Genomic DNA, 288358 nt, shown 5'->3' with positions numbered 1-288358 from the left:
TGAATGCTATTTTTTTTACATCTTTATTGGAGTATAATTGCTTTACAATGGTGTGTTAGTTTCTGCTTTATAACAAAGTCAATCATTTATACATATACGTATGTTCCCATATCTCTTCCCTCTTGCGTCTCCCTCCCTCCCACCCTCCCTATCCCACCCCTCTAGGTGGTCATAAAGCACCGAGCTGATCTCCCTGTGCTATGCGGCTGCTTCCCACTAGCTATCTATTTTACGTTTGGTAGTGTATATATGTCCATGCCACTCATTCGCTTTGTCACAGCTTACCCTTCCCCTTTCCTATATCCTCAAGTCCATTCTCTAGTAGGTCTGCGAATGCTATTTGAAATTAGGATTATTGTATTCGACAATATACTTGAACCCTTTCATACCCAAAATATTTTTCATCATTTAAAAGATAATTTTAACAAGACAGTCCCTATGTTTTTAAAATGTTATATCATTTTTCTGATGACAAATATAATGCATGTTTTTAAAGAAAATGTGAATACTACAGAATTGTATAATATAGAAGTTGATATGATCCTGTATCTCTACCACCCCCACCTCCTGCCTGCCTACCCAGATATACTCTGTTAATTATTGCCATATATTTCCAGATGTTTTTACTTTAAAAATGAGGCCATGGGATACATGCAATTCTGCATTTTACTTTTCTTTTAAATGTAATATGACATGTTTCCATATTACTACATATACCAACTCATTCTTTTCAGCAATTACATATTGTAGTATCTAGTGTATAGACCCTCTTAGTGTTTCATAACCTGTTTTTCATTATACAACTTTACTGAGGTATAACTGACATATAATAAACTGCACATATATAAACTTTTACAATTAATGTTTTGATGTATGTATGCCCTGATGAAATTATCACTACAATCAATATAATTAATATATCTATCAACCCTCCAAATTTCCCTGCACTGCTTTGTTCTGCCCCTTTCCCACTCAGTCCCCAGTCAGCCACTGAGCTTCTTTCTGTCACTATAAACTTGTTTGTTTGCTTTTTTCTAGGATTTTATGTACATGCACTTATACAGTAACAATCTTTTTAATGTTTCTTTTACTCAGAATAATTATTTTGAGATTTATCCTCGTTGTATGTATCAACAGTTTATTCCTTTTTATTACTGTTACTTTTATTACTGATTAGTATTCCATTGAATGGATGTACAACAATTTATTTTTTCATCTATTAATAGGTATTTGGATTGTTTCCAGTTTTTGGCTATTAAAAATAAAGCTGCTATTCCTGCACAAGTCTGTATAGACACATGCTAGTTTTTTACTTTTGGGTAGATACTTAGGAGTGAAATGGCTAGATTATATGGTAGGTGTATGTGTAACATTTTAAGAAACTGTCAAACTGTTTTCCAAAGTGGCTGTACCATTTTACTATCTCATCTGAAGTGTATGAGAGTTCAGTCTTTCACATCTTCACCAACATTTGGTATACACGATTTTTTTCTTGTTTTTTTTTTTTTTTTTTTTTTTTTTTTGTGGTACGCGGGCCTCTCACTGTTGTGGACTCTCCCGTTGCGGAGCACAGGCTCCGGACGTGCAGGCTCAGCGGCCATGGCTCACGGGCCCAACCGCTCCGTGGCATGTAGGATCTTCCCAGACCGGGGCATGAATCCGTATCCCCTGCATCAGCAGGTGGACTCTCAACCACTGTGCCACCAGGGAAGCCCGGTATACACGTTTTTTAAGCCACTCTATTACACGTTCAGTGGTTTTGATTTATTCTTCTTTAACTACTAATGATGTTCAGCATCCTTCATATGCTTATTTGCCATTTGTAAGTCTTCCTTGGTGAAGTGCTGATTCAAATCTCTTGCCTTTTTTTAAAAAAAAATTGGATTGTTTGTTTTTCGGAGCTCTTTATATATTCTGGATGGAAGTCCTTTGTGGGATATCTTCTTTTCAAATATTTTTTCACAGTCTGACTTGTCTGTTTGTTCTCTTAGAGTAATGTCTTTCAAAGACCATAATTTAAAATTTTTGATGAAGTCTGATTTATCATTTTTTTCTCATATGGATTATACTTTGATGTCATATCTAAGTAATTTTGTCTAACTGAAGGTCACAAAGGTTTTCTTCTATGTTTTCTTTTAAATTTTTTATAGTTTTAGGTTTCAAGTTTAGTTCTATGATCTATTTTAAGTTAATTTTTGTACCTAGTGTGAGTTTTAGATCCAGTTCATTTTTTAAAAAAATGTGGTATGCAATTGATCCAGCCTCATTTGTAGAAAAGACTAACCTTTCTCCACAGAATTGCCTTGGTACCTTTGTAAAGTATCAATTGTCCAGGTATGTGTAATCTGCTCCTGGACTCTCTCTTCTATCCCACTGTTCTATATGTTTATCTTTACAGTGAAACACCACTATCTTGATTGACACATCTTTATAATAAGTTTAGAAATATGTCTTCCAAATTTGTGCTTTATCAAAATTGTTTTGGCTATTCAAATTTCTCTGTATTTCCCTGTGAATTTTAGAATCTACTTGTTTATTTGTACCAAAAAGACTGTTAAGATGCTTACTGGGATTGTAGTGAATCAATCAATCAGTTTGGGGAGAATTGAGACCTTAACAATATTGAGTGTCCTGATCGATGGACACCAGTACACCAGTTATCTATTTAAAACCTGTACTGTCTGATATCAATACAGCCATTCCAACTTTCTCTTGATTAGCATTAGCATGGCATATTATTTCTATCCTTTTACTTTTTGGTGTACTTTTATTTTTACAGTGGGTTTCTTGTAGGCAGCATATAGTTGAGTCTTGCTTTTTTATCCAGTCTCCCAGTCTTTAGCTAAGGAGTGTTTAGACCATTTATATTTGATGTGGTTATTGATGTGATTGGGTTTAAATCTACCATCTTGCTGTTTAACCCACCTGCTCTTTGTTCCTCTTTGCTTCTTGTTCTGCCTTCTTTTGAATTAATCAGGTATGTCTTATCATTCCATTTTATATTCTTTGTCAGTTTATTATCTATTACCCTTCATTAGAGTATTTACTGATTTTTTGAATTTTATTTTTTATACAGCAGGTTTTTATTAGTTATCTAGTTTATTCACATTAGTGTATATATGTCAATCCCAATCTCCTAGTTCATCCCACCACCACCGCCCCCCACCATTTTCCCCCCTTGGTTAGAGTATTTATGGATTGCTTTAGGGTTTTAAGTATACATCTTTAACTTGCCCATAGTGTATCTCCAAGTTATATTATTCAACTTCATATATGGATTAAGAGCGTTACTATGGTATGATTTTATTTCTCCAATTTCAATCTTTGTGCTGTTGTTATCACACATTTTACTTCTATATATGCTGTAAAACTCAAAATATCTTATTTTTGAAAACAATTTGAAGACATTTAAACAATAGGAAAAGTATTTACTGATGTAGTTACCATTGCTGGCAAACTTTATTACTTTGTTTAGATCCAGATTTTCATTCAGAATCATCTGAAAGACTTCTTGTAATGTATCTTCTAGCAGAATTCTGCTGGTAATGACCACTTTCAGCTTTGTATATCTGAAAGCCTATTTATTTCACATTTGCTTTTAAAAGATATCTTCACTGAGTTATAAATCTAGCTTAATTTTCTTTTGTTCATTAATTTAAAGATGTAGCTCTATTGTCATCTAATTTGCATTGTCTCCAATGAGAAATCTGATATCATTACTTTCTTATTAGTCTGCACATAATATGCCCTTTTTTCCTTTTATGCTTTTAAAATGGTCTCTATCACTCATTTTAAACAATTTGGTTATGATATGACTTGCTGTAGTTTTTGTCATGGTTCATATGCTTAGAACTTATTGTATACATGGATTTATTATTTTCATCAAATTTGGAAAAATTTGAGGCAATTATTATTTCAGTTATAACTTCAAATATTTTCCTCCCTGCCCCATCTTTAAAGGGTTACAATTAAACCTGTATTAGACCACTGGAAATTATTTCATGTCTCATGCACCCTCTCTTCCCCCAGATTTCTCTCTTTGTTCTATTGCTCTGTCTTCAATGTCACTAATCTTTCTTCTGTAGTATCTAATCTGATGTTAATCCCATCCAGTGTATTTTCCATCTCAGAAGCTGTAGTTTTAATCTATAGAAGTTGGATTTAGCTCTTTTAAAATATCATTCACAGCTCTACTTAATACATTCAATTATTTCTCCAGTTTTTGGCATATGTAGAGTGCAGTTATAAATTATTTCAATGTACTTGTCTATCAGTCCTATCATCACTAATATTTCAGGGTCAATTTTGTTTCCCTCCTAATTCTGGTCATATTTCCCTCCTTCTTTACATGACTGGAATTTTTCACTGGATGCTAAACACTGATAAGTTTACCTTGTTAAGTGCTCAATATTCTTATATTCCTACAACTTTTCTTGTGCCTTATTCTAGAATATGGTTCTTGAAAATAGTTTGATCCTTTCAGGTCCTGTTTTTAAGCTTTTCTAGTTGGAATCAAAGTAGCCTCTCATAAATACACTACCAAGTGTAAAATAGCTAGTGGGAATATGCTGTATAGCACAGGGAACTCAGCTCGGTGCTCTGTGATGACCTAGATGGGTGGGATGGGGGGGGAGGGAGGTCGGAGAGGGAGGGGATATATGAATACATATAACTGATTCACTTCATTGTACATCAGGAACTAACACGACATTGTAAAGCTATTATACTCCAATAGAAACAAACAAACAAAACCAAAGCAGCCTGTAATCTAAAGCTAATTTTGCCCCACTATAGAGGCAAAAGATTGTGAGTATTTTTACTATTCGCATGTTTATTTGCCATCTCTAATCCTATTCAATGAAATGTCTGCCCATTTTCTAATCAGATTGCTTCTTTGTTACTATTGACTTTTGAGAGTCTTTTATATATTCTAGATATTAGTCCTTTATCAGATATGTGGTGTTCAAATATTTTCTCCCAGTGTATAACTTATCCTTTCATCTTCTTAATTGTGTCTATCAGAACAAAAGTTTTAAATATTGATAAGTGACAATTTTTCATTTTTTGTTTTTATGGATTGTGGAGTTGGTTTCAAGTTTAACAACTTCGCTTAGCCCTAAATTCTGAAGATATTTTCCTCAATTTTTCCTAAAAGTTTTGTAGTTTTACATTTTATATTTAAGTAGATTATCTATTTTGAGTTAATTTTTGTATGAAGTGTAAGGTTTAGGGTGATTTTCACTTCTTTGCCTATGGCTGTCCAAATGCTCCAGCACTGTTTGTTGAAAAAGATTATTCTTCACCCATCAAATTGTCTTTGCTTGTCAGCACTCAGTTGAGTATATTTGTGTGGGTGTATTTCTGGGTTCCTCATTCTATTCAATTGATTTATGTGTCTATCTCATTGCCAGTACCACACTGTCTTGATTATTGTAACTATATATTAGGTATTACTGTCAGTAGAGTGACTTAGGTATTTTAATTCCTTTGCCTTTCCATTTTAATTTTAGAGTAAGCTTGTCTATGTCTGTAAAAACATGCTGGGATTTTGATAGGAAATGAATTAAACTTATAGATCAATCTGGGGAGAATTGACATCCTTAATGTGTTGAAACTTCTAGTCCATGAACACACAATGACTGCTCAAGTATTTAGGTCTTCTTTAATCTCTTTCATCAGCATTTTGTAATTTTCAACATACAGAACCTGTTTTGTTAAATGTATACCTGCGTATTTAATTTACATTGGAGGGAATGTAAATTCTATATATATATAAGTTCTTGGTCTCCACATGTTTATTGTTAGTATGTAGAAATATAATTGATTTTTGCATATGATCTTTTATCCTGAAACATTGCTGAACTCACTGATTAGTTCTAGAAGTGTTTTGGTAAATTCACTGGGAATTTCTACATAGGTAATTACATCACCTGTAAACAAGGCCATTTTTCTTTCTTCGTTTCCAATCTGTAAGCCTTTTATATATTTTCCTTACTTCATGTGGAATAAGGGTGGTGAGAGCAAACAACCTTGCCTTGTTCCCAGTCTTAGGACATGTCTTAGTAAAGTCAAGCTGCTATAACAGAATATCATAGATTGGGTGGTTAATAAACAACAGAAATTTATTTCTTATGGTTCTGGTGGCTGGAAAGTCCGAGATCAAGGTGCCAGCAGATTCAGAGTCTGGTGAGGGCCTGCTTCCTGGTTTATAGTTGGCTGTCTTCTCACTATGCCCTTACATGACAAAAAAGGGCAAAGGAGTCTCTGGGGTGTCTTCTTTTTTGTAGTTAAGATTTATTTATTTTTTGGCTGCATTGGTCTCAGTTGTGGCACTTGGGATCTTCATTGAGGCATGCGGGATCTTTCAATGTGGCATGCAGGCTCTTTGTTGCGATGTCTGGGCTGAGTTGTCCCATGGCAGGTGGGATCTTAGTTCCCTGACCAGGGATCAAACCCATGTCCCCTGCATTGTAAGGCGGATTCTTTACCACTGGACCACCAAGGAAGTCCCCTGTGGTGTCTTTTATAACGTGACCAATCCCATTCATAATGGCTCCATCTTCATGACCTAATCACTTCTCAAGGGCTCCACTTCCAAATGCCATCACATTGAGGGTTGGATTTCAACATATGAATTTTGTGGGGACACAAACATTCAGTCTATAGCAGAGGGAGGGTATTGCATTTCTCCATTAAATATGATGTTAGTTGTAAGTTTTTTGTAGATTCTCTTTATCAAATTGAAATAATTCCTTCGGATTCCTAGTTTTCTGAAAGTGTTTTTCATGACTGAGTATTGGGTTTTATCAAATATGTTTTCTGCATCACTTGATATGATTATATGATTTTTCTTCTTTAGCTTGTTGATATGGTATAGTACATTAATTAATCAATTTTCAAACGTTGAACCAGCTTTGCATAATTTAAATAAATTCTACTTGGTCTTGTTGCATAAACATTTTTACACATGGTTGGATTTAGTTTGCTAGTATAGTGTTGAGGACTTTTTGTGTCTAATTTCATGAGAGATGTTGCTCTGTGTTTTTTGTTTTCACTGTCTATAACTTATTTCAATAACAGGGTAACACTAGTCTTATAAATGAATTAGGAAGTATTCCCTCCTTTTCTATTTTCTGGAAAAGATTGTGTAATATTGGTTTTAATTCTTCTGTAAATGTTTGATAGAATTCTTCAACAAAACCACCTGGAGATTTCTTTTTCTTGTGGCTTTAAGTTTTGAATGAAGTTTATTTAACATTTATGGAAGTATTCCGAGTGTATATTCCATCTTGATTGAGTTTTGTTAATTTGTGGGTTTTGAGGAATTGGTCTATTTCTTTTAAGAAGTTGAATTTATGAGCATAAAATTTTTCATAGTATTCCCTTACTATCCTTTAAATGACTGAAGGATCTTTAGTGATATCCCATAGTTTGTTTCTGATATTGGTGATTTTTTTTTCTTTTTATCTTTGTCATTTTTGCTAGGTTTATCAATTTTATTGATTTTTGAAAAATAATTTGCTTTTGTTGCATTGATTTTCTCCATCATTTTTCTATTTTCAAGGATTCCTGCTCTATCTTGATTATTTCCTTTCTTCTACTTGTTTTAGGTTTACTTTGCTCTTTTTCTAGTTTGTTTAGGTGGGAAATTTGGTTATTAATTTGAGACACTTTCTCTTTTCTAATGAAAACATTTTAGTGCTATAAATTTACATTTCAACTCTGCTTTAACTGTGGCTCATGTATTTTATACTTTATATGTTGTATTTTAATTTTTTATTTAGTTCTATGTTTTTATTTCCTTTGGGACTTCTTACTTGATCCATAGACCATTTACATGTATTTTTGTTTAATTTTCAAAAGTTCATAAGTTTTCCTGTTGTCTTTCTGTTATTGATTTCTGGTTTGATTCCATTATGGTCAGAGAATATGATCTATCATGGTGAATGTTCCATGGGCACTTGAAAAAAAATTGTCTTCTGTTGTTGTTAGGTGGAGTGTTCTATAAATGTCAATTATTGCCTATCGATGCTGTGTTGTTTTGTTTTTGTATATCCTTGCTTATTTTCTGTGTAATATTTCTACCAATTTTTGAAAGCAGGGTATTGAAATCTCCACGTGTAATTGTGTATTCATCTGTTTTCACTTTTAGCTCTATCAGTTTTTGCTTCATATATTGTAACAATCTGTTGTTTGGTATATACCTATTAAGGATTGTTATATCTTCCCAGTGGATTCATCCTTTTATCATTATGTAATATCTCTCTTTGTCTCTACTAATTTTCTTTGCTCCAAAGTCTACTATATCTAATATTAATATAACCATTCTGGCTTTTTTTCAGTTAATGATTGTATGGTGTATTATTTCCATCCCATTACTTTCAACCTAGCTATATAATTGTAGTTGAAGTGAGTTTCTTGTTGTCGGCTCATGAGGTTTTGCTTGTTTGTTTGTTTTTTAAATATTAAAATCCCCTTTATTTAGATACATCCATTTACAAAGCAAGCAGATAATGCATATATTAGAAGTCTTTCTGTTTCAAGTTATAGAAAATCCAACTCAGTCAATGTTTTTCCAGTTTTATTGAGATATAATTGACCTACAACACTGTATAAGTTTAAGGTATGATTTTCTTACATACATCATGAAATGATTATCAGAGTAAGTTTAGTTAACATCCATCACATCATATAGATACAAAAAATGTGCTTTTCCTTGTGATAAGAACTCTACTACGTTTATTTCTTATATAACACACACCAGTGTTAACTATAGTCATCATGTTGTGCATTACATTCTCAGGACTTATTTATTTTATAAGTGCAAGTTTGTGCCTTTTGACAATCTTCATCCAAATCCCCTACACCTACACACTCCCACCTCTGGTAACCACAAATCCAGGCTCTTTTATCTATGAGTTTGATTTTGATTTTGTTTTTGATTCCACGTATAAGTGAAATAATACAGTGATGGTCTTTCTGTGTCTGACTTAGCATAATGTCCTCAAGGTCCATTCATGTTGTTGCAAATGGTAGAATTTCCTTCTTTTTTTTTAATATGGCTGAGTAATATCTCATTGTGTGTGTGTGTGTGTATATATATATATATATATGTATATACCACACTTCTTTATTCATTCATCCATTGATGGATTTTTAGGTTGTTCCCATGTCTTGGCTGTTGTAAATATTGCTGCTATGAGTATGGGAGTGCAGATATGTTTTTGTTTCATTCAGATATGTCCCAAAAGTAGAATTGCTGGATCATATGGTAGTTCTATTTTTAATTTTTTAGGAACCTCCATACTGTACTGTTTTCCATAGTGTTTGTACCAATTACAATCCCACTAAGAGTGCACGAGGGTTTCCTTTTCTCCATATCAGCTGCCTGCTAGCGTCTCCATCACCTGCTTGAAGAATCACAGTGCTGCTTGCTTCTTCTGAGTGGGGCATGAATTAGCTTCCTGGCCAGCCCCACTGACACTACCAGTAGGGAAATTAGAGTGCAGCTAATTCCATGGGGTGGGCATATACGATAGATAACCCACTTTCTGTTCACCCCACTGAAACTGGGAGAGGAGTGTGGTTTTATCATTTGTGTTTCACTGGAGTAGGGTGGGTATTATCAAAAAGTTTTTCTGTTGTTAAGCCACTGTTATCCAGGATCTGGCCAGGGGGAATAGACTTTCACTGGAACTTTTATTTATTTACTGTGTCTGTGCCTGTTGGTGTTTCTGAGTTGGAGGATTCCACAATGCACTGTCTGGGACATATGTTAGGCAATAAGGAAACCAAAGTAGCTAACTTGCTGTGTTCTTTAAATCCCAACTCCCTAGCCAATCTGTCTCCTCCTTTCTAAATTTCAGAGTTTTCTTTGCTTGTTTGCTATGTTATTTCTTAGGTTTTTTAGTTGTAGGGATAGAGGAGGATGATCATCCTCATTAAATCTCTAAATATGCATGTGCAAAAATGATATAAAAATCAATGTATGCTTATCACTTTTGCTAACATTAAAAATAAACTAATACCCTGACTTAAAGAATGTAGAAAAAAGATACACTGCTGGTGGTATTATACCTTGCTACAATGATTTTGGAGTTAATATTTTTAAAATTTTTAAAGTACTTTTCACAGCTATCACTATTATAATACTTTTTATTTCACTAAAATAGATGTATTTATATACTATCTTTGGTTCTAATCTTTAAACTTGTTTAAAGTGAAAAAAATTGAGATATGTGTATCGGATGGTCAACCCACTTACATACATGAAATGTATTAATTTTAAAATCAGAAGTTTTAGTTTTCCAACTTTTTTCCCATTGTTTTTCACTTTTTCAGTTGAGACATACTTTTCACAAATTAAAATAAACAAAAATTAATTGTACAACTCCATGTCATTTTATGTATATAAACACCCCTATAATCACTACACAGTTCAAGATACAGAGCACTTTTCCCATTGTAGAAAGTTTGCTTGGGCTTCACTGACAGTGCAGCAGTTAGCCTGCCAGGCACTAGTCCTCTCCACCAAGAAGCCTACACAACCCACTGAACCAACCATAGCCACTGGGGACAGACACCAAAAACAATAGGAACTACGAACATGCAGCCTGCAAAAAGGAGACCCCAAACACAGTAAGATAAGCAAAATGAGAAGACAGAAAAACACACAACAGATGAAGGAGCAAGATAAAAACCCAACAGACCTAACAAATGAAGAGGAAATAGGCAGTCTACCTGAAAAGAATTCAGAATAATTATAGTAAAGATGATCCAAAATCTTGGAAATAGAATAGAGAAAGTGCAAGAAACATTTAACAAGGACCTAGAAGAACTAAAGATGAAACAAACAACGATGAACAACACAATAAATGAAATGAAAAATACTCTAGATGGGATCAATAGCAGAATAACTGAGGCAGAAGAATGGATAAGTGCCCTGGAAGATAAAATAGTGGAAATAACCACTGCAGAGCAGAATAAAGAGAAAAGCATGAAAAGAACTGAGGACAGTCTCAGAGACCTCTGGGACAACATTAAATGCACCAACATTCGAATTATAGGGGTTCCAGAAGAAGAAGAGAAAAAGAAAGGGACTGAGAAAATATTTGAGAAGATTATAGTTGAAAACTTCCCTAATATGGGAAAGGAAACATTTAATCAAGTCCAGGAAGCACAGAGAGTCCCATACAGGATAAATCCAAGGAGAAATACGCCAAGACACATATTAATCAAACTGTCAAAAGTTAAATACAAAGAAAACATATTAAAAGCAGCAAGGGAAAAACACCAAATAACACACAAGGGGATCCTCATAAGGTTAACAGCTGATCTTTCAGCAGAAACTCTGCAAGCCAGAAGGGACTGGCAGGACATATTGAAAGTGATGAAGGAATAAAACCTGCAACCAAGATTACTCTACACAGCAAGGATCTCATTCAGATTTGATGGAGAAATTAAAACCTTTACAGACAAGCAAAAACTGAGAGAGTTCAGCACCACCAAACCAGCTTTACAACAAATGCTAAAGGAACTTCTTAGGCAGGAAACACAAGAGAAGGAAAAGACCTACAATAACGAACCCAAAACAATTTAGAAAATGGGAATAGGAACATACATATCGATAATTACCTTAAATGTAAATGGACTAAATGCTCCCACCAAAAGACACAGATTGGCTGAATGGATACAAAAACCACACCCATATATATGCTGTCTACAAGAGACCCACTGCAGACATAGAGACACATACAGACTGAAAGTAAGGGGATGGGAAAAGATATTCCATGCAAATGGAAACCAAATGAAAGCTGGAGTAGCAATTCTCATATCAGACAAAATAGACGTTAAAATAAAGACTATTAGAAGAGACAAAAAGGACACTACATAGTGATCAAGGGATCGATCCAAGAAAAAGATATAACAATTGTAAATATTTATGAACTCCACATAGGAGCACCTCAATACATAAGGTAAATACTAACAGCCATAAAAGGGGAAATTGACAGTAACACATTCATAGTAGGGGACTTTAACACCTGACTTTCACCAATGCACGGATCATCCAAAATGAAAATAAATAAGGAAACACAAGCTTTAAATTTTACATTAAACAAGATGGACTTAATTGATATTTATAGGACACTCCAGCCAAGAACAACAGAATACACATTTTTCTCAAGTGCTCATGGAACTTTCTCCAGGATAGATCATATCTTGCATCACAAATCAAGCCTCGGTAAATTTAAGAAAATTGAAATTGTATCAAGTATCTTTTCCGACCACAACGCTATGAGACTACATAACAATTACAGGAAAAGATCTGTAAAAAATACAAACACATGGAGGCTAAACAATACACTACTTACTAATGAAGTGATCACTGAAGAAATCAAAGAGGAAATAAAAAAATACCTAGAAACAAATGAAAATGGGGACACGACGACCCACATTCTTGGGATGCAGCAAAAGCAGTTCTAAGAGGAAAGTTTATAGCAGTACAAGCCCACCTTAAGAAACAGGAAACATATCGAATAAACAACCTAACCATGCACCTAAAGCAATTAGAGAAAGAAGAACAAAACCCCCCAAAGTTAGCAGAAGGAAAGAAATCATAAAAATCAGATCAGAAATAAATGAAAAAGAAATGAAGGAAACGATCGCAAAGATCAACAAAACTAAAAGCTGGTTATTTGAGAAGATAAACTAAATAGATAAATCATTAGCCAGACTCATCAAGAAAAAAAGGGAGAAGACTCAAATCGATAGAATTAGAAATGAAAAAGGAGAAGTAACAACTGACACTGCAGAAATACAAAAGATCATGAGAGATTACTATAAGCAAATCTTTGCCAATAAAATGGACAACCTGGAAGAAGTGGACAAATTCTTAGAAATGCACAGTGTTCCAAGACTGAATCAGGAAGAAATAGAAAATATGAACAGACCGATCACAAGCACTGAAATTGAAACTGTGATTAAAAATCTTCCAACAAACAAAAGCCCAGGACCAGATGGCTTCACAGGCCAGTTCTATCAAACATTTAGAGAAGACCTAACACCTAGCCTTCTCAAACTCTTCCAAAGTATAGCAGAGGGGGGAACACTCCCAAATTCATTCTATGAGGCCACCATCACCTTGATACCAAAACCAGACAAGGATGTCACAAAGAAAGAAAACTACAGGCCAATATCACTGATGAACATAGATGCAAAAATCCTCAACAAAATACTAGCAAACAGAATCCAACATCACATTAAAAGGATCATACACCATGATCAAGTGGGGTTTATTCCAGGAATGCAAGGATTCTTCAATATACACAAATCAATCAATGTGATACACCATATTAACAAATTGAAGGAGAAAAATCATATGATCATCTCAATAGATGCAGAGAAAGCTTTCGACAAAATTCAACACCCATTTATGAAAAAACCCTGCAGAAAGTAGGCATAGAGGGAACTCTCCTCAACGTATTAAAGGCCATATATGACAAACCCACAGGCAACATCATCCTGGTGAAAAACTGGTGAAAAACCCACAGGCAACATCATCCTGGTGAAAAACTGAAAGCATTTCCACTAAGATCAGGAATAAGACAAGGTTGCCCACTCTCACCACTCTTATTCAACATAGTTTTGCAAGTTTTAGCCACAGCAATCAGAGAAGAAGAGGAAATAAAAGGAATCCAAATCGGAAAAGAAGAAGTAAAGCTGTCGCTGTTTGCAGATGACATGATACTATACATAGAGAATCCTAAAGATGCTACCAGAAAACTACTAGAGCTGATCCATGAATTTGGTAAAGTTGCAGGATACAAAATTAATGCAGAGAAATCTCTGGCATTCCTATACACTAATGATGAAAAATTTGAAAGGGAAATCAAGAAAACACTCCCATTTACCAATGCAACAAAAAGAATAAAATATCTAGGAAAAAACCTACCTAAGGAGACAAAAGACCTGTATGCAGAAAATTATAAGACACTGATGAAAGAAATTAAGGATGATACAAATAGATGGAGAGATATACCATGTTCTTGGATTGGAAGAATCAACATTGTGAAAATGACTCTACTACCCAGAGCAATCTACAGATTCAATTCAATCCTTATCAAACTACCACTGGCATTTTTCACAGAACTAGAACAAAAAATTTCATACTTTGTATGGAAACACAAAAGACGCCGAGTAGCCAAAGCAATCTTGAGAATGAAAAATGGAGCTGGAGGACTCAGTTTCCCTGACTTCAGACTATACTACAAAGCTACAGTAATCAAGACAGTATGGTACTGGCACAAAAACAGAAAGATAGATCAATGGAACAGGATAGAAAGCCCAGAGATAAACCCACGCACATATGGTCACCTTATCTTTGATAAAGGAGGCAGGAATGTACAGTGGAGAAAGGACAGCCTCTTCAATAAGTGGTGCTGGAAAAACTGGACAGGTACATGTAAAAGTATGAAATTAGATAACTCCCTAACACCATACACAAAAATAAGCTCAAAATGGATTAAAGACCTAAATGAAAGGCCAGAAACTATCAAACTCTTAGAGGAAAACATAGGCAGAACACTGTATGACATAAATCACAGCAAGATCCTTTTTGACCCACCTCCTAGAGAAATGGAAATAAAAACAAAAATAATCAAATGGGACCTGATGAAACTTCAGAGATTTGGCACAGCAAAGGAAATGATAAACAAGACCAAAAGACAACCCTCAGAATGGGAGAAAATATTTGCAAATGAAGCAACTGACAAAGGAATAATCTCCAAAATTTACAAGCAGCTCTTGCAGCTCAATAACAAAAAAAACAAACAACCCAATCCAAAAATGGGCAGAGGACCTAAATAGACATTTCTCCAAAGAAGATATACAGACTGCCAACAAGCACATGAAAGAATGCTCAACATCATTAATCATTAGAGAAATGCAAATCAAAAACACAATGAGATATCATCTCACACCAGGCAGAATGGCCATCATCAAAAAATCTAGAAACAATAAATGCTGGAGAGGGTGTGGAGAAAAGCGAACACTCTTGCACTGCTGGTGGGAATGTGAATTGGTACAGCCACTATGGAGAACAATATTGAGGTTCCTTAAAAAACTACAAATAGAACTACCATATGACCTAGCAATCCCACTACTGGGCATATACCCTGAGAAAACCATAATTCAAAAAGAGTCATGTACCAAAATGTTCATTGCAGCTCTGTTTACAATAGCCTGGAGATGGAAACAACCTAAGTGTCCATCATTGGATGAATGGATAAAGAAGATGTGGCACATATATACAATGGAATATTACTCAGCCATAAATAGAAACGAAATTGAGCTATTTGTAATGAGGTGGATAGACCTAGAGTCTGTCCTACAGAGTGAAGTAAGTCAGAAAGAGAAAGACAAATACCGCGTGCTAGCACATATATATGGAATTTAAGGAAAAAAATGTCATGAAGAACCTAGGGGTAAGACAGGAATAAAGACACAGACCTACTAGAGAACAGATTTGGGGATATGGGGAGGGGGAAGGGTGAGCTGTGACAAAGCGAGAGAGAGAGGCATGGACATATATACACTACCAAACGTAAGATAGATAGCTAGTGGGAAGCAGCCGCATAGCACAGGGAGATCAGCTTGGTGCTTTGTGACCGCCTGGAGGTGTGGGATAGGGAGGGTGGGAGGGAGGGAGACGCAAGAGGGAAGAGATATAGGAACATATGTATATGTATAACTGATTCACTTTGTTATAAAGCAGAAACTAACACACCATTGTAAAGCAATTATACTCCAATAAAGATGTTAAAAAAATAAATGAATAAAAGTAATATACCTTTTTCAAGAAGAAAAAAAAAAGAATTTGCCTGCCAATGCAGGGGACGTGGTTTCGAGCCTAGGTCTGGGAAGATCCCACATGCTGCAGAGCAACTAAGCCCATGCGCCATAGCTACTGAAGCCCACACGCCACAACTACTGAAGCCTGCACGCCCTAGAGCCCGTGCTCCACAACAAGAGAAGTGACCACAATGAGAAGTGACCCACGCACTGCAACGAAGAGTAGCCCCTGCTTGCCGCAACTAGAGAAAGCCCGCATGCAGCAATGAAGACCCAACACAGCCAAAAACTAAATAAATAAATAAAATAAAATAATAATAATAATTAATTATTTTTTTAAAAAAGAAGGTTTTCTTGTATCCTTTTCTAATCAGTATCCAGACTTCCTAATCCAACAGTTTTTCTGACCTGTATCAACATGGATTAGTTTTTTCTGCTCTTGAACATCATATAAATGGAATCATATAGCATGTATCCTTTTGTGTATGATCTCTTTCAATAAACATATATGTTAGATTCACCCATATTGAATTTATTGATAATTCCTTCTTTTTTTATTGCTGCATAGTACTCCATTGTATAAATCTCACATATACTTCAGGAGAATTGAGGGAGTGACATAGGTCATTCCCGACCCAGTGCCTCTCACAAGAAGATCAATTAGCAGCTATCCATAGACAAGACACCATTGTGAAAATCCCAGAACCTTGGAGGTGAGACTGAAGCATACTCCTAGACCACAGAGACCAAGAGAAACCACATTAGAAGTGTCCAAAGAGCAGCTTTACTTTGACCACACTGCCCCTCTCTGAGGCCAGCCCAGTGCCACACTGACAGGGTCCTCCTTGGATTTATAGTTTCTCCAGTGGGAAAAAGAGAACCAAAGGTGAACATTCAGCTTCCCCAGCATTGTGGGATGCTTCTTGGAGGCCCATTTAAGTCTCATTTCATGGGGATCACTGGGGGAATCTGTGGAGTTCGACCACTGGGGATCAGATAGAGGTGGAGAAGGTGGGTGGGATTTACAGCAATGAATGCTCAATCTTGGTGGGCCATGTGCCTGCTTGCAGTGGTGCCTGAGCAGGAATCCCAGCCAGTGATTTTCTCTACTATAGAGTCAAGCCTGTAGCCCTCTGTAGCCAGGGAGCTCTGTTGGCAGTTCTGAATGGTTTGGATCCTCAGCTAACAGATTATACTAGCTGTGGAGCCCATTCTAAGGCTCTGCTAAGGCAGGGGAGCAGATTTGCAGTCTCACTCAACTGTTAAGCACAACTTCCAGTCCTGCCACTCTGGGAAGCATGGCCACAGATGGCCAGCAGCTGTGGAACACATCTTATGGCCTGCCTGGCCGGAGAGCAAATTTGCAGTCTCATCAAGTTGTTGAGCATAACCTCCAAGTCCTGCCCCTCTGGGAAAAGTGGCCACAGACATCTGGAAAGTGCAGAGCACATCTGATGGCACACTTGGACAGGGAGCCAAGCCAGCAGCCCTGACCAGCTTGCCCGAACTGTTACCATGAGCAGCCTCAGAGCACAGCCTATGGTACCACCAAGCCATGGAGCTCAGCCTAAAACTCCACTCAGAATTGGAGCAAAGCCTATAGCCTGGCCTGATTACTGAACACAGCCTGTGGCTTCACTCAGGCAGGAAGCTGAGCCAGTGACTCCACCCAATGGGGAATCATGGCCTGTGAGCCAACCTGACCAGGGAGATGGGACATCAACCCAGCATCAAACACCGTCTCCAGCTCCACCCAACTGTGGGGTACAGCTGCAGTTTCCACCCAATCAGAGCGCCTGGCTAGTGTCCTTGAACAACAGCAGAGAATAGCCAACAGCTTACCCAATTGCAAAATCCAGCCTGTGGTCCTATTCAACTTCAGGGCACAGCCTGCAGACCCCTGCTTGATCTCAGAGCACATCTGAAGCCCCATCCAACTGTGCTGCCTGGTTTGTGGTGCCACATGAATGTAGAGTCCAGCCAGTGGCACCATCTGTTTGGTTGGGGAGCACAGCTCCAGGTCCCATCCAACTGGAGGTAATTGCAGAGACTAGCTAGTGGCTTCACCTGACTGCAGAACGCAGCCAGCAGCCCTGCCCAACCAGCGAGCTCTACTTGGACAAGGAGCTCAGCCAACAGACAAACCCAACCATGGAGCCCAGGCAGTAATACCCTGCCCTCCCAGAGTACAAGCAGTGGCCTTGGCCAGCTAGAGACCCTGATAGCAGGCCCTGCCTGCCTTTGAATGCTACCAGCTGACCTATACAGTACTCCAAGTCGAGCTGACTGGTGAAGCTCTTTCCCTGCTGGAGCAAACCTGTAAAGTCTAGAAGAGGAGACTGCTCATTCAAATGTGCAGATACCAATGCAAGGATTCAAGGATCATGGAGAATAGTATAAAAATGACACCACTAATAAAGCTCTAGAATCTGACCTTAAAGAAATGGAGACCTGTGAATTGTCTGGCAAAGAATTCAGAATAGTCCTCTTAAGGAAGTTCAGCAAAATACAAGAACATACAGACCAGAAATGAGGAAGGAAGGAACAAAGGATCTATAAGACAGTCAGAAAACAATGATCAAAATAGGAATAACAAGTTCTTGCCTATCAATAATTACTCTAAAATAAAAATAGATTAAATTCTCCAATCAAAAGACATAGAATGGTTGAATAGATTAAAAAAATAAAACAAATGGGGCTTCCCTGGTGGCACAGTGGTTGAGAGTCTGCCTGCCAATGCAGGGGACATGGGTTCGTGCCCCGGTCCAGGAAGATCCCACATGCCGTGGAGCGGCTGGGCCCGTGAGCCATGGCCACTGAGCCTGTGCGTCCGGAGCCTGTGCTCCACAACGGGAGAGGCCACAACAGTGAGAGGCCCACATACCGCCAAAAAAAAAAAAAAAAAAAACCAAAACCAAAATCCAATAATATGCTGCCTTAAACAGACACTTTAGTTTTAAAGACAGTCTGAGAGTGAAGGGATGGAGAAAAAGATTCTAAGCCTATAAATAGTAACAAAAAGAAAATGGAGGCAGCTATACTTATATCAGACAAAATAGACTTTAAGCTAAAAATGGTCACAAGATACAAAGAAGGTCATTAGATAATGATAAAGGGATTAATTCATCCAGAAGATATAACAATGAAAATATTTATGCACTCAACATCAAAGCAGCTAAAATATATAAAGCAAACACTAACAGAAGTAAAATAAGAAATAAACAGAATACAATAATAGTTGGAGTCTTTAGTATCCCACTCTCAAAAATGGATAGATCATCCAGAGAATCAATAAGGAAACAGTGGATTTGAACACTGTAGACCAAATGAACCTAACAGCCATATACAGAACATTCCATTCAACATTAGCAGAATACACATTCTTCTCAAGCACACATGGAACATTTTCTAGGATAGGCATATATTAGCGTAAAAAACAAGTCTGAACATATTTAGGAAGGTAGAAATTATGTCAAGTATCTTTCCTGACTAAAATTGTATGAAACTAGAAATTAATAACAAGAGGAAAGTTGAAAATTCACAAATTGACAAAATACAACATCTATTCATGGTAAAAATTTTCATTAAAGTTGATATAGAGGGAACATACTTTAAAATAATAAAGGCCATTTATGACAAAACCACAGCTAACATCATACTCAATGGTGAAAAGCTGAAAGCTTTTCCTCTAAAATCAGGAACAAAACAAGGATGCCCAGTCTCGCCACTACTATTTAACATAGTATTGGAAACCCTAGACACAGCAATCAGACAAGAAAATGAAATAAAAAGCATCCAAATTGGAAAGGAAGGGAATCCCCAAAGAAAGAAAGCAAAGAGCTGGGACCAAAATTTGGCAGGGTGTTTTCCCATAAGACATTTGTTGATTTTGAAAGTAGTAGCTGAGGTTTTGGAGCTGAGCAGAGCTTCCAGAAGCATCTTGGGGCTTGAAGAACAATAACTGGATTTTTCTCTGATACTGAGAAAAAGCCCTTTGCATGCCCAAGGACTTCAGTAAGGAATTATGAAGGGCTAAGAATAAAAATCAGCCCTCCCAAACATTGAATCTCAGCTTTGAATCACCTGTCTGAATTAAGGTCCTCTGCCTTAACAGACATAACTACCTTGATGCAAAGGACTAAAGGATGTGTAATTGCAGCCTCAGAATGAGAGGGGATACAGAATCAATGAACAAAATATTGTAAGTAACATAGCTGGGAATTTTTTAAATATTAAAGGCATCAAAACATACATTCAAGAAATGCCACAAACACCAAAGGGAATGCAAAGGACATCACACTTAACCACATTATGGAGAAATTACTGAAAATAAAATGCAAAGGAAAAAAATAACACACATCAGTTATTTAAATAGGTTGAATGATGAATTTTTTTAAAAAATTGGAATATTGAAAGGGACAGAAAAAGAGAAGGAAACATTGAGACAGCATACAAGAAGTAACAGCAGGAAGCAGCTACCATAATTAGAGACAGGATGAAAAGTGGGGAAGAGATTGGGGTTATTCAAATATGTTTAGGAACCTCTCTTTCTATAACTCAAAAGTCACAAGACCATCAAATCGCAGGCCTCTGTCATCTTAAATCACAGAATAAGAGGCATATGGGCACAGCTGGAATATCAGTCTTTTCTCAGCAGAAGCAACAGGCTTCTCCCACACAAGAGGGTAGATCAGATGTCACTTATCCTGAGTTACATCCTCCCCCTCAAAAAATACAAAAGCTCATAATAATGGTAGACAAGCAATAAGCCTGTTGTTGATGGAAGCATTCTTCCATCTAGTGTAAATATGCTGCTAATATTTCTGCTTCCGGAATATGTGGATATAACACAGGTATCATAGAAAGCAGAATGCCATTATAAAGTTCTAATTGTTGTTAGGTTTCTATGGAAACTGGAAAATACAAATTCATTCCCAGTGGTACCCCTTTAATCTAGACATCAGCCATTTATTGTCCACCTAATCCAATTAATAAATTAGTAAATAAAATATTAAAGGCAATATCAGCAACCCTCAAAAAAATTGAAGAAATAATCTTTTCAAATAGTGAGTTATGGAGGACACAAAGGAACAGGTTTGTCTTTTCCAGTAGACACACAGACATAGATAAACAGGGTGGAAAAGATCTCAAAGTCTACAAAGCCCCAAATTTAATCACAACACTTGGTTGCCATGATTGATCCCAAGACCCAAAGATGGAGAGAATGCAGGCATGTCTGAGATATATCTGATGATCTTTCCTAAAGATCTCAGGTTTGAGTCACTTGCCAAGGGGCCTTAGGCCCTTAGTTTCAATCCCCAAGCAAACACACACATTAAAATCTGCAAAGATTGGGTCTTTAGGGATTCCGGATATCATATCTTTGTATACAACATATAATTTCAATGCATAACTGTATTCAATAACTGGACCTCCGCCATCCCAGGCAACAGAAAAATGAAAATGCAATGGGTCACAAGACTAATGTATACATGGGTATAAATACATGGGTTGCAAGATTAACATATACTTTCTATGGCACATTCACAAGCACTGTCTTTAATACTTCTCAATGATCACACATTCCTCCCAAACCTAGAAATGAATGAATGGATGAAGCAAAAGTGAAAAAGTTAGAACCTGGAGATAAGACTCAGGTGAGAAAGGAGAACTTAAATAACATATCTAAGTTTCTTATAAGAGATCCATATAAAGAGTGAAAATTGCCCAATTATAATAGTCACCAGGACTCTAATAAGGAGGAGAGAATTTAATGAAGATAACCTCCACAGGTTCAGAGAAAATAACCCACACTGAGGCAATGCCAGGGCCAAACATGTAGATAATCATTGGAAAAACATGTACAATGATATTGGAGAAAAATCAAGCTCCCAGAGAAGAGAAACAAACTCTAAAAACTATCTTATGTTCTTGTGACCACAGGGAGAGAAATTGAGCCTGTCATATTTGGGAAATTGCATTCCCCAGGAAATGCTAAATTGATACCCTGCAAATGTATAAAGATGCCTGGAGTTAAGGAATTTTTTATCATCCTATGATGAAACAAGCAGACAAAAAAGTAAGTAGCTTTGCAGAGACCTCACATCCTCATCATCAGAGTACATACGGAAGGACACTGTTACACAAATTCAGGATATTCCAGTTAGAGAGACAGAAACATAGTATGGCCTTGATTGATTTTGGGAGGTTAATAATAAAATTATTTTTAATTTCAATTGTTTATTAATAAGAAGATTAATAAGAAAAAGCCCTATCTGTTCAGGCCTAAGTATTCTAAACAAGATGAAGACATCTCATACCTCTGGGGCTCACAAAGGAAGAACCATCTAGGACAAGATTATACATATAGCCAAACAGGATTGTTTTCACTTCTCTCAGAGAGAAAATGTAAATAAAGAGAGACATCTTCAGAAATAAAATACTGAGAGAATAAATAGAAACGTGATTCCACATTTTAAACCTGTTTGGAATGACCTACTAGACCATTAGCATGGGTGCGAGGAAATGGTCACTCTCAGGCATGTGCCCAAAGTCACACAGATGAGAAGCAGAGGAGCCCATATTGGACCCAGGTCTGTGTCCTCCATAGCAGTCAGTTGTACTCTCTCCACCACCCTTCCCCACACCCTATGTGAGGAATCAGGCTTTGTTTTAGCAACCAGGGTGATGTTCATCCATAGAATGATAAAACTGATGATTATAATCCCAGCGTATGTTTTGTTTAATTCTATGACCCTGATGGACAGTTTTGGAAAATTCTGGCTGTTTTCAGTAAACCTATCCATATTTTTTCACTCTCCCTCACATTCTCATACTTTCATACTATCATTGTCACATTTCACACTCACTCACAGTCATTCACATACTTCTTGTTTGTTTGTTTATTATGTCTTAATACCCCTCACCTATTTCTGTCATCTTCTCATTCCCTTCCCATCTGGTGACCACCTGTTTGCCCTCCGTATTTATGACTCTGTTTCTGTTTTGTTATGTTTATTCATTTGTTTTGTTTTTTAGATTCTGCATATAGGTGAAATCATACATTATTTGTCCTTCCCTGACTTATTTCACTTAGCATAATAACCTCTATGTCCATTCATGTTGTTGCAAATGGCAAGATTTCATTTTCTATAGCTGTATAATACTTCATTGTGTATGCATGCCACATCTTCCTTATCCATTCATCTATTGATGGGCACTGAGGTTGCGTCCATATCTTGACTACTGTAGAAAATGCTGAGATGAATATAGGGGTGAAATCACTCAAGATGAATATATCTTTTCTAATTAGTGTTTTTGTTTTCTTTGGATAAATACCCAGTAGTGGTATGTAATGTCGTTCTTTGTCTCTTGTTACAGTCTTTGTTTTAAATTCTATTTTGTTTAATATAAGTGTTGTTACCCTGGCTTTCTTTTTTATTTCATTTGCATGGAATAACTTTTTCTATCCCTTCACTTTCAGTTTGTGTGTATGTTTAAATCTGAAGTGAGTCTCTTACAGGCAGCATATAGATAGGTCTCATTTTTGTATACATTCACCACTCTATGTATTTTGATCAGAGCATTTACATTTAAAGTAATTATTGATAGGTATGTACTTATTACCATTTTGTTAATTGTTTTGTAGTTCCTTTTTGTTCTTTTCTTCTTCTTTTGCTCTCTTCTCTGTGATTTGATGATTATCTTTAGTATTGTGTTTGGATTCCTTTCTTTTGTGTGTGTGTGTATCTAGTATAGATTTCTTGTTTGTGGTTATCACGAGGTATATATATATATATATTTTTAAGTTGATGATCTCAAGTTATAACAACCCTGAAGTTTTAATCCTCCCCACAACATTTAACGTTTTTGACATCATACTTTACATCTTTCTGTTTTGTATATCCCTTAACTACTTATTGTGGACATAGATGATTTTACTACTTTTGTCTTTTAACTTTCCTACTAGCTTTATAAGTGGTTGATCTACTACATTTACTATATATTTGTCTTTATCAATGAGATTTTTCCTTTTGTAATTTTCATATTTCTGGCTGTGGTCTCTTCTTTTCTGCTTAGAGAAATCGTTTTAACATTTCTTATAAAGCTGGTTTAGTGGTGCTAAACTCTTTTAGACTTTGGTGGTCTGTAGAACTCTTTATCTCTCCTTCAAATATGAATGATAACCTTGCTGGGTAGGGTATTCTTGGTTGTAGGTTTTTCCTTTCATCACTTTAAATATATCAATATCATGCTACTTCCTTCTTGTCTGCAGAGTTTCTGCTGAAAAGTCATATGGGAGTTCCCTTGTGTGGAACTAATTACTTTTCCCTTCCTGGTTTTTAATAGTTTCTCTTTATTTTTAATTTTTGCCATTTTAATTACAATGTGTTTTGGTGTGGTCCTCCTTATGCTTCTTAGAACTGGATGTCTGTTTCTTTTCTGGGTTAGGGAAATTTTCAGCTATTATTTCTTCAAATAATTTCTCTGCCCCTTTCTCTCTCTCTCTTCTCCTGTAAAGTGAATATTAGTATGCTTGATGTTGTGTCAGAGGTCTCTTAAACTGTCCTCATTTAAAAAAAATATTTTTTCTTTTCAACTTGAGTGATTTCCACTATTCTGTCTTCCAGTTCACTGATTCATTCCTCTGTATCACCTAATCTATTGTTGATTCTATCTAGTATATTTTTAAGTTCAGTTATTGGATTCTTCAGCTCTGTTTGCTTCCCCTTTATATTTTCTAACTTTTTGTTAAACTTCTTACTGTGTTCATCCAATCTTCTCCCAAGTTCATTGAGCATCTTTATGATCATTACCTTAAACTCTTTATTGGGTAGATTACTTATCTCCACTTTGCATTGCTCTTCTTCTGGGGTTTTATCTTGTTCTTTTTTTTCCCCCAAATTTTCCTTTGTCACCATATTTTGCCTGATTCTTTGTTTTTTATTTCTATGCATGAGGTAGGTCAGGCATGTTTCCTGATATTGGAGAAATGGACTTATGTAGGAGATGTTTTATGGGTCCCAGCAACACACTCCCCTCTGTTCACCAGAGTTATATGCTCTAGGGGTGACCCCTATGTGGGCTGCATGGTCCCTTCTTTTGTAGTGAGACCAACTACTGTGGGTGTTCTGCTAAGTGTGGCTAGCCCCCAAACTCATTAGTTGCCAAGTCCTGCCTAATGTGGGAGCTGCTGGCCACTAGTGGGCAGGGCTACATCTTAAGGTGGCTGGCTACAGACCCCTGGGGAATCCCAGGCCCAGTGCCAGCCCACTGTTGGGCAGATCAAGTTTCTGGGGTTGGGTCTTGGGGAGGCTGGAGTGCTCAGGATGACCTACGACTGCTGTTGGCCTTCTGATGGGTGGAACTATGTCCCTGCATGGCTAACTGCTTGGTCTCGTAGGTCCCAGAACTGAGGCTGACTGGCTGGTTGGCATGGCTGGGTCCAGGTGCCAATAAGATAGAGGAAGCACTCCAAAATGTCCTCATAGTAGAATAAGCTCCTCCAAATGGCTGCTTCCAGTGTCTGTGTCCCTAGGGTAAGTCTCAATTGCCTCCCTCTTCTCTAAGAGGCTCTCCAAAGTCAGCAAGTGGGTTGCTTAACCAGAGGTGTGAGTATTGACTATACTGTGTCTCTGACCATCCTACCCATCTCATTGTGGTTCCTTATTTATATCGTTAGTTGTAGAAGATCTTTTTTGCTAGTTTTCAGGTCATTCTCTTCAATAGTTTCTCTGTAAATAGTTGTAATGTTGGTGCACCTGTGGGAGAAGGTGAGCTCAACATCTTCCTACTCTACTATATTGGCCACTCCCTCTGGGAGGATGACATTCACATATTTCTAAACTGATTCTCAACCTTAAACAGAACATACACTCACATCTGTTTATGACCTTTCATTTAACCTTATGTAAGAGCCTTTGTCCTGATCTTAGAATGATCTAAATCAGTGGCTCTCAGACACTTTCAGATAGACAAAACATCTTCTAAGAATCGTAAAATTATAACTCAAATTAAATTATAGGACTTCTTAAAATTTCAAAGGTGTATCCTATAAGAGCTTCACAGAATTCCAAGGTAGAGAAGAAATTTCTAGGTGTGTTTTTTGTTTAATGGAGTAGATTATAAATTGATATGCAGGAAGCCCCCAAAGGTTTTAAAGGAACTGCCTCAGTTTGAACTGAAATGGATAGGGGTTATACAAAATAAAAAGAGGCATTTGGGCACCCAAACTTCTCTGAGAGTGTAGAAGACTGAGATTACTCCATTTTACACACAGGCCACTTCTTAGGGAAAAAAGAAAGATGACTCAAAGAGTAGAAGCAAGACACACAGTGCAAAGCCAAGAGCCTCAGAGAACAGATCCCAGGGAGTAGTACTACTACTTTATCAAGGAACTGCAGGAAATGACTAGTTGGATTTTAGAATTGCCATATTCAGTGGCTAAGTGCCTCTTATTTTACCTTTTGAATGGGAGTCTCTATAGTAATTTTCCTGTGCCTGTCTTAAATTTTATGTTGGGAGGGAAGGAGAAATTACTTGTCTCATTAATTCACAGGTTTTCAGATTGAGAAGAATGGTACTCAAAGAGGCAAAATTGAAGAACAATAACCAAAGAGTGTTATGTGCACAGGGACCTGATTGAGATGATGAGATCCGGGTCTTGAGCAGAATCTTTAACAGTATGAGACTTCTGGGGGGTCTTGAAGGAGATGAATATAATTTGCATGCTGGAAGAATATAAGTAATTGTTGCTAGAGAGCAGACTGTGGAAGATTGTATTTTCCAAAGATATCTATGACTTCGTCTTCCATCCCACATGCTGCTCAAGAGCATTGCTATATCTCATTGAGAATTGGGGCCTATGTCTCTAACCCTTTCAACTGGGCAGGTTTGGGGGGAATGTTTCATTTAATAGGGTTTGGTGAAGGTGACACTATTTGACTTCCAAGGATAGACCCTGAAAGTCAATGCAACTTTCATATGGCCTTCTGTAACACTTGTCTTTGAATTCTTGAGCTGCCATGTAATATGTCTATCCTGAGGCCAATATGCTCTAAGGAAGCCAAGCCATCTAGAGAGTTCACATGCATGCATGTGTTCTGATTGGCAATCCTAGCTTTTGCATCCTTTCATCTGGGCATCGTATGTGTGAGTGAATGTACCTTCATATTATTCCATTCCTCAGCTAATGAAAGACTCTTAGATTTCAGGTCTATCCAGCTGAAGCCCAAGATATAATGGAACAGAGATAAATCTTTTCTGCTATGCCATTTCAGAATTCCTGACCTAAAAAATCTGATAGCATAATAAAATTTTTGTATTATATCACAATCTGGGGGATGATTTGTTGTGCATAAATATAGCCAGAACAGGTATCAGGAGTGGTTCCAGAGGAACTGCTTTAAGGATGGCTTCTCTGAATTAGTTCTCTGATCTGATTATATTTAAAGACATTAATAGCTTTTTCCATTGGTAAAGTGCATAGTATAGTTTACGGTGTACAGCAGCAATACAATTTCTTATATTATCACCTGTAGACACCTTGAAGCAAATGCGTATACATGGCAAGACTTTGAGTGTCTGAAAAACACTTGCAGCCATAAAATACTTTATTGAAATAAGGTTTATAATGAGGTTGGTTGTTTGCTTCTACATGTTTCAGAGAACTTGGGAGAGAGAATGATGAGTTCAGGGTTTTAAATTCCCAGATCAAGTTCCTGGTAGGGAAGCAAACCATATCTATGACTGCTCTAAACAACAATTGTTATCTCATGTAGTCATAAGGCTGATATTTCTGAAAAGCAAAACTAAAGTATAATCTTGTGGGTGACTGAAGTACAATGAAAATTTATTTTCCAAACTCATGGATTCTCTTATATTAAAGTTAGAACATGGATAGAAAAGTAATTGAACAATGAAAATTTAGAGAGGAACATGCAGGAAGATCATCATGAAGCTGAAGTCCTTGAAACCATAAATTCTGCCAATCTTCCATTGCTATTAGTAGCAGTCTTTACACTTGTGTCTGAGGAGATCAGTCTTCCTTAGTATGAAAAACCTGTGATGGCCTTGCCTGAGGTAACTGACTTGCAAGGGACTACTGATCCTCCTCAGCACCTACCCACACCATGTATCTTTGCTTTATTTTTACTTTCCTACCTTTATTAAGATATAATTGTCATATAATATTATGTAAGTTAACTTACATAATATTATGTAAGTTAAGGTATACAATGCATTATGACAAAATGATTATCACCATAGTGCTAGCTAACACCTCCATCATATCACATAATTACCATTGCTTTTAGGTCTATAACCAGACTCAAGTCCTAGCAGCTTCCAGAGCATGAGGTAAAAAGTGTAGCCTATGGGAAGGTATGATACATATCAAAAGAGTTATATGATTTTGTCCACTTATATTAATGAAATCTGGGGAACAAGTGTGGAAATAGATCCTAAAGTTGTTGGACCATGATGTAAAAAGATATGTTGGATTGGGCCATATTTATTGATATGGTCTCACTAAGTGGAGAGTATTTAATATGTCAATTTCAGTGGCAAGAGTGAACTTAACAATTTGCTTAATTGGTTGACTGAAACACGGACCCAAAGGTATCCTATAGGAAATGAAGTCAAAATGTCAGTACTTCCTTAGAACACTGGAGATGAAGGTATCTAAAGGTTTAAGGAGTTTGAAATGGTAGAGTGGATTTATCACTTAAGACCTACTCTCAACACCCCACTGTGACATCCAGAAAAGTCCAGAAGACTCTTTCTTTACCAAAGCTGTTAGAAACACATCCATGAGGGGAGCCTCAGCATCATTGAATGCTCTGTGATGTATAGTCTTTGTAGGGCATAGATGAGAGTGGGAATTGCTGCCATCAAATTGAGCTTCCTGCATCAAAAGGGGACATTGTGTTCTTGGTTTGGAAGGAGACAAGTGGGGACATGTATTTGCCAGAGACAAGATGGGTATGGTTGCTATAATAGGTGTCAGAGCTTAAGCAGTAATGAGCATTTTCTGACTCACAGTGAGCTTTGGTGTTGACAAGTAGATTGTGGTGTCCCTAGAACTAAAATAGATGAGCAGTCTACTAAATTCTACTTCATCTGTATAAACTAAACAGCTCTATATCTAATAAATAGAAATCTGACTTGAATCGCTACAATAAAAAGTCACAGGCCTTCTTGAGCTCAACTCCCATACTTGAGCCACTTCACAAATTCCATGCCCTGTGAATAAAGGGGAGGCCAGATCCCCTTGAAAAAGGACTCTGCTACCCAACCAAAAGAAATATTGTAAATCTTTATTTGGTCTTCCCTAAAGGAACTTGTATCCATTTATCAGGGTAACTGCAATGAGGAAGGAGGGAAATAATAAAAATTTTCAGAGATTACTAGACACTGACTCTGAAGTAATTCTAATTCCCAGAGACTCAAAATGCCACTGTGGAGTTTTGACTCAAGTGAGTGACACATATCCTGCTACACTGTTGTTATCCTCATTACAGAATGCATAAATGAAATAGACACACTCAGAAATAGACACTCAACATGGGGAAAGAATCCCCATGTTGGTTTCCTGCTCCATAGAATATAGACTATTACTGCAGGGAAGGCCAAGTGAAAAACACTAAAACTGCCTCTGTCTACTAATACAGTAAACCCAAAGCAATATTGTATAGTAAGTCCCCTGCATACAAACAAGTTCCGTTCCGAGAGTGTGTTCGTAAGTCCAATTTGTTCATAAGTCCAACAAAGTTAGCCTAGATATTGAACTAACAGAATCCGCTATATAGTACTGCACTGTAATAGGTGTATAATACTCTTCATACAAATAATACATAAGAAAACAAACACAAAAAATAAAACATTTTTAATTTTACAGTACAGTACCCTGAAAAGTACAGTAGTACCAGGTACATCACTGCTGCTTTTATGCTTGCTTCCGGACATCCTGGGCTTGAAATAAAGGTACTGTACTACTCTACTCTATACAGTAAAGTACACAAAAGCACAACTACCTGTAGAGGATGCACTCACATTACAATGTACACCGGACATGTGAACTAACTTATGTGACTGGACATGCAAATGCACGTTCGCATCTTTGAAAGTTCATGACTTGAAGATTCGTATGTAGGGGACTTACTGTATTCCTGGATGAAACTTGAGACTACTGTATTCCTGGATGAAACACCACTATCAAGGACTTCAAATATTCAGGTAGTGGACATTCTCATCATATCCCCATTCAACGTTCCTATTTGGCCTGTGTAGGAGAAAGATGGATTTTCAAGAATAGTAGTGGATTATTATAAAAGCAGTCAAATGGTGAACCCAATTGTAGATGCTATTCAAGATGTGGTTTCTTTGCTGGAGAAAAGCAACATATCCCTTGGCACCTGGTGTGAAGCTTTTTTCCCTCTGTATTTGGAAATAAAGACCCTATGAAGCAGTTTGATTTTAGCTGTCAGGGCCAGCAGGTTATCTTCACCATTCTGCCTCAGGGCTCTATCAATTCTCCAGACTTATGTCAAAAACTAATCCTTCGGGATCTTGATCACTTCTCCATACCATAGGAAATTACACTGTCCCATTACATTGATGATATCATGCTAATTGAACCTGATGAGTAGGATGCAGCAACAACCCTAGACACCTTGGTAAGATGAATGTATGCCAGAGAATGGGAAATGAACCCCACAAAAAATTCAGGGACTGGCATCCTTGGTGAATTTTCTAGGGGTTCAGTGGTCTAGAGAACATTGAAATATTCCTTCAAGGGGAAGGAAAAGTTGCTGCACCTGGCCCATACTAGTGGGCTTCTTTTGATTTTGAAGGCATCATATATCTTACTTGGGAGTGCTAATCCTACCCATTTACTGAGTATGCTAAAAGGCTGCCAGTTTTGAGTGGGGTCCAGAATGAGAAAAAGATCTGCAATATACACAGGCTGCCATGAAACCTGCTCTTTCACTTGGTCAGAATGACCCAGCAGATCTAGTGGAATTTACAGTGACTGGCAAATCAGGATGTTGTGTGGAGCACTTTTCATACTTTTATAAGTGATAGTTTGCTTATATTTCCTTCAACTGCCCATAGCAAATAGTTTATTTGGGTTTATACCCTTCCCCAAGATAATTGTGGCATGCTACACCTCCCACCCCTTTGTTTTTTTCTCAGAGGGGACCAATATAAAGTTATTATCACTCTGACAATTCCTGCATTAATATTTTATTTTCCAAAACTAACAATATAACTTTTTTAAATGAAGAGGCTAAGAATTTCTAAATTCACAGAGGCACATTTTGACAAGTTTCCAGCTTTTTTGTGGCTTACTTAGTATTTCGCTCTATGAAAAACTACCCTTACAAAAATAGAAACTGTTCTGTAGCTCATCACAATCTATGATTAACAGAGAGAAATCAAATAGGATATTGACAGGTCAGATAGGAAGGCTGTCAGGGAAGCAAAATGTTCTTAAGAAGGATTGTTTTTAAGAATGATTGTTCTGTATGATCTTAAATGGGTTCCATACAAGTGTGTATGAACAAGTTGATGGCTGTAGCCTCAAGGCGACTGTTTGCATGGGGGAGAAGTGGTTTTGAGTAAGAGGATTTATGCACCCAATATGTGTGGAGAAAGTGAGATATGAATGGGAGAAAGGGTGTATGTGATTGGGCATGGGAAGGGGAGCAAGAAGATGGTTGGTAATTATACTTTAGCCTTGCCCAGGGACTAGGTCCATAGGTCCAACCTTGTAGAATGATGAACTATGGGATCCAGCTGCAGAGACCATTTCCAAAGCAAGAAGCAACACTATTTCTGTGCCTAGGTAACAAAGTGTGACAGGGAGTGAGGATGGGGAAGGGGTAATAGGTCAAATATCTAAACTGGACCACCTGTAACATTTGAAATATTTAAAGGTTTAGGGCAAGAGTTTAATTGGGGGCTTACAGGCCATATATAAAATATGTGAAAGGTTTAAATCAACTAATAGACTGTTAAACAAAATATCTTGACATTAACCTGAATGGTCAGGTTTGCATTTGAGTAGTTGGTGTATTGTGTTGTTTTTCTTATATAGTTGACGAGGAAATTAAAAAACAAAGCTGTCAGTACAGGTGTATGTCAGGAATGGTTCGGTGGTACTCAAGATCACATCCAGATACTTATCTCCAGGGCTGTCCTGTGCTAAATCGAGTGTATTAATCATCTATTGTTATATAACAAATTACCACACAAAGGATCTCTCTCACCTTTCCATATTCTATTGGTTAGAAGGAAGTCATTAGTCCTGCCAAACTCCAGGGCAAGGAATTATACAAGATTGTGAATACCAGAAGGTGGGGATTATTGCGGATCAGCTTTTGGTCTGTCCACTATACTTGGACTCCTTTCAGTTCTGTTCCAGTGATGTGGGGAGAATAGAGCCACCACCCTAGGTCCATGGTCCTCCTCTCAGACCACAGCCTCTCCTTTACCTCTTCTTTACACTCACTGAGCTCCATTCCTCACCTCAAGAGGCTTCATATGCATATATGCAGATAATGTAGCTAACTTGTCCTCTGTTCCCTGCCTACAGCCATTACCTCTTGGTCACTTCTCAGTCCTGGGAGTATATATCTTGGCTGTGAACTCAACTCTCAGAAGCACAGGCTCACTGAAGAGGACCATGCAGGCCTCTTGGGCCTTAGGACTACAAGGGGAGAAAATTTCGGGCCTCAAATAGGTAGGGGGGCAAAAGTTCTGAGCATGCACATCCCCTTAACCCCACACACTGGACTCTTGGCCATTTGCAGAGTTGAAGCCCACCTTGTAACCCTTCCCAATTAAATTTTCTTCATTTTCTCTCCACTCGATATAGACACTATCCTAAATAAGTTGTTTATAATTCACATACATGACTTTTTGTGTGCTACATATGCATGCATAATTCTTATACATGCCTTTTATTACATGTATATTTACCCATAATCAATTTATGGCGATTGTTTTGATTGTTTTTAAACTTCATATACAAGACATCATAATGTTTGTATACTTCTGGGACTAGATTTTTACCTTATCTATTTTTTTTTCACTGCTACCACCCAATCTTTGTACCTGGTCTTTCTCTGTCTCTCCATACCTGAGAATTCTGGTGTCTTTCCCAGTTCAGCCTTTATTGTCCTGTTCAATTTACTTGAAACAGTCACAAGCCAGTGAAGTAAGACTGGTCATCACATAGATCAAGCCTAAGCCAGTGGTTTTCAAACTTTAGTGTACTTCAGATTCACCTAAAGGACTTGTAAAACTCTGATTGCTGGACCACCTTCAAATTTCCAATTCAGTATGTCTGGAATGGGGTCTGAGAATTTGTATTTCTAACAAGTTCCCAAATGACACTGATGCTACTGCTCCATGTCAGCCCAGTACCAGCCCAGCATCATCTGGTCTCGAGGTAAGCTAAGTCATCCATCAGGTTCTTTCAATAAAATGCAGTAAGGCCTAGACCTCTATCCGTCTTTACATAAATTGTTTATAACTTGATATTTCAATTAATTGAAGGATGCAATAAAAGAACTTGATCCCTTTCAATGACAGTAAGGTGGGCCAAAACAGAAAGAAAGATAAATTTGAATCAGAGTTATTTATCTAAAAAAATCTTTCAGATTATTCATTTTAAACAAAGTTTTATTTTCAACTTGAACAAATGCTGTCAGATATATCTGAAAAAAGAGAAAAAATCAGATATCAGTGGATGTTACTTTTTGGGTGATGAACTTTGGAACAAACCCATGTTGATAAAATTTCCCACGGACTACTGAAAATCAGAAAATCTCAAATCCGTGAAGAACAAATTCACTGTTTCTCCTTCATCCATGTCTTTCTATGACTTCAAACTGTAGGAAGAAATAAATGAACAATTGAACACAATTAAAATACACCAGTGACTTTCTAAATCTAAGAATAGTCAATCATACATATATCTGTTGTCTCAACAAGAGAAAACACAATTTTCCTCTTGTAACCCAGACCCTTGGGTATAAGGGTGGTTGTCCATCATTTGATGCCTTCAATCATCTGATCACACCAATATCATCTCCCACTTGCCAAACACCAAAAATGCTTGTTATTTTTTTTGGGGGGGGGAGTAGGATACCACTCAGGGATATAAATATGTCTTTCCACCTTAAAAGACTGTGCTCTTTCCATAAACCATAATTTCTTAATTTCCCAGACCCTCAGTGCCCATATCTGTAAAAGGAGAAAGAAAAAAAGAGGGAAATAAAATGATAGAAGAGATATAATTTAAATTAACAATTTAATGATAACCAAAACCTTAATATAACAAATTTTCTTTTAAGTGTCACATGAAATACAAAAGTTTAAAACTAAGAAAATACTTAGGTATAAGTCATTAAATATGGTCCTACTTGAAATTCTTAACTTTTCACAATTTTTAGGTAGTCACATTATCAAAGGCATTGCCTCCTAGTTAGTACAAGAGACCACATATAATTGGCCACCGAATGATGAAGTCCCATCTAATGTATGTTCTAGTCACTTTAGCTACTAGTTCTGGCAACTGTGTTCTAAACAAATGATCTCAGTTACCAGGTGTGATAAATTTCCCACCTATAGAAGTCTTATAATTACAGCTCAAAGAATGTGTGCCTGTGAAAGAAGTACAATTCAGAATAAGCTGCATTCTATATGATGTAGTACATATGTATATTATTAACCCTAAAACTGGGTCATAAAATTTTTAAACAATTTATTATTGTTTATTGAGAAAATTTAAGAATATGACATGTGTATGGCAGGAATAGTTGGATGATATTCAACCTGGATTCTTCCAGGCTGCACTCTACTGGATTTGGATCTTTCTCAGGCCCTTCTTCTGGTTCTTCATTTTCAGCTTCTTTCTCCTCCTTGCCTTCAGATTCTTGGACCTCTTCAACAGAGTTTTCATACTGATATTTAATTGCTTCCTACATGAAGAGTAATATGGACTTTGAGATGAGAACTTCATGGAAAAAATAGCCCAACTTATAATCAGTGGTGACATCCAGAACTCTACCCTCTGGAGAATCAGGAGGGTAGAAGTAGGTGAAGAAAGAAGAGCTGGGCACCTTCCTAGGGGTCGTTACGACACTTCCAGGGCCCTCACATTTCTGCAGCTTCAGAGTTTTCACGGTGAGGTTTTTCCCGTCTTTCCAGTAGATCTCACACACTGTGCTGCTGATTATTTCTGGCCCTTTGGAGAAGAAGGATCAGAACCATCTGGGTCTGATCACATTCGGTATGTTTTTGTCAGAACGTTGTTGAAAAAGTATTCATTTGACTTAAAGAGAAATTCTACACTGAAGCTCATGGGTTCCCAACCCCTGAAAATTTTATTTTTACATCTCTCAGGTGCTCCAGTACAAGTTCATCATTTCCCCAGATCACGCTACTGAGAATCTTTACATTTTTACAGGCCATCAACCAAAAGTGAAGTATGCCATTTGCCCCTTTCCTTCAGGCTCTCTTTCCATTTCCTGCCAAGCTCCTTCCTGAACACCTACTTGCCACTGACTTCGACTTCTGTGGGCTCATGTATTGCATTGATGATGTCAGCTCTCTTATCAAACAGAGGTTGGTAGAAGGCAGCATACTTTTTCTCAAGATCCTAAAGGTCTTTAGAGAACTGGGCTTCTACTTGTGCATATCGTGCCTGAAGGTTTTTGAGAGCTTTAACCCGCTGCTTAACCGCCAGAGGGCAGCGCTGAGCGCAGCCTGCCTTTGAGGCCGATGCCCCAGCAGGGGCTGCAAGGGCCTGAGGACTGGGCCGCCACTCGCCAGCCTCGGCCCCGTCGGGTCCACACGCCGCAGTCTCCCAGGACTCGGAGGCATCAGCCAGGACCTTGCCCATCCAGAACTGGGCCTCTGCCGCCGGTTCCTCTTCCTTCTGGGATGCCGCCTCCTCTACAAGTTCCTTGGGCACTTGCGGGGAGGTTCCCTCTACCAGGTCCTTGCCCTCCCGAGATATGGGTCCCTCTTCTGGATCCTCGGGCTCTGGGGAACAACTCCTGACCACTATGCGGCCTGCATGAGGGTGATTCAAGACGTGGTCATTTTAATGGATACAGCGTGTAAGGGACTGGATCAGATCCTGGAAAAGGGATTGAAACCCTGCCATGGGTAACTAAAGGACCCCTACAACGACTACTTCACCCTCCTCCTGTACCTCTCGTTATGGTCTTCCCCTTCATACTCATCTTCCTCCTCGCCATCGTAGTCCTGTTCCTCTTCCTCCTCCTCCTTCCCCTCCTCCAGGTCCTCCTCTTGCTCTGCTGACCGGACATCCCTGTCCTCCTCGACTGTGGGCTGGGAGGCCTCCTGCTCACCCTCGTCCTCCAGAAGAGCTCTGGCAACTGCCTGGGAAGCCAGAAAGGCTGAAGCCCCCACAAATTCATCTGACCCTTCTTCAAGGGGAACCACGGGGTCCTTGATGAGTCCAGGGTCACGGTCTGCCCCACCATTTGCTCTGTCCTGGTCACCTTGAGTTGGGTCTTGCTCCTCTGTGGCAGACATGGCAGGAGGGATGCACGAATCCCTGCCTGGACCTAAGCTGTGATCCAGTGCAGTGATGACTGCGGTGAAGATGGCAGCCACCAAACTGACGGCCACTGAGGGGACGCTGCTGGCACTGGGGCCACCGGGAGGTGGTGGAGGCACAAAGAAGATGACTGCACAGGGGACAAGAGTCTGCGAAGGTGCCTGTGGGGGACCCGTGACAGGAAGGGCGGAGTGCAGCCTACCAAAACTGCACCTGCAGTGGCAGTGGACAAGGTGGGAAAGAATCTGAGGGGCGGGTGGTGGGAGCGGAAGCTTGAAGGGTCAACAAAGGACCACTTCTGTCATCGCCCAGCTCTAAGCTCATTTGCTGAGAAGTGAGGATTGACATGCCTGTGGTCCAATGAGTGATCAAGACCCCTTGGTTCTGGATTGCTTAGAATCTCCCTTTGAACCTTAGAGTCCTTGTTCGTGCTTTAGGCCCACACGAGTTCATGAGTCCTGTTAATTTCACCATTGTCAGCAAAACTATAGTATTCCAATATGACTGCACCCTGCAGCACAGGAACTGTAATACCCTCCCACCATTTTCATCTAAGGACAGCTCATGTCAGTAGGGACAAAGTCATAAAAAATTGTATAGCTCAGATCTCAGCAGTGGCAAAAGTCTTCAAGAAGAGAGAGAGAAAGGATTTTGGATTTACTAATGTTATTAAAACTCCTTAAAAAGTACATATAAAGTTAAAATGAAATCAGTCAGAACAAAGGGTTGAAGAAATGTTAGAAACAGGAGCTGGAAGGAGTTTAATAAATGCTGCCAAAAACACATCAATCCTCTAAAGAATAAGTATAGAAAGGAGAATTCTTATTTAAGGCAACCGTAAAAGACTTTAAAAGGGCAGCCTTCTTAGTATGATTTGAGTTAAACTAAGGCTTTCTGCATTCTGACCCACTAAACCAAGAAATCAAGTGTAAAAAAATTCTTAAAAAAATGGATAGATCACGTTTATGGTATTTATTCTGAAAATTAAAATATTTTGTAACTGAAAAATATTTTAGAAAAAAGAAACATAGGAAATGAATTATGAAATATCATATATCAGAAAAATAACACTGATAAATCCCTTTCATCACTCCAACAAAATTTCAATAAATTTTAAATTTAAAAAATTTAATGATTTTTATTGAAATAATATTAGTTTATAATATTATGTAAGCTTCATGTGTGCAACATTGTATTTTTACTTCTGAATACACAACAGCATGCTTAGCACCAAAAATTTACTTTCCATCCATCACCATATTGAAACAGAGCAGGACCCTATGGGGCCTTCCCAGGACAGACCGTCTGCCCCCTGCCCCAACCATGTCCTCTGCCTGCCTTTTGTTGGTGAAATAATCTTTAGCCAAAAAATAAGTTTAATCTGAAAAGTGAGAAAATGCAGAAACAAAAGAAAATGGTCCAACAAGACTAAATAATAATAGTTTAGTCATTAAGCATAGTCAAGGACATTTAGTTCCTTCTCAAGGGCTATAGATAATATTCTGAGCCATATCCTTTGAACTGTTTTATAGATACTGAATCTCCCACCAGGTGGAAGAAGTTAACTACATGATGACTAGACTGTAGCCATGACATAAGCTACCATAATTCTGAGAACTGGCCTCAAGGAAATGGGACAAACCCACCCTGGAACCGAAGATTAACTGTATTTAAAACAATCAAGATAACACAGATTAGACCACTGCATGACCAATTTCAAGACGACTGTCAGAGCTGACTGTGTCGTTTCTGCATGCCCCCCTCCCTCTGCCTATAAACCCTGAAACTCCCCCTTAAAAGCTATTCCCCACTGATTGTCAGGAGAGAGTTGGCCTTTGGACATGAGTCTACCTTCTCCCCCACCTGCCAGCCTCTGGAATAAAGCAAACTTTCCTTTCTGCCAATCTTGCCTCTTGAGTATTGGCTTTTGAGCAGTGAGCAGCTGGACCTGAGTTTTGTTACCCATTTTGCCCTCCTCCTCAGTGGTTACCCTCTGGTGACCACTACTCTGTTTTCTGTATCTAGGTGTTTGTTTGGGTTGCTTTGGTTTGTTCATTTATTATGTTTGTTTGTTTTTTACATTCCAGTAATGAGCAAAATCATATGATATATGTCTTTCTCTGTCTGACTTATTTCACTTAGCGTAATACCCACAAGTGGAATCCATGTTGTTGCAAATGGCAAAATTTCATTTTTAAAATGACTGAGTAATATATATATATATATTATATATAAAGAAGATATATATCACATCTTCTTTATCTATTCATCTATTGATTGTCACTAAGGTTGTTACCATATCTTGGCTATTGTAAATAATGCTGCCATGAACAAGGGGGTACATATTTCTTTTCAAATTAGTGTTTTCATATTCTTTGGATAAGTACCCAGAAGAGGGATGGCTGGATCATATGGTAGTTAATTTTGTCTCTGGTCTCACCTCAAGAATGGAACATGGCATTGCCAAAAAACACTGATTTAAATTTGAAGGGAATGTAGCAAAGTAACTAACCAGACACAGAGAAAATCAATGTCCCAGGGCACCTAATTGGCTTGCTGAAAGTCACGCAAATTAATGGCAGAGTCAAGTCTCCATCCAAAATTTCTTGATGTCTAATCTGCATCTAAACAAGATTGCTTTTTCTATCCAGCTTAGGGGGCAACATGACATCTGAAGGTTAATTAGCCAGCCACAGAGAAAGTCAGTGGCCCCAATTAAGGGAATCTGAAAGGACCAGACTAAGCTATCTCTACCACCCTCCCTCCACCTTTGACCAAAAGCATTGCCAGGGACTGAGAAAGAGGTGCCACAGTCCCCCAAAATGAGAGGCTCAAAGCCTGGCTTGGAGAAAAGACTGAATGTGAATTGGATCTATAAAGTATCATTACACATAATACATTTACTACTAACTGTGTAGCTGAAAGAATCAGGAGGGGTCACAGTGGGTGGGCTTTTCTCAAGAAAGGAGGAGGAAGGACTTAAGGTGGGCACCAAAAGCAAGGCATCAGACACCTGACTTGGTAGGACAGTTTTTGCTTTGCCCCTTCACAGTTCCCTTGTCCTCTCAGAGTGTCCTTGACTTTTTCTCTCTGGAGGAAGGAAAATATAATGGAGATTTGACTTTACGTTACTGTAGGAACTGGTAAAACAATTTTGGTTCAGCTGTTACCTTCACATCTGGTGCTGATCCTCAACTCACAAGACACATGGCTGGGAAGGAAGAATAAATATGAACTGGGGAAATGCAGGGAAAAATTGAAACATGCAAGCAAGATGGAACCTGTATCATTCCTTTCTTTCATTGGCCCCCATGTCAGAATTTGTCTAACATCAAGCCTAAAAATTTGCTGCCATGTATGACCTGCAAGAGAAATGCAACTCTTGCCACAAAGTCCATCTTGAACTTGGCCCAGAAATGATAGAAGCTAGAGGAATATGACCCTGGAGGCTGGAGTTGTGAGCCTGGTCACTGCCATTATCAACAAGTGGAACCAGCAGATGTACAAGAAATTTTGTGATCTACATCATGGTACCTGACCTGCATCATCCTTCCAACAATAAAACATGGCTACTGTTTCATTTTAGCTTTCCAGATTTTAGGCACAATTTTATGGTGACAAACACTAACTTGTAGCATGCAAAGTAAACAATTCTGGGAAATGTAGTTTGGCTTAGACAAGTTGACACAGAACAGTGCTTTCACAGTCCAGCCCTTGTCAACTTGGCACCCATACACAATTCAACCAAAGGAAAGAGCAAAGCCATGCTTCAGCCTATCATGATGCAACTCTCCTATGTAAAAATCAGAACATGTTAACTCTCTTCATAAAAGAAGATACAATCCCCTTTATCCATCTTGGGATCTTGGGTGATGTTCACTTTTCCTCTCAGACCACTTTGACATCTGGTAACTTGTACACCAAAACAAAAATTAACCATAAGTAGCACATGTTATATAAATAGGAAGGAATAAGGGAAAAGGAAGGTAGAAGAAAAATGGTTAATATAAAGACAGATATATTGATATCAAAATAAGGAAGAAATACTCATGACTATTACAGTCCTGGGGTTCGCAACTGGTCTGGTGATCATAACTGAGGTTTTCACCTACCTTCTTCTACTACCCATTCCATAGTCTCATTGCTGTCAGCAAGTCCCTTAGCTCGGTGAGTTTCCTTGTCTTGTGTGGAGTGACCCAATTTTTCCTTTCTGGAAGGTCTGGACCATTAGCAGTTCTCTTTGTATGGGCTGCTATAGTTTTCCATTGATTTTGTTCACAAGACATGGGAGTGTTAATGAACCAAACTTGAGTCTGCTTGCCCACATGCAATAAAGCCAATCTACTGACCCGAGGTTGTGGTGAAGGACAGTGTGATGTTTATTGCCAGGCACCAAGCAAGGAGTCCAGGTAGCTAGTGCTCAAAAAGTATGAACTCCCCTATGGCTTTCAGGGAAAGGTTTCTAAAGGCAGGGTGAGTGATTGGGGTGGTGGGGTTGTGGGTTGTGTGATCAGTTTGTGGACATTCTTCTGATTGGTTGGTGGTGAGGTAATTGGGAGTCCACATTATCACCCTTCTGGTTCCAATCAGTCTGAGGTATATGTACTTGTGGGCAGCATGCAGTTAACTTCTTCGACTTGGTGGGGGGCTTTCAGTATCTTCAAAACAGCTCAAAGGACTTGGATCAGAATAATATCTATAGACCTTGAGGAGGAACTAAGTGTTCTTGACTTCGTTTAATGGCTAAAGTATTGTTATTTTGTCTTGCTTGACTAGATCTCAGGGAAGGCCTAGGAGGCTAAAGTTTTCTACAGACAAGAGGCAGGCAAAGGACATGGGGGGAAATATGTCCTGGGAAGGCGCCATAGGGTCCTGCTCAAGTACAGGAGTAGTAAGAGGAATCCCTGGGAAACTCCTGCATTACAATCCTCCATTTTGTGTGACAATGCCATTTCTTCTAGATAGTCAGGATCTACCACCCCAACCAGTACTCTAACTCCTCTCTTTTCCTGTTCATTCAGTGGCATGAGTAACCCAAGTTGGCCAGGTGACAATCTCAACTACAGGTTCAGTGGAACCATTGTTGTACCGCTCAGTGGAAGCACTCATCCATTTGAATCCAGAGAGCCTAGTTCACAGGGACAGGAAGCAAGAATTGTGCTAGTGGATTAGTAGGGGAGTAATGAGAGGATCCACACTCATTTTCACTCCTTGAGTCCCCAACCTGTGAATCCAGGCTATGGGAGAAACAGCACCACATTTTGGATGCTGATTTAGAGCATATGCCACATCACAAAGGACATTGTCCTACCCTACAAGGTGTTGTCATCTAGCTGGCACTGTAACTGAGTTCAAAAGGCCTTTTCACTCTCTATTAGGCCAGCTGTTTCAAGGTGATGGGAAACATGGTCAGACCAGTGAGTTTCATGAATATCAGCCCATTGCCACATTTGGTTTGGTGTGGAACGAGATTTTTTTTGTCAGAAGTGATGCTATGTAGGGTATCATGATGGTAGATAGGGAAGTCTGTACATCCATGGATAGTAGTTTTGGCAAAAGCATTGTGGGAAAAGAAGGCAAAGCCACATTTAGAGTCAATGTCTATTCCTGTGAGAACAAAGCAATGCCCTTTCTATAATGTATGTGGTCCAATGTAATCAAGGTAAAAGCAAATAGCTTGCTAGTTCTCCTGAGGTATAGTGCCTTACTTGAAACTCAGTGTTGGTATCTGCTGTTGTTGTGGTCTCATTGAACTTGTTGAGTGGAGGTCCTCATTTCTGAGCCCATGCATAAACTTTATCTCATTTGGCATAGCCACTTTCTTCATGATCTCATCTGGCATGGACAGGAATATCTGGGAAAAGTTGCTGATTGACATCCACAGATTGCATCATCTTATCCACCTGATTATTAAAATTTCTACTCTGTTAATATTGCTGTTTGGTGAATATTTGCATGGGACAGAAATATCTTCATGCTCCATGGTCATTTGCAGAGAGTTACACACATACAGCTTCCCCAGACCTCCTATCACTTGTTTTCCATTCATGTCCTTTCCATGTTCCCAATCATTCAGGCCAACCATTAACCATTGTCCATGAATTAGGGTAGATGCATAATTCTGTTCATGTTTGCTTTCAGGGAAAATGAGCAATCTGGTGCACTGCTTGAAGTCTTGGCCACTGAGATTTTCCTTCATCACTGTCCTTTTAAGAGCAGCTTATTTTTTGATCTTGAACTCTAGAACAAACTAATGTTTGACGGTGGGCCACCAAACACTCATGTAACCTGAAATGCCTATTGATGAACTGAATGTTGCTTAACCCATTAAACCATAGAGTTGGGGGTGAACAATAGCATTTCATTAACACATGATAGTGGTATTGCTGGGAAGTGGAAGATTTGTCTTGAGCAAGTTCTGAGGGGACAAGCAATTTGCACAAGTGTGGTATAATGGAAAATATATATTTGGTCTTTGTCCCTAGTTCCTAACACAGAGTTCCTAAAACACTTGGAATTTTCTGAGTCATAGGGGGTGATAGAAACTTCTTTTGTTATTCATAACAAGCCCCTTTAACCTTTAAACCATACCTGAGTTTATGCTAATGAGGTGACTCTTGGCTGGACCCTAGATAGCTTCAGGATTGGGGCTGGTTGCCAGAAAGACCAAGCCATTATTAGAGGTTTAGAACTTTCAGCCCCATGTACTAATCTCTAGGGAGGGGAGAACTGTTGGAGATTGATTTCAATCACCAATGGCAAATGATTTGATCAATCATGCCCACGTAATTAAATCTCCATTAAAAATCCCTAAACAACAGGATGTAGGAAGCCTCTAGGTTGGTAAACATCAAAGTGCTGGGAAGGTGGCATGCCTGGAGAGGGTATGGAAACTCCATGCTACTATCCCATACCTTGGCTTATGCATTTCTTCCAATTCACTATTCCTGAGTTGTATCCTTTACAATAAACCAGTAAATGTTTAATTGTTATTTTGATTTCCCATATATTTGGGTCTTTAGAAAAAGATAAAAGGATATGGAAGGCCCTTGCAGGGTCTACTACAGAGACCAAAGTGTCAATACTATAAAAGAAGGGTACACAGTTGAAGGAAGGAGGTAGACAGTGTGGTCAAACATATGGCATAAGGGCTTTTTTGGGGGAATTATTGTGTTGATACCCCAGACTACTCACTCGAGATATGTAGTCCAAGCTGGGATTATTTTGTCCCATCTTGTCAGCTGCTTAAGCTTGTCCTTTGATTATCCTTTAAATTTTCCAATTACCTCTGTGGCTTGGGCATGATATGAAGCTTGGAGATTGTATCATATATCCCATGATTGGGTCCACTGATGTGTACTTTGAATCACAAATGTGAAGCCATTATTAGATGCAATGTGTTCAGGAAACCTGAACAGAAAACAATTGTTGTTTTGTAGGTCCAGGATAATATGACCAAGTCAGTGAAATACATATAAATGACTAGGCCAAACCCCAGAGAAAATGTCTGTACCAGTTAGGATCCAGTGAATCCCTCCAGATGTGACCAGAGACTCAATGTGATTAAACTGTTAAGAATGTCCTGGCCCATGGCTTGGGGAATGTTGGGCAGTGTTTTAAGCTTTGGGAAGGGTTTGGCAGGTGTAGTAGGTTTTCTGTGTTGTTTCAGTATTTTCTAATGGCACTGGCAGTGCATGTGTGTAGACCAAGTCTAGGATTGCATCTGAATTTCTATGAGCTATCTCTGGTGGATCCCAGGGGCAAACTATCACAAATCTACCTGCTTTAGGGTAGAAGACACTTCAGTCTCAGCATTTAGCGGACAATCACAGTCTACACATTGATTATGTTTTCCTTCACCATTATTAGAGGCCTTTCTAGTGAGCATCTGTATGGGTAACAAAAAGTTTATTAGGAGCAAAACTGATTTTTATTTAAATGTTTCTGCCCTCCAAGGGGCCCATTTTAATAGGCCAGTCTGAGACTTGCAAGTGGCCAGATCAAATTTACAAGCCATTAGCTATAACCTATGAGTCACATAGATTTATGGTTTTCCATACGACCCACTAAAATGGCCCTAATTGTAGCAATTCCCATCAGGTCCTGAGGGCAAAAGCTAGCAGAGATGTATGTAGACAATATGTCAATACGAATAACACATTAAGTTGTGGGAGTCATAAAAATAGAGATTTGTAGGAGCTCTAAGGGACCCTGTCAGAGTCAAGCTTAGGTAAGGGTATTAGTGGTTGTGGATTTAGACTCCAAATCAGAGGGTATTATCTACTTTTCCCTCATCTTGGTGCCAGTGGTTGTGTGGAGCACAGTAACCTATGAAATGATACTTAGAAAGCCAAGGAGTTTAATTTTTTCACCTCTCTATTGAATTTTAACCTTTGCATAGGAACTCTGGTCCCCTGGTAACATAGGGACATTGGCTTGATCCCAGTCTTATTTGTATTTGAAAGCTGAGAGGTCAGATTCTGGTTCAAGATGGCTATATAGGAAGATCCTGAACTCACTCCCTCACATGGATACATTGAGTCTATAGCTATATGGAACAATTTCCTCTGAAGGAAACCTAAAGGCTGGCTGAGCAATGACTACACATCAAGCAAACAAGAAAAAAACAAAACCTCACAGAAGTGGGTAGAAGAGACTGGGACACAATCTTCCTATAAAACCCACCCCTAGCATGGTGACCCACAATTGGGATGGAACTCAAAACCTAGAACTTCTCCCTGAGTAGCAAAGGATTTGAACACCACATTGGGCACCCAAACTTTTAAGACCTGCACCTGAGGGCTGAACCCCCAAAACATCTAGCTTTGAAAACCAACTGAGTTCACAGCCATGAGATCTACAAGACTGTAGCAATATGAGAAATGGCTCTAAAAGGGCTTGTGTGCTTGGGCTTACCCACGCTAGGGCCTAGCTCAGAGGTAGCCAATTGCACTCAGAGGCTAAGTGAAAGAAGTTTGTGTGTATTAAAGTATTGGCCTTAGGGGCAGGCATCTAATTTAACACACATATCTAAGAGCCTGCTGGAATACTCTCTGGGAGCAGACTATTGGGCGCCATCTTTGTACTCTCCCTCTGCCTTACTCTAGCCAGGAGGTACCATCTTTTTATTTATTTATTTTTATTTCTGGTGGGAACCATCTTTATGCTCCCCCTCTGCCTCATTACTGCTGGTAGGCACCATTTTCACACTCTCCCTCTGCCATGCTCCGAAACACCAGTATCTCAGGGAGGGGAGCTTTTATACAAATCTGGTGCCCTGATTTTTGCAGCTAACACCCAGGGTATGCCCCTTGATTTCCTGGTTCTGGAGGCCAAGAGAAATTGTGTTCCTGGGTACCATGGAACTGCATCAATCAAAGAGACAGTTCTTGGCAGTCTACCACCCCCAAGGCATTGCACATACAGTAGACTGAAACACACTCTGGTATTTATATGAAAGAGGCCTATTTGCTTGTCCAGGAACTTTGGCCTGAGGGACAGGCTTCTGGTTTAACACACATCTGGTGCCCTAAGAAGTGATTTCAGGGAACAGAGACCAATGGATGCAATCTTTGCACTCTCCCTCTGCCTCACTACAGCTCATTGTTATCTCCCAGGAAGGAGCTTATACCCTTGCCTGGTGCCCAGATTCTTGCAACTGCCACCAGGGGACACCTCTACATGGCCTGGCTCTGGTGACCAGTGGGGCTTATGCTTGTGGGTCCCACAGGATTTTAACCAACAGAAAAATAGTTCTTAAATAGTTACCATCCCAAGGGCACAGCAAGAGACAGCAGATCCAGGAGCTCAGTCACTGAAAGAAGCCTATTAGCTAATCATCATAGATGCAGACTGAGGGGCAAGCTTATAATTAAGCACACATCTAAGGCATGACTGTAATCTTTTCCACAGACCTCAGAGGGTGGGTGCTATCTTTATACTCTCCCTCTGTTGTGCTCAGGAGCAACAGTATCTCCCAGAGGGGCACTCTTATACATGTCTTGGGCCCTGATTTTTGTGGTTGCTGCCGAGGGGATGCTCCTTGACTGCCTGGGTTTGGTGGCCAGAGAAGTTCGTGTTCCTGGGTCCCATGGGACTGTAACAATCAGAGAGATATTTCTTCACAAGCTAACACCTCGATAACACTGCAGAAACAATGGACTGAAATGCACCCCCAGTCTTTCTGTGAAAGAGGCTTATTTGCTTGTCCCAGAGCACTGGCCTGAGGGGAAGGCTTCAGGTTTGGCTCATACCAAGGAGCCTATGGAACTGCTCTCAGGGAATGTAGGACAGTGGATTCCATCTTTGTGCTCTCCCTCTGTCTTACAAAAGCTTGCCAGTATCTCCCATAAAAGAGCTTATATACTTATCTGGAGACCCAACTTCTAAAACTGCTTCCAAGGGGACACCTGCAAACGGCCTGGATTTGGTGGCTAGAACGGCACACGCTTGTGATCCCACCAGACTGTGTATACTTGCATACTTTAAAAGCTGCTGCCTGAAGGTCTGGATTTCAATCAGCCTGAATCTAGGAGCTGAATGAGATCCTCCCCTTTGGGATGCTGACAGGTCTTAGCACACCCTCAACTACTTGGAGCTATTAAAATTATAATAAGCTGCTTGGACAATCACAAAGGTTTGAGAGATAACCAAGAGCTATGGAAGGGTTGAATGACAAGGTTCATCTCCTACCTAAGGCCACTACTTCAAGACTGGGAGAGGTGCCTGGTTCATCTAATGCACTGAAACCAACACAGAGGGTCAAGCAGAATGAAGAAACAGGGGAATATGTTCTGAATGAAAAAAGATGAAATCTCAGAAAAAAAATCTTAGTGAAATGAAGATAAGTAATTTAAACCTGATAAAGAGTTAAAGGTAATGGTAAAGTAAAAGTAAAGATGTACACCAAACTCAGGAGAAGAATGGATGAACAGACTGTGAACTTCCACAAAGAGATGGAAAATATAAGAAGTACTAAGTAAAAGAAGAAATCAAAGAAAAATTTTAAAAATACATCAACACAAACAAAAATGGAAATACAATGAATTGAAATTTAGGGGATGCAGCAAAAGCAGTTCTAAGAGGGAAGTTCATAACAATAAATGCCTACCTCAAGAAACAAGAAAAATGTCAAATAAACAACCTAACTTTAAACCTAAAGGAACTATAAAAAGAACAAATAAGCCCAAAGTTAGTAGAGGGAGGAGAATAACAAAAATCAAGCAGAAATAAATGAAATAGAGACTAAAAAGACAATAGAGAAGATCAATGAAACTAAGAGCTGGTTCTTTGGAGAAATAAACAAAATTGACAAACTTTTATTTAGACTCACTGAGAAAAAAAGAGAAAAGACTCAGATAAATAAAATCAGAAAAGAAAGAGGGGATGTTAAAACTGGTACTACAGAAATACAAAGGATCGTAAGAGCTTACTATACATCAAAAAATCTGACAACCTAGAAGAAATGAATAAATTCTTAGAAACATACAACCTACCAAAGACTGAATCATGAAGAAATAGAAAATCTGGACATATTACTAGTAAGGGGATTGAATCAATAATCAAAAACTTCCCAAGAAACAAAATTCCATCTGCACTGATAAATTCTATCAAACATTTAAAAAAAGAATTAAGAGCAATTCTTCTCAAACTCCTAAAATATAGAAGAGGAGGGAACTCTTCCAAACTCATTTTACAAAGTCAGCATTGCTCGGACATAACTAGGCAAGGACATCACAAGTAAAGAAAATTATAGGCCCAAATCTCTAATGAGCATAGAGGCAAAAATCCTCAACAAAATAGTAGCAATCCAAACTCAACAATAAAGATATTAAAAGGATAATACACCATAATCAAGTGGGATTTATTCCAGGGATACAAGGATGGTTCAACATCTGTAAATCAATCAATGCAGTACATCACATTAACAAAATGAAGGATAAACGTCATCTCAATAGATGATCCTCTCAATAGAAGGTCATCTCAATAAATGCAGAAAAAGCATTTGACAAAATTAAACACCCATTTATGATAAAAATCTCAACAAATTGGGTATAGAGGGAATGTACCTCAACATAGTAAAGGGTCACATATGACAATCCCACAGCTAACATCATACTCAATGGTAAAGAGCTGAAAGCTTTTCCTCCAAGAGCAGAAACAAGACAAGGATGCCCCCTCTCACCACTTTTATTCAACATAGTATTGGAAGTCCTAGCAAGAGCAATTAAGCAAGAAAAAGAAATAGACATCCAAATTGGAAAGAAAGAAGTAAAACTGTCACTATTTGCACATGATAAGATGTTATATATAGAAAAACCAAAAGACTCCATTAAAAAACTGCTAGAACTAATACAAGAATTTAGTAAATTTGCAGGATACAAAATCAATATACAAAAATATGTTGTGTTTCTATTCACTAGTAACAAACTATCAGAAAGAGAAATTAAGAAAACAATCCCATTTACAATTGCACCAAAAAGAATAAAATACCTAGGAATAAATTTAACCAAAGAGGTGAAAGACCTATATAATGAAAGCTACAAGAACTTAATCAAAGAAATTGTGGAAGACACAAATAAATGAAAATCTATGCCATGCACATGGATTAGAAAAATTAATATTGTTAACATGTTCATACTACCCAAAGCAATCTACAGATTTAATGCAATCCCTATCAAAATTCCAATGGCATTTTTTTATAGAAATAGAACAAACCATCCTAAAATTTGTATGGAACTGTAAAAGACCTCAAATAGCCAAATCAATCTTGAGAAAGAAGAAAAGAGGTGGAGACATCATGCTCCTAGATTTCAAAGTATATTATAAGGCTATAGAAATCAAAACTGTATGGTACTGGCAGAAAAACAGACACATAGATATCAATGGAACAGAATAGAGCACTCAGAAATAAACGCACGTATAAATAGTCAATTAATCTACAACAAAGGAGCCAAGACTATACAAGGGGGAGAAGACAATCTCTTCAATAAATAGTATTGTGAAAACTGTATAGTCACATGCAAAAGAATGAAACTGGACCATTATCTCACACCATACACAAAAATTAACTCAAGCTATATTAAAGACTTAAATTTAAGACTGACAACCATAAACTAGAAGAAACATAGATGGTAAGCTACTTCACATAGGTCTTGGTGATAATTTTGAATCTGACATCAAAAGCAAAAGCAACAAAAGCAAACAAACAAACAAAACCAAGTGGGACTACATAAAACTGAAAAGCTTCTGCACAGCAAAGGAAACCATTAACAAAATGAAAAGGCAACCTACTGAATGAGAGAAAATATTTGTGAATCATATATCTGACAAGGGGTTAATATCTAAAATATATAAAGAACCCCTGAAACTCAAGAGCAAAAAAAAAAAAAAAATGCAATTAAGAATGGGCAGAAGATCTGAATGCATATTTTTTCCAAAGAAGACATACAGATAGCCAACAGGTACATGAAAAATGCTCAACATCACTTATCATCAGAGAAATGAAAATCAAGATCATAATGAGATGTCACCTCACACTTGTTAGAATGTCTATTATCAAAAAGAAAACAAATAACAAGTGTTGGTGAGTATGTGGAGAAAAGGGAATACTTGCGACTTGTTGCCGGGAATTTAAATTCCTGTAGCCACTATGTAAAAGAATATGGAGTTTCCTCAAAAAATTAAAAATAAAACTACCATGTGATCTAGCAATTCTACTTCTGGGTATTTATCTGAAGAAAACAAAAACATTAACTCAAAAAGATACATGAACCCATGTTCATAACAGCATTATTTACAACATACATTAGCCAAAGTATGGAAACAGCTTACATGTCCATCGATGGATGAATGGATAAAAAAATGTGACATACGTACATATGTGTGTATATATATATATATATATATATATATACACACACACACGAATATATATATACATATGTATATATGTATACATATATATATTATAATTCAGCAATAGAAAAGAATGAAATCTTACCATTTATGACAACATGGATGATCCTTGAGGGCATTAAGCTAAGTGAAAAATGTCAGATAGAAAAAGACAAACAGAATGACCATCAAAAAGTCTACAAACAATAAATGCTGCAGAAGATGTGGAGAAAAGGGAACCCTCCTACACTGTTAGTGGGAATGTAAATTGGTACAATCACTATGGAGAACAGTATGGAGGTTCCTTAAAAAACTAAAAATAGAACTACCATATGATCCAGCAATCCCACTCCTGGGCATATATCCATTGAAAGCCATAATTTGGAAAGATGTATACACCCCAATGTTCATTGCAGCACTATTTATTTACAATAGCCAAAACATGGAAGCAACCTAAATGTCCATCGACAGAGGAATAGATAAAGAAGATGTGGTACATATATAAAATGGAATATTACTCAGTCATAAAAAGGATGAAATAATACTATTTACAGCAACATGTTGGACTTAGAGATTATCATAATAAGTGAAGTAACTCAGAGAGAGACAAATATCATATGATATCATTTATATGTGGAGTTAAAAAAATGATACAAATGAACTTATTTACAAAACAGAAACAGACTTAGAAAACAAATTTATGGTTACCAAAGAGGAAAGGTGGGGGAGAGGGATAAATTAGGAGTTTGGGATTAACATATACACACTACTATATGTAAAATAGAAAATCAACAAGGACTTACTGTTTAACACAGGGAACTCTACTCAATATTCTGTAATAACCTATGTGAGAAAATAATCTGAAAAAGAATGGATACATGTATATGTATAACTGAATCACTGTGCTGTACACCTGAAGCTAACACAACATTGTAAATCAACTATACCTCAATATAAAATAAAAATTAAATTAAAAAAGAGAAAGACAAATACTGTATGATATCACTTATATGTGGAACATAAAAACAAAAACGAAACTTAAAATAAAACAAAACCAGGGCTTCCGTGGTGGTGCAGTGGTTGAAAGTCTGCCTGCCAATGCAGGGGACACGGGTTCGTGCCCTGGTCTGGGAAGATCCCACATGCCGCGGAGCGGCTGGGCCCGTGAGCCATGGCTGCTGAGCCTGCGCGTCCGGAGCCTGTGCTCCACAACGGGAGAGGCCACAACAGTGAGAGGCCCACATACCGCAAAAAAAATAATAGTAATTAAAAAATAAAGCAAAATCAAAAACCCAAATTCATAGATACAGAGAACGGATTGGTGGTTGCCAACAGTTGTGGGTGAAGAGTGGGAAAAATGGGTAAAGGGGATCAAAAAGTATAAACTTCAGTTATAAAATAAATAAATCATGGGGATGCAATGAACAGCATGGTGACTATAGTTAATACTCTATTTCATATTTTAAAGATGCTAAGAAAGTACGTCTCATCACAAGGAAAAATTTTTTTTGTAACTATGTAAGGTGACAGATGTTAACTAGACATTGTGGTGATCATTTCACAATGTATATGCTGAATCATTATGTTGTACACGTGAAACTAATATAATGTTATATGTCAGACCTCAATTTAAAAAAAAATATTTCTTTTAAAGAAGAAGAAAAAAAATGCTGAGAGGTCTAGACAAAGCTTCTGGGCCTTTTGATACATTCCCAGGTCCACAGGGAGGCGTGGACCTGCATCAGTCACAGGGGCTGACAACATAGAGACCCCAGCAAGGCAACCTCCCTGGATTTGGCCACAGTTTCTCTGGAGCAGGAGAGGGAGAAGGAGCAGAGAGTGGGTGAAGCAACTGACTAGGGTGGACAGCTGTTTCCTGGCTAGGACTCCTGGGGGTGTGCAGGGTGGGCCTGTTCAAGCAGCGATCAGGCTTCCCTGGAAGGAGGTGGCAACCAGAAGGCTGCAGCTGCTGTTGCTGCTGCTGTTTGCATTCTGTCATCCTGGCAACGGCTGCCATAAGGGCAATCTGAAGGACAGAGTTTGTAGTAATGCACCCCACACTGTGCCACTCTCCCTTTATTAACTTTAGCTAGATTACCTCTGGTGGGATCTAATTAAGTTTCTAAGGTCTCTTTGGGGCTGCTGGACAAAGCAATCTTGAGGGGTACTACACTTCTTTTCTCTCTTGAAGTTTCAACAACTTGCTGACAGCAGGGTGTTTATTGGCACCAGGGACATAGAGTACAAGTTACTCAGCTTGCGCGACAGCACCCCTCCCATCTCATTGTTGGAGAGCCCTAAACAGTGGCTACGATATTGCTTCCCTAGCTTTCTTTGAACCCGTCTGTTGGATCACTTGTCTGACTAGCCAGGTGAGATCTGCCAGGGAGTCAGGCATTAAGGAGGCCTAGAAATTGCCCTCAGAGCTGAAAACTTTATATAAAAATATGCTAACACACTCTAAGAATGCCCCATGGCTTCCTCTAGCATTTCCCAAGACCCATACGCATGGCTGGCAAAGTGCCCCATGGGACTTTTAGACTCTTGCAAATAATCCACTAGCAACCTTTTAATATGCCCTGCAGACTCTGCTAATACCTCTCAAAGGTACTGCGCGGGATCTTCAGGCTGTTTGATTTTCCAGGATAGCATTGTGGTTAATTGACCGCTTGGCTCTCTACACCAATTTGTCAGGAGCTCAGTTGAGCTGGAGAGAAAGCTGATCTGCCAGATGTCAGAGTAGCTGTTTAAGACAACAAACCAAAGTGAAAGTAACACTCAAGCCTTACTTAAATCACTTACTGCAATAAGATAAGCAAAAAGCTAAACTGGAGAAAGTGCTGATTCCACTCTTTTCCATTTTGCCCATGGACCAGTACCAGCACAGGGTCAGATGGATGAACACAGACATGGAGATTGTCTCACTGTCTCACTGGAAGGAGCCCTGAACAAAATGCTCCCGTTGTTTTACGGTCCGAGGAGCTGGAGAATAGGAGAAGGGGAAGAGCTAAGAGTGTAATGAGTACTGATTCAGAGAGGAGAAAATGTGTCTTCAAGGTTCCTTCCCTCTCCATCCCCCACCCAAGGAGATTTCAGCAGAGGCACCTGAGGAAGGCCTCTGCCAAAGGCACCTGTTAAAAAGGCCCCCAAGTGGAGGCACCCAGGCTAGGAACGCAGCTATGTGTAAGAGCATGGCCAGCCAGGAGAGGCTGATTCCTTGACAGCAACGCCCTCCAGAGACTTCAATGCATTGGTTGTACAAGACATCTGTTGTAGGGAGAGCAATGTTCTCTTGTGAAGTCTGCCAGTTAAAGCCTTTGTAATTGCCTATGGTCAGGCCTGAAAATCACACATAAGTTTTTAACCACGAGCCAGACTCTTCATTTTCATTATATTTTTTAGTGGGTTTTTTTTAAGTGGATGCTCTAGGGCTCACCTTAACTTTTTAATACATCTTAACTTTTTAATATCAGCTTCAGATTTATATTAACTTAATTCCAGTTAGATATAGAAACACTACTTTTATATAGCTGTATTCACTTTACCCTATTTTGTGGTATTATTGTTATACATGTTAACTAATAAATGTTACAAACCCAAGAATACATTGTTATAACTATTACTTTATATAATTTTATGTTTCTTGAAGAATCTGAAAGAAGGAGAACAAGTACATGTTTATAGCTTTTGTTATATTAACCTTATTTATCATAGCTGGTTCTCTTCATTTGTTCCTGTGAATTCAAGTTACCATCTGGAGTAATTTCCTTAGTCCAATACAGCTTTGCTCCTACCTTCCACCATTGTACTGTTTTTGCTAAATATATTACATTTCTATATGTTATAAGCTCTACAATATATTATGTACATATTTTTAATACAATTGCCTTTTAAATCTGTTAAGGAAAGGAGAGTAAATATGCTTGTATACAGTCTTTTTATAATTACATAGTTACTGTTGCTCTTTGTGTGTGCATGTGTGTGTGTGTGTGTGTGTGTGTGTGTATTCAAATTACAATCTGGGGTCACCCATTGTCAGCCTGAAGAACTTCCTTTAGTATTTATTGTACATTGAAGCTGTAGATTGCTTTGGGTAGTAGAGTCATTTACACAATGTTGATTCTTCCAATCCAAGAACAAGGTATATCTCTCCACCTATTTGTATCATCTTTGAGTTCTTTCATCAGTGTCTTATAATTTTCTGCATACAGTTCTTTTGTCTCCTTAGGTAGGTTTATTCCTAGATATTTTATTCTTTTTGTTGCAATGGTAAATGGGAGTGTTTTCTTAATTTCACTTTCAGATTTTTCATCATTAGTGTATAGGAATGCCAGAGATTTCTGTGCATTAATTTTGTATCCTGCTACTTAACCAAATTCATTGATTAGCTCTAGTAGTTTTCTGGTAGCATCTTTAGGATTCTCTATGTATAGTATCATGTCATCTGCAAACAGTGACAGCTTTACTTCCTATTTTCCAATTTGGATTCCTTTTATTTCTTTTTCTTCTCTGATTGCTGTGGCTAAAACTTCCAAGACTATGTTGAATAATAGTGGTGAGAGTGGGCAACCTTGTCTTGTTCCTGATCTTAGTGGAAATGGTTTCAGTTTTTCACCATTGAGGACGATGTTGGCTGTGGGTTTGTCATATATGGCCTTTATTATGTTGAGGAAAGTTCCCTCTACCGCAGGTATGCTAGCAACAAGTTCTTTAAGCTTTTGTTTGTCAGGAATGTGTTTATTTCACCTTCATTCTTGAAAGATCACTTTGCTTGATATAGGATTACTGGTTGACAGTTTTTTTCTTTGAACACTGTATTTTGGCCTCCATTGTCTCTGTCTCTCTCTTTATTTTTTAAATTGAGGTATAGTTGACATACAAAATTATATGTTTCAGATGTATGACATAGTAATTCAACATTTATACACATTACAAATTAAAAACCACAAGTGTAGCAAACATCTGTCATTGCAACATTATTGACAATTATTGTTACAATAACTTATAATAATAAGTTATTGCAATATTATTGACAATATTCCCTATGCTGTATATTATATATCTGAGACATTTATTTTATAACTGGAAGTTTGTACCTCTGAATCTCCTTCACTTATTTTGCCCAATCCCCCACCACTCTCCCCTCTGGTGACCACTGGTTTGTTCTCTGTATCTCTGAGTCTGTTTGTTTATTTATTTATAAAATATTCCACGTATAGGTGAGATCATACAGTATTTGTCTTTTCTGACTTATTTCACTTAACATAATATCTTCAGCGACCATCCATGTTGTTGCAAATGGCAAGATTTCTTTCTTTTTTTAAGGCTGAATAATATGCCATTGTGTGTATATATATATATATCTCACATATTTATCCATTCATCTATCGATGGATACTTAGGTTGCTTCCATATCTTGGCTATTGTAATTAATGCTTCAAGAAACACTGGCGTGCATGTATCTTTCAAATTAGTGGGCTTTTTCTTTTTCTTTTTTTTTTTTATAAATACCCAGAGGTGGAATTGCTGGATTGTATGGTAGTTCTATTTTTAGATTTTTGAGGAATCTCCATACTGTTTTCCACAGTGGCTGCACCAATTTACATTCCCACCAACAGTGCACGAAGGTTCCTTTTCTCCATATCTTCACCAACACTTTTTTGTTGTCTTTTTAAAAATTTTTATTGGAATATAGTTGATTTACAATGTTGTGTTAGTTTCAGGTGTACAGCAAATTGAATCAGTTATGCACATACATATATCCACTCTTTTTAAGATTCTTTTGCTTTTTGTTGTCTTTTTGATAATAGATATTCTGATAGGTGTGTGGTAATATCTCATTATAGTTTTGAGTTGCATTTCCCTGATGATTAAGGGTATTGAGCAGCTTTCATGCATCTGTTGGCCATCTGTATGTCTTCCTTGGGAAAATGTCTATTCAAATTCTCTGCCCAATTTTATTCAGATTTTTAAATATATATTGAGTTGTGTGAGTTTATTATATATTTTAGATGTTAACCCCTCACTGGATATACTATTTGAAAATATCTTCTCCAATTCAGTAGGTTGCCTTTTGCTTTTGTTGATGGTTTCCTTTACTGTGCAAAAACTTTTTAGTTTGATGTAGTAACATTTAGTTATTTTTGTTTTTATTTCCTTTTCCTGAGGAGACTGAACCAAAAAATGTCACTCTGACTGATGTCAGAGAGTGTACTGCCTATATTTTCTTCTAGGAGTTTTATGGTTTCAGGTCTCACATTCATGGTTTTAAACCAGTTTGAGGTTATTTGTGTAGATACTATAAGAAAGTGGTCCAGTTTCATTCTTTGCATGTGGCTGTTCAGTTTTCCCAACACTATTTATTGAAGACACTGTCTTTTTCCCACTGTATATATATTCTTGGCTCCTCTTTATAAATTAATCAACCATATAAGGATAGGTTTATTTCTGGACTCTCTATTCTCTTCCATTGATATCTATGTGTCTGTTTTTGTGGCAGTGTCATATAGTTTTGATTACTATAACTTTGTAGTGTAGTTTGAAATCATGGAGTATGATACCTCCAGCTCTGTTCTTCTTTCTCAAGATTGCTTTAGCTATTCAGGGTCTTTTGTGCTTTGTACAAATGTTAAGATTATTTGTTCCAGTTCTGTGAAAAAAATTTTGATGAAATTATGAAACTTTGAAATTGATTATCTGGTCTAGTAGAGGTAAAGGGAGTTGAAAACCCTATAAGGGGAATATCAAATGAAATGACAAAGTAATTAAGTGGTACTCTGAATTATAAGGGAGATACATATTTTTAGATCTGGTTGAGTTTATTGATATGGCTGCACTTCCTAGAGATTCTTTATTCAATGTGCTAGCTCCAGCAGCTTTACACGAGACCAAAATAATTATTTTAAATATAAGAACTACCATACGACCCAGCAATCCCACTACTGGACATATACCTTGAGAAAACCATAATTCAAAAAGAGTCATGTACCAAAATGTTCATTGCAGTTCTATTTACAATAGCCAGGACATGGAAGCAACCTAAGTGTCCATCAACAGATGAATGGATAAAGAAGATGTGGCACATATATACAATGGAATATTACTCAGCCATAAAAGGGAACAAAACTGAGTTATTTGTAGTGAGGTGGATGGACCTAGAGACTGTCATACAGAATGAAGTAAGTCAGAAAGAGAAGAACAAATACCATATGCTAACACATATATATGGAATCTAAAAAAAAAAATACAAAATGGTCCAAAGAACCTAGGGGCAAGACGGGAATAAAGACGCAGACCTACTAGAGAATGGACTTGAGGATATGGGGAGGGGGAAGGGTAAGCTGGGACAAAGTGAGAGAGTGACATGGACATATATACACTACAAAACGTAAAATAGATAGCTAGTGGGAAGCAGCCTCACAGCACAGAGAGATCAGCTCGGTGCTTTGTGACCACCTAGAAGGGTGGGATAGGGAGGGTGGGAGGGAGGGAGACGGAAGAGGGAAGAGATATGGGGATATATGTATATGTATACCTGATTCACTTTGTTACAAAGCAGAAACTGACACACCATTGTAAAGCAATTATACTCTAATAAAGATTTTAAAAAAAATAAAAATATATAAGTTTTAGAGAAGATCTCACACATTAACAGTCAATCCATCAATTTCATCTTAGGGAGAATGTGTTACCAGAAAGGAGAACTGAACAGTAGTCTGGAATGGGAGGGAGGTGGAGTACAGGGACTATGGAGACTTGGGGTGGGGGAAGAGAATCAAGATAGTAGATGAAGGGGAAGAGAATGAACAGTTTCTGGATCCCTGCTATGTGCCAGGTACTATATAGTAGCTATATATATACCACCTCTAAATTTTACTTGATACTCCTGATAACCACATGATGTGGGGATTGTTATCATTCTGCTCTAGAAGAGAGGAAACTTAAGTTCAAGAGTGTTAAGTAACTTGCCCCAAATTACACAGTTCTTACATAGCAAAGGTATGACAGGAGCACAGGACTCCAGAGCACAGAACAGGGGAGTCTTTGTGTGTGTGGGGGGGGGGCGGAGGGCTGCCCTTCTCATTTGTCAGCAACAGATCTTGCAGTTGCTACCTGCTAGCAAAGCTCAGCTGAATCAGATACAGCAGAAAATAAGCTGTGCCATTGTCTGACTATGCCGCCAGAGGGCACAACTTTGGAAGTTTTCTTTCTGGATAGTCTGCCTGTTTCGTCTGAAGCAAATACTTATAACTGAGAGAGCAGACTGTATGTTGTATATCAAGAGTGAGTATGGACTGACTTCAGTGTTGGGAGATCTGAGCTTTCCATTGCCTTGCTGCAGGACAAATACACCCATGACCATCCTATATGTGAGGTGTGCCCTCTCCTGTTCAGTTTGGGCAGTGGGTGTCAGGTAGTTGGAAAGATCCCTTGGGTTCAGGACTGATAGCAGCAGTGGGATTTTGAAATCCCATTATTAAGTGTGGTCATTTCCACACAGTAGGAGCTCTGTCTATGTTTGCTTGAGAAGAAACAATGTCACAGTATAATCACCCTCTATCTAGTTACTGCTTTGTCAAAATCCTCCAGTGGCTTTCTAGTGCCCTCAAGGTAAAGTTTGCACTATTTAACCTGGTTTCCAAGTCCTACCATAGACTGTGATCTAAGTTTATCTCAAACTAGCTCCCATTTCCTCAACATTCATCCCAATCTTAACATACACATATCCTTAACATAGTCCTGAAGAAGTGAGTGTCTGGAATTAGATGCTTCACATCACATCCTGCACATGGTAAATACTCAATAAGCAGGAGTTTCTACTACTACTACTACTAGACCTAGAAATTGGCAGAGGCAAGGTCGAACTCAGGTCTCCTGACTGAGTCCAGTGCTCTTTGCTCCCACTGCTTCTTTGCAGCACACAGTTCAGTACATAGTGAATACCGAACAATGAAATCTTTGATTCCACACTCCTTGGCTCCTTCTGTGTTCTCTTTTGGGGGCCTGTGACACAGGCAATGGCACAGATGATTTTAGTGACCAGAGGACAGGACTGCTTTCCCCCTGAGCAGACATAGATGTGTATAGCATCAGAAGTCTAGCATTGGAAGCTACCTTTGACATCATCTCCTACAAGCCAATGCATAAGTAATTTCTACAGCACCCATTAAAAGAGATACACCCAGCCTCTGCCTATGTATATTTTTCTCTCAAAAGGCTGCTTATCCCAGCACTGTTTGGCTGTGATGGAGAAAATAATCTTTGCCCTGCTGCCTTTTGGCATGTTTACCCTTGGTTCTCATCCTGCCTGGTGAAAAGACACATTTCCTAGCATGAACGTGGGCCCTGCCTGCTCTGACAATCTTCTTCCTCTCTTGTTATAGATGAAGGATGTGGCAGCAAAGCAATCATTCAAAGTTCTATCCTTATCATTTTTCACTTTGTTCTTTTTGGCCTTGGTTTTGTACACCAGCTTTGAAACTATCACCCCAGGGCTAATGCCTGGGGTTAATGAGTAACTAAGAACACTCTACTTTTGCAATACAGGGCATGTTATAAAAATGGAAAGATTTTGCTTTCTGAGAGATGCAAGTGGCTTCTTGGGCATGTGCTGTAAGTACATTTTTTCTCTTTTGGAACCTTGAGCATCTCTATCAACAAGTCAGAATCCCAAATAACCATGAGCTCCAAATTATTACTTCTAGAGGCCAAGGTCTAAGTGTGATCATCTGATAATTGACCTCCTACCAGCCTCTGTGACTTTTTCAGAAAAAGGACTTTGGTGACAATGTGGAGATTGGATAGAAGGGTAGAAGCAGGGGGATTGGAGTGGGAGAGACTGAAGGTCGTGTGACCTGCTAGGAGCTGGTGAAGTAGTTCAGTCCATGAACTGAGGCAGTGACAATAGAAAGGGAGAGAAAGGAACAGTTTTGAGAGGTATTTAGAAGGTAGTACTCATAAGGCATCATGACTCATTAGATGTGGGAAATGAGAATGAAGAAGCCCCTAGGATGACTCCCAGGTTTCTGGCATGGGAGCCTCAATAGACAGTGAGGTGGAATGAAGATGAAGGAGCAGCCTTGAGGGTGAAAAATATGATGCGTTTATTTTAGGAAACTGAGATTTCCAAATTGAAACTGAGGTATGTGTGGAACATTCTGTTGGCTATATGCAGTAGGCAGCTGGACAAATGGCTGGGAACACAGTACACTCTGCAATACAGTATGTAGTTTTGTGCAATGGCAGTTTAGTTCCTGGAAGTGGATGAGATCACTCAGGAAGAGAATGGAGGGCTATCTCTTCCTTCCTATCACTCATATCCATGGTCACTGGATTCCACAGCTGACTCCCTTTCTCTGCTGCCTCATACTCATCCAGGCTCGGAGAATCTTACATCATATTTTCTGGCTTCTGCTCTAATAATTAAAAGAAACCTGAATGAGTTTAAGAATAATAGTGATAAGATGTCTTGCAACTTAAATATGACTCTTTAGATGATACTGATGGTGGAAGATCTGAAATGCAAAAACTATACTTTAATCTTCCTGTTGTTTAGAAATATTCCTGTGACTTCCATATGTTGCATGAGTGCATTAATTTCAGGTCATGACCTTATACATGGCTCCATAAACTACCACCCTTCCATTCCAATTAAACATATCTTGTGAAAATTATTCTCCTTTGTCTTTTATCCAAAGAAAAGTACAGGTATTCTCTTATCTCTCATAGATTTTACCTTAAGAAAAACACCAAATTAAAAAAAATTTAAATTCTTATCTATAAAAAATAATGTAAGCAGAGAGATTGCTAATTTTATCTAAAGAGTCTTCCTTCTCCAAAAGGTTGCCTCTGGTTCAAATAAAAAGTAATTCAATTTCCATAAATTTGATTTATTCCCAGAGTTTTCATATGTCACTATTACATCTGAATGACAGTCCTTGCCATTATTTCTGTGGCCTCAGGAGGCCACCTATTTCCTGCTCCTATTAGATGTGGCATCAGTTTCTCAGGTGAGAAAGGCCTCCCCACAGGCCCTAGTGAGCACACCAGTAAATATTTTCTACAGTTTTACTAATCACAATGGGTGAATATTACGTGTTTCTGGTTCAGAGTTTTCATCCAGCTAAGATCCCCAATGGTTTTCTCACCTCATCTCTTATAGATTACCCTCCTTCCAAAATGCCACTGTTCTTCTATCTGGTTTTCTTGGTACTTGGGCTTCATTGTGCACCACCTAACAGCTGTGAAGGCAAAATAACCTCCTGCCTTTCCCCCCAACAAAATGCCACTCTCTATAAGATGTCATCTATCAATGCTGACTTTGCATTCAACCTGTACCGGAGGTTCACCGTGGAGACTCCAGATCAGAACATCTTCTTTTCCCCTGTGAGCATCTCTGCAGCTTTGGCCATGCTCTCCACTGGGGCCTGCTCCAGCACCCAAACTCAAATCCTGGAAAGCTTGGGGTTCAACCTTACAGACACCACAATGGCAGAGATCCAGCAGGGCTTCCAGTACCTGATCTGTTCACTGAATTTTCCAAAGAAGGAGCTGGAATTACAGATGGGAAATGCCCTTTTCATTGGGAAGCAGCTGAAACCACTGGCAAAGTTCTTGCATGATGTCAACAACCTCTATGAGACTGAAGTCTTTTCTACAAACTTCTCCAATGTTTCTGCAGCCCAGCAGGAGATCAATAGTCATGTGGAGAGGAAAACCAAAGGGAAAATTGTGGGCCTCATCCAAGACCTCAAACCAAACACCATTATGGTTCTGGTGAACTATATTTTCTTTAAAGGTAAGGTTCTAAGATGTCCATTTCTAGTTCAGTGTTCCAATAATTTCATGGGGCACTTGGGGAAGCTCGTGGTGTCTTCTCACTGGCATCAGTAGGTGTCCCTTATACTACAGTGACCTGCTTCACTGGACATAGCTGTGTGTAGTTTTGGATCTTCCAGGAGGGATACACAGCTCGTGGTTGAGCCCAGGAAATTTCTAGGGAGAGGGAACTTTCAGAGAGGTTAGTTACAATGGTATGAACACCTTCCTCACATCTAGCTACAGAATCATGGTTTCCAAAAGATTTGGTGAGGTGAGACAAGCTTGCACTTGGCAGGTAAACAGAATTAGTTTTAAACCTTAAAGTGACCCTCACTTGCTGTTCATTCTTGGGCATGTTACATAAAGACTATCATGTCGCTATCATGTACTATGTACCCACTATATACTAAGCACCATGCTACATGTGTGGTTTACACACATTTTGTCTCATCTAATCTTCACAAGTGCCCAGGTTCACACAGTTAATAAGTTTCAGAGCTGGTATTCCCACCCAGGTTTGTCTGATTCTAAAGCTGGTGCTTGTAACAACAAGAATCATGTGACTCTTTCCTGAAGGTGCTGTGCCCAAATGATTTCTGCTGGTTCTACAGCACATGTCAGCCATGTTTGGTGGAGGAGTGAACGATTCTTGGCCACAAATCACACACTTGTAGACGGATAAAACGGCAGAACAGATCTGTTGTCTCATTTCACCCTGTGTGTTGGATGTGCTTATGCCTTTTTACGGAAGAGGAAACTGTGGCTCTGATGGGTTTAGTGTAAGTATAGTGGTTCTGAACACAGATGGAACATCTGTTGAACATGGAGTCTAACAACCCTGGGTGTGACTCCTCGCTCTGCCACCAGCTACCTGGGAGAACATGTAAAGTCACATTCTCTCCCTGATCCTCAGTTACTCATTTGTAAAACTGGTTGACAGAAGGTACCTACCTCTGTGGTGGTATTAATTACTAGATTAGATGACTGATAGAGAAGTTCATATTGGCACAAATACTGGTTTTAAACAAACAACTCTCTTCTCTTTGTATTTTAAGCCCAGTGGGCAAATCCTTTTGATCCATCCAAGACAGAAGAGGGTTCCAGTTTCTTAGTGGACAAGACCACAACAGTGCAAGTGCCCATGATGCACCAGATTGAACAATACTATCACCTGGTGGATACAGAGCTGAACTGCACAGTGCTGCAAATGGACTACAGCAAGAATGCTCTGGCACTCTTTGTCCTTCCCAAGGAGGGCCAGATTGAGTGGGTGGAAGGGGCCATGTCATCTAAAACACTGAAGAAGTGGAACCGCTTACTGCGGAAGGGGTAAACATCTTAGATGATGTGAGAAGTGGAGGGTGGGCATAATGGCACAGAGACCGAATTCAGCAGAAACCCAGAGGCAGGAGACTCACTCTGAACCACTTAGGAGGTGTGTGTTGATCACTACAATATAGTGAGGACATACTCTTTGCCAATCCCTTTGCTGGGCACTTTACATACTTTATTTCACCTAAACACATCAACAAACCTGCAAAGGAGATAGTATTATAGGCATTTTTCAAATGAAGAAATCAGGACTAGAAAAATAAAATGAACTATCCAAAGTCAGCCAGCTAGTAAATTGGTGCCTTCCCCAGAGTCCAAGTGGAGCTTGGGGGATGGGTAGGATATTGATAGATATTTCATACTGAGCTGGAAGTGCTAGATGGAAAACGATGAAATTCCCCCTGGTACTACCCATTGACATTCATGCCACTGGCTTCCCAACCTTCATGAACACCCCCAGAGATTATAAGTGGGTCACATCTTCCAACTTCCATTGTTGCAGTCCCAAATGGGCTGAACCAGAGAGCATTCCTTCCAGGATAACTTCTGAGGTTTTGGTGCCACGTGTTGGCCTGCATAGTAGTGGTTGTCAATACCTAGGGGAGGAGCAACGCCCAATACAATAACATGGAGACAGAGAGGGAGGGAATCATGAGCTTGGTGTACTGATAGCCATATGTTCCCTTCCCCTTTCTCCACAGGTGGATTAACTTGTTTGTTCCAAAGTTTTCCATTTCTGCCACATATGACCTTGGAGCCATCCTTTTGAAGATGGGCATCCAGGATGCCTTTGCTGACACTGCTGATTTTTCTGGACTCACAAAGGACAATGGTCTTAAACTTTCCAATGTAAGTTGGTAGATTAGAGTCCTTTAATATCCTTTAGATGTAAGAGCCATTGAGAGTCAGTTAATTCAACTCTCTCATTTTATCAGTGATAATTCTGAAGCCTGTAGAGGCAGAATGACTTTTCCTAAGCCAGGTTTACTCCAGGGCCATTCTCATTACCCCCAAACAAGTCATTGTAACAGTTACTTCCATCCTTGACCTTCATGTCCTAAATGATTCTGATAGAAGAACTTAATCATAAGAATTGACTCTGATGCGATACAGTTCTTGAGGAGGTGGCGGGGGCAGGGGAAATCTTAATAAGTGACTTCTAGAGGCAGAAAGCCATGGAAAGAGTGGTGGTTCCTTGACATCTAGCTCTAAAATCACCAGAGAGTCATTAACTACACTCAGACAAGTGTCCTTCATATTCAAGCACCATCAACACAATACAGGAAAGGGGTGGCCCCATCCTTCCTTCTTCTTTCCTGCTTCTAAACTGTTCCAAAGATGTTTCCTGTTTCTTCAGGGGATCAGCAATATTTATTCTCCCCCTCCTCCACAGGCTGCCCACAAGGCTGTGCTGCATATTGGTGAAAAGGGAACTGAAGCTGTCCCTGAAGTCAGATTTCTGAATCAGCCTGAAATAACTCTTCTTCATCCTATCATCCAGTTTGATAGATCCTTCTTGTTGTTGATATTGGAGAAAAACACCAGGAGTATTCTCTTTCTAGGGAAAATTGTGGACCCAACAGAAGTGTAGTTGGGAAAGAGGTTGTTGGCTAATTGCATGTGCTTATTGCAATGAGAAATAAATAAATAGTATAGCCTGATGTGATCGATGTGGGCTTGGATGTGCTTTCCTTTGTACAGGGGTGGAGACTGGACCCTAGCCGAACTGCATTGGGTGTGAAAGAGGCCACTCTTATGTTCAGATAGTCAATGAGTGACTCATTACCCAAAGCAAAAGAAGGCCCCATGTCAATGCAATCCTCTTTGTCAGAACCCCAGTTAGTTAGCTCCCAGTTAGTTAGCTCCAAGGAATTTTACTGGGCTGACAAATGCTCTGTCTTCTGCCCTCTCGGAGAATAGTTGAAATGCAGGTCAGGTCCTCCTAACCCATTATTTTCATAATAAGTACAATGAATATTAAGCAACATAAATGCAGTAGATTATGTATGAACTTCTCAACCTCTTTCCTACCACCCCATCAAAATTGTTCTCTGTGTTCTTGCCAGAACTGCCATTGGTGGGTTGTAAAAAGGTGTTTTCACTACAGGACTGAGTCACCGACTGAGAGCTACTGCTAGGGATGTCGCTTTTGTGACCTAACAAGCATGGGACAAAAAAGCAATAGAGACAGAGATGAACTTCACTGTACAAGCCCACCTTGCCCCTAAAAAGTTTCCTTATTGATAAGCTATAAGTTGGCAGTGGAGAAGGAAAGTGATTCATTCATATTATATCTCATGGCCCTTCCTTTTCTGTATTCTAATCAGACTCCTTTCCAAATGTTGTACCTCAGTCCCACTTGCTCAAGTATAAATCTCCTGGTTAGTTTCACTGAAGTTTGATACCTCCCTATCCTCAGATCCTTCAGCAATTTTCCCTTGTCTGTTCATGCCCTTCTACTCCCATCCACCATACTAGACTTCCTCTCAGACAATACGTATTCAAATCTCCAATATTAGAATTCAGTACACATAAATAGTACAATGACTGTTAATGATGTACTGTCTGAAGTTCTAGCCCTAAGACGAAACTCTTCAGTGACAAGGAAATAATAATAAATGCATCAGTGCTTTTGCAGATATTGTGCTTCCAGATTGAACTAAATAGATATGTTTAGAAAAGTATGTAGCCCACAAACATTCTAGTGTTTTATTAGACAATTTGCATGGAGGTTTGCTGACTCCTGGTATAGTTTGCATTTTGGTTTTATGGATAATAAACTGGAAGCCCAGGAAGGGAAGGTGATTTATAGCACAGAAAAGTCATCACTAACATGCAGTTTGGTTTCACTGAAGTTACAATACAATCCTGGCTCTGCTACTTATACTGTTTTGTGATCTTGGACAACGTATTAAACCTTGCACCTTGTTTTCCTCATCTGTAAAATGGGAACACTAATAATATTCGTGTCAGCAGGATTTTGTGAACATTCCTTGCTACAGAATATGTAATGTTCTCATCACAGAGTCAGACATCTGATAAAAAGCCTTGTAAATATTAATTGTTTTTCTTGTTGGTCAACATCAGCCAGGAGCCTAGTGTCAAAGCCAAGGTTGTAGTGTGGGTCTCCCAGTTTGCAGATTTATGTTCTCTGGCACAGACCCTACATCCAGAGGCCAGAGTTAATGTTATATAGGCACCTTCCTAAACCTCCCCAAATGAATTGGATCAGAGGTTGTTCTTGGAGGAATATCAGTTTCTCCAGGGGTAAGTCAGGAATTACCAAGACACTGTCTTTCAAGCAGAGACTAAATCTCATTCAATCATTCATTCCTGTAGCCAGATCATGAAGAACTACCACTATTCACCATATAAATCTCAGCTTATTCTAGCAAACTAGGACTAGAAGATAACTTCCGTAATTTCAAAAATGTTAACCATAAAATACCTATACCAATATTTCAGTAGTAAAAGTTCACAGCAGAATTTTTACTAAATTGGGAAAAAGACAAGTATTTTCTCTATCATTGTTTCTATTAAACTTATACTGGAGGTCCTAGTGAATACAGCAAGATAAGAAAAAGAAATACACATTATAAAAAATGTAATGTAAAGGAGGAAACAAATCTCTCTACTCAGAAAAACCAAGAAAAATCTATGGGTAAACTCTTAGAACAAAAGGGAGAAAACTTGTTGGGGGACAGGGTACAAAAGAGTAGTGGCATACATCGTATGAACTTCATCAGCTCTGTTTTCCTTTCTCCATTATAACAGAATCATAGCCACAAGGCTTCCCTGATATATTGCATTTCCTAGCCTCCCTTACAACTAAGTGTGACCATGAGACTAAGTTCTAATTAATGGAATATGAGTGTAGGTGTGGTGTGACATTTACTGGTCAGGGCATTACAATAGTTGGGTACCTCCTTCACTCTTTTTCCATCTCCTTTGAACTGGATTGTGGACTTACTTATGATCTAGTTTGACCACCAAGCAGATGAAGAGCTTTTTGGCAGTCTGGTGTAATGTATGTGCCTCTTTTCAGAATAGTTTAAATGCCAAAAATTTTAGGATTACAAAGGCCATCAGTAACATTGAAATATAATTATAAAAAATAATACAATTGAAATGACTGATATAGTAATATGTATGCTTCCATCATAACATATTAATTAATAAGATCTTATAACTGGTATAATAAATACATTCTTTCCAAAGTAATAGGAAGTATAATTGTTTTGAAATTATGTGAACTTTGTTTGTGACAAAATCACAGGTACATTTGCCACTACTGTGGTTTGTGGCCCACAGTTATAAATGAACAAAATGCTAAATTTTGGTTGGAGGCTGGCAAAATTAAATATGAATTTTTTTCATAAACAAATTTATAGATTCTCAGAATTTTGCCCTTAGACATCCTTGAAGTTTCTTTGGACTCCAGGTTAAAAATTCTGCCTTTGCAGAAAAACAGGATGGAAAAGACCTGATATCTAAATACCCACATGGAAAAGAGGTGGCCACTGACCTAAAATTCTTATCCCAGATGATTAGGTGACCAGAAATAATTTTCTGTCTTCTTTAAGAATTAGACTTATTGCTGAGTCTATTTACTAATCAGGCTGCCATAACAATACTACAAGCTGATTAGCTTAAAAAAGAAATTAATTTTGTCACTGTTCTGGAGGCTAGAAGTCTGTGATCAAGGTGATGGCAAATTCCATTTCTGTTGAAATCTTTCTTCCTAGCTGAAGCCTTTGTGCTATGTCCTCTCATGGCTTTTCCTCCCATGCATACATGTGTGTGGAAAGAGCAAGTGAGCTCTCAGGTATCTCTTCTTATAAGAATACTAATCTTATCAGATCACGGCCCCACTTTGGTCACGTCATTTAACCTTAATTACTTCCTTAGTCCATATATAGCCACACTGGGGGAGGGGTAGGGCTTCAATGTATGAATGGGGGGAGCAAATACATTCAGTCCATAACACTAGCCTTATTCCAAGTCATACAGAAATTGGTAGCACTAGTGGGGATGTTGCTGGTTATATTCTCCAGGAAGCAGACAGAGTTCATCATACAGGATGTTTACAGGGAGTTTCTTTGCGACCGATGCAATGAAATGGATGAGGCTTCACACAACTCCCTCAATCAGTCATTGGATATGGGCCAGACATCTCTCTACAGCTGAGGCTATCCTATAAAGGTCTAAAGCTGAAGACTTTCTACTGACAGGACACCTAGAATCTGGAAAAACAAGTCCTTTCCCTGAAGAGGAATATGTATGGTACATCTCCATGTCCAACACAATCTATTTCTTATGCTGCTTAAATCTACTTCTTCATATAAGTCCAAGAAGCAGATCCTCCAGAGTCCTCCACTATCTGTTCTATATTCCTATTCTTCTCAGCTGGCCTCTGTACCTCACTTCGTGACATGACTGAGACCCTCATCCCTGACAAGTCTTGAACACTTCTCTGGCCAAGGTTGCTACATATGTCTATTTCCCATCAAAACTGGTCAAAAGAGTATCAAAAGGCACCATTTGGATTGCTCTGGTGCCAAGCATATTCAGCTTGCTCCCACTGTGTAACATTTCTTCCTCCTCCTGATAGAGAGGGTCAATTGCCTTTGCCTTAGATGGTGTAATAGTCTGAATCCATTTTTTAATGCTTGACTGCTAACATCTTCTAAGCCTCACCCCTCCCTATTCCCCTTGTGTACCACATCTGGGCAAGCTTATAAGTAACTAAGGTGTTCCCTCCTTTGGTGCTGATGGGAGGTTCAAATCACACAGCATGTACAAAAGAATCTCCATACCCTATGCACCATAAAACCCCAAGCCAGTTTCATTTCCCTGATCTCTGAAGTCATTTTTGGACGAGCATAAGAAGCCAGCTCTTTTGAAAAATCCTTACTATGTAAGTAATAAGACTTTAACATGTGTATGTGTGTGTGTGTGTGTGTGTGTGTTTACCAGTCTTGACATCTGAAACAAATTTTGAGCGGGGTCCATTCTGTGTCTATAAGGATGGCCACAACAGATGGTGACTCCTCTTGTTGTTTGCTATTCCCTGAACAAAAGAATCCTGAAGTGTCAACACAACATCCATAGCTTATAGTACAATGGGACTCTTGCTGGTTTTCATGGGGGAAGTGTTTGTCTTTTGGAGATCATGATCTGCCACCCTAAAGAGCCCAGAATTGTAGGAACAGAAAGAAAAATTTCATCTCTGGACTGTCTTTAGATACAAGACTACAATATCAACTCTTCCCTGGATCTCTGCTCTGCTAGCATGCCCTGCAGATTTTGGACTTGCCAGCTTCCACAATCATGTGACCCAATTCCATAAAATCAAACAATGAATCTCATATACATTATATGTGTTGCTCATTTCCAGCTGAGGCCTCACTAAAGTCACCTTAATGTCCATATTTCTAGATTTCACTGTAAAACTCTTCCAGCATCTACCCGTTACCCAGTTCCAAAGCCACTTCCACATTTTTAGGTATTTGCTATAGCAGCACCCTATTTCTCACTAACAAAACATGTCATAGTCTGCTTGGGCTGCCATAACAAAATGTCATCAGTTGGGTGGCTTATATGACAGAAATGTATCTTATCATAGTTTTAGAGGCTAGGAGTCCCAGATCAAGGTGCAGTAGGAATTATTTCTAACAAGTATTAGCCTCCTGCCTTATAGATAACCACCTTCTCACTCTATCCTGACATAGACTTTCTCAGTGTGTGTGTGTGTGTGTGTGTGTGTGTGTGTGGAGAGAGATCGCTCTCTCTCCTTCTTCTTGTAAGGTCCTCAGTGTTATCAGATTAGGACCCCACCCTTATGGCTTCGTTTTTAGCTTAATTACAGTCTAAAAGCTCTATCTCCACATACTGTCACATTGTGGATTAGGGTTTCAGCACATAAAATTTGGAGGGACATATTCAGTCCATAGGAGTGGTCCTGCAGCATTTAAAATGCCAACAGTATACTTCTGGACTCTAAATAGAAAGACTTCGGCCTGAAAAAGTCTTCAAGAAAAAAGGCTTGTTACTATTTACAATAGCCAGGACATGGAAGCAACCTAAATGTCCATCAACAGAGGAATGGATAAAAAATATGTGGTACATATATACAATGGAATATTACTCAGCCATAAAAAAGAATGAAATAATGCCATTTGCAGCAACATCCTTGGGTCTAGAGATCATCATACTGAGTGAAGTAAGTCAGACAAAGACAAATATCATATGACGTCATTTATAAGTGGAATCTAAAAAAATGGTACAAATGAACTTATTTACAAAACAGAAATAGTCGCAGATGTAGAAAACAAACTTATGATTACTAGGGGGAGGAGGGAAGGATAAATTGGGAGATTGGGATTGACATATACACATTACTATATATAAAATAGATAACTAGTAAGGACCTACTGTATAGCACAGGGAACTCTTCTCAACACTCTGTAATGACCTATATGGGAAAAGAATCTAAAAAAGAGTGGATATGGGGCTTCCTTGGTGACGCAGTGGTTGAGCGTCTGCCTGCCGATGCAGGGGACATGGGTTCATGCCCTGGTCTGGGAGGATCCCACATGCCGCGGAGCGGCTGGGCCCGTGAGCCATGGCCGCTGAGCCTGCGCGTCTGGAGCCTGCGCTCCGCAATGGGAGAGGCCACAACAGTGAGAGGCCCGTGTAGCGCAAAAAAAAAAAAAAAAAAAAAGAGTGGATATATGTTTATGTGTAACTTATTTACTTTGCTGTACACCTGAAACTAACACAACATTTTAAATCAGCTATACTCCAATAAAATTTTTTAAAAAGTCTCATTAAGTCTCTTCAGTTAGAGAGAAAATGGTAGAATAGAAAACCTTAAAAGCCCATTCTTCCACAAAAATAGTAAACTGGCAAAACCTGTCAGAATCAATTTTACCAAACTCTGGAAAGTTATTAATATATACACACCTAACATAGGAGCACCAAATATATGGCAGTTATTAGCAGACCTAAAGGGAGATATTGACAGCAACACAATAATAGTAACAGACTTTAACATGCCACTTACATCAATGGATAGATCATCCAGACAGAAAGTCAACAAAATAACTTCAGCCTTAAATGAAATACTATAGCAGATGGACTAATAGATATATACAGAAAATTCCAAAATGCTCAGGCCCAGGTGGCTTCACTGTCAAATTCTACCAAATTTTTATAAAAGAATTAAAATGAATTATTCTCAAACTCTTGCAAAAATATAGAAGAAGAAAGAACACTTCCTAACTTATTCTATTAGGCCAGTATTACCTTGATACCAAGGCCAGACAAAGACTTCACACACACACACACAAAACAACAAATACCAATATCATTTATAGATATAGATGCAAATATCCTCAACAAAATACTAGTAGGCTGAACCTGGCAACATATAAAAAGTATTATACACCATGCCCATGGGAGATTTATCCCAGGAAAGCAATGGTGGTTCAACATACAAAACTCAATCAATATAATACAGTATATTAACAGAATGAATAAAAAAGCACAATAACATTTCAATAATTGAAGAGAAAGTGTTTGAAAAATTAAACACACCTTCATGATATAAGCAATCAACCAGGTAGGAATAAAAGGGAACTTCCTCAACATAATAAAGGACATTTGTTAAGAACCCAAAGCCAATACCATACTCAATAGTGAGAAACTGGCAGCATTTCTCCCCAAATCAGGAAAAAGACAAGGATGCCCAATATCACCACTTATATTCAATATTTTACTGGCATTTATATCCAAAGCAATTAAGCAAGAAAAATAAATAAATATCCGACAGATTGGAAAGGAGGAAAAATTATTTCTATTTGTAGATGAAAACCCTTAAGAATCCATAGGATACTACTGAAACTAATAAAGAAGTTCAGCCATATTGTAGGATATAAAGCAACATACAAAAATCAGGTCTATATCTATATACTAGCAATAAATAATCTTAAAGGAAATTAAGAAAACAATTCATTTACAATAGCATCATAAAGATTTAAATATTTAGGAATAAATTTAACTAAAGAAATGCAAGACTTGCACATTGAAACTATACAATATTGTTGAAAGAAATTAAAGAATACATAAATTAATGGAAAGTCATCCGGGGTTCATGGATTAGAAGACTTAATATTGTTAAACTGGCATTACTCACCCAATATGGATCCACAGATTAAATGTAATCCTAGTCAAAATTCCAACCACCTTTTCTTGCAGAAATGGAAAAGCAGGTCCTAAAATTCATAAGGAAGTACAAGGGACACTGAGTAGCCAAAAAATCTTGAAAAAGAACAAAGATGTAGAAATTACACTTCCTGGTTTATAAACCTATGCCAACCTATAGTAATCAAAGCAGTGTGGTACTGGTATTGATAAACATGTGGATCAATGGAATAGAATTTAATTCTACAAATAAACCCATACATCTATGGTGAGTTGATTTTGGGCAAGGGTCCCAAGACCATTCAATGAGAAATTATAGTCTGTTTGACACATGATGTTGTGACAGCTGGATATCAACATGAAAAAGAATGAAGTTGGACCGTTATATCACACCATATACAAAAATTAACTTCAAATAGAAAAGGTTCTAATTAACTCAAGTAGATAAAGGTCTTTGAAAGGTTTATTAAGACTTCATTTAAACTGATACACTCAGTCTTTCAGCAAAGATCAGATTATAGCTGTTTCCTTCTCACCCAACCCAACAGATTTAGATGGCCTCAATTAAGAAAAGAGGTTGACAGAGAGTGAGGAAGCAAAGAAATAAGGTAGACTTAATCGTGTCTAGCAAAAAAGTTGGATATTATTGCTGTCATGTGGGACTGAACGAATGCAAATAGACTGAAAGCTTATTGAGTTTTGAGGCAATTGCACTGACAGAGAAACCACAAACTTGTTGTAGAAGAGTTTATGACTGTATAGCCTGGTCCCCAAACCTGTACCATCAGGAAGAGGGGTGTGGAAAATTGTGTATCCACCAAGGAAGGAAATATCCCCCAAACCCACTTGAGATATTACTATGGATAGCAATGGACAAGGGAGTTTCTCACAGAGAGAAGATTCACTATCTAATCAGTGAACCTCCCTCACTACCAGGGCAGAGTGTCTTCAGACCTGATCAGTAAGATTCCATCATTGCTATGAACAAGTGATCACAGTATATCTTTCATTCTTCCGTTTTTATAATGGAAGTTTTTATTCAGCTTACTCTGTCCATATTCCACCATTGTCTATTGGAGACGTGGGAGAGACTTATAATTTAACTTTTAGTTCAAAAGGATCTACATGTGGACCTCATGGAGAGGACTGCACATCACCCAGAGATCCTGGATTTTGAACTGAATGTAGTAACTGGTTAGAACATTGGCTTATCTTCTTTGGAGAGGGAGTCAGTATATTCTAGATGTGAGAAGGAAGATGCATACAGATATATATAGCTAAGGAAACACTGTAGATGAGGGAATAAAGGCTCAGGGGCTTAAGGAATTTTCCCAAACTTAAATGGCTTTTTTAGTGTTGAGACAGGATTCTTACTGCCATCTCACTCTGGAGCCTTTGCTCTTGGCTAGGACATTACTTGTCTCCTGGAAAAATAGTAGAAATAAGGGCATTGCCAGCAGTACTGGTATTTGTACAGTTACTTCCTGCTACAGCAGGAGGCCACCCACAGGTAAATAGAAAGCAATTAGCAAAAGCAGTCAGAAAGCTTCATCATTTTTCAACATTTCCAAGAAGTTAGTTGGAAACTTGGAACTTGGAATTAAAGGCCCAGAAGCAGAGGCGGACCCACAAACCTTCTTGATGCATTCATTCATTCATTCAACAGACATAAATGGAGGGCCTATCATATGCCAGGATCTGTTCCAACAAAACAAAACAAAAATATTCATGGAGATTACAATCCAAGTGTGGAAAGACTGACAGTAAACTAAATAAGTAAAATATATTAGGTCTTGCATAGTTATGAGTATCATGGAGAACAATAAAGCAAGGAAGAAGGAAAGTACAACAGTTCAGATATAATGGTCCCTTTCTGTGGGTTGGAGAAACAAGGGTTACTCTTTCTGTTTGATATACCACACTTCCCAGAACCTGAGATGAAACACCCTCACAAGGTCTAAGTTGATTTTTGCTCCCCCCTATCACCTATTTGTTTTATTTCCTTGCAAATTATTAACTTTGCAAGGTACGATTTTGCAAGGGTTTGTCTCAGTCTGCACCTCCCTTCCCCTATCCTGTTGTGGCAATTGTCTTATCTACTTTCCATCTCTCTACTGCCCATCCAACAGGCCTGTTCTTTGCTGATTGTGGGCCTATGACTCCTGATGTTGTTCCACTTATTTCCTGCCTCTTATCTCAGTCTTTTCTTATTCATTCAAGGAGCCAGACTAGCACCACAAGTGTGAGTTTTGGAATCAGAGGAACCTGAATTTAAACCTTGGTTCTATCACTTACTGGGTATGGGAACTTTGGCAAATCACTTAATGCCTGAATAGCATGAGATGAATATAATGCTAGGAAAACAATCTAAACTTGTTATTTAGATTGACAAGTTGGCACCAGAATGTAAATTAATGCGACTCTTCTCTGGCAGTACATCCGAAGGCTCAGATCAGGCAAGAATTAAAGTTTGAGTATACCACTGAACAATGAAGTCCAACTGCTAAGGTGCTGGTAAAAAGAAAAGGGTATATTAAATGGAGAGTGGAGTAAGGAAGTCATAAATGCTAAATATGATCTCAATACCAGCTAAAGAAATATGGGTTTTGCAAAAAGGTCTTAACAAGTAGGTTCTTTCTTCCTGGTCATGGATTTATACCTATATATTTTAATTAATATAGTCCCTTTCTTCCAAAACTGTACATAAACTGTGTTTATGATGGCGAAATTTAGTCCACAAGTTGAGGAATATTGAAGTATAATCACAATAAGTCTAGAGGAAGTATGAGCATTACCCATAGATCCTGGAATTGGAGGTCAGTGAAGTGACTGAAGAAATGTTGGAAAGTGACAGAATTTATTTTGGATTATATATAAGATAATTGTATCTTTTTAGGTAAGAACATTTTTGGAAGAAAGTATTTGAGAAGAAGGAGATGTAGATATTGGGTAGCCCTAAGCATGGATTCTAATAGACATGTATTGCTTTTTAGCAACCCAGCATCAACTTTCCCAGTTCTTATTGTACTCCAGTTTCCTTTTAAAGAAGTACCCTTGCCTTTTATATTAAATCTACTTAAATCAATGGCACTTCTCTCCTCTAATGAAGGGGCAGGCATATCTTGACCTAAGTTAGAATAATCTAATGCTCTGTGGCTAGATTTTGGATCTTAATAATAGGGACACAAGAATGAAAATGTCTGAGGTCTAAGCAATCCATGTGTCAGTATCTTCATCAGACCAATCATGCTACATCACCACTTTTGATTATTCCTAGCCCAGTTGTCCAGTTTCCTGTTGGTTCTCTGAGCTCTTAATATCATTATAGCAAATTCACTTTTTAAGTTTGCCTGAGTTATTTTCTATTTTTTTAACTTTAAAAAATTAAAGAATTTCAATATGATAAACCAATGATGTACATGGGTACTAGCATTAGAGCATGGGTTTAAATTCTGGTCCCACAACTTATTTAAACTCTCTGGGCCTCAGTTTCTTTAGTATTTGTAGAAAGGAGATGATTAAAATGGCACCTACATCATAGAGTTATTGTGTGATGTGTCCAATAAATGTTAGCTTTTACTATCATGTAACTGACTAAATTTTCTTAAATTAAATATTCCTACCCTTTTGTCCTTCATTGCCATGTTATAAGGAGGAATCCCCTGTTGCCTGGGCAGCTCCCAGACATGGGATTTTATTGTGCTGATTGGTATAATGGATAGAGCTGCAGGACTGAAGGACCCTTAAAAGATTTGCTCAGTTTACCTTTGAAAGGTAAAGGTAAACTGAGCTAATTCTTAGGAAGAGGTGACTATTTCAAATTGATTTTCAATGATTTTTGGATATCGGACTGGAGTCTTTTGAATATAACGTTGTGATGTAACTGATCAGAGACAACAAGCTTTACATTGTATTAATTAAAATAAATTAGGTGTTTGTGCGATGTTATGGGGGAGGTTCTTCCCCTGATATGTTCCTGGGAGTTTCAGCTGAAGCATTCTGTCTTGTCCCCTCTGCCACATAATTTCTTTTTAGGCAATGTCGATCAATACTTCCTCTATCTGTGCTCATTTCCCGATTGTCTTCTGTAATTAAGTCTTCATCACCAACATGCACATAGTTAAATTTTTGACCTGAATAGTCTCTATGGTTCATAATATTCCCATTGGCCTGCCTCAGAGTTCTAAAGCACTTTGTCAATATTATTTAACTAATGTTTACTTTGAAAACACTGAGGACCTTTAAACTCTCCCCATTAAGTACTTTACTGTTTCCATCTGGCAGCAACAAGTTTTGCTAAAGACAGGGTTCAAATGTCTCTTTCCCTGGTGCTAGAGCAGGACTACTTGAGAAAAATCTCTGCTTTTAATAAAAGTGACTTTAACTATGAGAGGAACATCTTTTCTTATTGCTTATCCTAAATTATGCTCCCAGAATTTGCTAATTCTGTGGGAGCTTGGATTTATTTATTTGTTTATTTATTCATTCAGCTGTGAATCTTCCTCTTTATGGGAATGTAGCCCTTTTACTCCCCAACAATGCTGCATTTGTAGCAAAAGGCTTTGAAAATCAACTACATTTTTGATGTTCAGGCATACATACAAAACATTTAATAGTAGTTGACCCTTAGTAGTGGGGGATGGAGATGTGGATGTTGGGTATTTAAATTTTTATTTTATACATTTCTTTCTTTTTTAAAAAAAAGGATCATGTGATGCTTTTATAATTACACATTTTCCTAAACTGTAGATTCTTCCTTATGAAGCCATTTTCTAAGGAAATCTATTATAATAATACTCTCTATATCTAGGTATTTTATCCAGCTCAAATTCATGCTCAATCATGATAATTATTTTCTTGCTTATGCCCTTGACTCCCTTGCTCTTCTTTCATTTTGGCACACTTACTTGGGAAACTAGAACCTTGATTAAATCCACCTTTCTTTCATACCTGCACCTGAAAAGCTGACCATGACTGGAGAAAAAAATTGCACAATAAATTAATGACCACATACCTAAAGTATGTTTTTAATGCTGCCAGATACCTTGTTATTTGTTTTAAATCCATTAAATCTCCCATGCACAAAGGTGACTATTTCACAGCTTCTTCTCTCTCTTCAAACCTCTAATACCATCTCCCCCATCTTCTCTCTCAACTGATTTCTTTGCTTCCTACTTTGGAGATAAATTGAAACAAAGGGGAATTTCCACATACTCTCATCACTACTTCTAACCACTTAGCGGCATCTGCACCCATATACGCTAACTTCCTGCTTGTACAAAGATGATCTTTCCTTACTTTTCTCTAAAATCAATCTTTTTTGCACTAGATTGCATATTCTTTTACCCACTTTTGCTTAAGCCCCAGAGATTCTTCCTTCACTCTCCTATAAATTCTTATTTTTTTCTCTCTAGTGGATCATTCCAATAAATACACAAATTTCCTATTACTTCTTCCATCATAAAAGAAAAGTTCCCTGATATCACTTCCCTGTTATCTGGCACCAAATTCTTTTACTCACTTGCACAGTAAAACAAAAATTTTTACTAATACTTGACGTATACAATTTCTCTCATCCCATTCTCTGTTCTCTCTCTCTCTCTGCCCCCTCTCTCTTACACATGTGCATACACACTCATCTTTAATATAATTCACATGTATTGAAATAATTATATTGAAAGTGTACGTTCAATGAGTTTTCACAAATGTATACACCCTCAAAATCCATCCTCAAATGGAGATATAAAATATTTGCATCAATCCAGAAAGTTTCCACATGTCCCTTTGCAATGTCTCCACATCATTTACTGTTTCCATTTCTATTACTATAGGCTAGTTTAATCTGTTCTTAAATGTAAATGTACTTAATAGTCCATAGATAGATGCTTTTATGCCTAGCTTTTTTACCTCTGTATTGTAAGGATTGAAATTCCATGTGCTGCCTTGACATCTTTGAGACTCACGTAGCCCCAAATGGTTAGCTGTGAGTTCTCCTGATCTCACCATGTATGCTCCACATCCAGCAGGGAAAGCTTCCCACCTAGTTAGTCTCTTTATCAGTGGGTTCAGCGGCACCCAATCGGGTCTTGAACCTAAGGTGTTTTACTTCCATGACAACCCGTGAAACTATTCAAACAAATTACAGGTTTGTTTAAAGGTACTGTTTTTCACACGTCTGTATTTTTATATACTTCATTATAATATTTATATAATTTTATAGTAATGATTTTGGATTTGGGCAGAATTATAAATTTCTGTAATGGATGAGAATATCTTGTTTACTTCATACCACCAGGCCTCAAGACTGGATATAAACAAGGGAATGAGTATAGACAGAGAAGGGAAATAAGGACTGAACCCTGGGGAATGCCAGTGTTAAGGGGTTAGCTAGAATAGGAGAAACTAGAAAGGGCCGTGAGAAGAAGCTGTCAATGAGGTTGTAGAAAAAAACATAAGAATGCCATTTCTTGGAAATCAAGGGAAAAAGGTTTATCAAAGAGAAGGTGTAATCAACTGTGTTAAATGCTGTTGCTAGGTCAATTAATATGAAGTCTGAACCACATATGATGCACCTCAGCCCTGGGGTCTGACACTGGGAACACAAGCCCCCTTAGCTGTTTGAAAAACAGTGAGACTTTTAGTAAATGGCTGTAAGAAGCAAAGACTCTTCTTGAAGAGCATGTGCATAGACTTGCACACTCACAGTCACAGCTCAGAGGCAGCAGATTGAAAACTGCCTAGAGTTCTGGCCAGTTTTCCAGGACTGCTGCAGCACACCCCCAGCCCACACCAGGCTCCTACTCCAGCCCCTCTTGCTCCGGTGTTGCTCCCCACTGAGACGGAGCCTACCATTGCCAATGAGAATGCACACACTTGAAGGGAATAGAGGCAGCTCAGACCTGACCCTGCCTCTGACCAGAGCTGGGCAGCGATTACCAGCTTGCATGTCCCTGTACACACTCCAGAGAAAGTGAAGCTAGCTCCAGGGCAGAGACAGCCACTGCAGGAGCATGCATTCCTCTACACACTTGGGAGAGGGTGGGGGCTGCTCAGTGGTGTAGTACCCACCCCTCTGGCCAGGACCCAGCCTCTAACTAAGGTATGCATACCAGGGGAAAAGTGAAACCAGCACAGAAGTGCAGCACTAAGCCCTCAAGCCCCAGCCATGTCCCAGACCAAGATGGAGACTGCCTTTATACCAAGGAGAAACTCAGTTCCCTGAGGGCTCCTGCTCCAGCTCCTCAGCCCCCAACCCCACCCATGATAAGGGGATGACAGCCACTAAGCTTAGGAAAAGTCCTGACTTGCACCTGGCTTTGGTTCTAGTCCCTCTGACTCCAGCCCTACCTCCCACTAAGGTGGTGGCTGCCAGCACACCCCAGGGAAAGATGCAGCCCATGCTCATTTCAGGTCCAGCTCTTCCACCAAAGCCACTGTGCACAAGCAGATTGCATAGAGATACTCCCACACAAGGGCACACCTTGAAGACTGGGATGGGTAAATGTTTCACCTAATTTCACAGAGACAGAGAAAGTTAAACAAAATGAAAAGACACAGGGACATGTTTCAAATTAAAGAACAAGGGGGAAAAATCACTGAAAAAAACCCCTAATGAAACAGAGATAATTACCTGATAAAGAGTTCAAAACAATAGTAATAAGAATGCTAACTGAAGTGAGGAAAAGACTAGATGAACATAGTGAGAATTTTAACAAATAACCAGAAAATATAAAAAAGAAACAGTCAGAGCTGAAGAATACAATAACTGAAATGAAAAATACTTTAGAGGGAATTAACAGTGGATTAGGTGATACAGAAGAGTGCATAAGTGATCTGCAAAATAGAATAATGGAAGTCACCCAATTAGAACAGTAAAAAGGAAAACAAATTTTAAAAATGAGAATAGTTTAAGGGACTTCTGGAGAAACATCAAACATATATTTTTAAAATTAATTAATTTATTTTTGGCTGCGTTGGGTTTTTGTTGCTGTGAGTAGGCTTTCTCTAGTTGTGGCAAGTGGGGGCTACTCTTCATTGCAGTGCACAGGCTTCTCATTGTGGTGGCTTTTCTTGTTGTGGAGCATGGGCTCTAGGCATGAAGTCTTCAGTAGTTGTAGCTCGTGAGCTCTAGAGCACAGGCTCAGTAGTTATAGTGCATGGGCTTAGTTGCTCCACGGCATGTGGGGTCTTCCCAGACCAGGGCTCAAACCCGTGTCCCCTGCATTGGCAGGTGGATTCTTAACCACTGCACCACAAGGGAAGCCCCATAAAATGTATTAACATTCATATTATAGGGGTCCTGGAGGGAGAAGAGAGAGAGAAAGGGGTAGAAAAATTATTTGATGGAATTATGGCTGAAAATTTCCTGAACCTGAAGAAGGAAACATATATGTCCAGGTACAGGAAATACAGAGTTCTAAACAAGATGAACCCAATAGACCCACAACAAGACATATAATTAAGATGGCAAAAGTTAAAGATAAAATGACAATTCTGAAGGCAGCAAGAGAAAAACAAACAAGAGTCACATACAAGGGAACCCCCACAAGTCTATCAGCTGATTTTTTAGCAGAAACTTTGCAGGCCAGAGGGGAGTGCCATAATATATTTAAAGTGCTGAAAGGGAAAAGCTTACAACCTAGGATACTCTGCCTAGCAAGGTTATCATTCAGAATTGAAGGTGAGATAAAGAGCTTCTTAGACAAGCAAAAACCTAAGAGTCCATCAATACTAAACTGAACTTATAAGAAGTGTTAAAGGGTCTGCTTTAAGTGAAAAAGATAAGGCTACAACAAGAAAAATGAGTTATAGGAAGGGAAAAATCATACTGGTAAAGGCAAATGTATAGTAAAGGCTGTGGATCAGCCACTTAAATAAGCTAGTACAAAGATTAAAAGACAAAATTGTAAAATCAAATATAACTACAATAAATAGTTAATAGATAGACAGTAAGATGTAAAATATGACATCAAAAACACAAAACATGGAGGGGAGAGTAAAAAATGTAGAGCTTTTAGAATGTGTTTGAACTTAAATGATTATCAGTTTAAAACAGGTTAGATATGGTTATAGGTCAGCACATATGAACTCCATGGTAACCACAAATCAAAACCCAACAGTAGATAAACAGAAACTAGAGAGAAAGAAACAAAAACATAACACTAAACAAAATCATCAAACCACAAGGGAAGAGACTAAAAGAAGAAAAGAACAGAAAAAAACTACAAAAACAACCAGAAAACAAATAACACAATGGCAGTAAGTATTTACTTGTCAATAATCACTTTAAGTGTCAATGGATGAAATGCTCCCATCAAAAGACACAGGGTGGCTGAATGGATAAAAAAACAAACCATCTATATTCTGTTTACAAAAGACTCACTTCAGAGCTAAGGCCACAGACAGACTGAAAGTGAAGGGATGGAAGCAGATATTCCATGCAAATGGAATTGAAAAGAAATCTGGGGTAGCAATACTCATATGAGACAAAGTAGAATTTAAAACAAAGAAATCTATAATAAAAGACAAAAAAGAGCATTATATAGTGATAAAGGGATCAGTACAAGAGGATATAACTTTAGTAAATGTATATGCACCTAATATAGTAGAACTTACATATATAAGGCAAATATTAATAGACATAAAAAGAGAAACTGACAAGAATACAATAATAGTAGAGGACTTTAACACTCCACTTACATCAATGAACAGATCATCCAGACAGAAAATCAGTAGGGAAACAGTGGACTTAAATGACACACACATTATAGCAGTTGGACTTAAAAGATATCTACAGGGCATTCCATCCAAAAACAGCAGAATACACATTCTTTTCACATGCACATGGAATGTCCTCCAAGATAAATCACATGCTAGGCCACAAAACAAGTCTCAACAAATTTAAGAGGACAGAAATTATACCAAGCATCTTTTCTGACTACAAGGATATGAAAATAGAAATCAGTTACAGGAAGAAAAATGGGAAAAACATGAAAATGTAAATACTAAACAACATACTACTAAACAACCAATAGGTCAATGAAGAAATCAAAGGAAATCAGAAAATACTTCGAGACAAAAATAAAAACACAACTTTCCAAATTCTATCTGACTCAGCAAAAGCAGTTCTAAGAGGGAAGTTTATAGTGATAAAGTCATACCACAAGAAACAAAAAAAACCCTCAAATAAACAACCTAACCTACCATCTAACAAAATTAGAAAAAGAAGAACAAACAAAATCCAAAGTTAGAAGAAGGAAGGAAACAATGAAGATCAGAGTGGAAATAAAATAGAGATCTCTGACCAAATAGAAAGATCATTGAAACCAAGAGCTGGTTTTTTAAAAAGATAAAAAAATTGATTAGCCTTTAGCCAGGTTCATTAGAAAAAAAGAGAAAGGACCCAAATAAACAAAATAAGAAATGAAAGGGGAGAAGTTACAATTGATATCACAGAAATACTAATATCATAAGAAAATACTATGAACAATTATAAGCAAACAAATTGGACAATCAGGAAGAAATAGATAAATTCATAGAAACATACAATTTTCCAAAACTGAATCAGGAAGAAATAGATAATCTGAACAGACTGATGACTAGCACTGAAATTGAATCAGTAATCAAAAAATTCCCAACAAACAAAAGTCCAGGATGAGATAGCTTCACAGGGGGATTCTACCAAACATATAAAGAAGAGGTAATACCTATCCTTCTCAAACTATTCCAAAAAATTAACAGAAGGGAACACTCCCAAATTCATTCTATGGGGACACGATTACCCTGATATGGAAACCAGAGAAAGACACTACAAAACCCCAAAATTACAGGCTAATATACCTGATGAATATATATGCAAAATATCTTCAACAAAATATTAGCAAACTGAATTCAACAATATATAAAAAGTATCATACACCGTGATCAAGTGGGATTTATTCTAGGGATGCAGGAATGCAAGATCAATATCTGCAAATCAATGTGTGACACATATTAACAAAATGAAGTGTAAAAATCACACGATCATCTCAATAGATGCAGAAAAAGCTTTTGACAACATGTAACATCAATTTATGATAGAAACTCTCAACAAAGTGAGTGTAGAGGAAATGTACCTCCACATAATAAAAGCCATAAATGACAAACCAACAGTTAACATCATACTCAATGTTAAAAAGCTGAAAGCTTTCCTCTAAGATGAAGAATAAGACAATGATGACCACTTTCATCATATCTATTCTGCATAGTATTGGAAGTACTAGCCACAGCAATTAGACAAGAATAATACATAAAAAGTATCCAAATTGGAAGGGAAGAAGTAATACTATCACTATTTGCATATGATATACTATATATAGAAACCCATAAAATCTCCACCAAAAAATATTAGAACTAATAAATTAATTCAGTGAAGTTGTAAGATGCAAGATTACTATACAGAAATCTGTTGAATTTCTATACACTAATACCAAACTATCAGAAAGAGAACAATCCCATTTACAGTAACATAAAAAAGAATGAAATACCTAGTAATAAATTTAATCAAGGAGGTAAAAGAGCTATACTCTGAAAACTATAAGATATTGATGAAGGAAGCTGAAGGTGATAAAATAAATAGAAATATATCCCATGTTCATGAATTGGAAGAATTAATATAGTTAAAATGTCCATACTATCAAAAGCAATCTACAGATTTAATGCAACCCTTATCAAAATACCATGAAAATTTTCATAGAACTAAAACAAATAATCCTAAAATTTGTATGGAGCCACAAAAGATCCCAAATAGGCAAAGCAATCTTGAGAAAAAAGAAGAAAGCTGGAGGGATCATGCTCCCTGACTTCAGACTATACTACAAAACTATAGTAATCAAAACAGTATGGTACTGGCACAAAAACAGATACATAGATCAATGGAACAGAATAGAGAGCCCAGAAATGAACCCACATAATATGTTCAATTAATCTATGACAAAGGAAGCAAAAATATGCAATGGAGAAGATAGTCTCTTCAATATGTGGTGCTGGGAAAACTGGATAGCTACATGTAAAAGAATGAAATTAGAACATTTTTCACACCACGTACAAAAATAAACTCAAAATAGATTTAAGCTGTGACAAAGTGAGAGAGTGGCATGGACATATATACACTACCAAATGTAAAATAGATAGCTAGTGGGAAGCAGCTGCATAGCACAGAGAGATCAGCTTGGTGCTTTGTGACCACCTAGAGGGCTGGGATAGGGAGGGTGGGAGGGAGGGAGACTCAAGAGGGAAGAGATATGGGAACATATGTATATGTATAACTGATTCACTTTGTTATAAAGCAGAAACGAACACACCATTGCAAAGCAATTATACTCCAATAAAGATGTAAAGAAAAAAAGACCTAAATGTAAGACTAGAAATCATAAAATACCTAAAATAAAACATAAAATGCACGAAGTACACTCTTTGACATAAATCTTAGCAATATTTTTTTGGACCTATCTCCTCCACCAAGGGAAACAAGAGCAAAAATTAACAAATGAGATCTAATTAAACTTAAAAGCTTTTGTGTAGCTAAGGAAGCCATCAATAAAACAAAAAGACAAACTACTGAATGAGAGAAGATATTTGTAAATGATATGCCTGATAAGGGGTTAACAGCCAAAAAATATAAAAGAGTTCATCCAACTCAATATAAAAAAAACCCAACCTGATTAAAAATTGGCCGAAGATCTGAATAGACATTTTTGCAAAGAAGATATACAGATGGCCAATAGGCACATGAAAAGATGCTCAGCATCACTAATCATAAGAGAAATGCAAATCAAAACCACAATGAGATATCACCTCACACCTGTCAGAATGGCTATCATCAGAAAGACAGCAAATAATAAACGTTGGCAAGGATGTGGAGAAAAGGGAACCCTAGTACACTGTTGGTGGGAATGTAAACTGGTATAGCCACTTTGGAAAACAGTATGGAGATTCCTCAAAAAAAGTAAAAATAGAACTGCCATATAATCCAGCAATCCCACTCCTGGTCATATACCTGGAGAAATCTCTAATTCAAAAAGATACATGCACCCCAATGCTCATACAAGCACTATGTACAATAGCTGAGATATGGAGGCAACCTAAGTGTCCATCAATAGACGAATGTATAAAGGAGATACACACACACACACACACACACACACACACACACATACACACAATGGAATATTACTCAGCCATAAAAAGAATGAAATTTTGCCATTGTGACAACATGGGTGGACCTGGATGGTATTATGCTTAGTGAAGTCAGACAGAGAAAGACAAATACTGTATGTTTTCACTTATATGTGGAATCTAAAATATAAAACAGTTCTTGCTCTCCTACAGTCTATTTTCAAAAAGTCAGAGTAATCCTTTTAATACTTAAGTCAGTTCATGTTTCTTCTGCATAAAACCATCTAATGACATCCTCTCAGAATAAAATCCAAAGTCCTTTAAGTGGTTTAGACTTTAACTTTATGAATTCTTCTTCTACTATTTGTTATCTCCATCAACTACAGCAACTTTAACCTCCTTGCTCCTTGAACTTACTAGGCATGTTCCAACCTCAGAGCCTTTGTGCTTGCTATTTCCCCTTTCTGTAATGTTTTTTGTTGAAATAGACATATGACTTGCTCCCTCACCTATTTAAAATCTTTGCTCAAATATTAACTCAGTGAGACTTACCCTGACCACCCTCTTTAAAATTGCAGCCAACAATTCCAGCACTCCTCCCCTTCAGCATGTTTTATTTTTCTGTAATATTTCATCTTCTAAAATACTCTATACTGTACTTATTAATTTTCCTTATTTAGTGTCTCACTCTCCTAGAAAATAAGTTCCACGAAGACAAGGATTTTGTCTCTTTTGTTCACTGCTATGTCACCAGCACCTAGAAGAGTTACTAAAAAAATACTAGATACTCCAGAAAAGCTGGTAAATTTTGAATCAAGCTCCACCTGGACTGCTTTTAAGGCTATTCTTAACGTGACATGTGTCACATCCTGAATTCATCCATTCTCACCATTGTTACCTTGCTGCCACTGCACAGGTGCAGGTGATTCCTATTGCTGACACTCTCCACCTATAAGTGCTAGTTACTGCTGCCACCATTTGGGGCAAACTTGACCAATGTCCAGCTTCATGGATCTCCTGTCCAAATGCCACTGGTCACTTATGCAACCTCAGTACTCCAAACTACAACTTAGATTTTGCCTGAGTCATTATTTTCACCATCACAATGTGCTTTTGATATATTCATTTGTTATAATCATCTCTTGGTCTTAAACTTGGAACTATAAGGAAATGCCTTTTTATCACATCTCTGTGCTGGTTTAGAAAGGTCTAACAGTAAATATGCAATAACTCTTGTGCTATAACACATTTTGTTTTATGCTCACAGCTATTTCTTCTCCTAGGACACAAAGGTGCTTCTTGGGAGTGGGGTTAAGGTGAGTTCAATCGTCTTGGACTGAGTATGTCTTAATGTTGTCAGAAGGCCACATACTGTACTGATACTTACTGTTCTCTAACTTCTGTCTCTGTTACATGGGTGACTCATGTTGCTAGACTGGGTTCATTTGCAGGGCCCTAAAGTCTCTTCTGTCATACTCTCTGCATATAGTTTGTCAGATATACTTCTATGCAGGGCACATAAACCTTTAGTGTTCAAGGTTAAGTTCTTTCCTAGGAGATGAATTGCATCTAATAAGGGCCTTGATCAAAGATGGCGCTGCTATGATGTAGTCAACACAGACTCAATCTCCTCCACATATCTGTCAGATGTGTTTAGAAGGGTGTTTATATGACAAAATGAAATCAGATTTAGTTTCATGGAGTCAAGATTCTTTTACTGAGACTGTGTATCTTTTCAGCTGTATCTGGGGCAATATTGTTGGGGAGAAGACACCATAGATTTGAAGACTGTGTGATCCTGTCTGGGAAAGCAGTGTTCTGATATAGTCAATAGGGCCTAAGGCCTGACTGCATTCCTGGCCTTTAGTTCTCCTTTTGAAAAATATTTTATCCTTATGATGTTTAGGATTAGAATCTGCGGCCAGTGACTAAAAAATTCAAAATTTCCATTGCTTAAATATTTTAGAAATGTATTTCTCTCATGTAAAATCTGGAGTTTCATATGTCAGGGGTGACATGGCAGCTCTGATCAATGAAATCTTAGAGAACTTAAGCTCCTCCAGTTCATTTTCTACCTTGCTGGGTGGGGCCCTTACCTTTAGGTCTAAAGCATCAACCACGTTCCAGGCAGCAGGACAGATGAAAAGATAAAGAAAAACGTGCAACATGCAACCTTCAGCACTTTTATAAAGAAGGTTGTTGGAAGATGTCATGTGACACTTCTGCTTTCATCTCATTGGCCAGAACTTAATCACATGTCATACATAGGGAGGCTCAGAAATTTATTCTTTATTCTAGGGAGCTACATTTCCAACTAAAAATACTATTATTTGGCTGATTGAATCGAAGGGCTTGTAGTAGGCTTGAGAAAAATGCATATTAGGAGCAATCTCTGCTACCACACTTCTCAATTACATATATATGTAGTGCAGTTAGCATCTATAGGTATATGTGTGTGTATGTAGGTGCTCATGTGTGTAATGGGAGTAGTCTTTATGCGAGAGGTGGTATGAAATGAGATAGCGGTTTAAAACATGGACTTGATTCCATTCAATTTTGCTGTAAACTTAAAACTGATCTAAAAATAAAGTATATTAAAAATAGGAAAAATAACCCATGATCTTGGGTCAGCAGACCTTAGATTTAAACCCTGATTCTTCTACTTATAGGCCCTATGAACTTGGACAAGTTATTTCACCTCCCTGAACCTCAATTTGTCATCTGTAAAGCAGAAAATATATCAACTTTTGGGGCTATTGCAATTTTAATATCAATAATATATATAACTTGCTCAAGCACAGAATTTGACACATAGTAAGTTCAACAAATAGCAGCTCATATTATTTATATATATGTATGATTATTTACATAAAAACTCACCTATATATCCATATGGAAGCCATTCAAACAACAATTTCAAAATTGTTGTAGCATTGCGTATTGATTTTCAAAGAGATAGTGTGGCTTTCTGAAAGGGCCTTAAAGTCAGAAGAGCTTTTAACTCAGATGGCCTTAAGCAATTCACTTATAATTTTTTTCATTTCCTTCCTTCTTTCCTTCCTTCCTTCCTTCCTTCCTTCCTTCCTTCCTTCCTTCCTTCCTTCCTTCCTTCCTTCCTTCCTTCCTCCTTCCCTCTCTCCCTTCCTCCCTTCTGTCTCTCTCACTTTTTTTTTTAAAACATCTTTATTGGAGTACAATTGCTTTACAATGTTGTGATAGTTGCTGTTGTATAACAAAGTGAATCAGCTATACGTATACATATATCCCTATATCTCCTCCCTCTTTCGTCTCCCTCCCACCCACCCTCCCTATTCCACCCTCTAGGTGGTCACAAAGCACGGAGCTGATCACCCTGTGCTATGCAGCTGCTTCCCACTAGCTATCTATTTTACATTTGATAGTGTATATATGTCTGTGCCGCTGTCTCACTTCGTCCCAGCTTACCCTTCCCCCTCCCCTTGTCCTCAAGTCCATTCTCCACGTCTGCGTCTTTATTCCTGTCCTGCCCCTAGGTTCTTCAGAACCATTCTTTTTTTAGATTCCATATACATATATGTGTTAGCATATGGTATTTGTTTTTCTCTTTCTGACTTACTTCACTCTGTATGACAGACTCTAGGTCCATCCACCTCACTACAAATAACTCAATTTCGTTTCTTTTTATGGCTGAGTAATATTCCATTGTATCTATGTGCCACATCTTCTTTATCCATTTACCTCTAGATGGACACTTAGGTTGCTTCCATGTCCTGGTTATTGTAAATAGTGCTGCAATGAACATTGTGTTACATGACTCTTTTTGAATTATGATTTTCTCAGGGTATATGCCCAGTAGTGGGATTGCAGAGTTGTATGGTAGTTCTATTTTTAGCTTCTTGAGGAACCTCCATACTGATCTCCATAGTGGCTGTATCAATTTACATTCCCACCAACAGTGCAAGAAGGTTCCATTTTCTCCACACCCTCTCCAGTGTTTATTGTTTGTAGAATTTTTGATGATGGCTATTCTGACTGTTATGAAGTGATACCTCATCATAGTTTTGATTTGCATTTCTCTAATTATTAGTGATGTTGAGCATCCTTTCATGTGTTTGTTGGCAATCTGTATATCTTATTTGGAGAAATGTCTATTTAGGTCTTCTGCCCATTTTCGGATTGGGTTGTTTGTTTTTTTGATATTGAGCTGCTTGTATAATTTGGAGATTAATCCCTTGTCAGTTGCTTCGTTTGCAAATATTTTCTCCCATTTTGAGGGTTGTCTTCTAACTTTTTTTTCTTCTTTGCATTGTAGTATCAAGGATCACAAAAGGTAATGGAAATGAATTAGGGAAAATATAAAGTACATCCTCTTTAGCATCCCTGGTCTCTACACACTACATGCTAGTAGCACCCACCTCACTCATTTGTGACAATGCAAATTGTCTTCAGACATTGCCAAATGACCTCTGGGGAACAAAATTGCCCCCAGTTAAGAGCCACTACTGTAGGCAATAAAATATTGAGAAAGTAATGCTAAGTGTTATCAGTTTAGAATAGAATCATTTAATAAAAACTCTATTAAATACGAAATAAACTTAAAGCATTTTCTTTTGTAGTCTCCTGGTGTGCAAAGTTATTCTTTCCATAATCACAGGTTCATAGTGGAATGGCATGCAGGAAGCTGGAATTTTAAAAGAAAAAGACAAAATTATATGATACTAAAATTGTTGTACGTTCTATAATACTGCAATTGTTTTTAATAATCTGGTATGAAGTAGAATAATGAAACAAGTGTCACCTGTATAACCCACCCCTAGGCCTTCTAGTGAACTCATCCAGTCTTTCAACATCTCAGTTTCTGAATACTAATTTTGAGCAAAGGAGTAAAATTTTGGGAGGAAAATCGGCCTGAATATTTGTCAGTTTTCTTGGAATATTCCAAAAACATCACTATATCTATTTTCATAAAATAATTGAACTTGTCCCTTATTTCTCATACTTGAGCCTATAGCGCCACTTAGTGGCTAGTATGGTTCACAGGAAAAGCAAGTTTAAGAGTAGTTTTCTTCCTAAGGTCTAACAGGAAAACAGGTGCTATTCCTATTTTCTGATTTTGTTACAACGCTTATTTAAAATAACCAAGTGCAGCAGAACTATAATACAAATATCAAACAGCTGTAATTTCATCTAATCTCAGGGAAAAATTATATTCCCCCTTGATATTGCATTAGAGGCCTAAGCTCAAGTCCAGGTGAAGGAACTCCTTTTCTCTCTTGTGCTGCCTGAGTTTGCTCCAAAAGCAGCAATTAGAGCAAGGTAGAGGAATCAAGGGAAAAGGAATAGCTGGTAATAGCATAAAGGAGTTTTCCAGTGAAGAGGGTGATGGTGCCACCCAAACATGCCACGCAGAGCTTATGAAAATATTTTTTGAGGGGAGAGGACTTTGTTACTTTATTATTAAAGTAATACAAACAATTCAGAAAAGTATGAAGAATAAATAAGATAATATATAGTCCTACCTCTATGTAGATAATTACTTTTAACATTTTGGTGTGTGTGTGTGCATTTGTGTGTGTATGTGTATTTTCTATGCACAAGAGCTATAGAACAAATTGTTTTTCTCTCTGAAACTGCTACACTAAATTAAACTGAAGATTAATTTCAATTACAATTGAGGAACACAACATCCATTATTTGGTGAATTATTTTGTAATTGAAAAAGTAATATACGGGCATGACTAAAAATTCTAAGAGTACAACAGGATAGATAAAAAGATGTTTTACCCAATCAGAAATTGTTTTTCCTTTCTCAGAGACATTGTATGTTAATGTTAAAAGTTATTATGTAATATAGTAGGTAATATAAATAATATGATTCTTAATTATACTATGTACATTTTTGCACCTTGTGTAATCCCTTTAATGAATCTGATTTTCCATATTGGCCCACATAGATAAACTCCATTTTTGTTAATGGCATATTTTCTGCTGCATAGGCTTACTATACTTTTTAAACCAATCACCTGCAGATGGAAATTCAGTATTTTTTCCTCAGTCCAGTACTTTATTACAACCAATCCTGCAACAAACATTCTTGTGCATATAACTGTGTCTGAGTATATCTGTAGTATATATTTCTACAAGTAAAATTGCTGGTTCAAAGGGAATGTGTGTGCTGAATGCTATTGTCAGATTGTCTTGCAAAGAGATTGTAACAATAGAACACAAAAGTGGCATAATATCAAAATCTTTAACCTTTGCTAATCTGACAGATAAAAAATGGGTTTTTTTTGTTCTCATTCCTGTGTTTTTTTCATTATGAGTGGGCCAAACATATTTAATAAGTTTATAAGTTATTCATATTTCTTTTGATGACCTTATTGTTCATGTTTTTAGCCTATTTTAGTCTATTGGGCTTGTCTTAGTTTGGCACTGAAAGGAGAACATTATACAAGGATATGGATTCAGATAGTTTATTTGAGAGATGATCTCAGAAAGCAGGAGTTGGAGAGTTGGTAGAGTGAGAAAAAGAGGAAGGAAAGACAATAAAATGATGTATGGATGCATTATATAGGCCACTGCAAGTTTTAGGGACAAGATGGAACAGACTCATTTCTCCCTGCCCCTTCCCACCAGGTACAGCTATAAACTCTGAATTTACAGTGCATTTGGCAACCAAAGAATTCTAAAAGGTGGTAATAGGAAGGCAAGGTTGTTGGGACTCCCAAGACTGGAGAAACAACACAGTGGCAAGTTATCATAAGTATTCCCAATCCTCAGCTGAGTAAAAAGAGATAGCCCAGATAGGATCATTTCTCCCCCAGATTTAAAGAGAGTCCCTCTGACAACATCAAGAAAGCCCAACACTACTAGAAAAGGAAATTTATCAGTAACCTCATGAGAAATAAGTGAACAAAGGAGGCACTCTTTCACCCCGCTGGGCCAGAGACTCCAATCCCACACTGGAAAATACTGGGGGTAGCCTGGTAACACCAGCAAGAGGGGTTCCACCACAATAATCAGCCCAGCCTGGAAAGCTCCTTTGTCTCCACTAGCATAAGACTCCCCTTCCCAGCCCAGAGACATTAGTTCACCAGTAGATGAGCTCCTACAACAACGGACCAGCCAGAGATATACACTCCATCATCCACAGACAGAGGAAACTATGCTACAACAACCTCATTGCCAGGGAAGCCTCTTTGGACCATGGTTTGAGACTCCCCTCTCCTATCCAGAGAACCAGGTACCTAGGACTAGGGAAACATCTTCCACCCCAGCAGCAGGTGGGAGCTACAGCAGCACCAGATAAACCAAACAGACCAAAATAATACTGCAAAGACTCTGAAAATAAATAAACTGTCATTGAAACCACAGATCACAAAAGTAGACCAGGACTTTGGTGTTAAATCTAGGCATGATGGCTTCCTGCTTAGATAAAAGATTTAAATGCGAGTCTCCTAACATAATCAATAAAATGTATAGGAAATATAAATCTATCATACCAAGAATCAGGGAAATCATAACTTGAATAAGAAAAGATAAGTAACAGATGCCAAAAGTAAGATGAATCAAATGTTGGAGTCATCTGGGCATCACTATCATGGTACCATAAGTCGTCCTTTGTATTTGTCCTCCCACTTCAACAACAAAACTTTGACAACCATCTATGAACAAAATCGCCTCTCTGAGATCCAGCACAATATGCCAAAGCACCTGAGAGGAGTCTCATCCACCTGTGCATTGGATAGCAGTCAGACAGACCTTGGTACTGGTTTGGAATTTGCAGGAGACAATGAACTGGTTCTAGTCCCTATCGCCTATGGTCTGCAAACAACTGGAGGACGCTGACTTGAGCCTGTGATCTCTCCCAGAGGAGAATGGGAGAGTAGATGGGTAAACACCTGGCTTTCCCAGCTGTGTGGGACACTGCCAAAGAGACTCATTTCTCCCTCATAGCATCTAGAGTATTAACTTGTGAGCTCCACTACTGGGAGGAAGAAACAGATCAGGGGAGTGGCATAAAAGATTCCTGGAGGGTATTAAAAGGACATGATTCCTACTGACTGCATTCTGGACTCAATTAGGAAATCTACCCAGAAGCTGTAGGGAAAATCTCAACCACAGATCCCCTGGACTGGCCCATAGACACCCACAGTGTATTGCATACCAAATCCACACCTCCTCCAACTCTGTAGCTGGCTCCCTGTGGTGACCATGAGAGTGTGATTTGGAAGAAGACTAGGGAACATTCACAGAAAGCAGGCCAGGGTTTGTGGGCAAGGGAGAAAGCACAAACTTGAGCTGTAGTATCTCCTTCAAGAAAGCAAAAGAGAGACTATCAGCAACTGGCCTGATGCACTGTAGGATCAAGAGAAGCCATACAAGCTTAAGAATTCTGCCACAAGAAGGAACAGGAAGCAGGGAACAGCTGTATCCATACAAGGTCTGAGAGACTCTCAGAATTTACAGCAGGACTGATTAAAGGTATTTCTACCCTGAATGCAGTTAGTAAAGATTGGAGGTGGTAACTGTTATTTCAAATGTGAAAGCAGCAACACAAACCTCCAAGGAACATGAAAAATCAAGGAAACATGACAGCACTAAAAGATCACAATAATCTTCCAGTAACCAAACACAAAGATATGGAGATCTATGATTTATACAATAAAGAATTCAAAATAGCTGTTTTAAGGAAACTCAGTGAACTACAAAAAAACCCACAGACAATTCAATGAAATCAAGAAAACAGTACACAATCAAAATGAGAAATTTAACAAAGAGAAATCATAAAAAAGAACCAAACATACAGTCAGAGCTGAAGAATTCAATGAATAAAATGAAAAAAACTGCAGTAAAGAACATAAACAGCAGAATAGGTCAAACAGAAGAAAGAATCAGTGGAATCAGCAAGATAGAGGATAGGGACTTTGAAATAACCCGGTCAGAGAACAACAAAAAGAGTGAAAAAATGCTATGTGATCTATCAGAGACCATAAAAGAAACCAATATACAAATCATTGGAATTCCAGAAGGCAAAGAGAGAGTGAAGGGGTCAGAAAGCTTATTAAATAAATAGTGGCTGAGAACTGGGGAGAGATTTAGACACCCAAATTCATGAAACTAATAGGTCACACCATTATTTCAATCCAAAACAATCTTCTCCAAGACACATTGTAATAAAACTGCCAAAATGACGACAAAGAAAGAATTTTAAAGGCAGCAAGTTGAAGAGAAGTTTGTAATCTACAAAAGAACTCTCATTAGACTATCAGTGGATTTCTCAGCAGAACACTTACAGGCCAAGAGAGAGTAGGATGATATATTCAAAGTGATGAAAGGAAAAAAAAAATTGCTAACCAAGAACTCTCTATCTGGCAAAGTTATCCTTCAATGAAAGAGAATAAAGACTTTCCCAGACAAACAAAAGCTTGGGGAATTTATCCCCACTAGACATGCCTTACAAGAAATACTGCAAGGAGTTCTTCAAAAAGAAATGAAAGACGCTTCCCTGGTGGCGCAGTGGTTGAGAGTCCTCCTGCCGATGCAGGGGACACGGGTTCGTGCCCCGGCCGGGAAGATCCCACATGCTGTGGAGCGGCTGGGCCCGTGAGCCATGGCTGCTGAGCCTGCACATCCGGAGCCTGTGCTCCGCAACGGGGGAGGCCACAACAGTGAGAAGCCCGCGTACTGTAAAAAAAAAAAAAAAAAAAAAAAAAAAAAGGAAATGAAAGGACACTATTTAGTGACAAAAACATGTGAAAATACAAAATTCAGTGGTAAAGGTAAATACACAGTTAGATTAAGACCACTCTAATTCTGTAATATGATGATGTGTTAACTACTTAACTATAGTATAAAGATTACAGGACAAGAGTATTAAAAATAACTGTAGCCACTATAATTTGTTAATGTATACATAGTATAAAAAGTGGTAAATTGTGACATTAAAAACATAAAGGGGGAAGTAAAAGGGTACAGTTTTTGTATGTGATTGAAGTTAAGTTTTTACCAGCATAACATAGAGTGTTTAACTATAAGATATTTTATGTACGTTTCATGGTAACCACAAGCTAAACTCCATAGTAGACTCACAAAAATAAAGAGAAGGGAATCAGAGCATACCACAGTGGAAAATCACCAATTCAAAAATGAAGGCAGTAAGAAAGATAGCAAGGAACAAGGGAACTACAAAACAGCTAGAAATCAATTAATAAGATGATATTAGTAAGTCCTTATATATCAATAATTATTCTAAATATAAATAGATTGAATTCTCTAATAAAAAGGCACAGAATGACTGGATGGATTGAAAAAAAACATCCAAGTATATGCTGCTTACAAGAGAATTGCTTCAGCTTTAAGGACACACTTAAGCTCAAAGTAAAGGAAAAGATATTCCATGCAAGTGAAAACCAAAAAGGAAAAGGGATAGTTGTCCTTATATCAGGTAAAATAGATTTTAAGTCAAGAACAATAATGAGACAAAGAAGGTCGCTATATAATGATAAAGAGGTCAACTAAACAAGAAGAGATAACAATTGTAAATATATACATACTTAACATCAGAGCACCTAAATATATTAAGCAAATACTAACAGATCTGAAGGGAGAAATAGACAATATAAAATAATAGTATCGAACTTTAATACCCCACTTCTAGAAATGGATAGATCATCCAGACAGAAAATAAGCAAGGTATCACTGGACTTGAACCACACTTTAGAACAAATGAATCTAACAGACACATACAGGACATTCTACCATCTACCAACAGCAGAATACACATTACTATCAAGCATGAATGGAACATTTTCCAGGATACATCATATAATAGGCCACAAAACAAGTCTTAGCAAATTTAAGAAGACTAAAATCATACCAAATATCACTTCTGACCACAATGGTATGCAACTAGAAATCAAAATGAAGAAACTGGAAAATTTACAAATATATGGAATTAAACAACATTTTCCTGAACAACCAATGAATCAAAGAAGAAACCAAAAGGGAAATTTAAAATATATTAAAGAAATGAAAATGTAAAAACAACATACCAAAACACATGGGATGCTGTAAAAACAGTTCTAAGAGTTTAATCAGATTCTTGAATTGTTAGGCTTATGTCTTTCACCATATTTGGACATTTTCTGTCATTATTTCTTTATATTGTTTTCCATACTACCCTCTCTTTCTCTTCTCTCCATCTGGGACCTTGACGGTACTCAAAAGTAATTAATCCAAAGACATCCACTCCAAGGCACAGAATAATCTTCTGAAAACAAAAGGCAAAGGAAAAAGTCTTGAAAGGAGACAGAAAGAAAAAAATGTATTACCTATAGAGGGGCATCAACTAGAATGAGAGCAGTTTTTTCATCTAACACCACGGAGGTCAAAAGGAACTGGCACATATTTCTCAAGTGCTGAAATAAGAGAACTGTCAATTTTGGATTCTATATCATGTGAAAATAGTCTTCAGGAATAAAGGTAGAAATACGTAAATTCATTCTAGGATTAAAGAAAACTAAAAGGATTGGTCTCTAGAAGAGCTACACTGAAAGATTGGTGAAGGGGTGTTTTTCAAACAGAAAGGAAATGATACGAGAAGCAATCTGGAGACTCAGGAAGAAGGAAGAAAAACGGAAAGAGCCAGAAATATGATAATACAATAAACTATCCCTTCCCTCATGAGTTGTATAAATTATAATGATATTTACATGCCATTATCTAAAAATGATAGTTGAAGACTAAAGCACAATCTGATACTCAAGTTAAAGATATTTTAAAATGGAGAAGGTAAAGGGACCTAAATGGAAGTAAGGTTTTCACATTTTACTTCAAGTGGTCAAATGTTGATATCATTAGGCTATGATGAATCCCATAAGTATATATATAATTTAAATTTTTTTGAAGTATAGTTGATATACAATGTTGTGTTAATTTCTGCTGTACAGCAAAGTGACTCAGTTATACACATATATTTTTCATATTCTTTTCCATTATGGTTTATCACAGGATATTGAATATAGTTCTTTGTGCTATATAGTAGGACCTCATTGTTTATCCATCTTATTTATAATAGTTTGCATCTGCTAATCCCAAACTCCCTGTAATTCCTTCCCCCACCCCCTTCCCCTTGGCAACCACAAGTTTATAAGTCTGTTCTCTATGTCTGTGAGCCTGTTTCTGTTTCATGGATAGGTTCATTTGTGCCATATTTCAGATTCCATATATAAGTGATATCATATGGCATTTGTCTTTCTCTTTATGACTTACTTTGCTTAGTATGATAATCTCTAGGTCCATCCACGTTGCTGCAAATGGCATTCTTTCTTTCTTTTTTTTTGAGGCTGAGTAATATTCCGTTGTATATATGTACCACATTTTTATCCATTTCTTTGGAGATGGACATTTAGGTTTTTTCCATGCCTTGGCTATTGTAAATAGTGCTGCTATGGACATAGGCGTGCATGTATCTTTTTGAAGTTTGTTTTTTCTGGGTATATGCCCAGTAGTGGAATTGTTGGATCATATGGTAACTCTATCTTTGTTTTTTTGGGAGGGTCCATACTGTTCTCCACATGGCTGCACAAATTTACAAGACCACCAACAGTGTAAGAGGGTTCCCTTTTCTCCACACCCTCTCCAGCATTTATTATTTGTAGACTTTTTAATGATGGCCATTCTGACCAGTGTGAGGTGGTACCTCATTGTAGTTTTGATTTGCATTTCTCTAATAATTAGTGATTATGAACATGTTTTCATGTGCCTATTGGCTATATGTATGTCTTCTTTGGGGAGATGTCTATTTAGGTCTTCTGCCCATTTTTAGATTGGGTTGTTTGTTTATTTTTGTTATTGAACTGTATGACCTGTTTGTATATTTTGGAAATTAAGCCCTTGTCAGTCGCGTTGTTTGTAAATATTTTCTCCCAGTCTGTAGAATGTCTTTTCATTTTGTTTATGGTTTCCTTTGCTGTGCAAAAGCTTGTAAGTTTGATTAGGTCCCATTTGTTTATTTTTGCTTTTATTTCTATTGCCTTGGGAGACTGACCTAAGAAAACATTGGTACAATTTATGTCAGAGAATGTTTTGTCTATGTTCTCTTCTAGGAGTTTTATGGTGCCTTGTCTTATGTAAGTGTTTAAGCCATTTTGAGTTTACTTTTGTGTATGGTGTGAGGGTGTGTTCTAACTTTATTGATTTACATGTGGCTATCTGACTTTCCCAGCACCATCTGCTGAAGAGACTGTCTTTTCCCCATTGTATATTCTTGCCTCTTTTTTCAAAGATTAATTGTCCATAAGTGTGTGGGTTGATTTCTGGGCTCTCTATTCTGTTCCATTGATCTGTATGTCTATTTTTGTGCCATTGCCATGCTGTTTTGATTACTGTAGCTTTGTAGTATTGTCTTAAGTCTGGAAAGGTTATGTGTTCTGCTTTGTTTTTTGTTTTCCTCAGGATTGCATTGGCAATTCTGGGTCTTTTATAGTTCCATATAAATTTTAGGATTATTTGTTCTAGCTCAGTAAAAAATGTCACAGGTAATTTGATAGGGATCACACTAAATCTGTAGATTGCTTTGGGTAGTATGGCCACTTTAACAATATTAATTCTTCCAATCCAAGAGCATAGGATATCTTTCCAACTTCAATTTCCTTTATTAATGTTTTGTAGTTCTCAGCATATAAGTCTTTCACCTCCTTGGTAAGATTTATTCCTAAATATTTTATGTTTTTGATATAATTTTAAAAGTAATTGTTTGTTTACAGTCCCTTTCTGATATTTCATTATTAGTGTAAAGAACCAATAAGTATATTTTAATACCCAGTGTAACCACCAAAAAATTATACAAAGCAATACACTAAAAATCATTATAAATAAACTGAAACGGCCAAGTAGCCCACAAGAAGTCAAGAAAAGAGAACTAGAAGAAAGAACTAGAAGAAAAAAAAATAATACAATGACAGAATTAGGTTTTAAATTACTTATAGCACTAGATACTTGCACTGTAAACAACGAAATGTCTCAAACCAATAATGTAAGTTCCTACCTCAAGGAAATAGAAAAAGAAGAGCAAAATGCATCTATAAAAAGCAGAAGGAAGAGAATAATAAAAATAAGAGCAAGAATCAATAAAAGTGAAAATTGGAAAACTATCTAGAAAATCAACAAAACAAAGACAAGGTTTTCAAAAAGGCAATAAAATTGATAAGCCTCTGGCAGGACATACAAAAATAAAGAGATAGAAGACATAAATCACCACTACCAAGACTGAGGCAGGGAATATCACTAAGGATCCAGCAACTTAAAATAATTGGACCACTCCTCAAAAACAATACACTACTAAAACTCAACCAAGATGAATTAAACAATCTTAACAGCCCTATAACCATTAAAAAATTTAATTCATAGTTTCACAGCTACTCCCCAAAAAGAAATCTTCAGGCACAAGTGGTTTTGTTGGAGAATTCTGCCAAAAATGAATATATCATATAAGCTGTAGATTACATGAGTTTGGAGCTCTGAAGAGTGGTTCAGACTGGAAGTAATTATTTGGATGTTGTCTGTGTATAGATGACATTAAAATGCACTAGAATAAATGTTATCACCTAAGGAGAAATTGTAGATAGAAGAGATATAATATACTAGAACTGAACCCTGAGATACTACAACATTTAGAGATCACGGAGATGAAAAGAAATCAGAAGAGGAGACAGGAAGAAATGAGACCAGTTAGCAAAATTGTTCATGACTGTAGAGCCACAATCAACTGCACTAGTGATGTAGGAGACAAATCAGGAGAGAGTGGTATCCCAGTGGCCAGAGAAGAAATTATTTCAAGGAGGAGGGACTGATCAATTTTGCCAAACATTGCTGATATGTTAAATGAAAGAGGACTGGGAAAAACTGGCACTGTATTTAACAATGTAGAGGTCACTGATGACCTTGCAAAGAACTCATCAGCTCTTTCTGTGGAATGATGGGAATGAAAATCTGACTGGAATTACTATAAAAATGATTTTTAGAAGAGGAATTGCAGAGAATCAACTTAATACATGGGTGGATAAGATGGTGGGAGCTACTGATTGCTTTTATTTTCTCAGTGAAGAATGCAGGTCATTAGGTGAGAAGGAGAATCAGTGGAGGCAGATTTTAGAAGATTAAGGACAGAAGAGAAAATATGAAATTTTCATCTTCCCATATGTAAGTGGGAAGAGTGAGTGGAATAGGGAAATGTTGTATAAATTACTGAGTTGCATTGCCAGCCCACTGGTGGCTTTCAGGAATGAATTCAAAATGAGACAAGTTAGCACAGTTGTGTGTTTTCTATAGCCACAATCCGCTGCACTGATGTGGGTGTGGAGGAGACAAAGAATATGATTCAAGGAAATTTATAATTTTGCTAAACTAAAGAAAGGCAATGAAGTTAAGGGCCCATGCATAGGACTGATTATGTTGATATACCACGAAATGTTAGCTGAGCCAATAAGGGATTGAGAACTTCTCTGAGTGAGGGTGAAGGGCAGTAAAAAGATGTTAGGATCATTGAATTGTGGGTCCATATGAAGTCAAAGAATTTTTGGAGTCCAGTGATGGAGTCAGTTGGAAAATGACGGTGGTGGTCTGAGGCTGCAACAATTGAACCTAAGCTTGTAAAAGTATAATTAATGGTAATGATACAGTCTAGAGTGTATTACTCTGGAGGTGGGTGGCTGAGATAATGTGGTCAAGTTTAATTGGATAGTAAGCCATGGATTACAGGCCAAAGGATATTGACAGAATCATCTAAGTAGATATTAACTTTATCAAGAATTAGAAATAGTGTTGGAGGAAATGACAGCAAGCCAGCATTAAAATTTTTAAGGAATGAAGAGGAATGATGTGGAGGTCTATACATGACTGAAACAAGGATGAGTAATGGATAGTATAGTCTGATAGCAAGAGATTCAACAGTGGAGACTACCAAGGAAAGAGAGACAATGACTTAGAAGGGACAATTGTTTGGAAGCTGCAACAGGGCACAAAGGAAAGGGTCAGCGTACTAGGGAGGGGACTGTAGAGAGAGTAATGAGAAGTGATTAGACATTTCTGTACTTCCTTATCATTGCAATAATAATGTTTCACTTTGAAATGTTCATTTCTTTGATTACATTAAGTTGAATTATTTTTTCATATGTAGGTGACAGGATAAGTAATTGTGGTCTTAATTTGTTCTAACTGAATTTACTCTCCCCAAGTTTATGGATGGGTCCTTTTCCTTGGGCAGGTACAAAGGTTATACAGTGGAACTCAAGGTAAAAATTGTGTCAAAATCTCATGCTGGATTTTTGTTTACTTTTTGCTTAAGCTCTTTGACAAAATTTTCACAAAGGGAAAGGAAAGAGGTAATTACATTTTATATGGGATGAGGTGAGGACAGAAGTACAAGAGCTTAACAGGAGAGAGAGAGAGAGAGAGAGAGAGAGAGAGAGAGAGAGAGAGAGAGAGAGAGAGAGAGATTCACCAGGAATAGGAAAGGATATGAGGAACTGTGGTTACTTAAAGCAGCAGGGACCTATGCCCACCCAGCACCCAGGGAGGTACTGTGACCACCGTGGATATGACCCTAGGTATCTGGGCTCCCTGCTTTGACAAAGATTTCCATAGCTACACAAGACACAGAAGTTGCAGAGTCACCGCAAGAGACTAAGTGAGCAATGAGTGTAACAATCTTGACCAGTGTAGACTATAGATCGGTGGGGTACCCCTATTTTTTCTGATCCCTCAGACCTTCGTACAACCCTAGTAGCTAAATAAGGAAAGAACAAATAATGATTAAGTTTAAATTTCCTCTCAGACTGGTGGGATAAGAGTTGGAGTTCAAATAACCAGTTTTTGTTTGTTTTGGATTGGTTTTTGCACATACAGGTTTGTGGAATAAAATTCATAAATACTTTCTACACTGTGAAATGAAGTGCCTATTTTCCCAGCCTGTCGTATAATATTAATTTTACTTTTAGAGAGAAGATTTTCATTTTTGTGTAGTCCAATTTACTTTGAACTTCATTATATTCATTTCTCACTATCTGGACTTGTGAGACTCAACTTCATGGTGTTAAAAGTTTGCTTTTAGAATTTTGGAAATATTGTTCCATTTGGCATGCATTTTAATGGCTACCTGCAAGTCAGACACACTCTTTCATCAGCTAAAAAAGTACCTTCAGGGGATGCCTGGAATTTGATATATCGGTTTATGGGAACATAATTTTAAATTTTGGGATCAATAGTATATTGACAAACTTTGATGACCCTTAAATATGTCTCAGGATGCTGCAACGTTGAGTCATTCTTGTGAAAAAGAATCAGATTCAAATCAAATGTTTGTACAAAACAGACAGTTATATAGCTTGTTTTTGTGCTGTTTTTATGTTATTAAATAACCTTTGTCATTTCTCATGATCCTTGGGTAATTACTAAAGGGGCATAGTGGTCCCTTATGTGTTGCTTTTAAAGGTAAACAAAACTTTAAAAGACACCCTTTTAGTTTTGTTTTGACCTACTCTTTGTTACATTTCAGGTTTGTAGGGTAAAGTAATTTGAAGTTACCCAAAATAGGTCATTACACTTTGGTCACTGGAACCCAGATGGTACTCTGATTAAACAATTGGATTTGTGAGTTTCCATTTCAGGCTGTTGTAAATTAAATAGCACTAAGGACAATCAAATCAAAAAGACTCAGTTTTCCCTTTAAACTCATGTTTTTATTGGGTCTTTGCTGTATAAGCACCAAATGAGGCACTTTGATGTATGGGATGGCAACATTATAAGAAAAAGTTAATCCCAAACCTGATTTTGTATTTCTCTACAAAGTAGGCTGTGCACTAGCTGCTGAAAATATAAATCCATATAGAATCAATTTTATTCCCTTAGGAACTATTCTTCTTTAATCAGTTGCCATGGTTGTAAACAATATAAAATGTAATACTGACAATGTTTTTTGAAACATGTTGGCCTTTATTACATTAGCTGTCTATTAAAGAGCAGGCACACTCAACCTGACTATCCTTAGGTGAGGGTTAAAGGACCTATAAAGAAAAAAGTGTTATTATACTGGAAAAAGATTGTTAATAGACTTGCAGTGTTGGAGTCTGTAAACCCACTGTTCCCTTTGAGAATGATAAAGTTACCAATAGCGATTTCTATTCATGACCTACACTATCCCATCCTTTGGTAAAGGATCCCCAGGATAATGCCATCTTTCAGCCTTAGGGCATCACCCTGCCTATTCTAATTCCAATCTGTGACGATATTTTTGTTCCTTGGCTCATAACACTGTCCCTTAAAGTAGTTGAAGTCGGTGGGTCCTATGTATCAAGCCGAATGAGTCAATTTGATCATAATGAAGTATTTTGAATTTAGCCTCTAAAAGCCTGAGCAAGCATGTCATGTCCACGTAACCCAACTCCTGAATGTCTGGCCATACTTGACAAATTAGGATCACACCAATTGGCTCTAACAGGAAAGTCTGATGAACACCTCTCCAGAATGTTCTGAGACAATATGATCTTCATGGGACCGGTCCTCTAACGCTTTTGTGACCTGCTGAGAGAAGTGCTATTCCTCTCCTGATCCTAACTGAAGAACTTGGCTTCCTTGACAATCTTCCATGTTTATCTTCCATTTTCTACCATCACTCTGCACTAAACCCTTTATTGAATGTTAATAAACTATAAATCTTTACTCCACTTTTTGGATAAAGTTTCTCCTCTTTTTTCTCCACTGGACTTCAGGACAGACACTGGGATGGGATGGGAAGGAAGTCAACATTAAAACTTGCTCAGGTTTTACCCATACCCTGTGAGTCTGTGTGTCTGTTTAAAGTTCCACATATTTAGAGGAAAACTAATCCCACCACTGTACCCAGAAAGGTTTTACTTTCTAATTCCACCACTGTACACAGAAAGATTTTAGTCAGGTTAATATACCCCTCCTTGGCTAGAATTCCTAATGGAACAATAGGCAGAACATGTAACACCTCCCAATCAGTGCATTATTATATACTTTATAGAAATGAATATTCCTTGAATGAGTCTTAATTCTGAGGTATTGGACGAGTGTATTTCAAATAATGACATCAATCAATACATTTAAAAACATTTTATTTTTAGAGGTTGAACAATGATTCATTGCAGACTTTCTGATGAAACAATTAGCAGTCTCAAAGATTATTTCAATAAATTTTAAAGTTAGAGCACAGATTGAATATAAATTGATTTAAATAGGCACAGTTTTGAAAAGAACTGAAGAGTACTTAAAAGATCCCATTGAATTCATGTGGCACTATTCCTAGTTTTATCGATAGTGTCTCAATTAAATGTCCTGGCAGAAAACACTTAGTGATTAATTTATCTAGAAACTGGTAGCACTGAAAATATTAAAATGTATGCATTCTAATGGTTTGCGTGTGTATGCTTCTATGTATACATGTGTGATTTCTGCTTTGCCTATTTTACTATCTTAATGATTATCCTTTCTTACTGTTTCCTCTGAGGCTCTTACCTTACTTCAAGAGACCTAATCACACTGAACTTTTCTTGTCAGCCCTTTGCATACATCATTTTCTAGCTTTTGAACATTTTCAATAATTCCTTCTATTTTGGACAAGGGCTTTGGTGAAAGAACTAAAGTACACTAAAATAACACTGTACTCTGTCCCAATGCTACTCACAACTTGCCAGAACTTTCATGCTTCAACTCACAGGACTCGGGAATCTGGCTTTTCAGAAATCCCCCTCAATGCTTCTCTGGTGGGCCAGGGCTTCTAGGTACTGCTGCTACAAGGTGAGGTGTAGTTATAATTTTTTCTGTCACTGTGCACTGACTGTGAAATTTAATTGTCCCTTCACTTTCTTGTTTCAGCTGGCAAAGGATGTAAAAATTCCAGATGGATTAACATCTAAATTGGAAATATTCATTACCTACAAACCACTTTAAATATTTTCAGTCCTTCCTAAGTTGGCTATCCAACATCTCAATCTCCTTTCTTAATATGTGCCCAGCTTCCTTTCCTCATTAGCACCTTATCATTTAACGCTCAATTACACATTTGCAATGTCTCTTGCTTGTTTACTTTGGGACACCTCTGTAGATGCAGTTCACTATTGTGTATATTTATTAGAATAACAGCCACAGAGCACAATGGGAGTTGACTTCCTAAAATAGTTTACTGTCTTACTGTGTTAAAAATATGATTTTAAGATAAAATTTATTTTTGAACCTTAACTGAGTTAATATTATGAAGAAAAAATGAATTCTTAAAAGACTTGATTCTACACGCTACTTAAATGAGAAAATTTTCTGAAATTCAAACATAGCAAGCTCCATTTGCTCAGCGATGAGGTACTTGCACAAAGTTCCCCATGGCCTTTTTGGTGTACAAATTTATAATAATGAAGACTACTTCTAAGGAAATAATTTGACATAAAACTTTGTTTTCTCTTTAAACTACTGCATTTAAAAAGTCATTTGAGTTGTAAACACTCAAGGATAAGCCAGTTTTAAGATCACATTATTGTGTCACAGTAACAGAAATGTGAATCACATTTACTTTTAATTCATGGATTCAGGTTCTCCTAAATTCTCATTATTGAGCTACTACATTCTTGATATAAGTTGTTAGGAAAATCCAAATCATCATTCCTGGCGCCAAGGTGCCAAGAAATAACGTGCTATCATGAAATCACACATAGTCTGCTTTTGTATTTTGGTTTAACCAGGTAGCTTGAAAATTATTATCCCACTAGCACCGTCTTCAGATTTTAGAAGCAGAACTAGAGGAATTATAGTGAGGTATACTTTGTGGTAGTTCTGTTGCTTCTCTACTGCTCCAGAACTAACCATGGTATTGAGGATGGATATGCAGAAATGATGCTTTTCACCAGGTAGCAATTACCATAGGTGACCAAACGCCACCTATCTATGGCGTCTATAACTTATTGGAGTGATGGACTAGAATGATTTTTTCACGACTATAAATTTGTAGACCTAGGTATTTGATGAAAGTTGTATTTTCTTTCAAAATCTTTTTTAACCTATTACATTAAGTCCCTACATGTGGACTTATCACTTTTAGATTAATTTCTGATATTACAGAAATAGAAACATGAAAAACACAAGTATTAGCAGCCAAAACTTTTTGCTGTTACATTTTGTAATTTTTGTTTAATGACTGGAGTGAAATTTTTATATAGTTTAATCTGGAATCAGGAAAATATTTAATGCTTCTGATGGTCACACTGTTGGCCAGATAAGAATTTTGATAAATCAACCAATTTGTCTTTGGGGATAGAATTTGACGCCTACTTTAAAGTATTAAAATATACAACTTATTCTACAGTACATGTGTATAGGAGTTCAGTCCTGTATTCAGGCTTGCAAGTGTATTATTCGGTGGTTTTTAAAAACGGCTATTGCACATCTTTGGAGTTTCTGAGGAAAATCAAGCATCCGAGGCTTTCTTCCTTTCTTCTTATCAGGAGAAAACCAGCTTAACATGGGGTGAAAGAACACAACTGTTCTCTGTCTGTGGGCTTAACTGTCATGGAGCAATGAGGAAATGGGTGGTCTTTTCCCCTTTATCACTGTAGTTTTCTCCAGGCATGCAGGTTGTTCAGCCTTAGTCTGGTTTATGTTTAGTCCTTATTATTTTCATTTCATAATCTAACCTTTGGTTCTTTATAGGACTTGGCAAATTTACATATGGTTTGTTGCTATTTTTATTTTTTTCCAAAAAAAACCCCCTCATTTAGGGCCAATTCTTTTGAAAGTTGTTTGGAATCTAACTTATTACAGGTTTCTTAACTCCATGTTGTAAAATCTGAATATAGATACTGTCCAAACTGTCCAAAGAGTAATGTTTGAATTCACAGTAACAAAAGTTACAAGGTTTGTGCAAAAGATATTGTACACCATTGGAGTACATAGAGCTTGCTATAGTTAATTTTATATATAAAGCTACATTTCTCATTAAAACTATTCTGTGCTACATTAAAAGTATCTGATTTAATTTTTCCCTACCAGTAAAACTGTATGCTCATTTAATATCAGAAATTTAAAATGCAAATTTTATATTTATGATGTTTGTAATTGTTATAATAAATCATTGGAATCTTTTAAACACCATAAGTGCTTTGGAGCTCTTCAAGTTTTCCAAGGGTCATGAAGTAAACCCGGCTATGGCGATTGCGCAGGATAGAGGTAAAGAACAGCTTTAAAAAGAGAGAAAGAGATACCATCAGTAAATATTTAATACATTGCAAACTGATATTTGATAGGTACAACTATAACTTCAATTTATCTTCACCAACGAATAAAATATTAAGCCATACTGTTTTTCAGAAAGGGATTTCCTCAGATTAAAGAATACAAATTTAAATTGGTATGGAGTCTAAATTACAATTAAAAAATAACCTTTTACCATATCCTATAATTGTACTTCATATAGTTTAAATAAAATTAGATTTTTGTAGGTGGAATTCATCTGCTAAACTTCTTGATTGGTTTGGTTAACAATTCTCCTTTGCTATTTGTTTAAAATCTATTTTTATTCAAGCTGGCTTTCCTTTTTCTTTTAATATATGGAAAATATTACCTTATTTAGATGTTCACATTGTTGCTGGTGTTTAAGTGGCCACTGAAATTTTCTACTTGGTGCAAGTCTCTATTTCAGTGGAACAGACTGACATCAATAGACTGAGATTATGAGCTAAACCAATCGGCTTAGAGAGGAACATGTTGTGTAAATATGGTCTGTGCCATAAAGAAAATTAGGACAGTACAATAATATAAATAGCAAACAGAGGTAACCTTGTTAGGACTAAGGTTTTCAACGTCCACAATGGATATACTTAGGAGGGTGTGTGATGTAATGATGATGATGATGATAATAACACTAGCTACCCGTGATTTAACACTTTTATGTGCCAGTCAATCTGTGAGATGCTTACTATATACATATTATTGATAATTTTCAGAATTGTTCCCAAAGTAGTTATTAATATTCCCATTCCTGAGATGAAAAAGCTAAGGTTCAGAAGGACTAGTCAAACTTCTAGGTTTTTACACGTAATTAGGTGGCAAAGCTGGGACTGCATCCTAGATCTATCCGATCTCAATCACTGGTTCTTGCCATTATATCCCTTTATATTACAAAAAAGTACCTTTTCTTGATGCCCAGTGCTTTACCCTGTTTGTTCTGATATTAATTCAAATCCTTTGCAATTTCTTCCAAATGTGAATGTTTTCTGGTCTTATTAGAATTATTTCTTCACGCTATTATTTCTCATAACATGTCGGGACTGTAATGATGTCATGCAATTCATTTTTCCATCTAAACTATATGAATTGGTTAAAATTGATCACATTACACAAATAATTGCCAAATCTTGATTTTATTTTTCTTTCCTGTGAAATGGACATAATAATGTCCACTTGTGAAGATTAACTATGATAGCTTCTAAAGTATTTAGCACAAACTCTACCATATAATTAGGTGTTCAGCAAACATAAGTAACTTTTTCCTTCTTCTGTTATTGGAATATGTTGAAAACTATAAAAGGCAGATTTACTCAAGCATTCTTTTTCAAAATATCATATTAATATGAACATGAAAAGAACTATGCACCAAAGACAATAATGGAATTTGTAAGAAATAAAATAAAGGCTAAACTTTGCTTTGGACACAATTAGAAGTTTTACATTTTTGAAAATGATTTCTTTTGAAATCAAATTTCATGATTTACCAAATCAATGCTTCTAATGCAAATTGCAAAATTATTTTTATTAATTTATTATATTATTAAGAGTATGCCAATTTGGGAAATATATTTATAGCCAGAAAGAAAAGGATATAAATTTCCGTAGTTAATTTCATCACTTGCTTTATTTTTGCTTTAACTGGGGGATGTAAACTATACCTTGTCACCTCGGGTACACAGAAATCTCAGCTTCTTAATTGACCTGCGCTTCAGTTCACTTTCCAGAACCCTTGACTGCAAAGAGCGGACTTCAATGGCTTTTTGGCCCCATCCTGTGGCTCGCTGTGAACACTCATAAGCTACAATAAAAATTTAAAAATCAGAAAAACATAATATCTTTCTGTCAGTGATAGAAAATTATAAACGCAGTCAACATTTGATTATTAAGAGGGACATTATTACAGTTCAGGTAAATACATTCCTCTTTTCCTGCTTATAAGACTGTTGTTTGGCCATTATGCTGCTCAACAGTGTTGTTCAAACCTGCTATGTACTATCACCATTGTGACCAACTATTTAACATTGTGAATAACTAGATCTCAGTTAATGTTTGTATTCATATTCTCCAATACCACAGAAAAAGCTAAGGGTTAATCTAACCCTGTTTGTAGAAAGTCAAATCTAGCTACAGTGATTCTTTATTTTATAATCTAGTTGAGGTACCACATCCTGTAAGGGTTTCTACTTGTGCTTAAGTGACATATATGGAAACCTGACTAACTTTTCAAAATTAAAACTGCTAAAAAATGACTCGCTCAAATAATGACTTTAGCAACTCTAATGTAATTCAATTAATTACCATGTTATACATAGAACTAAAGCTAATTTGATACTGCTAAGCGTTTCTCTTGCTCAGGAAATTTTTATTAAGATATAAACTATTGGACCCTGTTTTATATTACTCAGTGACAATAAAGACTATGACAATTGCTTTAAAGCAGAAAACCTAATTATGTAAATAGCTATATAGTCAGCTGACACTGTAAGGTATTTTCTGACATGGGGAGCAGTATTTTTTCCAACAACTGCATACAGCAAAATTTTCTAAACATAATGCACAGTGTACTTGCTGAGCCCAAATACACAGTTCACATGGCATTACATAATTTCTACCTTAATTCTAAAACACATTAATCAGCCACTTAACCTAGCTACTGAGCTAGCTTGTGTATGGGATGGAATCCAGTGATTTAGTTCAGAATGCTTAATGATACTTGCTGTGATTGCTAAGTCTCTATATATTTGTTTGAAAAGCCAAAGCAAAGATCTTATTCGTAAAAACATTCATTATATCTAAAGGAATGTAGATTGGGAAAATCTGGATCTAGGTTAGTTTTAAATAACAAAGCAGTTGTTTTTAGACAGAAAAAGAGAGTAATTGATTTTCTTAATATTAGTGTTATAATGCAATCTTTATATACGCTCAAAATACCCTTCTTACACAGACCAAAATATCATGTTTTTATAGTGCTATAATTTAGTTTACACATAGAGGGATGCTTTTCAATTTTAGTGACTTAAAATAGCTCTTTGTTTTAGGTCAGAAGTTGTCCTGCCTAAGGACAAGAACTGTACCAGATGACTTTTTAAGACCTCTTTCAGTCCTATCATTGTCTACATGTGGCATAAATATGGCATAAATATAGGGGTTCTGTTTCCCATTTGAACTGAATTTCCTTATTCCAATTTCTGATTAATATATTGATCACAACCACTGTAAAGGTTAGAACAAGATTCATTATTTCAGGGTTTTTTTGTCCCAGATCTGTCAATTATATTGTAAGCGTTTACGTCTTGTCACAAAATGGTTTTAAACCCTCTGTGAGTTCTTACCTTTTGAAGAAATTGGAGATTTTCAGGATAATCCTTAACACTATGTATGAAAAGGAAAGGATTCTGCAGATACAGTGCAAAGTGCCATCATCCCATAATGGAAAAAATGTCCATTAAAAAGAAGTTCTTTCAAACTGGTCTTTAAAGCCACATGTGGATCACATTTAGCCATTTTATAGAGATTTCAGAAGCTTCTGGCTTCTTTATTGATAAACTATTTTCTCTCTGTCTCTCTTGTCCTCCTTCCCTCCCTCCCTCCCTTCCTTCTCTCTCTCTCTCTCTCCCTCTCTCCCCCCCTCCCTCCCTCCCTCACCCTCTCCTTGTCCTTCTCCCTCTCCCTCTCCTTCTCCCTTCTCCTTTATTTGCTTCATTAACCTTATCTTACCTCCAGGAACATTTATCTTCAAGCAAATCATTCTACTCTCTCTCTAATATTTTTACTGTTCATATGCATTATTCTGTTCCCTATCTAGAATCACCTCTGTAGTCATCAAGACTCAGAGAAATACGAGTTTCAAGTTATTCAGATTGCACAGATCAGCAGTCCTGCGATGGTCAGGAAGAAAAAAAGATGTCCTGGTCTAATGAAGATGAAAATTTTGTAAATGAAGTTTGACGAAGTCTTAGTGACAACCTATATGTCACATATTCAGTTTGTATTTGATTCTTCACAGAAATATTACATGCTGAACAGAACACTATTGACTGTATAAAATGGAAGTATTTTGCTCTTCTCTTATGACTATTTGGCAGTCTCCTAAGATAAAGGTAAACCCCAAAAATCAATGTGATGGAATGAAACACTTTCAACACCTGTGTAAAAGCTGCAAGCAAAGGTATTTAAAATAAAATTACAGATTATTGTGGAAAAGAATTACTTTCCTATTTTAATTACATGATTATTAAAAATGAACAACTAAGACAGCCATAATCAGTCTCTTTGTGATAGCCTTGTGAAGTAATTAAGCATAAGACAAACATACACATTACCTTACAAGGGAGTAAGTATGCCATATCCCAAATTAACACTATATGCCTTGAGAAAAAGTGATACTTCAGGAAATAGAAGCTTTTCTGGGATCATCTGAAAGGAGAAAAATTTTATACATACCTACTGAAGATGGTATGTCTTTCCACACTTCAAGGATCTTCTTGAAGAGTTGTTCATTTGCTTCCATGGAAAGGGCTTCGGCATTGAAAGTGAGCATCATGCCAATTCCCAAGGAATCAGGTAAAATGATGATATTCTGTGGTATAATGATTTCCAGGGGCTGGAATTATGTTTCATAAGGATTTACATGTCCAACATTTTATCACTACTACTTTCATTGAAGCAGCTTGGTTGAGCAATAAAGACCAAAAAGGGGTTCAAAATGCAGGGAGGAGAGAAATTTCTATTTCAGTACTAAACAACATGCTATCCAACACTTGAAAAGAGCCTTCCCTATGTCATAAATCTGTCACTGTTTAATATTCTCCTTTATATTTAGGAGAAAACTTTGTAAAAAGCAGAGATATACTTCCAACACAGAGAAATTCATTGAAATTTCACAAACTATTATGTATAATGATAGAAGAAACATTACTTGTTTGATTTCAGATTCATTTCAGCACACTAATTAATACTTTAGTAAGGAATGTGTGAACCAAGTAACAAATACAAAATCACTGCTTATCAACCAATTTATTCAAATCAGAAATAGAAAATTAACTTTAAAATAGCTTGAGTTTAAATATTTACAAGGGGCAGCTTTATAATATCCTTCACTGCTTGAAATATATCCTCCCTTCACAAAAATATGGAATTTCTTATCTAATTTATATAATCTTAAAATATCTTCAATTCAGAGATGTATTAGGTGACAGAAGATGAAATACTAAGAAATATCTAAGAATTTCTAAATTTCATGATGCATAAAACAATGTGACAAAACTTGCCTAAACTACAGATATTGTCACATTAATCATATTTCCCTAAAAATCGAACAATTAATTCCTCTATCATTTTTCGAATTTAGCAAGTTAAAGGAAAAAATGTCAGAAACTATACTTGCCAAACCCAGCGTACTCAGGCCAAGTGCTTGAGGCCATGTCTCAGTCTCAGCAACAACAATTCTTAAAACTAAAATGGGGATCCAGAGGCGAAAAGCAATTTTAATGCGTTCCCTGGGCACTCTCATGAGCAGTTGAATCAGAAAAGAGATGAAGGAAGAGAGAAAAAGAAATTCAAGAAAAAAGATTGTCTCAAAAAATTTGTTTAGAATAGATCTGGGCTGTTGTAAATCCAGAAAGCCTCAGAGGTAATCTTCTTGCTTCTCAGATGATTCCTGAAGTAACCAGATATTCTGTAGCTTTACAGCTTTTGTAATCTAGCACTTTTGGAAAAGTATTATTTTTAGTACATTCTGTTTCAGAAGACACTCTCTCCTCCTTTATATTAGAGTCCTTTCTCTTTTAATGGGTCAAGACACTAGGGCATTTAGCTAAAAATTCTATTTTTTAATACACTTAAGGTATCCTAATTAGGCCAGAAAATGACTTTTTAAAAACCTCACCTTCTCTTATTCTTGTTTCCATAATAATTAACTGATCGTTTCAAAAGAAAATAATTCTTCTTGCTTAGTAGTCAAGTGGAACACAGAATTCAATCTTCCTAAATGACTTTCCAAATAAGTATAAACTTGGACCAACACTGTGGTGTTCGATAATGCACTACCTTCAAAATAAAGGCTATCTGACATGACATAAAAAATAAGATGCAGGAAGTGATGGAAGACACTCCAAGTGAAAAGTACTATAATATTTATAGTAAAATTAACCTACACTCATTTAAATGGCTTTGGCTGGGCTTGGTTCAGTATTTTCTGCCTTATGAACAGTGATTTCTATATAGTCATAGGTGACAACAGAATGATCAGCTAATTCGATTGTTAAATATGACCAAAACTTTAAAAAAATTCTCCACTAATGATCTGACAATTGCTCCATGTAATCTGTCAGAGATATATAGATAATTCTGAAAGCTGTGCAAAATATCACATTACTACAGTGGCTTAGCAGTACATAAAAGTTTTCTCCTGGAATTTTGTATAATGCTAAACTGCTAAAACTTTAGTGATTGACAAAATGGGGAATTCAAAAAGGGTGAAGCAGAGATTTGTTGGTTCAGTCCTTCCTTTTTAATATAATTTTCAATAGGACAAATATCATTTCTACCATCAAATTTGAGATATAGGAGAATTATATTATGTATGGTACGTGTGTGTGAGGGGTATTGTGTTATGTTCAATCTCTTTAGACAAATGATGTGTATAGTATTTTTACAACTATCCATATTTTAGATGCTGTGCCATATTTTCATATTTATAATTATTTGAGTTAAGAGTTGATGTGCATTAGCTTTTAAAATGCTGAATCTTTGATCAGAAATTCTAAGTATAACTTATACTGTAAGAGAATACTTTATGATAATTTGCTATATATCACAGTTAAAGTACTACAATCTGGATAAAGAAAGGACATACACATAATAATGTTGCAATACTGGTGTAATTTAAAAAAATCTATTAATGCATTATGAGGTGCAGAAGACTAAAGCAAGGGTTGCAAACTCATATGGCTACAAGGGCCAGTTATTATAAATACATAATGGTGGATGGATAGAGAATGTATAGCATATGTTCCATCTAAAAGTGGACAGGCACAAATTGGTTCCAGTTGATTATGGCCAGATAGTAATGTTGGCCTGATATTGTCAGATCATTGGTTTTTCAATAGAAATCCAGATTTTAAATGTAAATGATATTCACTTAAAAACAAACAAAAATCACTGTTGCAGACAAAATCTATCTGCGGAACAGACTTAGCTGTCTGGACTAAGAAACCATCAGTGATTTTTGTTTATCCATTACTACTTTCTGGCACTTTATACTTACCTTTTACATCTCAGTTCTAATATAGATATTGATACTCATATTTTTAAAACTTTAAGAGTTTTGACAGTTGGAAAATTGTGTTATACAGTAATTTCTAGGGATCTTACATTATTTGGCAGGGTCACATCAGACATAACCTCAGATTCTGCATCAATGATGTGATATCCATCTGCTGAACTGAAGAAAATCTTTAGTCTTTTTTCAGAACCAATAGCCAGGTCAACTGTCACTGGCTTATGACCAAGTGTTGGAAACACCTGTAGATATAAAACCAAATATGGCCAAAAGGCCAAAAATGACACTCTGTCTAAGGAGAAAATTCCCCTGCCCTTTTGTTTAACAGGTTTATAAAACCCAGAATTATTTTTAAAGTTATGTAATATATTTAGAGACCTATGTATTATAACTTTTCTTAGGTCTGTTATTACAATAAGAACGATTATATTCAGGTTCTAAATATTGAGTTTTCCTTCGAAGGCCAAATCTCCAAAAATCATAAGAGCCTTGTATGGCCCTGTACTCTGTTTGCTGTCTTTAAATTCCTTGCCTTGAGCTTCAGCAAATGAAGGAGCTCATCTGGTCTCTTAAACCGGTTTGCTGGATCAGCTGCCTGTATTTTTGCCAGTATTCGTATATAGGCTTCATAGGACATGTAGTCTCCTTCGGAGTCTGCTGATTGATCAATGCACACTTGGTAGGGAATGAGAAAGGCCAGACATGTTAACCTACCATAGACTGGATGTACTCTAGGCTCTTATGGCTCCTAGTCCAAGGAAACAAAAAGCCAAACAGGATTCATTGCCAAGTTCAGGTCACAGTAGAGGACTGGGCATCACAGGTTTCACCACACTGTAGTCATGAGGTGGGATTCAAGAACTGGAGTGAGGACTTGGACCAGGAATTGTGTATCAGGCTACACAGACTGTTGGTACTTACCTTCTTTGCTTTCCAGCTCCATACCAGGCAGCTCTGACCAATCAGCAGACACCCAAGAACAAACCCATATCCAAATACTGACAGCTGACCCAAGGCCCAATTTAGGGAGATCAGATCAGGGATGTGATTTGTGTCAGGACAGACCCAGACTATCTATATAGTAGTCTGTGCTATTTATAAAAGAACATATTTATTGTACAAATAGACATTGAGGAGTAGTCATAGATATTAACCCATCTTTATTGTATACATGTGATGTTTTGGCCTACAAAATATACCACGTAATCAGATCCTGACCTAAGATACAATAGTATTTCACGAATATGTTGTTGGGGTCTATCATGATGTATCCCTATCAGTGCTTTGTAAAAACTTGTCCAGGGACCAACCAGTTCAAAATCTCCTGGGTTGTTTGCTAAAAATATAGATTCCCAGGCTCCACTTCAGACCTACTAATTTGGCCTGGAGTTGGGTCTGAGATCTAAACTTTTAACAAATGCTCCAGATGATTCTTATGTATATCCCAGGTTAGGAGCTACTGGACTCTATGTAATATTGCCAGCTCATTAATCAGTCCTTATTACTATAGAATAAATACAAAATAATCTTATTTATGTTGAATTCTGGAGCATTATAAAAAGATAATGAAGATAAAAATAGTCCCTAGTTTATGAGATGTGATTAAAAATTTAGTGTTTGGGACACTAAATGGTTACCTTAAGAGGCTGATCCATAGAAGTTCAATTAAACCATAATAAGGGTGGAAACAGTACTCATAATCCAAATAAGCCTAACCACCATTCCTTGTAATAGTTCTAGAGAAGAATGTGTTTAGAGATCCAGCTTGGAAGGAATATAGAGCCATCCTTTCCTCCCCACCCCCATCTACTGTAGCCCTGGTAATTAGAGCAAAGCCTTTCTCTTCCTTCATTCCTCTTCCAGGTTCATTCCTCTACCATTCCTCTACAATGGTAGAGGTTTCCCCCTTTACCATTGTCACACCTTTCCTTACCTTCCCTCTGCTCTCCACCCCCCACTAAGAGAGAACAGGGACTTTCTCAGCTTCAAGTCATTGGGGTGGCACCCAAAGCTTGTGTTTGTGGCTTTAGAAGAGAAGGTCTTCATGTTGACTACAGGAATTGGGAGTGAGGAGCTGGTGGGGAGGTCCTTTAAGGGGAGGGGTCAGGGATTTCCCTCACACTCTCCCTTGGTGTGGTGCCTGTGAATTATCTAAAAAAGGGTTAAATGATAATTATTGACATGGTATATTTAAATTACATTAATTGTAGAAGAATGGTATATATTTCCGCTACTCTATTCCAAATACTGTTCTGTTTACAATTTCTCAAAAGAAAAACCAAAGGAAAAGGAGACCACTCACTTTAATGGCAGTGCTTTCATCAAAGGACTTTGGTGCCCATGCATACAGGTGAATTGATGATTTCAAAGCAATTGCAATATATGTTGTTTCTTCATGTTGCACTACAGTGATAAAATACAAAGAAGTAACGATGCCACAGAGTTAACAAGAACACTCAAGTATTTGTGTTTGTTGTTGAAAATGTCATAATAACAATGTAAGACCATAGATCATTTATTTTAGAATAGTTATTTGGTTACAATTTGATTCCCAAAAGAAGGTGACAAAAATACTGTATAGTTTTATGGAGTGTATGCATTAGCCTTTAAGAACACTCTAAATTGTACACTGAAAACTACAGAAAATTGCTGAAAGAAATTAAAGAAGACCTAAATAAATGGAAATACTTCCTCTGTTCATGGACAGGTAGACTTAACATTGTTAAATGAGAGATGTGATTAAAAATCATCAGCAGTCAGCAGTACTGACCTTAAGAGGTCAGTACTATCCAAAGTGATCTACAGATTCATTGCAATCTCTATTAAAGTCCCAATGCCCCCCTATGCATAGATGGAAATGCTGATTAAAATTCACTTGGAATTGGAAGAGGTTCCAAATAGCCAAAACAATCTTGAAAATGAAAAACAAAGTTGGAGGACTCACGGTTCCCAATTTCTAAACTTACTACAAGCTACAGTAATCAAAACAGTGTAGTACTGACCTAAGGACATGCATATAGATCAATGGAGTAGAATTGAAAGTCTACAAGTAAAGCCATTCATTTATGGTCAGTGGTGCCAGGACTATTCAATAGGGAAAGAATAATCTCATCAAATGGTACTGTGACAACTGAATATCCAAGCACAAAAAAATGAATTGGACCTCCTACTTCAATCCATATATAAAAAATAACTTGAAATGGATCAAAGACCTAAATGTAAGAGTTAAAACTATGAAACTCTTAGAATTAAATATAGGAATAAACCTTCATGGCAATAGAGTCTATTTGACACCGAAAGCATAAGCGACAAAAGAAAGAAACAGATAAATTGGGTTTCATTAAAATTAATACTTCTATGTATCAAAGGACACTATCAAGAAAGTGAAAAGGCAAAGTATGGAATGGAAATAAATATCTGCAAATCATATATCTGATAAAGGTTTAATGTCCAGAATATATAAAGAATACTTACAACTCAACAACAAAAAAATAAATAAGCCAAGGAAGATATACAAATGATCAACAAACACTTGAAAAGATGCTCAACAACATTATTCATCAGGGAAGTGCAAATCAAAACTATAATGTGATGCCACGTTACACCCACTTGGATGGCTAGGATCAAAAGACTGACATTTACAGGTGTTGGTAAGAATGAAGAGAAAAATGGAGCTTTCATACTTATGGCAATGTAAAACAGTTCTGTCAGTCACTTTTAAAAATATTCTGGCAGTACTATCTAAGAGAAAAGAAAATATGCACTCCAATGTACAAAGACATGTATGAAAATGTTCATAGCAGAATTATTCCTAATAGCCAAAAAGTGGAAAAAGTGCAAACGTATAAAACAATGGATGTATAAAAAATTGGATAAACAAAAGGTGATATATATATATATATATATATATATATACAATGCAATACTATTCAGCAATAAAAAGGAATACTGATACATGTTGAATAGGTTAAAGCATGGATGAACCTTGAAAACATTATGCTAAGTGACAGAAGCTTGTCACAAAAGACCACATAATGTATAATTCCATTTAAATAAATCGTGGAAAAAAGACAAATCCACAGCAAAGAAAGTAGATCAGTAGCTACTTAGGACTATGAGGGGAATAAGGTAAGAGGAATAAAATATGGAGTGACTGCTAATGGCCATGAGGTTTCTTTTTGGAATGATGAAAATTAGATCATGGTGATGGTTACACAACTCTATAAACATACCCTGAAGCCTTTAATTGTACACTTTAATGGGGTGTATTTTATGATATGTAAATTATTTCAATAGAGCATTTTTTTATTAAAAAAGAGAAAAAATATAAAAAGTATATGCTTGCTCTTGGCTAGACCTTCTGGCTCTCATGAAATATTTTGTCCTACTTCTAGATTTATATTTGTGCTAAAACCCCGCTTCTTTGACTGAGACACTGCTTCTATATTCGCTAGCCAGACTTCATCTGAGACTAATATATACGAATTCTCTCTCTCCTCTCCCCTCCCCTCCTCTCTCCTTCTCTTTCTCATTCTGTGTCGCTGTCTCTCTGAGTCTAGCTTTGCTTTCTTTTTTTTTAAACCGTTCAGAAGTAGGTCAAAGAAGCATGATTAATAAACCCCCAAGAAGCAAAGGAATTCTTTGTTAAGCAAATAGTTCCAATAATTTTAATAAACGACAGTAACTGATGTCGGTTCATTATTTTGTTGACCTTGGAAGGCCATGAAAATACCACGCAAGTATGGCTATGTTGTTGTCCTCCTATGTAAAGGTGCTACTGTTCCACCTGTCAGTAGGACAAATGTTATTGGTTGTTATGAGAGCTGGGATGGGTTGGAATGCAGTCAGCCAGGAAAACTGGACTAAACTAGTCCATCTGTTTACCAAAAGCATAGATTTGCAAGATGATTATCTTTGTAAACTCTCTCTTATTCAACTAAAAACTCGATAAGTTAGTAAGAGGCAGTTCTGCTATGTAAACTTTTGGGTTAACATCTGGGAATATCTTTCACCTCTGGCTACCACATTTATGTAATATGATTTGGAGGAAATTAGTGATACATAAAACTAGAAGAAAGTAGTATATTTAGTTGATGCCTAAGTTGTCTGGGTGCTCATTCCTACCTTTATTGGTGTTTGTGTACATATGTACACACATATGGAAACCTATCCTTGGAAAGGCTCTTTGTATGCAGAACAAAAACGGTCAGTCAGTGTAGAAATATACTGCTGCAACTCATATTATGTGATTCCAGCTATCTCTTACCTATGCCACTAGTTCTGCCTCACAGGCAATTAGTAAAGAGGAAAGAAGAAAACAAAGGCTGAGAGTAGAGGGGATTTGCTTCAGAAACAGAAAGAATTGGATAACATTACTTCCAAGTTGTTGACAGATTAGAGCAGGACTCTAAGACCTTGGATGTGTTACTCCATTTCACAGTGGATGGTTGTGAAGAGACAGGGGAAATGAAAACACAGTAATCAGATAGGAAATATTTAGCAATTATACTCATGAATATCGACAGTGGGAATGAGAGCCAGCAGATAATTGATGAATTTTCGTTTTGACTCATGGTAAAGTTTCCTGGTCAATATTAGGAGGGATTTTCTGATTTTGAAAAATAGGAATTATTATGTGATCCTATTTTATTGCTGTTCCAAGAAAAGATAATGCCATATAAATCTCCTTGTAGGTTATTGAAGATACATCAACACCATTTATATAATTGAAGTTAGATAGAAGCAGGAAGAAATATCAGTTCATATGAACTAATTAGAGTGACTGGGAAGGGAAGAAAGGTGAGAAAGTGAACCAAACTTAACTCCAATAGCTATTTCAGTCAATCTATATTTTCTCAATAACAGCCAAGATTGTGACATAAAAGACCTGAAAGGTATCTCAGTGAAATTCACTCATTTTTGTATTTGAAGTTGCAAATTCTTTTCTTTCTCTACTTTGCCTTTCACAATAATGTTCTTCACCAAATGAAGGGAAGCAAAATTTATATAGCTATAGTAAACACGAAATGAGACTTACAGACACTGAAGTGTTCACAGCCTGTCAACTTATCAATAGCTTTGCAGGCTTCCTCTGTCTTGAGCATTTCCTCTTGTCTTCTTTTACTTTCTGGATCATCATTCAAAATCTTGTTTCTCAGCCAGGTCAAATGATACACCCGAAGTCTGTTCTTATGGCCTAATAAGAAAAGATACAATGTTTCAATTCAGTCTATTTTTTTTATATATTAGAAGAACAAAAATGGTAAAGGTATTTTTGTCTTTTTAACCAAATGTTTTCATTAAAGTAAAAATACACTTTAAAAAATCTATGCTGCATCAGAGTCTTCCCTTTAGAGTTTGGAAATGTGATAGCAAAGTCTCTCAGTCTCTCACTTCCAAGAGATAGCTGAAGTATCTACCAGCTACCTATGTAGAAGCAAATGTAAAATACTTCTTTGGGACAGGTTAAGACTGCCACTGTGCAGGCAACAGAATCACCATCCATTCATTTGTACCTTAGCTTCTTATCTAAGTCATGACCTTTCTGGGATTCAGAGACCCAGAAGCTATCTCTGGTAGTGTGTATATATGAGAAGGGTGTCTTATGTATTGCTTGTTAGGCATTCTGGACCAGTGAGATGGGTCTTTGTACTCTTTCATTCCAGTATACTTACGAAGTAAGTCCCATCAAATTTCTACAATTCCTTCAGAAAAACAAGCCATTAAAATTACACATTTCTTTTCATATATAGTGACTTTACATCCATTTTTAGGGTTTATGACTGTAAGATTCCTGGGCCCAACAATAAGATTCTCATTTATGTAATTAATCTTAAATATATTTTTATACAACATTTTTGAGCAGTGTTAGAATTCAAGCATCTATAGCTATTGCCATTCTATTCTCAAATGGTAAAATAAAATTGAAATCCAAACTATTAGATATCTTTCTATACTGACATTCTCAGTACTATTTGATGCAAAAATAATCCACATTTAAGAGAAACTTAAGAATTAAAAAGAGAACATTTGGGTTAGAGAAAGCTGGATAAAACGTAAAGAAATCTGTTATCCAGATGTGCAGTCTGTAAGCCACCCAGATGTTTTCAAAAACTAAATGTTGCTTCTGTGTGCCTCAAGCAATTAAAAATGAATGACCAAAAAATCATGACACTTTAGTATATCTGTAGAGGATTTCTCTAACCAAAACTTAAAGCAAAGTTAATCATATTTAGGACTATACATAATCATTAATTAATGTGCAATATCGTTATTAGGTACAGACAGGAAGTATATAAACACATAAAATTACTGTGATTAGCATAATTTTATTCTACAGTCGAACCATTTAAAAAATTTTTCCTAATCTTTCAACAGTCATTTTTTTGCCTAAAGTCAGCATTAATGTTAGTGCTTTCCTGATACCAAGCACTGTTTAGTAATCACAATAATTATTAACATCCATATACTTGGTCTTTCATATTTCAAGGTTCAGGATCTGACTGACCAAAACTAAGAAGTTCAACTACTATGTGGGAAGAATGGAGAGATCTTAGGGGATCCATTCTTGTTACTAGTCCTATCTGTAGGCCCTTATTATACAGCTGTGGCAGAGACAACAGAGTCTCATTTTTATCCAATTATTGTCCTTTTTGTTCTTTGTTGCTTCTAACACAAGAAAGGTATATAGTGGTGGTTAGTGTGGTCGTGTGTGCATGGGTGGGTGAAGCTGTGAGTTGTGAAGATGTAGGTGGCTACTCAGAAAAGACGTGAAAGGATGCAAATGGCATGGTTTTTCTTGTCACTGACCTTGGACAGGTACATTACAATCAAATATCCAGACACCAAAGGAGAGTCAGAAGTTTAAATTGTAAATAGGTAAGAAAATACAAGTAGGAAAGCCTGGTGTCCCAATTAAAGTGTATATTTATAGTGCTTTCCTATGAATACTTTCACTTGAGAGAGTCTTTAGCCCAGTTTGAAACCTAATTTATCTGCATAATTACTCAGTTAATTTTAGTTCTTAAACAAACCGGAGATGGTAATCAGCAAATTGAGTGGCTCTACAACTTGAATTTGACGGAATGGTCTTCGCTTTATAAGTTTAGTAATGTCTGCCTTTCCGCTTCTGTCCATCAGATACAGATTTGATCGAGTTCCCAACAGCAAATTCACTCCTGTTCGTATATGAAAAGAAAAGTGCTATATTAGCTCAGATTACATTTTTATAATTGAATTTATACTAGTATTTTTGCTACTCCAGTGTGCTGATCTATGTAAAGGTGACGTTTATCATCTTAGGCTAATGTTAACTTCATTCTGTGTAAAAATGAACTCTCTGCCAACAGAACAAATTTATTTTCATTAAAATATTGAAGATAATACCCTCTGGCAATATTCTACTGGCTGGTGTCTTGTTTGCCATCACACAAATAGAACTTTATGTATATCTCAGCACCTTTCAGTAGTGTCCCAAACTTTATAAAAATCAATCAACCTTTTTGAAAGTTACCATTAAATATAAAATATGCCTAGTATATATCAAGCCTTCAATTCAGTTGATTTCTCATTGCTAACTGTAACATGGTTTTAATGCTTTTAGAATAATTGCATGTAAATTGTTTTTAAATTGAGTGATTCTGTGTTCACACATATATTAAAAAAACGTATATTGCTAAATGCCTATAAAATTAGTTTCTACTTTCATGTATTTACACTCCTACACTCTGTTATTTGTGTGCTGGCTTTATTCATTCTAATAGAAGCACTGTTTATAGACTGAATGAGAAGACTAAAATAGCAGATTGAAGTAAAGTTAGAATATACTTCAAATGGGGGTCAGTCTCAAGATGGTGGAGTAGAAAGACCCTGAACACACCTCTTTCCATGGGCATACAAAAATTACAACTATTTACGGAGCAACTGTGTATCAGAATGACCTGAAGACTAGCAGAAAAGATTTTCCACAACTAAAGACATAAAGAAGGAGCCACAACAAGATGGAAAGGAGTGGCAGAGATGTGGTTTAGTAAAGACCCACACCCCAGGGTCGATGACTCATAAACAAAAGGGATATCATAACCACAGAGGTTCTACTCAAGGAGCAAGGGGTCTGAAACCCACATTGGGTTCCCCAGCCTGGGGGTCTGGCACTGGGAAAATGAGTTCCTAATACATCTGCCTTTGAAAATCAAGTGGGGCTTATGTTCAGGGGAGCTGGAGGGCTATAGGAAAAGGAAATTTCATTCTTACAGGGCATGCACAAAATCTCACATGCTCCAAGTGGCATGACGCAGGGCAGATGCAGTAGTGTGAAAGATGCCTGGGTCAGAACCACTTGTTGTTCTTAGAGAATCCCCCTGGAGAGGCATGAGGCAGCTGGGACCCCCCTGAGGACTGACACTGGCAGCAGCCATTTTGGGGATCTCGGTCTACCACATTGACACATATTATAATCTTTTATTTTTCAAAATATAAAACCACAAATGATAAAAATGAGTTACTAGACATTAAGTTCATCTCTGGGTAGTTGCCTGACTGGAATGATAATGAAGTAAACTTTGCTTTCTTGTTATCCAATACATTTTATTAGTAGAACTTTGAGGATGGCTTATTTTTTTCCAAATTGTTTAATCCACATAACTATAATGTTTGCTACACTGCTCTATTTTTAATTTAAAATTCTGTCTCCTGTTCAATCATACATTAAGCAAAGTCTATGAAACTGAAGGTAGGATGTTGGCATTTATTTGGGATTTTTCCCTTCCTTGCATTCATTTATTCTGTTTCATTTATGATTCAGACCCGCTTGAGGTAAAATATTGTCTCAGCATTACCAATGTGGTTACAATTCTTCTGGAACAAAAGGTTGAAAAAGTCTATCAAAGTTAAGATATTACACAAGGAACTTTCTCTACAAATCCTCAAGATATTTTAAAAACAAGAACCTGAAGAAATTTCTTTTAATATCTCATTAGGTATTATATGTTGCATTCTGCCCAAATTAAAAATGCTAAGCTTGAATTTTCAAATAATCATAACCTAGTCCAATTTTATATTTTAGCCAAGTTAATTTGGGCCGTAAAGAAAAACAGAATAAAAAGGGTAGGAAGTAATTCAAACAGCAAACTGCATTGAGTAAAAATAAATCAGCAAGTAAATAAATAAGCAAGTTAACTACTGTGTGTGTATATGTATGTGTATATATGTATATACTTGGAAATGGTTTTTCAATAGCAAACACATGTTTACATCTATGATTTTTCACAAGTTTGCTATATAGATAAAAATATATTCTTTAAAGTATAACAACTCAGTTTTAAGAAACAAAACTCACCCCACAAAGAACCACAGCAGATCTCAGAAGTGAATTCCTTTTCATACATGTGGATTAGTGGTTTTTTACATTCAGGAGAGACATAGAGTGGGTTAACATTGACTTCAGAGGGTTGCTTAGATGATTTCTCAGGTACTTCCACTAATCCAGCATATACTGTGAAGAGAAGATATTGAGAGAACTTACACCATATGCGCTTGAGTGTTTCCACAAATGAGACATAGCTTAGAAATATTCCTTTTCCTTTACTGTATTTTATTTTTTTATTGGAGCTATAATTTCTATAAATCCTAAACCATCAGTTAACACAAATCAAGATGGTCAGAATACATTTCTGAATATGAATATACTTCAAGTTACTGTGATTAAATTGCAAGTAAAATCCAGAAGAGGGACCCAATTTCTCAATTGTAGTTCAAATTTAGGTGCCATAATGACTAAGTGAAGAGTAGATTTAAAAATATATATACATCCATCTGAATTTATGTCAAATGAGTATCAGAATGATTTGATTCTTTTCTGATAATGAACCAGTGGTCAAACACTGTATTTAATATGTGAACAGACTGCAGCATTCGGAGATTATATTAAATACACTTACAGATGGTACTGGCAAAGTCAGCATTTGCAGCCCCTTCAGAACCTTTGGAAGGAGATGAGTGGCTGGCAGAAAAACCTGATTCTGTTGATACTTCTGATATGTCCATAGTGTCATTCTCATCACCAGGTGCTGCAGGTGCAGCGCCTGAGGCAACGGCATTTGAGGCTTCACTTCTACCACCTAACTCCTAAAAGATGATTAAAAATTTATTTTGACTTTATTAGGAAATTAACAGTGAGAGAAATATGATATGCCTAGCGGTTATTTGAAAAAGAGAATACAAAATTTGTAACATCTTATAATTCTTTATCCTTATAAAATCCACATTTACCAGTAGAACTCAACAATGTTATCAAAAAAGAAATAGGGCTTCCCTGGTGGCGCAGTGGTTGAGAGTCCGCCTGCCGATGCAGGGGACACGGGTTCATGCCCCGGTCTGGGAAGATCCCACATGCCGCGGAGCGGCTGGGCCCGTGAGCCATGGCCGCTGAGCCTGCACGTCCAGAGCCTGTGCTCCGCAACGGGAGAGGTCACAATAGTGAAAGGCCCACGTACCGAAAAAAAAACCAAAACTAACTAACCTATATTGAGACAACTGATGCCAAAGTAGAAATTCAAGGAGCATGAACTCCTTAGCTGTATAATTTACGGACCTAAAATTTGTGGAGTTTTTACTATGCATTAGATACCCTGCTAGGCATCTTATTTACATATTGTTGTGTATCCTTGCAACAACCCAAAAAGTAAGATCATCTCCATTTTACTTACAAGGAAACTAAAGCTTAGCGAAGTTATATAATTTATTCAAGGTCATAGAGATAATTAAGAGGATCAGTTTGAAGCCAAAGTCTGTTTGATTCCAAAGCTTACATTCAGCTATGCTATGGTAGATTCAATTCCATTTTGTCAAATGACAAAGCTAATGATGGAAAATCAACTAACACAAATTCAAGAGTGTGAACATGCTTCAGTGAAAATTTAGCCAGATTCCATCAATTTACAGAGAAGAAATTCAACGATAAAAGTCACAAAATGTGACAGAATTTATGTGGGATGCCATATCCTGTGGAAAAACATACCAACAGGTTTTGGTAAGCCTGTTTGCTGATAAGCATTTCTTTGTTTCTAAACAGTGATTGAGACAGCTGTGCTGCCCTGTCAAAGACTTGTTTTTATGACCTTTCCTGCCACAAAAGTGTTGCCGCATAGCAATGGGAGATCAGCTCGGTGCTTTGTGACCACCTAGAGGGGTGGGATAGGGAGGGTGGGAGGGAGGGAGACGCAAGAGGGAAGAGATATGGGAACATATGTATATATATAACTGATTCACTTTGTTATAAAGCAGAAACTAACACACCATTGTAAAGCAATTATACTCCAATAAAGATGTTAAATTAAAAAAATAAAAGATTATCTCATCCTAAAAAAATTAAAATAAAAAGATCCATTTACTCTGTAAACGTCAAAAACATTTCTTAAGATAACTGGAGATAACCAGGGGTGCTATGAAAACTGTCCTGGGACATCCTTTTTTAATGTTTTTAATTAAGATAAGTAGGTAGGCAGTTAGGTAGGTAGGTAGTAGGTAGGTAGGATGGATGGATGGATGGAAAGATAGCTAGATAGACAGATAGATAGATAGGTAGATAGATAGATAGACAGATAGAGAGGCAGACATAGATACTTTCCCGCTGATGTTGCTTTCCCATTGGAAACCATCTAGGGAGTTTCCTCCTTCCTTGTTTTCTTTGTTTCCTTCCTTCATTGATTTCTTCCGTAATTACTGTATGCCTGCCATAGACGAAGCCCTAGGTTGGACCCTGGGATTGTGTGAGTAGGTAAAGAAAAGTAATCAAGGATGGATTAAAAATAGTTCCTGCCTTTTAAGAGTTTACAATCTATCGTGACAGAAGAGCAAGTAAACAAATAAATAAATTACAAAGTCATAAGTACTAAAATAAAACGATGGGCAAAATGCTTGCAAGTGCAGATGAAGGGGTGTGTAATTCTGCCTTGGGAAGTCAAAGATGATATATGAGTTGGATCATGAAGGATGACTAGTTCACAAGCAGAGAAGAGGTAAGGGGAAGCCTTATAGACAAAAGGAAGTGCTTGAACATGGTCACTAATTCATGAAAGAGCATGGCATCTTCTAAGCTAGTTATGATAGGACAATAGGCTGGGAAAATAAATTGGCATGATTTTTCCTTTGTCTGGAATCTCATCTCTGTTTTCAGATATCCAATACTCCCCATTTGTCAAGAATTAGTTCAAAACCCACGTGTTCCAGGAAATCTCTGTGATAATTCCTATTTATCTAGCATATGTGAAGCTACTTGAGTATTTTAAAACATATCTATAAAGTCTGTAAATATTTTGTGAATGACAAAATAATTGTCTAAACACAGTACACTACTTCTGTTTTAAATTGTATGTGTTAACACTTCCTCAAATAGTTAAAATAGAAGATAACAATTCCACTCCTAGGTATATAGCTCAAAGAATTAAAAAGAGAGACTCCAACAACTGATATTTGTATACCAATGTTCACAGCAGCCAAAGGTGAAAACGACCCAAGTGTCTATCAACATATGAATGGATAAACAAAATGTGATATATTCATACTACAGAATCTTATTCAGCCTTAAAAAGGAAGGAAATTCTGATACATGCTACAAAATGGATGAACCTTGAAAATATTATGCTAAGTGAAATACAGACACAAAAGGACAAATATTGTATGATTCTGCCTATATAAGGTACCTACACAGAAAGTAGAATAGAGGTTATTAGGGACTGGGGGGAGGGATAATGGGGAGTAAATTGTTTGTTTGAGATGATAAAAAATTTCCAGAAATGAATAGTAGTAATTGTTGTAAAACATCGTGAATGTACTTAATTCCACTGAACTGTACACTTAAAAAATGGTTAAAACATAAAATTTTATGTTATGTGTATTTTATCACAATAAAACCTCCCAGAAAAATGTATGTGTTAAGAGACACTATCCCAAGCATGTGATCTGAGTAATAAAGGTAAACAAATAAGATATTTTTGTCCCTGGAAGAAAATAGGAACCATCCAAATTAGAAGAAATAAAGATCTATCTACAGCTATAATTAAAAGTCTTTAAGGCTTTGGGATAGAAGTTTAAAATATATTTGTAATGGCTGGAAATATGACATATCACATGAAGAAATGCATTCACAAGAAGAAGAGTTCATTCTCCTTTTCAAATGGCGCATTACCTCTGGTTTATGTTCAAATTCCTGGGATGCTGGTCTCTCCAATACTGGATCATGTATCTCTGAGCAATTTTCTTCTCCATTGAGTTCAAGGGCTTCACTCTCTTCATTGGTTCCACTGATTCCCTCATTTCCATTACTCTCTTTGCCTCTTCTTCCACTGCCTGTATTGGCTCTGTGTCCTTCATGGTCTCCAATGGCTTCACTGCCCCTAATGGCTGTACTTCCTCCGTGGCTTCTACTAGCTCTCTGGCTTCCATTGCTGCTGAAAGTTCCTTCCCCTCCATCACTTCCATCTTTACCATCTTGCTTGTAACTTCCACCTCTGCCACAGCTTGGTCTGATAACAAGATCCAATTAATGATAGAAAACCACCCAACAAAAACATATTTGAAAGTCAACAAATGAAACAAAATTAGTATGCCTTACACATATGTACTATCTCCAGGCATGTTTTTGTTCTATGTGAACACTACTGGTATGATATAGATATGAAAAATGTCCCTATGTCTTGTCAGTCTTAAATATTAAATTAACACCATAGCCACTGTCAATTCCCTGGCTGCATTTGGATGGCAGATGGAAGAGAACTTGCATTCTTTATTAGGAACATGTGTTAGGTTAGTAGCAATAATATGTTTTATTTTCTTAAACCGTAGACTACTTCATGCATTAGCAACTTCACAGCCACATGAATGATCAAGCCCATATTTTTGGTTCAACCACAACATATTTAAATAATTCTTATAATATATGTAATTTATGTTAATTTAAACATGTGCCTTTATTTTCTAACATGTGTATTGTCTGCTTTGCAACAGATTTCCATTGATTGTTCTACTATTATCATCAGGAAGTTCAGTAATATAGATCTCATTAAGTTAAGATAGTCACTTAATTATTTGCTAAGAACACCAAGCTTAGCAAAATGTCTCAATGATCTTTTGCATAAGGGACAACATAAATATGTACCTATGATAATTCTAAAAGCAAATGAATTTAAGAACGGAATTCCTGGTAGTTTTTTAGTTGGCAAAAAAGAAAAAATGTTGAATGAATTGTAGTCTGTTCTGTCATGTATATCCCCAGTAACATTTGAAAATTAAAATAAAATATGGATTTCAATATTATAAAGCAAACAATTCTCCCACTGTTAATTACTTTTCTAAAAATATACTATATTAATGAATCACCTTTGAGAGCAGTTTAAATACAAACCATAAGCACATGTAAATAAGAACACACTGGCTGCTTATAGAGCAGGAACAAGTAACTATATATATATATATATAGCATACTGGTGGTATGCCAAAAACACTACTTCACTAAATATTACCTCTTTGAGCAGCTACTCTATAAGAAGATAAAATTGAACAAGCACTGAATTTAGTTACAGCAGTCTTCAGAATCCCAAGGATAATGCTACGTTAGTAAGTTGGAGCTTAAAACTATCAAGTGAGTATCATGTTTGCACTTCATTTTTCTCAGCAAATTTAGAGATTTTGTTCACAAACATCAGGGCTTCAACTTACAATTATTAATAGGCACACTACTTAATTTGTCAGCCCATTTCTCACACTCATTGTGTTTTACAGGGTAGAATGATTCAGTAGCATTAATTTTAACAGAAACACCCAGACAGGTCCAGTTATAAAGAACTTAATAAATAGTTGAATGCTAATAAAATATAGTATTACAAGAAATGCAAAATTAAGTGTTTTGCATTAAAATAATTTAAAATCTATTGTTGAAAATCAACCATTTACCAACATGCAAGTGCAATTCATTCATCCTCTTGGTAATAAATTTTAAAAGTAAACCAAAGATGCAAATAGTTTTGAAATGATAAAATATGGATAATGCAAGTAATCCAGAAAAACCAACCTTGGCCAACTAGGAGCATCATCACGACTATTGCCTTTGTCATCAACAACCTCATCATTGTCATCATCATCTTGGTCTTCACCAGCATCATTAGCCTGATCAACCTGGTTATCCAACTCATCACAGCCATTGTCATGGTCATAAGTATCTTCATAAGCATCATTAGAATCATCATCATCACCATCAGTATCAGCACCAGCATCATAGAGTTCAACATAATCACCATCCTCTTCAGGTGGCTGAATGACAGGTGCAGGAGTTAACCAATCATTCCGGAAGATTTCAGAGAGTGCATTATAGCCTACCCATTCATTTGTCAAGTAAACGGGGGGTGATATTTTTCCTACTTTAAATCCATCTGGAACCTGTGTGCACAAGAAAGGTTAATGTAGTCTCTAGTAGCCTTTCATTTTCTTCTAGATTGGAAAGCTTCCAGGCTGATAATATTTTAAAATGTATTTTCAATTGAAATGAAGATGTTCACTCACTATATAGAGCCAACATTTTTGTGAGGATGAGCTGCCAAAACTCAAACCTCAGGCTATGATCATTAATGGCCTTTCTGGATCACACAGGGCAAAATTTACTCACTTTGTTTTATATTAGTCCTACTTATCTGCTGAGAACTAGACATTTGGTTTTGGTGCTGGAGAAGAGAACAGATGATTTAACATTCTAGAGAAGACTGTCACTTTTTTCCTTTTGCTTTATCCTTTGATATTGGGATTAGCTCTTAAAATTGATATGTTAATTTCCCAGCTCTAGTTTTATACAACATAGGTTGTATTAAAGTAATGTAAACACTTCTAAGAAGTAAATTCATATAAATTCACCTTTAAGTATGGTATGTGTCCTATAAGCAACCTCTGAGCAATCTGAAAGGGGTGTATGTGTAGTAGGGTAGAGGTAATTACAAAAGTAAAACAGAATGATCTGAAAGCAAACTGCAAAAATAAGTAGAAGGCCTTTTTATTTATGAAATTGGAAGGCATTTTATTTTTTGCTAAATGTTTTATCTTTATGCATTGCCTCATCATCCACGAAATATTAGACAAAAACTGAGCATCTAAACCTTACTCCTTAATTTGAGATTAGCTTCTGCAAATAGCTTTTTATCACTCCTCTCCCGAATATGTTATGACACAAGAATGTGAAAGTAAAATATTTTATGATAGATTAAATGTTTTTATATTTTACATTACAAAACATTTTACATTAAATGTTTTTACATCGATTAAATTTAATTTCTAGATTTCATATTCTGCATACTGACATACCAATAGAAATATATATTTGAAAGATTAATTTAAAAACTGAACACTTTAGCCTTTCCCTCGAATGAAGCTGAAAATATGTAAGTTAAAAGAAATTGAAATTTAAAAAGAACAGATATAAATGCTTTAAGAGTTAAGATGGAAACCTACATGGATGTCAACCAGCAACCTCTGATCAATAGTAGAATAAGGTGGTGATGACTGGGACCTCCTCCTGGTCACAGGGCTCTCTTCCTCAGAAGAAGATTCTGTGGAATGCCAAAAAGACATTAGTAACAGTTGTGATCACAGCCATGGACTTCATTTTTATAGTGTACCAGTTCAATCCCTTGGTATTTTTCTTGTAGTCTCTTTCCATTCTGGAGATATCACTTGGTAAATTCTTATGGGGCTAAGATCCTATGTTCTGTTTTCACAGACAGTGACAGGTTCAAGGTTTGTTCTGTTAGACCTGCATGGCTTTTTTTTTTTCAGTATTAAGTGTACACTTGCTAGGTATTTCTCTCTATCTGTGTAACAAGGTACATAATAAGACTGGTATACAGATAGTCCCATGGAAAAAAGAGAATGTATCAAGAAAAGGAAGGGCTGGGTGGTATTTCTGGCCTCCCATACTAACCAGTAGAAAAAGAGCCCAACAGTATACTAGAAGATGATGGATTAGACAAAACTTTCAAGAGGAGAGTTGACTCTTGAATCTTAATCCCCCAATTTCTACTCAATGATATATCTTCAAGTATTTCAATACAGTTGAAAAGTGAACAACTGAAAAGTGGCAAATCTTAGCCTTTTTTATAAAGCCAGGAACCCTTCTATAGAAGCTCTCTGCAATAGAACTTTCTGCAGTAATAGAAATATTCTGTATCTGCATTGTCCAATACAGTAGCCACTATCCACACATGGCTATTGAGCATTTGAAATATGGCCAGTGTGTCTGAGAGGTTGAATTTAAAATTTAACTTCATTTTCATTTTAGTTTTAATTTTAATAGCCACATTTTGCTAGTTGTATCACAATGCACAGCTCATTTCTATAGTGTAAATATTTCCATTTAAAATGCAAATTTGTCTGGATTAGAAGTCTGGATTTTTTTTTTTTTTGCGGTACACAGGCCTCTCACTGTTGTGGCCTCTCCCGTTGCAGAGCGCAGGCTCCGGACGCACAGGCTCAGCGGCCATGGCTCACAGGCCAAGCCGCTCCCGCGGCATGTGGGATCTTCCTGGATCAGGGCACGAACCCGTGTCCCCTGCATCGGCAGGCGGACTCTCAACCACTGCGCCACCAGGGAAGCCCAGAAGACTGGATTTTTGATATTAAGATTTGTGGTATAGTAAATAACATCTGTGGTTAAAATAGAGTGAGAATATTTAGGCTCAAAGATCAGTAGATCTGGGTGAGTGTACTTAGAAAAAGCTTCACTAAGGGGACTCTCATGTCCCTTTTTATGGTTTTTGTGTGCTTGGAATTTGAAGATAAATAGTACCATCCCTCTTTTATTTGCAGCCTTGATACATAGCCAAAGTATTGACACTAGAACTCGAAAAAGCATGTATTTGAAAATATTTCTATCTTTTGAGAATATTGTACTGAACACATCTTACACTTTATGTTCACATCGTCTGACACTGTTGTACTTTTGCAATTTATTATCTTTCCGTAGGAAACTATTTTTTCTCAGGTCTTTTGGTGTATCATTAGGCTAAGTAAGAAGTTTGGGTGAATGTCTGAGATTTTGAGGCAAATTTGTAGTAAGGTGTTCTGATTTCCTGCATCATGAAGTATTGAGTCTCATGGGAACTTCAAATCATCTATGTAGCACACACAATAAAATAAAAGAATTTTAGAGCTAAAAAGAACTTTAGCTATTATCTACCCAGATACTCTCCCTTTCTCCCTCCCACCACTGTTCATAAACGTTTTGGGGCCTATTCCAGAGTTTCCTTATTTCAAAATATACAATATGAATAAACCTTAAAGTTTTAGCTGTTTCTTCAGTATTAGCAAAATTAACCCTAGTCAAACCAGAAAGATTCTGGGGAAAAAAGTCCTAAAGTTTCTCTTCACACAGGCTTATCTTATTTCTCACAAGATAGTATTTCTGCACAAGGGGACACTACCATTTAAAAGAATTATGCCATTATCTGAGTCTCCTAAGAAGAAGAATGGGGTTTTAAAATTCAGGTCTTCGACTATATGATTTTCATACAGTGTACCTATATATCCATTTAATTATTGACATTTTAATAAAATCTATATGCTATATTTTACAGACAACTTGGGGACTCAGTCAGGCATTTTTCCCTTACTTAACTTACTTGAATTGCTTAAAAGTAGATAGTGCAAGATTTTATGACCCAAGGCATAACTTTTCACTTTGTTTATCTGATATGTCACAAATCTATAATTCATTTAAACTCTCTCAAAAGTACATCATAAAATAAAATACTTATTTGAAATTCATATCACAGTTTGTAAAGTTATTTTCTATGATTTTATGGATTAATTTTTCATTTTGAGTAACTACATTAATTTTTAACATTTAAGAGATACTGTATATATCTTACTTTGGGGAGGTGAAATAACAAACTGATAAATAAAACACATGCCCGCAACTACTCCATTTAATATTTCAATATTCTAAAGATTGCCTATAAATTTTAGCCTGTTGTAGAAGCCTCTCTCAAATTCCTTTCCCATATTTTTCACACATGGTTTAGAAACTAAAGCTGACCCCCCCTCCCGCCTCCCTAGACACATTCTTAACTACTACCCAACTGAAAGAAGAAACTTCAGAAAAATTACTTTCCATTTCTCAAAGGTCATCACTGATCACCTAATTGCCAAATCCAATGGCCTCCTGGTCTTAATCTTACTTGGCTTCCCTGACACTATTGATTCATTCCTTCTTGAAATTCTTTCTTAACTTTTGCAAAATGAACTATTAAACATTAACTCCGTTTTGACTGTTTAAACTTTGTTCTTTGAATCACCTGATGCTGCTGGGCAATTTTGAGGATTTTGCGAACTTCTTTGTCTCATGTCAATGGGCTTCTGAGCTTGTTCCAAAAGAGACCGCTGAGGAACACTAATGAAAAGACAGAAAAGCATGTGTCACATCCTAACATTCATAAAGGGAATGTACAACTCCACATCAAGACCAACAAAAGTTTTAAGTATATGGGTATATATCAAACTAAAAAGAAGTAGAGCTTAAGTAATATTTTCCAATTTCCCCAGATCTGCTCTTTTATCTAGAAGAGAGAAACAATTTCCAAAATATAAAAAATTGTCTTTATACAAGTATGTTTCCTTCACATATATATTTATTTCTAAAAATTTCTATGAACTTTCTTTAAGCTAATATTCAGACATTATTGCTACCTGGGTAAAACAGCAAGAAACATAAATTTATAGTGTATGTGAGTATTTTAACATGATAAAAACTAAGTTATTTTTATGTTAAATATTCCACTATTATAATCCTTATTTCAAATGCTTGGAATTTGTGTTTTTTAATGTCCTGTTCCTAATTTAGATACATGGATAAATAGATAGGACACTTTAGTTTTCACTATTCAAATTCAGGGAATATTTAGAAAGTTTCTTTGGACCAGTTCTGCTAAATTTTATAGCTGCTTTGGAATTTCTAAATAGGAAGGACTTTGGTTATTGATTTAGGCCTAGAACAGACAAGAGTCTTTTCTATGACCCCAAATTTCAGGAAAGACTTAAGTTTCAGTTAAATTGATTTCATAAATATAACCATATTTAAAGTAAATATATATGCAATTCATAAATTCAAAACCCTTTTTTGTAAGAACAACCAATTCCAGTTTAGTAGCAATATTGATTTTTATATACCCCATGCTTAACAGTTATATTGATTTTATATCATACCCCATGATACCAAAACAGATACACAAAACTAAACTGATTTCTCCCCCTTTGTTGTCAGAAGGATCATGACAACTCATTCATTGAATGCATAGTAAGAGAAAGTTCCCAATCTTGCTTTAAAATTTTTCAAAATTTCTGCACACCAGTTAAATCTAAGGACACAAATACATGGGGGTTTTAAAGAATAATAAGATAAGAATATACATGCTAAATACTATCAGCTCTATGCTATCTGACCATACTGTCCAGAATCTTGAATACAGTAAGTACTCAATAAGTATTTACTGAATGACTGAGTGAATGAATATAGGTTAAGTTCTCTCCACTATGAGTTGGAGTTGGAAGGGGTATGATTTTCAAGGAACATCTAAATTAAAATTTAGCATTCAAAAAATATGTCATGAAGAACCTAGGGGTAAGACAGGAATAAAGACACAGACCTACTAGAGAATGGACTTGAGGATATGTGGAGGGGGAAGGGTAAGCTGTGACAAAGCGAGAGAGTGGCATGGACATATATACACTACCAAACGTAAAATAGATAGCTAGTGGGAAGCAGCCGCATAGCACAGGGAGATCAGCTTGGTGCTTTGTGACCACCTAGAGGGGTGGGATAGGGAGGGTGGGAGGGAGGGAGACGCAAGAGGGAAGAGATAAGATGGGAACATATGTATATGTATAACTGATTCACTTTGTTATAAAGCAGAAACTAACACACCATTGTAAACCAATTATACTCCAATAAAGATGTAAAAAAAACCCAAATATAACACATTGCATACATCTAAAATATGAAACATGATCTTTGAAAATTACTGAAGATTATCAATATTACAGAGTTAAAAATTACAGTGACTGGTATAAAATATTGCTATAATATTGAGTTTTAGATTTGATTTTCCCTATAGGTTATTTTAGGTTTGCCCATTCTGTGGCATTAGGTTCTGAGGTTAGCGATTGTGTGTGTGTTTTACCATGTAGTACATCACAAATATCATGTAATTGAAGTGTACATGATACACATGAAATTTCACATCTTTTTATTGTAAATTACTAATTGAACGCTGTCCAAGAATTCACTGCTGTTTGTGTTATTAAATTGTGAATGTTACCAGCTAATCATCAAACTAAATAACACTGAGATTGCAGTATGTCCAAAGGTGAAAGATCTAGTTAATGGATTGTTGCAGTTTTAAGGTTTTAAATATGGGCCGGTGATATCATTGATGACTATGTTGTCATTAATATTTTAGTTTTGAATTCACACAGAACTTAGTATCAAATAAATAAGCTTTAATTTCTCATATGACAGTAAATCAGAGTAATCTGAATATAGAAATCAGAGACACATACCTTGAAGAGAACTTGACACGATGTACACGATCCTGGTTGTAAGGCATAGAAATAGATCTCTCTTGAACCTTAAAGATACAATGCAATACTTTGGTAGAATTCTGAATCATACGTTTTTTGAGTTATTAATTCATGGGAAAATGTCATTCTTCACGAAGAGATATTTTCTTAAAAATCTAGCTTATAAAATCTGATTTTCATAAATAGATTGTATTTCATTATTACTTATAGTATAACATTAGAACTACTTAACCATAATTTTTGAATACATCCTTGAATTTTAGTATAACAACAGATTCTGGAGATCATATAATAAAACACCCTCATTTATTATTGAGGAATCTGTATCCCAGAGATGGAAAATGACTTTTCTAAGAACTTTACATCAAGTCAAAGGATATCTTTAATCAGACTGTAGGTCTCCCACCTGCTAATTTAATGTTCTTTCTATGTTTTCATATTACTTTTTATACCAAGTTCAAACTTCTCACTCACTCACCCTTTCTAAAGCTAATACTAGATTTTCAAAAGTTGTAACACACATACACATCACTAAAAACCTCTCAGGAGTCTAAAGTATTCCTTCTTTATTTTAAAAATTTTTTTATTGGAGTATAGATGCAACATTGTGTTAGTTTATACTGTACAGCAAAGTGAATCAGCTATATGTATACATATAACCCCTCTTTTTTTTTTTTTTTTTTGTGGTACGCGGGCCTCTCACTGCCGTGGTCTCTCCCGTTGCGGAGCACAGGCTCCGGACGCGCAGGCTCAGCGGCCATGGCTCACAGGCCCAGCCGCTCCGCGGCATGTGGGATCCTCCCAGACTGGGGCATGAACCTGTGTCCCCTGCATCGGCAGGTGGACTCTCAACCACTGCGCCACCAGGGAAGCCCCCCTCTTTTTTGGATTACCTTCTCATTTAGGTCACCACAGAGCATTGAGTAGAGTTCCCTGTGCTATACAGTAGGTTCTCATTAGTTATTTTATACATAGTATCAATAGTGTATATATGTCAATCCCAATCTCCCAATTCATCCCACCCCCCCTTTTGGCCTTGGCATCTATATGTTTGTTCTCTATGTCTCTATTTCTGCTTTGTAAATAAGATCGCCTGTACCAATTTTTTTCAGATTCCACATATGTGTGTTAATATACAATATCTGTTTTTCTCTTTCTGACTTACTTCACTCTGTATGACAGACTCTAAGTCCATCCACGTCTGCACAAATGACCAATTTCGCTCCTTTTTATGACTGAGTAATATTCTGTTTTATATATGTACCACATCTTCTTTATCCATTCCTCTGTTGACGGACATTTAGGTTGCTTCCATGTCCTGGCTATTTTAAATAGTACTACAATGAACAATGGGGTGCATGTGTCTTTTGAATTATGGTTTTCTCTGGGTATATTCCCAGTAGTGGGATTGATGGGTCATATGGTAATTCCATATTTAGTTTTTTAAGGAATCTGAATACTGTTCTCCATAGTGGCTTTATCAATTTACATTCTCACCAACAATGCATGAAGATTCCCTTTTCTCCACACCCTCTCCAGCATTTATTGTTTGTAGATTTTTTGATGATGGACATTCTGACAGGTGTCAGGTGGTACCTCATTGTAGTTTTGATTTGCATTTCTCTAATAATTAGTGATGTTGAGCATCTTTTCGTGTGTGCGTCGGCCATTTGTATGTCTTCTTTGGAGAAATGTCTATTTAGGTCTTCTGCCCATTTTTGGACTGGGTTGTTTATTTTTATTGATACTGAGCTTCATGAGCTGTTTGTATATTTTGGAGATTAATCCTTTGTCAGTTGCCTCATTTGGAAATATTTTCTCTTATTCTTTGAGCTGTCTTTTCATTTTGTTTATGGTTTCCTTTGTTGTGCAAAAGCTTTTAAGTTTAACTATGTCCCATTTGTTTATCTTTGTTTTTATTCTTATTACTCTAGGAGGTGGGTCAAAAAAGATCTTGCTAAGATTTATGTCAAAGAGTGTTCTGCCTATGTTTTCCTCCAAGAGTTTTATAGTGTCTGGTCTTACTCATCTTTAAGAAAGTATGTTTTTTTCACTTTACAACTTGACTGTAATGTCATAATCAGAGTTCCAAATACTTTTCAATTCTAAATAAATAAATTTTTATTTTATTAACTATTCATTCATCTCATACAGCAAAAGACTCAAGAAAGAGCACATATAATGATCCAGCTTCCATCAGCAGTGCAGATTTACCTTCTGCCAGCATTAATATATAGGGCCATGGAGTGTTGCCTTGCCTAATTTAATTTTATATCTCTAGGTTTCTACTCAAAATAGTTTTTAGCTACCCCCCAAAATAGATCATTCTGACATTCAACAAGGCAGTCATATTAGATTCTTTAGAAAGGAAAATTCAACATGTTACAATAAAAAATAAATTTAGCATTTTCATGCTGATAACATCACGCTATAGTTTCTAGAAACTATAATAACCTTACTACACTTTTTTTCTCTTATGTAGTAACTTATCAAGGTTGTCTTTATACTCCAACAGACAGATACATAAGAAGTGAGAAATGTTGTCAATCGTTCACATGTTTTGTTAATGAATGTTTCCAAATACAACCAGATGTTTGGCAGTATGCAGGATAAGCATCTGACTGACTTTTTCCACTTTTGATTCAGATAACTGGAATCATATTGACCCAGTCTAGGCCTCCTGGTTCATGAAGCTGATCTCAGAAAGTTTATTGAAACTAGTTTACCAGAGGCCAAAATTACTCAGAAGAGATAAAGGCCCAAAATAAGTAAGGCTAATGCCTAATATGAATTGACTGTATTTGTTCTGAAAAATGGGGAGAAGAAAATGAGTAGTAAGAATAGCATATGTTATGGCAAATGATGTATTCCAAATCAACCAGACACAGCTCATTATATTTTGGGCTTAACGTATCATGCTTATAGTAATAATTCTTATCTGGGAATAAGAGTAAAGTCATCATTTAATAAGGCAGAGAGGGGGACACATTGCCTCTTGTAATTAAATAATAAAATCCAGCCTATGTTCCTTCTGCCAGTAATTAGTATTTATAAAGCAGTACTCTGTTATTCATTTCAGAGGACTGTTAGTATCAGAAAGAACATATTTATAAAGGATGGACCCAGCAATTCCTCTACTGGGCATATACCCAGAGAAAACCATAATTCCAAAAGACACATGTGGATAGCTTCAAGACGGCAGAGGAATAAGACATGGAGATCACCTTCCTCCCCACAAGTACATCAAAAATACATCTACATGAGGAACAGCTCCTACAGAACACCTACTGAATGCTGGCAGAAGACCTCAGACTTCCCAAAAGGCAAGAAACTCCCCACATACTTGGGTAGGGCAAAAGAAAAAAGAAAAAACAGAGACAAAAGAATAGTGATGGGACCTGCACCTCTGGGAGGGAGCTGTGAAGGAGGAATAGTTTCCACACACTAGTAAGCCACTTCACTGGCAGAGATAGGGGGTGGGCGGGGGGGGGAAGCTTCGGAGACATGGAGGAGAGCACAGCAACAGGGGTGCTGAGGGCAAAGCGGAGAGATTCTCGCAACAGAGAATCACTGCTGACCAGGACTCACCAGCCTTAGAGGCTTGTCTGCTCACCTGCTGGGGTGGGTGGGGGCTGGAGGCTGAGGCTTGGGCTTCGGAATTCAGAACCCAGGGAGAGGACTGGGGTTGGCTGCATGAACACAGCCTGAAGGGGGCTAGTGCACCACAGCTAGCCAGGAGGGAGACTGGGAAAAAGTCTGGAATTGCCTAAGAGGCAAAAGACCATTGTTTTGGGGTGCGTGAAGAGAGGGGATTCAGAGTACCACCTAAACAAGCTCCAGAGATGGGCGTGAGCCATGGCTACCAGCACAGAACCCAGAGACAGGCATGAAATGCTAAGGCTGCTACTGCAGCCACCAAGAAGACTGTGTGCAAGCACAGGTTACTATCCACATCTCCCCTCCTGGAAGCCTGTAGAGCCCGCCACTGCCAGGGTCCCGTGATCCAGGGAAAACTTCCCCGGGAGAACACACGGCGCGCCTCAGGCTGTTGCGATGTCACGTGGGCCTCCGCCGCTGCAGGTTTGCCCTGCATGCCGTACCCCTCCCTCCCCCTGGCCTGAGTGAGCCAGAGTCCCCAAATCAGCAGCTACTTTAACCCTGTCCTGTCGGGGCGGGGAACAGATGCCTCAGGCGACCTACATGTAAAGGTGAGGCCAAATCCAAAGCTGAACCCCAGGAGCTGTGCGAACAAAGAAGAGAAAGGGATATCTCTCCATGCAGCCACAGGAGCAGCGGATTAAATCTCTACAATCAAATTAATGTACCCTGCATCTGTGAAATACCTGAATAGGCAACGAATCATCCCAAAATTGAGGCGGTGACTTTGGGAGCAACTATAGACTTGTGGTTTCTTTTCTGCACCTAATTTGTTTCTGGTTTTATGTTTATCTTAGTTTAGTATTTAGAGCTTATTATCATAGGTAGATTTGTTTATTGATTTGGTTGCTCTCTCCCTTTCTTTATATATATATATACATATATATATATATATATATATATATATTTCCCTTGTTCACCCTTTGTGAGTATGTATGCTTCTTTGTGTGATTTTTTTCTGTATAGCTTTGCTTTTAGCATTTGTCCTAGGGTTCTTTCTGTCGGATTTTTGGGGGTTTTTTTTAGTATAGTTTTTAGCACTTGTTATCATTGGTGGATTTGCTTTTCGGTTTGGTTGCTCTCTTCTTTCATTAATTACTTTTTATTTTTAATAATATATATTTTATTTTTTATTTTAATAACTATTTTTCTTTCTTTCTTTTTTTTCCTCCCTTTTCTTCAGAGTCATTTGGCTGACAGACTCTAGGTGCTCCAGCAGGTGTCAGGCCTAAGCCTCTGAGGTGGGAGAGCTGAGTTCAGGACATTGGACCACCAGGGACCTCCCAGAGCCACGTAATATCAAATGGCGAGAGCTCCTTCAGAGATCTCCATCTCAACGTGAAGACCCAGCTCCACTCAACGACCAGCAAGCTACAGTGCTGGACACCCTATGCCAAACAACTAGCAAGACAGGAACACAACCCCACCCATTAGCAGAGAGGCTGCTTAAAATCACAATAAGTTCACAGACACCCAAAAACACACCACCGGATATGGTCCTGCCCACCAGAAAGACAAGATCTAGTCTCATCCACCAGAACACAGGCACCAGTCCCCTCCACCAGGAAGCCTACACAACCCACTGAATCAACCTCACCCACGGGGTCAGACACCAAAAACAACGGGAACTGTGAACCTCTAGCCTGTGAAAACGAGACCCCAAACACAGTAAGTTAAGCGAAATGAGAAGACAGAGAAATACATAGCAGACGAAGGAGCAAGCAAACCAAATAAATGAAGAGGAAATAGGCAGTCAACCTGAAAAAGAATTCAGAGTAAAGACAGTAAAGATGATCCGAAATCTTGGAAATAAAATATACAAGAAACGGGCTTCACTGGTGGCGCAGTGGTTGAGAGTCCACCTGCTGATGCAGGGACCATGGGTTCATGCCCCGGTCTGGGAAGATCCCACATGCCACAGAGTGGCTAGGCTCATGAGCTATGGCCGCTGAGCCTGTGCGTCCAGAGCCTGGGCTCCACAATGGTAGAGGCCACAACAGTGAGAGGCCCGCATACCGCAAAAATAATTTAAAAAAATACAAGAAACGTTTAACAAGGACCTAGAAGAACTAAAGAGCAAACAAACAGTGATGAACAACACAATAAATGAAATGAAAAACTCTCTAGAAGGAATCAATAGCAGAAAAACTGAGGCAGAAGAACGGATAAGTGACCTGGAAGATAAAATAGTGGAAATAACTACTGCAGAGCAGGATAAAGAAAAAAGAATGAAGAGAATTGAGGACAGGCTCAGAGACCTCTGGGAAAACATTAAATGCACCAGCATTTGAATTATAGCGGTCCCAAAAGAAGAAGAGAGAAAAAAAGGCACTGAGAAAATATTTGAAGAGATTATACTTGAAAACTTCCCTAATAATGGAAAGAAAATAGTCAATCAAGTCCACAAGCACAGAGGGTCCCATACAGGATAAATCCAAGGTGAAACACGTCAAGACACATATTAATCAAACTATCAAAAATTAAATAAAAAGAAAAAATATTAAAAGCAGCAAGGGAAAAGCAACAAATAACATACAAGGGAATCCCCATATGGTTAACATCTGATCTTTCTGCAGAAACTCTACAAGCCAGAAGGAAGTGGCAGGACATATTTAAAATGATGAAAGGGAAAAACCTACAACCAAGATTACTCTACCCAGCAAGGATCTCATTTAGATTCAACAGGAAATTAAAACCTTTACAGACAAGCAAAAGTTAAGAGAATTCAGCACCACCAAACCAGCTTTACAACAAATGCTAAAGGAACTTCTCTATGCAGGAAACACAAGAGAAGGAAAACACCTACAATAACAAACCCAAAACAATTAAGAAAATGGTAATAGGAACACACATATCAATAACTACCTTAAAGGTAAATGGATTAAATACTCCAACAAAAGACACAGACTGGCTGAATGGATACAAAAACAAGACCTGTACATATGCTGTCTACAAGAGACCCACTTCAGACCTAGGGACACATACAGACTGAAAGTGAGGGGATGGAAAAACATATTCCATGCAAATGGAAATCAAAAGAAAGCTGGAGTAGCAATTCTCATATCACACGAAATACACTTTAAAATAAATACTATTACAAGAAAAAAAGAAGGACACTACATAATGATCAAGGGATCAATCCAAGAAGAAGACATAACAATTGTAAATATTTATGCACCCAACATAGGAGCACCTCAATACATAAGGCAAATGTTAACAGCCATAAAAGGGGAAATCGACAGTAACACAATCATAGTAGGGAATCTTAACACCCCACTTTCACCAATGGACAGATCATCCAAAATGAAAATAAAAAAGGAAACACAAGCTTTAAATGATACATTAAACAAGATGGATTTAATTGATATTTATAGGATATTCCATCCAAAAACAACAGAATACACTTTCTTCTCAAGTGTTCATGGAACATTCTCCAGGACAGATCATATCTTGGGTCACAAATGAAGCCTTGGTAAATTTAAGAAAACTGAAATCTTACCAAGTATCTTTTCTGACCGCAATGCTATGAGACTAGATATCCATTACAGGAAAAAACCTGTGAAACATACAAACACATGGAGGCTAAAAAACACACTACTAAATAACCAAGAGATCACTGAAGATATCAAAGAGGAAATCAAAAAATACCTAGAAACAAATGACAGTGAAAACAAGATGACCCCAAACCTATGGGATGCAGCAAAAGCAGTTCTAAGAGGGAAGTTTATAGCAATACAATCCTATCTCAAGAAAGAAGAAACATCTCAAATAAACAACCTAACCTTACACCTAAAGCAATTAGAGAAAGAAGAACAAAATAACCCCAAGGTTAGCAGAAAGAAAGAAATCATAAAAATCAGATCAGAAATAAATAAAAAAGAAATGAAGGAAACAGTAGCTGAGATCAGTAAAATGAAAAGCTGGTTCTTTGAGAAGATAAACAAAATTGATAAATCACGAGCCATACTCATAAAGAAAAATGGGAGAAGGCTCAAATCAATAGAATGAGCAATGAAGAATGATAAGTAACAACGGACACTGCAAAAATACAAAGGGTCATGAGAGATTACTACAAGTAACTGTATGCCAATAAAATGGACAACCTGGAAGAAATGGACAAATTCTTAGATTAGAAAAGCATGACCTCCCGAGTCTGAACCAGGAAGAAATAGAAAATATAAACAGACCAATCACAAGCACTGAAATTGAAACTGTGATTAAAAATCTTCCAACAAACAAAAGCCCAGGACCAGATGGCTTCACAGGCGAATTCTATCAAACATTTAGAGAAGAGCTAACACCTATCCTTCTCAAACTCTTCCAAAATATACCAGAGTGAGGAACTCTCCCAAACTTATTCTACAAGGCCACTATCTCCCTGACACCAAAACCAGACAAAGACGTCACAAAAAAGATAACTATAGACCAATATCACTGATGAACATAGATGCAAAAATCGCCAACAAAATACTAGCAAACAGAATCCAACAGCACATTAAAAGATTCATACACCATGATCAAGTGAGGTTTAACCCAGGAATGCAAGGATTCTTCAATATATGCAAATCAATCAATGTGATAAACCATATTAACAAATTGAAGGAGAAAAATCATATGATCATGTCAGTAGATGCAGAAAAAGCATTCAAAAAAATTCAACAGCCATTTATGATAAAAACTCTCCAGAAAGTAGGCATAGAGGGAACCTATCTCAACATAAAAAAGGCCATATATGACAAACCCACAGCCAAAATCGTTCTCAAAGTTGAAAAACTGAAACCATTTCCACTAAGATCAGGAACAAGACAAGGTTGCCCATTCTCACCACTATTATTCAACATAGTTTTGGAAGTTTTAGTCACAGCAATCAGAGAAGAAAAAGAAATAAAAGGAATACAAATTGGAAAAGAAGTAAAACTGCCACTGTTTGCAGATGACATGATACTATACATAGAGAATCCTAAAGATGCTACCAGAAAACTGGTAAACGTAAATCAGTGAATTTGGTGAAGTAGCAGGATATAAAATTAATGCACAGAAATCTCTTGTATTCCTAAACAGTAATGATGAAAAATGTGAAAGAGAAATTAAGAAAACACTCCCATTTACCTTTGCAACAAAAATAATAAAATACTTAGGAATAAACCTACTTAAGGAGACAAAAGACCTGCATGCAGAAACGTATAAGACACTGAAGAAAGAAATTAAAGATGATACAAACAGATGGAGAGATATACCATGTTCTTAATTGGGAAGAATCAACATTTTGAAAATGACTCTACAACCCAAAGCAATCTACAGATTAAATGCAATCCCTATCAAACTACCACTGTTATTTTTCACAGAACTAGAACAAAAAATTTCACAATTTGTATGGAAACCAAAAAGAGCCCAAATAGCTAAAGCAATCTTGAGAAAGAAAAACGGAGCTGGAGGAATTAGGCTCCCTGACTTCAGACTATACTACAAAGCTACAGTCATCAAGACAGTATGATACTGGCACAAAAACAGAAATATAGATCAATGGAAGGATAGAAAGCCCAGAGGTAAACCCATGCATGTATCACCTTATCTTTGATAAAGGAGGAAAGTGTATACAATGGAGAAAAGACAGCCTCTTCAGTAAGTGGTGCTGGGAAAACTGGACAGCTACATGTAAAAGAATGAAATTGGAACACTCTCTAACACTATACACAAAAATAAACTCAAAATGGATTAAAGATCTAAATGTAAGGCCAGACACTATAAAAATCTTAAAGGAAAACATAGCAGAACACTCCATGACATAAATCCCAGCAAGATCCTTTTCTGACCCATCGCCTAGAGAAATGGAAATAAAAACAAAAATAAACAAATGGGACCTAATGAAACTTAAACGCTTTTGCACAGCAAAGGAAACCATAAACAAGACCAAAAGACAACCCTCTTAATGGGAGAATATATTTGCAAATGAAGCAATTGACAAAGGATTAATCTCCAAAATATACAGACAGATCATGCAGCTCAATAACAAGAAAACAAACAACCCAATCCAAAAATGGGCAGAACACCTAAATAGACATTTCTCCAAAGAAGATATACAGATTATCAACAAACACATGAAAGGATGCTCAACATCACTAACCATTAGAGAAATGCAAATGCAAATACAGTGAAGTATCACCTCACACCAGTCAGAATGGCCATCATCAAAATATCTACAAACAATAAATGCTGGAGAGGGTGTGGAGAAAAGGGAACCCTCTTGCACTGCTGGTGGGAATGTAAATTGATACAGCCACTATGGAGAACAATATGGAGGTTCCTTAAAAAACTAAAAATAGAACTACCATACGACCCAGCAATTCCACTACTGGGCATATACCCTGAGAAAACCATAATTCAAAAAGAGTCATGGACCACAATGTTCATTGCAGCTCTATTTACAATAGCCAGGACATGGAAGCAACCTAAGTGTCCATCGACAGATGAATAGATAAAGAAGATGTGGCAATATGTATACAATGGAGTATTACCCAGCTATAAAAAGAAATGAAATTGATTTATTTGTAGTGAGGTGGATGGACCTAGAGACTGTCATACAGAGTGAAGTAAGTCAGAAAGAGAAAAATAAATGCTGTATGCTAATACATATATATGGAATCTAAAAAAAAAATGGTTCTGAAGAATCTAGGGGCAGGACAAGAATAAGAGGCAGATGTAGAGAATGGACTTGAGGACACGGGGAGAGGGAATGGTAAGCTGGGAAGTTCTGAGTGAGTGGCATGGACATATATACACTACCAAATGTAAAATAGATAGCTAGTTGGAAGCAGCTGCATAGCACATGGAGATCAGCTTGGTGTTTTGTGTCCACCTAGAGGGGTGGGATAGGGAGGCTGGGAGGGAGATGCAAGAGGGAGGAGATATGTGGGTATATGTTTATGTAAAGCTGATTCACTTTGTTATAAAGCAGAAACTAACACACCATTGTAAAGCAATTATACTCCAATAAAGATGTTAAAAAAATATGTACAGCTGCATGTAAAGGATGTTTTAAAACATCTATCATGCCATTCTGTGTGTGTATGTGTACAGATATGGAATTAAACACATAAGAATATATAAAAAATAAGTCACATGCACCCCAATGTTCATTTCAGCACTATTTACAATAGCCAGGTCATGGAAGCAACCTAAATGCCCATCAACCGACAAATGGTTAAAGAAGATGTGGTACATATATAAAATGGAATATTACTCAGTCATAAAAAGGAACAAAACTGGATCATTTGTACTGATGTGGATGGACCTAGAGACTGTCATACAGAGTAAAGTAAGTCAAAAAGAGAAAAACAAATATCGTATATTAATGCTTTTATGTGGAATCTATTAAAATGGTACAGATGCACCAGATTGCAAGGTAGAAATAGAGACAGAGATGTAGAGAACAAACATATGGATACCAAGTGGAGAAAGCAAGGGTGGTGGGGTGGTGGTGGGATGAATTCGAAGATTGGGATTGACATATATACACTAATATGTATAAAATAGATAACTAGTAAGAATCTGCTGTATAAAAAATAAATAAGTGAAATAAAATTAAAAAAATAAGAAGGATGATTGTCCATGACATACATCATAATGGACTACTGTGAAGTATCTTGAAAGAGGAAATATAGTGATCTTGGGCCCTTGTCCTAATTAAGAACAGCAATGAGACTCATGACTCACTATGAGTAAGGCAAGAATTTCTGAGTTCTTCACCCATCCACCTATCTGTCCTTAGTGACCAAAAATTTTTTAGCTAGCTAGCTGTAAGGAGTGCTGTCTATAATGACACTACCTTGTCCACACAGGAATTGAAACTGCTACTTGGTCCTCACCAATACCATGTGCTAAATATCTATTAATAAACTCGTGAAAACAAAAGTCAACCTGGACACCAGGACTGACTTGATTATTCCCATAAATCTAAGAAAATAAGTGACAGATTAAATAACCCAGACCCTGTCATAAACTACATCTCAGAACAGAAATGATCAAGGGAAGAAGTATGTGTGATTGTGTTACAAGCTGAACTACTGAATATTTCATGGGCAATATTTTTACTTAGAAGAATGACTGATGAGACAAACTGTAGTTATTCAACTTGGGTATCTGGCAGGCATTTTATTTAAAATCAACAAAGTAAGCCTATCAATTCAAAGATAAAGCAACTGATGTTAGTTGTTAGCAATGATAAAATTGAGTTTTCAATTGAATATTAGAATTTTAAACTCATCTATCACTGTGCATTTGACAGCTTATCAATACTCAATAATTTTTATGATGAAATTGATGATATTAACAAATGCCACTTTTTGGTGTTGTAAAATAAAACATGTAAATATTTGGAAAGATCTACATACACAGTGAACCAATATTTTCCGACTGAGCAATGCACGAGGATACAAAATTGTGTATGAGCAAAACATATATTCACAGCACACAAGAGACTTACAGATTTTAATATTACTGAATATTCAAAATTTCACTGATATGGTTTTGGACTCCACTTCTCTAGTTGTGGTGTATTTCAAAGAATATCCACAATTATCTGAAAAATCTATGGAAATTCTCTTTTTCCAACCACCTATATGTGAGAAGTCAGCTTTTACTCATATACTTCAACCTAAACAACATATGGCAACAGGTTGAATGCAGAAGCAGATATGAGAATCCAGCTGTTTTCCATTAAGCAAGATGGAAAATTGTTATTTTCACTAAAATTTGTTTCTTATATTAATATCTAATAGTTTTCTTACTTTTTAAATGAAGTAATAAATATTTTAAATTTTTTGGTTTTAATTTCTAATACATCATACATTGAATGACACAATCCAACTAAGTAAAAGCTTTTGGGGTCTTCAATGTTAAAGAGTATAAAGACATCCTGAGACCAAAATGTTTAAGAACCATTGTTCCAGGCACTTATTAGTGCCACAGCAACTCATATAGAGAAACTCACCTCATTTTCTTTAGGATTTGGAATGTATGGCTGCAATGGTTCTATTTGGACTTCAGCCTGAATCGAATGAAATACTTCATCATTATCTGATGATTCATCTTCCTTTTCCTTGAAACAAAAAGGAAAATAAATATTTTAAACTGTAAATAATAACCTGTAAATAATACGAGCAATTCCCATCATCTTAATGTTCAATTAAAAAAATAATTTTCAAATATTCAAATTGATTTAAGCCTGTAGTTTCTAATAGTTTTTGGTCCTGGATCCCTTTCAGAATCTGAGTAATGCTACAGATTCTTTGTAGAAAACTGCATACAGACAGACACATATCTCTGCAAGTATTTTCAGGGGGATCACTGGCCACCTGCAACTCACCTATTAGACCCAGGTTAAAAATCTCTGGTCTAAAGCTTAACTCATAGCCACAAACTGTCATATTTAATAAGCGGTTATAGCTACAAAGTTTGGTCCTCCTGTGCAGTGGAAGATCTGCAACACAGCAGTGCAAATATTTCTTCTTGATTGAGCCCTAGTAGTTTAGGAAAGTTTCTGTTTTCCCATTTAAGCCAACTGATATTCTTCAACTCAAACAGAATAATGGGAATGTGTTTTCTTTCCTTCTAGTGAGTTGAAGCACTCACATATGTCTTTAAACTCTAATAAATTTTCAGGTATTTCAAAAGACCTATGACTTTGACTAGAACATCAATAATTTTCTTTTTCTTTATGCTTTCTTTAAGAGTTACACATAAAGGCAGGAATGCCTATACAAGATCCTAGGGTCATGGGATTAGTAACTATTATTTAGTGACTTTTTCTTCCATTTTAGAATGGCTTCTCACATAAATATTTAAAACACTGAATGCCAATAAGTATGGGTCATGCTACTAGTCTTGCAGAAATGCATAAAAGTCTTTTTAAAAAATGCAAAGCCCATTAGATCCAATTGTTACTAAGGCTCATTGGGAATAGTCATTAGCATTTTAGATGCCTTAATGTCAGGCAAATAGTAGCATTCTAGACTCATGCCACCCTTTCTCTATTTGGTTTCTTTTGCTTCTTATCTTCCTGTTTTTTGGGGGACTAGACATTCATTTCCCCTTTTGGGTCTTTCTTTTCTTGTTGCTTTTACCTTTTCTCATGTTAAACATATCAGGGAAATAGTATTTGCTCAATTAACTCAATGGACAAAAACCAAAAGTCTCCCTTATTCAGACATTCAGACAAGGTTCATTTGTAATAACTACATTAATTATTATTAGGTAAATGGATGTTGATACCAGGGTTTAATTTAGGATCTTCACAATGATTCCTTTTATGTAAATGGATGCTATGAAGTATTAGGAAACAACTGCTCTCCTGGTCTTTTTGACCTCTATAATTTGCTTACAAAGCCCACAAACCCTTCAGGATCAGATTAGATTTGCCAGATTGTATCCATGAACTCCAGCCCAATTATATCCATTTATATTAGAGAATTTTGAAAGAATGAAGTTTTGTTGACTAAACCAAAATAAGATAAAGAGATTAACATATTGTACCCCACACTTCAAAAGAGTGCAGAGATGAATTTGTAACTTGTGTCATGTTCTATGCAGGTACTTCATCAATTATGTAAAATGAGTGAAAAATAAGTGAGACAAGTCATACTTATGGTAACCATGTACAAAATGTTTTAGAAAATGCTTTTCCTTCTCAGTTTGACCTTTAACATCCTGATGTACAAAAGCTAGTGCAATTCTCTTAAATAATACATTCAGCATTCTATGGGAAGGAAGAGTAAAATAAACTTAGAAGTTGGAGGAACAAAATCAAATTTGTTTTTGTGTTTAGTTTTAATGAGTTATATTTGAAATTTTGACCTATGAAAGTAATTTTTTTTTTTTTTTTTGCTGTATGAGGGATGCACAGGCTCAGCGGCCATGGCACACAGGCCAAGCCGCTCCGCGGCATGTGGGATCTTCCCGGACCAGGGCACGAACCCGTGTCCCCTGCATCGACAGGTGGACCCACAACCACTGCGCCACCAGGGAAGCCCTGAAAGTAATTTTTAAAGATCCAGTATAGTAACTTTAAATGTGCATATGACATCCCTTTATTGGCTAAGGGAATAATAGGTAGAAATTTAACTAATAATTAAAGCTATATCTCTACAGAGATATTAAGCAATTACCTGGGTCATTCAAGCAAATTTTTCTTTCTCAAATTTAGTCACAATTATCTGGAAATTTCAGGATAATTTATTTGAAGCACAAGTTATTTAGATAATCTTCTCTGGGACACAAGGAATATTTATTTCATTTGGTTTTTACAGAGGGAACACTTGAGTATGAACTAGCATATTTTCTCTGCATATTTGACTTAGGAAAAATATCAGAAACTCTTACATTTGCAACTTGTCTCAATTCTTCCTCATGCTGATTAAAGATATCCTCCCATCTGCGTTGGCGCCTTTGCCTATGGGCTTCTAAATCTGATAGCTCAAACTCTTCAGGTCTGCGTGACAACTTTGCCCGGAACCTCTTTGGTGATAGTCTTTTTGCCAATGCCTGCCTTAGACTAGAAACTTTTGATTTTTTCTTCCGTGCTTGTTCTGGTTGAGAGTAAAACACGTCTGATGACAGGTTTTCCATCAGTGTTTGCAGTAGACCAAGCGGCTTTGAGTTATGTGAGTTTGGTGCTCGAAGTAAGTCTCTTGATAGTCCCTCTATCAGTGCTTGAACAGAGCCAACTGCCTGCGTGGGCTCTAGTGCCCAGGCCTGTGCTTGAGGTGACCTTTCATTTTGCCCCTCTACTGGAATGAGCACCTGAGTATCCAAATGTAGTGGCAACAGCACGTGGTGGTTCTGTGACAGTAGGGGCAGGAATACCTGGGCATGTACTCGTAATGACTCAGGTTCCTCTGCCTCTGTCTCTGCCTCTGTAGGCTCAGCAGCCTGTTCCTGTACCTCTGGCTGCTCGGGTGCCCTGTTCTGCTCCAGCTGCTGTTCAGGTACCTGGTTCTGTCTCTGCTGTTGTTCAGGGACCTGGCCCTGCCTTTGCTGTTGTTCAGGTACCTGATCTTGCCCTTGAACTTCCTCTGGTACCTGGTCCAGATCCTGCAGCTCTCCTGAGGCCTGGGGCTGGGCCTGAGCCTGCTGCTCTTTGGGTACCTGGGCCTGTACCTTTAGAGGCCTAGTGGCCTTAACCTGAGCCTGTAGTGGCATAAGCATCCAGGCTGTCCTCCGTAGTCGTGGAGGTGCCTTCATTTGCATCTGTAGGGGCCTAGATGCCTTAGCCTTAACCTGAGCCTGTAGTGGCATGAACACCCGAGCTGCCCCCTGTAGTCGCTGAGGTGCCTGGGCTTGCCCCTGTAGAGGCCTAGGTGCACTGTCATGAGCCTGTAGTGGCATGAACACCCTGGCTGCTCCCTGGAGATGCTGAAGGGCCTGAACCTGTGGCTCTTCTCGATCAGGTAACCACCTTGGCTGAGACGGTTCTCCATGCAGGACTCTAAGTGGTCTGCATCTACTGCTCGTAGGCAATCTCAGAAGCTCATGAGTACAAGAAGGTCCCCTAGAAATAAACATACAAATGAATGCTGTACAATTAGAGTTGTCAGTAGAGTGAAGTCATTCAGGGGAAATGCTTTTATTTTAAAAGATGAACATTTTCTGCAATAAAGGTATCTTCAGTAAATCTTTCTTGAATCATTCCTGTAATGTCTGAAAGTCTTTGCATTACTAATATATTCAGTACAAACGGTCTAATAATATACTTGATCATTCTATTACCAGAAATTAAGGACTCTTTGGGTAGTAATAAAAACTTTTCCTCAACATTTCCACTCAAATATCTCTTGCAAATACAGATCTGTTTTTATTTTATCAGAAAGGATTAAGTTTTCTGAGTCACATACAACAGTATGGAATCAACTGTCTTACATGAATTGCTAACATCAAATTATATATGTAATATGTCTAACGCACCTGAATCTTCTCATGGTATACTGCTCCTTAATAGCTTCTTCTCTTTCAAAGATCAGAGGTATTCCTTTTTATGAAAGAGGAAAAAAATGCATAACAGTCAACAGAGATTAAGATAATCCACCTTAGTCAATGTGCACCTTTACTGCTCAGGAAGCTGAGTGAATTTATAAGGACAAGAGGACTGTAACCCTTCACATAACGCCTAGTTGGTAATGTAGACAATATCCTTGTTCCTAGGCCTACTTCTGCAGCACGGTGCATCTATTCCATAGAGACTAATTTCTCTCAGCATAGGAAAAATATTTAGCAATCTGATTGCTGCAATTCTAAAGAGGAAAAATTGAGAAAGATAAAAAGGGAAAGGGCCAAGAGAAACTAGATGGTTGGTGAGCATGGCTTACAGGTGTGTACTCTGGATTTAAGGACTTTATGGCTTGGGCTCACACCTATCTTTTGTCCTTTCAATGAGAAGGTAAAAAATCTAAATTCTGGGTTTTACACTTGACACACTGAAAATGTTTGGCATCTTTCCTGTCAGCTGTGCAGTACTGAAATATAGAAGCTTAAAAATAAAAGACTTTTCTTTTTAATTTCCTATATTAAAGACTTCGGGAATGCGGCCCCCACTTTTCATGCATCGCCTCAGGGACTTCTATAGCCTCATGAAGAAGCTCAGGGTAAAGGCACAGCTGCCAAAGCAGGAGTAAGAGATACTTGACACCAGGAGGGAGATCCCAAAGAGGCCGCAGCTGCAGGAGGTGGGAGTCCTGGTCACTGTTGGCCTTCCCTGAGGGCTTTGACTGGGTTCCTCAGGCTGTGCACTGGCTGAGCATCACCCGCCTCATGGACCCATCCTGCCTCACGTCACCAAACCAGTCGCCCTATTGCCAAAATGAGCTAAAGTCTGAAAATTGCTCAGCAGGACCAGGCATAGCACGAGCCTCCTATCTTGTGGTTTCACTTGCCAAGGACCACTATCTAAATAATTCCGTGTGGCTGACAGGGTCTTGGTGCTCCAGTCAGGTGTCAGGCCTGAGGCTCTGAGTGGGAGAGCTGAGTTCAGGACATTGGACGACTGGAGACCTCACAGCCCCACATAATATCAATCAGTGAAAGCTCTCCCAGAGATCTCCATCTCAAGGCTAAGACCCAGCTCCACCCAACAGCCAGCAAGCTCCAGTGCTGGACGCCCCTTGCCAAACAACTAGCAAGACAGGAACACAATACCAGCCATTAGCAGAGAAGCTGCCTAAAATCATAATAAGTTCACAGCCATCCCAAAACACACCACCAGACGTGGCCCTGCCCACCTGAAAGACAATATCCAGCCTCATCCACCAGAACACAGGCACCAGTCCCCTCCACCAGGATTCCTACACAACGCACTGAACCAACCACACCCACTGGCGGCAGACACCAAAAACAACGGGAACTATGAACCTCTGGCCTGTGAAAACGAGACCCCAAACACAGTAAGTTGGGCAAAATGAGAAGACAGAGAAATACACAGCGGATGAAGGAGCAAGGTAAAAACCCACCAGACCAAACAAATGAAGAGGAAATAGGCAGTCTACCTGAAAAAGAATTCATAAAAATGATAGTAAAGATGATACAAAATCTTGGAAATAAAATATAGAAGAGAGGACGAGGGGAAGATGGCGGAAGAGTAAGATGCGGAGATCACCTTCTTCCCCACAGATACACCAGAAATACATCTACACGTGGAACAACTCCTACAGAACACCTACTGAACGCTGGCAGAAGACCTCAGACCTCCCAAAAGGCAAGAAATTCCCCACGTACGTGGGTAGGGCAAAAGAAAAAAGAATAAACAGACACAAAAGGACAGGGAATGGGACCTGCACCAGTGGGAGGGAGCCGTGAGGGAGGAAAGGTTTCCACACACTATGAAGCACCTTCGCGGGTGGAGACTGCGGGTGGCAGAGGGGGAAGTTTCGGAGCAGCGGAGGAGGGCGCAGCAACAGGGGTGCGGAGGGCAATGGGAGAGATTCCCGCACAGAGGATCGGTGCCGACCCGCACTCACCAGCCCAAGAGGCTTGTCTGCTCACCCGCCGGGGCGGGCGGGGCTGGGGGCTGAGGCTTGGGCTTCGGTCAGAGCACAGGGAGAGGACTGGGGCTGGCGGCGTGAACACAGACTGCAGGGTGCTAGTACACCACGGCTAGCCGGGAGGGAGTCTGGGGAAAAGCTGAACCTGCAGAAGAGGCAAGAGACTTTTTCTTCCCTCTTTGTTTCTGTTGTGTGAGGAGAGGGGATTAAGAGTGCTGCTTAAAGGAGCTCCAGAGATGGGCGCGAACCGCGGCTAAAAGCGTGGACCACAGAGACGTGCATGAGACGCGAAGGCTGCTGCTGCCGCGACCAAGAAGCCTGTGTGCGAGCACAGGTCACTATCCACACTCCCCTTCTGGGGAGCCTGTGCAGCCCGCCACTGCCAGGGTGCCAGGATCTAGGGACAACTTCCCCGGGAGAACGCACGGCGCGCCTCAGGCTGCTGCAACGTCACGCAGGCCCGCCCCGCACTCCGTGCCACTCCCTCCCCCCCGCGGCCTGAGTGAGCCAGAGTCCCCGAAGCAGCTGCTCCTTTAACCCCGTCCTGTCTGAGGGAAGAACAGACGCCCTCCGGAGACCTACATGCAGAGGCGGGGCGAAATCCAAAGCTGAACCCCGGGAGCTGTGCGAGCAAAGAAGAGAAAGGGAAATCTCTCCCAGCAGCCTCAGAAGCAGCGGATTAAAGCTCCACAATCAACTTGATGTACCCTGCATCTGTGGAATACATGAATAGACAACGAATCATCCCAAATTGAGGAGGTGGACTTTGGGAGCAAGATTTATGATTTTTTCCCCTTTTCCTCTTTATGTGAGTGTGTATGTGTATGCTTCTGTGTGAGATTTTGTCTGTATAGCTTTGCTTCCACCATTTGTCCTAGGGTTCTATCTGTTTTTTAAAATTATTATTATTTTTTATTTTAATAACTTTATTTTATTTTACTTTATCTTCTCTTTCTTTCTTTCTTTCCTTCCTTCCTTCCTTCCTTCCCTTCTTTAGACAACGAATCACCCAAATTGAGGAGGTGCACTTCGAGAGCAAGATTTAGGATTTTTTCCCCTTTTCCTCTTTTTGTGAGTGTGTATGTGTATGCTTCTGTGTGAGATTTTGTCTGTATAGCTTTGCTTCCACCATTTGTCCTAGGGTTCTACCATCTATTTTTATTTCTTTCTTAATAATTAATTTCTATTTTAATAACTTTATTATATTTTATCTTATTTTATTTTATTTTATTTTATCTTCTTTCTTTCTTTCTTTTCCTTCCTTCCCTCCTTCCTTCCTTCCTCCCTCCCTCCTTTCATTCTTTCTTTCCTTCTTTCTTTCTACTCCTACTAATTGCTTCTTTCTACATTTTCTCCCTTTTATTCTGAGCCAGGTAGATGAAAGGCTCTTGGTGCTGCAGCCAGGAGTCACTTCTGTGCCTCTGTGGTGGGAGAGCCAACTTCAGGACACTGGTCCACAAGAGACCTCCTAGCTCCACATAATATCAAATGGCGAAAATGTCCCAGAGATCTCCAACTCAACACCAGCACCCAGCTTCACTCAACGAGCAGCAAGCTACAGTGCTGGACACCCTATGCCAAACAACTAGCAAGTCAGGAACACAACCCCACCCATTAGCAGAGAGGCTGCCTAAAATCATAATAAGTCCACAGAAACCCCAAAACACACCAACAGACGTGGATCTGCCAACCAGAAAGACAAGATGCAGCCTCATCCACCAGAACACAGGCACTAGTCCCCTCCACCAGGAAGCCTACACAACCCACTGAACCAACCTTAGCCACTGGGGACAGACACCAAAAACAACGGGAAATACGAACTTGCAGCCTGCAAAAAGGAGACCCCAAACACAGTAAGATAAGCAAAATGAGAAGACAGAAAATATGCAGCAGATGAAGGAGCAAGATAAAACCCCACTAGACCTAACAAATGAAGAGGAAATAGGCAGTGTACCTGAAAAAGAATTCAGAATACTGATAGTAAAGATGATCCAAAATCTTGGAAATAGAATAGACAAAATGCAAGAAATATTTAACAAGGACCTAGAAGAACTAAAGATGAAACAAGCAATGATGAACAACACAATAAATGAAATTAAAAATACTCTAGAAGGGAAGAATAGCAGAAAAACTGAGGCAGAAGAACGGATAAGTGACCTGGAAGATAAAATAGTGGAAATAACTACTGCAGAGCAGAATAAAGAAAAAAGAATGAAAAGAACTGAGGACAGTCTCAGAGACTTCTGGGACAATATTAAACACACCAACATTCTTATTATAGGAGTTCCAGAAGAAGAAGAGAAAAAGAAAGGGACTGAGAAAATATTTAGTTGAAAATTTGCCTAATATGGGAAAGAAAATAGTTAATCAAGTCCAGGAAGCACAGAGAGTCCCATACAGGATAAACCCAAGGAGAAACACGCCACGACACATATTAATCAAACTGTAAAAATTAAATACAAGGAAAACTTATTAAAAGCAGCAAGGGAAAAACAACAAATAACACACAAGGGAATCCCCATAAGGTTAACAGCTGATCTTTCAGCAGAAACTCTGCAAGCCAGAAGGGACTGGCAGGACATATTTAAAGTGATGAAGGAGAAAAAACTGCAACCAAGATTACTCTACCCAGCAAGGATCTCATTCAGATTTGATGGAGAAATTAAAAACTTTACAGAGAAGCAAAAGCTGAGAGAGTTCAGCACCACAAAACCAGCTTTACAACACATGCTAAAGAAACTTCTCTAAGCAAGAAACACAAAAGAGGGAAAAGACCTACAATACCAAGCCCAAAGCAATTAAGAAAATGAGAATAGGAACATACATATCGATAATAACCTTAAATGTAAGTGGACTAAATGCTCCCACCAAAAGACACAGATTGGCTGAATGGATACAAAAACAAGACCCATATATATGCTGTCTACAAGAGACCCACTTCAGACCTAGAGACACATACAGACTGAAAGTAAGGGGATGGGAAAAGATATTCCATGCAAATGGAAACCAAAAGAAAGCTGGAGTAGCAATTCTCATATCAGACAAAATAGACTTTAAAATAAAGACTATTAGAAGAGACAAAGAAGGACACTATATAATGATCAAGGGATCGATCCAAGAAGAAGGTATAACAATTGTAAATATTTATGCACCCAACATAGGAGCACCTCAATATATAAGGCAAATACTAACAGCCATAAAAGGGGAAATCGACAGTAACACATTCATAGTAGGGGACTTTAACATGCCACTTTCACCAATGGACAGATCATCCAAAATGAAAATAAATAAGGAAACACAAGCTTTAAATGATACATTAAACATAATGGACTTAATTGATAATTATAGGACATTCCATCCAAAAAGAGCAGAATGCATATTTTTCTCAACTGCTCATGGAACATTCTCCAGGATAGATCATATCTTGGGTCAGAAATCAAGCCTTGGTAAATTTAAGAAAATTGAAAATATATCAAGTATCATTTCTGTCCATGACGCTATAAGACTAGATATCAATTACAGGAAAAGATCTGTAAAAAATACAAACACATGGAGGCTAAACAATACACTACTTCATAACGAAGTGATCACTGAAAAAATCAAAGAGGAAATCAATAAATACCTAGAAACAAATGACGATGGAGATATGAGGACCCAAAACCTATGGGATGCAGCATAAGCAGTTCTAAGAGGGAAGTTTATAGCAATACAATCCTTCCTTAAGAAACAGGAAACATCTCGAATAAACAACCTAAACTTGCCCCTAAAGCAATTAGAGAAAGAAAGACAAAAAACCCCCAAAGTTAGCAGAAGGAAAGAAATCATAAAAATCAGATCAGAAAAAAATGAAAAAGGAATGAAGGAAATGATAGCAAAGATCAATAAAACTAAAAGCTGGTTCTTTGAGAAGATAAACGAAATTGATAAACCATTAGCCAGACTCATCAAGAAAAAAAGGGAGAAGACTCAAATCAATAGAATTAGAAATGAAAAAGGAGAAGAAACAACTGACCCTGCAGAAATACAAAAGATCATGAGAGATTAGTACAAGCAACTCTATGCCAATAAAATGGACACCTGGAAGAAATGGACAAATTCTTAGAAATGCACAACCTGCCAAGACAGAATCAGGAAAAAATAGAAAATATGAACAGACCAATCACAAGCACTGAAATTGAAACTGTGATTAAAAATCTTCCAACAAACAAAAGCTCAGGACCAGATGGCTTAAGGCGAATTCTATCAAACATTTAGAGAAGAGCTAACACCTATCTTTCTCAAGCTCACCCAAAATATATCAGAGGGAGGAACACTCTCAAACTCTTTCAACGAGGCCACCATGACCTTGATACCAAAACCAGAGAAGGAAGTCACAAAGAAAGAAAACTACAGGCCAATATCACTGATGAACATAGATGCAAAAATCCTCAACAAAATACTAGCAAACAGAATCCAACAGCACATTACAAGGATCAAGTGCCATGATCCAGTGGGGTTTATTGCAGGAATGCAAAGATTCCTCAATATACGCAAATCAATTAGTGTGATATACAATATTAACAAATTGAAAGAGAAAAACCATATGATCATCTCAATAGATGCAGAGAAAGCTTTCGACAAAATTCAACACCCGTTTATGATAAAAACCCTCCAGAAAGTAGGCATAGAGGAAACTATCCTCAACATAATGAAGGCCATATATTACAAACCTACAGCCAACATCGTCCTCAATGGTGAAAAACTGAAGGCATTTCCACTAAGATCAGGAACAAGACAAGGTTGCCCACTCTCAGCACTCTTATTCAACATAGTTTTGGAAGTTTTGTCACAGCAATCAGAGAAGAAAAGGAAATAAAAGTAATCCAAATTGGAAAAGAAGAACTAAAGCTGTCACTGTTTGCAGATTACATGATACTATACATAGAGAATCCTAAAGATACTACCAGAAAACTACTAGAGCTAATCAATGAATTTGGTAAAGTAGCAGGATACAAAATTAATGCACAAAATCTCTGGCATTCCTATACACTAATGAAGAAATATCTGAAAGTGAAATCAAGAAAACACTCCCATTTAGCACTGCAACAAAAAAGAATAAAATATCTAGGAATAAACCTACCTAAGGAGACAAAAGACCTGTATGCAGAAAATTATAAGACACTGATGAAGGAAATTAAAGATGATACAAATAGATAGAGAGATATACCATGCTCTTGGATTGGAAGAATCAACATTGTAAAAATGAATCTGCTACCTAAAGCAATCTACAGATTCAGTGCAATCCCTATCAAACTACCACTGGCATTTTTCACAGAACTAGAACAAAAAATTTCACAATTTGTATGGAAACACAAAAGACCCCGAAGAGCCAAAGCAATCTTGAGAACGAAAAACGGAGCTGGATTGGTGCTTTGTGACCACCTGGAGGGGTGGGATAGGGAGGGTGGGGCGGAGGGAGATGCAAGAGGGAAGAGATATGGGAACATATGTATATGTATAACTGTTTCACTTTGATATAAAGCAGAAACTAACACACCATAGTAAAGCAATTATACCCCAATAAAGATGTTAAAAAAAAAAGAAAAAGAAAAACGGAGCTGGAGGAATCAGGCTCCCAGACTTCAGTCTATACTACAAAGCTACAGTAATCAAGACAGCATGGTACTGGCACAAAACAGAAAGATAGATCAATTGAAAAGGATAGAAAGCCCAGAGGTAAACCCACGCACATATGGTCATCTTATCTTTGATAAAGGAGGCAGGAATGTACAGTGGAGAATGGATAGCCTCTTCAATAAGTGGTGCTGGGAAAACTCGACAGGTACATGTAAAAGTATGAGATTAGATAACTCCCTAACACCATACACAAAAATAAGCTAAAAATGGATTAACGACCTAAATGTAAGGCCAGAAACTATCAAACTCTTAGAGTAAAATATAGGGAGAACACTCTATGACATAAATCACAGCAAGGTCCTTTTTGACCCACCTCCTAGAGAAATGGAAATAAAAACAAAAATAAACAAATGGGACCTAATGAAACTTCAAAGCTTTTGCACAGCAAAGGAAAGCATAAACAAGACCAAAAGACAACCCTCAGAACGGGAGAAAATATTTACCAATGAAGCAACTGACAAAGGATTAATCTCCAAAATTTATAAGCAGCTCAATAACAAAAAAACAAACAACCCATTCCAAAAATGGGCAGAAGACCTAAATAGACATTTCTCCAAAGAAGATATACAGACTGCCAACAAACACATGAAAGAATGCTCAACATCATTAATCATTACAGAAATGCAAATCAAAACTACAATGAGATACCATCTCACACCAGTCAGAATGCCAATCATCAAGAAAATCTAGAAACAATAAGTGCTGGAGAGGGTGTGGAGAAAAGGGAGCACTCTTGTACTGCTGGTGGGAATGTAAATTGGTACAGCCACTATGGAAAACAGTATGGAGGTTCCTTAAAAAACTCCAAATAGAACTACTATATGACCCAGCAATCCCACTACTGGGCATATACCCTGAGCAAACCATAATTCAAAAATAGTCATGTACCAACATGTTCATTGCAGCTCTATTTACAATAGCCCGGAGATGGAAACAACATAAGTGTCCATCGTCAGATGAATGGATAAAGAAGATGTGGCACATATATACGATGGAATATTACTCAGCCATAAAATGAAACAAAATTGAGATATTTGTAATGAGGTGGATAGACCTAGAGTCTGTCATACAGAGTGAAGTATGTCAGAAAGAGAAAGACAAATACCATATGCTAACACACATATATGGAATTTAAGAAAAAAATGTCATGAAAAACCTAGGGGTAAGACAGGAATAAAGACACAGACCTACTAGAGAACAGACTTGAGGATATGGGGAGGGGGAAGGGTGAGATGTGACAAAGCAGAGAGAGGCATGGACATATATACACTACCAAATGTAAGGTAGATACCTAGTGGGAAGTAGTCGCATAGCACAGGGAAATCAGCTCGGTGCTTTGTGACCACCTGGAGGGGTGGAATAGGGAGTGTGGGAGGGAGGGAGATGCAAGAGGGAAGAGATATAGGAACATATGTATATGTATAACTGATTCACTTTGTTATAAAGCAGAAACTAACACATGATTGTAAAGCAATTATACTGTAATAAAGATGTAGAAAAAAACCAAAAAGAAACCAGGGAATGAATGTGCAGGTAACAATTCACCATAATGCATATTTTACATTAATTCATAAAATATGTAGCAAGTGTCAATATGATATATTCATATATATGCATATATATGCATATATATGCATATATTCATATGCAAGTATAAAAATTATTATATGGTTGTTAACTGAAGCAGAGTTTAACCTCAACATGCATTTTCCCTAATTTTACCTTTATTCTGAGAGAATGAGAATAAGTTCTGTACCTGCTTATGCTCAGGGGAAATCAAGTCTATGCATTGAGATTTAAACAATCCAAACTCATTAAGAGGAGGTTGGGGAGGGTTTACACAAAGTCTAGTTTAAATACTGAAAACTGAAATAAATTTTTAGAAACCATGAAAAAAATATATACAAGAAACATTTAACAAGGACCTAGAAGAACTAAAGAGCAGGCAAACAGTGATGAACAACACAATAAATGAAATTAAAAATTCTCTATAAGGAATCAATAGCAGAAAAACTGAGGCAGAAGAACGGATAAAGGACCTGGAACATAAAATAGTGGAAATGACCACTGCAGAGCAGGATAAAGAAAAAAGAATGAAAAGAATTGAGGACAGTCTCAGAGACTTCTGGGACAACATTAAATGCACCAATATTCGAATTATAGGGGTCCCAAAAGAAGAACAGAGAAAAAAAGGCACTGAGAACATATTTGGAGAGATTATACTGGAAAAATTCCCTAATATGGGAAAGGAAATAGTCAATCAAGTCCACAAGCACAGAGAGTCCCATACAGGATAAATCCAAGGTGAAACACGTCAAGACACATATTAGTCAAACTATCAAAAATTAAATACAAAAAAAAATTAAACCCAGCAAGGGAAAAGCAACAAATAACATACAAGGGATCCCCATATGGTTAACATCTGATCTTGCAGCAGAAACTCTACAAGCCCGAAGGGAGTGGCAGGACATATTTAAAGTGATGAAAGAAAAAAACCTACAACCAAGATTACTCTCCCCAGCAAGGATCTCATTCAGATTCAACAGGAAATTAAAACCTTACAGACAAGCAAAAGTTAAGAGAATTCAGCACCACCAAACCAGCTTTACAACAAATGCTAAAGGAACATCTCTAGGCAGGAAACACAAGAGAAGGAAAAGACCTACAAAAACAAACACAAAACAATTAAGAAAATGTTAATAGAAACATATATATCGATAATTACCTTAAACGTAAATGGGTTAAATCATCCAACCAAAAGACACACACTGGCTGAATGGATACAAAGAAAAGACGTGTGCATATGCTGTCTACAAGAGACCTACTTCAGACTTAGGGACAAATATAGACTGAAAATGAGGGGATGGAAAAAGATATTCCATGCAAATGGAAATCAAAAGAAAGCTGGAGTAGCAATTCTCATATCACACGAAATACACTTTAAAATAAATACTATTACAAGTGACAAAGAAGGACACTACATAATGATCAAGGGATGAATCCAAAAAGAAGATATAACAATTGTAAATATTTATGCACCCAACATAGGAGCACCTCAATGCATAAGGCAAATGCTAACAGCCATAAAAGGGGAAATCAACAGTAACACAATCATAGTAGGGGTCATTAACACCCCACTTTCACCAATGGACAGATCATCCAAATGAATCTAAATAAGGAAACACAAGCTTTAAATGATACATTAAACAAGATGGACTTAATTGATATGTATAGGACAGTCCATCCAAAAACAACAGAATACACTTTCTTCTCAAGTGCTCATGGAACATCTTCCAGGATAGATCATATCTTGGGCCACAAATGAAGCCTTGATAAATTTACGAAACTTGAAATTGTATCAAGTATCTTTTCTGACCACAACGCTATGAAACTAGATACCCATTACAGGAAAGAATCTGTAAAAAATACAAACACATGGAGGCTAAACAATATGCTACTAAATAACCAAGAGATCACTTGAAGAAATCAAAGAGGAAATCAAAAAAAACCTAGAAACAGATGACAATGAAAACACAGTGACCCAAAACCTATGGGATGCAGCAAAAGCAGTTCTAAGAGGGAAGTTTATAGCAATAAAAACCTACCTCAAGAAATGAGAAAAATCTCAAAGAAACAACCTAACCTTACACCAAAAGCAATTACAGAAAGAACAGCAAAAACAACAAGAAAACAACCCAAAGTTAGCAGAAGGAAAGAAATCATAAAGATCAGATCAGAAATAAATGATAAACAAATGAAGAAAATGATAGCAAAGATCAATAAAACTAAAAGCTGGTTCTTTGAGAAGACAAACAAAATTGATAAACCACTAGCAAGACTCATCAAGAAAAAAAGGGAGAAGACAAAAATTAACAGAATTAGAAATGACACTGGAGAAATAACAACAGACACTGCAGAAATACAAAGGATCATGAGAGATTAACACAAGCAAGTATATGCCAAAAAAAATGGACAACCTGAAAGAAATGGACAAATTCCTAGAAAAGCACAACCTTCTGAGCCTGAACCAGGAAGAAATAGAAAATATAAACAGACCAATCACAAGCACTGAAATTGAAACTGTGATTAAATATCTTCCAACAAACAAAAGCCAAGGACCAGATGGCTTCAAAGGCAACTTCTATCAAACATTTAGAGAAGAGCTATCACCTATCTTTCTCAAACACTTCCAAAACATAGAAGGGGGAGGAACACTCCCAAACTCATTCTATGAGGCCACCATCACCCTGATACCAAAACCAGACAAAGATGTCACAAACAAAGAAAGAAAACTACAGGCCAATATCACTGATGAACATAGATGCAAAAATCCTCAACAAAATAGTAGCAAACAGAATCCAACAGTACATTAAAAGGATCATACACGATGATCAAGTAGGGTTTATACCAGGGATGCAAGGATTTTTCAATATACGCAAATCAATCAATGTGAAACACCATATTAAAAAATTGAAGGATAAAAACCATATGATCATCTCAATAGATGCAAAAAAGTTTTCGACAAAATTCAACAACATTTAAGATAAAAATCCTCCAGAAAGTAGTCAGAGAGGGAACTTACCTCAACATAATAAAGGCCATATATGACAAACCCACAGCCAACATTGTTCTCAATGGTGAAAAACTGAAACCATTTCCACTAAGATCGGGAACAAGACAAGGTTTCCCACTGTCACCATTCTTATTCAACATAGTTTTGGAAGTTTTAGCCACAGAAATCAGACAAGAAAAGAAATAAAATGAATTCAAATTGGAAAAGAAGAAGTAAAGCTGTTACTCTTTGCAGATGACATGATACTATACATAGACAGTCCTAAAGACTCTATCAGAAAACCACTAGAGCTAATCAATGAATTTGGTACACTAGCAGGATACAGAATTAATGCACAGAAATCTCTTGCATTCCTATACACTAATGATGAAAACTCTGAAAGAGAAATTAAGGAAACACTCCCATTTACCATTGCAACAAAAAGAATAAAATACCTAGGAATAAACCTACCTAAGGAGACAAAAGACCTGTATGCAGAAAATTATAAGACACTGATGAAGGAAATTAAAGACGATACAAACAGATGGAGAGATATACCATGTTCTTGGATTGGAAGAATCAACATTGTGAAAATGAATCTACTACCCAAAGCAATCTACAGATTCAGTGCAATCCCTATCAAACTACCAATGGCATTTTTCATAGAACTAGAACAAAAATTTTCACAATTTGTATGGAAACCAAAAAGAGCCCAAATAGCTAAAGCAATCTTGAGAAAGAAAAACGGAGCTGGAGGAATCAAGCTCCCAGACTTCAGACTATACTACAAAGTTACAGTAATGAAGACAGTATGGCACTGGCACAAAAACAGAAAGATAGATCAATGGAACAGGATAGAAAGCCCAGAGGTAAACCCACACACATATGGTCACCTTATGTTTGATAAAGGAGGCAAGAATATACAATGGAGAAAAGACAGCCTCTTAAGTAAGTGTGCTGGAAAAACTGGACAGCTACATATAAAAGGATGAAATTAGAACACTCCCTAACACTATGCACAAAAATGAAATGGATTAAAGACCTAAATGTAAGGCCAGACACTATAAAACTCTTAGAGGAAAACATAGACAGAACACTCTATGACATAATTCATAGCAAGATCCTTTTTGACCCACTTCCTAGAGAAATGGAAATAAAAACAAAAATAAACAAATGGGACCTAATGAAACGTAAAAGCTTTTGCACAACAAAGGAAACCATAAACAAGACGAAAAGACAGCCCTCAGAATGGGAGAATATATTTGCAAATGAAGCAACTGACAAATAATTAATCTCCTAAATATACAGGCAGCTCATGTAGCTCAATAGGAAAAAAACAAAAAACCCAATCCAAAAATGGGCAGAAGACCTAAATAGACATTTCTCCAAAGAAGATATACAGATTGCCAACAAACACATGAAAGGATGCTCAACATCACTAATCCTTAGAGAAATGCAAATCAAAACTACATTGAAGTATCACCTCACACCAGTCAGAATGGCCATCATCAGCAAATCTACAAACAATAAATGCTGGAGAGGAAACCAGCAAGGAATACTCTTGCACTGTTGGTGGGAATGTAAATTGATACAGCCACTATGGAGAACAGTATTGAGGTTCCTTAAAAATCTAAAAGTAGAACTACCATACGACCCAGCAATTCCACTACTGGGCATATACCCTGAGAAAACCATAATTCAAAAAGAGTCATGGACCACAATGTTCACTGCAGCTCTATTTACAATAGCCAGGACATGGAAACAACCTAAGTGTCCATCGACAGATGAATGGATAAAGAAGATGTGGCACATGTATACAATGCAATATTACTGAGCCATAAAAAGATACGAAATTGAGTTATTTGTAGTGAGGTGGATGGACCTAGAGACTGTCATACAGAGTGAAGTAAGTCAGAAAGAGAAAAACAAATACCGTATGCTAACACATATATATGGAATCTAAAACAAAAAAAAGTCTTAAGAACCTAGGGTTAGGACAGGAATAAAGATGCAGACATAGAGAATGGATTTGAGGACACAGGGAGGGGGAAGGGTAAGCTGGGACGAAGTCAGAGAATAGCATTGACATATATACACTATCAAATGTCAATTAGATAGCTAGTGGGAAGCCGCCCCATAGCACAGGGAGATCAGCTCGGTGCTTTGTGACCACTTAGAGGGGTGGGATAGGGAGGGTTGGAGGGAGACACAAGAGGGAGGGGATATAAGTCTACATATAGCTGATTCACTTTGTTATATAGAAGAAACTACCAGAATATTTTAAAGCAATGATACTCCAATAAAGACATTAAAAAAAAAAGAGTTTAGGACAACTATATTTACATCTTCCATGTAATCTCCATATAATCGTGTCTTTTCCTGCAGGTTACATTTTGAAAATCTTGCAGCTCTGGTAATTAGCGAATTCTCAACTAGATGTGTGGTCTTCCTGTATCCATTTGTGACTGGTCGGCTTCTGTGTTGCTGGTCCAATAAATTCTCCACCATGGGTAAATAAATTAATTCCTTCTGCTTCTCACTCCAAAATAAGATATGTATATTTATGTAGATGGAAGGAGCTCACTGCAATCAATCTTAGAGTGAATCTGAGAATGCCTGCTATCTTTTTCAGGCTCCCCCCTTGCTATTCCATTACCACTCAACCCTGCCTATGGTGCCCTAAGTTAAATGCGGAATATGGTATACAGCCTATAAAGTTAGAACTTCCTAAGTAATTTCCTCTGGGTTTGATGAACATTCATCCTGCCATTTTTGACATTAAAATCTAGAAGCTTACTTTTATTTGCATAAATGTGTTCCTTTAATTTCATCTTAAAGTTGGAGATTCGTACATAAAATCAACTTTGTATGGTACACTGATATTACTTCAAAATTAGTAGTCAGAAAATGGATAATTACAAATCCATTTATCTCATTGGAGTTAATTAACATATTAGCCAAAAAAGAATAATAAGATATAGATTTTGTTATCTTTTTTAAAATTTTATTTCTTCAGTTAGGAGTTTTCTTAAAATGAAATTGGCATATCACAAAATTCTTCTGGAGGCCTTCAAAGTCTTTGTAAATATGAACACGTGCCAGTTGTAACTGACAAAAAATTATAATCTTATGTATATATATATGATCAGGTAAGAGACAATGAATTAAATGCATATGGCATATTAGTGGAAAAACTAAATATCAGTGGTCTCAGAATTTTTACTTTCAACCTAATTCTTAAATATTTTTTTCTGAAAAAATTTAATAAATTTTGCTCTCATTTGAATATTTATTCCAGTAAAATGAAGATTCACATATTCTACCTTTTTTCTGTCTCTTTTTAATGATTCCAGTAAGGTGCTTCTTTAATGACTCAACAACATGCCCTTCATTTTTTATATTCCGAACAAATGGGTGATGAAGCATGTTTGCAGAAGTAGGACGAAATAAGAAATTTTTTATCATGCACTTTTCCATGAAATTATGGAACTTGCGGGACCTAAAAGAAATGAGTCAAAGAGATAAAAGAGCATTCTCAGGCCTGCCACACCTCCTCCCACCTCCACCCACATGCCACTCTGAAGGTTGTATTTTTGAAGAGAGTTGTCTCTAGCTATTAATAGTCTTTTCAATAGCCAAATATTCTGCAGTTTGACAATATACATTACACAGCAATGCCATTCAAACCTCTGAAGAGGCCAGAGTCAATGGCATTTTCTACCCAAATAATAGTAGAAACTTCAATGAGTTCGGAAGTATGTACATGATAAAAAGTCAAGTGGTGTGAAGGCAATTAAGTGGTTGATGTGATTTATGTAGACCATGAGACTAGATTGGTCATCCCACAGTAGTCATACTTTGAAGCCTGAGTGTTTCACTTGACTATATGCACTTTAAGCTATAAAGGTGCCAATGTAATGATCCAGAAAAGGGTGTTAATAGTACCATGACTAATTAATCTTATAAAATGGCCCACAGAAACAGATGTGACCAGAAAGCCTGAATCTGTGGGAAGGGTTAAATTTAATCACAAGGAAGAATGTCTGCAATCAAATCATAGTAACCACTTCTACCAGGAAAGCAATAAATACTAAGACAAGCAAGAGCTTCAGGTACTAGATCAAAAAGCTTCAGGAAGAAAGAATCCCAAGTTTAGTTGGGCTGTAGCACGCTGAGAGAACAAGTCCTCTTTTCTAGGTCTTTGGATGTTTAGTTTAATGGGTAAAAAGACTGGGCTATATATCACAATCACTGACTGCCTATCTGGGCTCAGTGAGAAACTTCTCAAATGGCTTCCATTAGTCCATCCCATTACTGAAGAAATAACTGAATATGCCACTAATGCCAGGACAGTAATGTCATCACAATATACTATGGAGAGTATTATTTCTGATTGGCTAGCTAGCTCTTAATGAACACTAGTCATTTAGACCCCCTTACTTAAGGTATTGGTTTTTAGGAAATATTGTCCAATAAGGATGTTGAAGCAGGACTGACCAAATGAATTCTGCTACATAAAAATGTCAGGTTAATGTGTTTAAGAGATTAAGTCATTCATCTTTACCATCCGCTGGATTTGACTTTGGGAGCAGATTCTCGCAAAATAACGAATAGGGCTTCCAAAGGCTGAAGGTTACACAGGGCTGCAAAGTAAAATAGATAAGCTTAGAATGAGTAATAAGGGTAACTACAGAACACACTTCTTATTCCAGAGGGGATTCTCACTATTCTTTCACATATCATGTTGAATAGATACTAAGGAATAGATACAAAAGAATGTAGTTAGAGGAAAGCTGATTTTAACGCAAACAGTCCATTATATAAGATCCTAAAGCTTCACTATTGCCAGGTGTGACAAATAATAATAAATTACACTAGATAAAAATTTTGAAATGTGTGATTGATAATTTATATGTAGAGAAGTAAACAATACAGGTGGAGACAAGCACTCTTCTGTGTTTTGTACTGCAGGTATCTACAGCTGTAAAATTGGAATATGTAATTATAGGCTGAAAAAGTCAACCAGACTAATAACTATTTGCAATAATATATAAACAATGATTTAGTAGTCTAAAAAGAGGAGAATAATCTGTTTTGGAAGCTGACAGTCCTAGGAAAAGAAGTAGATAGAGTAACTATTAAGAACACACCCTCTAGAGTAAGATCATCTGTGTTCAAATCCTAATTCTACCTTTGTGACCTTGGGCAAATTACTTAACCTCTCTGTGCCTTGGTTTCTTCATCTTAAAAACAGGAAATATATCAAGAATTCCTTCAAAGAGTTGCTATGAGGATTAAATGGCAACCTACATATAAAAGTGTCTGGCACAGAGTAAGCACTTAATAAATATTAGCTATTGATATTATAAGATTTTAACTATCTGGCACCTCAATTCTGTGCCAAATTACTAGACTTTCATTCTCTTTTTTTAGACACACAGCCATACAAAGAAAAGCCTATTCCAATATGTGGTATATAATTTCATTACCTCATTGGCTTGGGAATTCTGGGATTTTCTGTAAGTGTTTAAATATGTGTCTCACTTCACTTATTTCCTCTTGTGTTTTGATTAAAGAAAACAGGCAGTGCAATAATTCCCCCAAAGGAAAGCCATAGTGTAAATTTCATCTAACACTAGAAGTGTGCCATTCATCTGAGGACATTTTGATATTAATAACTCTTTAGAGGCATCCTTCCTCTCCCAAAATACATCTCCAGAGAAATTACAATGTCAAACTGGCCTCTCATAGTAGTAGAAAGAAACTCCCCAGGGTAATTTCATTAGAGTAATATAAAGGCAATTGTTCAAAGGTCAAACTTTCGTTTCAATTACATGGGTATAAATTAATAGAAGGTGCAGGTATATAAATGAGGGCAAAATTAGCCCCCAGCTCAAAAGATCCGGATAATATTTGATTCTCTTCATTCCTTTACTGTGTCCAATCAATCACCAGAATCTGTCCTTTAAACATACTGTAAGTAAATTTTTACAATATTAAGCAGTTGTCATTTATTAACATCTGAGCATCTCAGTTAACTAACAACATCTTCAGTGTCAAGAGTTAGGGCATAGGCTGGGTAAGTTTTCATGAAAGGAAAGGAGAAGTCCACAAATGAATGAGGCATAGGGTGGGTACAAGAACTATGTCAAACAGCAATTGTGGAGGTTTCCTATATTGTTTAATTTTAGGAATTCCAGTTAATGTCCCCTTCACCCCATATATCCTAATGTTGCCTAAATTTTCACCATTAGAAGCTCATTCCTTTGAAGTAGTAAATCTACTTTAAAAATACATATCTTGATAGATTAGAAACATTAAACTGGGTGTAGTTTGAATTATTTTAAATAACGTGGTTTAACACCTACAATATGTTGAGATACAAAGGAATCTTCTGAATACTGAAGAAATGGATCTCCTGATGGGACAGGGGTAAAGACACTCAGGTAAAGATTGATCTGGGGTGTAAGGGAAGGACACTACAAGGAATAGAAGTAGGACTATAAACAAGCATGTCTGATAGTATTACAAACAATCTCTACAACACCAAGGAGAATGCTAACATAGGAAAAGATACAGTTCTGATTAAGGTAAATTGGCTGGTGTAGATCCTTGACAAGGAAGGAGAGTTGGAGTAAACTGTCAATCCAGTCCTGCTTCTCCAGGCAACGATTCACTTTTCTATAAAAAACAAAGAAACTAAGAACTACACATATTCAATATTAATTGACCTATGATATTCCGGTGTTTGAATAACTACTAGTAATGTTCTGGCCTTGGTTTAAAGGACTGCACATCAAGTTTGAATTTCTATCCAGAATCCAAGGACTTAAAGTCCTGATGTGCAAGGGTCCTGATTCTCTCTCCTCTGAGAGTCCCTACAGCACCCTTTTAGTGAGAAGGTATTCTCTATTTCTTTTTACTTCCCTGGGAGAGACTCACCAAAGGCAGAAGGGGATTTTGTTATTTGGACCTCAGAGGTAATTATCACATAACTGTCACTTTGGAAGGCCATCCTTTCTGAGATGATAAATATCACAACCTGGGGGATTTCTGTATTTAAATTGATGACAGCCATTTCCATCCAAAATTAATACTCCAGGCAATAAAGGAGACTGGTGAAAGACAAATGTTTTAGCAGTATGGCTATTTCAAGTTGTTCATGACTAAAGCTGCACCATTCCAATGACTACTTATCCAGGCATGCTGGTCCTATTTTCTACTGTTAGTTAAGAATCTCCTGGTCCTCAGCTATCTTTTGCAAAAAGTTGCCATTTGTGTATTCTGTGAAGAACTCCCTCTCTGTATTTCTTCTGTGAGTTGCTCATTACGCCTCTTTTCTCCAATGATTTATTGTTTTAGAATAAAAAAGTGAAACCAAAAAAGGTGAATCAAAAAGTACAAATCTGCAAAATGTAGAAAGCTAGTCTTTTTGGAAAGACAATAGAAATAATATACTACTTGATGCAGTCATTCATCCTAACCAAATACATGCATCAATATTCATGAAATACAATATGTGTATTTAAAGAGAGCAAGAGAGGAGGAGGAAGAGGAAGAGTGGAGGAGCTCAATATAATTTAAGCATGTTTCATAAAGAGAAATAATCATGAGATAATGAGGAATAATATGTACCTTCCCAGTTTCATCTCAATTATATATATGTGGAGTAAACAATTTTTCCATCATTTAAAAACTCACCCAATATAGGTACTTTGTAGCTTTTTGGGCACTAGCAGAGACGCAGCAGTGACCTGATCTCCACATCTGGCTCAGCTTTAATCCAAGCCCGTTCTATGATATGTGATATTCCAAGGGACACCAGGAATTCTTAACAATTCTGTTACCACTATTTCTACTCCCATTAGCCTTGAAACACAGTGATAATATAGTAGATACTGTGCAGATGAAGCAGGTAGGGACATGGGAACCTACAAGATCTGCTTGGAGAGGGAGAAGCAAAGTAATTCCAACCCCTGCCCCCTGACACACACACACTCCAGGCACTTCTCTCACTTCTCATCAATACTAGGAATGTATTTATTATTTATATCCTTGGATTTAGGTATTGAGGACAACAAATATGCTCTGCTTATGGGGTCATACATTAGATGGTTATTAATCATTTATACACAAGTTCACATTCTATTTTCACTTTCCTATCAGAAAACAGTGTCCTGAGAGAACAGAATGCTGACAGGTCATTTAAATGATGGGAAGGAGGGGGAAACAAGAGGAAATGAAGCCTTCTGAACAATTAGGGGCAATGAAGTGGCTGATAGGAGCAAGGAAGGCACCAATGATGAGCTAGACTGACTCCAAAGGAAAATAAAAAACTTACTTCTCAATGTTGTTGAGGATTGGCTCAATTAAAAGGAACTACTGGGGATTTTCTCAACTGTCACAGTCTGAAGTAGTAGCAGGGTATAACTGTAAATGTTTGGGAACCTAAATATTCCACCAGTGAATATGTACTGAATGCCTTTATATTCTGTTTGGTTAGGACTATCAGGACCAAATGTTATTGAGGCTAAATTGAAACAACACTCAATCATCCTAAAATAAGATATCTTAAGAGAGAAAAATACAAACTCTTCTTATAGACATATCTGGCCATTCTGACTGCAGCGTTCGGTAAGCAGGAAAAGGCCACCATTTATAGTTTGGCACATAGTGTGGCACCTTTGTAGCCAGTACAAGCTAGCTAGTACAAGTGACAGATTTGTACAACATGTTTCCCTAACTTTGAACAAACAACAAATATTTTTACTCACGAGGAGCCCCTTCAGCCATTTCAATAGCAGTGATTCCCACGGACCACACATCACTCTGCAAAAGAAAAGATGATCAAAAAAATGTCACTTAAAAATGGGAAACTGATAGTATTTAGAATCTCAAAACAATCTTTGGCTGAGGGGAGATGTCAATGCTACAGCCATTTTATGGGTTTTCTATAATGGGGCTTCATTAGAGACTGATGTTATAGGAAGATCTTATTGACCCTGTGACCAGCCAGTACTACACTACACAACCAGTTGACATGGGATGGGATTCAATGTAAGGAAAATTCATCTTGGATGTATTGCTATTGTTACCTTAACTGAAATAACAGAAGGAATTTATTGTAAAGAAGTCCTATCACATACTACTAGCTGTAAAGAAGTTGGATCTTAGGTAAATGATTTAACTCTTTGTATCTCAATTTCACCTTATGTAGAGATGATAATGGTATACACATCATAGAACTAGTATAAGTATTAAATGAAATACTATATATAAGCACTTCAGCAGTGCCTTGAATATAGTATATTGAAGATAGAATTATTATAATTCTAGGAAATTATGTTCTAGGAGGCTCTAGGAAATGACCCTCACTACTATTAACTGTACTTTGTTTTTTAGAATGTGGAAAGGGCACAGGGCTAGAGGTGCACTGTTTGGCTTAATGACTCCTAAGCAAGTTAACTGAATTGTTAAAACACCTGTTTATAGATGTCTTAGCTTCAAAGGGTTGTTGTGATGGTTTAAGTTTTCTTTAAGTTACATGGGACTAAAAATTAAAGACATATAATTAAAATGGGTGAAAGTCCTTGGAAGACTGCCAAAAATTGTACAGCTATAAAACATTATTTTTTTTACAGCAAGCCACTTAAAGAACATTACACTTCCATTGTCTCCATAGCTCCTAATAGTACTGGGCTATAATAAGCTCTCATCAGGTCTGCTTGCAGATCAAGCAGGGGGCATTTAAGGGAAAGGGAAAAGAGATGAAACTTGAATTAATCAACTTCAAGTATTGAGTCCTAGGTTCCATACAACGAAACCACAATGAATTGTTTGGATGACTTATGATGTGGAGAGTGAGTGTGGTTTTTCCAGTCTATAGCAAATGGAGAGTTTTCTTTCCACACCAGCTTTTTGAAATGTGTACATAGATGTATATTGTCCAAATTGCAGCTTCAGTGGAAATTTTAATAAATAGCATGAATTGTTACTTAATTTGTCTATTCCACTGATTTTCTGTGGTTTGGAGGTGAACCATGCCAAGGATTTTCTCCATTACTCTGAGTAATCAAATTATTATTTTTTTCTCTCTGGAGCTAAGTTACTGTGGGGATTAATAATTGGCTTTACATTTATTCATTTTTAAGTTTACAAAGCACTCTGTCCCTGGAAGTTAAATTTCCATATAAAGCTACATAATATAATATTTTTACCAAGAAGTTGCAAGCAATATGAACTAGACATTCTTCCTCAAATATGGATAACTCCCAATGGTCTACTTTGTCTACATTCTTAGAAAATATTATTTTTATGCACATCATTAAACCACATATAGGAACAGTGTCTAGCATTTCTTATTAGAGTCTATGTGAAAGAAGCAACTGCCTGCTTTTTATAGGGAAATCAGCTTGATGCTTTGTGATGACCTAGAGGGGTAGGATAGGGAGGGTGGGAGGGAGGCTCAAGAGGGAGGTGATATGGGGATATATGTATACATATAGCTGATTCACTTTGTTGTACAGCAGAAACTAACACAACATTGTAAGCAATTATACTCCAATAAAGATATAAAAAAGAATACATTAAAAGAATCATAAAAAGGGAGCTGCCTGCTTTTTATTCTTTTATTTCATAAATTAAAATAAAAAGTCAAAAGTCCTTTCCAAAATTTGATTCCTACTATCTGAATCCTTACACTTACTCTGTAATCATAGGAGCGTCTGGGGTCCTCGTCACAGTCAATCACCTCAGGTGCCATCCAGTATGGTGTCCCAATGAAGCTATTTCTCCTCCCATTAGTTCTGCTCACCTGGGCACTCACTCCAAAATCCACTGCAAAATTCATTTGTCAGAATAATTAATCAGTAACAAAAAGGTCAATAAATTATTGCTTTAACTTGGAAAGCCAATACAAAAGCCACAATGGATAACAGATTTTCATTCCAGCCCAGCAAACTTTACCATGAAGTCTACTCCAGGAACACTGGGAAATAGGCTTTTGCTGGTATTTATATTGGAAAGAGAATCAGCAGTGCTATTATAAATCTACAGTAGGTTTGGCTGAATGTTTACCATGAATATTAAAAATAAAGTTCCATCAGTACACCCTGAACCTCTGAAGTGATAACATATGTAGTATTTGGACCTGCCACCAAGCTGGAGGAAGACCAGCACTATAAGCAACATCTAAGAAATCTAAAACTTATTAGTACTTTATTAGGAAGTCTCATTTGTGATATTAGAAAGCCCTACCACACTGATAAAGAAAAAGGAATTTATGCTAAAATTTAGTTTAAGTTCTTCTACAGATCTTCTGAATCAGATGCAAATATTTACTGCAGTATCCATATCTTAGCTTAGACTATAAAAGGTCAGTCTTCTATTCATCTGTGGGATATATTATATGAAAATATTTAGTATGGTATCCTCAGAAACAGACAGAAAAAAGGCTAAAGTAGACTGGGGTTATTTAGTCCAGAAAAATAAGACAGGGATGAAAAATGAAGTAGATTTCCTAATTTAGAATGGTTTCCAGGAATCTAGAGGATGGCTAACAACCTTGACTGAAAAGTAGTTTAAAGAACTTGGGAAAGGAAAAGAAAATTTTTAAAGTTAAGAGTTTAAGGCAGTGTTAAAGGAAGGACTAAGAAGAACAATAACAACAAAATGTCCATAATATATGAAAATCATCATTGGGTGTTGCACGATCTCATTAGCTAGATATTTTATTGAGAATAGGTTACATCAGAGCTCAGCATTTTCACTATCCCTGAGGGCCAACATTAAGGGCCAAGAAATACCTATGAAGGCCATAAACTGATATATGACATTCAGAGAAGAAAATGAAAGGAGAAAAGACTGGAAGAAACAGTGATGAATGGAAGAAAAGGGAAAAAAGAAAAGCTGAAGTTAAAAGTAGAGATGAGACCCCAGCAGTGGCATCATTCACCTTTTCTTTAAAGACCTAGGTACCAGAATATGAGGATTATTGATCAATTGCAATTGCAACAGAATCACTGTCCAGTCTCTTTCCTTTCTGTTACTCCCTTTGGCTGTTATTGAGTTTGGTTTCTGCAACTTTCTCCTTATAACATGTTGTTTAAAAATATGCTGGGATCTAAGAAATCTAAAACCAAATGTATAAGGATTATGTATATAATAAGCCTGATTAAATTTTACTCTAGTGCTAAAAGGTCTCTCCTACAGAGTCAAGTACATGATCTTTAGTGCATGGACTTTGTGACAGGTTTTTCAGTGGCTTTTCACGTATTTACAATTTCTCTTCTGTGTTGCAAATGGTAGGGCTGGCCAGCAACTTGACCCAGATATATGGTAGTGCTGCCACATGTGAACAGAGTAGCTGTGTGACATACTATCTACCCTGCACACTTGAATGTGAGATCCAAATGACTCTCATGAATTTTAACACAGTGTCTTAAAATTCTGTTTCTAGCTTTGTAGCTTGTAGACACAAAATACACAGTACATTTTCTTGAAATTACTTTTCACTTATTTTAAGAACAATTATTGCCTCATGCTTCTTCCAGAAATATTCAGTGAAAAGCATTCTCAGTGAATGAACAAACTCTCTTCTTTGGTTATATTTATTTAGCAGAAAAATGGGAATGATTTTAAAGTCATGCTAGAGACATGGTAGGCAAGAATTGATATGATTAAAAAGTAATGCAGGGTTTGATACCAGTGATTTTATGTTCTATTGTATATATCAGTGAGGTCATCTGCCATTACATAGTACTGACATTATTCATATGGTATTATTTAAAAACAAATCAACAATATTTATTTTAAACCTTAAAAGGTGCAATATATTGTCCCCTGTGTGCCTGTGAGACATTATGTGTAGTTTTTCAAATAAATTATGCCATTCTGAACCCTGGAATAGAAAGCCAGGAACTTTTTGGTATTTTGATTTCTAATTCTCAATTTGATTTGGATATTACTGGAGCATTATTTCTAACTGATATCAGTTCTTTAAATATTTGAGGGGAAATTCCAATGAAGCAATTTGTGCTTAAGTCATTTAAAAGTTCTTTGATTTTCTTTGGAAAATATGGCTCTGTGATGTGGAAGAATTGTCTTTTTGTTTAATCCTTGTCCATGGCGCAGAAACTTCCACATAGTAAATACTCAATTCAATTGTTAAAATAAATGTAATAGCTGAATCTATTAGAGGGTTAAGCAATGATCAAAATGTAAAACTCCTATTATACTTGAAAAGTTGTTTTTATCTACATGATTTCAGAGAAGCAGTTAAGTGCATCTTTCTCTTGTCCCAACCTCCCTTCCCAAACAAATTTTCAAACTTTGACTTGTTTTGCAGGCAGGGAAGACACGGCCTAAATAAGTAGAGGGGATTGTTAGTGACATGATAGAAAACACAGTAATCTTAAAGGATTTTTCTCTATTAAGATATTTTGGGCCTCACTTAAAGTATTACAAGAATAAACTTACCTAGTTTTACTTCAGCATTATGAGTCAGTAGCACATTCTGACCTTTGATGTCCCGGTGAATTACACGGTGTGCATGAAGATGAGCTAAGCCCTGCATATATATACATATATATATATATATACACACATTTATATTAAAAAGCAACATCAGTATATATTTTTCTCTTTTTCTGGTACTCTTCTTAGTATTTTTGAAAAAACTTTTGGTAAGAAAAATGGCCCAGATTTGCATTTTTCAGACAAAATTCTTTCTTTAGGCTGGAATTACCACAACCAGTTCCCAGACATACTACTTTTGGCTATAAGGAAAGGAAAATAAATCAGGACACCCATGAAAGAAACAAAACACCAAAAATTAATGTTTGTATACATTGGGCCATTTACCGTCCTTTCTAGCCTCCATTTTTCCAACGAACCATATGAGTAAAGACCTGGATATCTTAAATATCATAGCTCGCATTGTTTTACTCTATTCCTCATCCAACCATTTGTTTAGTCCAAAATATTTTCTAGTCAACCTTGTAGGCTGAGAATTTGGGGGAATATGGAAATTCATTTTAAAGCATTTGCCATTTGTATTGGCTTACCATGCTGTCTCCAGACCATTCACCACTAAAACTAACCCTTGACCTGGCTAACCCATGCCCTGGCTTCAGTGAGATTGCTCTAGATACGAACTGGGGATTAATAACAGAAGTAACAGTAAAAACAGCTAATATTTATTGGGTCCTTATTCTTGGCCAAGCACTTTGCTAAGTGCTTTACGTGGAGTAAATTACTAAGTCCTTATAGCAACCCTTTAAGGAAGGTGCTAATACCACCCCAAATTACAGATGAGGAAAATGAGATTTGGAGAAATTAAGTAATTGGCTCAAGGACACACAACTAATACATGGTGAACCAGAATTTAAACTCAGTCCAGAGTTTGCACTCTTAATATTTACACTATTACCACAAGTGAATCCAATTAAGATGACAGGAAAGACATTCTAATCTTTTATCAGTGGTGCTGTTCAGTTCTGTTAATATCCTTCTTGGGTGACCCTAAGCACTTAAGACACAAAGAAAAATTTGAGTTTGGTAGATCAAGAAGATTGGCACTTTCATCCAATTTGTTGTTAAAAATAAGGAACGTTTTAAAAGTAAGCCATTATTCAGAGAGAATATCTGTCTGCAAAACAGTTTGTAGATGGTTTGGAGCCATTGAGTAAAACACTGACTTCTCAACTTATCTTAATCTCTAATGACAGTGCTATGCTTTTTTTAAAAAAAACTTTAAAAATCATAACAACATAATAAATACTCCAAGTTGTCATATCCCTGATCCACTGAACACTACAGTCTGACTTTGACAGAGCCATTAAAGGCCATGATTTGGAAGGACCTGGTTAGCCATCTGCTGGTGTACCTTAAAGTTTAAGGACATCATCTGAAAATCTGCTTTCTCTAAAGCCTTTTTCAGTATCCTGACCCAGAAGTTATGTTAAGAATTCTCAAATCATCCTCTATGAGCAGATATAAGGTACATTGTATATATTACCACCAGGTTTTTTCAAGACCAGGGGAGAATGACTATATGAATGCTCACCTGGAGGATTTCTCGGCAGATATAAGCAATCCAATCTTCTTTCAAACTCTGATTTCTGGTCATTCTCACTACATCAGTGACTGAGCCTGCTGCACATAACTCCATCACCATCTGCAGGGAAGCCAGCAAAGTATCAAGGTTTAGGAAGTAATTCTCTGAAAATATCTGGAGAGTTTTAGTTCATATGGCTTGTGTTTATATGCAATGTTTAGACACTAAGACATTGCAAAGACTGGCTCAATTGTCTGGTAGAATGAAAAAGAACTGGGAAAAAATCCAAAGATCTGTGGAGGGAGAGAAGGCAGGTACCACACCAGGGATTTTTAACCAGGACCTGGGATTTGAGCTAAGCCTTGAAGGATAGGTAGTGTTTGTATATGCTGAGAAAGAAAAACGTTCAGTTTATTGAAAACCGAATAAGACTTGCCTTTAGAAAGAAGCTTGTACAGGGGTAAGTCTGAGTGATGACTGGAGTAGAACAAAAAACACAGTTGAGGGAATAGTTTGCAGGTGGAGAAGCAGGATATGGAGGATCTCAAAACAATTTACACTTCAACATTAAGACTAGATTTTTTTAAATTGTTGTTTTATTTTCAAATTCTAGAATATTTTCCCCAAGAAACTGGCAAAATACAACTCCAAGGGGGAAACTGTCAGTTCCATTACTGTAGGGCATTTTTTTCCAAATAACTTTACTGCTAAAGAAAATCTATTTTAAGGTTAATACTTTGACAGTATCTCATTCAGATTTTACTTTATTAATAAATGCAATTTCTCAGGAAATTTATTTTTGCCACTAATGAATCAGGTGCCCAACTAGTAAATTTGCTTCCCTATATTAGCTAATTAGAGGGCTGACTAATGTGAAGGAGAATGTAACTATTATAATCAACTTCACAAACTTTAAGCACAGGTTTATGCATTAATGCCCATGTCAATACTACCTTGCCAGTAGAACAAGACATGCCTTTTTTTAAAATAAGTGTAGGTAAGTTAATTATTGCCATAGATGAAGGGAAGCAAAAGGATAAACCCCAAATCATGAATATTCAAAGAGTCTACCTTATTTCCTTTTGGAATACTAAGATTTTCTTTTCAGAAAATTACTCCCTTATTTTATATTTGTTCACAATTGATATATCATGTGTTTTTTACCTGAGTATACTCTCCCAAAAAAGAAGAAAAGAAAAACAGCCTAACAAAATCAATAATACAGATAAACCCAAAAGGTTAATTTTCATGTCAACTATATCAAACAGGCACAACATATACACTGTGGTAATGGAAGAAAAGGGGCTCATTTTGAATCACGACAAACATGAATTAAAGCCATTCACTAAGATGAACATTGGAAAATCTTGCTAGTATTACCAGAGTCAGAAGAGCTCTACTGTGAAAGGAATGCAAGGCATTCTCATTTTCCTGGCTTTGTAAGCACAGTGCCTGGCACATACATTTTATACATGGTAATTATTTAGTCATTTACTTCCTATGTGTTCTGATTAACATGGGAAAGAAAGTGTGAATGGTCCCATGAAAATTCTTACCTCAACAAATAACTTTTGCATGCAGTGCCTATTCATCCTTCAGATCTCAGTGCAAGAAAAAGTTTCTCAAGGAAGAGTTTCCCATTCCTTAACTTAGATTCCTTTGTTATTTGCCCACACAAAAGCATGTTATTTCCCTTCTGACAAATTATACATTTATTTGTGTGATTATTTGATTGATATTTGTCTTTGCAAGTAAACTTTAAGTTCCAGTGGGCCAGGGTCATGTCAATTCAGCTTACCATGGTATTCTCAGCATCTAGCAAAGCCTGGCAAGTCGATGGGTTTCGAATGAATAGATGTTGAATGACTAAACAAATTGAGCACTAAGAAACATATCTAATAAGTAGACCGCCATACTGTCAGGAGGAAAAAAACTTGTAAGTAAAAATATATTAAAAGACAAATTTTGTATGCCCCCACAAAAGAAAAATAAAAACAGTAGCCGTGAAAAATGTGCAGTGATATTTAATAAAATCTGAACTGGAATTGTCAGAGAATAGAGGATTTAGTTAACTGGACATTTGGGAGAAAATAGGGTTAAATCGAAGATCTCTAAATTTGAGGGTTCTCGAAGTGTGGTACCCAGACGAATAGCATCAACATCACCTGTAAACTTGTTAAAAAGTCCAAATTTGTGGACCCACACCCCAGACCAATTGAATCAGTAACTCTGTGGGTGGGGCCCAGCAATGTGTGTTTTATCAGGATCCCCATGAAATTCTGATGCAGGCTAAAGTTTGAGAACCACTGTTTCAATTCAATCCCTTGTTGAAAACCATTCTATGTCCACTATCCTGCTTCCTAAAGTTCACACATAAAATGTAACAGAATCTTTCTTTGACTCTTGAAGATCCTGAAAAGTCTCAGTCATTATTTTTTTAAAAAATGCTGCTCTTGACTTGGACTAGAAATCGAAATGTAAGCAAGTGTACACCGACCCCAGATTATGTTCTAAATATTCCTTTTTAAATAAAGATATCGTTGATCAAAGCTCATTTTCCTGTGATTTGATTACGTCTCCTATAGGGGGAGGCAGCAACAATTCTGGTAACTGTAGCATGGGTCTCATTTAGCCTCTAAAATTTATATCTTCATTGATTTGTAATTCATGATGCTATAGGCATGAAGCCTAAGAAAAGGATGTCAACTAACCACTTAGAAAACAGTTTCTAGGAATTATGTTTAAACATAAGTGTATATACTTAGCAAACACTTAAATTGCATTCATATGCTCTTCCCAAATGTGAATTAGAATCTATATTTATCCAGTCATTATTCCCAGGTCCATCAGGTAGTCTCCTTAGCTATACCTTTAATTTACAAGTAAATGTAGTAACTACATAAAGTTAAAAGCAACAAAACTCTATTAAAAAATATGTTAGATATTTCCAGAGTTCGAGTCTTCTCCCATCCTACCCCTGAGCCCCTTGACAGGCACTTAATTTATTTTTCCATATTTTATCACTCCCATATCCAGGAATCAGAGCACTTTTTTTCCATACTACTTTGATCAGTTGAATGCTTAAGTTTTCCTGTAGGTACACAAAAATGACATCTCAGCTTATGAAAGTTTATGCCCTCAAGTGAGACTTAGTCTTATGCAATAAGATCAAGGTAACTGAATACACACCCAAAGTTGATGTCTCTGGCCAGGGGGACTCAGCTTGAAAAATGCACCGTAGAAGGACACAATGTTCTTGTGGAAAGAGTACTTCTTCAAAAGGTTGAGTTCAGTCCTGAGATCTTCTTCTTCATCCTGTAGAATAAGAATAGACAATAAAATTCCGAAGCTATGCCACTCAATGACTATGGGACCCTAAACTATAGTAGATCAAAGAAGGAGAATCCTATGGCAACCCATTATATCCCACAGCAATTTATAATAAGATCTCAACTAGAATTGTCAGGATGGAGATCTGGGGTTAACTGGGAATTGGGGAGAAAATAAAGGTTAATTAAATATCTTTTAATTCAATGGTTCTTTAAGTGTGATCCCTGGACCAGCAGCAATGGCCACTGTGTAAAGTTTTCACTAACTGGAATCACCCAATTAAAGTGTAAAATTCAATGGTTTTTAGCATATTTACAAAATTATTCAACCATCACCACAATCAATTTTAGAACATTTTTATCACCCCAAGAGGAAACCCCATACCCTTTAGCTATCACCCCCAAATTCTGCCACACACATTCCAGCTTTAGGCAACCACAAATATATTTTCTATCTCTGTAGATTTATCTATCTTTAACATCTTATATAAATGAAAATCATACAGTATGTGAACTTTTGTGACTAGCTTTTTTTCCCCAGAATTCATCCATTTGTAATACATATCAGTATTTCATTCCTTTTCATTTACCATTCATCAACTGAAGGAGTTATTTCTACCCTTTGGCTCTTATGAATAATGCTGCTATGAGCATTCATATCAATTTTTTGTGTGGATATGTTTTCATTTCTCATTGGTATATACCTAGAAGTGAAATTGTTAGGTCAAATGGTAATGCTATCTTTAACATTTTGTTGAAATGCCAAACTTTTCCACAGTGGCTACACCATTTTACATTCCCAGATCAATGATGGTTCTCATTTCTCTATACCCTCACCAACACTTATTATTTTCTGTTTTATTATAACCATCATAGTGGGTGGAAAGTTGTATCTCATTGTGGTTTTGATTTGTAATTCCCTAAAGACTGATGGTGTTAAGGATCATTTTATGGGCAGAGGCATGTCTAATAGAAGAATATCTTTGCCCCTATTTTTAAATTGGGTTAATAGTCTTTTTATTATTGAACTGTAAGATTTATTTATATATTCTATATATAGGTACTTTATAAGTGTATGATTTGCAAATATTTCCTCCCATTCTGCATGTGCTCATTTCACTTTCTTGATAGTGCCTTCTGAGGGACAAAATTTTTAATTTTGATGAAGTCCAGTTTATCAATTTCTTATTTTGTTGATTGTACTTTTGGTGGCATATGTAAGGATCCATTGCAAATCCAAGGTCATGAAGATGAACTCCAATTTTTCTTCAAAACATTTTATAGGTTTAGCTCTTACATTTAGGATTTTTATCCATTTTGAGGTAATTTTCATATAAAGTAGGGGACTAACTTCATTCTTTTACATGTGGATATCCAGTTGACTCAGCATCATTTGTTGAAAAGACTAGTCTTTCCCTATGAATTGTCTTTTCACCCATGTCAAAAATTAGTTGACCACAGATATATGGAAATAGTTCTATTTCACTGATCTATGTATCTATCCTTATGCTTGCACCACACTGCCTTGATTAATTTGTGATTGACTGAAGTTTAAAGGTATTGGATTGATTTGTCCTATCTTTTTAAATGCTGAAATTCATTATTTTCCTAATCATTACAGTGGTAAATATGTAAAAAAATACTATCTATCTATCTAGAGAGATAAGTGGTCTGAATTTCTACTAGCTATAAATTTCATTTCATTGTAAATAAACAAAGCTCTCCTACAGCATCTATAAAACTTCAATTTAAACTTTTCAGGAATACTATTATTGTACAAAGTGAAATATATTTGTAGTATGTAAAAAAAGACTTATTTTTTTAACATCTTTATTGGAGTATAATTGCTTTACAATGGTGTGTTAGTTTCTGCTTTATAACAAAGTGAATCAGTTATACATATACATATATCCCCATATCTCTTTCCTCTTCCGTCTCCCTCCCTCCCACCCTCCCTATCCCACCCCTCTAGGTAGTCACAAAGCACCGAGCTGATCTCTCTGTGCTATGCGGCTGCTTCCCACTAGCTATCTATTTTACATTTGGCAGTGTATAAATGTCCATGGCAATCTCTCACTTTGTGCCAGCTTACCCTTCCCCCTCCCCATATCTTCAAGTTCATTCTCTAGTAGGTCTGTGTCTTTGTTCCCGTCTTGCCCCTAGGTTCTTCATGACCATTTTTTTTTGTTTGTTTCTTAGATTCTATATATATGTGTTAGCATACAGTAATTGCTTCTCTCTTTCTGATTTACTTCACTCTGTATGACAGACTCTAGGTCCATCCACCACACTACAAATAACTCAATTCCGTTTCTTTTTATGGCTGAGTAATATTCCATTGTATATATGTGCCACATCTTCATTATCCATTCATCTGTTGATGGACACTTAGGTGGCTTCCATGTCCTGGATACCGTAAATAGAGCTGCAATGAACATTGTGGTCCATGACTCTTTTTGAATTATGGTTATCTCAGGGTATATGCCCAGTAGTGGGATGGCTGGGTCGTATGGTAGTTTTATTTTTAGTTTTTTAAGGAAGCTCCATACTGTTCTCCATAGTGGCTGTATCAATTTACATTCCCACCAACAGTGCAAGAGGGATTCCACACCCTCTCCAGCATTTATTGTTTGTAGATATTTTGATGATGGCCATTCTGACCGGTGTGAGGCGATACTTCACCGAAGTTTTGATTTGCATTTCTCTAATGATTAGTGATGTTGAGCATCCTTTCATGTGTTTGTTGGCAATCTGTATATCTTATTTGGAGAAATGACTTTTAGGTCTCCTGCCCGTTTTTGGATTGGGTTGTTTGTTTTTTCGATATTGAGCTACATGAGCTGTTTATATAATTTGGAGATTAATCCTTTGTCCATTGATTCATTTGCAAATATTTTCTCCAATTCTGAGGGCTGTCTTTTCGTCTTCTTTATGGTTTCCTTTGCTGTGCAAAAGCTTTGAAGTTTCATTAGGTCCCATTTGTTTATTTTTGTTTTTATTTCCTTTACTCTAGGAGGTGGGTCAAAAAGGATCTTGCTGTGATTTATGTCATAGAGTGTTCTGCCTATGTTTTCCTCTAAGTGTTTGAGAGTGTCGGCCTTACATTAGGTCTTTATTCCATTGTGAGTTTATTTTTGTGTATAGTGTTAGGGAGTGTTCTAATTTCATTCTTTTACATGTAGCTGTCCAGTTCTCCCAGCACCACTTATTGAAGAGGCTGCCTTTTCTCCACTGTATATTATTGCCTCCTTTATCAAAGATAAGGTGACCATATGTGCATGGGTTTATCTCTGGGGTTTCTATCCTGTTCCATTGATCTATATTTCTGTTTTTGTGCCAGTACCATACGTCTTGATTACTGTAGCTTTGTAGTATAGTCTTATGTCAGGGAGCCTAATTCCTCCAGCTCCATTTTTCTTTCTCAAGATTGTTTTGGCTATTTGGGCTCATTTTGGTTTCCATACAAATTGTGAAAATTTTTGTTGTAGTTCCGTGAAAAATGCCATTGGTAGTTGGATAGGGATAGCACTGAATCTGTAGATTGCTTTGGGTAGTATAGTCATTTTCACAATGTTGATTCTTCCAATCCAAGAACTTGGCATATCTCTCCATCTGTTTGTATAATCTTTAATTTCTTTCATCAGTGTCTTATTATTTTCTGCATACAGGTCTTTTGTCTCCTTAGGTAGGTTTATTCCTATATATTTTATTCTTTTTGTTGTAATGGTAAATGGGAGTGTTTTCTTAATTTCACTTTCAGATTTTTCATCATTAGTGTATAGGAATGCCAGAGACTTCTGGGCATTACTTTTGTATCCTGCTAGTGTACCAAATTCATTGATTAGCTCTAGTAGTTTTCTGGTAGCATCTTTAGGATTCTCTATGTATAGTATCATGTCATCTGCAAACAGTGACAGCTTTACTTCTTCTTCTCTGATTTGAGTTTCTTTTATTTCTTTTTCTTCTCTGATTTCTGTGGCTAAAACTTCCAAAACTATGTTGAATAATGGTGAGAGTGGGCAACCTTGTCTTGTTCCTGATCTTAGTGGAAATGGTTTCAGTTTTTCACCTTTGAGAACAATGTTGGCTGTGGGCTTGTCATATATGGCCTTTATTATGTTGAGGTAGGTTGCCTCTATGCCTACTTTCTGGAGAGTTTTTATCATAAGTGGGTGTTGAGTTTTGTCGAAAGCTTTTTCTGCATCTATTGAGATGATCATATATTTTTTCTCCTTCAATTTGTTAATATGGTGTATCACATTGATTGATTTGAGTATACTGAAGAATCCTTGCATCCTTGGGATAAACCCCACTTGATCATGGTGTATGATCCTTTTAATGTGTTGTTGGATTTTGTTTGCTAGTATTTTGTTGAGGATTTTTGCATCTGTGTTCAACAGAGATATTGGCCTGTAGTTTTCTTTCTTTCTGAAATCTTTGTCTGGTTTTGGTATCAGACTGATGGTGGCCTCATAGAATGAGTTTGGGAGTGTTCCTCTCTCTGCTATAGTTTGGGTGAGTTTGAGAAGGATAGGTGTTAGCTCTTCTGTAAATGTTTGATAGAATTTGCCTGTGAAGCTGTCTGGTCCTGGGCTTTTGCTTGTTGAAGATTTTTAATCACAGTCTCAATTTCAGTGCTTGTGATTGGTCTGTTCATATTTTCTATTTCTTTCTGGTTCAGTCTCAGAAGGCTGTGCTTTTCTAAGAATTTGTGCATTTCTTCCAGGTTGCCCATTTCATTGGCATAGAGTTGCTTGTAGTAATCTCTCATGATCCTTTGTATTTCTGCAGTATCATTTGTTACTTCTCCTTTTTCATTTCTAATTCTGTTGATTTGAGTCTTCTCCCTTTTTTTCTTGATGAGTCTGGCTAATGGTTTATCAATTTTGTTTATTTTCTCAAAGAACCGGCTTTTAGTTTTATTGATCTTTGCTATTGTTTCCTTCATTTCTTTTTCATTTATTTCTATATAATCTTTATGATTTCTTTCCTTCTGCTAACTTTTGTATTTTTTTGTTCTTCTTTCTCTAATTGCTTTAGCTGTACGGTTAGGCTATTTATTTGAGATGTTTCTTGTTTCTTAAGGTAGGATTTTATTGCTATAAACTCCCCTCTTAGAACTGCTTTTGCTGTATCCCATTGGTTTTGGGTCCTCGTGTTTTCATTGTGATTTGTTTCTAGGTATTTTTTGATTTCCTCTTTGATTTATTCAGTGATCTCTTGGTTATTAAGTGAAGACTTTCAAATTAAAGATACACTTAAACTCCTGTTCTTAAATCCAGTGAAAAATGATACCTTTGGCTTATTTTGGGCAATGAATTAGAACAGGGCCAACTGACATTAAAAGCAATTAATGTGTGAACTTTTAACTATCTTTAGTTCTCTTCAGCATTTCCCTCAATTACCTTGACTTGAAGACCTGGAGGTAGGGGAAAATGCATCTCTAGAACATTTTTTAGCATTTCCCTAGGCTTTTCCAGCGGATTTATCCATAAACATTCAATTACTATAAAAAAATCTAGACACCTGTATGTCTTTGGGGGAGGGGATGGAGCCGTATTTCTCCAGTTGGAAACCCCAATGACAGTTTCTCTTTGTACTTATTGTGTAATAAAGGCATGAATGAATAAAACAATCACTTGTAGCATGAGAATTATATGGAAGTTCAGGTTCCCGTTTCGTCCCAGCCTCCCAAGGAAGCTTGGTTAATAAGTTTCCTTCGAATCCCCTTAACCTGTTTTCTACAAGGTAAAGATCAATCCTTGTGGCTTTCATTCTTGCCATGTAGGACCCTTAAACGTTCTGCCTCCCTTGTGATGTTGCCCTTCTTTGAAATTGTAACAATATCTGCAATCATATAGGAATAAACCTCAGAACCTAGCAATTCTTTATGTACAGGGGCACTCTCAGTTCCTAGCAAAGCATCAAGGTTCTGCTGAGAGAAATATGAACTCATAAAGAGTGCAATAAATAAGAATGAGATGATGGTGTGAGGATAAGAACTCAAAGAACAGGTTAAAAAGAAGCACAGGTTAGATTGAGTCGTTTAACTTGTTTGGTAGTTTGATATCAAAGAGCTTCCTTTTCTTTTCTGGGTAAGAAATCTCATGTCCTCAGGCAGGAAGAGGAGAATGGCTCGGCTCTAGGCAGCTCTGTAGTTACATTTAACCATAATTTTAACCTTGTTATAGGCAGGCCAAATATTCTGGTGCCATTTTACCTATGAGAAACCTGAAGCCTAGAGAGGTAAGACTACTTTTCCAAGTACTTCTTGGCTATTTAGTGGTAGACTTGGCATTTGAACTCATGTTTCTGGACTTCCACTTTATTGCTCTTTCCATAAACTCCTGACTTAATGAGATGTGTGTGCAAGTCACAAACTCTTTACCCCAAAGGATTCAGGGTGATTTAGAGACGCTAACTGGCTGATCACTTATTTTTCTTACTAAAATATATAATCAGAGGATACAAAGTTCCCAACTAGAAAAACTTTTAAGAGTGGGTTTCCCATATAAATGTAAACTCCCCCAAAACCAATAGACCAAGATCAGATATGTTTGGAAAGCATTAGTATGTTTGTCATTCTCAATTAACAGGAAGTTGAGCTTGTGAGAAACACATAAGTACATTATATCTATCAGGCCAAGTGGGTAATTTAAAACTGTCACATATATCCCAGTAATATGATGCTATAGCATTTCCTGGCTCAGGGCCAGTTGATCCCAGAGTGGCCTGAATATCCTGCTTTTTGTCAAGAAGAGGCAGCTCAAGGATGCCAAAACTTGCTTTGAAATTTCACCCAGTTCTAGAATCAAAATGTTTTTCCTTATAAAAAGAATATCAGAGAGGGTTTGAAGATGAACTTTAAATGAATTTATTAACACAAATGTTTGATGAAATCAAAATTGGTGAAACAATTATAATTTTCATACCTTACCTTCCACAGCTTTTTTTAAAAAGAATGTGATCATTTTATTATTATTTTATTTATTTTTTTGGCTGCATTGGTTCTTCGTTGCTGCACACAGGCTTCCTCTAGTTGTGGTGAGTGGGGGCTACTTTTTTTGTGGTACGCGGGCTTCTCATTGCGGTGGCTTCTCTTGTTGTGGAGCACGGGCTGTAGGAACGTGAGCTTCAGTAGTTATGGCACGTGGGCTCAGTAGTTGTGGCCCGAGGGCTCTAGAGCGCAGGCTCAGTAGTTGTGGCACACAGGCTTAGTTGCTCCACGGCATGTGGGATCCTCCTAGACCAGGGATCGAACCTGTGTCCCCTGCATTGGCAGGTGGACTCTTAACCACTGCATCACCAGGGAAGTCCCTTTCACAGATTCTTGATCAACCAAAGCATGTTATTAATCAGTACTGCCTGTTACTTTTGGATATGCTTTGTTTCCCAAGATACACTGTAAACAAAACAGGAGCCCAGTACTTACTAAACCAATCATGAAACTCTTTACCAATACCTTCCTAATATAACTAGAACGTTCTTCTGGATGTGATTGTTAATGGAAAAGGTTATTTTAAATGAGCCTGAGAGCATTTATTAAGACACAAAAGGTTGAAAATATTTGACTACTAGATAGTTAACTGCAGGGGAGACAATTAAGAAAAAAAATATCAATTATATTGTAAGAGCAAAATTCTACATTTAGGCCCAGAGAATATTTTGATAGATCACTAACATCTAGATCATCAACATCTACTGAAAAAGAATTTCCTTTGCCAGAGCTTATTCTAGAGCCAGCAAATTATCAGAGTAATAGAGATTGCTTTGTAAAGCAGTTAAAAAGCTTCAAGTAGAAAGCACTTTCACACTCCTTCATGTATTCAAGTACTGTGCCAGATGTCTGAACACTCTTAGGCTGGGTAGCCTGTTGGTTTTCTGTCTGCTACTGGTCTCACACATACAAAAAAGTAGTCATCATTGTGCTCATATATGATGGCAATGTTTCTTAGAATCATAATGGGGGGAAAGCCAGTCAGTCCGGAATACCGTGTAAAAGGTGTAAAAAGGACCTTGCCAAGGCCAATTTTAGGCAAAATTCACTCTTGTTCGCATCATCTCTTTTGTTATTACTCAGCTAAAGGGCATAGAGCACTGTGAATTTACTCAGTCCTTCATCTGCAGTCAACGCTTACCTGTTCAGGGAACCATTTCTTCTAGGCCCTGCTTTCTGATAGATGCTAGTGTTCACATATAATGAATGAAACTATGTGAATATGTTAAAAACATAAATATGTTATCACTTTTAGGCAAGAAAATTTTAGTGGTGGCCTTCTAAAGATAATGATACAACACAAAGGGACTTGTTTAACTTGAAAATTAAAGGAAAGACGGCTTGCAGGCTAATGAAGACTTTCAGTACTTACACTGTATCTCCACCCGACAGACTTTTGATATTTATTCACTCTCACTCGCCTCCCTATTTCAGGTAAAGGGGTCTGCAAAACCAAGAACAAAATGTTATTAAACCCACTGGTACACTCTGAAAATGATTTATTCTTAAGTGCTTTGTGCTCTTCTAGTACTAAATGGAAGAGTAACATAATATTATTCCTCTCTCAATTTTTACTAATAGTTTTAATAAAAAATCAGATTCTAATATATACAGAAACTTGGCACCAAATTCATAGTAACAAATTTAACTGCCATTAATGGTATATTACAATTTGATATTAGTAAAGTGCTATTTCCCCTAAAAAATAAACAAGGTAATTGACACTATCTATGGGCTGAACATGAGTTTTAACTATTTCAAGTTAGAGTATCTGAAATGTAGATTGTGGGTCAAAGTCTCTCAAGTTAAAAAAAGGAAATAAGTATTTTAGAGAGTCTCACTCAAAAAGCACCAGGCTGATTATTTGGAAGTCATGGTTTATAGGGCAAAATAAATCCACAAAACCTCAAAATTCATTGAAACTCACGTTGGTTTGCAACATTTGACATTTACTGGCAAAACAAAAAGCATGCAACTCTTTAAATAGTTTCAGCAATTCACTTCCTGCACAAATTGGAAAAGAACAGTTTATGGCATTGATAACAACTCAGTCAACATGTACAATTTTTCAGATATAATATTTGAGAATTTTCCTTTAGGGTGTAGTGAAGTGAATATGTTTTGACCTTTGCTATGCTCATGCTAATATTACCTTGAGAAAGTGAGGCACTCATGCTAAAGAAAGAGGACAGAAATCAGGGCTTAACAAATTCTATGACAATATGTTATGAACCACGACACAGCTTTATGAATGTTAGCAGGAACAGTGCCAATTAAACTGCCTATCTTGCGCATCTGTCAGAAAATACATGAAAAATGTGCATCTCAGACAAGTTCTTTTCCTTCTACCTGTCATTGAAAATCTAGTGTCCTCAACTCTCAAAACGAATGGTTGGGGAGGGAAAGAAATAATGATGAAACAGAGGATTAACACAACATTAGAGGAAATCGACTTTTTACTATCCCTGGAAACAGATAATCAACTAGAAATAGACAGGAGTACAGCTATTTTTTCATTTTTACAGAATACTAAAATATATAGCACTTTCATTGTGAATAAAAGTTTTTTATGTGTAAATGTAATAAATAATAAAAATAATATACTAATGATAGAAATAATATTAAATTCTAAATATAATAAATGCAGATTAAGATAATTATATATAACAATGATGGAAAAAACAAATACAGTATTTTCTGAGCTGTTTATCACAAGACCATAGTCCACTAAGGGAACAGAATACAGATAGGAGGTAATATTACCTTACGAGCATTCATCACTTTAACAGCTGTAAGTGCACCAGTCTTTTCATGGAGTCCCTGAAACACAGGATAGTAATAAACATCAAATGCTGGCTATATAATCTAGCAATCAAGAAGTAAACAAAGTAAAAAATATTAAAATTAAATAAGGTTAAACATTGTAGCCTATTGTGAAATATAAAATATTATATAGAGATTAACTATAAGGTATTATGTAGAGGACAGAAATATTAAATTATGAACATTTTAAAGAAACCCCAACCATGTCACTCAAAAAATCAAGCAAATTTATGCAGTTTGCTTTTTATGTTTTGATTTGAGTAGTGGACATGATTGGCCATTTGAAGGCATTGCTTTCTTAGTATCTTTAATCTAGGTTTACATGGCACTGACGCACCCAGATAAAAAGTAAAAATTTCAGACTGGAGATAGGGTAAAAGGAAATGTTTTATTGAACATTTTTCCAACTGATTATGTGGTACTATGCAGACAGATATTTCTATTGAACACCTCTTCACATACTAAAAAAGTTTTTTCCATAATGATCACAGATAAGAGTGATACATAATTAATTCAATGGCCTTTAAACCATTTAGTGTGCCCTCAATCATATGAACCAAAAATATTTATGAACAGGAGTTCTGAAAGATTCTTTCTTATTGAAAACACTCTGAGTTCTAAGTACTTGGACTTAGAAAATGTGAGTACAAGTTACAAGTTTATAATTTTCATAAATGAACACAGAGGTTTGGAACAAGAGTTCTTGTTTTGTGGCTGGTGCCTTTTAAAATATTTCAAGCTGTAGTCATAGAAAAAAATCAGTCTGATATTGATATGAGTAAAGCTTGAACTTGAAACAGAATGCCTTTTATGATAGTTCTCCAGCAGATTTGATTCTTCAGCTGTACTGGGTTAGACAGTATCTCCACAGAATTCAGGTTCACCCATAACCTCATATTGTGACCTTCCTCGAAAATAGGGTCTTTGCAGTTGTTATCAAGTTAAATGAGGTCATACTGGATTACAATGGTCAATGACTAGTATGTTTATAAAAGAAAAGGGAGGGATATTTGCACACACACACACACACACACACACACACACAAAGGGAAGATGGTCATATGAAGACAGGAAAAAAGTGGAGTGATGCAGCTATGAGTCAAGAGATGCCAAGGATTGCTGGCAACCACTAGAAGCTAGGAAGAGGGAAGGAAGTATTCTTCCCTAGAGCCTTCAGAGGGAGAATGAATCTGCAGACTTATAGTCTTGAGAACTATAAGAGAATAAATTTCTGTTTAAAGCCACCTAATTTGTGGATTTATTACTGCAACTGTAGTAAACTAATATAGGGGCAAAAAAAGGACTGTCACTAGTCACAGATCTCATGTGAAAAACAGCCACACTTTTTAACTTATAGAATGATCAAATGAGGGATGGTATTTCTGTATAATATTTTAAATATCTTGGGTAACCTGTCAAGTGAGTAACTATGCAAAATATCGAGATTCCTTGATTTCAGGACAGTGATACTTAAATATATTGTTAGTTTGTTGTTAAACCTCTCTTATAAAGCATATGCTTTGAAGTATATGAATACTGTTTTTAGATGATTCCTACAAGTTTTCTCATCAAAATAAAGCCAACTGATCAAAGAAGCTCAAAAGAAAAAGAATCCCACTCTACCATTACTGTCAATGTTACATGCTACATGAGTGTCAAAACTCCATTTTATCCACTGATATGTTTGATAGGATTTAATCCCATACATTTAAGGTTACTTCAATCCTATTGATCAAGCCACTGTTTGTAAATGAAGCCATGTGTCAGAAATGGATCAGAAGACTTTCAAGGAAATACAGTAACTCTAGAAACACCAGCACTTTGATTTAACTCCAGTTCATGCCTAAGAACTAGCATTAAACAGCTATACTGGTTAGATTGTTGTAGCACTGATGGGGAATGGCATGGATTGTTGGTTTCACTTTATGCAGTCAGGCCTGTGAGAGTCAGGTCAAGGTGTTTTGTGTTCAGTTGTGTCCTCCAAAAAAATATGCTGAAGTTCTAACCACTGGTACCTGTGGGTGTGACCTTTTCTGAAAATAGAGTCTTTGTAGATGTAATCAAGTTAAGATGAAGTCATACTCAATTAGAGATGGCCCTAAAGCCAATAACTAGTGACCTTATAAGAAGAGGAAAATTTAGACACAGATACCCAGGGAAAATGCCATGTGATGACAGAAGCAAAGATTGGACCAGTGTGTCTGCAAGTCAAGGAAAACCAAGGATTGCTGGCAATCGCCCAAAGCTAGAAGAGGCAAGGAAGTCTTCCTCCCTAGTGCCTTCAGAGGGAGAATGGCCCTACAGACACTTTGATTTTGGAATTCTAGCCTCCAGAATTGTGAGGGAATAAATTTCTTTTCTTTTAAGTCATCCGGTTTGTGGTAATTTGTTACAGCAGACTTAGGAAACTAGTACACAAGGCTAGAAGGATAGAAACTAAGCAAAGGAATAGGGCTGGACTTGGGATACAGTTCAGAAACTAATGATCAAGGTATAAGGAAATGTCTAGGATCAGGCGAGCAGTTTTGGGTGGAGCATGACAGCTACCAAAGACTAGAATTTTTAAAGGAAAGGAAAATGTTGTAGGTTATTGACTGATCAGAGAAAAGTAATTAACATTTTAGATATTAACCCCTCATCAGATAGATGATTTGTAAATATTTTCTCTCATTCTGTAGGTTGCCTTTTCATTTTGCTGATTGTTTCTTTTGCTGTGCAGAAGATTTTTTGTTTGATGTAGTCCCACTTAAGTTTTTGATTTTGTTGCTTGTGCTTTTGGTGTCATATCCAAAAAATCCTTTCCAAGATCAACGTCAAGAAGATATTCCCCCTATGTTCTCTTCTTAGGAGCTTTACAACTCCAGGTTAAGTCTTTAACCCATTTTGTGTTAATTTTTGTAAGTGGTGTAAGATAGGGGTCCAATTTCATTCTCTTGCATGTGGAAATTTAAATATGTTGGAGAGTCCCACATTTATTTACAGCTCTGGGAGAAAATATATATTAATATTTTAATCTATTTAGCCCCATCATGACGTAGAAAGTATTGTTTTTCTAATTATTCCCATAAACACTTTTTAGTCAAATTTTACTCACATCTGTGTGCACAAATACAACATGTTGGAAACTGGTTCTCACACACCCTTTAGAGGAGTTAAAATGTTTACTCCCTTGATTCTAAGAGGTTTTTGTGAGCCAAAATACTATCCTGTGCAACACAAATATTCGGCTTGTTAGCAAAGGTATTAGCCATATATTGCATTATTTGATCTATGGTTAGTAAACCACAAAAGTTTTTAAAGTCTGGAATACACAGCCATCATACTCATGTCACATATTAGTGAGATAACTGAATATCTTTAAAAGGTGCCACCAATTGCCATAGAACAGAGAAAATCAACTTGGTTCCATCCTCATTATCTGGGATTTATTCTCTCACTTGAAAACTGCACAAAATTATTTTGACAGACAAGGAATCCTAATGTGGGGTTTTAAAAACATGCTCACTGTGTCTATAGAGGAATTAAACCCCAGATCTTGGAACCATATATGGGGTTAATATGCCTAACCATTATGCAAGCTTCCATAGAAGTCTAGAATATCCAGATAATAGATAAATGGAAAACTGCTTCCTGTTAACTTAGTATTTCAGAGACTATCTTTTGTATCTGGACTTTTAGACTATTTTTATTTTAAATAATAATTTCAGACTTAGAGAACAGTTTCAAAGACAGTAAAAGAGTGTTCCTGTATATCTTTCACCCAGCTTCTTTTAATGTTAACATCTTATATGACCATGGCACAATTGTCAAAACTAAGAAATTAATATTGGTCTAATACTCTTAACTGCATTATAGTATTTATTAGGATTTCCTCAGTTTTTACACTAAAGTCCTTTTTGTAGGACTTGCATTGGGAACCTGCATTCCATTTAGCTGTCAAATCTCCTTAGGCTCTTGCAATCTGTGACAGTTCCTTAGTCTACTTTTCTATTTTTCATGAACTTGAGACTTTTCAGGAATACTGGTCAAGTATTCTATAGAATGTCCCTCACTTTGGGTTTGTCTGATGTTTTCTCATGATTAGACTGAGGTCATGGGTTTGAGGAAAGAACACCACAGAGATGAAGTGCCTTTCTCATTACATCATGTCAGGGGTACATGGTATAACCATGACTTATCACTGGTGAAGTTAACCTAGATCACTTGGTTTAAGTGATGTCTGCCAGGTTTCTTTACTGTAAAGTTACTATTTGCCCCTTTCATACTCTATTCACTCTATCAATCAGAAGTGATTGATGTTGCTTTTGAAGAGGGATAACACTATTCTTGAGCATTTATCTAAAGAACGTAGAAGTCATCTTGAGATAAACAATATTTGTTCAGTGGTGCCATCTTGTGGTTCACTGACTACATAGAAGCTGTTTTGTGATCTTAGCTGAAGGTCATGTTGTCATAAACAGATTGTCTCCCAAATGAGATGTTGAACCAGCACCAGCAAATTCAATTTCTAGAATGTGCCTTTTATCAATTACAATGTATGTTTTATGGAAATTTAAACACCATTTGTTGAAAACACACATAGAGAACGCTAAGAAAGGAGTTTGGCTTTGAATTCTAGATTGAATGTTAAATAATCTCACATTTCCCACTGGTCTTAGTGACTATTATACAGGAAAATCACAAGGAAAACCTTAAACTATAAATGTGGGTTTTTTGGGTCGGATTTTCCTACCATCAGTAATTCCAATAATATCATGCAGGAGGTACTAACTGCACTGGATTAGCAATGCTCCCTTAAATAGAGTTTGTGTGCAAAGAATGACCTTTTAATTCTCAAGCATCACAGAGCAAGAAGAATATTTTCCTAGCTCTCATTCCTACCATAAGAAAAGAAGCCCTCTCATATTTTTAAATTAATTTTTATTGGAGTATAGTTGCTTTACATTGTTGTGTTAGTTTCTGCCGTACAGCAAAGTGAATCAGCTATACGTATACATATATTCCCTCTTTTCTGGATTTCCTTCCCATTTAGGTCACCACACAGCACTGATTAGATTTCCCTGTGCTATACAGTAGGTGCTCATTAGTTATCTATTTTATACATAGTAGTGTATATATGTCAATCCCAAACTCCCAATTCACCCACCCCCCTTTCCCCCCAGTATCCATACATCCATTCTACATCTGTGTCTCTATTTCTGCTTTGCAAATAAGTTCATTGGTATCATTTTTCTAGATTCCATATATAAGCGATATTACACAATATTTCTTTTTCTCCTTCTGACTTACTTCATTCTGTATGACAGTCTCTAGGTCGATACACATCTCTACAAATTGCACAATTTTGTTCCATTTTATGGCTGAGTAATATTCCACTGTATATATGTACCACATCTTCTTTTTTCCATTCTTCTGTTGACATACATTTAGGTTGCTTTCATGTCCTGGCTATTGTAAATAGTGCTGCAATGAACATTGGGGTGGATGTGTCTTTTTGAATTATGGTTTTCTCTGGGTAAATGCCCAGGAGTGGGATTGCTGGGTCATATGATAGTTCTATTTTTAGTTTTTTAAGGAACCTCTATGCTTTTATCCATAGTGGTTGTATCAATTTACATTCCCATCAACACTGCAGGAGGGTTCCCTTTTCTCCACACCCTTTCCAGCATTTATTGTTTGTAGATATTTTGATGGTGGCCATTCTGACCAGTGTCAGGTGATACCTCATTGTAGTTTTGATTTTAATTTCTCTAAAAATTAGCGATGTTGAGCATACTTTCATGTGTTTTTTTGGCCATCTGTATGTCTTCTTTGGAGAAATAACTATTTAGGTCTTCCACCCATTTTTTGATTGGGTTGTTTTTTTGATATTGAGCTGCATGAGCTATTTGTATACTTTGGAAATTAATCCGTGGTCAGTTGGTTTGTTTGCAAATATTTTCTCCAATTCTGAGGGTTGTCTTTTCATCTTGTTTATAGTTTCCTTTGGTGTGCAAAAGTTTTTAAGTTTCATTAGGTCCCATTTGTTTATTTTTGTTTTTATATTCATTACTCTAGGTGGTGGGTCAAAAAAGATCTTGCTGTGATTTATGTCAAAGTGTTCTGCCTATGTTTTCCTCTAAGAGTTTTATATTGTCTGGCCTTACATTTAGGTCTTTAATCCATTTTGAGTTTATTTTTGTGTATGGTGTTAGGGAGTGTTCTAATTTTATTCTTTTATGTGTAGCTGTCCAGTGTTCCCAGCATCATTTATTGAAGAGGCTGTCTTTTCTCCATTTTATATTCGTGCCTCCTTTGTGAAAGATAAGGTGACCATATGTACGTGGGTTTATCTCTGGGCTTTCTATCCTGTTCCATTGATCTATATTTCTGTTTTTGTTCTGGTACCATACTGTCTTGATTACTGTAGCTTTGTAGGATAGTCTGAAGTCAGGGAGCCTGATTCCTCCAGCTCCATTTTTCTTTCTCAAGATTGCTTTGGCTATTTGGGGTCTTTTGGGTTTCCATACAAATTGTAAAATTTTTTGTTCTAATTTGGTGAAACATGCCCTTGGTAATTTGATAGGGATTGAATTGAATCTGTAGATTGCTTTGTGTAGTATAGTCATTTTCATAATATTGATTCTTCCAATCCAAGAACATGGTATATCTCTCCATCTGTTTGTGTTGTCTTTAATTTCTTTCATCAGTATTTTATAGTTTTCTGAGTACAGATCCTTTGCCTCCTTATGTAGGTTTATTCCTGGGTATTTTATTCTTTTTGTTGCAACGGTAAATGGGATTGTTTCTTTAATATCTCTTTCTGATCTTTCATCGTTAGTATATAGGAATGCAAGAAATTTCTGTGCATTAATTTTGTATCCTGTTATTTTACCAAACTCATTGATGAGCTCTAGTAGCTTTTTGGTGGCATCTTTAGGATGCAAACAGTGACAGTTTTACCCCTTCTTTTCCAATTTGGACTCCTTTTTTTCTTTTTCTTCTCTGATTGCCATGGCTAGGACTTCCAAAACTATGTTGAATAAAAGTGGCGCGAGTGGACGTTCTTATCTTGTTCCTGATCTTAGAGGAAATGTTTGCAGTTTTTCATCATTGAAAATGATGTTTCCTGTGGGTTTGTCATATATGGCCTTTATTTCGTTGAGGTAGGTTGCCTCTATGCCTACTTTCTGGAGTGTTTTTATCATAAATGGGTGTTGAATTTTGTTGAAAGATTTTTCTGCATCTATTCAGATGATCATATGGTTTTTATTCTTCAATTTGTTAATATGGTGCATCACATTGATTGATTTGTGTATATTGAAGAATCCTTGCATCCCTGGGATAAATCTCACTTGATCAGGGTGTATGATCCTTTTAATGTGTTGTTGGATTCTGTTTGCTAGTATTTTGTTGAGAATTTTTGCATCTATGTACATCAATGATATTGGCCTGTAATTTTCTTTTTTGGTGATACCTTTTTCTGGTTTCATTATCACCATGATGGTGGTTTTGTAGAATGAGCTCAGGAGTGTTCCTCCCTCTGCAAATTTTTGGAAAAGTTTGAGAAGGATATGTGTTAGCTCTTCTCTAAATGTTTGATAGAATTCACCTGTGAAGCCATCCGGTCCCAGACTTTTGTTTGTTGGAAGATTTTTAATCACAGTTTCAATTTCATTACTTGTGATTGGTCTATTCATATTTTCTATTTCTTCCTGGTTCAGGCTTGGAAGGTTGTACCTTTCTAAGAATTTGTCCATTTCTTTCAGGTTGTCCATTTTTTTGCATATAGTTACTTCTAGTTGTCTCTTATGATCCTTTGTATTTTTGCAGTGTCAGTTTTAACTTCTTCTTTTTCATTTCTAATTTTGTTGATTTGAGTCCTCTCCTTTTTTTCTTGATGAGTCTGGCTAATGGTTTATCAATTTTGTTTATCTTCTCAAAGAACCAGCTTTTAGTTTCATTGAAATTTGCTATTGTTCTTTTCATTTCTGTTTCATTTATTTCTGCTCTGATATTTATAATTTCTTTCCTTCTACTAACTTTGGGTTTTATTTGTTCTTCTTTCTCTAATTGCTTTTGGTGTAAGGTTAGGTTGTTTATTTGAGATTTTTCTTGTTTCTTGAGGTAGGATTATATTGCTATAAACTTCCTTCTTAGAACTGTTTTTGTTGCATCCCATAGGTTTTGTGTTGTCGTGTTTTCATTGTCATTTGTTTCTAAGTAGTTTTTAATTTCCTCTTTGATTTCCTCACTGATCCACTGGTTATTTAGTAGTATATTGTGTAGCCTCCATGTGTTTACGTTTTTTACAGTTTTTTTTCTGTAATTGATTTCTAATATCATAGTGTTGTGGTCAGAAAAGATGCTTGATACAATTTCAATTTTCATAGATTTACTGAGGCTTGATTTGTGACCCAAGATGTGATCTATCCTGGAGACTGTTCTGTGTGCACTTGAGAAGAAAGTGTATTCTGCTGCTTTAGGATGGAATGTCCTATTAACATTAATTATGTCTATCTGGTCTAATGTGTCATTTAAGGCTTGTGTTTCCTTATTAATTTTCTGTCTGGATCGTCTGTCCATTGGTGTAAGTGGAGTGTTAAAGTCCCCAACTATTATCGTGTTACTGTCGATTTCCCCTTTTATGGCTGTTAGCATTTGCCTTATGTATGGAGGTGCTCCTATGTTGGGTGCTTAAATATTTACAATTGCTATATCTTCTTCTTGGATTTATCCCTTGATCATTATGTAGTGTCCTTCCTTGTCTCTTGTAATTGTCTTTATCTTAAAGTCTATTTTTTTGATATGAGTATGGCTACTTCAGCTTTCTTTTGATTTCCCTTTGCATGGAATATCTTTTTCTATCCCCTCACTTTCAGTCTGTATGTGTCCCTAGGTCTGAAGTGGGTCTCTTGTAGATAGCATATATACGAGTCTTGTTTTTGTATCCATTCAGCCAATCTGTGCCTTTCGGTTGGAGCCTTTAATCCATTTACATTTAAGGTAATTATCGATATGTATGTTCCTATTACCATTTTCTTAATTGTTTTGGGTTTGTTTTTGTAGGTCTTTTTCTTCTCTTGTGTTTCCCACCTAGAGAAGTTCCTTTAGCATTTGTTGTGGAGCTGGTTTGGTGGTGCTGAATTCTCTTAGCTTTTACTTTTCTGTAACGCTTTTGATTTCTCCATCAAATTTGAATGAGATCCTTGCTGAGTAGAGTAATCTTGGTTGTAGGTTTTTCCCTTTCATCACTTTAAATATATCTTGCCACTCCCTTCTGGTCTGCAGAGTTTCTGCTGAAAAATCTGCTGATAAGCTTATGGTGATTCCCTTGTATATTATTTGTTGCTTTTTCCCTTGCTGCTTTTAATATTTTTTCTTTGTATTTAATTTTTGATAGTTTGATTAATATGTCTCAGCATGTTTCTCCTTGGATTTATCCTGTATGGGACTCTCTGCACTTCCTGGACTTGGGTGACTATTTCCTTTCCCATGTTAGGGAAGTTTTCAAGTATAATCTCTTCAGACCCTTTCTCTTTCTCTTCTTCTGGGACCCGTATAATTCAAATGTTGTTGCATTTAATGTTGTCCCAGAGGTCTCTGAGACTGTGCTCAATTCTTTGCATTCTTTTTTCTTTTTTCTGCTCTGCAGCTGTTATTTCCACCATTCTATCTTCCACCTTACTTATCCATTCTTCTGACTCAGTTATTCTGCTATTGATTCCTTCTATTGTATTTTTCGTTTCAGTTATTGTGTCATTTATCACCGTTTGTTTGTTCTTTAGTTCTTCTAGGTCTTTGTTAAACATTTCTTGTATCTTCTTGATCTGTGCCTCCATTCTATTTCCGAGATCTTGGATCATCTTTACTATCATTACCGTGAATTCCTTTTCAGGTAGCTTGCCTATTTCCTCTTCATTTATTTGGTCTTGTGGGTTTTTTATCTTGCTCCCTCGTCTGCAACATATTTTTATGTCTTCTCATTTTGTCTAACTTACTGTGTTTGTGTTCTCCTTTCTGCAGGCCACACGGTCATAGTTCCTCTTGCTTCTGGTGTCTGCCCCCAGGTGGGTGAGGTTGATCCAGGGGCTTGCGTAGGCTTCCTGGTGGGAGGGACTGGTGCCTGTGCTCTGGTGGGTGGAACTGAGTCTTGTCCCTCTGATGGGCATGGCAGCTTCAGGTGGTGTGCTTTGGGGGGTCTGTGAGCTTAGTACAAATTTAGGCGGCCTGTCTGCAGATGGGTGGGGCTGTGTTCTTGTCTTGGTGGTTGTTTGGCATGAGGCTTCCAGCACAGGAGCCATCTGGGTGGCCGTCTTGTCACAGAGACACCTGAGGGGTGGCCATCCTGTCATTGGCTCCTCCTCCAGGTGCAGTCTTCTGAGGGCCAGGCACTAGGTCTGAGGCATGCAGGGCGCTGGGTGCTCGGGCCTGGAGGGCTACATCTCAGCTCCAGAGTGTAGTGTTAGTAGGCTCAGCTGGTGCCTGGGGTCTAGTTTATGTCTCAGATCTGAGTTTCACCCTCTCATATTTGAGTAACAGAGGATATGTAGTAACAATTGTTTGTAGCCATTCCTGACTCTAGGCTCAAGCCTATTGACATTTGGCACCAAATCACCTATATTTCCACCTCAGGCAACTGTCTGTCTTGTCAATAAGCTCATTTAATTTATTTAAGTTTAGTTATTAATAGATGAAGCTCATATGATATGATTTTAGGGGCAACAGAAGGTCAACTACTCAAAAAATCTCCCCCTCCTATCCACCTTACAACCCACTACAAAGTATAAAATCACTATTATGGCCTCAATTTTATTAAAGGAATGATACTCTCTGATCATTCAAATGTTAGCTGAGAAAGACACATTGATTTATCATTTGTCATTAACACTTTAGCATGAGTTATAGGATCCGATTAAATAACTGCAAGATTGATAATGAACAGTTAAGTGTTGATGGAGGAAGGAAAGGGCTAGAGTCTGAGGAGTTCCAGGAGAGATTGCTCCTCAGCCATAATGAAGGTAGGAGGTGCCTAGAATGGGTGAAGGTGGCTGAGAAGGCATTCTCAAAGTGTGAGGGAGTAAAAAAAATGGGTGGCGGAGTGGAGAGATGAAGAGACAAAATGCAACAAGTCCAATTTTACTGGAGAAATATACAGTATTTAAGATGTATTACCTGAAACAATTACAGAATGAAACCAAATACAAAGACTAATTAACAACATGAACTCATTGTTCCCAAATATAGTCTAAGTACAGTTTAAAGGGTTCAAGAGACTAAATATATGATAAAACAAGAAGGTCTTAAATAAAGTCCTAAGAAACATCCCTTACTAATTTATGATGGTACTATTTTCTAGGATTGTACTCCAAAATATAGTAATTAGGATAAACTTGTATTCTTTTTCCAGGACCATTTGAAATTATCCAGGAAAGAACATAAATTCCTCAATGTGTTGATTTCAATTTGGCAGTGATTTGTGTTCTTATTAATTAATTAATTTAGATAATCAAATAAACAGCATTATTTCATCTGCCTCCCCCAGGAAAAACAGAGTTTATTGCTGTGCTGTTGTTCTTCAATGGCTCCAAGCTGAATATAAGCATTGTGAATCTGTCCTATGAACATAAAATGTGACATGTCCCTGAATTTAGGGCACTAGTTACATATAAAACATTGTTAAAAAGTATATGTGTCTGATTTAAACAAAAAACATTACAGGAAAATCTTTGTATACATAACAAAATAAATGAAGTAATGGCCATAAAAGAACTCTCTGGTTTACAAATGGACTTATACTAGCTTTCATTAAACACCAAACTCCTCAAATTTATTTTTGGAAAGTCAAATTACCACATTTCAGATTATTTCCAATTTGAGGGAATATATCAAAAGTAGTAAAGCAAGGTCAACTTGTAGATTGGGAATCCAGAATCAAACTATAGATTACCTAATGATTACAAAAGAAAATTACAAATTGTCAGTATCCTGGTCACTTGAAACTTAGCCTTATTGACTTCTAGCAGACCAACCAGTCCACCATACTTCCTTTTGGCCCACAGCATCTCAAGATTTCCATTTTTGTTTGATTGGCTTATCTTCTGCCTTTGGACCTATTCAGATGGTGATAAATAGCTATTCCACTTATTCATTATGATTTCTGTTAGGAAATCTAGAAGATAGATGTAGATATGGAAGGAAGAGTAGGGAGAAGGAAGAGTAGGGAGAAGGACAGTAGTAGAGCAGGGAACAGGTGACTGCCCCAGGCAGGGCCCAATCTTCTCAAATCCGTTATTATACAGAACCACATTGACAATGATAAATAAGATATATGGGTAAATTAATTACATGCAGACAATTACAATGGAAAAATAAATTAAGGCAATAAAGTCTAGTTCTCAAGCACATAATCATATCAAGGATTTAGTCACTTCATCAATAAACTCAGGTAAAAAATAAAAGTTCCTGAAATCTGGGAATATATGTCTTATATTTTGGTATCTCTAGTGCCTAGCACAACGGCTAGTATATAAGACCCTTTTAACGAATACTAGTTAAGTGAATGATGAATAGAGTAACTGGGAAGGCTTCCTGGAAGAGGTAGAATATCAATTGGACCATGAAGATGGCATAGCATTTGAACAGATTCTGAAGGGCAGGATGGACCCAGTGAGTGATACACCATGAACAAAGATTATGAGGTAATACAGATTATGAAGGCACAGCCACTGAAAAAGAAAAGAAAAGGAAAATGTGGGAGTGGCCATAAATAGAAGAGAGATGAAAAGGAGAGAATACAAGAGTGCACCTGTTTTTGTAATGCCAGAAATTTCAGTGTAAATTTTTAAAAACTAAAATCTTGTTTAAAAGAGGACAGAAGTGATCACTGAGAAATTAGCCATTAGTAGTATAGTACTTTATGACTGGCTTTTGTTAGCTAATGGTCTAATGCAAAGCTCAGGTGGTTAAAGCAATGAAAAACCAGCACTGAATTTCAGTAATGATCAATTTCTTGGGGATTACACATTTTAAACCATAACAAATGATTTAAAATAGCAGTTGTGACAGCTGTGTTGGAAAAATCCATCATTATGCAGCAGTTAATTACCACGTTTTTTCCCCCCGGAAAGAACACAAGACAGTCCTCAATGGCCTTGTAATTTTGATTAGGCTAAAAACTTTATTTTTAATAATGCAGTTAAGGAAACTGTTGTGGAAAGACTGCCAACTATTCGGCAGTTCTTACATAGTCCTTCTAGTTATTTACTTTGCCTTCTGTTGGCAAATCTAAACCACATAATCTCCAGGGCATTCTTTCTGTCTTTTCAATTGGTTTTGTGGTGGCAAAAGGCCACAAGGCACTCACTGCACTCATGTCCATTTGGTAACCTTGTTTTTCATTCACACAGTTTTGTCCTTCTAGTCATTTGTTTGGGTGCCAGCTTTCTCCTAGCAAACAAACCAAGTGAGGCTTCAAGGCCACCAAGAGTGCAGCCCTAAACAGCATTGACTGAGTACTTCATGCTGTGCTGTGGAGGGATAAGACAACATGGCTAACAGGATAGTTTTTGTCAGCATCGTGTCTATGCAGAAAAACAAAGACGTGGGTCTCAAGAGAACTTTCAAAGGTTAGCAAGCCCATAACCCTGCCTCCAAGCAGGGACTTTCCTTAACCAATGTTTGAGATGGGGAGTAATGGTGGTTTGGTCCTTGTTTGAAAAGTCTTTTCCTTTGCTTCCCCTTTTAGTCTTCATCACTACCAACAAGCTCAACGATGCCAAAGGAACAGATGAATTTGGAGAAGTCAGGGTTTGGAGGTGTGGCCAAGATTGGAGAGGATCTAGCACAGACTGGTAGTAGTGGTGAGTGGGCAGAGTTGGGAGACGTATAAGGGAACATGTTAATCACCCTACACCTCACTGCTTATCCATCAGGAAGATTTATTTACTCTAAAGATTGCCAAAGGAAGAGATGCAGTCTGTTAGGGGAGCTCCTTAAAGGAACTCCATAGACTTTAACTTTAGATTTGCTTTAAAATGTTGCAAGGAACTCACAGATGTGTAGATGTTTGAAAAGCACAATTTGATAATTGACAAGATTATTAAGACTCACAATTTTTATAACTCCCACAAAGCCTAGTACAGTGCTAGGACACAACAGCTGTGTTCATTAAATTTGATTGAGGGGAAATAGTTATTTAACTGACAAGGGGTACTAAAAAGACTCTTTGATTTGATATTTGCATGAGTACCCCATCATCACAAAAGTCTTGATACAACCAAATGTATAAAAGTTGGAAAATTCTCTTTGGATGTGACTTTCTCCTTTTGGAGAGAATTCAGAATAAGCAGGAGCAGATATTTCTGGCTTTGAGCAGATGGAGCCTGGAGTTGAATAAATACTATTTTAACCTTGACACCTTAAGATAGAAAGCTTCCATAATCAAGTTGCTACAACTTGCAGAACTTGCAATTTTGGGGGAAACAGGAGATACACTTCCTTCAAGAATAGTAACAAACAGATTGTTGCTGGACTTTATATTTTTTATGACACAGTTGTCACTTCTAGGTCCCTATGAAGAAGTGTCATATCTGTATAAATATATCATGAGATTTAATCTGCATTCATGTTGTTTCAGCAACATAAATGAAACTTACATTATAAGTTGGTACTTTATATTTCTGAGGCCTCATAAATTCCTTTTACCTAATTAGTCTATTTACCTATCCATCTCCACTATTAGACTGGCAGCTCTCTAAGGACAAATTTCCTCTCTGTATATCTTTATAGTCTAGCACAAAGCCTGGCATATCACCATCACACAGCAAATATGTGTTAAACTAAACCAAGTCAGTCTCCATATGGAGCTCTAAATAGGGGAGGACAACGCATGGGCAAAGGTGTGTATGTATGTGTGGGTGTGATGGTGGGGGAGTGTGCAGAGATATGCCAAATTATGTGGGCAAAGATTTGGAGAGAGGCCAGAGTCCAATGTGCCTTATGATACACTGGGTTTTCTGACAAAGACTGAAATGCTGCAGTGCAGCAGGCTACTCCAGGAACTCAAAGACCGTTACTTGTCCATAGATGAATTTCATTTTTTGACCCTATAATCACCTTTGTGGTTCCACTCTGAGGCCACTCAAAGTTCCTCACAATTCTCTTTTGTCAGAGATCCTCAAGGGAGATGATATGTGCTAGTCAGAGGGCATGATCTTACATAAATAATAGAAGTACCAAGGCTCTTGCCAAATTGGTACAAGTTTGGTTTGTCAGGTGAAATTACCTAATTCTTATCCATGCTTCCCTTAACCCATGGCTACTATTCCCAAAGCTTCTTTAGTAAAGATCTGCTGTTTATACCCCTTGTGGCTATATCTACTACAACTACATGAGACAGAAAGAGTTCCAAGTTCCTCGCTTCTTTTTTTCTTTTTGTTAGCAAGCCCCCAAATTACCCAAATTACCTGGCTAAATGGAGCCAAATAATATGTACTGAAACAGAAATTTTGTAGCTAAAAAGCTACTAACCATCAGCATAATCCAACAGAATAATGTTTTTCCTCATCCAGAAATCTGGGACAGTCATAGCAATGCTTATTAGAACTGTGAAGGGAATCGGAAGAGGGCCTTCATGGTTTAGGTGCCTATGTAGCTTAGAAACTGCCCTGTAATTTGAGGCAGTTATGTATGCTTATACAGCAGCTTCAAATGAGTTTTATTACCCTTGTTATTACTCCTGCAGGAAAAATAGGTCAAAATATGTAGCAACATCATTTGCAAATGGAGCTACTCTCTATTGTGCTACAGCATTCAAACAGCAAATTGCTCAAAATGGACAATAAAGCTCAATGTTCTTGGCTGCAGGATACACACAACATTTGCTGGAAATAAATGAATAGCTACTAGTAGGCCACTAAGGGAAGCTCTCAACGCACTGCTATGTGGCAAGCACGTCAGTGTCCACGAGGGACAAAAGTATAAAGCCATTGAGTATTTGTGCTACAAATGGGTGACATCATGAAAACTTTGATGCTGGTCACAAACTCAGGTTTAAAGTCAGTCTGTAACTATGCTCATGCTGAGTAAACTGTGTAAGAACTCTGTGAGACTAGGGACCACACTATGTCAAATGCTCTGAAAACACTTCCAAACAGCTTTGTCTATAATATATAGTGAAATAATGATCAAGTGAGAGATGATGATTTAGTTCTCCATGTGTGAAACTTCCCCACAGTGATATCTTCCCCCTCTGAAGGCCCAATACACTACAAAAATAAAGAAAGAACTCAGCTACTAGAAGCCACTTTTGTATTCAGATTTTTTTCCTCTCAGTTTCCATTTTCTTCCATTGCCATAGATAGTATCCTTTTTTTCTTTAAGGTTTGTCTGGGCTTCACTATGGGGTAGTTGGTGAGGGCATGGGCAAGGGCAAAGGATGAACCCCTCTATAAGCAAACAGGCTTCAGCATACACTAGATAATGCTTCTTTGCAATGTCACAATGTTTTAACGCAGATTGCTGTCTTTATGCAATGCATGAATCAGTTAACACTCAGGCAAAATGCATTCCATCTGCTCACACAGATGAAAGTTACAGTGTTTTCAATTCCATCAAATAGCACAGCTAGTTGAAAGAAAAAGACAGATGGGTAAGGAAAGAGACTCAACCAAAAGAAGCAGCTTTGCGTCAAAATCTACCCAATCAAAACAGAATCCTCAACTCTCCCAGGTCTGTCTACAGAGGTACAAACACAACACCCTCAGTATGAAGCTAAGGTGGAGAGGATGCTGATGCCTTAAAGAAAAAAAGTCCTTAAAAACCTAATTGTCGGGCTTCCCTGGTGGCGCAGTGGTTGAGAGTCCGCCTGCTGATGCAGGGGACATGGGTTTGTGCCCCGGTCTGGGAGGATCCCACATGCCGTGGAGTGGCTGGGCCCATGAGCCATGTCCGCTAGGCCTGCACGTCCGAAGCCTGTGCTCCGCAATGGGAAAGGTCACGTCAGTGAGAGGCACACGTACCGCATAAAACAAACAAACAAAACAAAACCTAATTGTCTCCATAATCTACAGCAGTGATTAGCAGTTCTCTAAGGCACCTTTGAAGCACCTATATTTGACAGGGATGGACACTAAGACTTAGGGAAATGCCAAGGAGAAGGGAAAATGGAAAAAGAAGGAGTAGTGGGGGAAGTGAGAGAACAGGCAGGGCATAGAAAAGATTGAGAAAGGAGGTGAAGAGAGAAAAATGGTTTCCACAGAAGATAGGCCAAGAAACACCAACAGCTTTCAGGGTCTAATCAATGCTCTAAAGCATAGATGTGAAGAAATTAAAGGGCATTTTCCACCAATATTAATTTGGTAATTTACCACTAACTCCCCATCTCTGCCAGCCTCAAAAAGTTTGGGAGTCCTCATTCTAGCCCCTAAGATGACTTAAACATACATCTCATTGAACTGACCTTTAACTGACCTTTGTGGGCAATACTTCATGCCTTAGATGTTTACCCCCTTATTACTCCACTGATACCCCATTCCTTCAGGATCCTGCTCTGGCCTTTCCAAAGTCAAAGCATTAGCTAACCTTCTCTTACTGATGTATTGGGAAGGTCTTGTCTAGTGACCTTCCTTCTCACCAAGGAACTACACGTGCATTTTAACTAGAGCTGTCTGCTTTTTGGAGGGCCTTTTTAACTCAAAGGAATTATCTAGGCAAAGGGAATTTCAACACATTTTGGCAACTATAGTGCTGGATTTGCCAATAACAGGCTGTTTACATCAAGTCTGCAGAAATGAAATCTGAAGAGTGTGAAATCAACTAAAAGGCTCGAAGTTAAACCCCTCAGTGCATCTCTCACAGTTGTGTGCAGACAGAAGTGGGTGGGGAGAAAGGATAGCGGGATATAGCCTCCCAAAAAATGCTGAGTTGAAAATTGTAACAGGATAAAAGGAGAATGGTGTTAGTACACAGGGAAATAAAAGTACAGGAAGATCTTAGATAAGGCTAATCAAAAGAGGAAAGCTACCGAGGCAAGTCAAATCTAGCAAGGCAATATGGAAGACTAAGAGACTAAGGCAATAATAAGGCTGAATAATAAGGCTGAAAACATATGTTTATGCCAAATACCTCATTATTTCATTAAATTCTGTGTGTGTGTTCACACACATGTGGGAGGAGCATCAGTGGGGAACAGTGTGTGCGTGTGTGTGTGTGTAGCAATGACGACTCCCAGATTTGCAGGAAAGGAACAAAAGAGATCTAAAGGATCATGGGGGCGTATAGAAATAAACTTTGCCTTTTACACAATTTTGACTTTTTCCTTTCCTCTTTCAAATAGTTTTGCCATTTTTTCCTGCTGTATTCTCTACCACTAGTCCCCCAGATTAGCAGCAGAGGCACAATTAAGCCCAAGACTTCCTTCACAGTCTGATGCTCCTTTCACTCCTTCACACAACCTCCATATTTAAGGAATATTTATTAAATCCCACCTATATGCTAGACACCAGGCAATATATTATAAAAATTAGTTATAGTTTCTACTTTTAAATAATTTTCTAGATAGTAATAAAGGTACACAAACTACCAACATGAAGGAGAAAAAGTGGCAACTTTTATAAGGGTGCACATGAAAACTTATGAGGTCCTTGAAAGTATCAGAATTATACTTAAGATTTTCCTATTGAAAGTATTTCACAAATCCAGACCAGCATTCCTGTAAATCAGTGAGATCCTATATATTTGACTATTTTCAAATTCCTAGTATATAACTGAAATCATACATAACAGCTACATTTTCTTAGGCCATTATGTTCTATATGGTCTCATATTGATGGCAATGCCACATATTACTGTTATAATTATAAGCTTCAGGGTGGATTCTTGATGAAATCCAATGGAGCAATCTGCTAATATTTAGAGGATATAAGGAAAAGAACTGATATAATAGGCTATTTGAATTTTTTAATTTTTATTTGTAATGGAAGGAAGAGTTTCATCTGTAAAGATCCCTGTGAATTCAAATGCAGGCACAGATGTGCTGTTTAAATATTATTTTAGCCAGATAAGTGTTTCTTTGACAATGCTGAGACATTAAATAATAGAAATATGTTTGATGAGATTTATTTTCAGGGTGGGTTTGTGTAAGTCAGGGACTGTGGCCTAATTCTTAGTCTGTCATTAGGCCACTATGTTTAGGTGGCCTATATATAACCTTAGCAGGCTCATTTTGGCTAATAATCAGACCTTTCAAAAACATATATCAGTTTTCCCAGCACCACTTATTGAAGAGGCTGTCTTTTCTCCATTGTATACTCTTGCTTCCTTTATCAAAGATAAGGTGACCATATGTGCATGGTTTTATCTCTGGGCTTTCTATCCTGTTTCATTGATCTACATTTCTGCTTTTGTGCTGGTACCATACTGTCTTGATTACTGTAGCTTTGTAGTATAGTCTGAAGTCAGGAAGCTGGATTCTTCCAGCTCCATTTTTCTTTCTCAAGATTGCTTTGGCTGTTCGGGGTCTTTTATGTTTCCATACAAATTGTGAAATTTTTTGTTCTACTTCTGTGAAAAATGCCATTGGTAGTTTGATAGGGATTGCATTGAATCTGTGGATTGCTTTGGGTAGTATAGCCATAGTATTCCTCAGAACCTCCAAAAAAACAAAAACAAACATATATCACACCTGGCTTAGGATCAGAGTACAGAGTCCAGAGAAGACACTTCACCCATACCTCACTTTGTCAAAAGAGCATCTGTAAGATGTAGCTTTGGTTGTCATTTTGCCTTTTCAGAAGATTAAGTAGATTATGCTTCATAATTTAGAAGAATTTTCAGAAAAGACATTCTGAATTATTTCAAAATCTAAATTGAAATAACTTCAGTATATTTATCCAGGTTGCCAAATAGACAATATTAAGAAATCTACTTTAATGACTGGGTAAGAATGATTTTCAATTAACTCATCAAGACTATACCAAGGATAGTTTTTCATTAATTTTTACTGCATAAAATCCAACAAAAATTAATTGAATGCCTGTTTGCAAAGCATTTTGCTAGGAAGTGTGTGATAGAAAATCTAGTGCTGCCAAAGGACTTGAAAAAAATTGTTATTCTTAACAGATTAAATAATCTTACGATTGTCTATTATATTAATTTGCTTAACACTTTTTTCCAATCAACCAACAAGTATTATTAATTATTATGCTATGTGTTTACTACTATTATTTGATATCCATGGGAGGTTCAAAATAGCCCTTTCCTATTTAATCAAAATTATTGCTGGATTGGATAAATATCTGAGTAAAAAAATATTTTTGAGTATATATTAAAATATTAATTTCTCTATGAACTATTTATATATACAAGTTTTTGATTCCTAAATACATGAGGATTTTTGTTACCATTTTGTTGTTGCTTTCTAAATTGTATTGACTTTTGGTCAGAGAGTATGTTCTTTGGGATACAGATTTTTTAATATTTAAGATTTTCTTTATAGCCAAGCATATAACCAAATTTTCAAAATGCCTCTTATGTGCTGGGAAAGAATGTTTGTTCCCTAATAGTTGGTTGCAGAGTTCTACTTATTTCTAAGAAATCAAGCTTGCTAATTATATTTTCATTAATTTTATTTTTGTCAACTTGGTCTGTAAAATTCTGAGACAGGGGTCAAAGTCTTCCACTGTGATTGGGGATAGACCAATTTCTCCTTGTAATTCTATCAATTTAGCTTCACTTACTTCTGATATTTTAATATTTTACCGATACATTTTAAATTTCATCATTATGCAATAAACTTCTTTTAATAAAAATACACAAGCCAGGAAAAAAATCCATTTGAGTTCATAACTCAAATTAAAATCTATCATGAAAAAAATCCTGCTTTTATTACTTACTTTTTGTTTTGGTTTGTTTTAAGCACCTGACTTACACTTTTTGAGAGTTATGCCACCTAGAGTACTTCCCAGGCTAAGGAGTGTCCCTTGGGCCAAACTTTGAAAACAAAACAACTGACTGAACTGGTTTATCCCTGAATTGACTGACAAATGGCTGTGTTGGCAGAATCTAAAAGAAGAAAAGATTATTTTGCCGTAGTAATGCCTACAAGGCTGTAAGACCAATATCTTTTTCCTAAATAAGTGTTCAACAGATAGGGAAATAGAGCTAGAGACCTGCAAAGCAAGGTAGCAAAGGCAGATTTTTTCTTTTATTCCAATTTTATTTATTAATACACAAAGTCCAATTCCTTTCAGGCCCAAATTACAATATTTACATAAACAGTAGCTCAGCAGCCTTCACCACTTGTGTGGGTTTAAATGTTTGTTGCACCGCTTATCAGAGGCTGCAACATATTGCAGGGTTTCCACTTCAGCAAGACAATTATTTAAAAAAAGATTCCACTATCTCTCTAAGTCCACAAGTGGGATTTCACAAAACCAAAATACTCTGGTTCCAAGGGTCTTTGCTGGTGATATGGTCATGAGTCACTGTCAGTGAGGTAATACAGAAGTTGCTCTTATTTATCATATAGTGTACCTTTATTCCACTGTGAATTATGAGAAGTCAGAAAATTCCTTGTCTTTGTGGGGCAGTACCTGAAAGGGTGTGAGCTCAGGGGCCTCCTCTGGGAGGACACTGTACCTGTAAAAATTGAGCCTTCCCTCCAAGGAATAAAATGCTATCTGCTATCCTCCATTATCTCTCCTCCTGTCTTCCCCAAACTACCACTCCAGGCATAAGCTTAGAGAAATAGTGAAATTGTTTTATAATTGTCTTGCTGAAATGGAACCCCTGTAATATGTTTCAGCAGCTGAAAGGAATGCAAAAACATTTACGTTCAGGGGAGATTCACAAATTAAAATAAACATCTGGGGCAATCATGAAGGGGAAAAATATTTCTGAAGAGGACCCTGAAGAGGAGCTGTGTAGAAGAATGGAGTAGACTCATCCACTTTGACTGGGTGAAGGTGGGAAACTGGGGGAAGCAGGGAAGGGGAGGGAGGGAAGGAAGGAAAGGAGAGGGAGAGAGAGGGATGGGGAGGGAGGGAGAGAGAGAAGGAGAAGAGGGAGAAGAAGAAGAAGAAGACGAGGAGGAGGAGGGGGGGAGGGAGGAGAAGGTAGAAGAGGGAGTGGGGAGGAAGATGATGAAGGCAGGAAGAGAAAGAGGTGCAGGAGGAGCAGGAGAAGGTGGAGAAGAAGGAGGAGGAGGAGGGGAGGGGAAGGAGGAGAGGGGAGGAGATGAGAAAGACTGACTCTCTTTGAGAGTAGGCAAAGTGTGCAGCCAAAGCAATTCATTTTACAAGTCCTTTCTTCTTAGTATCTGTGAAGTTTACTAGTCTCGTAGCAAAATTCAGACACCTTAAATGACTTAGGTTTACTCTTTCAAATTAACTCTGGACTAACCAACTCTTGCCTCAGAGAAAGCCAAATGGAAACTAGTTTTCTACCTTGACAAGTTTAACTACCAAATTACATCAATAAGATTATTCAGGTATTGAGAACCATATATGTGTGTGCATGAGCATATGTGTGTTTCACTTATTAGGTATATATTCATTAAACTTTGGATGGTTTGGTACGTTTGCCACCAGCTAAAATAAATGACAATTTTCTATAAAGATCAGATTTTTTCCTCTACTTGGTACATTTGATGGTTTCAGAGTTTTCCCACTAATACATATTTTATTCCTTTTACTTTTAAAGGATTTTGAAACTTCTAGCTCAAACAATAGGGAGAGATTTTTCTAATCAATAGGGTGAATAAATTTGCAAAATTGGCCGGATATAACTGGGCAGTGGCCTATAGATATGTTAAGATCTCCTCTATACTTACAAGGTAATGAGATGTACTATACCACATTACAGACTAAATATCTGTCTTTTGTCTGTGTCCCATTTAGAGTTTTGAAATTAAGCAGCACCGAGAACTGCAGGATCATTTCTTCAGGAATTTGTAACTCTATGCTCTGCCCCTTCGGATATATAAATTAAACTCAGCATGTCCTTGCAGTATGCATTCTAAATATACTTATAACAATAGAGAAAAACCTTTTTAATCCTTTTTTAAAAGTTTCCATTCAAATTACAACTTTATACTGTTATGCATGACACTGAATGACCATGGATAAAGAAGAACTTAGAAGATCATCCTCTTGCAAAAAGTGACTCAGTTTGGTTTAAACACATTGTTCTCCTGCATTAATGACCAAATTGACTCCAAAGGCAGAGCGTCTGAGAGATGCTTTGGCATAAGGTTTTCTTATATAGTTTTCAGATATGACCACACATGGTGAGAAACAACAGTTTGAGAAATGTCAAGGTGAGAAATGAAAGTCTCCTAAATAGAATTCAGAGATTGTTAGGCTCCCTCTTTCATTTGAAAAATACAAAAAGTTCAGACGCTCCTGAAGAGACTCTACTTAAGCCAATTTGAGCATTATCATTTTTTAAAGAGAAGAATATTCTTTTACAAAGAATAACAGAAATCACTGAAGTGATGGTAATTGAATCTTTCCAGGAAAGTTTAGAGGTATTAAGGTTATAAAGCTGAGAGAAGGTTCAATGGTAACCTGGAAGATTGTCTTCAAATATACACATATATATATATACATACACACACACACACACACACACACACACACACATATACATATGGTGTGACTACAGGAAAGTGATAAAAAGGAAATAGGCTTTAATTAAAGCGGGAAATATTTTTTTAATTTAATTTTATTTATTTTTTTATACAGCAGGTTCTTATTAGTCATCCATTTTATACACATCAGTGTATACATGTCAATCCCAGTCTCCCAGTTCATCATAAAGCAGGAAAGATTTTGACTAAATGGAAGCAAGAATTCTTTGACAATTAGAATGATAATACATGGGAATGGGTTACCTTCTTTTCACAGAGACTTTTAAAAACTGTGTGTGTGTGTGTGTGTGTATAACTAACTTGAAAGTATGAAGTTTGGCCAGTCTAAATATAGGTTTTGGTGTTGAAACAAAACTCTCTATTCTCTGATATTAACAGTATTCAATAATACAACTGCCTTCTTATCTTTTGCGACTTTAGCATCCTTAGAATCATCTCTAGTGTTTTCATAGTGGCTTTCCTTCTTGTCTTTCAGGAAATGTAATCAATGTAGTACAAAAGACTGGGCTAAGGTTTCATAAAAATCATATATCATACCATCCCATAGCTTAACTATTATTCCTTGTCCACCATTTATACAATATTGCTTTTGTTTTTCCCAGGCGTATCATGCAGGATAAATGGAATATAAACTCCCATGCTAGTTCCTAATTTTTTGGTGAATACAATTCCTAATTCTCAAATCAGTCACTCAGCATTCAGAAGATTTAAGGACAGTTAAAGTATGAATTTGCTAAGTACTATGCAGGGCCTCTCTCACCCAAATGTATTGCCCACTGGAAACAAATTCAGTCAACTCTTGATGCTGCGATGCATCAAGAGCATAACAAGCACAAGCCCCTCCACCCTGGTTTTAGCATCTGCCATTAATTGTATCCATCATAAACGCTGACTTAGGAAAGTTAAAGCTACAAACACATGCATTTCATATTTTTAATTTTTTTCTTCCAGTTTTATTGAGATATAACTGCCATATAGCACTGTATACATTTAAGGTGTATAGCACAATGACTTGAACTACGTACATCATGAAATGATTACCACAATATGTTTAATGAACATTATCTCATAGATACAAAATTAAATAGCAAAAATATTTTTATTGTGATGAGAACTCTCAGGATTTACTCTCTTAACAACTTTCATATATAACATACAGCAGCATTAATTATATTTATCATGTTGTACATTACATCCCTAGTAGTTACTTATCTTACAATTGGAAGTTTGTAGCTTTTGACCACCTTCATCCAATTTCCCCTTCTCCCACCCCCACCTCTGGTACCCACAAATCTGATCTCTTTTTTCTATGAGTTTGTTTTTGAAGTATAATTGACATATAGCACTGTTAGTTCCTGTTACACAACATAGGGATTTTACCACCTGTTTTTATAAATAAAGTTTTATTGTAATACAGCCATTTACATATTGTCAATGGCTGCTTTAGTACAAACACACACATTTTAAAACCAACTTTTTCTCTGTATACTTTGTGTATTAAATGATCCATATCATAATACCAAAATATTCTGTCCTCCATTGCTATTTTTTGAAACAAATCTATGAATAATCTTAGCCAAAGGAAAGTTCTAAGGAAAGCACTTTAGAGACTATAAAATATATTTCTTCTTCATTTTGGAGATGTGTGACAACTTTCCTTTTATTCTGATTTTTTAGTGTCTTATGATTATATTTCATTTGTGTAGGATAATTATCTGGCTGTGTTTTTTCTTTTCCCCTTTGTAATTTTAGTGGTTAACCAGTAAAAAATTATTCTTGCATTTAATAGAAGGCAGTCAATGATATTTATATATTACTGTGTTCAAAACTAGCTCTTGAGTAATCCATTTCACAGTTAAGGTGAAAGTACAGTAGAGAATAATTTACTGTAACAAAGACCCAAGTATAATTATTTTCAAAATTAGAAGCCACTCATTTTTTCTTCCTTGATGACAAAATTCTTTCAATAACTATTTTAGAGCAAGTAAGTTTGTATCTTATCACTGTTTCATTTTGTGTGAAGCTCAAATATCTAAATTAAATTCATGGCAGACATCATAAAAATTTGATAATATATGAAAATAATTTTTTAACATTTTTATTGGAGTATAATTGCTTTACAATGGTGTGTTAGTTTCTGCTCTATAACAAAGTGAATCAGTTATACATATACATATGTTCCCATATCTCTTCCTTCTTGCATCTCCCTCCCTCCCACCCTCCCTATCCCACCCCTCCAGGCGGTCACAAAGCACCGAGCTGGTATGAAAATAATTTAAATTATTTAAAACTATGTCTATATGTTTATATTTATGTTCAAATGGTTGTTGACAAGAGTGTCAAGACAATCGTGGAGAAGTAATAAATTTTTTTAACAAACGGTGTTGGGATAACCTGCAAAAGAATTAAGTTGTACCCCTCCCTCATACCATATACAAAAATTAACCTGAAATGGATCAGCTGCCTAAACATGAGAGCCAAAACTATAAAACTCTTAGAAAAAAACATAGGAGTAAATCTTTGGATCAGGTAATGGTTTCTTAGAACAACTAAAGAAAATATAGATAAATTGGAGTTCATCAAAATTAAAAGAAAAGAAGAATGGGAGAAAATATTTGCAAATCACGTGTCTGATCAGGGACTTATATCAGCAAAGGATTTGAGTAGACATTTACCCTAGGAAGATTCACAAGTGGTTAATAAGTACATTAAAATATACTCAACAACATTGGTCATTAGGGTAATGCAAATCAAAGCCACAATGAGACACTACTCTGTCTCCACAAGGATGGCTATAATATTTTTTTATAATGAAAAAGAGTGTTGGTGAGGAGGGAAAGAAAGCAGAAATTTTATACACTTTTAATGAGAATGTAAAATGGTGCAGCCATTGTGGAAAACAGTCTTGTAGTTCCTCAGTCATATACTTATCATGTGATCCAGAAATTTCATCCCAAGGTGTATACCCAATAGGATAGAAGACATACATCCATGCAAAAACTTGTACATGAATCATCATAGCAACATTATTTATAATAGTCAAAAATGTTGAAATAACCTAAATCTCTATCAAAACTGAAGAATGGATAAACAAAGTGTGGTATATCCATACAATGAAGTATTATTCAGCCATTAAAAAAGAATGATGCACTGATTCACACTACAACATGATGAACCCTGAAAATAGTATGTTAAGTGAAAGTATCTGGTCACAAAAAGGTCACATATTGTATGATTCTATTATATTTATGTAAAATTTCTAGAATATGCAAATATTTTGAGATGGTATATTAGTGATTGTCAGTGGCTGGGGGAAGGGGGAATGGGGAATGATTGCAAATGGGTACAGGATTTCTTTTGTGGGTAATGAAAAGGTTGTGGAATCAGATAGTAGTCATGGTTGCACCAATTTGTGAATATATCAATACTAAAAAATACTGAATTACACACTATTAAAAGGTGAAATTTATGTTAATTTTATCTCAACAAAGCTGTTATTGAAAAATGAAAATAAGTTAAATAATGACTGTAGGAACATTAAGTATGAATCTCCTCTAGTCTTAACAGAACAATGTAGCAAAAGAAACAGCTTAATAATAATTGCTAATATATTAGAATGGCACATAAATATTTGTTTAATCTCTTTGGACAGTGAAGCAAGCTCTGGTATGGTAAAAAGAGTGTGCTGGTCTTTGAATTTCAGATGTTTACCATTACATGATTATGTGACCAGCTATCAGGCAAGTTACTTGACCTTCCTGAATCTCAGTTTCCTCATCTGTAAAATATGAATGATGATACCTTTCTCACAGGAACGTTTTGGAGGTCAAAAAAATAACGTACATGGAGGACGAGGGGAAGATGGTGGAAGAGTAAGACGCGGAGATCACCTTCCTCCCCACAGATACACCAGAAATACATCTACACGTGGAACAACTCCTACAAAACACCTACTGAATGCTGGCAGAAGACCTCAGACCCCCCAAAAGGCAAGAAACTCTCCACGTACTTGGGTAAGGCAAAAGAAAAAAAGAAAAAGCAGAGACAAAAGAATAGGGACGGGACCTGCACCAGTGAGAGGGAGCTGTGAAGGAGGAAAAGTTTCCACACACTAGGAAGCCCCTTCGCGGGTGGAGACTGCGGGTGGTGGAGGGGTGGAGCTTTGAAGCCGTGGAGGAGAGTGCAGCAACAGGCGTGCAGAGGGCAAAGCAGGGAGATTCCTGCACAGAGGATCGGTGCCGACTGGCACTCACCAGCCCGAGAGGCTTGTCTGCTCACCCGCCGGGGTGGGCGGGGCTGCCAGCTGAGGCTCGGGCTTTGGTCAGAGCGCAGGGAGAGGACTGGGGTTGGCAGCGTGAGCACAGCCTGAAGGGGTTAGTACACCACGGCTAGCAGGGAGGGAGTCCGGGAAAAGGTCTGGAGCTGCCAAAGAGGCGAGAGACTTTTTCTTCCCTCTTTATTTCCTGGTGCGCGAGGAGAGGGGATTGAGAGCGCTGCTTAAAGGAGCTCCAGAGACGGGCACGAGCCGAGGCTAAAAGCGCGGACCCCAGAGACGGGTGGGAGATGCTAAGGCTGCTGCTGCCGCCACCAAGGGGCCTGTGCGTGAGCACATGTCACTATCCACACCTCTCTTCCGGGGAGCCTGTGCAGCCTGCCACTGCCAGGTTCCCGGGATCCAGGGACAACTTCCCTGGGAGAACGCACGGCGGGCCTCACTCAGGCTGGTGAAACGTCATGCCGGCCTCTGCCGCTGCAGGCTCGCCCCGCACTCCGTGGCCCTCCCTTCCCCCAGCCTGAGTGAGCCAGAGCCCCCGAATAAGCGGCTCCTTTAACCCCATCCTGTCTGAGCGAAAAACAGATGCCCTCCAGCGACCTATACGCAGAGGCGGGGCCAAATCCAAAGTTGAGCCCCTGGGAGCTGTGAGAACAAAGAAGAGAAAGGGAAATCTCTCCCAGCAGCCTCAGAAGCAGCGGATTAAAGTTCCACAATCAACTTGAGGTACCCTGCATCTGTGGAATACATGAAGAGACAATGAATCATCCCAAATTGAGGAGATAGACTTTGAGAGCAAGATTTATGATTTTTCCCCTTTTCCTCATTTTGTGAGTGTGTATGTCTATGCTTCTGTATGAGATTTTGTCTGTATAGCTTTGCTTCCACCATTTGTCCTAGGGTTCTATGCGTCCGTTTTTTTAAAAAATTATTTTTAAAATTTTTTTCTTAATAATTAACTTTAATTTTAATAACTTTATTTTATTTTACTTTATCTTCTTTCTTTCTTTCCTTCCTTCCCTCCTTTAGAGCAACGAATCATCCCAAATTGGGAGGTGGACTTTGAGAGCAAGATTTATGATTTTTTCCCCTTTTCCTTTTTGTGAGTGTGTATGTGTATGCTTCTGTATGAGATTTTGTCTGTATAGCTTTGCTTCCACCATTTGTCCTAAGGTTCTATCCATCTGTTTTTTTTAAATTTTTTTCTTAATAATTATTTTTTAATTTAATAACTTTATTTTATTTTACTTTATCTTCTTTCTTTCTCTCTTTTTTCCTTCCTTCCTTCCTCCCACTGTCCCTCCCTCTTTTCTTTCTTTCTTTCCTTCTTTCCTTCTTTTCTCCTTCCTTCGTTCCTTCCTTCCTTTCTTTCTTTCTTTCTTTCTTTCTTTCTTTCTTCCTACTTCTACTAATTCTTTCTCTCTACTTTTTCTCCCTTTTATTCTGAGCCATGTGGATGAAAGTCTCTTGGTGCTGCAGCCAGGAGTCAGTGCTGTGCCTCTGAGGTGGGAGAGCCAACTTCAGGACACTGGTCAACAAGAGACCTCCCAGCTCCACATAATATCAAACAGCGAAAATGTCCCAGAGATCTCCAACTCAACACCAGCACCCAGCTTCACTCAACGACCAGCAAGGTACAGCGCTGGACACCCTATACCAGACAACTAGCAAAAGAGGAACACAACCCCACACATTAGCAGAGAGGCTGCCTAAAATCATAATAAGTCCACAGACACCCCAAAACACACCGCCAGACGTGGACCTGCCCACCAGAGAGACAAGAACCAGCCTCATCCACCACAACACAGGCACTAGTCCCCTCCACCAGGAAGCCTACACAACCCACTGAACCAACCTTAGCCACTGGGGACAGACACCAAAAACAACGGGAACTACAAAGCTGCAGCCTGCAAAAAGGAGACCCCAAACACAGTAAGATAAGCAAAATGAGAAGACAGAAAAACACACAGCAGATGAAGGAGAAAGACAAAAACCCACCAGACCTAAAAATGAAGAGGAAATAGGCAGTCTACCTGAAAAGGAATTCAGAATAATGATAGTAAAGATGATCCCAAATCTTGGAAATAGAATAGACAAAATGCAAGAAACATTTAACAAGGACCTAGAAGAACTAAAGATGAAACAAACAATGATGAACAACAGAATAAATGAAATGAAAACTACTCTAGATGGGATTAATAGCAGAAAAACGGAGGCAGAAGAAGGGATAAGTGACCTGGAAGATAAAATAGTGGAAATAACTACTACAGAGCAGAATAAAGAAAAAAGAATGAAAAGAACTGAGAACAGTCTCAGAGACCTCAGGGACAACATTAAACATACCAACATACGAATTACAGGAGCTCCAGAAGAAGAAGAGAAAAAGAGAAAAAGAAAGGGACTGAGAAAATATTTGCAGAGATTATAGTTGAAAACTTCCCTAAGTTCTTCCCTAAGAACTTCCCTAAACTCCCCTAAGAAAGGAAATAGTTAATCAAGTCTAGGAAGCACAGAGAGTCCCATACAGGATAAAGCCAAGGAGAAATATGCCAAGACACATATTGCCAAATATGCCAAGACACGGATTAATGAAGCTGTCAAAAATTAAATACAAAGAAAACATTAAAAGCAGCAAGGGAAAAACAACAAATAACACACAAGGGAATCCCCATAAGGTTAACAGCTGATCTTTAAGCAGAAACTCTGCAAGCCAGAAGGGAGTAGCAGGACATATTGAAAGTGATGAAGGAGAAAAACCTGCAATCAAGATTACTTTACCCAGCAAGGATCTCATTCAGATTTGATGGAGAAATTAAAATATTTACAGACAAGCAAAAGCTGAGAGAGTTCAGCACCACCAAACCAGCTTTACAACAAATGCTAAAGGAACTTCTCCAGGCAAGAAACACAAGAGAAGGAAAAAACCTACAATAACGAACCCAAAACAATTTAGAAAATGGGAATAGGAACATACATATCGATAATAACCTTAAATGTAAATGGACTAAATGCTCCCACCAAAAGACACAGATTGGCTGAATGGATACAAAAACAAGACTCATATATATATGCTGTCTACAAGAGACCCACTTCTGACCTAGAGACACATACAGACTGAAAGTAAGGGGATGGAAAAAGATATTCCATGCAAATGGAAACGCAAAGAAAGCTGGAGTAGCAATTCTCATATCAGACAAAATAGACTTTAAAATAAAGACTATTACAAGAGAAAAAGAAGGACACTACATAATGATCAAGGGATTGATCAAAGAAGAAGATATAACAATTGTAAATATTTATGCACCCAACATAGGAGCACCTCAATACATAAGGCAAATACTAACAGCCATAAAAGGGGAAATCAACAGTAACACATTCTTAGTAGGGGACTTTAACACCCCACTTTCACCAATGGACAGATCATCCAAAATGAAAATAAATAAGGAAACACAAGCTTTAAATGATACATTAAACAAGACGGACTTAATTGATATTTGTAGGACACTCCATCCAAGCACAACAGAATACACATTTTTCTCAAGTGCTCATGGAACATTCTCCAGGATAGATCATATCTTGGGTCACAAATCAAGCCTTGGTAAATTTAAGAAAATTGACATTGTATCAAGTATCTCTTCCGACCACAATGCTATGAGACTAGATATCAATTACAGGAAAAGATCTGTAAAAAATACAAACACATGGAGGCTAAACAATACACTACTTAATAACGAAGTGATCACTGAAGAAATCAAAGAGGAAATCAAAAAATACCTAGAAACAAATGACGATGGAGACACGATGACCCAAAACCTATGGGATGCAGCAAAAGCAGTTCTAAGAGGGAAGTTTATAGCAATACAAGCCCACCTTAAGAAACAGTAAACATCTCAAATAAACAACCTAAACTTGCACGTAAAGCAATTAGAGAAAGAAGAACAAAAAACCCCAAAGTTAGCAGAAGGAAAGAAATCATAAAAATCAGATCAGAAATAAATGAAAAAGAAATGAAGGAAATGATAGCAAAGATCAATAAAACTAAAACCTGGTTCTTTGCGAAGATATACAGAATAGATAAACCATTAGCCAGATTCATCAAGAAAAAAAGGGAAAAGACTCAAATCAATAGAATTAGAAATGAAAAAGGAGAAGTAACAACTGACACTGCAGAAATACAAAAGATCATGAGAGATTACTACAAGCAACTCTATGCCAATAAAATGGACAACCTGGAAGAAATGGACAAATTCTTAGAAATGCACAACCTGCCAAGACTGAATCAGGAAGAAATAGAAAATATGAATGGAGCAATCATAAGCACTGAAATTGAAACTGTAATTAAAAATCTTCCAACAAACAAAAGCCCAGGACCAGATGGCTTCATAGGTGAATTCTATCAAACATTTAGAGAAGAGCTAACACCTATCCTTCTCAAACTCTTCCAAAATATAGCAGAGGGAGGAACACGCCCAAATTCATTCTACGAGGCCACCATCACCTTGATACCAAAACCAGACAAGGATGTCACAAAGAAAGAAAACTACAGGCCAATATCACTGATGAACATAGACGCAAAAATCCTCAACAAAATACTAGCAAACAGAATCCAACAGCACATTAAAAGGATCATACACCATGATCAAGTGGGGTTTATTCCAGGAATGCAAGGATTCTTCAATATATGCAAATCAATCAATGTGATAAACCATATTAACAAACTGAAGGAGAAAAACCATATGATCATCTCAATAGATGCAAAGAAAGCTTCTGACAAAATTCAACACCCATTTAAGATAAAAATCCTGCAGAAAGTAGGCATAGAGGGAACTTTCCTCAACATAATAAAGGCCATATATTACAAACCCACAGCCAACATCATCCTCAATGGTGAAAACCTGAAAGCATTTCCATTAAGATCAGGAACAAGACAAGGTTGCCCACTCTCACCACTCTTATTCAACATAGTTTTGGAAGTTTTAGCCACAGCAATCAGAGAAGAAAAAGAAATAAAAGGAATCCAAATCGGAAAAGAAGAAGTAAAGCTGTCACTGTTTGCAGATAACATGATACTTTACATAGAGAATCCTAAAGATGCTACCAGAAAACTATTAGAGCTAATCAAAGAATTTCGTAAAGTTGCAGGATACAAAATTAAAGCTCAGAAATCTCTTGCATTCCTATATACTAATGATGAAAAATCTGAAAGTGAAATCAAGAAAACACTCCCATTTACCATTGCAACAAAAAGAATAAAATATCAAGGAATAAACCTACCGAAGGAGACAAAAGATCTGTATGCAGAAAATTATAAGACACTGATGAAAGAAATTAAAGATGATACAAATAGATGGAGAGATATACCATGTTCTTGGACTGGAAGAATCAACATTGTGAAAATGACTCTACTACCCAAAGCAATCTACAGATTCAATGCAATCCCTATCAAACTACCACTGTCATTTTTCACAGAACTAGAATAAAAAAATTTCACAATTTGTATGGAAATACAAAAGACCCCGAATAGCCAAAGCAATCTTGAGAATGAAAAACGGAGCTGGAGGAATCAGGCTCCCTGATTTCAGACTATACTACAAAGCTACATTAATCAAGACAGTACGGTACTGGCACAAAAACAGAAAGATAGATCAATGGAACAGGATAGAAAGCCCAGAGATAAAACCATGCACATATGGTCACCTAATGTTTGATAAAGGAGGCAGGAATATACAGTGGAGAAAGGACAGCCTCTTCAATAAGTGGTGCTGGAAAAACTGGACAGGTACATGTAAAAGTATGAGATTAGATCACTCCCTAACACCATACACAAAAATAAGCTAAAAATGGGTTAAAGACCTAAATGTAAGGCCAGAAACTATCAAACTCTTAGAGGAAAACATAGGCAGAACACTCTATGACATAAATCACAGCAAGATCCTTTTTGACCCACCTCCTAGATAAATGGAAATAAAAGCATAAATAAACAAATGGGACCTAATGAAACTTCAAAGCTTTTGCACAGCAAAGGAAACCATAAATAAGACAAAAAGACAACCCTCAGAATGGGAGAAAATATTTGCAAATGAAGCAACTGACAAAGGATTAATTTCCAAAACTTTCAAGCAGCTCATGCAGCTCAATAACAAAAAAACAAACAACCCAATCCAAAAATGGGCAGAAGACCTAAATAGACATTTCTCCAAAGAAGATATACAGACTGCCAACGAACACGTGAAAGAATGCTCAACATCATTAATCATTAGAGAAATGCAAATGAAAACTACCATGAGATATCATCTCACACCAGTTAGAATGGCCATCGTCAAAAAATCTAGAAACAATAAATGCTGGAGAGGGTGTGGAGAAAAGGGAACAGTCTTGCACTGCTGGCGGGAATGTGAATTGGTACCCACTATGGAGAACAGTATAGAGTTTCCTTAAAAAACTACAAATAGAACTACCATATGACCCAGAAATCCCACTACTGGGCATATACCCTGAGAAAACCATAATTCAAAAACAGTCATGTACCAAAATGTTCATTGCATCTCTATTTACAATAGCCCAGAGATGGAATCAACCTACGTGTCCATCAACAGATGAATGGATAAAGAAGATGTGGCACATATATACAATGGAATATTACTCAGCCATAAAAAGAAACGAAATTGAGCTATTTGTAATGATGTGGATAGACCTAGAGTCTGTCCTACAGAGTGAAGTAAGTCAGAAAGAGAAAGACAAATGCCGTATGCTAACACATATATATGGAATTTCAGGAAAAAAAATGTCATGAAGAACCTAGGGGCAAGACAGGAATAAAGTCACAGACCTACTGGAGAACGGACTTGAGGATATGGGGAGGGGGAAGGGTGAGCTGTGACAAAGCGAGAGAGAGGCATGGACATATATACACTACCAAACGTAAGGTAGATAGCTAATGGGAGGCAGCCGTATAGTACAGGGATATCAGCTCGGTGCTTTGTGACCACCTGGAGGGCTTGGGATAGGGAGGGTGTGGGGGAGGGAGACGCAAGAGGAAAGACATATGGGAGCATATGTATATGTATAACTGATTCACTTTGTTATAAAGCAGAAACTAACACACCATTGTAAAGCAATTATACCCCAATAAAGATGTTAAAAAAATAAAGAAATAACGTACATGAAAGAAGTAGCACAGTGCCTGACACAAAGCAAGCCAAAAAAAAAAAAAAGAATCCAAACAGAACTAATTCATTCAATGCAAGGTGCTGGGCTTGAGCTTTAAAAACAAATTAAGTCAAGGACTTCACCTTCAAGAAGTTCAGGGTCAACTAGGCTATTAAAAATTACCATAAAACAGGTTTATTATTCTTTCCAAGCTTTCTGTGTAGCAAGGGCTACTCAACTGCCTATTTACCCCTCAGAAGATTTCTGTACCCTCCTACCCCCACTGTCACACATGATTATGGAAACATCAAGTAAGTTAGTACAAAGAATTCTACTTGTGTATGTTGTTGTTAAATGAACACTATAAAGCAGTTATTTCTCACTGGGGATATCTATAGTATATTTTTAAAAAGTAGTTTACAGTAGAAGCTTGGTTTCCATGCACTCTGTTGAGAAACACATTCCAGTGTGTTTCTGAGATATATGAGGACTTCTCAGTTGCTGCTGTTCTCTAGGTTCAAGCCACATTTTATCTTAACCACACCCTTGTTGGGTTATGAGTAACTAAAATAATGCTGATACTGGCTATATATAATTGTTTGACAAGTCACTGACATAAAAGTACTCTAATTTATCACTGGGGATTCTTGTCTCATAGGTTTCATTTATAGATGCTCTTTATAGGTTGAAGACAACCATGTTCAACCAGAGAGCATAGTTTGCCTTGGCTCCTCTTATTTCTTTTTCAAAATTATCACCTTATCAAGTTTACTATTTTAATAGGTCTATTTGTGCTTGGAAATGGAAATCAGGTCTCCCAAACATAATTAGGTTATATTACAGCATATATTGCTCAATATTGCTCAATGAATTATTCTTTCACATTCAATACTGATACAATCAATGATACAGGTTTTCCTCATTTCTCTAACTGAAAGAAATATTTTTGAGCAAGCAATTACAGGAAAGCAAGACAGTAAAATATTCAGAAAATAATACCCACTCCTCTTAGAGGCAATCTTTACTCTTCTAAGATGAGTATAATTCTCTTACACTGAGAATAACTGTTCATTAATTCTTTCCCCCTTCCCCCATAGCTTAAAAAAAATCTACAACAATTCCCAGTGAAAGTGAAAATAATCCTAAAAACTATAAAACTGATAATAGTCTTTTTTACATTGGCCAAAATGTCTTGGGTCAGTTAGATTCTGATTTCGGCAACCTGATACATCACTTTGACTCAGGTGACTCCATCTTGACCCAGACACTGCGATAGGCTAACAGATGTTTCTCAAATTTCACATGACATTATCCATTCCACCTGTTTTTGTGACAGATGATTTACTTTCCGACACTTAAACAAATCTCCCCTCCTCCCACCCTCCCCCCAAATCAGGTCACCTCAACAGAGAATGAGGTGACCTTAATGAGGTTCTAGTCCAACCCCTTAAGCTTATAAGAGGCAGAAACAACCTCCAGAAAGTGTAAGTAACCTTAGCGGTGTCACTTGGAGGAGGGGTGTAGCCAGTGGTGTGGCTGAGCCTGAAATTATGCCTCTGGGGTTTCAGTCTCAGTGCTTTTCTATAACTACATAATTTTATCTCTATAGCATTTTGGATATCTATCCATTCATCCATCCAGATATCTTTTAAATCACTCCCTTTCAAAATCCAAGGAGAAAACAATTGGAGATGGAGCACATTTTGGGGGGTCGGGTTTACTTAAGTAAAATTTACATTAGTAAAATTTACTTGTTTTACTGTATATTTCTATGTGTTTTGACAACCACAGTCGTGTAACTACCACCATAATCAAGATATAGAGTAGTTTCATTATCCTGGAAAATTCCCTTGGGTGGCACTTTATTCTTACTATATTGACAGTGCTGGTAATGAACTTAGCAGTCAATGGAAAGTTCTGTTTGACTAAATGTTTAGCTTAACTGTGAGGTAACCATAAACACTTTTGGTTCCACTTTTGCTGAAAAGCTTTCTAAAATGCCAGAGTACATTTGCTGCCTTATTATGTAGAAAAGAGAAAGGCAGGAGATACAGACCGATTTACTTGATCAAGTAGGGTTCCTCAGGTGACAAGTCTGGGAGGGATGCTACCAAGTTAAGGAAGGAAGGAAGGAAGGAAGAACAAAAGAGGAAGGGGAGATGGCAAAGGAAATTTTACTTATTCATATATTTTGCAGACAGTCTTAAAGGTTGATATAGACAGAAGATTTGTGAAACCGTGGGGAATGTGTGCTTGCCTGACAGCAAATGCCTGGAAATAGCTTTTTATGCTTATTTTGTTATTTTCCTCCTTGTCCTACAAGTTATTTATGTAACAAAACCCCAGTAAATTAAGGCTCCCTTAGGTTGGGATTAACCAATCAAGATAGGATTGTAAAAAAATTAGTTTTCTTTTTCTTTTAATATAGTTTTCTACAAATTGATATAAATGCCATCAGGATTTTTTTTTTAAATTTCCTTTTCTTGGCCTCAGATGCTGAGAAATCCAGATCTTTATTATTCAACTAACTCATTTTCTGATGTTAGATTACTGGTGTAATTATCTTTATTCTTCTCCTAATTGGTTTCTGATCTCTCACCTTGATCTTAACAAATGTATATTAACATTATAAATTACCTCAACATTATAAATTACCTAATATTATAAATTACCTTTTTCTCTGAAAAAGGAGAGGTTTAATTTACATATTATTTACATCCGGTTGCTTGGAAACTGGCTAAAAAAGAGTAATGTGGAATCTAAATCTGTACCAACCTTTTGCTTTTTAACTGACAGCCCATTTTATGAGGAGTGTGATTCTAATCAAAGATTATAGAGCAATACTACTTTGTTAATAATAGATCAGAGCAATAAAAATAATGATTGCTTTAAAAAGGAAATAAATCAATCTCAATTTCTTCTACATGCTGGTTATTGTTTCACTATTACTGCAGGACAAAGAGCCATTAGACTCAAATAACTAATGACAACGATAAAAATTAAAATTTTATATGGCTTTCTATGTACTGGGTTTTGTTCTAACAATTATTACCATATATAAGCCCAATTAATCCTCACTACTACCTTATTGGGTAAGTAGTATTATTACACCCACTGTGCAGATGAGAAAATTAAGGGGTCCCATGTCCAAGATCACATAGGTACTTAAGTGTCAGAGCCAGGATACAAATTCAAAACTCCAGATCCTATGTTTCGAATGATTATACAACACTGCCTTTCACTATTTGTTGAGTCAAATAATTCTCTTAACTGAACCCAACAACCCACTTACTGATCAAACCTATTTGATTTAGCATCTATTTGAAACAGCCTCATATACATGGATAGTTAAGTTTAGATACTACTGTATCTAAGAAAACCAGGCCCTTTTATCTCTATAAGTGGTCCTGAGGTACCTATTTCTGTCACTAAGTAGTCAGTGATCCTGTGGTGGTGGTATCCTTAGCTTGGTATATTGTTTTTTTCTACTTGGAATTGCCTACAAGCATAATAAACATTGATGTCGTTTTCTACTGCTATTGTATCCATGAAGAGTCTTAAATAAGGATCACGCACATTGGCAATATTGATGTGATGCTGTAATCAAACATCTAGATGTTTAGCATCTTATGTACATAAGCACTAACCCTATGACATAGTGGACTACAATGAGACTTCTCATGGCATCCCAGGAGCATTAGTGTTACTTTATTACAGACTGTTTACATACCACTGAAGACAAAGTGGCAAAAGTGGAAAATAAACACACTCCCAGAATTTGGAATTCCTTTAAGAACAAGAATTCTGGTGAGAGTTGTTAGATACCTAGGTATTTTCTCAGCAAAGGTTTCTCATAAATTTCTTGATTTTCAAATTTTTTGTAAGCAACAATTAATGTATCTAAATAAAATGATTAGATATATTTTCATAAGGTATCAATTCAAAGCTTTGACAAACTGTCCCAAAAGATTTCTTTTTAATTAAAGAAGGAATGATTACAGGACATAGATCAATAGAAGCAACAAAAAAGTTACTATCCCCAATTTTTCTTTTGAGTGTGGTTGATAAACATAAAACTTGAAGAAAGATGGTAAAAATTAGGTAAAAAGTATCTTCATGGATCAAATGGCTCAGAGGAAAACTATCAATATAATGACTGTTGATTGACTAATAGCTATAGAGTGACTACTCATCCTAATGACCCTTAGTTTATTTATTAAATTTGTTGTTCTGTTAATGTTAGGTACATTAGAGTGGTGTTTAAAAGTGAGGCATGAACAAAGAAGTGAGGCCTAAGTTAATACCTTAATTACATATTTTATCTTCCACAAAAATATAGTATCTACAGTGGTTTAGTGGATTTCACGCTATCTTCTTTGTGTCAGAGTCAGACCACAATTAAAAAATATTACTGATTCACTTTGTTATAAAGCAGAAACTAACACACCATTGTAAAGCAATTATACTCCAATAAAGATGTTAAAAGATATTACTGTCTCAATAAAAAGTGAGGCATGAATATCTATGGGTCTCTACTGCCAATAATTTTCCTTCATTCTTTTGTTTTATAAGATAAAGATCATCATTTAGGAGATAGTAACCTGAGGAGATAAACAATTATGTATGCTGCAAATGCAGACTTGTCCCCAGCTAGAGGAGGTGAGAGGGCATGAGGAGAAAGCTTCCAGAAACTCCCCCAATTTCAATCTTCTCAATCAGAATAATTTCAATGTCTTTCCCTCCTCCTCTCCCACAAACCCCCACTGTCATTCATAGCTCCTTTTATAGTACTCATTTCAATATGCACTGTATTACAATTATTTCTGAATTCTCTCCTGGTTGAATTATGAAGATACATTTCCCCTTCTCCCAATTCTAGTTTTTGCTTCTTCCCTGAGATCAGTACTTCCATTTTACCGTTCAATATTGTTTCTTCCATTGAACCAAAACTCTTTTTTATCCTTGTTATTGAATCAAAGCACAGAGATGCCAACCTCAGGCCCTTTCACCTTCTCTTTCCCTCTGTTCAACAGCTTATGTATTACCATGTGCACAGTTCATGATTGATTCTGTCAGGAAGACAAACAGTATACTCCCTTCAGGTCACTAGGACAACTCAGTGTTTATGCCTCTTAATTAAGATTAGTTTCTCAAGTGTAGATTTCTGTGTCCTGAAAGGTGGTAACTAACATTTACTGAGTACTTCTTAAGTATCAGGTACTGTATCTTGTGAGGTAAGTATTATTATCATTAATTTTGCAGATGAGGAAACCTGAGGCTCAGACTGGTTAAGGAATTTGCCTAAGGTCACACAGAAAGGGGCAGAGTTAGGGTTAAAACCCAGGTCTGAGTGACTCCAAAGCTCATGCTTTCTGCAATACACTATGCAGCTCCCGAAGGCAATCCAGGAGAGCTAGTACAACTGAGGATTCCCTTGCAAATACTGAAACTCAACCTCAGAGAGAGCAGAATATTTATCATCTGACATGTGCACTTACGATGTCATGTACCAGACCATAGTGAACCTGGGTTTAGTCAACTTGGGTGCAGGTTAAAAGAAACACAGGTGAAGTGTACTTTACTATAAAAAGTTTGGTGCTTCCTGTGACTCAAATGATTAAGTTTCATCTGAAGCCCATCAACCAGATATAAAATTATATTCATGTGGCTTGCAGATGTTAGCGTTTCCTCAGTTTCTTTCTGGGAATATATCAAACGTAGGTTGTGTCTTGAGGCTATTGTGTCTTGAATGAAATAGCCAGCCATATAGTTAATCAAGAGTTAATTTAACCAAATAATTGGTTTGACAATGTTTCTTTTTCATTATTAAACTGATTGGCTAAGTTGACTGGAATAGACCAATCTGTTTGGCGGCAAAACAACAAAAGTTCTAAAATCATTTGCAAAGTATTTCACTCTGTAAATCTTACCAGGAGAGGGGATCATACATCTCTCTCCATTACCATCCTCAACTTCTGCCCTTTCTGAGAAATCTTGCACTGGTTTACAGATCTGAAAGTTCTGCAGAAACATTTAGTGAATTCTAGCCCATCATCACAGGGAAATTTACTGCAGAATGCTGTTACAGTATTCCAAACCATGGCACTAAGCTGCCACCACTAACTTGCCAAAAAAGAACTTTGTGAAGACAGCCCCAAAATGCTACTCGACTGTGTATTAAGATATAAGGAACAAATTGCTTAAGTTTCCAATTCACTAACAGGATACATATGCAAAGCAAGGAAAAGTAACTAATTCTATAATCAAAACCAGGGCTACATGTATTTCTAAACTTTTAGGGATTTGCGGTGTGGGAGTAGAGGAGTGAGGAGATTTGCTTTTATCAATGCCCAAGGACATGCTTGCATAGTTTATAGTTTATTTTTACTGTGAAAGAGAGTCTTAAATACCTTCCTCAAGTCTATATCCTCTAAGAACTTAATCTGAAGGATAACCTATATAAATGCATGTGCTTAACATGGGGACATAGAGTATGTGCAATGGAGGGACAAAAGAGCACCTACAAGGATGGTATATAGCTAAGGAATGTACTAAGGCAGTGGCTCTCCAGGTTGGTGCATGCATCAGAATTATTTAATCTGTTAAAACAAACTGCCTGTCCGCACAACCAGCACTCCTTCCACAGAGTTTGAGTTTCTGATTTAGTAGTTCTGAGGTGGCAACCAAGAATTTGTACTTCTAACAAGTTCCTGAGTGATACTGATGCTGCTGGTCCAGATGCCAAACTTTGGGAACCACTGTGTAAGGGTATTAACATGTGAAAGTAGAATCTGTGAATCAACTGCTCCAAAAGGTCATAAAAATAAAAAATAAAGAGTAATTCTAAGGACCACTGGGACACTGCACTGAACTTTACAGGAAGAACCTGGTAAACCAGGGGAGGAAAAAAACTAATTTCATTACTCAGTTGACGGATGTGAAGTTCACAAGGGTGTAATAGGGTATTCAAAAGGATTTTTAAGTCATTATATCCCACCTTCCTTTGCCACCAAGGCTGTTAAGGTCTTACGGGTTTTGGGAAGTTGAGCATATTTCCAGTAAGTCCATATTGACTAGATTTTAATTCTACTGTATGATCTGTCAAGACGTCAGTACCAGCTTCTGGGCTCCCCGTAAAGAAAGTGGTCCCCACTCATGCCACTTCAGCTGGCTTCCTTAATTAAAAACATTGGTGCTGCTTTAGGGAATAGATGCTAACTTGGGAGCCAGGGGAGTAAAAATGAGTTCATGTGCTTGGCTTGGTTTAAATCCTGCTGCTTAGATTTGATATGTGCTTTAATCCCTGTTTTACATGGCCAAATACTAAAAAGAAAAAAAAATAATAAAAAGTCCAAGACTCAAGTCATCTGACCAAAGAGCAACGAAAAAATCCAAGAGCAGATGAATTAAAACCACATTTTTTAAGGGAACGTAGTCTCTTAACTATATGTTGCTCAGGACGTCTGGACAAATGGGCTTTATTGATATCTGGAAAGAAAGATAAAAGTCATGGTAGAATTCATGATTACCAATGTCCCAAAACTTCTTTTTAACGAGACCAGTACTTTCAATATTTCACTATTTTTCATTTAACTTAAAACAACCTAATCTACAAGACCATTTTCCCCATCCCCTCTAACCAGCCTTCAGCCAAGATCCCTGTGCTTGCATTTTCAGCATATTGAAAGGTTCTGACAGGTCTTCTGAAAGGTTTCTTTCACCTAAGAGTCAGTTCCCCTATCTGCCAGAGGACGTAGTAGGACACACAACTCTGGCTGAGGTTCACGTGAGCAAACAGAAAATGGCATTTCAAAATGATATGACATAGTTTAACTAATTTCCCTGAATTGACAAATAAATTTAAAGTTGCTTTGAATTTGTGTTTTTGCCTGCGTGTGTGCATGCATGTGTGTCTGTGTGTTTCTCTTCACTGAATAGGCCACATCAATCAGCTGTTAAATACAGTGTAACCTAAATGGTAGGGTTAAGTCCCTCCAGCCTTTCTCCTTTTGTTGCTTTGCATTTAAATGAACCAGGGTCAATGGAGGGTCATTCTAAGCAAAAGTGACTTGAGCCTGTGAGAGTAAGAGAAACAGGCTCCCTCCATCAAGGGCAAATGGATAACCTCTGGCAAAGTGTATTTTGCCTTCATCTCCTGCCCCACTTTCACTGGCTCCTCCCATGTCGCCCTTAAGGCTCTCTCTTACAGAGGTGCTACATCTGGCTTTGCTTTCCTTGGGAACAACTCCCATGTTACAAAACTCTCCCTCCCGACTCTCTCATAGCCACCAAAAATAATTTACCTGCCTTGTGCCTCATTTCCCTTGGGATTAGGGTGAGAACTAATCTCATCTGTGCTAAAATGTTAATTAGTAGTTTAATGTATTACTTAATTTATAATATGCATGTAAATAGGTGATTTCTGGTGAGAAGTCCAAAGAAATGACTCTTTAATAATGGGAATTTTCAGGAATGCAGCAGGTTTGTCTTTGGGATATATATTTGGTCTGGGATATCTTTCCTGAAACTCATACCATACTGAGTCAAATCTCTGCCCTCCCAGCACATATGCTTAATTTTTTCCACTTATGAAAAAAGTAATATACCCTCTCTGAGATTTCTAGGTTACACGTAGAATTTCAAGTTCACCTAGGCAGTGGTTCCCAGTCAGAATCTCTTAGTGTGGGTCTTGAACATTTGCATTTTTAAATGATTCCTCCAGAGGATTTTGATATGCACTCCTGCTTGAGAACCATGGAAATACAGAAGTAAGGGCATTCTGCTCCATCAGAAGGCAGCAAGTCCAGGCCTGATACTGCCTTTGCTCATAATGCTGCTTAAACACAGTTTCTTAGTTCATGTCAAATTATGAATTGCTCTGGAAAAAATGCAACATTGAAATCCATGAGTATATATTCTTTCATTCATTCTCTCTCCCTTACTGCCTCTCACCCCACCCCTGCATATCAATTATCAGTGGTTATTTGACCTGCTACAGGGCCATAAGGAACAATACAGAGAGACATTTTAAGATTAGGCAGGCCAGGACTTCACTTAATTTCAGTGCTTTCAAGTGTTCATCGCCATCTAATGTATCTGGGACAAATTACTCAAAATTTTACATAATAATACAAAGCATATGGAGATAAGCATGGTGCAAAGTGACTCTGGAAAGTCAACTAATAAGTCACTTTTACATTTCTCCAGATTTTGTCCAAAAAAATTAAAGAGACTTATAGCAGTCAAGGTCATTTACCACACTTAGAATTGTCAGTATGTAAAGAAAAAAATGAGAGGGTATATGAAACGAAAATAAAAGAACTTGTCAAGGCAAAGAGATGTAAAGTGGGGCTGATGTGAGTTGAAGATAGAGGATTCATTTTTCAGAGGCTGGAATAACTAAAGCCTGATTTATGAAATTTCTTTTTCTCCTTGTATTTTGATAAATACTAATAAGCCTCCTTAATGTAAATTGAATAATATCCTTTATTCCTAGCCGTCACTCAGAAGAGTCTGAAGGTACATTTGAATCGTCATTCTGATTTCAAAAATTATAGTTTCACTGGTATAATAAGAGAATAATTATAACTATAAACTTGAATTATTACAGTTTTAATTAGTCATAATCTGGTATGAGAGGGAAAATGAGATATTTCATCTCAGGTCCCTATGAAGAATTAGCATACTTAGGGGATGACTATCTGGAAATTAGAGCATTAGCTAACATCTAAGAAGCCTTGAACAACTGAGTATGAGTTAACAAGGAATTGGAACATGGTACTTCTAAAACAAAGTGAGGCTTTACACCTTTAGATATTTGACCTTAAGCAAGTCACATCTCCTCTCAGGGTTTGAGTTTCGTCATCTGTAAAAATCTGACCTCTAGGGAGTCCTTCCAGCTCTATCCTGCAGTCAAGTTTGATTCTTCCTCACTTGTCTCAGCTTTCTGACTAGCGAATATTAAAATAACTTTTATATTAAAGAAAGGCATCCCTCCATCAATTCCTGCACTCAGTGGTAATAACATTTTTATAATGCTTTCAGTCTTGATGAAAGGCTTTTTGCATGTTCTCTCCTGGGGATAATAACAGATGCACTGAATAATGTGTTTATTATCCCCATTATTTTTGTGAAACTGCTGCTTAGAGATGTTAAGTGACCCACCTCCTGGTCACTCACTTCATGGATTAAATTCATGTCTGTATGACACCAAAACACATGCTCCCACTATGGCATGGCAGGGGACTAGACAGACTTGATTATCCAAGGATGGAAGCTGCATACTTCAAACTTGTGTCAAAATAAGTCCCTACATGAATTTTTAGCTGACTACTTAGAATCTATACTATGAACCTAAACTGAAACCTTCCTGGCCAGGGCTCTCATCAAAGGGATTAGTTTTTTAAACAGTATGTGTCTACTGTCTAGTTTTTTTGAGAGAAGAGCTTTTCCTCTTGAAATTGTATAGCACAATATCGATAGCATGTCTAATTTATTTCTGTTCTGGTTGGTTCCAAAACCTATATTGTGCACCAGACACTTTGCTGTTGAAAGATTTTACATAAAATTTATTCTTAAAAATAAAAGCCAGTTCTCAGTGAGAAAATTTAATTGAATCCTTCTTAAATATTTACTATTCAGAATAGGCACTTCATGAATGGCTAATTAATTTCTCATGTAGCTTCTAATGTTCCCCATAAAATATACCATGTAATTTGGCTTTGTCAATTGACTGAAAAGATAATTCTCTAATTCTCTCTGTCTTCATTAGAAAGGCTCTCTGAGACTGAGTGGAAGAAAACAATAATGCTTGAAACTGGGAGAATTATATACACTGGAGCCTTATCCTAAACACTCCTTTGGGGCTTGGTGGAACCACCTTCTAGGTTCTCATTGATCCAACTATATCATGTATCAATAGAAAGGTGTTACTTTTTGTACTTACCAATCCTCTTGTGGTTTTATATAGCATAGTTAAAGTGAGGGCTTTGAAGGCCAGAGAGATCTGGTTTCAAACCTGGCTTGGCCACTTACTGCCTGACTTTAGATGGGTTATTTAACTTCTCCATGCCTCAGTTTCATATACAAAATGAGAAATAAGATTTATAAAATCTACCTCATGGGATTTCTATGAGGCTCAAGTCAGTTAATGTCTATAAAGTATATAGAATAGTGTCTGGTATATAGTAAGCAATTAATGGTAATGAATTGTTTTGGGCTAGGGTTCAAGACTGATTTACTTTTTATCTATATATTAGAGTGCATGGCCTTCTCCACTTATTATTTAGGAACTACTTTTGCCTGAAACACTAGAAAGAGTTGATGATGGCAGAAGGTCCAATAAATTAAGTCACTGAGAAAGCTGGGAGATGGTGACCTTGTTTCAGGCTCTATTTCTCTCTCTACTGGGGACTCTTAGCAAATCCAGAGAGGGCATAACTAACAATGTCACATCAAGTAGAGAGCTCCAGTATATCACTGCCCCTTTTGTAATCTTCTTAAAATCTACAGAAGCATTCTTCCTGTGTGATTATCAGTTGTCCTTGAGGACATTCTCTGGGCCACCCTGAGGGAATTAGGAGCAGAGCGAGATGGTTGGATTTAAACAGTTCTGCTGGCAATGTCTCTATTCTGCACTGTAGATCAGTCATGCCCTATGTATCCTTCTTTAAGGTAAACTCCCAGTATCATAGGCAAAATGATTTAACTCACAACTCTTAAAAAGAAATGAACCACATGCAGCGGGGCTCTAAACAACACAAATGGTCTTCCTATGAAGAAACAACTCTGTAAATTGAAGCCAGTGATATCCTGGCCTGTGAAACAGAATAACGAAGACTGTTTACCGAGAAACAAAACAAACAAACATCATTGACTGATATTGGCTGAAATCACATTAGGTGCTTGGGTCCATATTAGGTACAATAAAACTGGAGAGTGACTAATCAAGTCATCAGCCCGGTGCCCTTCCACTTTTAGAGAAGGAAAAAAAAAGTGATATTGATTCTCTTTTTCGGCCCAGGGGACTGAGCAGGCAAAATGTTCTCCTCAGCATGTCAAAGAGAAATCTCTCCTTTCCTCTACTCAGCCTCTCAGCAAAGAGAAAATTACACACTTGTACTAGGTGGGCCCTATAGCTACCAGCAAAGCAGCCTTGCTATGGAGCCTGAAAGCACACCAAACATTTGCCAGAAGAAGCAAGGAGGAGTAGCAGCTGTTCTAGGACCAGAAGACCACTCCTATCTAGACATTGGAAGCTTCTTAGTAGGCTGAACTGGCATTCTCTATCATACCACAGCAGGTGGGTGAGATAATCTCCCTCTTACTTCTTAACACAGGGCTGGTGGATGGCAAATCTGTGACCTGGGGAAAGCTGTTCTAGATAAGGCTGGCAGATAAACTATAGGACAGGCCCAGTTAAATTTGAATTTCAAATAAACAAACATTTTTTAGCATAAGTATATACTATTGGGACATACTGACACACACACAAAAATTTGTTCTTTATCAAAATTAAAATTTAACTGGGCATCCTGTATTTTTATTTGTAAAATCTGGCAGCCTTTATTGTAAGTTCTCTCTTACCCTTCTATTTTTAAAAAAATTTTATTTTATATTGGAGTATAGTTGATGTACAATGTTGTGTTAGTTTCAGGTGTACAGCAAAGTGAATCAGTTATACATATACATTTATCTATTCTTTTTCAGATTCTTTTCCCCACATAGGTTATTACAGAGGATCGAGGAGAGCTCCCTGTACTATGGAGTAGGTCCTTGTTGATTATATATTTTATATATAGTAGTGTGTATATGTTAATTTTTTCCTCTCCATTTCCCCCACTCCCCCATCTGATCATCAGGGCCCTGGAATATAAGATTTTAATAAAGAAAACCACAAAGTATAGAATTAACCAATGAAATTTCATTCATCATAATGCTACTTCAGGGGATATTAAAGAAACAATGTATAGTATCTAGTCCCTGACCTCACAGTCTTTTTACAATAAAAAGTTTGATTGGGGCCAAGTGAAGTTACTTGGGGCCACATTTCATTCTGCATATTTTAATGCAAATAAAGGGCAAGTTGCATCCTTAAAGGCTCAAGTGACTTTTGCTTCTATATAAACCTGAGATACAACCTTAGGCACTAAATCTCTGTTGCTATAACTCATTCAAACTGCATTGCATTTCTCTACTAAGTACATAATGATATATTAAATGCAAATAAATGGCAAGATAATTCGCAGCACCAACAGAACTCAGAAGAGATAAGTATTTATAAAGGAGTTGATACCACATTACTATATTTACCAATACTGTAGAAAGGCCAATCATTTGCCTATTTTTTTAAAAAAATACAAACTCTGCTGATTTGTAGAGAGTTAGGAAGGCTTTACAACTCAATTTCAATGGAGTCATGTAAATAGTTACTTTGATATTTATTTCTTTAAATGAATTATCCTTATAAATTAACTGGCCATATTCTAATTGATTTATGTAAACCCTCTCCCAACCCAACTCATCACTCATGCCACTGCCAGATCCAAAATGGTGAAGGGAATGGGGGGAGGTTAATCTGAAAAGTTCTGGCCTCATACTGGAGCATCCCATCTGAAGGGCATCAGGGAGGTAAGTTGACAGTGCGTTATGCTTCTCTAATCTCCCTCCCTTGATGTCCAAGCATTAAGATCTGTCTGAGAAGTCCCTTCTAAAAACCATTTTGGACACAATGTAAAACATCCATTTTCCATTTTAGTAAGGCTATGGGTACTAGATGGCAACAAACATTTTGGTAATTTCTGTCACATAATCAGTCAATTAATTATGTCAGTTTATTTTTGGAGGGGATGGTGGTGGTGGTGAAGAAATTAGTCAAACCAATTTTCACATTGTGCTGGCTGGGGTAAACATAGACTCTGCTCCCTACAAATATCACCACTCTGTTTTTCACTTCTCTTAAACTACTTTGCACCTTTCTACTCCCATCTGTTAGTTCTGTCCTGAGTACAGTTGAGGGGAGGATACAACTACCTCTTACTCAGTACAATATGTTGCTCAAGTATGAAAAGGCATAAATCAAGCATGTATGTATGGTGCCCCTAACTGATGGGAGTTTCCCAAGACATGGGACTAGAAATGTAACCCAACAACCAAGGTGTGTATATATATATATATATATATATATACACACACACATATATATAGATATATACATAGATATATACATATACATATATATGTATATATATATCAGTGTAGGGCCTTGCAAAATCCACATTACTAAAACTTTTAGAGTTTAACATTTTGGGGCATTTAATTTTTTGAAACTCACTAAAATTTAAGGTAGTTTAAAAACCCATTACTGCAACTGGCAAGCGTGGGTAGAAGGCTGAGAGAAGCAAAGGCATTTGAGGGCTCTTATTTATGTGTTTTTCTTTCTAATGGCTGCCAATCTTCCAAGTCAGGAAATATTTGCACATGTTCTAGACATCTTCCTGAAGGTATGAGGCTCTCTTGAAACCATCCTTACACTTGGCTGTGCCAAAGACACTACAGCAAACTACAGTACCCCAAGAGAAAATATACTCTTTCAAGCTTCTTAAATGACTCATTCAGCAGAAAGTAATTAAAAAAAAAGTAAGGCTAATATTTCCATCCTTTGGAAATATTTATCTCTACACAGTGCCACCTTTTTCTAATAGTCAGAGTAGAAATTTACTTAGGTGGCATAATTTTTTTTTTTTAGGTGGCATAATTTTTAAAGGCCAACCTGTCTCCAGCACTGGCTTAACAGGGTGTCATTAGTCAATCCTTTCCATCAAGGCACATCTGCAGACAGCCCCTATTAAAATATGTCATTTGGGAGGGGGTCACTTTTGTACACATCTTTTTAGTCCCACAAGAAATTGTGCCAAGCACCCACATGTAGAAGGTATTCTGCTAGTCCCAAAGAGATTATAAAGGTGATTCAGATAGATTTTTCTGGACACACCTAATTTTTTCATAGCACGTACTTGTAGAATGACAACGATGATAATAAAATGAGAAAATGAATGTAGGCAATAGAAAACATACTAAGACATTTACATTGAATTTTTTGCTTGGCATACATTCCTGATGCTCTTTGTGCCTAGTACGTGCAAGGCACTTTATGAGGTGTTCTGGAAGTACAGCCAAAATGAAAATGTCCTGGTCTCTGCCTCTGAAGAAATTTGTGAACTAGTTTTATTTATATATTTATTTATTGTGAACTAGTTTTAAAGACTAATGAATTCTTAGGCATCAACTGCAAGCTTTGGAACTGGTTTTTTACTGTCATTGCAACACATTATTTTGTGACAAGGTGGGAGGAGCTTGGCTGCCTACAAAATTCTTGTAGAGGCTAACCACCAGGAAAGCCTCAAGTTCTGCTAAAACTTGCATCTCCATCTGGAGGGATACTATAAGAAGAATTTTACTTAAGCAGCACACCTGGTATACACCTCCTCATCTTCCTCATCTCAATGCCAAACCTGCCTCCATCTACCTGTTCAACTCTCTTCCTCTGCCAGCCTCTAATCTTCCAAGCTATAGCCACTTAGCCCCTACATGTAATTTATTCCCAGCCTAGACTGTGGGAGAAGTTGTGCTCTTAAGCAGGAAACAAACAATTATTCCTAGAAATGCATCTATTAGATAATACACAGATTATTTTTAATTTGTTAATTTTAAAAATACCCACCAATCAGAAACCAATCATCCACAAAGGAGATCCTGAGGTTCTGTTTCATCTTTGAGAGCCACTAATTTTCAATGATCATTTGTTGCCTCGCCCTTCCCTGGGGCTCCCAGTAGGAGCAGTAAGTGAGGCAAAATACCTCTGGCCCTGCTCACTAGACGAGAGTAAAGCATTAGCAAGCACTTCTTTGCCTTTCTAGGGCTTCTAAGGGTTTGAGTGGGGATTTAGTCATGAGCTTCGAGTGTCCTATAAAGCCCATCTGCTTGCTCCAGTCCACTTCTGGAATTCTACTAAGTCCCTCAGACTAGACTGTGCCTTAGTGCCCATCATGAAAAAAACAAATATGCCAGAGGGACAAATTATAAATAATCATCATCACCGACCTCAGCTCACCAGTCTCCTGTAAATTTTTATATTTGGGCAGATATATTTTTCAACTGGCTGATCTAGTTTAGTGTTTTTTGACTCTGGCTTGTACCTGTTGATCTGAATATAATGTAGTAGAGTTAGGAACACAGACCTAGTGGCCAGGCAAATTTTGGTTTGACTCCTGACTTTGCAACTTAATAGCTTTGTTCAGTAACTCAAATTTTGGATCCTTAATTTCTTCTTTTATGAGATGGGGGAGATGATGATAACAATGGTACCTACCTCAAAACACTTGTATGAGATACAAATGATAGTGTAAATTAAGCACTAGGCGCAATGTAAGCACTCAGTGAATGTTACCCAGTTTTTCTTTAATGATACCAGTTCTTAGAACACTGAGCTCACTATCTCTAAAGTGACAAACATTTCATTCTCCATCTTTTTTTCTCACTCAATTTGTGTACCAAATAATTTTATTTAATTTTAATTCTTTTCTCAGAGTTAGGAAAAGCTGTCCTTCTCTGAGGACTCTCAGACGTGTCCTTTTTGATCATGGTGGTGTTTTTGTTTTGTTTCTCTTCAGAGTTAATGATTTATACAAAATGTTACTGGCAGTGCTTAGAATGTAATCAATCTTCTTTTCCCTCAGGGGAACCTGAGTAATCCAACCTCCTTTTCCTAGTCATAAAGGAACTCTGCCTATAAATGACATACCTAAAATGAGCTTTATTATTTTTCCAGCACGAATTACACATAAACCACCTCCATATTATTATTTCTCCAATTGAAAAGACACATAATTTATGCCTTATTGTTCCTCTCTCCATGCTCTGCTAGAGGAGGAATACAAATTACTGAGTGTAGCTGAACAGAGAAAAATAAGAGTACTGGTTAAATAACTGCTTAATATTCTGACATTCTTTGATATTTTAGCATTATTTTACTCATAGCCTCTTTATAAGAGCCTGCCTTTAATGTAGCCCCAGCAACATAAAAGTTTAAGAGCTTCCACTTTTGCTTTGGCACCTCCAGAGAGCTACAGTGGCACATTAATTTCTAAATGCTATTTTGGCATCATCTACAAAACTACCTTAGACACAGATACACAAGTCTGGTATAATGTTGAAAAGTCCTAAAACCAAGTTAGGGCTCATTGTTATTTTCAAGAGTTAGAAATGCCTAAATGCTATTTTCCAAAGTGTCTGTTTCAAGAAATGTGGAGAGGACCCGGCTAACTAATTTTTTGTGGTCAACTATTAGAGGATCAAGGAAAGAAAGAACTTTTGATCCTTCAACCACCTTCACCGAATTTACTGAAAATCTGACAACAGTGTCATATACACACACACACACACACACACACACAGACACACACACACACGTATATAATATTCTATGTAGTATAAATAGATGGTATGTAGAGCTTAGAGGGGAAGATGGCGGAAGAGTAAGACGCGGAGATCACCTTCCTCCCCACAGATACACCAGAAATACATCTACACATAAAACAACTCCTACAGAACACCTACTGAACGCTGGCAGAAGATCTCAGACCTCCCAAAAGGCAAGAAAGTCCCCACGTACCTGCATACGGCAAAAGAAAAAAGAATAAACAGAGACAAAAGGATAGGGATGGGACCTGCACCAGTGGGAGGGAGCTGTGAGGAGGAAAGGTTTCCACACACTAGGAAGACCCTTCTCGGGCGGAGACCGCGGGTGGCAGAGGGAGGAAGCTTCGGAGCCGCAGAGGAGAGCGCAGCCACAGGGGTGTGGAGGGCAAAGCGGAGAGATTCCCGCACACAGGATCGGTGCTGACCGGCACTCACCAGCCCGAGAGGCTTGTCTGCTCCCCGCCGGGGTGGGCGGGGCTGGGAGCTGAGGCTCGGGCTTTGGTCGGAGCGCAGGGAGAGGACTGGGGTTGGCGGCGTGAACACAGCCTGCAGGGGGTTAGTGCACCGCGGCTAGCCGGAAGGGAGTCCAGGGAAAAGTCTGGACCTGCCGAAGAGGCAAGAGACTTTTTCTTCCCTCTTTATTTCCTGGTGCGCAAGGAGAGGGGATTAAGACGCTGCTTAAAGGAGCTCCAGAGACGGGCGTGAGCCGCGGCTAAAAGCGCGGACCCCAGAGACTGCATGAGACGCTAAGGCTGCTGCTGCCACCACCAAGAAGCCTGTGTACGAGCACATGTCACTATCCACAACCCCCTTCCAGGGAAACTGTGCAGCCCGCCACTGCCAGAGTCCCGGGATCCAGGGACAACTTCCCTGGGAACGCACGGCACGCCTCAGGCTGCTGCAACATCACGCCGGCCTCTGCCGCCGCAGGCCCGCCCCGCACTCCGTGCCCCTCCCTCCCCCCCGGCCTGAGTGAGCCAGAGCCCCCAAATCAGCTGCTCCTATAACTCCGTCCTGTCTGAGCGAAGAACAGACACCCTCCAGCGACCTACACGCAGAGGCGGGGCCAAATCCAAAGCTGAGCCCCGGGAGCTGTGAGAACAAAGAAGAGAAAGGGAAATCTCTCCCAGCACCCTCAGAAGCAGCAGATTAAAGTTCCACAATCAACTTGATGTACCCTGCATCTGTGGAATAAATGAATAGACAACGAATCATCCCAAATTGAGGAGGTGGACTTTGAGAGCAAGATTTATGATTTTTTCCCCTTTTTGTGAGTGTGTATGTGTATGTTTCTGTGTGAGATTTTGTCTGTATAGCTTTGCTTTCACCATTTGTCCTAGGGTTCTATCCGTCCATTTTCCTTTTTCTTTAAAAAAATTTTTTTTTCCTAATAATTAATTTTTATTTTAACAACTTTATCTTACTTTCTTTTACTTTATTTTATCTTCTTTCTTTCTTTCCTTCCTTCCCTCCTTCATTTCTTCCTCTCTCTCTCCCTCCATCCCGCCCTCCTTTCTTTCTTTCTTTCTTTCTTTCTTCCGTTCTTTCTTTCCTTCTTTCTTTCTACTATTTTCCCTTTTATTCTGAGCCGTGTGGATGGAAGGCTCTTGGTGCTAGAGCCAGGAGTCAGTGCTGTGCCTCTCAGGTGGGAGAGCCAACTTCAGGACACTGGTCAACAAGAGACCTCCCAGCTCCACATAATATCAAACGGTGAAAATCTCCCAGAGATCTTCATCTCAACAAAAGCACCCAGCTTCACTCAACGACCAGCAAGCTACAGTGCTGGACAACCTATACCAAGCAACTAGCAAGACAGGAACACAAACCCACCCATTAGCAGAGAGGCTGCCTAAATCATAATAACTCCACAGACACCCCAAAACACACCACCAGACATGGACCTCCCCATCAGAAAGACAAGATCCAGCCTCATCCTCCAGAACACAGGCACTAGTCTCCTCCGCCAGGAAGCCTACACAACCCACTGAACCAACTTTAGCCACTGGGGACAGACACCAAAAACAACGGAAACTATGAACCTGCAGCCTGCAAAAAGGAGACCCCAAGCACAGTAAGATAAGCAAAATAAGAAGACATAAAAACACAGAGCAGATGAAGGAGCAAGGTAAAAACCCACCAGACCTAACAAATGAAGAAGAAATAGGCAGTCTACCTGAAAAAGAATTCCGAATATTGATATAAAGATGATCCCAAATCTTGGAAATAGAATAGACAAAATGCAAGAAACATTTAACAAGGACCTAGAAGAACTAAAGATGAAACAAACAACGATGAACAACACAATAAATGAAATTAGAAACACTCTAGAAGGGATCAATAGCAGAATAACTGAGGCAGAAGAACGGATAAGTGACCTGGAAGATAAAATAGTGGAAATAACTACTGCAGAGCAGAATAAAGAAAAAAGAATGAAAAGAACTGAGGACAGTCTAAGAGACCTCTGGGCCAACATTAAATGCAACAATATTCGAATTATAGGGGTTCCAGAAGAAGAAGAGAAAAAGAAAGGGACTGAGAAAATATTTGAAGAGATTATAGTTGAAAACTTCCCTAATATGGAAAAGGAAATAGTTAATGAAGACCAGGAAGCATAGAGAGTCCCATACAGGATAAGTCCAAGGAGAAATAGGTCAAGACACATATTAATCAAACTGTCAAAAATTAAATACAAGGAAAACATATTAAAAGCAGCAAGGGAAAAACAACAAATAACACACAAGGGAATGCCCATAAGGTTAACACCTGGTCTTTCAGCAGAAACTTTGCAAGCCAGAAGGCACTGGCAGGACATATTTAAAGTGATGAAGGAGAAAAACCTACAAACAAGATTACTCTACCCAGCAAGGATCTCATTCAGATTTGATGGAGAAATTAAAAGCTTTACAGACAAGCAAAAGCTGAGAGAGTTCAGCACCACCAAACCAGCTTTACAACAAATGCTAAAGGAACTTCTCCAGGCAAGAAACATAAGAGAAGGAAAAAACCTACAATAACAAACTCAAAACAATTAACAAAAAGGGAATAAGAACATAAATATCGATAATTACCTTAAATGTAAATGGACTAAATGCTCCCACCAAAAGACACAGATTGGCTGAATGGATACAAAAACAAGACCCATATATATGCTGTCTACAAGATACCCACTTCAGACATAGAGACACATACAGACTGAAAGTAAGGGGATGGAAAAAGATATTCCATGCAAATGGAAACCAAAGGAATGCTGGAGTAGCAATTCTCATATCAGACAAAGTAGACTTTAAAATAAAGACTATTAGAAGAGACAAAGTAGGACACTACATAATGATCAAGGGATTGATCCAAGAAGAGGATATCACAATTGTAAATATTTATGCACCCAACATAGGAGCACCTCAATATATAAGGAAAATACTAACAGCCATAGAAGGGGACATCGACAGTAACACATTCATAGTAGGGGACTTTAACACCCCACTTTCACCAATGGTAAGATCATCCAAAATGAAAATAAATAAGGAAACACAAGCTTTAAATGATACATTAAACAAGATGGACTTAATTGATATTTATAGGACATTCCATCCAAAAACAACAGAATATATATTTTTCTCAAGTGCTCATGGAACATTCTCCAGGATAGATCATATCTTGGGTCACAAATCAAGCCTTGGTAAATTTAAGAAAATTGACATTGTATCAAGTATCTTTTCCGACAACAACACTATGAGACTAGATATCAATTACAGGAAAAGATCTGTAAAAAATACAAACAAATGGAGGCTAAACAATACACTACTTCATAACGAAGTGATCACTGAAGAAATCAAAGAGGAAATCAAAAAATACCTAGAAAGAAATGACAATGGAGACACAACGACCCAAAACCTATGGGATGCAGCAAAAGCAGTTCTAAGAGGGAAGTTTATAGCAATACAATCCTTCCTTAAGAAACAGGAAACATCTCGAATAAACAACCTAACCTTGTAACTGAAGCAATTAGAGAAAGAAGAACAAAAAACCCCAAAGTTACCAGAAGGAAAGAAATCATAAAGATCAGATCAGAAATAAATGAAAAAGAAATGAAGGAAATGATAGCAAATATGAATAAAACTCAAAGCTGATTCTTTGAGAAGATAAACAAAATTGATAAACTATTAGCCAGATTCATCAAGAAAAAAAGGTAGAAGACTCATATCCATAGAATTAGAAATGAAAGAGGCGAATTAACAACTGGCACTGCAGAAATACAAAAGATCATGAGAGATTACTACAAGCAACACTATGCCAGTAAAATGGACAACCTGGAAGAAATGGACAAATTCTTACAAATGCACAACCTGCCAAGACTGAATCAGGAAGAAATAGAAAATATGAACAGACCAATCACAAGCACTAAAATTGAAACTGTGATTAAAAATCTTCCAACAAACTAAAGCCCAGGACCAGATGGCTTCACAGGCGAATTCTATCAAACATTTAGAGAAGAGCTAACACCTATCCTTCTCAAACTCTTCCAAAATATACCAGAGGGAGGAACACTTCCAAACTCATTCTACGAGGCCACCATCAACTTGATACGAAAACCAGACAACGATGTCACAAACAAAGAAAACTACAGGCCAATATCACTGATGAACATAAATGCAAAAATCCTCAACAAAATACTAGCAAACAGAATCCAACAGCACATTAAAAGGATCATACACCATGATCAAGTGGGGTTTATTCCAGGAATGCAAGGATTCTTCAATATACGCAAATTAATCAACGTGATACACCATATTAACAAACTGAAGGAGAAAAACCATATGATCATCTCAATAGATGCAGAGAAAGCTTTTGACAAAATTCAACACTGATTTATGATAAAAATCCTGCAGAAAGTAGGCATAGAGGGAACTTTCCTCAACATAATAAAGGCCATATATGACAAACCCACAGCCAACATCATTCTCAATGGTAAAAAACTGAAACCATTTCCACTAAGATCAGGAACAAGACAAGGGTGCCCACTCTCACCACTCTTATTCAATATAGTTTTGGAAGTTTTAGCCACAGCAATCAGAGAAGAAAAGGAAATAGAAGGAATCCAAATCAGAAAAGAAGAAGTAAAGCTGTCACTGTTTGCAGATGACATGATACTATACATAGAAAATCCTAAAGATGCTACCAGAAAACTACTAGAGATAATCAATGAATTTGGTAAAGTAGCAGGATACAAAATTAATGCACAGAAATCTCTGGCATTCCTATACACTAATGATGAAAAATCTGAAAGTGAAATCAAGAAAACACTCCCATTTACCACTGCAACAAAAAAGTAAAATATCTAGGAATAAACCTACCTAAGGACACAAAAGACCTGTATGCAGAAAATTATAAGACACTGATGAAAGGCATTAAAGATGATCCAAATAGATGGAGAGATATAACATGTTCTTGGATGGGAAGAATCAACATTGTGAAAATGACTCTACTACCCAAAGCAATCTACAGATTCAATGCAATCCCTATCAAACTACCACTGGCGTTTTTCACCGAACTAGAATAAAAAATTTCACAATTTGTGTGGAAACACAAAAGACCCCGAATAGCCAAAGCAATCTTGAGAACGAAAAATGGAGCTGGAGGAATCAGGCTCCCTGATTTCAGACTATACTACAAAGCTACAGTAATCAAGACAGTATGGTACTGGCACAAAAACAGAAAGATAGATCAATGGAACAGGATAGAAAGCCCAGAGATAAACCCACGCACATATGGTCACCTTGTCTTTGATAAAGGAGGCAGGAATATACAGTGGAGGAATGATAGCTTCTTCAGTAAGTGGTGCTGGGAAAACTGGACAGGTACATGTAGAAGTATGAGATTAGATCACTCCCTAACACCATACACAAAAATAAGCTCAAAATGGATTAAATCCCTAAATGTAAGGCCAGAAACTCTCAAACTGTTAGAAGAAAACATAGGCAGGACACTATGACATAAATCACAGCAAGATCCTTTTTGAAACATCTCCTGGAGAATGGAAATAAAAACAAAAATAAACAAATGGGACATTCAAAGCTTTTGCACACAAAGGAAACCATAAACAAGACCAAAAGACAACCCTCAGAATGGGAGAAAATATTTGCAAATGAAGCAACTGACAAAGGATTAATCTTTACAATTTATAAGCAGCTCATGCAGCTCAGTAACAAAATAACAAACAACCCAATTCAAAAATGGGCAGAAGACCTAAATAACATTTTTCCAAAGAAGATATACAGACGGCCAACAAACACATGATAGAATGCTCAACATCATCAATCATTAGAGAAATGCAAGTCAAAACTACAATGAGATATCACGTCACACCAGTCAGAATGGCCATTATCAAAAAATCTAGAAACAATAAATGCTGGAGAGGGTGTGGAGAAAAGGGAACACTTTTGTACTGCTGGTGGGAATGTGAATTGGTACAGCCACTATAGAGAACAGTATGGAGGTTCCTTAAAAAACTAAAAATAGAACTACCATATGACCCAGAAATCCCACTACTGGGCAAATGCCCTGAGAAAACCATAATTCAAAAACAGTCATGTACCAACATGTTCATTGCAGCTCTATTTACAATAGCCAGGAGATGGAAACAACCTAAGTGTCCATCATCGGATGAATGGAGAAAGAAGATGTGGCACATATATACAATGGAATATTACTCAGCCATAAAAATAAATGAAATTGAGCTATTTGTAATGCGGTGGATGGACCTAGAGTCTGTCATACAGAGTGAAGTAAGTCAGAAAGAGAAAGACAAATACTGTATGCTAACATATATATGGAATTTATATATATATATTCCATAACATATATATGGAATTTATAATATATATATATATATTTTTTATATATATATAAATATATATATTTATATATATATAATTCCATATATATATGGAATTATATATTCCATATATAATTCCATATATATGGAATTCCACATATATATGGAATTTAAGAAAAAAATGTCATGAAGAACCTAGGGGTAAGACAGGAATAAAGACACAGACCTACTAGAGAATTGACTTGAGGAAATTGGGAGGGGGAAGGGTAAGCTGTGACAATGTGAGAGAGTGGCGTGGCCATATATACACTACCAAACGTAAAATAGATAGCTAGTGGGAAGCAGCAGCATAGCACAGGGAGATCAGCTTGGTGCTTTGTGACCACCTAGAAGGGTGGGATAGGGAGGGTGAGAGGGAGGGAGACGCAAGAGGGAAGAGATATGGGAACATATGTATATGTATAACTGATTCACTTTGTTATAAAGCAGAAACGAACACACCATTGTAAAGCAATTATACTCCAATAAATATGTAATAAAAAATGAACAAAGTAGTGGTACCGACAACAACAAGGATGAATCTCAAATGCATCATGCTAAGTGAAAGAAGCTAGACTTAAAAGGATAAATATGTGTGCATCTAATTATAGGACATTCTGGAAAACGCAAAACTATGGGGATGGAAAACAGACCACTAGTTGCCAGTGGCTGGAGTTGAGGAAGGGTTGGCTACAGAGGGGCATCAGGAGGTATTTTGGGGGGTGATGGAACTGTTCCATATCTTGATTGTCAAAATAAACTGTATGCCCCCTCAAAAATATATATGGTATGTATATACATATATTTGCATTTTGTGTATATATGTATATACAAACATATATGTATGTATATACATATATACATTTATATGTATATATTATACATATATAAATGTACATATATATACATATATATGTACATTTATATGTATATTCCTATACATAAATGTACATATATAGTTTATATAAATATATTCATATATATGCAAAATAAAACAAAACTTGATTTTCAATATATTAGACAAAGAGCACATTAGTATTTTTAGCAATACTCCCAGCACTCTTTAAAATGGGCTTTTTCACATAAATTTTCCTAGGACTGATATATTTAAAACATCTTTAAGTGTAAAATTGAAGCATCAATTTTGTAATTTTGTATATCAATTTTTAAAAATTTATTTTAAAAAAATTATTGGAGTAGAGTTGCTTTATAATATTGTGTTAGTTTCTACTGCACAGCACAGTTAGCTATACATATATATATATATCCCCTCTTTTCTGTATTTCCTTCCCATTTAGGTCACCACAGAGCAGTGAGTAGAGTTCTCATTAATTATCAATTTTATGCATAGTATCAATAGTGTATATATGTCAATCCCAATCTCCTAATTGTATGCCAATTTTTAAGTAACTGCATTATTTCCCACACAGAGATTTATATTTTATTAAAAATCTATAATTGGGATGCTTTTATCTGATTGAACAAAGCCACCATGCTATAGTTTATTAGTCTTGGCTTTTGTTTAGAAATATGTATTTGTCTCCATTCATTTAAATTTGTCTTTTCTGCTCATAAAACCCATTTATAAAATCAACTGGATTAAGTATATGAAGATATGAAGACATGAGACCATGATTTTTGTATTACCCCAACACACCAAATATAGAATTTCAATTTCTCCCCATATATATCTGTGAACTTATTAAATAGATGTGTAGTTGTGAAAATTTTTTATTGTGGCCTCCAGAGAGCACAAATTCTACATACGACTTTTATTTTTACCTTTCATTTCTATCATGCTATTGCTTCTTCCTCCCTCAAGTTTTATCAGGAGGCAGAAGTAAATTTTGGTATAACACAAAAAGAAAAAGACAAGCCTACAACTCAGAGACTGGGTTATATTCCACAGTTGGAGAGATGTCATGGACATGATAGAAATATTCCATTTTCTCCAAGGCCGCTAAGCCTCAGCACTTTCCACTAATTTGGTCCCCTGAGTCTCAATTTATTTAGTGTATGTTGTTTCTTTCACCCCCATTGCAAATATTCAAACTCAGTTTTCTTGTTGAGGAAAAACTTGTTCCTGGAGGGTGAGTTAGAAGGTTCATTAGACTTTCCACATCCAAAAAAAAAAAAAAAGACATCCCTATGTTCTCCCTCCTTTTGCCCAATCTCACCCTGGCACTCCCTTTCCTTTCTGTTACTCATCACTCCCTCCTTAATATAGAGCTACAGTCATAGGGAAAATAACTTCCTTCTTTAAGTCTACTAAAACTAAATCAATAAAAATGACCATCCCCCCCCCAAAAAATGGTTTCTGGTAATTCTAACTAACACCTAGTACTTAATATATTGCTTGGGACACAGTGAACATTCGATAAATATTTTTTAATTGTATTATGGAAAATTAAACATTCAAAGCAATGTTTTTATTTAATGGATAAATTGATGTTTCCTATGCTAGAGAAGCCAGAGGATTACTTAAGAAAGACCAACCTCTACTTTTGAGGCATATAATCACAAGGGGGTGATGTCATAGGAAGAAGGAGGAACCAAGAGAGGGATCTGGTCTTATGGTACTGCACCAGGAAGGCACAACAGCCTCGTAAGCCTGTGGCCTCAACTCAGCTTCAGCTTCAGTTCCTGATTCTGAGGCTTGCAATGTATAATGAAATGCACAGTGTTATGCACTTTATGGGTGCTTAAGCAATATTTGTTGGCTGACTTAATTGAGCTATATTTGCAAAATGGCAAGGATGTGAGGAAACTTTCCTACCTAAAAAGAAAGCATTCACAGTGCTAGACATTTGTTAGGCAAATAAACAGTATAATTTCAGCCTAAAAGGAAAAATATTCAAACCCCTATCCAATAGGCCTAGTGGCTAGGCAATCCAAATGTCAGCACCATGTTTCTGAAACTTAATTTAAAATATCATAAATTGTATGTCATCAACTTTGAGGACGTTTCTTTCCTGCCTTTCTGTTCCCGTTCCCTGTCCTAACTGCAAATCCAGAAAACGTAACTAGTAAACCTAAATATCACCTGTCTGGTGAGATTTCCAAGTAAAAGCAATGTGTCAAGCAGTGATTTAAAAAAAATCAAACTTAACAGGGACGCATTGGACAGTGTTTTAAAAAGAAATTACCGTATTCAACAGTACACTTCCAGAGAGCAATAGATTCAGGAATTTGCTCATCATTGTAATGACACACCTTCTATATCTGACTTAATCTGCTGAGTGCCAAGGGGCAGATGACCCCTCTAATATATCTCAAGGACAGATGGTTACTTATGCCCAGGGTATGTTTTTAAGTTTTAGGACAATAATATATTTGGCCCAGTCCCTTCCTTCCACCAGCATTAACTGAGTTCCAACTAGGCATCAGGGACGTGTGAAAATTAAGCTCTAGATCCAACTGTAAAGTTTTACCCTATTTCAGGTGAATTTTTCCTTTGCTTGAAACAGTTGCCTTGAACCTTTTCCCACTTCTTTTTCTGCCTTCACCACCTGCAAATGGTAACGTGGGAATAGGTGATTAAAGTTAGAAGTACAGTCAAGACGTCATGAAGGGCAAGGCAAACTGGTTCACTCTGGCGATTCAGTTCATTGTCTTACCCCAATAGTATTCTGCTTAAGAAAATGCTGTTAGATAACAGTAACACAGTTTTACCTTTGCATTGGGCATCATAGTAGTTACTGAGATAAATATTAGGTCTTGCTATCAGGTAGTAAAGTGGACGAAAGAATGGAAAAACATGATGAGAATCATTTTATTTGGTGAAATGAGGAACTACTTCACCTAATAGCCAATAATCAACTTCTATTTTGCAAGGTGGTGAAAGAACTATAAGCTAGTTATTATTATGCTGGTGACAGTAAGAATAAGAATAGTTTACATTCTTGAGTTCCAGGCACTGTGCTAGGTGTATTGTTGAAGAGCCAGAAGAACGCTGGAGATTATCTAACGAAACACATTTATTTTATACTTGAGGAAACAGGCCCAGAAAAGTCAATTTATAAGTATTGTGTCAGTTAATGGGAGAGTCAGGTTGCCACTCACTGAGCCAACCTAAGGTGCTTTGGTCTCTTTCTTAATATTTCATAAAATAACTGTGGTCTCTCCGTGTATATTGCTCTTCAGGAAATTGTTTATTTTTTAAATAGTAACATTAAAAACAAGTTTCAAACTATTTTCTTTTTGTTAATTTGGTCTCACATGGGCAAATTCTAATTCAAATGACAATTCTTAAGCTATGAGACTAGCATCTAAAAGTGAAGAGGAAACTACGTTTTATAACTCTACTAGAGGAAAAAAAGAAAGAGCAGTACTTTCTCCTAAAAAGAGAGAGAAAAATAAAACCCACAATTTTAAGTGAGGTTTGTACTGGCAGGAGGTGGGAGAGGGTAGAAAGACAGGCATTTAATTAGAAGAAAAAGAAGGAAAGGAAAAGGGTTTCAATGTGGAATGTGCAACTCAGCCTTCATTTCAACGTGCACAGACCTCAGTAGATAGCTGGAAACCTGCCAGAGAACGAGGCCTTGGAAACAAGCTGGAAGACATTGGAGAGACTTTAACCAAAACAAACACCAGCAGGGGATGTGGTTGGCAGAGCTGAAAAAGCAAAGGACTCTATGAGTCACTCTGACATTAATTTTGAATGGTATCATGCTTCCATTTTGTTATACAGGGTATCTATACAGAATTGTATATGTATGTATATGTATATATATATATATATATATATAAAATATACATACACACATACATATATATTATTTAGGTAAAGAACATGTAACATTACAGTCATTAGAAATATACAATTAAAAAATATAGAGTAGAAAAGTACATCCAGTATCTCACTATTCTAACCATTTAAGTCACCATTTTTCATGTGCAAGTTTTAACAGAACTGTAAGAGTATACAAATAATATGCAATACTTTACTAAATATCATAAACATAGTTCTATGCTGCTAGATACCTTCATAAACATTGCTTTTCAGAGAAATAATATATTAACTGAGATAATTTACTTCATTTAATTTTTTACTATTTAGTGTTTTGCTGAATTTGTCTTCCTACAAGTAATAGGAACAGTGATAATGATATCAGTAGCTATCTTTTAAGGATAGCTACCATGTGCCAAGTGCTTTATATGCATTGTTTTTAAATTTTATAAAATCTTGCAAGGTAGGTATTAGCTCCATTTTATAAATAAGGAAATTTATACTCAGAAGTTAAGTGACTTGCTCAAGGTCATAGCTAATTAATGGCCAAGTAAGCACTGAATTAAGTCTGTCTTGTTCCAAAGCAGGTCCACTTTTCACCACAAAATGCCACCTTTCTGCTAAAATGAATATATGCTTTTTCTATATTTTTGTATTTATCATAGATTTCCAGAGGCGGAATTATTGGTATAAAGAGTATGAACATTTTAAAAGCATTTACTACATACTCAAGGTTGTTTTCCATGAAGGAGGTATTTATATAAAGTGCCACTATCCCAAAAATTTTTACAGAAGGAAATAAATTTGAGGGAGAAAAAAGAGGTTACATCAATGAGTGACAAAGGAAAATCTGTCTAATGTAAATAAAGCATCTGTAATCATTCACCTTCTGTAACATAGAGGTTTCTAGTTTGAAGATCTGATGGTAGGAAGTGTTCTCTATCTCTGGATGTGAATAGGTACATATAAAAGTCTTAGGAATTATAAATGTGTACAGGACATAGCATATAGTAGATGCTTCATGAAGGTTCAATTTGACATGGACTTCTGGCTCCTGATGAAGATGTGGAAAGCTGAAAGGAGTGCCACCTCCACCCTAACAACAATCAAAACATGAATAACCTACGAAATCATTACTTTTCTTGAACCCAGAGAGAAGTCTCAAGGCAACCAGCCAGGCTGAAGTCTGAAAAAAGACAAGCACTTGCAGGGAGAGATGGGACATGAGCACTGGCTCACCCGTGGCTACAGAGGGAAGACAGGATCACATAGAAGCTGGTATAAAGAATTCTGCTGAACATGGATGGACCTGGAGATTATCATACTAAGTGAAGTAAGTCAGACAGAGAAAGACAAATATCACATGATATCACTTATATGCAGAATCTAAAAAAATGATACAAATGCACTTATTTACAAAACAGAAACAGACTCACAGACATAGACAATGAACTTATGGTTACCAGTGGGGGAAGCGTGGAGGGGAGGGACAGATTGGGAGTTTGGGACTGACATGTACACACTGCTATATTTAAAATAGATAACCAACAAGGACCTACTGTATAGCACAGGGAACACTGTTCAATATTCTGAAGTGACCTAAATGGGAAAATAATTTTAAAAAGAATAGCTATGTGTATATGTATAACTGAATCACTTTGCTGTACACCTGAAACTAACACAACATTGTTGATCAACTGTTTCAATAAAAAATAAAAATTAAAAAAAAGAATTCTGCTGAATTTTTAATGAACTGCTAAAGGCCAAGTATGGGCTAGCATAAGAGTACAGTACGCTCATGAGCCACAGATACAAGAGGAATACATGCACAGTCATAAGCTTTTCTCCACAGATTTCTGGTACTGACCTGATGGAGAGAAGAAGCCCTTGCAGTAGGAAAAGCGTGAAACCATGTGCAATTTCTCTCCCCGCCCCCCATGGAATAAAAGCCCTAAGCCTTAGGGGAAGGGCACATCAAACCCTATTCCCCGCAGGGTGCAGAGGAAGACCTGATATAGCTGGGGGAAATGTAAAAAAAAAAATAATTCACTCCTCTATTTCTGGGGGGTAGCGCAGGAATTAGTCCTGGGTCCAAAACATTTAGGATGTCTTACCACTAATAGAGGGGCAGGGTAAATAAGAAAGTCTCACTCTCATGACCTAGAAGCACAGTATCTGCCTAAGACTGGGGTTGAATCAGGAAAACAGAGAACTCCCTGCCCCACACCATCAGGCTAACAAGCACTTAAAGAAGCGATAGCAGTATACCACTAGGGGAGGCAGGAGAGCATTGAGCGAGAATCTGAAGCACAGAAGCACGAGGAAGAAGCTCAGAGAAACCCGAGGACGGTAAATACCCCACCAAACACACACACACACACACACACACACACACACACACACACACACAATAAAAACAAAACCCCTAGACATTTCATATTTAAACTGCTGAAAAACAAAGATAAGGAGAAAAATCTTAAAGGCAGCCAGAAGATAGAAGGAGGAACGAAAATGACAACGGACTTCAGAAACTATGCAAGCCAGAAGACAATAGAGTGTTATCTTTAAAGTGCTGAAAGAAACTACAGTAACTGTCAACCCCAAATTCTATATCCAGTGTAAATATCTTTTAAAAATGAAGAAGTAAGGACTTCTCACACTAAAGCAGAGACTTCATTACCAGAAGCCCTGCACTAAAAGAAATGTTAGAGGAAGTTCTTCAGGCTTAAAGAGTATCGTACCCAGATAGAAACTTGGATTTACCCAACGAAATGAAGATTCCAGAAATAGCTCAAATGAGTATAAATATAAATTTTTCTTCTTTTTAAATTGCTCTAAAAGATAACTGACTAAAGAAAAAGTAGTAGTATTGAGTAGAGGGAAAATAGTAGTAGTAGTGTAGGTTCATATCATACCTAAGAGCAAAATGTATAACAACCATAAGCATAGTACACAAACTAGGACACCACACAGTGAAGTGGTAGAATACTACTTGAAGGTATACTGTGTAATTTAAGATGTATATTGAAAAGTCTTGATTGTGGTGGTAGTTACACGTCTGGACATGTTTGTCCAAACTCATAAAATTCTACACTTAAAAGGATGAATTTACCAAGTGTAAACTATACCTAAATAAGCCCTAGTTTATTTATTTTTTTAAAGATTTTTTTGATGTGGACCATTTTAAAAGTCTTTATTGAATTTGTTACAATATTGCTTGTGTTTTCTGTTTTGGTTTTTTTTGGCCACAAGGCATGTGGGATCTTAGCTCCCCAACCAGGGATCGAACCCACACCCCCTGAATTGGAAGGCGAAGTCCTAACCACTGGACTGCCAGGGAAGTCCCCTAAGCCCTAGTTTTTTAAAAAAGAGAATTATCATGCACAACTCACCTTTTTACCCTCTTGACTTTTCTTCTTATGGCATCACAATTCTGATGACTGCTGATGAGAAACCATCTTTTTGTGTTATCTAGCCTTACCTTTGCTTTTTGCCTTATATAACTGAGGTTTTTACTCCTAATATCTGATGGTGGAGAGAGCTCTATACCTTCAAATCAAGCCAAGTATACACACGCGCACACACACACACACACACACACACACACACACACTTAACTACACACCCCTCAGGAATTAAAATGTGCGTGGAGCCATGGAAATTATAAATGTGCCATAAAGAAGAGAAACTTCTATGTATAAGGTGTAGGTATCTATGCACAAAGTGGCAAAATTTGCTTAGATCACACAAATGTTAACTAATCATTCAGTCTAGAATGCAATTGAAGTAACAGAAACAATATATTTGTGTCTGTATCACATTTCCGTCTATAGCTTATTGTTTCTGTTAATAGGTCAGGTCAAAATGGCTTGAAAAAACTTTTGTCATGAATATTGATACTCTCTCTGTTCCTTATACTCACCAAGGTTCTTTCTGCTTTTAGGATCCTTCCACAATGCTATTTCTCCTACTCAAAGTCTGTGCTTTAGGCACATTTGCGCAACTTTTAAAGATCTCCCCACCCTACCTGGGTAGATGAATTTAAAAAATAAGCTACTTCTGGGCAGATGCAGCCCTAAGGTTACAAGGCTTGGCAGGCAGAGGGCACCTTTGTCTGAACTAGAAAGAGGCCCCTTCCACTGGACCCATTTCAAGACACGTCTACACAACCCATACATAGAGGACCGGTGGTCAGTCGACAGTAAGGATCAGCCTAGGGACAGTGATCTGGTTTTTGAGGGACATTCCTGGGGAAGAGGAACCCTGCATTTGTACATAACATTATACAAGGTTGAGAAAATGTCTATTCACCATATTAGAGAGTGAGGGAAGGGCACCTGATCAAGGTGATAGGGCCACTAAAGCACCCCCCATCTCCAATCCAGCCCTTACCACTGCCCCTGCTCTACCTAGAATGAATCAACATCATCCTCTACAACCATACCTTTGCTTGGTTATCTCATATTTGTCCTCCTGATGTCATTTTAACAGTGATTCCCCCAGGGAGCCTGACTTTCAATCTAAATTAAGCCCCCCGTTCTTTACTTTTATATCACTATGAATTTTCTTACAGAAATATATTACAATTGCAATTATATAGTTATTCCTGTGCTTACTTATATATTTGCCTCCTCCAAGCCCCCACGCACCCACACACAAATACACACATTTAATCACTTACATATTTCTAGACCATAAACCCTGGAAGAGTAGGGACTATCTGTTTTGTTCACCACTTAAGACTATCACAGTGCCTGGCATATATTTTATGCTTAATAAATATCATTAAACAAATGCAGAGATTTTCTTGTTAGATTATTTGGGAAGCTATCACATACGTGTGCACATTCATGTACATAGTATGATATAGAATGCTATGGAAACTTTTTGTAACATTCAGCTTAAAAGTTGAATGTCAGTAATTAGAATGGTATGGACATATAATATCAAACAAGTGATATTTTTATTTGAGTACATATTATTTGAATTAGTTCTCTTTTCCTTTAGTGATTTTATTAATTTTCTGCTAATAATGTTTAGATCTTATGTTTTGTTGGTTGGTTCACTATAGCTTTCCAATCCATTTTTTCGTAATAATTCTCACAGTTGTCACTGAGCTATCTTAATTTGATCGTTCTCTCAAAGTGAAATATGTTTTGGCATTATTTGACTTGCAGTGTAGGGTTTTGACTTAACAATCATTTTTGTTATTAGAAAATGCAGAATGAATACCTAATGTAACTCCACTTACCAAATAGATTCTGCCATAAGTACCAAGGCCAATGGTTTTATCCAGTGAGAATATTCCAGTGGGATCCTGCAAAAATGTAGGATAAAACTTTTCAATTTTCTTGGAAAAACAGCCAAGCATTAAATTATCTAGAGTGGAATTTCTAATCTGTCTTGTTCCTTTAGAATTTCCATGGGAAGAACCTAAGTATTATTTACCAAAAGCATAGCGTTGTCACAATCTCCCTGGACTGAGTGTAGTCATTTATAAAAAAGAAGCAATGGTGTGAACATTAACTGTATAATTATCATAAAACTGTAAAATGCATACAATTATGTCTAGTTGAGGCATATTCATAAGTTAATTAGAAAGGCTATTAAAAGTAGAACTAAATTAATTTACTTGCAATTGAAATACTCTTTTGATATCCATCTTTTGAGTGCTAACCAGACAGGCAGAAAGTTTACCATATGGCAATGGTAATATTGAGTAGATATGTAATGATGAGTAGGTACTGGCTACAAAGTCTAGATTGTTTATATAATAGTAATTCTTAAGAAAGAATATTGCCTCTAAATATAAATAACAAAATAACATCATGGTATTAAAAGAGCATCATTTTTTTAAAAAAAACTAGACAATATAACATGTTTATCAGCAGATTCTTAAGGCTTCCATATTTATCCTTAAACATTGTTTCCTTACCTTAAAATATGGATATTCATTTCTTGTTCACCACAAAACATGGTTTCTTGAATTTTATCACTATTTAAACTCTTACTCTAGCAGCTTATTTTGCTATTTTAGCAAAAGAGATATGAAGTATGAGTAGATGCCAATTTATGCACGAAGTAATAGGAGCACTGGCAAATTCTTGGAAATTCACATGCCTTATAGAAAGCACATTTTATATATACAAACTTTGTATAACTTTGTTTAAAAATATTTTTATCACTGTGATAAATGTGAGCTAAACAGAAAAACTATTGAGCAAATGCAATGTATATGACAAATTATAGATTCCTTTAAACTGGTGTGATATTTGTTTAATCTAGCAAAAGTGTCATAGGAAAATGACACAGCTCTGGGATTACTTCAGTCAATAAGTATTCAACTGGACAGAGTCAGGAGACTAAAGTTATAGCCCCAGTTCTGCCATTAATTAACTATATGACTTTGTGTAAGTTATTTACTCTCTCTGGGACTCAGTTTTCACATATATAAAATAAAGGTGCTGTGTTAAGTGATTTCCTAGCTCTAAAATTCTTTAGAAAAAAATCAGATTCTGACATTCTAAAATCCAGATGTTTCCAATGCATTGATATGACAATTGTTAGCAGCCTACTTTCTTAAAATTAGCATTAAACTCAATGTCACAATATGCACAGTATTACTGTAGGAAAATATTTCAGGGAACATACTCCCAATGAAAATACAAATTTTTTTTAATGATAATTTTGAGGATTCAAGAAAACTAAAAATAGATTGTTATAGTGGACTTTGATAATAGGCATATCATTGCTGTTATAATTCATTGAAAAATTTATGGGAAAAAGCCAACAAAGAAGTTCCTAAGGTTTGGCTTGAAGAGTTTATCAATTTAGCATATTTCTTTAAAGGAGATCTTTGAGGAACTTATATGAGACATTATTAATTCTGGAGAAACAGTCTCTGGTCATCTGTCAAAAGAATCAAATATGTTAGCTGATTCCTATCGGTAAACCATTCTTTGTTACAGTTGAGGCTGCATTTTAGCTAAAAACAAACAAACAAACAAACAAAACCCCAATATCATATATCAGAGAATTACTGTATTATCTGAACAAGTTTATTTCCGAATCTTTGAGCACGGTCTTTAATTTCTGTAATCCTTTTTCTAGCCCTCAATAATGTAAGTACTTTACTCATATTTGAACCCAGGTATCTACCTACTCAAAAAAGACACCAAGGAAATGAACGGGACAACAAAATGCCGGTGGAATTCTTGAAGGCCTTATTTTATCTATATTCATGTTGTTTGGAAAATTTTTCCTGCTCACAAATGACCAGAACATCTTAATTCTCCTCATGCTCACATTTAATAAAAAAAAGGTTTTTAAAAACTTTTTTTCTGTTCTTAAAGGCAGCTCATTTTAGTATTCATCTAAGACTATTTTTTTCATTAGTTTTATGTAATATTTTTTGTTTCCATCTCCACACTAATCTCTTTCAAGACTAAATGATTGTCAAACTCGGCAAAAAGAGGAAGGGAACTATGTTAATTACTAGAGTAATATTACTCAATTTCTTGTATCAGATTTTCCACTGAATTATAGTCAGAGAAAGCTTATTCTGGGCTCCCAAAGAAGGAAGTATTGAGAAGTCAACTTTTTTTGGTCACTGTGAAATTTAAAGTCCTCACCAAGGGGGTCTCTATGATTACTTGGTCTTCTCCTCTGCCCTGCTACTCGGAGATAAGAAAACCAGAAGAGGAAAGATCTTTATATTTATGACTGCTATATCAATTTAGAGAATACTTGGTGGTTCAGTATGTTCCGGTGTTCCATTTGGTTAAAAGAATGGTCACTTAACAAGAAAACTTAATTTGTGAAAGTTTTTTTCAAAAGATATTACTAAAAGTCTAAGTTTTAAAACATTTTTGAACCATAAAATGTTGGGCAAATACTCCATACTTCGTTATGTTTTTCTATGTATCTAAATTAACTCTTGCAATTTAAAAGTCCTAGTCTGCCCCCTGAAATCCTGAAATTGGGGAGTTGTTTCTGTCTTCTGAATTCAAGAAGAGGGGGGAAAATGGGAACATTGATGGGTAATTTTATTAAAGGCAGGGGTTTGGGGGTAACAGGAAGAAAAAGAACCACTAGAAGGCAGTGTTTGCTGGTCATGGAAGAGACGCAAAAGCAAAGGCTGATCTACAGGACCAAATACAGCAGAAATTAAGAACAAAGTGGAAATGATAAATGGTCATCATAGGTAGCAATAAATTTCAGATTTAGGGCAGTAAAAGAGAATCATAGAACACATTCCAGTAGTTAGACAGCTAAAGGAAGAAAAGAGATTGCACAGTACCTAGAAAGAGCAGAGGCTATTGTTCTTTTGTTTTAAATATTAGAAAATGTGATTTTATGAAAATAGTTTATGGAGAGAGAACCTGAAAGTGGCAGATAAAACAAAATAAGTGTCAGAGTAAGCTTCAGAGATATTTGGAGGAATGGGCTTCACAATTCAAGTGGAAAATTTAAAAAGGACAATCTCTTCCTTTAGACTAGTGTTTCTCAAACTGTGAACTGCATAGACTCTCCTTACATGAGACTCATCTGGAGAATCTTGTTTAAAATACAGATTCCTTGTCCCAACCATGGAATTATGAAACTAGAATTTCTGTGGATGGGTCTCAAGATCCAAGATCATTCTTGGGCACTGTTCTGGTGCACTAACATAAAACCCACTGCTCTAGATATTGAGGGGAAAAAGACTGAGAAAACTGATTGAAGTACAACGTCATTTTGAGGTGATGCTCTGGGATACCTAATGAAGGATATGTTGAATATTTCAATCTTTGTGGACTAGAAGGTAAAACTGATTCAAAATAGGGGGCTAAGGGACTTGAGAAAGTGAAAGTTTCTCATGACTGAGTGTGGAAAGCAGGCTTGGTCTGGGTGAAGGAAGACTGGGAGAGCTAGCAGTTATATTTAAATATAAACTTAATGTAATTCAAATATAGTTTTTTGGATCATGTACTATTTCAGATCACCTCTGCCACCACTGTCCTCCAGGCCTGTCTAATCCTGACCCCAATATAGATTAGGACTACACACGGCAGTGTCAAATACGAAGGCCAGAGTTGTGAGGAATGTCATTACCATACTGGGCACAGAAGGCAAAGGGGACTATCATAGTGAAAGACATGCCAGATTTGGAGATGAAGAAATAGTTTCCAGTCCCAAGGATTGAGTGACATATGCATAGTAGGGAAAAAACCTTATATATATATATATATATATATATATATATATATATATATATATATATATATATCCCCAGGTATTGCTGCTGGCAGACAATGTGAAACACAGATTTTATATATATATATATATATATATATATATACATACATACATATGTGTATATATGTATATATATATATATATATATATGGTTTTGCCATTCTCTTTTTCAAAAAGGAAGCACAAACCACAAATCTCTGTACTTTCTTTTCTGTTTTGTCACCTATAGGAAATGTTTATTCAATAGTAAGTCAGGAAAAATGGAAAAATGACAGTAACCCACTAATTAACAAAGAAAATGTAGCTTACCCACCTGGCAGTCTCTGGTTATTATGTTTACTCTTTTATTTTACGTCTTTAACTTTAGGGAATTATGCAAAAAAGAAAGTACATTTCTCTCTCCCCTCTCCCTGCTTCCCCAGCTTTCACTATTGTTTAATATTTTAGGTCTTAAAAGATATCTATCTAATAACAAAAATGCCAAATAACCTTCTACTACTTTCTTTAAATCACAATTTGCACAGCCAGCTTGGTCTCTTTCAAAGGTCCTTGTCTTGTGGTCATTTAGCTGGCCAGCCCTAGAACGGACATAATATATCAATCTTAAACTAGACCCATATTTAATCATTCTATACTCTTCAAGATTCTTTTCTTGCTCAGTGTGAAACTCCAAAGTCTGAATCCCCCCTCATTATCTGGCTGTTGCCAAGTTGGTATACTTGGTGTTGACAGATGCCAACTTTCTGACCTCATATGTATCCTATTGAGGATAATTATCACAAGGGATCTCACCATATGCAGGTTTCTTTGCTTGCTTTATCATCTCTACTTTGCATCAAAATGCAAACTTCCAAACAGATAACTTAGATATCTCTTGACCTTTTCATTTACTCTTATTTCTTCAGCAACTTAGGAAATAAGTCAAATGCAAAGAAATCCAAAATCACTAATCTATACCTCAGTGACCAAAACAACAGTGAATGTTTTGCATCTCTAAAAATTTGATGTAAAAAAAGAATTCTAAATAGGGGTGCTCTTCTTCTGCTTGATTTCTCAGGGTTTAGACCCTGATGGATGTTCAGGAAGAGGGGAAACTTATGCATAATTTGCTCACATGGTGAAGATCTCCATGATATAAAATAGCTCCTATGTTATAGAAATTTAGAAATTGTTAGAAGTTGAGGACCTTACGAGACTTTCATGAAGTCTGTAAAATAAGGCCAAACATCAATGCCCTGAAATTTTGTCTTCTCCCTATCCCTATATTAAAAACTAACCTCATCTTTCTCCCCTCCACACCCCCACCAACCCCCAGAAAACTATTTAAGTGAGCTGCAATGTAAAGATTGTAGCCTTTCCCCTTATCTTCTTGGCTCTCACCAAGTTCTCATGTCCAGGGCCATGACCGGGTCAGTTAGTCTGGGCCATTTCCCCCCATTTTTTTTTTTTTTTGCAGCAATCAAACCTTTTCTCCTTGTTTTTGGAATTCCGTGCTCTATCATTTCTAGGAGGTCTTTCCCATTCCTCCCTTCAGTCAATTTAAAAAAGAGTTTATTTCAGTTTGCCTATGTGTGGTTTCCATATTTGCCCTAGTTTTTTTTTTTTTTTTCTCTTTCCCCCACCGTACACAGAGAATGTTGGAGGAGGGTAACATTTCATTCATTGGTTTTACACTTGGGAGCAAATCTAGTCAGAATGTGAAAGTGCTGTTCAGAAAGGAAACCACCAATTGAGGCCTCCATATTCCAGAAATCTCATGTATACACTGAGTGGAAAAATATTTAACTTTTAAAAATTCTATGACTTTATTTTATGAAGCTGCATCAATAACCACAATGCTGATTATCTGTAATTCAACACGTTTACATTGAGGCTCCTTTAAAAAAAAGGCTGAGAACAATTTGCTAAAATGTTACCCATGTGCATCACCTCCTCCTCCACATTGTTTTAGTGTGAAATTATATAGGTGAGCCTTGGGGAATGCCCCATTTTTGAGGGGGACAGGTGTCTGCCATCATCAGGAAAACAATATTTAAATGTAAATATGTATAAAATTAAGGCACTGCTACTTTGAATAGCCCCATAACCTCAAGGTTAATATTTAGCTTTCCCCAAAGCAAGCAGGCCACTGCCCTGTACTACAGTTGCCTGGTGATCATTCCAGCACGGTGCATGCTTATTCCCTTTAGAGAGTCCAGGGGCCCTTTGCATTCAAGAGAGGGTGCGAGTGAAATGCCAATCTAAAACGGGAACTTGAAAAACGGATTTGGGTGGGATCCAATATCTGCCAGAAACCAGATGCCAATGAAATAAACGGTGCTGCTAAAATAATAAGTCTACTAATAACGACGGCGATAATAGCTCACCAATCAATTACAACTCTGGAGGAAAGCTGGGCATTTGGGAAAAGGAGAATCCGCAAACGAAAACCACGAGAAAAAGCTAAATCTGGTTAGCAAGTGAGCGCAATACATTTTATTTTTTAAATTGGGGTGTGCAGAATTCACTTCTTCCCCAAGCGGCGTCGAGTTCTTTAGCTCCAGCAATACTAAATCAGGACCAGTGCCCTGGCAGAGTAAGAAGGTTTTAGAAAGTGCTATTAGAAAGTGAGACTTCAACGCTTGAATTTTCTGGCCCGCTGGCACCTAGAAGGAAAGGTCACGCTGAGAGTGGGCATCTCTTCTGGCAAAAGAAGAAGCAAACGACGGGGCGGCAGGGTGACAGAGAGGCGTGCTTTCAGGAAGCCACGCGTCGTCGCGCTCTTTGGCCTCTCCTTGGGTCCCGCTAGGACAAGTACCCGAGCGCCGCTAGACCAAACGGGCCACATTTAGAACAGGTCCCGCTGTTTGTGGCCCGCACCAACCTACTGCCACCTCTTCCCACCATCCCTCTTCCCCCGGCCCTTTGCCTTTCCGTGAGTTTGGAGCAACCCGGGTACCCAGGGGGCGCCTTTCCCGCAAGCCCACTCCCGGGGCCCCCTCCTGCAGTCGCGGTCTTATCGAAGTCCTGGCCTAGCCAGGCTTTCGGACGTCTGTCCCCTCCATCGATGCTCAGAACTCGCAGAAGAGAGCACTTCGGGGGTGACGGGCGTCCTCTACTCACCGGCAAGTGGCCCAGATCCGTGACCTCCTTGTCCCTCCAACCCCCAGGTCCCGCCATGACTTCGAGCGGAACCGGAGCGGGTGACTGAGTTAGGCACGCTCGGGGAGTCTGAGGTGGAAGCGGACAGAAGTCCAAGGAGGAGAAGGGAAAGGGAAAGGGCCGGGGAAGGCAACGGGGACCAGGGTTTGCGGCGTGGGAGAAAGAGGAGGGGAATGTGGAGGGAAAAGAGCGAGGAGTGGAGGGAAGCCGGAGTTTGAGAGGCGGGAAAACGAGTCTGGCTAAGGCGAGAGAAGAGTCTGAGCGTCCGTCCCGGAGACCAAGGAGTGAGAAGGGTGCTCCGAGGGCGAGAGCGTAGCGTCTGTCCCGGCAGGGTGCGCCTCTTTCAGGGTGGGGAGGGGGGCGGTGCAAGGAGGGGGCCCGGGAGCAGCTCGAAGGGGATTGGTGCAGCGTCACGTCGCCAGGTGGGCAGCCCCGCGGCGGGGAGGCGGGCGAGGGGGCCACTGGCCGAGAGAGGTGCTGAAGGACTATAACGGTTTGCGAGCCGGCCCCCGGCGCCCGCCCCCTCCCACGTCCACCGCTGAGCCCGCCGCCCCCGCCCCCGCTGGCGAGTGTTCCATAGGAAACTTTTTCGAGGCAGCTGCCAGCCCCGGAAAACCGGTCCCGCTCCGCGCCGCTCCCAGTCTGGGCCCCACAGCTCTGCAGTCCAAACAGCCCGCGCCCTCACCTCTCCACGAAACACTTGTGACTTTTCTAGTTGTCTATTTTCTCTTTCTGCTCCTCTAATTTTATTGCTCCATTTATTGCAAAGACCCATCAAGATAGATAAGGAAATGACTTACCACTGGGTTAGGGATCAGACCTAGGCGAGCCCCTGTGCGGGCGGGGCGGGGAGAAAACACCAAGTGCGCCGCAGGGCTACCACAGCTTGGTCTTCGAAGCCACTAGCCTAGGGCAGCGCAGCGTGGACAGGGCCGCTGCGAAGTCCCCTCGAGGGGGTCTACATCTCTTCTAGCCCCGGGCTAGTTGGTACTAGGCCCGGGCTGCCCAGTCGGAACCGCACCTGTTCACAGGTGCTGGGAGTTAAGAGAGACTGAGTCTCAGAAGCCCTGGTTACCCCGGGTCCTAAGTTTGCAGTTCGCCGCGTTCGCAAAGCGCAGAGAAAGTTCCTGCGTCCTTCCCAGTCTCCAGCTCTTGGGCCGGGTTTCATTCATTCGCTCCTTTGTTGCAGAACATTTCCGGGTGCCCAGGCTGTTCGCCTCCGTTTCCCCACAAAGCGCAGGAGGTCCGATACACGGTTTAAAAGAATCTGACAGAGGCGATTTAACCTTGAGAGGTAAGGCACCTCTTGAAGAGTTTATGGGAAAGGGAGATGGTGTGTACGACTAACCGCATTCTAAGCTCTTGCACTGCAAAGAACTTTAGAAAACGTCCCAAAGCTGCTTACTTTCCCTGGAGCTCATCGACTGCATTCGCGCACCCGCACTCCAGAGTCAGAACGCGATGTGGGGGGTTGTTTCCGGTTTCTTTCTTTTTTAAGTAAAAAATTTCTACCTCCTCTAGGAAGATTTACAGGAATAATTCTTCCCACAGACCTGGAGCTCACCATTTCTGACCCTGGCTTCTAACTTTTGTTATTATTTTCTTTATATATTGGTGGATTTTGTTTATTTCGTGTCTGTTTCAACTTCCGAGTTTGACCCCTTTACATTCCTTAACCTCCGAACCTCAGTGAGTTCTGTAATCGCCACAGTCTGAAGAACCCGGTCTCGCTAAATAAAGAAAATTCTCTGTGAACGGGTGCGGGAAAACCAACTGCCGCCTCCCCCCAAAAAGAGACTCGGATGTTCTGGATCGAATTTTCGTGTTAATTCAAATATGATGTAAACCAAGCAAATTTTATTTTCCAAGAATTCAAATCTTGACAACTCCACCGCACAAAATCTTGCCTTTTTAAAATACAGTTTAAGCATTCCTGAATGATCAGAAAAACTCTTCTAGATCTTGCTAAATATTAATCTGAAAATAACATTTCATAGCTACAGCTGGGCAGGTGAACTAATTAATAGAAAGTTACACTTTTTAATACATATCTAGGTTTTAGAAATCAAGAGAGTCAAGAAATACAACATTTAAAGGAAATCTGAAGAGAATCTTTGCTAAAGGGAAGAAGTGTTGAGACTTTTTTTTTTTTTTTAACAATGCAGTTTGCTGACGGTAGGGTGTGGGGAAATGCCCCGTGGCCCCCGATGGCAGAGAGTGTTTTAGCCTGTCTAAGGGGACAAGTCCAGACCAGGCAAAAGAATCCAGGCTAGATCGTTGGGCTCTCTAGTTGCAAGGCTCCGTGGGAGGCTAGCGGCTTCTTGACTCCATGGGGATTAGCCGCATCGCCGGGTGGAACCCCCGTGGTAGGGGGAGGGGAAGCTAGGTGTTTGATCAGAACTTGACAGACAACCTACACATTTTTAAAGTTATTATTATTTTCAAGGAAAAAAGAGTTATGGAAGAGCGTGGAAACTTTGCCTTGTAAGCTGCCATTATGGGGATTTTTGTGGCCAGTTTGGGGAAGGTCAGCCCGGCTAGCCGACCAGAAGGCAAATAGATGGCCCCCAAGCATGAGGCTGAGACAAACCCTGAAGTAGGGCACTTGTTTTCCAACTTCAGGACTTCTTTTCCCCTCACCCCACAGCCATCACTTCCCCTTCTCCCTTCCAAAGTGTTTTTTCTCTCTTTATTTCCTGACCTCAAACTGCGTGAAAATAACCCTAGTCAATCCAGAGTCTGGGAACTTGTCAGATTGTATTTTACCCAGAAATAATTTCTTTGCCAACACTTTATGTCCCATATTTATTCCATCCATTTCTCCTCCAATCCATTCTGTTATCTTAAGGCCCTGTGCACTTTGTAACTTTTGATTGTTGTTATTTTTTTAATAGCTAAAATTTATTGAGTACTTGCTATATGTTCTGGACAAAGTGTTTTGTATATAATTATCTCATTTAATTTTGTCAAAAATTCTTCCAGCTTTTAAATTATCTCTGTTTTATAGGCAAGGAAGTTGAGGCACAGAGAGATGAAGTAACTTTCCTAAAGCCTCACAGCTAGTAATTGGAGGAGCCTGGCTTCCAATTCAGGCAGTCTGACTCCAGAACCCACTTGTCAATGACTGTTGAAGGGCCGGTGCATATTTTGAGACTGTGTGAAGAGGAGCCAAATTCAAAAAAGCTTCAGGGTAAGTGAGATCAGATGACATTAGCTAGGCCCCTGAATATCCAGTTCCCCTTTCCCCGCTTTCGGCCTGCAAGCCCTCCTAACAGAAATAACAAGGGCTTTATAAGAAGTAATGGAACCCAGCTATACCCCAAGAGTAGCCAGTGACTTGCCTGTGCAGAGAGTACCAAGTGGATCACCTCACAGGGAAAAATCATGGATTTCAAGCTTAAGAAACTTCCAGAGAAAAAACCCAGCAATTTTCAATGCTTAGAAAATATTAAAATCCATTCCTATTCCTTCTAGAGAGTTTTTTGGCTGAAAAGAAACCTTATTCAGTGGAGGCTTGAAGGAGGCTGTGTTTGTGAGCAATCGTGCTTAGCAGACCTGAGACGCTAAATGGCAAGGTTACAGCCAGTTAGCTCAGTTGGTAAGAGTACTGCAGACATGGTGCCAAGGGTATGGGTTTGATCCTCCAGAGGGCCAGTGTGCATCTCTCTACTCTTTGGCCCTTGATAGCACCTCACCTCTGGCCAGCCAGTGATGCTTTCATCTTTGTATACAAAGAATTGCATATTTGTTTTTTCATGTAAATTGCTAATTGCCGTAATCTGGAGAAATTATACTGTAAGAGCATGTGTGTGTTATGAAAAATACAGATTCAAAAGATTCTAGGCTGCTTTTTCTTCTTTTTTCATTTATACATTTATAACTGGTAATATATATCTTAATCAACACTAAAAATGAATCTCATAAAATGCTTTATTACACATCTGTTAAGCATTTAAATACACAAAATGGTCTGCCATTTATTGTTTTTCCTCCATTCTGACACCTTGGGTATGAAAATGAGTGTCTTGTAAACTTCTGTTAGGACAAGTTTGCAGCCTACATTACTGATCCTTAGTGGGAATAGCAGAATTAGGTTACACAGCAATCTTCTTGACAAGATACTTTGCACATTTGTGATTGTAAATACTCAAGGTCCAATATCTCCCAGTATACATGTGAATGGCTGGGGCAGCCTATCGTTAAAAGTCTCAGGATTCCTCTTTGAGGGAGGAACCTCCTTTGGGAACCATTGGGCTAAAGGACCTTCTTATGGTTTTCATTCTTCTTTTTGGAGACAACTTTGAAACTGTAGGATTTCTGCCACAGTCCCCAACACTCTTGCCACTGATTCTTTGGATTTTTCCTATGTGTCAATCTTCTGGGGACAAAGCAAAAAAAAAACACCTGATGTTTCTCAGGCTAAAGGTCATGAAATGTGCCTTCTGACCATAGTTTGCAAAGCTTCTGTCACTTGTCACGGAATGCTCTTAAGCTCGGCATGATTTGAGCTATGCTTGTTTCTAAAATGGGGCCCTAGAAATCTGATCCCAGCTGAACATGGGTCTTGTCGCTATTGAAAACTGGAATGCTACTCTAAAAAAAGACAATTGTTTTATAAAGAGACCTAAAACAGGGAAATTAAAACCAAAAGTCAGTTGAATTTCTGAAGTTAGCCATGGGGCTTCCTTTTTTCTCACTCTTTTCCCTCTTTGAAGGCCATACCATCCTAGTCCTGGAATTCCCAACCCAAGAACTTCAGGCTAGCCAGCCTCCCTCCCTTAGCACAAACACATATAGGAACACATCTACCAGGATGGTAATGAAGCTTATGCTTCAAGATACCTCACTTGCACTTCTAAGGTCCTGGGAGTAGTACTAGTAATTCTGCATTGGCAATTTTATATTCTGTTTTGAAGTGGGCTCCCAAAATTATAAAAGCTTAAGATCCAACAGAACTTGGATTTGGCCCTGAATGCATAATGTATAAAGAACATAGTAAAGTTGAAGTATGTGTGTGTGTGTGTGTTTAATCTCCATAATATTACTGAGACTTAAAAAAGTGAGTTGCAATTAGCAATCCACAACTAGAGTGTGTGTATTTTGAAAAGACAGAAAAATAAAAGGAGGAAGAGAGAAATAGCACGGAAGTTTAAGAAATTAAACATTTACGTAGAAAGGAATACATTACATAAGTAGGATGGATATCCTTTGAATTGAGGATTAAAAGGAAAGAGAAAATGGAAGTGATATTGTTATGAGAGTGTGCTATAGACTGATGACAGGAAATATATGGGCAATGCTTTCCTAAATCTAGGTCACAGCACTGCCACTGGGGGAGGAAGTAATAATGATAGCATATTTTTAATGTCTTATATTATTGTATTAGAAAATATCAACTCATTGTAATGTCAAACAACTCAAAGTTGAATGCAGAAAAAGGTAACAGTCTCTACCTTCTCTATCCAATCACATACTACCACCACAACCCCCTCCCCCAAGTTGTTAACAATTTGGTGTACGCCATTCTCGATGACAATAAACTTTAGGAAAACACACATACATGGCATTCTCTCCTTATTCTTTTGTTCCCTTATTTTTTAATTTATTTCTCAAGAAGTAGGATTCTTGTTCATGGCTCTGTCTTGTAGAGAGCAACACATACACGCACAAATACACACAGAATCAAGAATGTCCTGAGAGAACATTACTTCAACAAAAAAATATTGTGGTACACTACACAATAGTGTTGGAAAAGAGAGAAAATTGATAAAGTACTCAGCTGTTGTGCTGAGGGGCAAATCTCTAGGCTCAGAAAAATGACAGACTTAAAATTTTTTTAAAAACCCTACATATGTGATTATGGTGATCTTCAGAATATAATAGAAGTGCTGCAAATTTGAAAACAGGCAAAATTCCAATTTTCAAAACAGAACAAAAAGATAGATTCCAGAAACTATAGACCAGTAAACTTGATATTGGTTCTAAGGGAATTCTCACAGAATATTATATAGATGGCTCCTACGAGGTACTTCCCAGGAGCAAGCAGGGATACATTAATAAGGTACCATGACAAATCACCTCATATTTTATTTTGAATGATGTGACATCAACCTTCAAGGTAACCCCCAGTGAACCAGGCATCTTGTCATTCATGACATGACCTTATGTGGTATCCTCCCACAATTAATGAGGGCTGACCTGTGTGGCCAATAGAATATGGATGAAGTGCTAATGTATGACTTATAAAGCTAGGTCGTAAAAGACATTGAAGCTTCTACCTAGGTGTCTCAGATTGCTTGATCTGGTGGAAGCCATTTGCCAGGGTTTGAAGACATTGAAGCAGCCCTGTGGTGAGACCTACATGGAGAAGAACTGAGACCTGTGGACAACATCCAATACCATCTTGACAATTATGTAATGAGTTACATTGGAAGTGAATTTCCCAGCCCCATTCAAGCCTTAAGATGATAGCACTCACAGGTAACATCTGACTGCAACTTCATGACAGACCCTGAACTAAGCCACTCCTAAATTCCTAACCCATAGAAAACATGAGAGATAAGAAAAGATGATATTTTTACACCGCTAAATTTTGGGATGAATTGTTACAAAGCAATAAATAACTAGTCAGATGAGTTGCTCACCAAGTAGACCAGGATACTACTATAGTCAATTTATTTTTATTTCAGTAAAGAATCTTATAATATCCTCTTAGACTAGATAGGCAAATGTGGGATGGAAAAAGCACAGAAGGGCATGATTAGATGAACAAAACAGTTGACCAATGAATCAATAGCAAATTGAAGAGAATTTGTGATACTGATATAAGGTTATGCTGAGCATAATGAAATATATATTCTGGAGTAGCACTGTTCAGTAGAACTTCTGTGGTGGTAAAAATGTTCAATATCTGCACTGTTAATTAAGTATGATAGCCTCTAGAAACATGTGGCTGATTACTTGAAATGTGACTATTACAACTTAGTAATTGAATTTTAAATTTAATTTAATTTTAATTGAGGTAACTTTAAATTTATTTATACAGTGCATAATTTATACAGTGTATAATTTAAAATTATACAATGGCTAGAGGCCACTATACTGGACAGTGCAACTCTCTATGATTTAAGAAATAAGGTTTGTTAAAATTAGTGGAAAAATAAATAGAATCCTAAGGAGAGTAACTCTAAAAGGAATGTGATACAGATTTTCTATCCTTGTCTTGGTTTTCAACTTATTTATCAATGTTTTAGGTGACAACATGAAAGACATGCATATAACTTTTGTTGATGAACCCAAACTGTGAAGAATTATTAATATATAGGTTGACCACCTCAAGGCTGAGCAAGAAGGGAGTAGAGCTAAGGAAGTGATTGGGCTGAGACATAAGGTAGTCTTTAGGGTTAATTCAAGGGAAAGGGTCCCAAGGTCAGAATAGGGTAGAGAAGACAAGCAATAAATTGGCCATAGGTTTGGGAGGCAGTGAAGCAGATAAGCTGAGAAGATAAAACTAGAGATGAGACTGGAGCTGCCAGGAAGCTAGAATGATGAATGAGCAGGGGGTTAGGAAAGGGAGGCAGGGGGCAAACTGAAATGCAGCAAAGAATAAGCACAAGTGAAGGCCCATTCTGCTGGCTTTTGGCTGTCTTGTTCCTCTGGTTGTTTTTGCTTATGGCATTTTGCATTCCCTCTGGGCATGGACTAGAGCATTAAAGTAGCAGAGGCATTCTGTAGAGAATCGGACTGTGCAAGAACCTAGAATTATTGGCCTAAACCAACCAGGTGACATTTTACAGATATAAGTGTGAATTTTTGCATCTTGGTTTGAAAAACAAATAATCAATTCCATAAGAACAAGAAGGGGAGAAACAACTTTAAAAGGTAACGTTAATCTAGTATTGCAGTGATACCAGAAAGACCAGTAAGATAACCAAATCAAGGACAATTTTTAAAATTGTACCCAGGTAAAGACACCAGAAGAGGGCTGATTGTTTCAGAATATTATATTTAAACAAATTAAATATTCTCCAAACTAGGGAAAATGAATAATGGTTAATAATTTAGAAATTGTGACATTTGGAAATGTTGAGGTACTGGTGATGTACAGCCTTTTGAGGAGAAGGCTTAGGGAGATGGAGTAGCTATCTTCACATATTTTTAATGGGAAGTCATAATAAAGAGGGATCAGTGGATAGATGTTCCAAGAAGGTAAAACATTTAGCAATTTAAAGAACATTCTAATAGTTGTCACTATAAAGAATTAGCTGCTTTATGAAGGAAAGAACTCTCTCTAAGTGGAAATATTTCAGGAGGAGACTACCCTGGATCATCTTCCCTGGATTTGTACAAAGAACTCATGGATTAGAAGGTAGATTGAACTAAAGCAACCCTAAATCCTTTCCAATTCTGAGAAACTGCAACTACTGTTCTTTCCCCCTATGTATTGTGGTATCTGGCTATTCACTCAGAAGTCATTGCTATTCTGTTTCCAACTTAGGGACATGTACTATCCTTAAGTCACACCCATGAAACTACATTTTATATAAAGTCACAGAACAAATGCTACACTTGGTTAGAATTCAAAGACATAACTAGCTATTTTTATATGTGGAGCAAGTGCCAAGCAATGCAAACATTGCCACCCCTCCTTCCCTCTCCCTTTAGCCTCCTCCTGATCCTAGGCGTTACCACACAAAGTGCACTCTCAATCACAATCTGCAAGTATGTACTTCCATTTCTTCTGTTTTTCTCTTTGCAGTATTCAAACATTAAAGAGGGTCTTTAAGGACAGGTTTTTGTGTGTGTATGTGTGTGTGTTGGGGGGGTAGTGTGTTACTTCTGGGAATGTATGACTATGCTACTCTCCCAACCATAATTTAGGGAACAAATCCAATCAATTATTCCTCTTATAGTGCTTCCAAGAAGAATCTGTGAGAGTGGTACATGCCCTACATGATATACATTCTCATCCAAGGAGGATACTGAAAGCACAGTGATAGTATTCTTTAATATTTTTCCATTTACAATAACCATACATACTTGCTGTAACAAGTCAAGTCATATATGGATGTGTAAAGAAAAAGTTAATAATCGCTTCTTCTCCCATCTCACATCATTGAGATAATCAGTGTTAATAGTCTGGGTTTCATCTTTCCATACTTTCATCTTTTCTCATAAAAATATGCAATCATAATATATTTTCCTCTATTTTTTAAGTGAGAAGATAAGATTGTACTATACATATCACTCAGCAACTTGTTTTATTTCACTTAATATTTTATACACAGCAAAGCATATAGATCTAACTTACTGTTTTAAGCGTGTCAGGAAAAGACTGTTAGCTTTGATCACATAAAAACTAAAATAATTCAATGGACCTGGAAAAATATTTGTAATATATATGACCAAAAAATTCTTAATCTCACTAATAGGCAAGGAGCTATTAAAAATTGATAGAGAAAAAGTCTCTCCAATGGAAAAATGGGCAAAAGCTATGAATAGGCAATTCACAGAAGAAGAAATACAAGTAACGAATAAATATATAAAAACTTGCTCTACTTCATAGTAGTCAGGGAAAATTAAATCCAGAGAAAAAGGATATTTCATTAAAATTATGAAACTAATAAAACTTTATTGTAAAAAAGGGTAACAGTAAAACTATGAAATAAAAGTATATAAAGAATAATAATCTCATCTTCACCTTTGCAGTCTCACTTTCCGTGAGTTAACAGTATTTACTATTTACCACACAATTCTCCATTCTTTTACAAACCTAAACAAACCCATAACAAAGGCTATTCTTTTACATTATTTTTTTCTTTTTAAATTTTATTGAAGTATAGCTAACTTAAAATATTATTTTAGTTTCAGGTGTATGGCATAGTGATTAGACATTTATATACAATATGAATTGATCACCACAATGTATAGTAATGATCTGTCACCACACAAAGTTATTACAATATTATTGACTATTCTCTATGCTGTACATTACATCCCAGTGACTTATTTATTTTACAACTGGAAGTTTGTACTTCTTAATCCTTTTCATCGATTTCACCCAACCCCTCAAACTCCTCCTCTCTAAAGACCATCAGTTTTTTCCTGTTTCTATGGGTCTGTTTCTGTTTTGTTTGTTAATTTGTTTTGCTTTTTAGATTCCACATATAAGTGAAGTAGTATGGTATTTTTCTTCCTCTGACTGACTTATTTTATTTAGCATAACACCCTCTTAGTCTATCCATGTTGTTGCAAATGGCACAATTTCATTCTTCTTTATGACTGAATAATATTCCATTATATATATATATACACACATATATATATGTATATATATATATATATATATATATATATACATACACATATCACATCTTCTTTACCATTCATCTGTTGATGGACACTTAGGTTGCTCCCACATCTTGGCTATTGTAAATAATGCTGGAATGAACATAGGGGTGTATGTGTATATATATATATATGTATATATTTATATATATATATATATGTATATATATATATATTCTAATTAGTGTTTTAATTTTATTCTGATAAATGCCCACAAATGGAATTTCTGGATCATATGGTAGTTCTATTTTTAATTTTATGAGGAACCTTCATGCTCTTTTGCATAGTGATTTTACCAATTTTCATTCCTATCAACAGTGCACATGGGTTCCCCTGTCCTCACCAACATATGTTAGTCCTAGCCTTTTAGATAGTAGCCATTCTGACAGGTGTGAGTTGATATCTCATGGTGGTTTTGATTTGCATTTCCTTGATGATTTGTGATGTTCAGTATCTTTTCATGTACGTGTTAGCCATCTGTATGTTTTCTTTGGAAAAATATAGATCTTCTGCCCATTTTTAATCAGACTGCTTTTTTCTTTGATATTGAGTTGTATGAGCTTGTAATATGTTTTGATATTATCACCTTATCAGATATGTGATTTGCAAATATTTTCTCCCATTCCATAGGTTGCCTTTAAATTTTGTTGATTGTTTACTTTGCTGTGCAAAAGCTTTTTAGTTTTATATAATCTCATTTGTTTATTTTTGCTTTTGTTCCCCTTGCCTGAGGAAACAGATCCAAAAAAGTATTGCTAAGATCGATGTCAAAGAGCATATTTCCTATGCTTTATTCAAGGAGTTTTATAGTTTCAGGTATTATATTTATGTCTTTAATCCATTTTGGGGTGGTGTTTGTTTGTTTAGGGAATAAAAATGTGGTCCAAAAAAAAAGTGGTCCACTTTCATTCTTTTGCATGCAGCTGTCCAGTTTTCCCAGCACCATTTATTGAAGAGACTGTCTTTTCCCCACTGTATATTCATAGCCCTTTGAAGGGACTGTCTTTTCCCCACTGTATATTCATAGCCCCTTTGTTGTAAATTAATTGACCTTGTAAGCATAGGTTTGTTTCTGGGCTCTCTTTTCTGTTCCACTGATCTGTGTATTTGTTTTTGTTTTGGTGTCAGTACCATACAGTTCTGATCACTATACCTTTGTAATAAAGTTTGAAATCAGGGAACATAAACCTCCAGCTTTGTTCTTCTTCTTAAGACTGCATTGGCTATTCAGGTTTATTTTTGTGTGTGTGGTTCCATACAAATTTTAAGATTGTTTGTTCCAGTTCTGTAAAAAATGCCATTGGGATTTTGATAGGGATTGCATTGAATCTGTAGATTGCTTTGCATAGTATGAACATTTTAACAATATTCATTCTTAAAATCCATGAGCACAGTGTATATTTCCATTTGTTTGTGTCATCTTCTATTTCTTTCATCAATGCCTTATAGTTTCCAGAGTACAGGTCTTTCACTTCCTAGATTAAATTTATTCCTAGGTATTTTATTCTTTTTGATGCAATTGTAAATAGGATTGTTTTCTTACTTTCTCTTTCTGATAGTTTGCTATTAGTGTATAGAAATGCAAATGATTCTGTTCATTGACTTTGTAACTACAACTTTACTGAATTTATTTATAGGATATAACAGTTTTTGGTGGAGTCTTTAGAGTTTTCTTATATAGTGTCATGTTATGTGCAAGTAGTGACAGTTTTACTTCTTCCTTTCCAATTTGGCTGGCTTTATATCTCTTTTTTGGTCTGATTACTGTGGCTAGGACTTCCAATACTATGTTGAATAAAAGTGGTAAAAGTGTGAATCCTTGACTTGTTGCTGATTTTAGAGGAAAAATTTTCAGCTTGTCATTGTTGAGTATTATGTTAGCTGTGGATTGGTCATATATGGCCTTTACTATGCTGAGGAATGTTCCCGCTATACCCATTTTGTTGAAAGTTTTTAACATAAATGGATGTTGAATTTCGTCAAATGCTTTTTCTGCATCTATTGCGATGATCATATGATTTTTATACATTGTTAACATAGTGTATCATGTTTGCTGATTTATGGATATTGAAACAACCTTGTATCACTGGAATAAATCCCACTTGAACATGGTGTATGATCCTTTTAATGTATTGTTGAATTGTGCTTCCTAATAATTTGTTGAGGACTTTTGCATCTATGTTCATCAGGGATATTGGCCTGTAATTTTCTTCTTTGTAATGTCTTTATCTGGCCTTTGTTTCAGAGTAATGCTAGCCTCATAAAATAAATTTGGAAACATTTCTTCCTGTTTATTTTTTTGAAATAATTTGAGGATAGATATTAATTCTTTAAATATTTGGTAGAATTCACCTGTGATGCCCTGGACTTTTGTTTGTTGGGAGCTTTTTGATTACTGATTCAATTGCATTACTAGTAATCAGTCTGTTCATATTTTCTACTTTTTCCTGATTCAGTCTTGGAAGATTTTATGTTTATAGGACTTTATCCATTTATTCTTGGTTGTCTAATATTTTGGTGTGTAGTTGTTCATAGTTATCTCTTATGATACTTTGTTCTTCTGTGGTATATGTTGTAACTTCTCCTTTTGCATTTTTGATTTCATTTATTTGGACCCTGTCTCTTTTTCTCTTGATGAATCTAGCTAAAGGTTTATCAATTTTGTTTATCTTTTCAAAGAATCAGCCATGAGTTTCATTGATCTTTTCTATTGCTGATTTTTTTTAATCTCTATTTTATTTCCACTATGATCTTTGTCATTTCCTTCTTTCTACTAACTTTGGGCTTCGCTTGTTCTTCTTTTCCTAGTTCCTTTAAATGTAAACTTAGATTATTTAAGATTTTTCCTGAGGTAGGCCTGTATCACTGTAAACTTCCCTCTTAGAACTGCTTTTGCTGTGTCCCATAGCTTTTGGAATATTGTGTTTCCATTTTCATTTGTCTATAGGTATTTATTGATTTCCTCTTTGATTTCTTCAATGACACATTGGTCATTTAGTAGCATGCTGTTTAGACTCCAGGTGTTTGCATTTTCTTCAGTTTCTTTCTTGTAATTAATTTCTAGTCTTACCTCGTTGTGGTTGGAAAAAATGCTTGATATGATTTCAATCTTCTTAAATTTGAGACGTTTTGTGACCTCACATGTGATCTATCCTGGAAAATATTCCATGTACACTTGAAAAAAATGTGTATTCTTCTATTTTGGGGTGGAACGTGTTACATATATCTACTAAGTTTATCTGGTCTAATGTATCATTTAAGGTCAATGTTTCCTTACTAATTTTTTTTTTTTTTTTGGACTGGATGATTTATCCACTGATTTTTTCTTTTTTCGGTATGTGGGGCTCTCACTACCGTGGCCTCTCACGTTGCGGAGCACAGGCTCTGGACAAGCAGGCTCAGCGGCCATGGCTCACAGGCCCAGCCGCTACGTGGCATGTGGGATCTTCCCGGACCGGGGCACGAACCCGTGTGCCCTGCATCGGCAGGCGGACTCTCAACCACTGCACCACCAGGGAAGCCCCCACTGATGTTTTATAAGTAGGGTGTTAAAATGCCCTAATATTATTGTATTACTCTCAATTTCTCTCTTTATGTATTTGCTTTATGTATTTCAGTGCTCCTATGTTGGGTGTATAGATATTTACAAGTGTTATATCGTCTTTTGGGATTGATACCTTTATCATTATATAATGGCTTTGTCTCTTGCTGCAGTCTTTGTTTTAAAGATTATTTTGTCTGATGTAAGTATTGCTACCCCAGCTGTTTTTGGTTTCCATTTTCATGGAATATCTTTCTCCTTCCCCTCATTTACAGTCTGAGTGTGTCTTTAGCTCTTAAAGTGAGCCACTTGTTGGCAGCATATATATGGATCTTGTTCTTTTAATCCATTCAGCCATGCTATGTCTTTTAATTGGAACATTTAGTTCATTTACATTTACAGTAATCATTGATAGCTATGTACTTATTGCCATATTGTTACTGTTTCTTGGTGGGTTTTATATTTCTATTTGTTTTTATAGTTCTTCTCTGTTTCTTTCTTCTCTCATTTTCCCTCTGTGATTTGATGACTTTCTTCAGTGTTTTGTTTGTATTCCTTTCTTTTTATTTTTTGTGTTTTTGTTATAGGTTTTTGATTTGTGGTTACCATGAGATTCATGTATGAAAACCTATGTAAGAAATGGAAAAATTCTTAGAAAAGCACAACCTTCCAAGACTGAACCAGGAAGAAATAGAAAATATAAACAGAAAAATCACAAGCACTAAAATTGAAACTGTGATTAAAATCTTCCAACAAACAAAAGTCCAGGACCAGATGGCTTCACAGGCAAATTCTATCAAACATTTAGAGAAGAGCTAACACCTGTACTTCTCAAACCCTTCCAAAATATAGCAGAGGGAGGAACACTCCCAACCTCATTCTACAAGGCCACCAGCACCCTGATAGCAAAACCAGACAAAGGTGTCATAAAGAAAGAAAACTAAAGGCCAACATCACTGAAGAACATAGATGAAAAAATCCTCAACAAAATACTAGCAAACAGAATCCAACAGAATATTAAAAGGATCATACAGTATGATCAACTGGAGTTTATCCCAGGAATGCAAAGATTTTTCAATATATGCAAATTAATCAATATGATACACCATATTAACAAATTGAAGGATAAAAACCATATGATCATCTCAATAGATGCAGAAAAAGCTTCTGACAAAATTCAACACTCATTTATGATAAAAACCCTCTAGAAAGTAGGGATAGACAGAACGTTCCTCAACATAATAAAGGCCATATATGAAAAACTCACAGCCAACATTGTTCTCAAAGGTGAAAAACTGAAACCATTTCCTCAAAGATCAGGACCAGGACATGGTTGTCCACTCGCACCACTATTATTCAACATAGTTTTGGAAGTTTTAGCCACAGCTATCAGAGAAGAAAAAGAAATAAAAGGAATCAAAATCAGAAAAGAAGAAGTAAAGCTGGTGCTGTTTGCAGATGATGTGATAGTATACATAGAGAATCCTAAAGATGCTACCAGAAAACTACTAGAGCTAATCAATGAATTTCATAAAATAACAGGATACAAAATTAATGCACAGAAATCTCTTGCAATCCTATACACTAATGATGAAAAATCTGAAAGGGAAATTAAGGAAACACTCCCATTTACCATTGCAACAAAAAGAACAAAATACCTAGGAATAAACCTACCGAAGGAGACAAAAGACCTGTACGCAAAAATCTATAAGACCTGATGAAAGAAATTAAAGATAATACAAACAGATGGAGAGATATGCCATGTTCTTGGATTGGAAGAATTAACCTTGTGAAAATGACTATACAACCCAAATCAATCTACAGATACAATGCAATCCCTATCAAACTACCAATGGCATTTTTCACAGAAGTAGAACAAATAATTTCACACTTTGTATGGAAACAGAAAATACCCTGAATAGCCAAAGCAACCTTGAGAAAGAAAAACGGAGCTGGAGGAATCAGGCCCCCAGACTTCAGACTATACTACAAAGCTATAGTAATCAATACTGTATGGTACTGTCACAAAAACAGAAATATAGATCAAAGGAACAGGATAGAGAGCCCAGAAATAAACCCACGCACATATGGTAAACTTATTTTTGATACAGGAGGCAAGAATATACAATGGAGAAAAGACAGCCTTTGAAAAAGTGGTGCTGGGAAAACTGGACATCTACATGTAAAAGAATGAAATTAGAACACTCCCTAACACCATACACAAAAATAAACTCAAAATTGATTAAAGACCTAAATGTAAGGCCAGAAACTCTAAAACTCTTAAAGGAGAACAGAGGCAGAACACTCTATGACATAAATCACAGGAAGACCCTTCTTGACCCACCTCCTAGAGAAATGGAAATAAAAACAAAAATAAACAAATGGGACCTAATGAAACTTAAAAGTTTTTGCACAGCAAAGGAAACCATAAACAAGACGAAAAGACAACCCTCAGAATGGGAGAAAATATTTGCAAATGAAGCAACTGACAAAGGATTAATCTCCAAAATTTATAAGCAGCTCATGCAGCTCCATATCAACAAAACAAAAAAACCCAATCCAAAAATGGGCAGAAGACCTAATAGACATTTCTCCAAAGAAGATCACAGTGGTCAGAGTGGCCATCACAAAAAATCTACAAACTATAAGTTACATCTCACACCGGTCAGAGTGGCCATCATCAAAAAATCTACAAACTGTAAGTGTTGGAGAGGGTGTGCAGTAAAGGGAACCCTCTTGCACTGTTGGTGGGAAAGTAAATTGATACAGCCACTATGGAGAACAGTATGGAGGTTCCTTAAAAAACTAAAAATAGAACTACCATA

The 288358-nt window shown here is 37.2% G+C and overlaps 2 protein-coding genes across 4 annotated transcripts; one reads left to right on the top strand and one right to left on the bottom strand.

The window, feature by feature from the left end:
- Nucleotides 1-59904: 59904 nt before the first annotated feature.
- Nucleotides 59905-65149, top strand: SERPINA7 (serpin family A member 7; the record flags this gene model as incomplete). Its single annotated transcript, XM_082681917.1, has 5 exons — nucleotides 59905-59956; nucleotides 61506-62141; nucleotides 63220-63493; nucleotides 64198-64345; nucleotides 64890-65149. 5 exons carry the CDS (start codon nucleotides 59905-59907, stop codon nucleotides 65085-65087), a joined length of 1308 nt encoding a protein of 435 aa, XP_082538043.1. The 3' UTR covers nucleotides 65088-65149.
- A 42836-nt stretch (nucleotides 65150-107985) lies between these two features.
- On the bottom strand, nucleotides 107986-271663 carry NRK (Nik related kinase; the record flags this gene model as incomplete). Of its 3 annotated transcripts, XM_082681152.1 has the most annotated exons (29): nucleotides 107986-108081; nucleotides 109789-109928; nucleotides 112574-112733; nucleotides 115505-115654; nucleotides 115945-116087; nucleotides 117711-117815; nucleotides 121450-121608; nucleotides 123446-123589; nucleotides 125749-125904; nucleotides 126350-126536; nucleotides 129598-129934; nucleotides 131479-131843; nucleotides 132903-133000; nucleotides 135743-135837; nucleotides 138003-138070; nucleotides 150670-150777; nucleotides 153057-154224; nucleotides 154638-154701; nucleotides 170258-170433; nucleotides 171499-171577; nucleotides 175709-175763; nucleotides 177640-177770; nucleotides 180411-180501; nucleotides 181999-182109; nucleotides 185179-185304; nucleotides 193688-193759; nucleotides 195079-195135; nucleotides 264519-264584; nucleotides 271607-271663. In XM_082681152.1, the coding sequence occupies 29 exons, from the start codon at nucleotides 271661-271663 to the stop codon at nucleotides 107986-107988; spliced, it is 4764 nt and encodes a 1587-aa protein (XP_082537278.1). The 3 variants fall into 3 exon arrangements, with proteins under 3 accessions (XP_082537278.1, XP_082537279.1, XP_082537280.1); XM_082681153.1 differs by lacking the exon at nucleotides 115945-116087 and having other exon boundaries at nucleotides 112574-112709; nucleotides 117715-117815; XM_082681154.1 differs by lacking the exon at nucleotides 115945-116087 and having other exon boundaries at nucleotides 112574-112709; nucleotides 117715-117815; nucleotides 125749-125889.
- Between the last annotated feature and the right edge of the window lie 16695 nt (nucleotides 271664-288358).

Source organism: Grampus griseus (genome assembly GCF_964374135.1).
Source record: "Grampus griseus genome assembly, chromosome: X".
In the NCBI taxonomy this organism is placed as follows: Eukaryota; Metazoa; Chordata; class Mammalia; order Artiodactyla; family Delphinidae; genus Grampus; species Grampus griseus.
The sequence above is the reverse complement of the archived record's forward strand: the minus strand, read 5'-3'. Positions and strand labels throughout refer to the sequence as shown.